The sequence below is a fragment of the Ictalurus punctatus genome, chromosome 25 (genome assembly GCF_001660625.3).
Source record: "Ictalurus punctatus breed USDA103 chromosome 25, Coco_2.0, whole genome shotgun sequence".
Taxonomy (NCBI): Eukaryota; Metazoa; Chordata; class Actinopteri; order Siluriformes; family Ictaluridae; genus Ictalurus; species Ictalurus punctatus.
This window is the reverse complement of record NC_030440.2, coordinates 14,720,287-14,930,788: the sequence shown is the minus strand read 5'-3', so window position 1 is coordinate 14,930,788 and position 210,502 is coordinate 14,720,287. Positions and strand designations below refer to the sequence as shown.

The 210,502-nt window shown below is 37.2% G+C and overlaps 9 protein-coding genes across 16 annotated transcripts; 7 read left to right on the top strand and 2 right to left on the bottom strand.

Moving 5' to 3' along the window:
* Positions 1-19,255: 19,255 nt before the first annotated feature.
* On the top strand, positions 19,256-29,851 carry hsf2 (heat shock transcription factor 2). The gene is made up of 12 exons (XM_017456146.3): positions 19,256-19,467; positions 21,179-21,287; positions 21,379-21,506; positions 21,979-22,103; positions 22,239-22,314; positions 22,398-22,459; positions 22,653-22,731; positions 23,400-23,515; positions 23,988-24,245; positions 25,394-25,496; positions 25,790-25,850; positions 27,051-29,851. Exons 1-12 carry the CDS (start codon positions 19,375-19,377, stop codon positions 27,347-27,349), a joined length of 1,509 nt encoding a protein of 502 aa, XP_017311635.1. The 5' UTR covers positions 19,256-19,374; the 3' UTR covers positions 27,350-29,851.
* serinc1 (serine incorporator 1) lies at positions 29,385-36,572 on the bottom strand. The gene is made up of 10 exons (XM_017456147.2): positions 36,416-36,572; positions 34,592-34,753; positions 34,237-34,430; positions 34,034-34,113; positions 33,770-33,907; positions 32,735-32,904; positions 31,566-31,656; positions 31,316-31,457; positions 30,979-31,203; positions 29,385-30,462 (listed from the first exon to the last, which is right to left on the bottom strand). Exons 1-10 carry the CDS (start codon positions 36,452-36,454, stop codon positions 30,324-30,326), a joined length of 1,380 nt encoding a protein of 459 aa, XP_017311636.1. The 5' UTR covers positions 36,455-36,572; the 3' UTR covers positions 29,385-30,323.
* Positions 36,573-43,326: 6,754 nt separating this feature from the next.
* pkib (protein kinase (cAMP-dependent, catalytic) inhibitor beta) lies at positions 43,327-73,616 on the top strand. The gene is made up of 3 exons (XM_053675903.1): positions 43,327-43,594; positions 70,131-70,302; positions 72,724-73,616. The coding sequence occupies exons 2-3, from the start codon at positions 70,158-70,160 to the stop codon at positions 72,813-72,815; spliced, it is 237 nt and encodes a 78-aa protein (XP_053531878.1). The 5' UTR covers positions 43,327-43,594; positions 70,131-70,157; the 3' UTR covers positions 72,816-73,616.
* A 160-nt stretch (positions 73,617-73,776) lies between these two features.
* Positions 73,777-75,229, top strand: LOC108257695 (fatty acid-binding protein, brain). Its single transcript, XM_017455630.3, has 4 exons — positions 73,777-73,920; positions 74,036-74,208; positions 74,786-74,887; positions 74,989-75,229. Exons 1-4 carry the CDS (start codon positions 73,851-73,853, stop codon positions 75,037-75,039), a joined length of 396 nt encoding a protein of 131 aa, XP_017311119.1. The 5' UTR covers positions 73,777-73,850; the 3' UTR covers positions 75,040-75,229.
* A 3,868-nt stretch (positions 75,230-79,097) lies between these two features.
* Positions 79,098-80,978, top strand: LOC108257660 (fatty acid-binding protein, brain). Its single transcript, XM_017455576.3, has 4 exons — positions 79,098-79,323; positions 79,431-79,603; positions 80,465-80,566; positions 80,663-80,978. Exons 1-4 carry the CDS (start codon positions 79,254-79,256, stop codon positions 80,711-80,713), a joined length of 396 nt encoding a protein of 131 aa, XP_017311065.1. The 5' UTR covers positions 79,098-79,253; the 3' UTR covers positions 80,714-80,978.
* Positions 80,979-83,171: 2,193 nt separating this feature from the next.
* smpdl3a (sphingomyelin phosphodiesterase acid like 3A) lies at positions 83,172-93,520 on the top strand. Its single transcript, XM_017456645.3, has 8 exons — positions 83,172-83,345; positions 86,027-86,240; positions 87,632-87,776; positions 88,513-88,609; positions 90,317-90,480; positions 90,678-90,858; positions 92,153-92,277; positions 92,920-93,520. Exons 1-8 carry the CDS (start codon positions 83,243-83,245, stop codon positions 93,232-93,234), a joined length of 1,344 nt encoding a protein of 447 aa, XP_017312134.1. The 5' UTR covers positions 83,172-83,242; the 3' UTR covers positions 93,235-93,520.
* Positions 93,521-93,692: 172 nt separating this feature from the next.
* On the top strand, positions 93,693-96,791 carry LOC124626303 (uncharacterized). Its single transcript, XM_047150963.2, has 3 exons — positions 93,693-94,517; positions 94,633-94,725; positions 94,835-96,791. The coding sequence occupies exons 1-3, from the start codon at positions 94,103-94,105 to the stop codon at positions 95,002-95,004; spliced, it is 678 nt and encodes a 225-aa protein (XP_047006919.1). The 5' UTR covers positions 93,693-94,102; the 3' UTR covers positions 95,005-96,791.
* Positions 96,792-104,336: 7,545 nt separating this feature from the next.
* clvs2 (clavesin 2) lies at positions 104,337-133,865 on the top strand. Its single transcript, XM_017455523.3, has 5 exons — positions 104,337-105,544; positions 108,463-108,637; positions 123,283-123,393; positions 123,533-123,753; positions 129,784-133,865. The coding sequence occupies exons 1-5, from the start codon at positions 105,156-105,158 to the stop codon at positions 129,875-129,877; spliced, it is 990 nt and encodes a 329-aa protein (XP_017311012.1). The 5' UTR covers positions 104,337-105,155; the 3' UTR covers positions 129,878-133,865.
* A 5,685-nt stretch (positions 133,866-139,550) lies between these two features.
* On the bottom strand, positions 139,551-209,198 carry trdn (triadin). 8 transcript variants are annotated; one of them, XM_053675685.1, is made up of 29 exons: positions 209,042-209,198; positions 197,978-198,190; positions 195,646-195,684; positions 188,364-188,417; positions 183,947-184,078; positions 174,294-174,320; positions 172,694-172,720; positions 169,197-170,627; positions 166,896-166,997; positions 160,071-160,160; positions 157,112-157,150; positions 156,441-156,482; positions 155,909-155,941; positions 155,741-155,794; positions 155,606-155,653; positions 153,521-153,571; positions 152,512-152,553; positions 152,351-152,392; positions 152,053-152,118; positions 151,905-151,952; positions 151,762-151,803; positions 151,637-151,666; positions 149,111-149,158; positions 148,553-148,600; positions 148,378-148,407; positions 147,133-147,258; positions 147,017-147,046; positions 144,110-144,154; positions 139,551-143,012 (listed from the first exon to the last, which is right to left on the bottom strand). In XM_053675685.1, the coding sequence occupies exons 1-29, from the start codon at positions 209,151-209,153 to the stop codon at positions 142,843-142,845; spliced, it is 3,261 nt and encodes a 1,086-aa protein (XP_053531660.1). In that variant the 5' UTR covers positions 209,154-209,198; the 3' UTR covers positions 139,551-142,842. The 8 variants fall into 8 exon arrangements, with proteins under 8 accessions (XP_053531660.1, XP_053531662.1, XP_053531661.1 ...); XM_053675687.1 differs by having other exon boundaries at positions 144,110-144,151; XM_053675686.1 differs by having other exon boundaries at positions 155,909-155,938.
* Positions 209,199-210,502: the final 1,304 nt, after the last annotated feature.

Here is a 210,502-nt window from a genome sequence, read left to right as displayed (position 1 = left end):
AACTCTAAATCGTCTGTAGTGGGTCAATGGGTGTGTGTGTGTGTGTGTGTGTGATTGTGCCCTGCGATGGGTTGGGACCCCGTCCATGGTTTCCCCTGCCTTGTGCCCGTGTCCTCTGGGATAGGCTCCAGGCTTCCTGCGACCCTGTGTAGGGTAAGTGTTATGGAAAATGGATGGATGGATGAATGAATCAACCCTTCAGTACAAATTTAATTCACAAAATTATTTTGTCTATTTATTAAATTCTGAGCTTTCTATTTCTGAACTTTCAACTGAAAGAACTCATTATATCCAAAGTGACATTATTATTTTATCAACTTGTTTTTCAAATACTGGATTAAACCCATTCAATTTAAGTGACCAGTCAGACAAGCTAATAACTATAATAATGTAATAATAAATAGGATATTTCTCATAATAGTGAGTTGCAATTTCCAACACTGTAGCTACATTTTTAAAACAAAAATATCACTGACTCCTCGTGGATCCTTGACGCTACTTTTTGAGAATCACTACTCTAGAGAACCTTCTTAACAACAATGTAATGTTCTCGTACAATTTTCTCGTTGACCTCCCACACAAGCTCCTTAGCTTCCATCAGCATTACGGTTACTGTAATAGTTGGTATGTGTGCGTCTGTAAGAGAGACAGTAAGAGCGAAGAGCGGTGAGATACTTGATTCAGAGACTGTATTTAACAAGAATTACAGTCATTACAATCTCAGAGGACCACGTAGATCGCAAAAGTATACCTTTGTGGATAGGTAAACAGAAGACAACCAAAACATCAATTTACAGTGTAGGCCTGTACTCGTCTTACACTGCCAAACCTGAAATTTAGCCCGGTTCCATGCAACCATGTGTGGGCTTTCACCACTATTCAAAATTACAAGTCAAATACATTTTGTCCTTTAAGCTCGCCACTACTGCATAATTAACATTCCCTGGTTGTTTACTGTCAATTATTGAACTCAGCAGTTTTCCTAGGGAGCTGGTCATTACACTGTAGCTTGACTACTAATAAAGAAATCCCTCTAAACCGTTGGATAGACAGGTATTCTCACATACAAACAAACCTGGATGTTCACACACAATACTCAGAGATTGGACTGTCACACAGACACACACATTCCTGAATTGACTCTATTGCATTTGTGCTGCTTCTGTACTGACAAAATATATTGTATTTAATTTCTTGTCACTATTACACACTTTACTTGTTTTAGTGCTGCAATAACTGCTATGTCCATATTTGGTATAAACTAATCTGCTGAATACTAAGTCATAGCATGTTATGTTTCCATTTACACCTTTTAAAGTGTATTGTTAATCTTTTGCACTAGCTGTTATATCGGTCACTTCCACACTAAAACTGTATACTCGTCGGCGCTACACTATCACTTACTCTGCCTATTGTCCTGTTTTAGTAGTACTGTAGTCTCTTGTGTTGTTAGCACAGGTCTGCACATGCACTCTATGTAAAAATGTGTGGGTCTTATTTGGCTCTGTGTCATCTCATGTGGTTATTGTGTTGTTTTATGTAGCACCGTGGTTCTGGAGGTACGTTGTTTCGATTCACTGTGTACCGTACCGGCTGTATATGGTTGAAAAGTCAATTAACCCATTTGAACAAGGTCTTTACTAACTATGGCTGACACCGATAGATGATAAGTTGTGCTAGAAGAGCAATAGATGCTTATTTCAATTCAAGATGCAGCAGGGTTTGTAAATTCTTGATCAGACTTAGCTTAATCTCTAGCATGTGATATGTAGGCATTAAACAGGAAGTACTTTATTGTTCTGAATGGCTGAATGTGTCGGCATAAATGCACAGTGATGTCATGATTCATGTTATTAAATCGAGGAAGTTCTAAATATAAATATCATGAATGCATAGAGCGGTAGTGTTCACAACAAGCTTTTAAAAAAGCAATAAATAATTTTTTTTTTTTTAAATCAGGCCACTTGTAGCCCGGAATAAATTCTCCCACAGTCTCGCCACATGAATACACAGACCCGCTCACCAGTGTTTACAGAGTTAAAGGCCATTCTGCGTATGTGCTGGTTGTTATAAAACAAGCAAACCACTTTTCCTACCACACACAACGTTAAACAGCTTTTCAGTGCCACTTTTGCTAGAAACATGCACTTAGTCATAGTTTTTCAGATCGCTGCACTTACATTTTTATGCATTTCTCTCCATGGTCGAGAATCGTTTCAAAGTTGGCTTAAATGTGGTCAGAGAGACGTGGTATGTGAGAATATATGAAAGATTAACACTCTACTGAGGACATTATGGTTGCCATAAACAAGTGCATTGTAACTTGATGCTTTAACCCAGGGGTGGGCAATCTAATCCGGAAAGGGCCGGTGTGGGTGCAGGCTTTCATTCCAACCAAGCAGGAGCCACACCTGATTCCACCTTTTTAATCAGTTGATCTTAATCAGTGGCTTCTGTTTGGTTGGGATGAAAACCTGCACCCACACCAGCCCTTTCCGGATAAGATCGGACACCCCTTCTTTAACCCGAGAGTCTCATCATTACTATATTTTTAATATTCACAGATTTCACCTTACAAAACCTCATCAATAATACAAAATGATTAATAAATAAAACCTGTAAAGAATATTTGGGTATAATATTATACATATATAGAGAAGTCTGGTATTATATGCTGCATATGGAGAATAGTATGTGTGGTTTTATATTTCCTTCCAATTGGGTGTGTATCAATGTGAAGGGAATTTCACAATATCACATTTTAAAACAAAAAAGCAAAAAAATCTCCTTACAATTTCACACATTTTTATATAATTATAATAAGTATTACATTATAAGGTATTTTAATAAATATTATATTACAATGTATTTTAATTAGTACTACATTATAAGATATTATAATTAGTATTACATCATAAGGTATTATAGTAAGTATTACATTACTTAGTTAGGAAAACTGCTATTATATTATATTATATTATATTATAGTATTTTACATTATACTATATAAGGCAGACTTGTTAAAAGAATTCCTGTTAGAAGCAGAAGCTGTGTGTTTGCTGATAAGTGCTGATAACCTTGAAACTGATAACATGTTATCATAATAGCAGGTGCAATGTTGTAGGAACTACTAATTCCTTGTTGGTTTTTTTTTTTATTATTTTTTTACTACGCAAAGAGACAAGCTCGAGGCCAAATTATGAAAAGCGCTCTGTCAGTGTATCTTTCCAGAAACAAAGAGGCAACTGAGGAAATTTCCAGCAAGCAGAATCTGGACAGATATCAAATTATTGGAGACTGTTGTGTGTGCAATTCCTAAGAGAGCAGCAGTTTCTGAAATACTCAAATCAGCCCATTTGGCACCAACAACTATGCGATGGTTAAAAAGTCTGATGTTTCGATGTGGACATTAAACTGAAGCTCTTGACCTGTATGCGAATGATTTTTGGCATTGCACTGCTGCTACACGATTGGCTGATTAGATGAAGGTGCGGATGTACTGGTGAGCATCAGTGAATGTTTGCACCTTTTGTAATAGTTGTGTATGAATCCCTCAGTTGTCATATATTGTAGCTACTGTTAGAAAGGGCTCAGATATGCAGAAGATGCTGGAAAAGCGAAGAACGTGAAGGACCTGGAGGATTTTTCTGAAGAACAGTGGGCAGTTTAACTGCTCAGGACAAACAAGGGACTCATGAAGAACTCTCACAAAATATAAATACAGTCGTTGATCATCCAGGTAACGACACACGGGATTAAGAATCAAGTGTGTAGAAACTTTTGAACTGGTTCATTTGTGTAAATTAGTCTCAGTTAGTCTTGTGGCCTATCTGTCTGAGAACGACTAAAGACAACTTAGACAAAAAACTAGGGAGCCTGACTACAGAATTCTAGGTCTCATTGGGCTCCAAAAACAGTGCCTCCTCTCTTTTCCACAGTAATGGTAAAATTGTTTTTTTTTTTTATTTTATGTTTTATTTTATTATAGCCACAAGTCTGTAGAATAGTTCATCCTTTTACAGGATCCGATCTTGCCTTTCTATTGACCCTTTTAAACCCTGCCTTCGGTCTCGTTTAATTCTACATAACGCCTGCAGTGTATAAATACCGGTCTTCTGCGGTGCCGTGTCTTTTTTCTCATTTATTTTATTCCAGTGCAGTGCTTTTATTGTGCTTTGGGTTGTTTTGTGTGCTTTCATAGTGTCCCATCTTTTATTGTAAGTGGTGCTTTTGAAGTATTTCATTTTCGGTTCGCTGTCCTTTTTGTCCTTTTCATTTTCACGTCAAGTCATTTGAGCTCATTGTACAACGTCTGCTCTCATTTAAACATCATTATAAATAAACCTGACTAATTTTGTCACACTTGTAATTACTGTTTCTCCTCATGTAGTTACTGGTTAAATAAATTACCGGGTTATACGTGAGGGAATGATGTGGAGACGTAGTATAACAAGAATGTACTCACTTTATTACAAGCCTAAAGAAAGTGTTTCATAAATCAATATTCTCTCTAAGGGTGCTGAGCTTGATATTATAAGGCCCGATTTAGAGAGCTACAAGGTTTAATTAACATAATCAGATATTACAGTGACCCTCACAAATCATGTGATGTTGAATGAAAATGACTAGAGAAGTTTTATTTAAGGAAAAGGGTTCCTTTTGATGCTGCTTTACAACACTCTCTCCTCCCAGACGTATGGCTCTGGTGTGTAAAACTGTGTGGACAGTTTTATATCCTGATGCTCAACAGTGGCTGAGTTTCCTCCTCTAAAGCTGGAGGACACCCAAGTGGATGTGAGCACCTAAAACAGGTTTTTCTTTATTGGAGAAAGCAGAAAACCCTAAGGGAGTTAGATGTCAGAAAGACGGCTTTAAAAACAGCTTGCTATAGAACATGAATCCACAATGTGGGAGCAGTTTCATGAGGTTGCTACAATAATCTAATATTAAAAATATATTAATTGCCATGTTTTTTGTGTGTTTAGTTTTTTTTTTTTTTTTTTTTAACAATTGGATTAACGCTACAGAAATCTGTTGTGGGTTTATGTACATTGTGGAACAAACTAAGCAAAAGATACAGTTGCAATCAAAATTATTCAACCCCCATTGCAAATCAGGTGTATTGTCAAAATGTACAGACTTTCAGCTGTTTACAATGAACAAATCAAACAAAAGCAATTGAAATAGTTCAACACAACGAATGCTTCAAGTGGTTTGCCCAAACTCAACTAAAAATACAACTTATAATGACTTCTCCAGTCTCAAAATTATTCAACCCCCTGAACAGAATCCCTCACAACAACACAAATATACAAAACAGGTGTTGTCTCAAGCACACCTGATACAACTAATCAAGGACTTCATTATTTGCACCAGGTGTGCTTGAGCTGGAACACATGAAGTACCTGAACTGGCTAGGGGTAGAAAATTCATGAAATACCTGGACGGGGCAGAAAAAGTAAGCTATCAATGGCTGCAACCAGATTTCTGAGAAGGCAGGTTGTGAAAAACCCTCAAGTGACTGCAAAAGATCTGCAGCAAGACTTGGTGGGAACAGACACTGAGGTTTCAGTGAGCACAGTAAGGCACATATTAAACACAGAAGGTTTCCATGGCAGAACTCCAAGAAGTACACCACTACTGACCCAAAAGCACAAGAAAAGTCGCTTAAAATCATATAAATAAGCCACAGAAGTTTTGGGATTCTGTTCTGTTGAGTGATGAAACAAAACTGGAACTTTTCGGCACGATGGATCAGCGGTATGTCTGGAGGAAGAAGAGTGAAGAAAGAACACTCTGTCCACAGTCAAGCATGGTGGTGGCTCGGGAATGCTCTGGGGCTGCTTTGGCACTGGAAACCTGCAGCGTGTGGAAGGCGAGATGGAATCATTGAAGTATCAGGAAATCCTAGGAGAAAACGTCATGTCGTCTGTGAAGAAGCTGAAGCTTGGGCGTCATTGGACCTTCCAACAGGACAATGATCCCAAGCATACCTCAAATTCCACCAAGGCTTGGTTGCAGAAGAAGTCCTGGAAGATTCTACAGGGCCTTCACAGTCACCTGACTTGAGCATCATAGAAAATCTCTGGTGGGATTTGAAAAAGGCGGTTGCAGCACACAAACCCAAGAATATTACTGACCTGGAGGCCATTGCTCATGAGGAATGAGCTAAGATTCCTCAGGAACACTCCCAGAAGCTCTGCATCTCATTTGCAGCAGATCATAACAGCAAAAGGGTGCTCTACTAAGTACTAAAGATGCTCGCCATGCAGGGGTTGAATAATTTTGAAACTGGAGAAGTCATTATAACTTGCATTTTCAGTTGAATTTGGGGAAACCACTTGAAGCATTCGTTGTGTAGAACTATTTCAATTGCTTTTGTTTGATTTGTTCATCGCAAACAGCTGAAAGTCTGTACATTTTGAGAATAAATCTGATTTGCAATGGGGGTTGAATCATTTTGATTGCAGCTACTGTATAAACAGTTGTTCCCTAACCAGCTTCTCTTTTTTTTAAACAAGACACAGCATGTCATGTGACTGAGAAGCTGTGCAAAGCCCTCAGTATAAAGACTTTCCTGTTGTGGAAAACCTAAAGTTATAGCTTTACAAAGTGCTGCATTAGTGCTGAGACTCCTTCCATAAGTGCTAAATAAACATCTCATAGAAAACTTCGCCATGTCCATGATGATATTTTTTTTCTTCTATTTTTCACAATTTTTATGCTCAAATTATGTAACATGTCTGCCATACAAGTCCCTGTGAATTAGCAATGATAACATGTCAGAACGAGTGTATTAATATAAACCTGTGCTTTACACTAACAGCCAAAACTAGTGTCAGATCTGCTGTTATTATTTGGCAAGAAACTTTACTTTAACTTGTGTCTTGTTGCAGAGACCCATGACTGGCTTTATGGGGGGGGTATAGTATAAAACACTCTACTGAGGTTTTGTCCAATTACCATGGATGACGCATAAGTAAAAATTTCATCCAGAATTTAAAAAAATAATAATTTAGCTTATTATACGATCTGCTGACACACTTGAAAAAAATCATGTAACCCTACGTAGATATCAAACAATGCAAACTATGCACAAAAAAAAAAGGCATCAACCTCAAAGGGATTAAGAGTTTCATGCAGAACTGTCTACACTTTACTAAGTTTAATAAGAAGTATGAGAGCTTCATCACAGCTACCTGCGCAAATACTAAATGCAATGCTCAGCACACACGGCTCTCTTGTTTGCGGTCTTCCAGAGATGTTTTCGTGGTTACAGCCTGTACTCGGTTGGCCATTCCTGTGTATTTACAACCCCTGTATTTGTGGCTAAGTGCTGAATTTGCATCAAGACACAACAGGAGTCTTAAACCTGGCATCACCAAATGCCTGCTTCTGAATCTACTCTTTGTACTGCATCTTTGAATGGAGCGGAGATGCATATTACTTCCCTATAACCGCAATGAGAACCACCTGGCAAAGGTAAAGTCTTGTAACTCTGTTCTCCACTTCTTCTTCTTGTGTGAGTGTGTGCATTGGGCTGCTCTTCATCCTTCCAAAAACTCTTCTTTTTTTTTTCATGGAATTTTTATCGACAGAAAGGCATGTGGCAAAAAAAAAACGCTTCTTTTTCTTCTTCTTTTCCCCCTCGTTTCTATTACACTGGAGTCACGTAACAGGGTTAAGTAGCATGTCCCTATGGCCTAGTGACATCGCTAAGTGTTTTCTAAGCCATAAAACACAAGGAAAAAAAAACTGATCCAAGAGCACATTAACATATATTCCAGGTGGTGATGAAAGCCTGCATTATTTCTTTATTTACTTTTATTATACTTGGCATGCTGGGATGCAGGCCTTACTATGGACTGAAGCAAAGTACAAGCAGGCTGATTTGCCTCTGCTTAGTTGCTGAAGGGAAGACAATTGTGAGAAACTTGAAACAAGCTGCAGAGGGGAATTTTCAGACATATAGATCATAAAAAACTGTGCATGTGCTTTAGGCAGTAATTCAGCCATGTGAAACTGAAACAGTTACATGTGAATATCGCACTACGATCCTGGGTTATGCTTTAACGAGGCGCCAGCCAGAGCAGGTGTTACAAGATACAGTATCTCGTGAATGATATCAGTTTTCCAAGCCTGGTGTCATCAAGAACAAAACACTGTTTTGGCTTCACACAGTGGGAGAGCATGCAGATACCCCCCTGAACTGACTTGCTAAAACATAAATACAAACCAGATGTTCACCTGTATCAGTGTCTGTCTCAGTTCTGCTAACAAATGGCATTTTTATAGAAACTGTAAACCCTTAATAGGATAGCTCCTATTAAAGAAGAATATTCTATGCTCATTAGCAAACTGCATTAACTACCAATGCTTAAACTAGCAAGCCAAGTCGTGTGCAAGCACCTAGCACCTGAAAGCAATTTGGGAGTCGTGTTTATATTATTGTACCATTATTCTTTGCATGTTTACAGATTTACAGATTATAATTTGATATATAGCTCTTTGGCTGCGATATAAAATGAAAACATTTTAAACATTTTAATGAGGCCCAGTGTTGATTCAGTAATTTCCAGAATCAACATTTTGCCACGTAGATGATCTGAGCCCTTAGTGCTTGGCATGCTTGTCTTGCATCTCAGGCTTGGTGCTTCAAATCCCGCCTCCCCATGCTTCTGGCGGGTTTCCGACTCCAGTTTCCTCCCCCAGTCCGAAGACATACATTGTAGGCAGATTGGCATTTCCAGATTGTCCAGGATGTGTGAATAGGTGTGTGATTATGCCCTGCAATGGGTTGGCACCCCGTCCAGGGTGTCTCCTGCCTTGTGCCCTGAGTTCCCAGGGATAGTATCCATGCCCCCCGTGACTCTGTGTAAGATAAACGGTACAGAAATGGATGGATGAATGAGCAGAGCCATGGCATGAACAGTTTGGCTGCACTCTCAACCCTCAACTCCAGTGAGACAAACCAGACTCAAAAGAGAACCCATTGTCTTCTGGATAGTGTGATTATAAATCGTTTGGTGTAGAATACGGACAAACAGTACTAAGTGTTGAAAGTGTTGAAAAGATGTTCAGTATGAGAATATTGTGAATATCAGTACTGGGATGAGCACAGGACAGTCTTTATGGTTATAACAGAGGTTCTTAGGTACAAATCTACAGTATCCAGGTGAGAATAAACTCAGAAGCAATGGAGAGACTTGAGTGCAAACTGTCTAAAGTTTGAAATAGATTTGACTGACTTTGGGGGTAGGCAAACCTTTACACTTCTAGCCAAACCATTCTGTTACATCTTGTAAGATATAAAAGAAATTGTCTCTGAACAATAAAGTTTACCAGAGGCCAAAAAATGGAATGGCGCCTGTTTTGGAGGTGCCCGTGTTCAGCATTGAATTTATTTGTGATATCACGTTCCACAGTAGTGGTTAAAGTCTTCTATGAAATTAGACACTCGGGGCTTTAAGAATTTGCATTTGCGTTTGTTTTTCATAAGTATATCTTTGCTCTACCTACCCTAGTAGGTTTAAATGTTATCATTTTATTGTGGTAGTTGTATACTGTGTTTTCCTATCAAAAAAAGATTTAGTTGTGCTGTCTGTTTCATCTCTGTACCAATGTTATTGTGAATTGTTTGCACACCCCATCCACTCCCCATCGCCCTGCTCACCAGCAGCTAAACACAGAGTCACGATACTCTACACACAGAAACCCAACAGTGTCCTGACTAATCTTATACCAGATAAGTCAAATTCCATTCCACCAGCACAACGGAATGCCCGTGTACTGTGAGCAAGGGTTAAGCACAATCAACACTGTCGCTGACATAAGACTGAACTGCTATTTTCAGTAGGTATTCCATGAGTGAAGAATAAAACACTTGCAGTAATAGGAAAGTAATCAAGGATGGGGTGGTGTGATGCTACTAAGCGGAGTTATTGCTAGCACCCTGAAGTTGATTATTTCTTATAACAACATGTTCCAAAGAGTTTTATTCCTCTTATACCACAGCAATTCACCAACTGTTCATTTATTATTAAACGATATGCCATACTGTTAACTATTTATTGTGGAACACCTGTGCGACAAGTCAGTTCCTGTTATCACTAATGTTTTAAGAGCTATAAATAGTCGTTCCTTCACCAGCTTTCTCCTGGTCAAGTCAATAAGACAAACAAATACGGTTTGTTATGTAGATAAAAACCAGAAACTTCTGACCAATCAGAACTGAGAATCCAGCAACACTGTGGTATTAAAAATAAAAATTAAAAACAAAAAACTTCAGTCCTCAAGCAAAAATGAGTCTCATACCGATGCTAATAATCAGACCCCTACGGGATTTCTCTCTCTCATGTACTCATTATCATGAAGGAAAGAATAACCCCATTGCCCTGACAATCCATCAAACATCCTCAGAATTTGATCTCGGGTACTTGTTCACAAGGCAACTCCGTTTTCTCAGGCTCTAGGCTCTTTAACGTGAGCGTTAATGTGCACACACATCTTTTATGGATTTTGGCTTGTGTGTTGTCTCTAGTTGTTTCCAAGTCTCACCAAGCTGAAGGAGAAGAAGTGGATTTAATGCTCTCTTTAAAAAAAAAAATAAAGAAGAAGAAGAAGAAGAACTTCCTCGAACTATGAGGAAACAAATGCATTTGACATCCAAATGTGACTGCAGTTTCTTCTTTGGTTAGACAAGTTCTTATTAGTAATATAGAAATGCTAATCTTAATCTTAATACAGGCCCATTCAGTTTCTTCAGTTTTACTTAATCTGAGATGTTTGAAGCAGTAGTAAAAACTCTGCCCTTGGCCAAATACATGCCTTCTACACCAGCATTCTTTATCGAAATGTGTCTGATCATTAAGTTTAAAAAGAAATAAATTATTACATAATAATAATAATAATTATATATATATATATATATATATATATATATATATATATATATATATATATATATATATATATATATATATATATATATATATATATATAACAAATAAATAATAACAATATTACTACTACTAATAATAATAATTCTGTTGAGCTCTGCAGTAATATATTTTTAGTAATTTAATACAAGCAATATAATACATGTTTGAAATCAGTGTTGTAGATAAAAAAAATATATAATTGTGCCAGCATATTCATTTCTTTCATTATAAAACTAACATTTTATTTGCAAAAAATATTTTTTAAATGGAAGTGGGAAGTCCTTTAATACTGTTTAAAAAGCATATGGAAAAAAAATAATAATAAAGAATGAGTGAGTCTAAACTTTTGACTGGTAGTGTATATATATATATATATATATATATATATATATATATATATATATATATATATATATATATATATATGTGTGTGTGTGTGTGTGTGTGTGTGTGTGTGTGTGTGTGTGTGTGTGTGTGTGTGTGTGTGTGTGTTGTGTTTTGGTCTTGGTTTTAGACTTCAAGATTAATCAAATAATGAGAGAGAACAACAACAATAAAACGAGTGTCCAAGTTTTGCATCCAACGGAAAATATCGATTCATTCCAGCCCTTTTTTTTTCTTCGCTTTGCTCGTGAGTCAGAAAGTGAGTATGCAGCTCTGAAACCAATACCTAAACACATTGTGGCTTGTCCAAGAAGTGGACATTATTAAAGAATGTTTCAATAAAAGCTTTATGGCTGCAAAGATACAAATATCAGTCTACAATCAACTTATTTCACACATTAGAGTGACTAGTCCACGTTCTGTTTGCATGTATGGAAACATTTTTCTGATTACTGAACCGTACTGAGATGTGAGTCGTGAGTCTAGTACACTACTAAAAGAAATCTAAAGAGGAATCACATTGTTGGTTCATTTCTGCGGTTCATTAACTGATAAGCATTTTTTTTAAATAGAAATGGCAGCATTCTAGAAAAAGTAAGCAAGAATCTTTCACAGCAGCAGTGAGAGGAATCTGGGGTTTGAAGTGTTTAGAGCAGGAGTCAGCATTTCCGGTGCCAGATGTTCAGCATAGATTAGTGAGTTTCCCTCTAAGAGACACCCGATTCAGCTAACTAGTAAATGACCAGGCTTGATTTATAATGTGTATAATAATATTAGTGAACTGTGCTGGACTCCAGCCATCCAGACTTGAACCTGATGACCCCTGCTTTAAAACCACTAAATGTTACCTCAGATGGACGTTTAATAGTCCATGAGGTCACAGAGGAACCCAGGGTAATTTCTAAGCAACTAAAGGCCTCTCTCAGATTGGCTAATGTTAATGTTCATGAGTCCACCATCAGGAGAACACTGAACAACATTGGTGTGCATGGCAGGGTTGCAAGGAGAAAACTGCTCACCAAAAAGAACACTGTCATGACATGCAGTAAGACAACGACCCTAAGCACACAAGCTGTTCTACCAAGAACGGTTAAAGAAGAACAAAGTGAATGTTTTGGAATGGCCAAATCTAACCTAGAAATATTGTGGAAGGACCTGAAGCAAGCAGTGTGTGAGGTGAGTGAGTGAGTGACTCAGTGAGTAAATGGGTGAGTGAGTGAGTGAGGGAGTGACTCATTGAGTAAATGAGAGTAAATGGGTGAGTGAGTGAGTGAGTGAGTGAGTGAGTGACTCATTGAGTAAATGAGAGTAAATGGGTGAGTGAGTGAGTGACTCATTGAGTCAATGAGGGTAAATGGGTGAGTGAGTGAGTCATTGAGTAAATTAGAGTAAATGGGTGAGTGAGTGAGTGACTCATTGAGTAAATGAGAGTAAATGGGTGAGTGAATGAGTCATTGAGTAAATGAGAGTAAATGGGTGAGTGAATGAGTCATTGAGTAAATGAGAGTAAATGGGTGAGTGAGTGAGTCATTGAGTAAATGAGAGTAAATGGGTGAGTGAGTGATTCACTGAGTAAATGAGAGTAAATGGGTGAGTGAATGAGTCATTGAGTAAATGAGAGTAAATGGGTGAGTGAATGAGTCATTGAGTAAATGAGAGTAAATGGGTGAGTGAATGAGTCATTGAGTAAATGAGAGTAAATGGGTGAGTGAATGAGTCATTGAGTAAATGAGAGTAAATGGGTGAGTGAGTGAGTGAGTGAGTGAGTGAGTGAGTGACTCATTGAGTAAATGAGAGTAAATGGGTGAGTGAGTGAGTGACTCATTGAGTCAATGAGGGTAAATGGGTGAGTGAGTGAGTCATTGAGTAAATTAGAGTAAATGGGTGAGTGAGTGAGTGACTCATTGAGTAAATGAGAGTAAATGGGTGAGTGAATGAGTCATTGAGTAAATGAGAGTAAATGGGTGAGTGAATGAGTCATTGAGTAAATGAGAGTAAATGGGTGAGTGAGTGAGTCATTGAGTAAATGAGAGTAAATGGGTGAGTGAGTGATTCACTGAGTAAATGAGAGTAAATGGGTGAGTGAATGAGTCATTGAGTAAATGAGAGTAAATGGGTGAGTGAATGAGTCATTGAGTAAATGAGAGTAAATGGGTGAGTGAGTGAGTCATTGAGTAAATGAGAGTAAATGGGTGAGTGAGTGAGTGACTCATTGAGTAAATGAGAGTAAATGGGTGAGTGAGTGATTCACTGAATAAATGAGAGTAAATGGGTTAGTGAGTGAGTGAGGAGTGAAGCAAAAGTCAGTGAATCATTAAGAGAGGGAGTCATTTAGTCAAATACACATATGTGTATGTGCATGTGCATACACACCATGTGGTGATTCACATCTATATGTGCGTTGCAGTAATTCTTGCACTTTTCAGCAACAAGGAGCATTTCAGTTAATTTTTAGAAACCAAATATTTTTCTCATCCACTGTCTTAAAGAATATTTGAAGAAGAAAAAAAAGTCAGCTGAAGAATAATACCTTTCTTTTTACCTGGAAAATCCCCTCTCCCATCCTAATTCACTCCAATCCTCATGTCCATAATCTCTCTGCCGGAGAATCTAAGAACGTCCTAATTACAGCCATTTAAAAAGGACTCAGTGACATCTTTTGATGTAATATTACCGTCTGTCCTGATTAGCTGTGCACTTGTCAACCTCGTTGTCCTCAAACGCATTTCAACTGCACAGACGTGCATAGCGCTAATTGTCTCGCCGTTCTCTTCTTTAAGCTTTGTTAAATTAAGTTAAGCTTTATTAAATTAGGTAAATAGTGAGTTCTCTGTGGACATGTGGACATCACTTTCTGGGAAGGGGTTAGTCAGAACAAAACATCTTTTTTTCTTTTCTTTTTCTTTTTTTTTAAAGAGAGGGCTCTTTTAGGACTTGGGTGTCAAACTCCTAAGAGAGCCTACAGAGATTTGTGTGTTTCTTTCTTTTCACACAGCAAAGGCATTTCATGAAGGCCTTGATGATTTAGGTAGCTTTCACACTTGCCTTTTTTTCTTTTCTTTTTTTTGCTCAGACAAAAGTGTTGTTCAGAGTGCTTTTGTGCTCATATGAAAAAAAGTGTCTCGTGCAACACATAGGGTGCGTCTCAATCAGCTCCCTAGCTGGTGAATCAGTAAATGTTGTACATGAATTGGGGCACAAATAAGGACCCTGGCCCAACACACATTGGGACACTGATGACTCAATTTCCGGTGACATGACTACGTACTCGCACTGTAAAACGTCACCACTGGCATTTACCAACAACAGGCAGGGTCGATATCTTTCTGACGTTGTATGTCATAGTAATGCACGTGATTAAGCTAACAAATTTATGTCATGGTACTTCAAGCAGGATCGTAGACTAGCTAGTGGATGGATATTTTTAATCATTAAACACTTAAAGGTCAATAGACTCGAATAAACCGTACATAGAACGTCAAATATTCATGCCAACGTTGGTAATCATTTGAGAGTTACAACAACGATAACAAGCTGCTTACATTTGTAGACAAAGTTGGCTGAGAGTTTGTCTGCCTTTTATTTTTTTTCGAGATGAGAGGCTTTAGAAAATATGATATCACTTTCACATAGTGAGCACTGATGATGCTCCCTGGTTTTTGTGGTGCATTGTGGGATTTTTTAGGGAGGGAACGATGCAGTGCACTGGAAGGATTTTGCGATTGAGACTCCATGATCAATATCCTGACTACTGAACTAGGAAGTTGATTGAGACGCACTCAAACATCCAATCCTAGCTAATATCAGCTAACTAATTAACTTAGCTATCTAGATTAGATGTAATATTATAGTAATAGAGTTTTTTTTTTTTCAAATCTCTGGGGATAAGGAGGTTGTTTACCTTTACTTTTCTATGGCACAAAATGGGGCATCACATTATTTAAAAAAAAAAAGAAGAAGAAGAAGTCATTTTTACTTATATTCCAACATTGTAAGATCGGTAATAAAATATTTTTGTCATAAATCTCCCCATATTTGCTCCGCAAACAAGACTAACTTTTCTCTGGCACATTGTCCTCCATGTTTATTTTTCTTGCTTGGCCCCCACCTTGCAACCTGATTGGACGGAAGCAAAACTCAGGAAGCAGAGCAATTTTATACTGCGGCCACTTCCTATAGGATTACATGCAAAAGATTCAGTGGTTGTTCAAAGTAAAATGGGCAGTGCCATAGCACAGCAGGTAGCATTGTTGCTTCAAAGCTCCAGGGTCCATGGTTTGATCCCTGTGTTCTCCAGTTTCCTTCCACCTCCCAAAAAACATACCAGTAGGTGATTAAATGTTACCCGTTCTGTACCTCTGTCCGTTTTTCCATTCTGTTTATTCTCACAGGGCAGCCTGGAGCCTATCCCAGGGAACTCGGGGCACAAGGTGGGGGACATCCTGGATGGGAAGCCAACCCATCACAGGGCTCAATCACACACCCATGCACATACTTCGGACAATTTGGAAACGCCAGTGTCTTTGGACTTGGGGAGGAAACCAGAGTACTTGAGGACTCTGGAGCATGGGTGGAGGCAGGATCCGAACCCCCAACCTCAGATATGTGAGGCAAACATGCTAACCAATAAGCCACTCTGCCCCCCTGCCCTGTACCTGTGAATGTGCGTATGGTGAAAAGGACTGGTGTCCCATCCAGGGTGTTTATGCAGATGCCCCAGAGTTGCCCATAGAAACTTGCATGGTTCTAGAAAACTTACAGTTTATGTGCTTATGCATCTAAAGTAAAAGTAAATGATTGCAGTATTATCAATGTAACAATTTTGGTAAATGTACTCTAATTTAATGATAGAGAAGTAGCAGATAAGAACTAGTTAGAAGTCAACACGCTCTAGAATCGGCAAATACCTCAACTTCATAAACTGCTATACGGTTGAAGACGGTTGCTTATTGAGAATGTTTATTATCCGATGCTGCGCTCTAGTGTTTATTTTATGTAATGATGCTTTCATTGTGTTAGGTGGAGCTGTTTTAGGAATCTGACTGCTATATTTCTGCCCTTCCAAACTAGGGGTGTAAGGTGCAGACCCATAAACATAGCTGTTCACCAAAAGCTATTTATCAGCTGTGCTTCCACATCGATTACAGGACATATTATTTACAGGTCTGTCAAATAAAGCCCAAAAGTTTGATGATGATAAAATTGTAGGTAATTCTTTAAAAATCTGGCAGGATGTCTGCAAATTTATAGGAAGTTCTGGCAAATTTACAACTGAATCCAGTCTTCCAGGATATTCCTGCTTTTTGTTGTTCTATTCCTATACTTCTATTTAAGGCTGAGAAGTGCAATGCATGCATATGGTGTAACTTGGACTCTCATCCTTTGATGGACTGTGTCAAGTTCTCGCAGACACGAGGAGCAGTGTCCTTCATCTACAACACACTCCTCAATCATGACTCCTCATTACCACAATATGGGAAAAGAAATTGTCTCCTTATAAACCAAACTGGGACTGGATATGGGAAAGTATTCCTATGATGTCTAAAAATCCTGCCCACTAAGTCATACACTACAAACTTATTCATAAGACCTACACTACTCTTTATATGTTGCGCAGAATGAAACATTTGCCTACTTTTTTTTTGTTCACTTTGGAATGGGAATATTGTGGGGACGTATATGCACATGTTCATGACTGCCGATTCATTAGCAAATTTTGGGATGAGGTTTTCTTAATTCTGTCAGAGTCACGTCACCGAGTTCTTGTTAGACATCCCAGTCTTTGTTTGTTAAATGATGATGCTGACCTTAATTTGAATTCTAATCAACGTATGATCTTTCAAACTGCACTAACCGCTGCCAAGAAAGTAATATTTAAAATTTGGCATGAACCTACATTTCCTGCAGATAAATTGTGGCTCTTAGAACTCGAAACCATTGCACTGCTAGAATGCTCAACAGCAAGAATTAACAAAGATAAACCAAGAAAAATTAAGGCATGGTCACATTTAATTGCTTTCAAATATAATCTCTCAATAGGGCAGCTGAGAAAATTTAAGGTCACCCTAAAGAGGCAGTAGTTGGCATCTTAGGTGTGTGCTAATAGCTTGTGACCCCCTCCTCCCACCCCTACCCTTTATTTATTTGTTTGTTTTCTCCTCTGGTCTGTACATAGTTCTGTTGTGTCATGTACAATGACCATGTTCTGCAATAAAAATAAAAAAATAAATAAAAAAAATCACAATAAAAAAAGCTATTTATTAGTAAAATATATCAACAGGTCTAAGCATTTGTTCATAACATGTGACACAGCTTGTGGCATAAATCCATTCATACATTCCTCTTCACTAATCACTTTAACCTGGTCAGGGGCCTGCTCTCAGGATCACACCAGGGTCTTATGACATGGCGGCGTAGTAGACCAGAGCTGGACAAAGTTTAAAATGATTACGTGATCAAATAAAAAGAAATTAATAATAAGACAACACAGCCATCACAAGTGAGTGAATGACTCAGTGATTGTTTCCCCACCAATGTTAGCATGAACAGAGATCTGTCCACTAAGGAGATGATTATTTAGCTGATGTGAGACTGATGCGGATGCTAATTAACAAAGTGAGGACTCATTTCCTATTGCATACTGCTTAAAATTTGTTTCTTCATACAGTGGAACGTAAATGAAATCTTTAAAGGTACATTCACACCTACAGCGACTGACAGCAGTAATGCGACCGGAGAAAATTCATTTTCAATGAGAGCTTATAGCTGGCCGCAGTGTTACACTGGCGAATTTTATTTAAAAACGCTTTCCCTCCAGGAGGTTTCATTTTAGCAAGAAAACGAGTTTGTTGTCAAAAGTAGAATGCTACCCACTGTTGCTCCACCCACTGATGTCACTATGGCAACCAGTAGTAGGAACGCCTACTGGTGACTTGCAGCGATAAAACCGGTGCATGTGTGAACATACCTTGAACATGGTTTTCTCTATTTTCACTAAAATACTAGAACCTTCCATTTGATTGGGATATACGCAAAAGAAAAAGGTATTACAGCAATGTATTTTGTTTCCAGCTGGATTTTCCCAAACTGTATAACTGAAACATTGTAAAATGTACAAGACAGAATCACAGAGGAGAACTGATTTAATAAAAACTGAATTGAAGTTTTAATGCAAAGAAATAACAACAGTGTGTAGATAGCTTTCAATCATACACATGCAATGCATATAATCCCAAGCAATTGTATACACACACACACACACACACACACACACACACACACACACACATACATACATATACATCCATTTCAATATATTGTATTGAAAAAAAGCTAAATAAATAAATAACAATATAACATTTATTACTCACGGCACATATAGCATACTAGAAAATAAATCATTTTTTTGTTATCGAGTAACCACAAGGATTTAATGTAATACTCCATTTCATGTAAAACTTACACAAACCTAGGTGATCTGTGAAGAAACCTTTGCTTGTGAAGATCAAATTATACAGACACAAGAATAAAGAACTTCATCGTAGCTTCTAGCGCCTTGATTTTATGTTCAAAATAGCAAATAACCTCCTTGATGCTCAAATCACAACTTAAATTAACTTTAGAGAAACAGTAATTACTCAATTCTCTCCAAAAAAACAAACAAACAAACAACAAAACTTCTATACTGCTTTATCCTTTTCAGGGTCATGGGGAAACCTGGAGTCTATCCCAGGGAGCATGGGGACACTCCACGAAAAGAACAAATGACTCGGGTTCCCACTCTCACTGTTAGAGAAGGTACAGGTATCAGTAAAGACCGGAAGTACTGTCAACGTGTGCGTCGTTATTTTCCCTGCTGCACGTGCAGACTACACGCATCGCTGACGTCACTCCGCGGACAACCAATCACATCGCCTACAAACGTGAACCGGAAGTGGTGTCAACGTGTGCGTCGTTATTTTCCCTGCTGCAAGTGTTTTTGTCCTTAAAAAAAAAAACAGAGCTAACCTGTTAACAAAACACGGGATTCTTCCCCTCTTCAGTTAACAAAATGAAACACAACTCTAATGTTCCTGCGTTTCTCACCAAGCTGTGGACTCTGGTGGAAGATTCTGACACTAATGAATTCATTTGCTGGAGTCAGGTTAGATCAAAAAAGTGCTTTGAGGAGAGCAACTTAACCGTTAGCTGTAGCATTGTTAGCTACTAGCTAAGCAATACGACATTTTTATCTACTAACATCAGTTATTTAATCCATTAGATGCTACGTAGATATGTTTCTGTTAGCTCGTTTAGCTAGTAACGGGTATTTAAGCATGTCATGTTTGTTTGTATTGCGGCTGCTAACACAGGCCAGCTAGCTAACGGTACACGCGCACAGTAAAGTGTCCCATTATTATTATTATTATTATTATTATTATTATTATTATTGAATTTATTTTGCTCTCTTGTGGCTAACCAAGTCATACTTTTTGCATTGCAAGAAAAAATAATTACCAAGCTAAGAAACTAGTTATGCAATAACTATAATTTGCATATTCATTGTGTAATTTGCATATCAGGGCGTGTTACATGAAGATACTTAGACTTGAATAAAATAGAAAATATTATAAATATGAAAGTTTGGGATTGAGACAGGCTCGCTCAGACGGTTAAATGCTGCACATTTGAACGCACCTGGAAGTAAAATTGATCCTAAATATTAATAATGGCTTACTCATGGATAGTTATCATTATCCTACTATAACACCCAAGGGCAATGTGATATTTAATACTGGGATTTCTACATTTCTGTCATATGTAACTCAGTAACAACGTTCTGCTCATTCTTATCATTTATAAATGATTAACATGACCTTATTTACTTATTACTGCTTGTTCACTTTGTTGACTTTGTACCCTGTGTAGTGGTTGGTTTGTTTATTTATTTATTTATTTAACTGTCATGAAACATTAAGATCGTTGTTCTTCGTCTTTTGCACGGAGGCCATTTCTGATTAGAGGTCGCGCGATCATGGATTCTGCCAATAACCGGTTAGAGAATGACACCGAAAGAAAAATATTGCTGAAATTTATTACAAAAACGAACAGCACTGACTGTAGCGTGCAAATGTCCTGTGCCTTTTCAAATTAAATAAATATTAACTATGAATAGGTATTAAAGTAAATAAATGATACACATACAAACTGAAGCAAAAAGTAACATGCCAAATAACAAATGCAAATAAAGGCATCCAAAGTCAATAATAAAAAAAACAACACTTCAAATAACACAACAAAATTTGTCAGTGATAGTTTTCTCTCTAGAGGCCACTTTATTTAAAACTGCCTCTAGATGCCACTGTCGTACTGTATAATGACAGCGGACCCTTAACTCGATTTGTGTTTACTTCAATTATGACTTTAGCAGGATTAAGGTTTACGTGGTAGTTTCTTAATCAGAGTATCATCTTAATCGGGTTAATATCGGAATAATGTTGTCCATGTAAACGTACTGAGTGTGTGAACGCTGCTGCAACACTCGAGTCCACCAAAAATCCACCAATAGGATGACACAAAAACTCTCTGGACAACTACAAATACTATAGCGGCAATGATGAAACAAACAAACATGTGAACGGACAGAATAGTACCATCAAGTCACTGCAATCGCACAGTGTTAAACAGGCTTAAAGAACGAATCTCAGAGCGTAGTGGTGGCATCGTTCTTTATTTTACTAAGAATGAGGAAAAGCCTGCATCGGGATGTATTTACGTTACTGATGAATTTTGTAGGAATTGTATAACACGAGTGTGGATGTGTGGCTGTGTAGATTCGAATCGCTACTAACAGACACCATCTTTCTTTCTTACAGGAGGGTAACAGTTTCCTTGTGCTAGATGAGCAACGGTTCGCCAAAGAAATCCTGCCAAAGTTTTTTAAGCACAACAACATGGCCAGTTTTGTCCGACAGCTGAACATGTGTAAGGGAATTCTCATTGTAATTACGTGATCCATTTGTGTTGTCTGTAATTCAGGCTAAATAAAAAAATCGAGTTTGATTTCTTTTCACAGATGGCTTTCGCAAGGTGATGCACATCGACACTGGCATAGTGAAGCAAGAGCGGGACGGACCGGTTGAATTCCAGCATCCTTACTTTCGGAACGGCCGAGACGATTTACTGGAGAATATAAAAAGAAAGGTTGGTTCGGGATGTTCGAGCTGAGCTGGAATTCATGGAGGTTCTAAGAGTGTTGATATTAATTTACGGACTGCGTCCGAGGACAGTCGATATCGATTCAGCAAATCTAATGTATGAAAATGGATTATATTAGGTTCTTGATTATTAACCAGTTTAGTTATAGTTGACTTACATGCACTGACACTGGAGACTCCTCCCATAAATGACCTAAATATTCACTGCCATAGCCTCTCATTCCCCCCTGTGTAGTCTTATTGATGTTTTAAAATGTTAGGAAATATGAATGTCCTTGTCCTGCTTCATTGATGCAAAGAATGAATTTCTGTACTCAAGACTCAGTTGAATGCACCTCAGAGAGTGGTTCATTCTTTTTCTCCTGAGTTTTAAGGTGAAGACTGAGCAAACTGCATATTACGTAGGTTTTACAGACTGCGCACGAAATCTATGTCCAAACGTTCCATCCGTGTCTTAGGTCTCCAGTGCCAGACCAGAAGACAGCAAACTGAGGCAAGAGGATCTGTCCAAGATTCTGTCTAGTGTTCAAACCGTGCACGACAAACAGGAAAACATGGACGCCAGGCTCGCCACTTTAAAACGGTAAATCAAGGTTGCTGTAATATTGAATCTCTACGTGCTTTTCCAAGTATTATTGCGCATGCGTACCACGATGCGGTGATACTAATAATAACGAGTGTCTCTCTCGTTCCGTTTTCGGTCGTCGTTTTCATTCAGCGAGAACGAGGCTCTGTGGAGAGAGATGTCCGATCTCAGGCAGAAGCATGCGCAACAGCAACACGCTATAAAAGAGGTACGTCAAATCCAATCAAAATCATTGGTAATTGGTACAAAGTGCATGATGTTTCTGTTCTTCTTTCTTTTCTTTCATGTTAGCTTGTGCAGTTCATCATCACGCTGGTCCAGAATAACCGTGTGCTGAACTTAAAACGCAAGAGGTAGCTTTCGTTTTTATATCTTTTTATATTTTATATGCTTTAGGTCCTTTTAATAGCTGAATTCTGCCTGTTGTCAAGAAAGATCTACCTTTCACATGATTTCTGTTTATTTATTTTAGTTTACTGTGTCTAGACTCCTGGCTTATTTCTCTTTTTTGTCCCCTCCCCCCCCTCCCCTCAATGTCACAACCAGACCTCTGCTATTGAGCAGCAATGGAAAGAAGTCAAAATTCATTTCCCAGATCTACGAGGAACCAGTGGACCACAGCAACGTATGTATTTGTCCATGCTGTATTCACATTATGCGGTTGAAGTGGCACAAGCCTTGATAATGATTTTAACTGTGTAAAATGCTGGGTCATGAGAACTGGAGACTCTTCCAGGAAAGAATTGTCTCTGCAAATGCAAAATAACAATTAACCTTAATATGAGGCTCTAAATAGAACTCTATTGTACGCGTTCAGATTTCAGACTTGTATCTGGATATGGGTTAGGTCACGAGAATCATCGTTATTTTCACAATGATTGGAAACTTATTCATGTACACGGGTGCATTTTAAAAAAAAAAAAAAAAAAATTACATTTTTTTTTTCTCGTAATTTAATTCAAAAAGTGGAACTTCCATATATTTTAGATTCATTACACAAAGTGAAATATTTCAAGCCTTTTTTTGTTTTAATCTCGATGACTACGGCTTACAGCTCACGGAAATCAAAAATCCAGTATCTCAAAATATTCAAATAAAGAATTTATAATACAGAAATGTCAAATTTATGAAAGTTAGACTTTTTTTTAAATTAAATTATGGGGGGGGGGAATGAACTTTTCCACGATATTCAAATATTTTTTTTAGATGTACCTGTATATTAATTTAGCTACATCATATAATTGTGGAATCATCCTGTTAATCTCTCTGCCCCTCTCTATCTCTCTCTATCAGTCTGCAGTCAGTGGTCTGAAGAACAACACTGACGTTGCCGATGATGTCATCATCTGTGATATCACGAACGAAGACGCAGAAGTCACAGTGGACACAACGAGAGTGGTAGATGAGGGGTAAGCTCTGTGTGTTTTGAGTTTTTTTCCTAATCAAAGTGGAGCTCTTTATCTTATTACACTTACTGCATTTGGCAGACACTTTTATCTAGACAGAGACGTCTACATTACAGAAGTCGTCTCCTTTCAAAAACATATCCTCAGGGTCTAGCTAAATCCCTGTTAGAGAGTACTTAGTACAATATGGACACCAAAAGTCAAGGGTTTTTATATTTCAAGTAAATAAACGCGTCTCTACCCTTCATTTACACTAGCAAGCTACGTGCTGTGGATTTCGCTCTAGGTGATGTCATAGATGTGTTTCTTCGTTTAAAATTGGGAGGGTAGAAATAAAGCTACTGCTCTACGTCATACCCAAATTTTAAAAAAAAATTCAATAACAATTTCAGTTGTTTGACTTGGAACTCTGTGTTGCATTTAAAAAAAGAAAAAAAAAGAAAAAAAAAAAGTGTTTATATATATTTTTCTGTAGGGATGTTGAAATAATTGAGGTAGACTGTGACAACAGTGAGACCACAGAAAAGGAGAGCACAAATGGACAGATACCAACAGACACTACTTTTCAAGCTGAAGGCGAAACATCCAGAAGCTCCGACAACAACCAACCAACCAGCAGCGCCTTGCAATTAAACCAATGTTCAGTTCTGAGTCAGGAGGACCCTGTGAAGATGATGGACTCCATCCTCAATGAGAGCGGCACCATTTCTCAGAACATTAACCTTTTGGGCAAGTAAGTCAGAAACGGACTGCATCCATTTGCTGGAGCTTTATAGACCTTCTCCAATGCTGGAGCCAGGGCTTGTTCAGAAAACTAGTAAACCTGTTTAATGGTATAGTTCTCAACCCTGTAGTAGTAGGATTGGACTCTCAATCAAAAACACATCCTCATGCTAGCCCATTAGGTCAGCGACTAGGAATACCATTAACCCTCCTGTTATGTGTGTGTGTGTGTGTGTGTGTGTGTGTGGGGGGGGGGGGGGGTGTTTGGTTGGTTGTATCCATTATGTTATGGGTCAAAATGACAGTTTAAGTGCACACAAAAACAGCAAAGAACAGCTCAGAAAGAGAAAGAGAGAGATTAACCAATATTTCAGACATCTCAAATGTGGGAATGGATGAAATTGACCCTTAATAGAATAGGAGGGTTAAACAGTCTGGGATTAACGTGATCATTAAGCTAAAATTAAATGTGCACCCCCTGTTGAATGTCTGAAGGAAGTATTTATTGTATTATTATATAGCTAATGTTGTAAAAAAGCAGCCATTTTATATTATTGGCATTAATTAAGGAAAATGAAAGAAATAAAGAAAGAAAGCAAGCAAGCCAATGCAGACTTGGAAATTCAAAACAAATTAAACAAACCATTCAATTCTAACAAAAGAAATACAGCCGGATAAACGGAGGACGGGCCGGTCTGTCAGCTGTCTGGGCACTTTTATGGAGTTTTGTGGGCATCACTACATGTAAATAATCTGTGTCTGGTACACGCTTCGCACTTCACAGGTGATCAGTATACACGTGGGAATACGAAGGACATCAGCATTCCCGAAAATTTTAGTTCAGCTTGGCTTACGCAAACATTTACACGCAACTTTACTAAAAGATTGATACATGAAGCTGAAAATGAGTAGAGACAGGCCACTGTGTCAGATATGAAACGAGGCACTCACATGATGCCTATATAACATAAGGTCAGTCCTTCAGTAGAAAAAGAGCCAGTCGACTTGCTGGTAAAAACGTTAGCGGAAAACACCTGACTTATTAGGTTCTTTTCTCTGCCACTTCAAACAGAAAAGAGTGAAGGTATGAATCCAAATGCTACTGTAAATTGCCCTAGGTGTGGCATTGTTTATCAACCAGTATGGTCTCTTGAACAGAGTTGAGCTGATGGACTACTTGGACAGTATTGACTGCAGCTTGGAAGACTTTCAGGCCATGCTGTATGGAAAACAGTTCTCCACCGACTCCAGCGTTCTACAGGTTTGTGCGTGTGATGGTGAACATGAGCTGATCTCTGCCCAGCCATCTCCTATGTCTCGCTTCCATTAGAAGCACCTCTCTGTTCATTTTCATTTTCTATAGCGTCACAGTTTCATATTGTGTACAGATCTCATGATCGGGTCGCCTGCACTGATACAGCGAGTCCTGTCCGTTAGGCTTTTCATATAACCGAAGTCCAGCATTTAAAAGAAAACTTTAATTTAAGTGATGAATGGCAAGGCACTGTCTGATGTTATGATTTACCCGATTCATCCTTGTTATCTTCGCCACAGGAAACCGGCTCAAACTCAAAAGGTGGAGATGTTTCTGCTAAGACTGAGAAAGACAATGGAGGTAATTGTTAACATATTCCTCATCAGGTGCCTATTGGGTTCTCTGAGCTGTGAAAGTTAGTTAAGAACCGCGTCATGAATTTAAACTGGAAAGGTCAGTTCAGTGGCCGTAGCCTTTCAGGACCTGCATTTGTATTTACATATACTCATTCGACACTTTTTCTTGTAAGCGACGTACACATGAGACATAATACAGTGCAAGTGTAGAGTTAACCCTCCTGTTATGTCGGGGCGGGGGGAAGTTACATCCATTATGTTATGGGTCAAAATGACTTCCGCAGTTTGAATTCAATTCCACTTTATTTGTATAGCGCTTTTTACAACGGACATTGTCTCAAAGCAGCTTTACAGAAATGTATAAACACAGGATACAGATTTTAAATGTGTGGATTAACCCCAATTGAGCAAGACGGTGGCGAGGAAAAACTCCATAAGATGATATGAGGAAGAAACCTCATATTACCATCTGAAGAGATATTTGCACAAAATTTCATTAGCCCAAATGAGGAAAAAGTCAAATTTGACCCATACCATAATAGGAGGGTTAAACAGTCTGGGATGAATGTGATCATTAAGCCAAAATTACATTTACACACCCTGACACCTGTGTTGAGTATCTGAAGTTAGTTTTTTTATTTGTGCATTGGACCTACAATATTATTCTTTTAAAACATCTACTAAAACCACCTCCTACTTGTACTCGAGTAGTTATTTGGATGATTTTACTTCATTTAGCTCTCTAGTCTGATGTAACATTGTTTTGTTAATTAGAAGGTAGAGCCAGCTTTCTACCATAGTTAGGCAAATAAGAAACAAATCAGCTGCTAATTTTCTGAAATGCCAGCCAAATTCCTGCAGAAACATTTCATTTGCTTTGGCTTGAGCAAGCATTTATACACTATTAATAAACTCCTGATAACTGAGGCCCACTGTCGGAAACCAGAGAAACGACACCGTTTGAGGCGAGAGCGTGAGGATTTAGTTTGAATGTTTTACTGGTTGCTTGAAGCCTAATAGGTCCGAGGCTAAACTAAAGATGCAAACGTCAGACACGAATCACATCCTGGCTAACTGATTATATTTTAAAGAAAGTATGTACATTTTAATTTTGACCAAAGTGTTCTTTAGGCAATCCTGGAATTTTAACTCAAACTTCTGATGATCAGCACAGAGCCTTTCAACATAATTGTTCCTGTTTCAGATAAACAGTTGATTCAGTACACCAGCTGTCCCCTGCTGGCCTTCCTGGATGGTTGCAGTCCTCTCCCGTCGGTTTCAGAACCACAGCCTGAAGATCTAAACCAGGCTTCAGGGAAAGAGAACACAGAAGACCCAATGGACTTTCTGCAGTCATCCCTGCAGAATGTAGAGGCTCCACGCAGCTCAATGATCCGTCTCGAGCCCCTGACTGAGGCAGAAGCCAGCGAAGCCACACTCTTCTATCTGTGTGAACTGGACTCGGACGTGCCTCCTGCTGACCCGCCACAACTCGATATCTAATGATGGAAAAAAGCAAAATGGACCAGACTGGGGTTTTGTTTGTTTTTCTTGTACATATTCATCAAAATGATCTATTTATTTGAAGCAATTTTTGGTACATTTCTTCTTGCATTGACATTCCATTATGTCACGTCTGCTTTTTGATCTTGTTCACTCTTGTCCTGGATAAACGAGGGTTACATCACAGCAAATTTGTTAGATGAGCTTGTAGATTTTTTTATTTTTTATTTTGTGTTTCCTTTTTTTATATTGAATCCTGTGACCGTGAGATTGGTTTGGGTTACAGTCATGTGACATGGTATAGAAGTGCCTGCCCTCAGATCTCTGTACATAACAGTACTCTTATTAGTTCAATAATGTTCTGAAAGTACAGTGATTTGCCTTTCTGTTCATGCTTTGTCAATATCCCAAGCTTGATCATGGTATTAAAGAAGTTGCAAGGAATTCAAGCCTCTCCTCATTGTTGTTTCGATGTGCAAAACCCAAAATCTGAAAACCTAAAAGCTTAAAATGACTTCCATTAGTGTCAGTCTGTATGATTTGGTGGCTGTATTATTCGAAAGCTACCTGATCGTAGCAATCATCACTCTGCCCTCTTCCGCGGACACCGTCGCCTGGTCCCGCCCTCTTCCGCGGACATTCTTAAATATCCTGTCTGCTCCAACAGATGCTCTTGACCAATCTTGTCCTTTCCTGCAGACCCTCTTGATCATCGTGCCTGCTCCTGCAGAAAATTAGAGCAATCTCACCCTGTCCCCTGGTTAGTGTTTACACCTATTCGCAATATGTTCAGACAAACTTAACATTATTTTGTTTACCAAAATATAAACAAATTGGTAACGACTGTAACCCTACAAAGACTAAAGCAGATACTGAAGATGAATCAATGCAGTAATAACCGTGAAGGTAGACTACACTCATTCATCTTAATAAACATGGCTTTTATTTTTTCCTTTCATTATCTCACCACCCAGTCCCATGTGCTTGAGAGTAAAAAGTCCTTTTTATGTCCTTGGATCCCAGTACCAATGCATACCTGCTGTACACACTATTCAGTGTGTGTAATATGGTGATAAATACAGCACTCACTGATACTCATTCTGTTGGTCAACAATAGCTGCGTTTACATGGACAACAATAATCCACTCTTAATCCGATGAAGACCATGCTCTAATTAAGAAACTACCATGTAAACAGCAATTTTTACTTACCTTAATCCAATTAAGGTCATAATCGAAGTAAGCAATAATCTAATTAAGACAGGTGGAGTACTCCTGTTTTAGTCGCATTATGGACGTGTAGTAGTGACATGTAAACACCTTAATCACATTATGAACGTCGTGTGAGAGTTTTCACCGCATTTTGCGACAGGATACGATCACACACGGCAGTTTTACGGCGAACAAGAGAGTTCGGCTGTGCCCCAAATCGCATACTTTCCTACTATAGGCCTGTAGTGGGGGAAAATACATGTATCTCGACTACTATATAGACGGTAGCTACGCGATTTGGGACACACCCACCGCTTCAAGCAGTTGTCTATTAGCATTTACAGCACGACAAATAATTAACCGCACTTAGAGCCTTCGTAAAAATAATAAATAAAAACTGTATACGGTCCCATAACGAAGACCAACTGTATGTCGATACGTGAAATTCTGGAGGGACGTCGGACGGCGTGGCGCGGTGACGTAATGACGCGGGCTGTTAATCTAATTATGATCTTTTACATGTAAAACGGGAACATGACTGGAGTATTCTAAAAGCGACTCATGTAAACACCTTAATAAAATTATTGTCTTACTCAGAGTAAGGTCAATAATTAGATTACTGCGGTCCATGTAAATGTAGTCAATCTTTGGACAGTGTCTTCTCTGAGCTGAGCTAGTATCATTAACTGAAAGAGGAAGTAAAAGACACGGGGTAGGGCCTTCATCGCACATTTTTCTGCTTCCGTGTCCAAGTGAAAATGTCATCGAAACAGTTAAAAAAAAAAGAAAAAAAAAAAAAGGCTACAATAATCACAGGGCAGTGATGGGGGTTTTAAACCTTTAATGATTAAGACAAGATAGATTACAACGCACATGTCAAAAGGACAAAAAAAAATAAAAAAATACACTTAGGCATCAACACCAATAATGTTACTTAACAGCAGCTACTAGACTATTACCTCCAGCAGGCTGGTAACACACATCTACATGGTATAGAAGCAAAGTATACGTATGAAATTATAACATACATCTTAAAATGAGTTTGTAAAGCAATGAATCAGTGCAAGAACATTTCCACTACGATAAAACTTCAAAACTCAACTAACCTGTGCAAGTTGCAAAAAGGATTAGCACTGTGGCATTTTGCAGTCCTAACTAACCAAAAGCCTGGAAATTCATTAACATGCACCAAACTGCTAACACTGAAGTTAATAAAACAGTATTTCACATGGGCGACGGAAATCATGTCCTAAATGTCGTGTTTTCAGGAATGAAAGAAAAAAAAACAAAACACAGCAAATCTAAACTTCTACTTAGCAACGATACTTGCTAAATCTGCAATACTGCACTCTTACGCCCGTTCTACAAGAAATATTAATAAAAACGACGTGTGACATTCCTATAGATCCAGGAATAAACTTAAAGCAAACGTTTCAACAGTCCTGTCAAAGCCCAAGCCAATTAAATCATAATGTTTTCCAAGAATCTCTCCTGATCTTTCTTTCAGGATGCGTACATGAATAATCCCGTACTTAAAAACTCAATTCTGGCTAATTGTTTTGACCGCTTATAACGACGTACAGCACAAATAAATATCACTACTTTACATGCAACAGTTAAACCAAAAACTGAGGATTAACCACACAGGAATGCACCAGCTTCAGCTATTTACAATTATGAACCAACTTGCCCTTCATTTACAGGCGGATATTCACAATGATGAAGGGTTTAAGTTTGCGTAAAGCTTGTTTTCTTCTGCCTCGTCAGTCGAAGTCGCGGTTGGTGAGGACGAGCGGAGCCACCAGGGTCCACACGTACAGCGAGATACAGATCCAAGTGGACGAGATCTTCACCCACACCGACGGCCACTTGCTAGTCATTGCCTCGTAGTTGGCGTCGGGGCTGGAAAGATTGACAGAATGCAGATGGAATTTGAACCCGGGACGTTTAGGAGTTATTTTGTTGCCGATGGCAAACGGAAATACACAAACAGAGCCGGTGAAAACGGGGTCGCATTACAGATCTTTCAAAAGGTTATTTATTCATCTATTTCCACCACGCTTTAAACCCTGTTTCAGATTTCCAGGATATAATACTATATAATTCATAACATTTTTTAAATGTCAAGTTAGAGAGCAACTGCATAATTCCTAGTCCTGAAGACTTTCCCATGGTGGGAAACCTAAAGTTAGGGCTTTACACCCGAGACGCCTTCCATAGGAATATGTTAAACGTCTCCTCATAGAAAATTCACAATATTAAGAATTACACTTTTTACATCAATCAAACATATTCTCAATGCCTTGGTTATATAATCCAGAATAAAGCATAATGCTTAAGATATTAAACAGGAAAGGATTGTGAAAATCTGGATTGCAGGACTTGTTTATAAATGTTTAGGTTCTAGCGCTGGCATACCTGTACCAGTTGGTCAAAGTCATCATGATGTAAAGAGAGGCCAGGAAGAGCATGAAGTGGAAGAAAGAGTAGCTGTACGTGACGCCATCCTTCTCGTTGTCTATGGCCCGGTTTGAATCGTCTCCCTCATCAAAATTCTCCGGCGCCGGACCGTCCTCGATCAAAGCAGACTCGTCACTAGTCAGTGTCAACTTGTTGACCTGAGTGTTGCTGGAATTGCGGATGCTGAAAAGAAAAGAAAAAAAAAACATCATAAGCGCTGATAAACAAAACGGTCATGCGCGTTTTTTTCAAAAGTGACTGTGGTGTTTGATGCTAGAAACAAACGGTGACTTACCTGGAATACAAAACACACATCAGGAACAGGATCAATCCCACAATGCCCTGGGCATCCCACCACTGAACCACGTGACCTTCTTCAGCTGGGGTGGTGCTGTTCAGGCCAATAATGCCCAGAAGACTCGGGTTGCACTTGCGATCTAAAAAAAACAAGAAGCCATATTTATTCAGTACGTATTTAAAAAAAAAAATAAAAATAAAAAACAAGCCGTAAATGGCTTTGTATTAAACTAGCTCAGGAACATTACCAGGCTCATTGGTCATTGCAGACCAGGTCAGATACATAGTGTACAGGGTGACGACAGAGGACTGCAGGAGACCAGATCTGGGCTGGGACTCCTAAATGAAAAAAGAAAAAGACAGAAATAGATTTTTTTTTGTGGGTTTTTTTTTTTCTCCCCCAATTCAATTCAAATGCAATGAAAAGATCAACAATCCTCCTTCCTCATCCTCACAACTGACCCCACGCTATCTACTGAAACTAAGGGTGCATCCCAGAACTCTAATTAATGCCTCCTCCTAATGTCCTTCAGCCTGTGACCCGGAAATCAATAATCAAACCCGACATCTTTGAAGACGGACCGATTGCACTAAACGAGATCGAGGAGCAGATAAGATAAGATCACCTTATATATGTATATATATATATATATATGTATTTTACAGTTTTGTAATGTAAACCTCTCCTGAAAATGTCCATTCCAATAAATAATGCATTTATATGCAATAATACATGCATGTCGAACATGTGCAGTCATGTTTTCATTGATGTTTATAATCACGGCATGTCGTATATGTATACGTACGCTCGCTTCGTCCTGTCTGTAAAGCGTTCGCCCTGTGAAGTCTCTTTAGGGCGAGTCTTCGCTGACTGAGGACATCTCATTTATCAACCAGCCTTGATTTATATAGCACTTTTCATACGAACAGAATGTAACACAAACTGTTTTACATGTTAAAATACCAATACGCCACCCCACCATCAACACACAAAGCATTCAATACTATAAATAAAAGGTTATAAATAAAGAGACTCGAAAAAGACTAAAACACTCAATTAAAAGCCAAACTAAAAAGGAAGGTATTCGGCATTGGTCCTCGATTGTTTTCGCCTCTAGTTTCGCATCCTCAGAGGGAGGAGCTACACGGCAAGGAAGTGAAACAAGGAAACACGATTACAGACATGACATGTATTTTAAGGGAAAGTGGTAGGGCTCATCAACTATGAACAGATTTTATAAACATATTATAAAGGCTTGTTTTCCCGAATGTAAATAGCACCACTAAACTAATAATAAACCATTTGCGATTAACAGTGTTGCGCTCACACCTTGCAAACAGGCAGCCAATGAAACTACTGCACCAATTAAATACAAAGCAATGACTTCATACGCTTGTTTAATCGAGAGTCCGTTACCTGAATTTTGGGCAAGATGGACATGACGGAGGCTCCCACACACAGCAGCATGTTGACGCTGATGAAGGCCTTGTTCTCAGTGCAGCCGTCAGTGTGGGTGTAGTACACATAGAACATCACCAGAGACACGAAGGACAGGGCGTAGTTCACGGCTGTGGCAGTAAGAAGAGCTGCAGAGCACAGGTAACAGAAACGGAAAAATATTATGAGCACATTAACTACTATTAGTTAGCACAACTCTCTGCAATACCTTTAATGTTGTACAAAACACAATACATTTCTTTGTACATAAAAACTCTCGCTGTTTTCAAATGAGATGGAAATTATTTTCCTGGACTGCTTTTCGTACTTTTCCAAACGTACTGAATTCCCAGGACAAAAAGAAGGAGTCAAAAAGAACACCCAATAATTATATTATTTAAAATAAAAATAAAAACCTTAACACAGCTACACTACCAGTCAAAAGTTTAGACAAAATTATTCTTTATTATTATTATTATTATTATTATTATTATTTCCTCAACATTTTAGAATAATAATAAAATCATCAAAACTCTGGAGTGACACAAATTGAGCTATGGGAATTATTTTGTGATAAAAAAAATTCAATAAATCTAAATAATTTAATATTTTATCATCTTCAAAGTCGACACCCTTTTCACCTAGAATTTCCAGAAATGAATTCTTGGCGTTTTCCCGAACGATTTCTTGAGGAATTTCCCTGAGAAGCTTTTTAAACAGTATTAAAGGAGTTCCCACCGACGCTGGACTCTTATCGACTGCTTTTCGGAATATTTCCCTCCGAGTCATCCGTTTAAAAACAGATTTATTTTGTAAATAAAATATTAGTTTTCTAATGAAAGAAAATGAATATGTCGACACGATTATATTTTTGTCTACGACACCGATTTCACACGTTTAATCACACACCTTCAGATCAAAAGGTTTTTAACATCATGAGAAACATTTCGTCAACTGTCCACAAACTTTTGACCGGTAGCGTACGTGTGTACACGGCTTGTTTCTCGTGCTTACCTGCATACCAGCAGCGAGAGTTTCCCTCCTCCATCTTCTCCACCCAGGACTCGTTCCAGGAGTGAGCAAAGTCAATCAGAAGCACCAGCTGAATCAGAATGAAACAGAAAGCGCCAGCCATGCCAACGTAGAACCACACTAAAAGACGAGCACGAGAAACCATGTTAGTTTCCTGGTACGCTGGAGAAAATGGTGCTTTGGCTCTTCATGCAGTCGGTGCAATGGTTATGTAATTATGAGCATCATGACTGAAATCCTTCTTACCGGTTGTAAAAGGACCCTCGGGAATGAAGAACGCTCCAACACTAATAGCAGTGGCAGCAGCAAACTTGAAGAACCAAAACCTGCAAGGAATTGGAAAGAAAATGATCAGATAGGCTTTGACTTACAAATGATATATATATCCAGTCTAATCTACCATCAGCTCCATAAATATTTGATTATTATTTGCTAAGTAGTTCACGTACCCGTTATGCAGAGAAGCTCGTGGATCTTGGCTGCTCTTGACCTTGATCATAAGGAGCGAGAACAGGAGGAAGAACATGGCCATGCCAAAGCACACACGGTACACTGCCTTGTAGCCCACCAGCACGTCGCAGTTCACGTGACCCTTAACGCCTGGGATCGAGGTTCCCATTCCACCTTCACAAAAGCCTGGAATCTGCAGTCCAACGCAATATCGAACATTTACTAATGAGTTCTTGTTCTCAGCAATACAGTTGGAAAAGATTGAAATGATTTTTAAAAACTTTATAGACATATATATATATATATACATACACATATATATATATATATATAAATAATATATATAAAAAGAACCTTCTTGAGCTGTCCCTCCATGCCAGGCATCAGCAAGATGCAGGCGATGCCAACTCCCAGAAGCAGGAAGAAGGAGTAGATGAGCCGCGTGACTGTGGAGTTGTTTCCACTGGGGCAACATCTGCACAGAAGGCAAGGAGCGCTGCCACAAAGGCAGGGGATCTAAAAAGAAAGAAAAGGGTTGTATTTCAGAGTTTAGTCTAATTGCCTTACTTTGCTAAATGGATTATTTTATTTTTTTGTATGTCAGTTTTGATAAATGGGCTGAAGCAGAAGATGAATTTGACAAACCGGAGATGATGACGACATTAAATATTGAGAAATGTAAGAAAAAAAACATCACAAGGAATTAACACCAGTTTAATCAGAGCGAGCATCCTAAAGATCTATATATAAAATAACTAACAAAAATTTACGGTTATATTTTATAATTTCAGTCAAATTTTGCAATGAAAAACATAAACAACAGATTTAACTTCTCAATGATGGAAAGCGATCATGGTATAAGCGGGATAATCCACAGCTAGGTGTGCGTTACACCATTTTAATGCACTCCGCTTCACGTCAGGTGGTTCTTTGCCTCTATATCGTGCATTAAAATCGTGTAACATAAACCTGGCTGTGGATTATTCCTTTGTTATACACATGCCAAATCAAATCTGATATCGATCCAGAGCTTTAAACCTGGTATACTACTAGTACTCCTCGGATTAATGCATCACTGTTCATGACGCATGGTGAGTATCGTGTCATCTAAGAAAGTAGTCTGTAAATAAAACCGTGGTTTCCGTGATGTCTACAAAAATGCATTCTTTAACAAGGTGAAAAAAATAATAATAAATTTATCGTGATACTGAGATCATATCACTTTGTCCAACCATAAACAACCATTACATAAACAAGCAAGCGTTTCCCTCAGTCTGGTGACTAATCTAGATTAACATTTAATCCATACTAAAACAACCAAACTGTTGTAATAATATTCAATTTTTTAAAAAAGGCGTATTACGTGTCCAGCTAACGATATGACGTCATGCCACAAATACCGGAAATGTCACCTAAAATTAAGTCGACACAAATATTTGCTAAAGTGAAACTAAAAACAAGCTAATCTTGTTTTCTGTACTTGTCAACGAGTGCACACGTGTTTGTAGCTATTTCTGTCTTGTTAACACCTGACACATGATATTTGTTTTGCTTGCTGTGGCGCAACACAGGCGCACACACACAAAAAAAAAAACACGCCAAGCTATGCTATGCTAGGCTAGGCTATGATATGCTATGCTAAGAATGGCGTAATCACAATAACAATACAGGTTAGCTCGGGTTTGCCGTGCTTCCCATGTCTAATCACATGAGCGAATATGAATATGAAGATAATATCCGATACAGTTCAAATATGATCTTGTCATCTGAGTTAAACAGCGACAGTTAAAAGGTTAATAACATTAACTAGCTAGAGCACAGCGCTGAGAATATCTCCAGGCCAGAGGAACCACCCAGTAAACATGTAAAGCCGACAGAAAACGAGCTTGACAGCCGACTATCTAATGTATTGTACTGAACAGATGTACAAAAATGAAAAGAACACAAGTATTTAAACATCATTTTACAACTCGTAATAATTTAAAGGTGTAAACAGGTCGTTTAAATGCAAGTCACGATGAAACGAGTCACCATTTCATACTGCTGCTATCATTATTATTATTATTATTATTATTTTATTTCATATAATGACAAATTTTCCAGTGATAAGAATGAGTTAATGTTGTACATCTCTATTTTCTGGCTGTTATTAATCCCGATTAAAATGTGAAAACATACCCAACTCGCCATAGAACAAAGCCCAAGAACAGAGCCCATCTTTTCACTGCAGAGTCTGACGGCAAAATACCGAAGATGGCTGCGGTGTGTTTACAGAAAATGAAACGGCGCAATATCAGCATTTCAGTGTAAAAGTCGAAGGGTTGACGTATGCTATGTGTATTTTAATGGGGTACAACAAGTGGGACTTAAAAAAAATACTTTTGGTTCGGCCAAGCCAAAAATAAATCAATCAATAAATAAAATCCCTACTTCTTTCATTGGTGCTAGACAGGGGGAGTTGGGCTAACAAGGCTAGCCCACCAGTCTCTCAAAAATAAAAAAATAAAAACCTACGTATAATATCGTTTTTGGCACCCACACCAGCTTATCTGCTGCTAACAAATGTCTTGAAGTGGATTATTTTGGACTTTTCTGAAACCAACCATAAGTGCAACAGCACTGCCAATGCACTTAACTTGACGCCAACGGCGTCGACACTGAGGCCTCCATCGCCTACAAGTCCAGTCCTACTAGTTATTGATTTGTATGCTTGAATTACTCTTAAAATATACTTCAACAGGAAGGAAGCTATTGAAGAAAACCAATTTCAATTTGACCTTGCTGTGACCTTGTCCCTATTTGGGTCATTTCCAAAATCTAATACCTCCATGCTGAAAAAAAAGAATCCCAATAGAAACCTTCTCAGAAATTCTAATGGTTTCCACTACGAATACTATTACTAGTCATTAGCTAACCTTTTAAAAGCATTAACATTACCATGATCTTTTCTGGATGATCAAAATGCTGCAGATTCACCAGAAGTAAGATGCTTGAGGAATGCTGGAGACCAAGACCAAGCGACAGGGTAGAGTCAAAGAGAATTTTATTTATTTTTTTTACATTCCAGAGAGAGCGATTACACGATTCAGTTTGCAGTTACCATGGCAACAACGCATGCTCTAAACCTATCCTGGAAAATAGCAGGTTTAGCAGAGTTAAGCCCAGCTGCATCTAAACCATTTAAAGAGCTGGGAGTCTTAGTATATGTTTAATTACTGTTATAAATGTCCTGCCATTTTATTGAACACTGTACAGATATACATGTTAACCAAGTTACACTTTTAAAAAAGGCATCAAATACTAATACAGTATTCACAATACTGTCTAAATACGGCATAGTGCACTATTTGTATTTACTTTTTATTTACTGTTTATATTTTTACTTTTGGGCGGACGGTGGCTTAGTGGTTAGCACGTTGAAAAACAACAACTGTTTTCCTCTGTTGGAAAACAGACATGAGTTCACTATCCGATCGACCAGGCGTCTGCTCCTTGGTGCCCCAGTAGTTTCTGAGACTTCACGCTCCAGCTTACTGTCCCAGAAGCTCCAGCTTCCACTTCCACAGGCACTGTTCCTGTCCAGATGTGTAATGTAATATAGTGTTGATTATTTATTTTTCCAGTAGTTTGGTAAGCTATTTTCTGATTACAATTACATCTAGAGATTATTTCCATCACTTACCCAGAGGGAGTGGGTGGAGCATATTGAGCATCTCCTGAACGGCTTCACGAACACCTTTTCCATCCTTCACCGTGGGTCCCTCTTCAGTGGCATAAATAAATAAATATTAACAGTCATCGAAATGTTTATAGTAATAGATATGGAAATATTAGCTGGTCTGTGGTGTTTCACTCTTCTCCAGTGTCCCGTTACCTTCTTCCTCTGTTTTAGATGACTTCTTTTTCTTCCACCAGCTCAATTTCTTCCCCTTCTTTTCCTCTTTGTTGGGGTTATTAATTTCATTTCCATCGCTATCATCACTATCCACAGATTTGCAAAAGTGAACATTCATTTTCGCTCCCTTGTGTGTCTTGTCACAGAATAAATGAAGCGTTGGTGTGTAAGGATTTAACCTAACCTTTACCAAAGTGACATCATATTCCGGAAACTATGGTGACGAGACGATTCTATAATTCCGTATTCTACTTGGAATTCTATTGTGGGTACTGCTTCCACAAAAACAACAAACCAACACTTCACATATATACAGTCCCATACACAAAAATATTTATGACACAGTTCAGTAGCGCATTTAATCATTTTACATTTTTTCTGTATTCTTTGCCCTGGCATCTTTATTTGCACTTACAGTAGATCTTACAAATAGAAGTATATTCACAATTATTCCCTCCATGCTCATCTTGGACAGAATTTTGAACACTTTAAAGAAAACATCTTTTCAAACTTGTTGACTTTGCCTTGTGCTTTAGATTGCTGTTGCGTTATAGAACACAACTTCATTTCAATATAAACTTTATGGAGCTTACAATTCAGTGGCACAGTGAAGGTGCAGTAGAATTGGCAAAGCAGAACAAACACAGTATTGCTGCTTTTAACAGTCATTTCTTTACTGTACAGTGAGGACCCTATTGTACAATAAATCTATTTTTCTGTTATTAAATTAATCAGTTGTATCAGTAATGTCCATAAAATGAACAATTTGGCAACTTGGATAGATGAAATTAGATTAAACGCAAAGAACATACCCAGTCTGTCATATGTCATATGATATATAAGTCTTTAGCTGCCAGTAATAGTTGTATAGAACAGAATACCTGTAAACTAAAAGATTCACTCCCTTTACCAGCAGAATGGCTCAGATTTATTCCCTTTATTGCAAGTTAATTAAAAAAAAATCCAAAAAGGCTTCTCCATTAAAAGTCACCACCTGTGACCTTTTGTAGACACTCTGAATAGGACTCGTGGTCCAAAAAGTGCACAGAACAGACCTGAATGGTTTTACACTCCTCTGTACAAGTTACAGTGTCATTGTAACTGACCATGAAGTAAGTGAAGTACTTCTGGAATTCTTTGCTTTCTGGTGCCTCGAACTTTAGTGCGAGTTCATGCAGGCTTTCTGGCTGAATGTCTGTGATACCAAAAGCTTTGGTCATGATGTATTCAAGTCTCCAATTGGGCTTTTCTTCCTGATTTGCTTCAGTGAGGTTCAAGTAGAACTGCCAAAGATACTTTAGACAAAAGATGAGAATGTGTTTACCAAAAGGACAAAAAGTAGGGCAAAACCCACCTCTATTTAAGCACGTAAGCGTGTGTTTGATGAAAATGACGACAGAGTGCATAACCCTACAGTACATTCACACCAGCACTCATGCTGCCTATATTCTGTTTCTTGTGGGCATGTAGTGACCACTATTTCTGTCTCTGATGCAATGTCCAGCTTTTTGAGGGGTTTTTTGTTTGTTTGTTTTGATTTCAATGAGAAATGGAGACAAAATGTTAATAATGTAAAAAAGAAAAAAAAAGAATCATAAAAATTGCATTTTTTATATAGTTTTGCCCTGAATAAGCTTTTTCACATAACAGATGTTTACATATAGTACACAAGACACAATAATAACTGAATTTACACAAATCAATCAGTTCAAAAGTTTACACACTCTTTTTATATGTTGTGATAGTTGTTCATGAGTCCCTTTTTGTCCTGAGCAGTGAAACTGCCCACTATACTAAGAGTCAGGGGGGTGTAAACTTTTGAACAGGATGATCTTTGTAAATTGTTATTATTTTGTCTTCTGGGAAACATGTAAGTATCTTATGTAGCTTCTGAAAGGCAGTACTAAATGACAAAAAGATCTTAATAACAAAATAACATTTTACACTGATCGTCCTGTTCAAAAGTTTACACCCCCCTGGCTCTTAATGTATCGTGTTGACTTCTTGAGCATCAGTGAATGTTTGCACCTGTTGTAATAGTCGTGTACGAGTCCCTCAGTCGTCCTCAGTGTGAAAAGATGGATGTCAACATCATATAGATGCTGTTGGAAAGGGGTCAAATATGCAACAGTTGCTAGAAAAGCAAATTATGTGAGAACCTGGAGGATTTTCTGAAGAACAGTGGGCTTAAGTGAAATAGCATACGCAATTTTTATGATCCCTCTTTTTTTTGTTTAATTAGTAACATACTGCAGATTCTGCAAGGCGTATGTAAACATATGACCTCGACTGTAGCTTCTAAATCTAACTAGTTATAGACATATTGAATACTGTACAGATCATTGTGAAAATTTAACCAGCCTTAGTGTGACTTCTTGGGTCAACTTTTTTTATTTTTATTATTATTAATTTTTTTTTTAACTTTTTTTAAAAAATCTTCTTTCTTTCAGTTCACTTTTACAAACATAGAAATATATTCATACATAGATACATATTTTAAAATCTAGATTAAATATTCATTGACTATTCTATTTAAGTATTTCAAAGCTGACTTTGGACCACTAATCAAGTTCAACACATACTGTGTTGATCTGTGGGAACTGATGCTTGACACCAACACCAACTTAATGAATTAATCAAACATCTCAAGGACCCAAATCTTCAGAACTGAGCTGATTCAAATTCAGATGTTATCCTGAATGATAACAAAGCCAGCAAAGCTTGCGGTTCACTCTCCGTATAAAAACCACTGCTCTCATCCTTAAGCGTTTCACCAGATGAAGAACTTGAGAGCTACCTCCTTCCAATGAGCACCAAAACACTTTGCTGTTTTTCTCTCCACTCTAGTCATGGAGAATCCTGATAAGTAACATCCAGTTGTACATCATTCAATGGGTTTGCTTTATTGTCTTGTCGATCATGGTCACCTTATATTTACACGAGCAGTGAGTTAATCAATCTCATCCAGTCAGTCACATTGGTACTATATTGCCTTTTTGTAACCACAAGGTGTCACTCTGGTACTTGTTTGAGTTCCAGGGAGCTTTTTACAGTGCCATGATCCCAATATATAAACCTCTGAAAAGATCTTCTCAAAGTTGACAGGGTCGTGAATATATTCTGGCATTTATTGAATGCTAATTACATAGTTCATTTAACTCAAAAAATTTGAGGAAACTAATTACCTCAAAATTTTTAAGTTGATAAATCAATGTCTTTAAGCCAAATACACTTAAATATAACAAAAATTTAACTCAAACTTGTTATATTTAAGTGTATTTGGCTTCAAGACATTGATTTATCATTATTCATATTGTAAATGAATGATAAGAATAAAATTCTTTTTTGTTCCATCATTTGAGCTAGCAGACAGCAGACAGAAACACTGCCAGAGCATCCCTACTACCAGAGGGAGCCAGACAGCATGGTCTTAATTATAATCAGGGCGATCAGCCGTACCTGTGCCTGGGTCTATTTAAGGAGAGCTCAGTCTTGGGACAGTCTTGCTTTGTTTTTCTGGATGTGCAAGTGTTTATTTTATGTGTAATCTTCTTTGTTAAATCTTTGTCATTTCTCTGGCTTCTCTAGCCAACTTTTGAGCTCCTTATGGTCTTTGTGTGTGTTCAAACCTCACATGAAGTTGCTTCGTATTTGTTTTTGGGTTTTTTTTTTTTTTTGGAAATGTTTTGTTTATAGGTCTAGGTAGCTGCCACTAGCATCATCAGCTAAATTTAGCTAGCTAGTTAACAGCTTAGCTGCTTTTTTTGTACGAAATGGCAGACATCACCTGATTTTGGATCAGGTGGCTCAGTCTTTTGATGCTCTTACTTATGAAGAGAGACGGAGAATTAAACAAGAGGCCAGACCAACAGATAAAACAGGACAGGCACAGAGAGATATACACAGATCAGCCATAAGATTAAAATCACTGACAGGTAAAGTGAATAAGATCGATTATCTCGTGACAGTGGCACCTCTCATGCGGTGGGATATATTAGGCAGCAAGTGAATAGTCAGTTCTTGATGTTGATGTGTTGGAAGCAGGAAAAATGGCCAAACGTAAGGATCTGGACGACTTTGACAAGGTCCAAATTGTGATGGAGAGATGACTAGGTCAGAGCATCTCTGAAACAGCAGGTCTTGTTGGGTGATCCCGGTATGCAGTGGTTAGTACCTACCAAAAGTGGTCCAAAGTAGAACAACGGGTGAACCGGCGACATGGTCATGTGTACCCAAGGCACCCTGATGTGAGAGGGGAGTGAAGGCTAGCCCGTCTGGTCCGATCCCATAGAAGATCTACTGTAGCACAAATTGCTGAATAAGTTCATGCTGGCTATGATAGAAAGGTGTCAGGATACACAGTGCATCGCAGCTTGCTGCGTAGCTACAGACCAGTCCACCACTGAAAGCACCTACAATGGGCACATGAGCATTTGAACTGGACCTTGGAAGAAGGTTACCTGGTCTGATGAATCACATTTTCTTTTACATCATGTGGACGGCCGGGTGTGTGTGCATTGCTAAACTGGGGAAGAGATGGCACCAGGACGCACTATAGAAAGAAGGCAAACCGGCGGAGGCAGTGTGATGCTCTGGGCAATGTCCTGCTGGGAAACCTTGGGTCCTCGCATTCATGTGGATTTTAGTTTGACACGTACGACTTACCTAAACATTGTTGCAGAACAAGTATACCTCTTCATAGCAACAGTATTCCCTAACCACAGTGGCCCCTTTCAGCAGGATAATGCGCCCTGCCACACTGCAAAAATTGTTCAGGAATGGTTTGAGGAACATGACAAAGAGTTTAAGGTATTGACTCGGCCTCCAAATTCCCCAGATATCAATCCAATTGAGCATCTGTGGGATGCGCTGGACAAACAAGTCCGATCCGTAGAGGCCCCACCTCACAATTTACAAGACTTAAAGGATCTGCTGCTAATGTGTTGGTGCCAGATACCACGGCAGACCTTCAGGAGCACGTGGCGACAATCAGTACATTTACTTGGACAATAATATTCCGATATTAACCCAATTAAGACGATACTCTGATTAAGAAACTACCATGTAAACAGTGATTTCTGATTACCTTAATCCAGCTAAATTCATAGTCGAAGTCAATAATTAGATTACTGTCATCATTAATGCTACTAATCATGTACGCGGTGAGTGTCACTGTATCTACAACTCATCCCAGTCTGCTTTATCGGTATCGGTAACAGAATGCTAGACCTGGTATCGCTAGGTATCGGATTGAAAATAATCCAGTGTTTCCTGGTAACCGTTTCCAATGAAGCGCAAGTGCGTGACGTCGCAGCAGCGCGGCAGATGCACGCGGACTGGAATTAACGTTAACTGTCCGAGCGCGCGAGAGACCGACAGACAATCCCGGGCAGGAAGAATGCTCTGAATACACGGACTTTCCCCCCTATGGCGATGGAAAAACGTTTCGTATAGCCTGCTCGGTAAGTTCAGACATTTCTCTCAGCTGCGGCTTTGTGTTTAAAGTTCCTTCATTCAGCGGCGGGTATTGTCGTCGTAAACACAATAGAATATAGACAAAATAATACGGGAGGGGAAAAAAGCACAACGAGACAATACAATAACGGAAAAATACACTAGACACGCCTCATAAGTTTACCAGTGTCCCAGATTTCCCAAGCAATATTAGTGGCATTGTTCCTTTTCGTTGCGCGCGCCTTGCGCGTTCATTTCGGTTGCAAACCGACAGCACGTGACGTGTGTTATACAGACAGGCAAGAAGAGCATTGTTATAATAATTAACATTTCACACCATTTACATTGTAAAGGTTATTTGACACAGCTGATTTATTTATTTATTTTTTCTGGACAAAAAAATTCACAGAATATAATGAGGACATAATAATAATAATAATAATAATAATAATAATAATAACAACAACAACAACAACAAGGTGTACGTTTGATACTAGAATAAATCCAGCTTTATTTTGTCAGTACAGAAATCCAAGCTTGACCTCAGCTATAAATAGACATAATGTGCTTGATGGATGTAACCTAGATTCTATTTGTATCAGGGAGAAGAAGAAGAAGAAGGAAAAAAAAAGAAAAAAAAACAACCCATATGCATCCTGTTGACCTTGGGCTGTTGTGCATTGTAAACATATGGTTTCAGGTCTGTTTATGTTTACTGAAGAGTTATACTGTATATCTACTTAATAATGCATCACAGCACTATCCTCAATATTGTGAATGGGCTGTGTAACAAATCAGTACGTAAATCTGATTAGTCCACATTAATCTGTGTTTGCATTTCAAATCAATCCAGAGGAAAAGAAAAGAACACCGAACTGTGTTATAGCAAGGATTCATGTACACCTAATGTGCATTACTGTTTTCTACAGGTGCATTTTGTAGGTATGCAGTTACATACCTACAAAACAGTTATCTGTTGCTATGCACAGTTTCTCAGCTCCCCTAGTGCAAATTGGACAGAGGTACATAGGCATGTATAATAAGAATACTCTGCTGATCTGAGAAGGGTCCACACAGTTATATCATGGAGTCATGGGTGTTTTTCATCATTGCACATCAAATGCAAAATGAGCACTATGATTTTTTTATGGAAATTCTGTCACCATAAGAGTTAGGAGTCAAAAGATTGTCCAACCCCGAACGCATTTAAGTCGATTTCCAATCGTTAGATGTAAATAGGTCAAGTAAATTCCACGAACGCAATGTATGGCTTACTTAAGAGTTCTACAGAATAATACTTCGTAGTCATGCTTATATTTAATAAATTAGTCTTATTAGCATCCACGTATATATTTCTATGCAAGTTTGGGGATATTGTATAAAAAATGCTGGATGAAAACACCAGATGTGAATAAAATCTCCAAAATATGCATAAAAAAACCTAAGAGCTCAATTGATATTGGTGGATTTATTATTATTATTATTATTATTATTATTATTATTATTATTATTATTATTATTATTATTATTTAATAAGAATACATGCGCATAAACTGCGATGGAAACTCGTTTACCGAATAAATTCCTCAAAAGCTTCACGTGGCGTTGACTCAACAAATCATGTGATTGGATAATTGGCTCAGAAAAGTAAAAATGGCGGAGAGTGAGATGCACTAGTTTCCCTGGAAGTGACGAGTTTGGTCTCTGGAACACATGGGATGAAAACAGTGCTTTATTCACAAATGTTTTATGCGATATTCAAACGTTGCGCATAAGTTAAATGCATAACTTGGATGGAAACATAACTACTGATAATTTATGGGGTGTTGGATATTCGAAAATATTTCGAAAAGTCAAAATGACAAGATAACAACTCAAAATAAGGTAAGTTGAAATAACTTGAGTCCTGTACTACTCATACTGCAGGCATATAACCTTTGCCAGAGCAATATCTCCCTGCAGTTCTTGTTTGGTTTCCCACTGAAGCTAAGCAGTGGTGAGCCTGGACAGTATCTGGATGGGGGACCTCCTGAGGAAGACTAAGGTTGCTACTGGAAGTGGTATGAGTGAGGCCAGCAGGGGGTGCTCACCCTGTGGTCTGAATGGGTCCTAATGCCCCAGTACCATGCTGTGGACTCTATATTGTAAATACAGCACTGTCTTTCAGATGAGACCTCAAACTGAGGTCCTGAATCTCAGTGGTCATTAAGAATCTCAGGACATTTCTCGTAAAAGAGGAGGGGTATAACCCGGGTGTCCTGGTGAAATTTTCCCATTGGCCCTTAACTGGTGGTGGTTGAGGAGAGATCCCCCTTCCCATACTATGTAAAGCTCTTTGAGTGCCTAGAAAATTAATGTAAGGAATTAAAAATTAATATGTACTAAATATAACTGCAATATGACATTTTGTCTGTATTATAGAGCTACATGATTCTTGATTAAATATGATAGCTTATACCTGAGATCACAATTCTCACCTACTCTACGCACTATGTGGCCTAGTAACTATATGGCCAAATGTTTGTGGACATTTGACTATCACATATGGATGTGCTTGTGGGTGTATGTGGACACCTGACCATCACACCCATGAAATTTTCAAGAATTGTATGCTATAGCATTTCAAGTTCCCTTCAGTGGAACCAAGAGGCCCAAACCTGTTCCAGCATGAAGATGCCCCTGTGGGCTCCATAAAGACATGCTGTGCTAAAGCTGGAGTGGAAGAACTCGAATGGCCTGCATAGAGCCCTGACCTCAACCCCACTGAACACCTTTGGGATAAACTGGAACGCCAGACATCAGCCCCCAACTTTAATTAATGCTCTTGTGGCTGAATGAACACAAATCCCCACAGCCACGCTCCAAAATCTAGAGGACAGCCTTCCCAGAGTGAGTAGAGTTTATCCATAATAGCAAAAGGGGAATCAATCTAGAATGAGATTCAACAAGTTCATATGGGTGTGATGGTCAGGTGTCCACAAACCTTTGGCCATAAAGTGTGTAAGTACAGACTTAAGCAGTAAGTGAGAGTTATGCACAGGGAACAATGGTGTGTCTCAACAATGGTGTGTCTCAGTTCCGTGTAATTCTGACATTTTGTTGTGTGATATTGGCTCGAGTGAGTACTGACAAAAGAAAAAGCCTTCTTCTTCAGTCCACATTTTTATCCTTGATTTTTTTCAGGGATTAAAAGGCAAATGCTTGTAATTAAAGGAAGTGATTTAGATGCAGTTGAAAAGAAAAACCACTGTCTCGAAAGCTTCTACTCAAGAAAAATGCAGGTAATTTCCATAGTCTGAATGGCACACCTAGAAAATCGATTTAAGCATGCACGTAACTTGACTCCTAATGTGCATAACATAACTTAATTCCTCGATGTGTAATGTGTCGCTAGACAACGTTGAGTGAGATGTGTGTGCAGCCAAGACTCCCTCGCCGCATTCATTCATTTCATATGTTTAGTCATCGTTTGTGTAGTTACTGTGAATTTAACATTCAGTACATAATATGAAAGATGTTTAGGACAAAGTTATTCTTTCTCACTACAGTCAGGCATTTGGGGGCATTTTAGAAATTCTCTCTCGGCTTTGCCATGTTGCTTTGCTTCTGTAGACTTGCCACACTTCAAGGGCATGTGGCAGGTCACGTGGTATAAAGTGTATGCTCATTGGTCAAAGGAAACTAAAGGAAACAAAAGGAGATCAGGAATTTTATATGTTTGTTTTTTCCCCCCGGTCGTACGACTTCATTAAGTTCTGCTATGAATAACAGGTCATGAGAGCTATATCACTATCAAGTCTTACTATTGTGCAGAGAAAAGGAATGAACCTGTTTTTTATGTTACTTATGGACAAATTTTCCTGAACCTTCCTCTTATACAGTGTGTTAAACATTGTACTTCTTAACTAATCAGAACCGTGAGCTCTGCAGAAATGTCTGTGCAGACTGTTACCACATCAGGAAAAAGCAAATGAGATGAGTAACATAAATGGAAAATGACAGAGCAAGTTGTTGAGGGTGTTATAGCAGCTCGCGACGTTTTCTCTGGGCGGCTTTTACACAGATACACTCGTTGTCCTTGCCTTTCTCCTGTAGCCCCTCAGGAAAATGTTTGTTTTTTTGGGGAGATAAATAAAATGCATTGCATTATAGAGCCAGCATTTAATTCTTCCCATTATTAATGATTTGTCAACAACATTAGAATACTCCAGGGAGAATTTGGGAGGATTTTTTTTAATGTCAATGAAGAGACATTTTAAAAATGTCCTTTAATTTTACTGCAATAATGGATGGTCCAGAAAAAGGTTGAATGAGGCATGAAATTAGCCTTTATTCTCATGCATAACAGGCAGAACAATCACCACAGAAAAGCATATCTTCTTGTAGTTATATTGAAATATGTATCGACCCACGCTGAAGAATATTGGCTTTTTGCATCTTGTAAAACTAGACTTTCTTTTCATAAGGTTTCTTAATGAGTTCTGATATATTTTGGGGGATTTCCATGACAGAAAGAAATATATTTTTATTTTTTATATGAGATTTTTTTTTTTCATTTCTTGATATTTAACTGGATGAACCGTAGTGACATAGAATTGATAATACTATGTAACTATTCTTAATTTATTTGATTTAAGTATTAAGGCCATGAATAGTATGATCACTGTATTGTATAATAACCATACACCCAATGTCATAGTTTTTGTACTAGCATGGTGTAGATTTCTGTGAATATTATGCCTTGTTTTATATGGCAGCATGTTTCATTCTTAAATTCTGATTCTGCAGAAGGATTAGGAAATGCGCTGGTATTTAACAAAGAAAATATTAATTGCTGATATGGTGAAGTTTTCTACGAGGAGACATTTTATTTATGGAAGGAGCCTCTAGTCTCAGCACTGTAACTTTTTTTTTTTTGTAAAGTTTTTCAACACTGTGTAAAGTGGTTCACTCTGCTTTGCATCGCACCACTCCATTGTTGATTATTTTCCCATAAGAGCACTATTTTTGCCTGGTGTTACATATAAAAAATTTTCAAAAAATAAAAAAAAAAACCTGTTCAGTGGTTTACATGAATAATTATTCTTAATAAAAATAAAAAAGACAACAACAACAACAACAACAACAAAAAAACAGAAAGGGAGAAAAAAAATCCCCGTAATATTAAAAACATTTTTTTTTTCAATTAAGTACAACATTTTAACATCAAATCAGTTGCTTCCAGTCAGTTTGTAATTAAATTAAAAAAAAAAAAAACATATATTATGATATCTATGATATCTCAGAAAAGCACATTGTCACATAATTTATGATGATATTGATATTATATTGTTGTATTGCCCCGCCCTTTTCATAAAGCCGATACCTTCAGAAATGCTAACCACATCAGTCTCAGATTAATAGGCATTGTACTGTATAGGCCGTGCCACTTCTGCAACTTCCAGTGGAAGTCAGGTTTTAATTGGCCTTGTTGATTATCACAGAAACTGTTTGCACCTGCTAGAAAGTGTAATTATACCCAAGGGACTAAACTGTAGCCAAAGGGCCAATTTATTTTTCCGACATTCACACATACTCCACGTACTCATTAGTGCTTGCATTATTTCTCTATGCACGGTTAGCGTCCTAGCTCATTATATTCCAAAATCTCCTTTGCATAACACATTAACACGTACCTGATGTTTCATGATGTTTCATTTATAGTTCGGGTGAAAAGGATTTAACAAGCAGAAGTGCAAAGTTCGCTGCAGCTACTTCAGTTGTGATCTTTACACAGTATTATTTTCCACTCAGTGGATGGTTAATGAGGCAAACCTGCCATATAGGTCACTTTTTGTAGGTCCAAAATTCCTGACCATAGTCCATCTGTTGCTATGCACGACATGTGTGTCAGTGCTCCTCTATCACATCAGTGGTGTACACTTACTGCACTTTATTAGACACCTTGTTAGTCCACCTTGCCGGAGTAATCTGTAGGAATATCTTCCTTTGACCTTCATTACTGACCACATGGACAACGTTGGTTGGATATTTTGATCTGGAGGACTGTTTCTCCACAGAGGAACAACCAGCTATTATTTGTGTGGATACCTACAAATCTGCACCTACAATTAGTCCTTTACATCAAATTATATCCCGCTTTTTTTCTTTTCTTTTTTTTAACGTTATACCACTGCACAGTTAACTTCTTGAATCTGATGGTTGAAGGTGTTGATTAAGCATCTCTGACAGTGGTTCTGACTACAAGACAAATTACAGGTGTATATTAATTACAGGGCTTGTTTTAATATGCTTATTCTAATACAATTTCTGTAGTGACAGCTCACTCACGGGGACTTGAATGGTGGACACTCAGCATAATATAAGTCTGATAATAATAAATGGATTAAAAACATCCAGCTGCAGTGAAATATGTACAATCCGCTTTTTAACAGTCGGTACACTTTCTGCCACGCATGTCTTCAGGACTAAAGTTTCATGGACGTTCCACAACATTAAATGTAACTATAAATGGATAAGAAGTATGGAGAATGTAAAAAATAATAGTAGTCGTCTGCAAATGGCTGTGGTGTAAGAGGAACAAAACACTTTGGACTGTTTTTTTTTTTTTTTTTTTTTTAAATCAACTTCACGGTGGAAAAGAAACTTTACTTCGCAACCACCCCATTGTTGATTATTTTATAATAACAACATGTTCCCAAGTGTTTTATTATAGTTTAGTATTTTATATTTAAATCTAGGGAAATATGAGACCATGGTGTTTTTTTTTCTTCTACTTTGGATCACCAAATGTGGTTGAATGGGGGCTAATGACAGATAAGAAGTTGTATGTGTGTGTATATATATATATATATATATACACATATATATATATATATATATATATATATATATATATATATATACATATATATATATATATAAAGTTTTTTGGGGACAATGAATACCTTTTGCTGGAGGGTTAATCTGAGGCCCAGTAGTTTGGATTAGTTACTTTCCCACATCATAACTAATTAGCAAAAAATAAATTAATTAAATGATGCGAGCGAATCGAACAATTTAAAAATGAAAATCTGACCTTGATAAACTGAGGTTCAGTCTGATACTGAAAACTTGATGACTTGCTAATGAATGTTTCACAAGTTCTGTGTTGTAGTTTGCTGGCGGGGTTCCAGAGGTGCTTCTCATCTCTCCCATTCAGACTTTAACTGAATGGTTCTTTCATACCGTTCTCTCATACTACAGTACATACTCATACTGACCCTCACAGAGGCAAAAGATCACAAATGAAACCCCAACAAGGATATCATGCATATCTACTGTAATCTGTACTGTATTTGTGTCTAAACCTAGCCTTATATGTGTCTAAGCTTAGCCTTATCTGTCTATAAGGGCATATTGTGTATCATTTTATTGTTTACACCACCTGGACCTACCAGCTGGTGGCTGTTTTTTTTTGCAGAAGTGCATGCTGATAAATATGAATTGCTTTTTATAGTTCTCACTGTTTGGCATGGGCATTGTTCTGATTTCTTTCAGAGTGTGTGGATGTGTTAAAAAGCACACAGTGCAAGAAGGATAAAGACAGATCATATGCTACCACATCGAGGCATGTTTAAATGAAATGACAGCACCAAGCAACCTGCTGTGCCGTCATAAATCTCCGGATCAGAGCGAGCCCTCATTGAAGCTAAAAATAAACCCGACTCTATCAATAATACATTTTGTTCAAGGATTGACCCATGGCATAGAGTGACATCATTTATTGTCTATGTTCACATCCACAGACGTTGAGTAAACAGAGGTAACAATGATGTTTTACAACACTCAGTTTTTGTCCAATAATGCCTCTGTTTACATTGATAACTGTCTTGGACAGGATGGACGGAGCAATAAATGGGAAGGTGCAGTGCTCACAAAAAGCTCAGAATCGATCTGATCCTGGAGTTCTCTCTAGCTATAGGGATGAATAATTTATTAAGGCTTTTTGGGAAAATTGAGGGAGGAGGTATAAATCACCTAGACTGTATTCTCCAGTGTTGTAGTAATGATGAGACGTGGATCAATACTAGTCAAAGGAATTTTGAGATTTAGTATGCTTATGTGGGAAGTATGGTACGATGTTGCTATTTTAGATACTTTTGACCTTTTCAACATTATATATTGGACATTATAGGTGTTATATTTACTGTACATGTTGTAGAGGTGTGAATATGCAAGGAAATACAGTTATGTCAGTATTTGGGGTTTTAAAAAACAGGGTCAGTGGACACTAAACAGCATAATGCTGATTTCAAGGACAATCACTTGCGTAGTAACCTTTATAATTAACATGATCTTCAGATATTTTTTGTAAGGAAATCCAGAGTTGACTTTTTAGTTAAACTACATGTATTTTCATGTATTTATGTTAGTCTGTTTTCACTGGATCAAGTTTTTTTGGGGGATTTCCTACATTACCCACAATGCCTGCCTGCTGATATTTATCCAGTGGGATTTATGCTGTGTTTTTGACACATTGTAAGTGGTAATTTGCAAGTCTTAATAATGTCATTTCCCACCTGGGCACGTTCGGCATGCAAAGTAGAAAACAACCCAAAAAACAAAACATGGACGCCTCCACAAAACGTGTCATAAGGCACGTGAAAAGCTTCTTTAACCGCACTTTTACAGTTACAGGCCTGATTGGCTACTGGTTCTGCTCTACAATATAGTGAACTTTAAACATTCCTGCATTTTGGACTGAAATTGTAATACAGCAACAACAGCAGGCAATTGTGAATAGTTTAGCAACAAGCTAGCCAGCAGACAGTAGGGAATAGCATTAGCAATGCTAGTAACGTTGGTGCTAACTAGTGTTGATGATTACCTTTTTAAAACTGTGATTAGTATAGTCCGTGTTATAAATTTAACCAAGTTCTGTGTCTGTATATTAACTGATCTAAAGCCAATACTGCTATAAACTGATCTAAATGTAGAGAAGGGCTAATTTACACTGTTCACAGTGTGCGCAGCATTGTTGTTTTCACGTCACTCTGTAAACGGGGAAGGATCTAGCTGAGAAGTTTACCCCAAGTTGACGAGTTGATATTTTAAGTTGAAGGGGAGTTTTCACAGTTGTAGGCAGGGAATTTCAAAAACCGAACGCAGCATTAACCCTCGCTTCATCTGTACTTGATTGGGCTATTGATTGCTTAAACTTAACATACTGATTTCTTTAATATATACTATTTATTTTAAAATATACCATAATAGCTGCTAATTTCTCATGGGAATAGTGAAAAAAACAACCAACCATAACAAGAATTACTAAAGCATATCACATTTAATGTGTTTCAGGGTGCAGTTTTTCTTAAAGTGGGGATTGTGTGAAGATTTTGTACAGCTAACATGCCATTTACATGGCCACAGATTGTAGATGAGACTTTTTTGTGCTTGAGCATAACAAATACAACCAAGTGTCGACTCACTGCTTCAGTGAGTCCAGAGGACAGTACTTCATGTCCTCTGCCTAATAGTTTTCTCAGAACGAGTTTGCATTATCATGCTGATGATGCATCATCAGAGGCAGAGCCATGTTAGATCATGGTTAAACCAGGATAGTGGATAATGGTAATAAGAAGAACTGCAAAAAGCAGAAATGCTAGTACATTTTTTGTAGATTTGAAGAACATCCTGAGATATGTATATTGAATTCACAGACACAATCCATTAGGTTACTTCTTTTGTTACTTCTTCCACTTTTTCCCCCAGAAATGTCTGATCTTTCTCATCCTCACCTTCATTAACATGCTTCTCACGTTCAGATTAATGCACGATTTCATCTAGAAGATGTGCATTTAATTACCAGTCCAGTGAGAATCTCTCAGGGGCTTTTTTCCAGTAGGTTATAAAATGAAATGCTATCAGCTGTGAGTTCATCTGAAAAGCTTTGAGTTCCTCTCTTGGACAACTTGGTGTCTTGTCCCTTGAACTTGGTTTCTGGCCAAACATACTTGTTGCACTTGTTCTTCCTATTCACCTGGCTCTTCAAGAACAATCTTGTTCAGTGCCCTTTTAGCCTCTACTTTATATGTTGCATGCCAATATGCGGTAATGCCCTTCTCTCAGTCATTATCGCTTTTCAATTCTCCTGATTCTTCTGTCCAAATGACTTCTCAATGCCGTTGCTGTAGATACTGATCAGGCACATCACAAAATCATTGGCTGGCATATAATTTGATATATCCACGTAAATGAGGATAATGGTAGCTCTGATCTTCAACTTATAACCACTTTTATGATCTGGCTGAGGGAATTAATGAATATATGAAAAATCAATGCAGTGGTTGCCTAGGCCCTTGTCCTTGCCAGCTAGTGTTGATCTTGATGAACGATGTTAGCATCTTGAGTTGGATGATTTCATGTAGTTTGTCTGGTCTGGTCTTGCAGTCGTGGTGGATCGCTTTTGGTGGTCAGTAGCTGGTGCTTTGAGCCCCTAGTGATGTTTGCAATCTAGGCATTATACTTCATTCATCTTGGTGGCTATCATGACATGCTAGGGGTAATTTTGAGGTTCAACAGTGCAGGAACAGTAAAGATGCTTATTCTGTTTGAATTTAACCCGTAGGTGAGAACAAAGCAATCACAGTCAGGGGTAGACCAAAACAATTGGAACCAGACCACTCAGATGGTCTAGTAAGTTTCCAGTCAAACTCTAGTGATGTCCCATCAAAGCGTGAGAGCGATTGAATTCAGAATTGTGTATTTGTGTATTTTGGATTGTGGGTCGCATGAGTCAAAGGACAGAGCTGTGTTCTGGACATTTGGACTGACAGACAAAAAGAGAAAATAAATGCTGGATGTGATACACAAATTGTTTTAAGCTAGCTATTTATGTCATTATATGTGGGCGGCTGTGTCTCATGTTGGTAGAGCGGGTTGGCAGGTTCGATTCCCAGCCCACGTGACTCCACATTTCGACGTGTCCTTGGGCAAGACACTGAACCCCGAGTTGCTCCCGATGACAAGTTAGCACCTTGCATGGCAGCTCTGCTACTATTGGTGTGTGAGTGAATGGGTGAATGAGACACAGTGTAAAGCGCTTTGAATAAAAGCGCTATATAATTGCAGACCATTTACCATCTAGTAATCGGGTTGCCAGCTCGATATTTTCAGTGCTCAGGTGATATTTTTTTGTGATCTCTGTACATACTTGGTGAAGATTTGGTTAATGTCTTTCTTTTCTACATTTCTGATGACTGGAATGACTGGAAAAGATTTACAAGTATGTTTTCAGGGGGCAAGGTGGTTTCCTCCAGGTACTCCAGTTTCCTCCCCCAGTCCAAAGACATGCGTTGTATGCTGATTGGCATTTCCAAATTGCCCATAACATGTGTGTGTGTGATTGTGCCCTCCGATGGGTTGGCACCCTGTCCAGGATGTCCCCCTGCCTTGTGCCCCGAGTTCCCTGGGATAGGCTCCAGGCTCCCCTGCAACTCTCTGTAGGATAAGTGGTATGCAAAATAGATGGATGGATGGATGGATGGACATATATTTTCAGCCCCATACGTTCCTCTTGTGTAAAACCAAATAAATATGATCGGATTACAAAATATCTCTTTCTATCCTGAGGACCCACTGTCAATGGTTCTTTGGCAGAATTACGTCATTTTATTTGACTTTTTCAGTGCATAGTACACAAAAGCACTCGACAGCAAATCCTATGTAACCTGCATGTACAGTATGGGTTATGTACCATTGCTTCTAAGCTATTAGCAACCACAATAAATGGTCATATATTAAAGGGTTTATTTTTCTTCTGGCCAACATGTGGTTCAGCTTAATTTTCCACTCTGTAAATATGTTTGTGTTTTTCTCTCTCTCTGTGCATGTACTCAGTGTCCAGTTATTTTTAAGTGCTGATGCAGTGAATCACTTATCACCTAATAATGGTGATAGCCTAAGCCAGTATCACAATGCTGAACGGATTGGTTCTCTTTGCCAAGCACAAATACTCATGTACATTTATTTGCACTGGTGTACTTGGAAAGAGGGAAAAGCTCGCCTAAATACCTTTGAGTTCTGCCCACTACGCAGAACATGAGTAAATAAACAAATATAAGCAAAATGTTAAAATGAGTCTGGAGCAAATACATGATTGACTGACAGCCCCAACCATAACTGACTGAATTATCACCGTTCACTAAAGTAAAAGGAGTGAAAATTCTATTAAAACTATTATTTACAGAAAAAGAAGAGAGAAAAAGCATACCTGTAATGTAAGAATAGGCCTTGGGATAATATGGGTGGCATGATGGGTATGCTTGTGCTCTGAAATACTTGCTTTAACCCAGAGCTTGGGTTACTGTCTATATGGAGTTATGGCATCTTCTCCGAGTGTCTTGATGGCTTTCCTCCTTGTGGTTCTCTGATTTCATCCCTCCTCACAAAAACATTAATTAGTGAATTGCCTCTTGGTGTGACTAAGTGTGTGAAGAGACTGGTAATAGACTGGCAGCCCCATGCAAAGTGTATTCCCAGTTTGACCCCAGTGTTCCCAGGATAGGCTCCAGATCTACCATGAACCTGACCAGGATAAAGCAGTTACTGACGATTACTGAAGCATGAATGAGTGAAAAATTTCAATCCAATATTTTAATTAAACAATGCAGTGAATTTTCTGATCGCGTACATAAACCATATAGACAAAAACATTGAGTTCTTTCAACAGGGGGGCATGTCTGCCTCGCACCCCTGGGGTTGGGGGTTCGAATCCTGCCTCCACCCTGTGTGCACGGAGCTTGCATGTTCTCCCTGTGCTTCAGAGGTTTCCTCTGGGTTCTCTGGTCTCCTCACCCAGTCTAAAGACATGCGTTGTAGGCTGATTGGCATCTCTAAATCATCTGTATTGTGTGAAAGTGGGGATTCGACAGGAGTTGTGGTGCTGTTTATCAGATTATTTTAGTCAGTTCTTTTAAGATGGCAATGTACCTACAAGTATTTGCCACAACAGATTTCACTCAGTTTTGAAGCACTTCATTAGTTGGTGTTATTTTCACTATGCCTAGCCTCAAGGTATACGGAGTTTATGTGATCTGTCCCGTGTGTAGCCAGGGTATAGAGCTTGATTAAAGGAAATGATCATAATATTTTATTTACGTTTTATTTGTACAGCATTTTAAACAATAGACATTATCACAAAGCAACTTTACGGAAATATTGATGTAGATTCAGTATGCGTTTCAGTATGAGCACAGGTCAGTCTTTATGATTACAGCGACATTTCCCAGGACAAATGTACAGTATTTAGGTGAGATTATTCACTGTACAGAAACTGTTTTAATGCCAGCAAAATAAACTGAAAGAAAATATTACACATTTTTGCTTCCATTCATTCATTCACTCATCCTAATGCCATTTATCCTGGTCAGGGTTGCAGTAGATCCTGAGCCCATCCTGGACCCACTGGGCACAAGGCAGGAATGTGTAACATAGGTTTCTATTCACTGTGTCCATAATGTACTTAGAACTCTGAAAAAATAGCATTTGTTACTATTTGTCTTCACTATTTATCACTACACTTTACCACTTTACATGTCTCCACACTCTAACACTACACGTTTTTAAATATAATGATTAAAATACTTCACAAATCTTTTTTTTTTTTGCGTTGTTGTGATTCCATATGTCATCTTTGTTTTAAATACATTTGTTTTCATAAGAAATCCATAATGTATTCGTTAGTTGTGTCCCGTGTTTTCACTCAGTCCTGTTATACATTTCACAAGTCACATGTTCACCAGGGAGTTGTATCATCTGGATCTTCTGAAGGCCATGGGAAGACCAAAAGTAAGTTCTCTCATTTTCTTCTCTGTATATTTGGTGATATTGTGACTTTGACTGAGAAGGCTAATCTCAGCGTACAGTCCTCTGACCTAAATTATTTCTACAATGTTATTTGTTTATTTTAAAAACACACATTTTTGGTAAATCACGAGAATATGCTCAGTGACCTCGTGCTATTTTCATGTATGCCATGTGACTATATTTCATGTATTTGCTACTTCTGTGCTAAAAACTCAGTCCTGTTACTTTCAGTCCTGTTATTTATATAAAGAGAAGGCTTCTTTTTTTTTTTAAAAAAAAAGGTCAGGCACGTTTGTTTTTTCTTCATGAATTTAATGCAATTCTAGCTAAAACATTATTGGATTTAGGTTTTCCAGCTTAACCATTTAGTGTTTTGTAGACATGGACGTGCATAATATGTTCAACTTTTTGTCTTTGTCTTTCTTACCTTATGTAGAAGAAGATGGAGAGAACCCATGCTATGGAGGAGCCAGAAACACCCACCCATGGCATTCTGCAGGGGAAGGAGCAAGACACAACCACCACCCTCTCCATCACTCCTCTTTCTCCCTCCCTCTCTCTCTCTCTCCCTCTCTCTCTACCACACACACAATAACACACAAAAACACGCACGCATGCACACACACAAATGCATGCTCACATGTATGCGCATGCACATACGGACACACATTCCCATTACCCAATGTTCATTCCTGTTACTAAAATGTTTTGGGTTTAAAAAAAAAAAAAAAAAAAAAATTAAGTTAAACCACTTTTTTGTGGTCCATCATCTATCCAACTGTTTAATAAATTACATGATTAAAAAAGAAATATAAACCTGAGTTTTGGGTCTCCTTTAAATGGAAGAAAATGGCTGGCTGTGCATTTTTTTTATTTAGAAAAAATACAACTCGCGTGTATATATAGTGATTTTTTTTTAGTCACAAATATCAATTATTTGAACGTGTAACCGAACCTTTCTTTAAAGTAAACACTCTCTTAAGCGGAAAACAAAGGGATTCGTTGAGAAGCTTTTAAACATGCTTTTTAAATGGCACATGAGTTTTGGTAACAGGACTGAGAAAAATACAACCATCTTCTGCTTAGATGAAAATTAAATAAATAAATAAATAAATAGATAAATAAAGTTACCTGAGATTGACCAATATACATTTTGAATAGTTAAATACGTGTGTTATTAGATTCGGTGTTGAAAAAAGATTTTAAAAAGTGAAGTTTCATTTGGACGAGTTACAACAAGCAAATGGTATTCGGTGGAATGACCCTTAACCTGAATATCTGCTTGGCAGTGAATTCAGTTTTGTATTTGAACACTTCAGTTGTACACCTAGACACACACACTGAACATTTGTAGAGCATGTCAAGGTAGGGTTTTCTATTTTTGGATCTCATGCTAGTATTACCAATCGCCACGTTGAGCTTAATCTCAGCTTCCCTCCATCCTCACCTTGCAAGAAAACACTCCTCTTTTATTAAAACACTTAATCCATTGACCCTTTCATCTCCTGGCTAGCACTGCTGCCTTCTCCTTTACTGGTATCACTAATCTCTTAAATCTCTTTGTTATGTAGTCTTCCTATACTCACTCTAGCACTTTCCCTATGACTTTGTACCTCTTGAGACACGAATAGTCCAATCCACTCAACCGCTGCTTGGCAAGTTTCATGAATTTTCATCTCTTGAATAAGAAAAATTGTACCACCGCAACAGTGACCAATACAGAGATAAAGTTGTCTATGGCACTGTTGGTATTTGAACTTGAGATCCTGATTATATGGAGAATGCGTTATTGTTACTTCACCCTGGAATTTTAAATGCTGGGCTCTCAGTCACACAAAGTTCTTGGCTTACATTACATAATTCTCTATCAGATACACAATTCATGCTTAAACTTATATCACCACATAATCTGTATTCTTTTATGTCCCTGTACTTTTGAACACTTACACCCCAGCCTGCACATTAAAGTTCTCCAGTATGGGTGTACTGGTGGTCCGAGACCCAGATTGTTCACTGCTATGGCCCACAGATGTACAAGCTTCTATGCATAATTATGATTATTTGCCAGATCTGATCTGTATCGTGACCGTTCACATTCATAACTGTAAGTGACCTTTATCTGTTTTTAATTTGAATGCACGGGTCCCTTGAAACACCTTCCATATACTGTACTTACTGATTTCTTATGCAATTGTTCTGAATTTTACTCGGTTTCAAAAGGTTCCAGTTTTCCAGTTTTGCTTATATCAATTCCTCAAATATCAAGTAAATCTCCACTGAAATCACCACTGTCGTTATTCCGTTGCTGTTTTGTCACACTTCTGACGTCGGATGCTGACGGCCACATCGGTATGTCCATGAGAGTTAGAAAAAGCCATATGAATTCCGATCTGGCGGTTTTATTCCTGCCGCATATCCCACATATCGAATATGTATCTGATTTAGGACCACATATGAAAGTGGTTCAGGTTTAATTTGTACAGATTAGATTTTTGTGTCCACACAGTCCTGAAAAATTCAGATCTGTGTCACAGTCAGGCAGAAAAAATGGATCTGTGTCATCTGGGAATATGAGTCTAGCCTTAAAGGAGAAAAAACAATTGAGACCACTTTATGTTTGTTTGAAGAGTGCTGTTTGGTTGTCAGGTAATTATTATTGGGGTTGCCAGGGCCTTTTTATAGGTTACATTGGAAGGATACACTCTATGCTTAAAATCGCCATAAAATGATTTGTCTGTGATGATGTCATGATCATTGAGTGAAGGTGTGCTCATTATAGAGTACAAAATGCGGTCTGAAAGTACAGCTGTTAATAAACAAACAGCGATAACTTTGATTTGGTGCTGAGCAGAAGTGACAAAATGGGTTGAAAGCCAAGAATAAGTCTTGAAAGTCTTGAGAAAATTGTTTTGTAAATTGTTGAGTAGGCACAGGAAGGATATTCACAATGAGAAATTGCTTGCAGAAGATTCAGCTTCCAGTCAGAGGCGTGTGTGAGGAAGCAAACAGAGAGTGAGTCAGTTAAGAAGAAAAAGATTCCCAGGGTTGAAAAGAAAGACCACTTCAAGACAGAACAGTGTTGTGAAAATTGAGAGAAGACAGGATGATCGCAAATCAAGAGGGAAACCAAAGCTTAAGCAGCAACCAAAGAGGCTAGACAATATTTTGACAGAAAACCCTTTTGCCTGGATTTTTTTCTCAATAGAATTCATGGTCGAGCCTATATGAGGAGGATACTGGGAGAAGAGCTTATGCACTCAGGCCACTATGAGTCATGATGGGGGTGGGATTATGGTCTAGGGATGCATCACAACCAAAAGTGTTGAATCTTTGAAAAAAGTGTGTGTTAGCTATGCTTATATTGATTTACTGGTGGATTCCCTGTTCCCAACTGTCCACCTTCAGTCATCAATGGAGGGTGTTGTTTGACGAAGAGGAAACTGAGGTTATAAATGAATTAATGGCAATTACGAAAAACGTCACATTACTCAGAAACCCTACTTTTTGTTCTGCATATACCTATAAATGTATATACCATAAAATATAAACAGCATTATTGTTCAAATTTTGGAAATTTGCTATATCAACCATCCATGGTCTAGATTAGGCCATCCCTAAAAACCAAGGAAGAAGTAATCTGATCAGAACGATTGACAAAAGGCTGATGGCAACTTTAAAGAAGCAGTAGTCTAAATGGCTTTTCAAAGACTTGTCAAAGGCAAGGATGCATGCATAACAACATTTATAAGTTCTCCACAAATCTGGCCTGGGGTGACAGCTTCTAAAAAAAAGTGATTATGCCCTGTGATAGGTTGGCACCCCGTCAATGGTGCCCTGAGTCTCCTGGGATAGGCTCCAGGCTCCCTCAGGATAAGTGGTACAGAAAATGGATGGATGGACCTCTTAGTCTCAGCATTAAATGCCCCACCTACAGTTCAAAGAGTGTCTATATGTATTCTGCTCACAAGATTGCACTATGATTGGCTATCAGCCCTTATATTTATCTGCAAATGGTGCACCAGGTCCCAAACTTTTGAATGCTTTAACTTTAAATCTCACTGTACTATAATGTATATGTGACAAATAAAGGATTTCTTCTTCTTCATCTTCTTCTTCTTCTTCTTCTATGGACTATCCCTAGGTATGGACCACTTATGGAGTACCTCTAGGTATATGGTTTTGGTGCTGATATGTTTTGTGAAATACAGAAAAAATGAGAAGTCTTAATATTGTAATTAAGAGTTTCTTCTGAATGGGCAGTTAGGAGATAGCCTTAAGATCCTTGAATACACCCCATGGTTCACAGATTTGTCTCATCCCATCAGGCAGATGCATACAGTAAATGCACCACTGGTCTCTATTTCTGTCTGTTAATTACAGCATAGAAGACACATGGACACAGATTTGCATTGCACTGCTGATGGATTAACTCTGGACACTGAAGTTATAGTACACGGAAATATGGCAAGAGCTACAATTATCTTCCTCTTTATCCTCATCCTGTAAACCAACTGCTTATTACCAATAGCCAAGCTCACTTCTGTTCCAGTGAATCTGAGCTGCAATCTTTAATTACAACCCATATGGTAATGTGGCATAATTATAAATTTGGAAAAAAAAAATTGTTTATATTTTTTGTTTTAAGATCTAGAAGAAGAACATATACAGTGAAATTCTTTTCTTTGCATATCTTAGCTTGTTAGGAAGTTGGGGTAAGAGCACAGAAGTTCTTTATAGTAGATGATCAGTTGTGGTTCCTCAGATGTGTTTAATTGGCCTGTGACTTGCATGATCAGCAGTTTGATCAGTGACTTGCATGATCAGTGGAGGATTTGTTTGTTTTTTTGTTTTTTTTTAAATCCATGTAAATACACACACACACACACACACACACACACACACACACACACACACACACACACATATATATATATATATATATATATATATATATATATATATATATATATATATATATATATATATATATATATATAATTAAAAAAATAATGCAGATCTCTTGCCATTCTTGACTGATTTTGCTTCAGGAATTAGGGACTGGACGAGCTTTATAAATATCAGATATGGATAGATCAGATATACTTTGCAGATTATCTTTGTAGATTACCTAGACCTTGCTAGACCTTTCAAAAGACTGCTTTTATTAATGACTTTCAGCAACATTAATCATACCAAAAACCTGTTACAAACAGACAAGAAGCAATGTCTGCAATGTATGTAAACTCTCTCCATTGATCTATGTGCCTGACGGTCTGCACACATGGGACCAGTGATTTGAACTGCTCTGTTCTCAGTGTTAGGCTGACATTTACACAGCATCATGGCTTAACCCATCCTTTTGAACTTGGTTAGAAACAAAATGAAATGAAAAGAAAAGAAAAAATAGACACCACTAGAGGTACTATTTTGATGGCTACTTTTTCATAAGCAGCTTTTTCATGTCATTGTGAGAGCTATTAAAGACCTCTGTAATTTTAAGGGCAGCAAAGCATTAAGGATTTTAAGAGCAGCAAAGCAGTAATGCAAAGATTAGATTTGAAATGAAGGGATGAGCCCCCACCCTTTCATTTAATCATTTTTTTTATTATTTTTTTTTTGCTATCTATTGGCTGAAAGAGATGATCAAGTTTCTTGTACTTGGTCCTCAGAGTAGAGATGATTCACTGAGCACTCCTTCTTTTATCCTTCCCAATCTCCACAAAGGCTCAAAAAGCACAAGGGCCTAATTTTCATCTTAATGATGAATGTTCCTTTTTGCTGCTTTGTTTCCATAAGGCATCATCCATCCATATTTATCACCCCCCCCCCCCCCCCCCCCCCCTCCAAAGATGATAATAAAATAACGGCAGCAAAACATCCTTTTAATAGACATTCAGTGCGCACTCGTGGTCTTAAAGTGGTGCTTCACTAGGAACATTAGCATACATATTGTTTTCTAAATCTGTGTTAAGTGCAGTGACTCTTTTGATCTGTCAGTCTAAATAATAATGATAGATATTCAAGTCACACTTTATCAATAATCTATCCACATTTTGTCTACTTATTCAGAGCTCCTACGGTCCTGCGTAAAGGTTTGCAGGTTCTTCAACAGTACTGTGGGATAAATTCAGTTTATACACCAAAATCAGCTTTTTCAACATTCAGGTGTCCGGGGTTTTACTGTGGTTAGTAAATGTATTAAATGCCTGACAAAACATGAGTTCAGTGCTGTTTTTTTGTCCTCTGGTTACACACAGAGAGAGAGAGAGAGAGAGAGAGAGAGAGAGAGAGAGAGAGAGAAATTGCTGGACCTGCAGGTAATGAATGAGGATGAGGCAGGCAAGATGAGTGTCCCTGAAAAGCAATAAAGAGTGCATAGCTCCCAGTAAAGCCTATGCTAAGCCTTTAACAACCTCTTCTTTACTGCAGAGGAGCACAAGCCGCTAGCATCAGTTGAGATATGTCAAGATTGATTAGGTTCTGGAGCTTTGTTACATGATCGTGTTTCAGAGCTTAGTGACATACCAATAGACTTTGATAAACCTGAGTGCTGTAATGCTAGTACCATCAACTCATGCATTTAGCGGAGATCTTCCCGAAATAGCTCTGGCTCTCCCAGTATAGCTCTGCTTAACTGATGGGCCTTGATTAAATTCCAGATTTTTCTCCTTCCAGGAGGTGATTATATGCTGGGGATGAAGAACCATCTGTTGAATGATTAACAAGGTTTCACTCCCACAAAAGCTAATACAGATTTTAATACTAATGCCACGCACACACCAGAACTGCTGGAGGCAGAGAGATACTGCGTGTGTATGTAGTATATTTATTATGGTCCTTTGGCCTTTTAATGGAGATTACTGTATTACAGCAGAAAAACGGTTACATGGGAATATTTTTTGTTTTCCACTGTTGCCTTGGACGTACCCATCTCAGATTGATGGCTAAACTGTTCAGATACCCCAGGGCTTTCATGACAGTATGGAAGACCAGTTTCAGTTCCAGGTTCTCTAAAGTTAAGAATAATAACACACATGAGCTCAGTATCCAGGCATCTTATTCCCCCTTATAATCATTACCACTATTACTACTATTACTACTATTACTACTGCTGCTGATGCTACTAATACTACTACTCTTATTTCTACTACTACTACTACTACTACTACTACTACCATTTCTATTGCTACTACTATTGACACAACAACTACTACTATATCTACTGGTACTACTTCTGCCACAACAACAACAAAAACTACTACTACTACTACTACTACTACTACTACTGCTATTTCTTACTGTTACTAACTAGTACAACTATTAGTACTGCTGCTACTACCACTACTAATATGACTAGTGTTATCATTATTACGACTACTGCTACTAGTATTAATACTAGTACTACTACTACCACCACTATTGTTATTATTCTTACGACTACTATTACTACTACTACAGCTGCCACAACTACTATTACAACTACTACTATTATTTCTTACTCATACTAAGTACTACAACTATTAGTACTGCCACTACTAATACGACTACTATTATCATTATTACAACTACTGCTACTAGTCTTACTACTACTACTACTACTACCACCACTATTGTTATTACTCTTACCACTACTACTACTACTGCTACTACTACAACTACTACTACAACTACTACTACTACTGCCACCGCTACTCCTACTGCTACAACTACTACTACTACCACCGCTACTCCTACTGCTACAACTACTACTATAGCGGCCACAATTACTACTACTATTATTATAATATCGTTTTTTCAATACAGCACCTGTCCCCGAGATACAGTCTGGTACAGCCTATAATACTAATGAGTAATAATAATAACAACAACAACAACAATGATAATAACAATAATAATAATGATCATCACCATCATCATCATCATCATCATCATTATTATTATTATTATTATTATTATTATTATTATTATTATTAAAGCTACAAGCAGCTTTTTCAGGGCCAAGCCACACATTCAAAGACGCACTACAATTGTTGCCTAAGCAATCTCAGGGAAGCAGAACCACAACTTTAGGCAAAGGGATTCAAGAGTTATTTGGTGTTCAAGAGTTATTTATACCTTTGGTGCATGGCCCCTTTATAATAAATATATTTTGTACATATTGTACTTTTTTTATGTATCTCCATTGGTGGACAGTTCATGACTTCAGTGGAATAAACTTCATGTTGAGACTGTGGTGAATTTCCTGATTACACCGCCGGGCCTCAAGCTGTTTTGTCGTATTGGCTCTGTATTAAATTTAGCACGCTAAATTTAAAACCAAACTACAGTATGATTGAGATTAAAGCAATATGTCAAGCTTGGGTTAACCTTGATGGAACATTTTAGAGAAACGAATGTAATTCTAAAATGATCGTTTCTAACGTACTGTGTTTGTTTGCTGCATGATCAGTTTAAACATAAATGAAGTAACCAAACCTGTCAGAGAGACAGCCAATGCAGGCGGCAAAACATTAGGTGAGCTTAGCAATACCTCAGCAGAGAACATAATACCATACTAATGTTTGACCCATAAGTAAGTACAAATGGATTCTGAAGGGTCCAGAAGTATTTCAATTTCTTAGATCAAACCACATCTTAATAGTACATGATGATACATGTTGCTGCAGAACTCAAAACTGCAACACAGTTTTCATGGACAGAGAGTGGAATATTCCTGACTGGCCAAATCAGTTATCCAATCTGAAACTGACTGAATAAGCTTTCCTTACCTGGGGTCTCAGTTATGAACCAGTGTATGCATAGTTTTGTGCATAAACCGTGTTTATATCCACAGAATGTGACAGAATTTTTCTCATATGAATTCATAGGGGTGCCAATAATTGTTGCACACCTATATCTAACAAAAAAAAAATTGTGTGTATTTTGTTTTTTGTATTTTGTTTGTATTTTGTGGGAGGCGGAGTGGGGGGGGGGCACTTCAAGTGTGGTCATCCTAGGGCACCACACTGTGTTAATCTGGGCTTTAGGAAGACAAATAGAGAGTTGCAGTAATCGGTCCGTACAGGATTTTGCGGAGTTACTTTGTGATTGTTGCGGCCGAAAACGCGTGACCTTTCTGTGGCTTTTTCCAAAACACATACCGTGTCTTGGCCCAAATGTGTGGAAAATCTGCAGCAATTTTGAAAAATTGCAAGCTCCTGTGAATATTGCAGGGTTTCTTTGATTTTGCGTTCATTTCAACCAGATCAGTTTTGTCTTGTCTCGTCTTGTCTCGTCTTGTCATTACCCAGGAAGAGTTATTTATTTTGTCTTGTCTTTTATGATTTGACAGACATATGGATGAAAAAAGTTTGTGTGACATCAGCGTATTGTAAGAAAGAATTGTGGTTGATCACTCAGTCATTTCTTGAACAGTGAACAAGAGTGGACCAGTAACTGACTCCTGGGAAATTCAGGTAGTGAGTAATGCAGTGTGATAAAACTGAACCTCCCTAGGTTAAATGATACAGAAATACAGTTATACCTTTGTGGAAGAGTAAGTGTTTCTACTCCTACTATCCGATGTCATCCAGAGTGAAGATGGGTTCCCTTTTGGTTCTGGTTCCTGGAGTGTACCCTTGATACAGTTGCCTCTGGCTTGTTTATTGAGGATCCATGTCTACATCATCCAGATTTCTGTAAAGCTACGTTGTGACAATGTCTTTTGTTAAAAGTACTATACAAAGAAATTTCATTGAATTGAATAATCATACCGACATGGTGAAAACAGATGAGTGCTTAGCTTTCAGTGTCAGAATCAAGTATGCGATGATTTGCAGTACCAAAGACAGCTAGCATAATATTTTATATAATAGTGCCCTAGTGACTGGCACTGGGTTCTGTAGATTACTTGTCTTGTATCCAGATGAGAAGAAATGGATGGATGGAGGGAAACAGGTGTGCACTTAGCAATATAATTAGACTTCTTGGCCCGAGGTGTGCCTTGAGCAGGCTTGATGAGGAAACAGAGCAGAATGCTTAACTATGTTTAACAGCTAGCCAGTGGGAGTGAATCCTGCCTCACTTTGAATAAACTGTCTGCCAAACAAATGAATGTCAATCTACACTGATTTGGTTAGAAAAATGCCTGTGGGAAATTTGGAAGACTGTGGAACTTTTGCCACATCAGGTTTCCCACACTAAAGCACTACGATATATCCAGCAAAGTGAAAATGTATCTATGAGTCTGGCTATCTGTCTGTGTATCTAGCAAAATCATCTTCACGCAAAATGTGTCCCCTTCATCTGACACTAGCTCTTTGTAGGGAACACAGTTCACAGTCATCATCTATCCTGCACTTGTAATTGGCTGTCCAGTTAAAAAAGGAAAGTCTGGTCTTCAGCATGGTGGCACAGTGGGTAGTGTTGCTGCCTCAGAGATCCAAGGTCCTTGGTTTGATCCTGAGCTCAGGTTATCGGTTGTGCTGTTTCACATGTTCACTAAAACATGCAGTGTGTGAATATACATGTCCGTGGTGCTCTGTAACAGACTTCTGCCCCATCCAGGAGGTATTTACTCCTTAAGTCAGGGGTTCCCAGGAGTGACTGTGACTAGGATAAAGCGATTAGTGAAGATGGAAGAATGAATTGTCTCTAGACCCCAGTCCACGAAAAATATTCTCTGGAAAATATCACTTGGATAATTATTTCTATTGATTTAGTATCCGGTGTCAGCTAGAAGAGGATGGGTTCCATTTTGAGTCTGGTTCCTCTTAAAGGGATAGTTCACCCAAAAAGGAAAATTCTGTCATTACTCACCCTCATTTCGTTCATCTTCAGAACACAAATGAAGACATTTTAATGAAACCCAGAAGATTTGTGTCCCTTCATTTACAGTCCAGTAACTTCCAAGCTCCAAAAAATTCATATAGGCATCGTAAACGTAATCGAAGTACGTGGACGTTCTCACGATGCAACAGGACCCAGAAGCGCTGCACTGTTTACAGCAGCGGAAGAGGGACGCTGTACATTAACTAGTCTTTGTAACAAAGATCTGCAGATTTCGACATGGGGGACTTTCATTTTTTTTGTCCACAACACACACGCGTCGTGGTTCTCTCAGAGATCTATGCGGAAGTGAAGACATTTAGTGAATAAAGACTTCATTTTACTTTTTTTTGCGCACACAAAGCATTCGTAATACGTCACAAAATTGGGATTAAACCACTGGAGTCACATGGATTACTTTTACGATGCCTTTAGGAACTTTTTGGAGCTTGAAAGTTTTGGTTACTGGACTGTAAATGCAGGGACAGAAATCTCCCAGGTTTCATTAAAATGTCTTCATTTGTGTTCCGAAGATGAAAGAAAGTCTTATGGGTTTCAAACGACATGAGGGGGAGTAATTCATCACAGAATTTTCATTTTTGGGTGGACTATCCCTTTAAGGTTTCTTCATGTCATCTCAGGGTTTTTTTTTTTCCTCACCACTGTCGCTTCTGGCTTGCTCAATAGGGATCTAAATCTACATCTGTTTTGTGACAACATCTACTGTTAAAAGCGGTATGCAAAGTAAACATAGATTGCAAAATGCTTTATTTTTCATACAGTACATGCATTAAACACTGGTTTCTTAATTATTTGCAGGTTTACACTTAATATTTTGCGATTCCTGACCTGGAATGAAAAACAGCACTGAGTCTCTTCCTGTAATGTCTAACAAAGCTTTAGATTCTGGTCCACTCATCTATGAAGAACATTTTAAACTCTTTATTTATTTATTTATTTTAATTTCTTTTAGATTTGTGTCGATGGACATCATGCGGATAACGCATGACTGAACAGTTTTTGGTCCCATCTGACCACACCATGATGCTAATTAAACCAATGGCAGTGCTAATGTCCTTGTTTCGTGAGATTCTCTCAGGAATGACCTCTTTCTTCTTTTATAAGAATAAACTAAATTGTGCAATTAAAAAATTGATCCCTGGGATAATTATTATTATTATTATTATTATTATTATTATTATTATTATTATTATTATTATTTTAACCTTCTTTCATTATCTTCCTCACCGTATGGGGTAAGAGTGTGCTTATGAGCCCAATCCCTCACAAATTTCCAACTCTTTCAGACATTTAGAAGTTTTTGTTATGGCCCTAATTGTGTTAAAGATTGTATTTCTAGCTGCTTATATATTTTTACATTCATTACCTGACTTGTGAAGGTCTCTTTTGTGTAAAGGTTCTTTGCTTTTTCCCCATCATAACGATGGAAATGCGATTTTTTCCCCCAGATGTGCGCCAAGCAGCATTAAGAAAACAGTGAGGCAAAAGTCCAGTGTGACTGCTACTTTTTTTAACTCCATTTTTACCCACCAAAGAGACCACACCCACTTGTTTTCAATTGGCTCGCAAGACTGAATTAGTGAATTGGCTTTTCTGCCAGGTGAATTTTATTCAGCTTTTATTCCGCTTATTCCTGGTTTAGCTGAGAAATCTGAAGATTTCAGATGTCTACCACATCGCTATCATAGCAAAGAGTCAAAAAATAAATACAGATAAACCATAGATGTTGGCACCGCTGACTATTTACAGTAGGAAATGTCTTTCTATGTACTGTGTATTACTGCCTATGTACTATATAGGATTAATTGTCCTATATATAGGAAAGTATTCAGTTAAAGAATCAATAAAAAACTGCCTTATATCTTGCAGATGATAATGTGAAAATCAAGAGCAGAGATGACTGATGTGGAAACTGTTGTCACCGACTTCGCCGCCACAGGAAGGACTGGCCGACGAAACGCCGTGCCAGATATTTTAGGTTCCAACACAGGACCCGAAGCAGCAGACCTTCCAAACAAACTAGCTGATCTCGCTGTTGGAGGTACTGTACCACTGTTGTCTCACTGGTGTTTCTGAAAGTAAGAGAGATAAAGATATTAGAGATACAATTTGCACCATGTGGTTTTGATTTTCAGTGTAGTTTTCTATTATCTCGTATTAAAGGGCTGTCTGCAATGTAGGCTTCCAGACCATACATTCAATATGTAAATGCTGAAATTATAGGCTGCGTTCACGCCATGTTGGATTTACCGTAGTTACTAGATGACAATCCGGATGTTCTACTTGGAGATGTTCACGTCCTTGCACTTGGAATTATGCATTTCTATATTCAAAATGAATCCTTGAGACGATGCTGTTGACAACTGCAAAATACAAAACACATAGACATGATATTATATCACATTTTTATGCTATTGCTAAATATTGAAGACAACAGAAAGCGCATCAGGTAGTGTAAGTAAGTGTTATGGCTTTTGAGTGTTTCCGCATGAATTGCTGCGGTTAGGTGGTACAAGTCGGAGCTCTCAGAAATTTCCTGGTTTACAAGCTGTAATTACATGTTCTACGAGGACATGAATGCTTTTTACAAGTCGGAATCTCGTAATCACGACATGGCGTGAACGCAGAAATAAACACAGTGCAGTGCCTAGGATCTCTCAATTAGCTCCATCTGAGTTTGAAGCCTTCATTTTCAATTTTGCAAGCTTCCTTCCTTCCTTCCTTCCTTCCTATAGAAACTATAACCAAAAACATCAGGATGACTTTTCTTTAACCGTGTAAAATAAAAAGAATTTTCTGGTAGCGGTTCCTTTCATGCCAACTTTATCTAGGTGAACTTTGACCTGTGAATTCACAAGCTTCCATCTTGTGGTCCAATAGAAATCAAGAAGGTTAGAACAAATTCAATCTCTTTGAAAAAAAAAAAAAAAAAGGACGAGTTGCTTAATATTAATTATATCACGGGTCTGTAACAGCAGTTCTGACAGTAGTGCAGCTACAACTCACAGGTTTATATGAATGTGATCAGTCTAATACTGTATTGTTTCTATAGTAATCTTTAATACACCAGACACTCAATGATAATCTAGGGTTAATGATAAAAAGATTAATAAACATGTTATTTAGAAAGAAAAGTGTACATGGTGAAGGTTTCTGTTAGGAGACATTGATATAACGTTTATGGAAGGAGACTCCACTATGCAAGGGAGCGTAAGCAGTTTGTGATGGTCAGTAAGTTCTACCATGGGAAAGGCTTTGGAACTGAGGAGTTCATGTTTTCATTTTTTGACTTGTTATTTCTTATTTGTCTGTCTTATTAACTTCAAGGCAGACAAAATAAAGCTGGTGAGGGTGTGATATGCAAACAAATCCAAATCATGAGGCAAAAACGTGGTAAAAAAAAAAAAACCCAACAACAACACAAGTACATGGTCTGACGATTAACAAACAGACTAAACAGAACTGTGAAACCAGAAACAAAGATCAAACCAGAAAAGCAAGTTCAGTAAACAAAGACTTGGTACATCAGGTAATGAGCACTAAGCAATACTTCATGTTGTGTGAAGGGTTGGAGTCTGATTGTATAGGGTGTGGGTGAAAAGCAGTACGCCAAAGGAGTAGTATGTCCGAATTCTCAGTATTCATAAAACAGTAGGTGAGAAATACCTTGATGACCTTCTGCTGAGATTGTGCAGTATGGAAGCAATGGACACTGCGCTATCCCATAATGCAACAGGACTGACGTGGAAGCGCTGTCACAATCAAGAATAGAGGAAGGCAGTGTGTCGGCTATTTTAAAGTTGAAGGTCAAATGACAGTTCCAACATGGCGGATGTAGTATTTCCGGATTGTATTCATGCTACACACATATACTGATCAGTACGTACTGAATCGGATGCAGTAGGTACTGTCACAGTACATGAGTTTGAATGCAGCCATCGTGTCCAGGTATAGGTAATCAGACTTTGGGCGATCTTGAAGGTGGAAGCGAAGCTGCCTGTTGGGAATGGTAGTTCTGGGCGGCCATGTTTATATGGCACTGTGTACTCTGGGAAATGGAGTTTGTCGCTGATTACGGCCATGACATGACAGAAACTATAATTGGATAAAAGTGTTGTTCATTATTAAATCATTTTTAAAAATGTAATCATTGGCAAATTGCTGGTTTAAGAGGTCCTCTGTCCTGAACTACTTTCCTGTGGAGGAAAACTTACTGTTCTTAAAAATAATAATAATAATAATAATAATAATAATAATAATAATAATAATAATAATAATAATAAAAGCAGATACTGGAGACATGAGCTATAAAACTTACCAGGGCCTACTGTTTTTGCAAAAATAAACAACACCAGAGTGGTGAGATGAAGCTCAAGTGGTGTTTGCAACTCTGCTAAAGGTTTCACCACCAGTCACAGTTTTGTTACAGTGTTCCATATCTGTCCATGATATCATTTCACAGATGACGCTGAGCATGGAGGAGAAGGTTCATCCTCATCAAGTGACGCAGCCAAGGACCCTGCAGAGGGAAAGGATCAGGCAGAGGGAACATAACTTAACCCATTACAGCATGAACCAAACTGAACAGCAAAGACAAGAGAGACAGCACCACAAACAATCTCTCCTTTAGCCTCCATGACCAAACTACTGTTCTGGTCGCAGTCTGTGCTATGCAGCGTCTTCACTGGAGGATATTATTCTGATTAAGGCTAATGGAGGAGCACACCCATCTTCTCTTGGAAATCCTTCTGTTTTGACAGAATCAATAAATTCCCCACCTGAGTGATGTTCATGTGGCGCAAAGAATCATGGTGTCTGTATGTCTTAGAGAACCATATGACATTATTTTCCTAGTTTTAAAAGGGACCACTTGATTTATTTTTTAAAATTGTCACTAAACTAAAGGAATGTCTAGTTTCTATACAAAAAAAGAGAGAAAAAATAGCATTCCATTTGGTTACGTAAGTACAATTTAAACCTTAAGAATGTTGTTGATCATCTATTTTGTGATTTTTATTTTCTATGAACATATTGTACACTTTTTCTGAGTGCTTTTTGTCAAAATGAGTAAATATGGAACTGTCAATGTTGAAAGTTACACTTCATGTCATTGTATTGAAAGTACGGTAGGCATCAATTTTCACTGATTTGGTGGTGTCGTGATTTTTCTTTCCTTTTTCCCCCCCTCTGTGCTCTCAAAAGCAAAACCTAAAGAAAATACATACATGAAGATGGTGCGTTCGAATACATTTTTCACTCTGGTTATGCTTTGCAAAAATCAAATGCGTTGTTTCAACCACATTGTTGTCTGTTGCGCCGATGTGAAATAAAGTCTGCACTTAGTTTTTTTGTGGTTGTGTCTATAAAAGCTTTTGCTTCATTCATCCAAGAGAATCAGTCTGTATAGGCGTACCCTCATTGTGACCACACAATCATACAAACAAATCAGATATCTCAGAACAGGCTGTAAAAATCTCCTCCCCTAAGATAACATATAAATAACGGTGTAGAGCTGCACAGCTTAAACAGGTAAAGTTCTACTTCACCATTTCTGTTCCCTTCAAAATTAAATAGCTTAATAATATAAAAATGGAGGCTTTCGTCGGCAGTTGGAAACTTATCCAAAATGAGGACTACGATAAGTTCCTGAGAGCAACCGGTAAGTTGTGGTTTTTTTAAAACAGTTTTCTTTACTCTGTTGAAACCTATTCATGTCATTTCGAAGCTATATTTTTACAAATAAAATTTCATCCATTGATTGTGTATTGCCACAGGTGCCGATGAAGAAGTGATTTCTGTTTCAAATGTAGTTAGGCCAGTTGTCACAATTTCCAAAGATGATGACGTTGTGGTCGTTAAACTACAGAGTGCCATTGGTGCTGAAGGCTTCTCATTCAGATTGGGTAAACAGTTCTACCACCAGAAAAAGGATGGCAGATACTGCAACGTAAGAATATTTTAGCATACCTAGATTCTATCACAACCCTGTCCAGCATAAAGCTGTTCATATAGATTAATGAATGAATCATTGGACAGTTTGTGCATTTTATATTGTTATGATGCTGCATCCGGCACAGTGGGACGTGGAGTGGGTTTAGAAACTTCTAGGCACTTATAGCTGCTATAATGCAAGTGATAACAGGAACTATCTTATTTCATGGACGTTTCACAGCATTTAAACGTAACGATAAATGGATAGAATGATGTTTCGTTCATTGATAAATTAAAAATTGCAATCTGCATCGAATTTCCCCGGATACAAATTGAAATCTGCAAATTGTGATATTTAATAATATAAGCCAAGTGAAACACTTGAAGATGTGCTGTTTATATGAACATAACCAACTTCAAGGTGGTAACAAGAATGCATTAATAATAATGCATCACACCAATTCATCATTGATTTATTTTCCATAACACCGCACCGCCAAATGTTTTATTCCTTACTTATCCCATTTAGCCAATTCTGTAAATATGGAACTTTTTGAAGATTGGTATGAGATAACCATAAGCTGCTTTGCTAGGTTGTTGTAGATCTGGAAGAAAACCAACTTATACAGGTGGAGAAGTGGGACGGTAATGAAGCTACATCTATCGCCGAGGTCAAGGATGGGAAACTGTTCAAGGTGAGACCAGGCTAAATTCCCGCTTTTTAAGTCGTATGTGATCAGCTATTTCAATAATAATAATTAAAAAATAATGGATATATTTGCATTCAATCTTACAGACAATAAAATTTAAGGACGTCACAGCAGTGCAAACATATATGAAGATCTAAAAGTTGGACGACCTCCCGTCTATTCTGCTAGTACCCACCCCCACCGCCTCCTCCTCCACTCCCCCCCCAAAAGCCTGCAGACTGGAAACATTTCTAAAAAGGAAATGCCTCCATTATCTTGCACATCATGTGTCCAAATGTGCATTATAAACCCTTTGAAACCATACTCAATAAAGAATTATGTACAATATGTTCTCATTCTGTTCATTAATAAGCAATGTCTTCAGATTCGTTTGCAAAAATTAAAGAATTAACAAAGGCTATTAACACAATTACACACTAGTAGACTGTGGTGGAGTTAGGTTAATTCACCATTTGTTCATGCCATGATACACGTCCACAAACATGTGTTGTGAAGATCAGACTTTGATAGATCCCTGTTCAGGGATCTATCATGTCTATATTTGCCTCAGCAGTTACAAATTAGAACAAGGGTGTAACAATAACAAATAAAAGCCTAGGAAAACCAAATTTCCACTGGGTTCAAACCACAGCACTACCAAGCTGCCACTGTTGGGCCCTTGAGCAAGGCCCTTTATCTTATCTGCTCTGTATCAAGGTTGACCCTGTGCTCTGACCCCAACCTCCTAACAAGCTGGGATATGCAAAGAAAAGAATTTCACTGTACTGTAAATGTCTGCACTTATATAGCGCTTATATCCAAAGCACTTTACACTGTGTATCATTCACACACTCACGGTAGCAGAGCTGCCATGCAAGGCACTAACTTGCCATCAGGAGCAACTTGGGGTTCAGTGTGTTGCCCATGGACACTTCGGCATGTGGACTCACATGGACCAGGAATCGAACTGCCAACCCTACGATTAGTGGACAACCCGCTCTACCACCTGAGCCAACCTCTACCAACTGATTCCCAGTTTACCTAAACACCTACCTGGGTGTATTGTTTTCCACTTGTTTCACAATCTGTACAAAAGCTCCCAAAAACATGCAGATAAGGGGACTGGTGCTTCTAAATTGCCCCTAGGTGTATTCCCACCATCCATCCAGTGTTCCCAGAATAGTCTCCGGTTCCACTATGACCCTGATCAGAATAAGGCACTTACTGAAGATGAATAAATGAATGAACATGGACCTTATCGCCAACAGAGAGACACCACACTGAAAAGTGATGCACGGAATTTACTCACTCACTTTCATTAAGTGCTTTATCCATGTCAGGGTCACAGTGGATCTGGAGCATATTCTGGATGAGGCAGGAATACACCATGGATGGGACGGCTGTCGATCGCAAGAGCACCATGAACAGCCAGATTCACACACACTTTCATACCTACAGGCAATTTATTCTAGCCAATCCACTTAATGGTATGTTTTACAACGTGGGAGGAAACCGGAGAACCCGGGAAACTCAAGCAGACACAGGGAGAACATGCGAACAGTAACACAGGACTCTGGAGCTTTGAGTTGACAATGCTACCCACTGCACCACCCACAGTGAATTTACCTGATTACAGTTTTTCTTAATTGTTTACACAATAACACTTGAACATGAGGCTCAATGACCAAAACCTGAAACCTGGACCTCTTTCTTCTTGCTCATTTTGTGATTCTAAACCACACTTTTTGCAAAACACTACACACAATTCTCTACAATTGGTACAATCTCCATTGATAAAAATCTCTTGTGTTTACACTGGGGAAAACACTGCCATTCAGAATGTTAAACTCAGTATTCAGAAACCCAAAATTACCAACATTAATACATTGTTGCAAAGCTGCTGTTGGCAACGACAGCTTTGAGACATCTGTAGTAAGAAGTCATTTCTAGTCTATGTGGGACCTTTAGAAATAATCTTACAGCAGCTTTTTATATTCTGTGCTTTCTGTAGCAGGTAGGCGTCATGGGGTAACACTTTTGGGTCTGCACTGGTGATAACCTAGAGGTGTAAGGAGTAAAAAATGGCACATCTGAGCTGTTGTCTCATGGATATTTATGTTTGTATGAGGTTGTAAGCAGAGCAAACCCGAGGCAAAACAGAATAAGTGGCAAGTGGGCTGGAAAGCGCCATGGTTATTTGTTTTGCAAAACATTTTACATTACTGTCTGACTAACGTGCCAAGGCCACAAGCAGAAGTAAATAAATAAATAAATACCTCACTTCCTAGAGTCTGCTGTGTGGCGTCAAAATCCAGGAGCTGCTTGGGGAACAACATAATATGGGCATAAGGCAGACTCCCCTCCTCCAATTGTATCAAACACCTCCTCCCCAGTGCGTACCAATGCTAAACCATGCCACCACCTGCCACACTTTCATACTGTATATCTCGTCAGTATTTCAAAATAGTCAGTAGCCACAGACTCTTTGCAATAGAGTGCTGTAAAAATGAGTCCTAACACCCGAAATGAGTTGCACTTCCCGTTCCATCATCCCGAAGTCAATGGGTTTTTGGTGAAATGCCTGAAATAAGGTCTGTGGTTAACACAAGCTCAAGATACTTTCACGTTTTATTCTACGACATAAAATACATCAGTAATACCATATTCGTGATTTTGTTTTGAATAAGGCGGCTGCTAACAAGTGGCTAAATGGGGCTACAGAGGTTGTCGGGGACAAGTCTGTTCAGCAAGCCCACATCATTATTAACTCAGTAACTACTCAAACTCAACTCATCTCTATCCTCTATCACCATGCCATGACTTTACTTTTCATTATCACTTAATGCCATGTGATGGTTTACATGGAAAGTGCTGAGCGGTAAAAGGAACGTGTACAGACATTTTAAGGGGCACTGGCCCTCAAAATTAGCAAGAGCAAGAGCACAAGAGAAATGGGTGAATTCAACAATTTAAAGCCGGGAGACTCATAAGACATAGACGCAGTAACGCAGTAAAAATAAACACAATGACATCTTAGAAACTGCATCACGGTGTGATACAACAACTGCAGAGTGAGTGACCAGAAGGCACGGGTAGTGAAATCTGCCCAACAAATCACCGGAACACAGTTGCCCAACATTACAGACATTTATCAAAAGCATTGCTTGTGGAGAGTCAGAGGTATTATCAAGGACACCTCCCATCCCCACCGTGGACTGTTTGTATGTCCCACATCAGGAAAACACTACTTGTTCTTGCTGTACTAATGCTGAACTAACTGTGAGCCTCCACCTAATAACTAAACATTAGCAGTAGACACCATACTATACTGTATTGTACATCACTGCTATTATCTGCAGTTATACAAGTACTTGCACTTTACTGCAATTATCTGTCATTACTACAATCATTTATATCAGACTGTTATTTGCACATTATTGCTATTTGCACATCTGCATTTACTCTAATCCACTATCTACTGTATCATATTGCATGCTTCATGCTGTTTACCTCTACCTGTATAGTTTGTAAAATAAATTTGTACTGGCAGGGGGAGGGGAATTAATTAATTAATTAATTAATTAATTAATTAATTAACTGTTAAACAGGTCTTTGTAAATATGTTGAGAACTCCTATGATAGAGGTCAGTTATCAAGAGGAAAGTGAGTAGAAGCTTTCAATCAAAATGAATCGTGAATATGATTACTATTACTAAATCTGGACATAACTAGAATAATTTTATGGTATTTTAGGTTTAGTGGTTCACATATCAAACATCTGCACCTTTTTAGTACAGAAATTCACTAACTAGGCAGCTTAACAAGACAAAAGAAGGCTTCAGGTTTTATTAAGGCTTAAAGGGTCTTGCAGAAGGAGAGGCCGAGACAGAAAAGGGACAACAGATGGCACTGCGTTATTTCAATATATTTGCTTGATCTGTGCCTTTTCTATCTAATGGGTTGCATTTAAGTCATATTAGATCCATGTGTAATACAAACTATGTAATAGACAGGTGTACTGTATGCCAACGTGACCACATAGTCATGATCATTTTCCATCATTATGTAATTTCGTGGTAATTTTTTTTACTCCTTATTATTTTTTTTTTCCAGAGGTATGTGTTCACACCCATTGAGATTACTTGACTGTAATGACCCCAATAATTAACACAATTTAATAAAGAAATAAGGTGTCTGGGAATGAACTAACAAGCATGAAAGGTACAGTCTCCTCCCACTGCACACTGTATAAAGAATCAGGCACAACTGGAAAAAGAAAAAAAAAAGAAAAAAAAAGAAACATTCAGAGGATAGTTACATACGTTCTGTGCCCCTTCGAGTAAAAAATTTAATAAAACAATATATTACCAAAATGGATGCGTTCATTGGAAGTTGGAAACTTGTCAAATCTGAAAATTTCACAGAATACTTGACAGCACTTGGTAAGGGTTTTTAAATTGGATTCTTTCACCTATTGTGTTTTTACTCCGACAATTTTATCCAAAATTGCTTAATTACTTACTTATAAAATGACTTCTTGCATTCACAGGTGCTGGAGAGGAACAGATCCGTGTTGCCCAAATAATTAAACCAACTATCACTTTTTACAAAGATTGGGACTATATAGTTGTTAAAACAGTGACCAGCATTCATACTGGAGAAATCTGGTTCAGGCTGGGTGAAGAGTACTATGAGAAAACCAAGGATGGCAGACATTGCAAGGTAAAAATCTCAAATTCGCTAGTCAGTACATAAATATCTGGGACATTTTGTGTATTTGTCATAGTAAGACTAGGAACGTTAACTCATTATACTTCCACAAATAATTGCCTTGCATAAGTATTCCTTTCCACATTTTCTAGTATTACAACCTGATATTGAAATGGACTTAATTGGGATTATGTCATGAATCATCACAAAATAGCCTATAATACTGAAGTTGAGGGAAACTAAATATTGTTAGCTAAATGTTAATAATAGTTGTGACTGCGTAAGTATTTCCCTTCATTGTAGCAGTGAAAGCTCAGTGGTTAAGCCATTGGGCTACTGATCAAAAGGTTGTGAGTTGCATCTCAATTGCTCAGTTGTATCCTGTCCTATTTGCAAGTTGCTTTGGATAAAAGGATCAGCTGAATGTGGTCAAATATAACTGTAGATCAGTTCTGGTGCAGCCAGTTGAAGTCACCACATCACAAGTCACTTGAATGAAGTCCACAGCATCATGAATACAGAGGAGTTATCAAAGCAAGTCTGGGTATCAATTATGGGTTGTTTCTTTAAAAAAAGAAAGAAAGAAAGAAAGAAAGAAAGAAAGAAAGAAAGAAAGAAAGAAAGAAAGAAAGAAAACTGACTAGAGTTGATTGTTCAGCAAAAGTCAGTGACCAATTAAGGATGGCATTAATCAGAGAAGGGGTTGTAGATTAATGACATAATCTCAATTAAGTCCATTTCAGTTCCAGGTTGTAACACTATAAAATGTGGAAATGTTCAAGGGGATTAATACTTATTCAAGGCACCGTATAGTAAAATAATCAGTGCTTTAAATCTCCCCATAAGATAAACACAAGCCTTACTATTTTCTAGAATGTTGTAACCCTGGAAGGAAGCAAACTTGTACAGGTGCAGATGTGGGATGATAAAGAAACCACGTTTGTTCGTGAGATCAGTGGTAAAAACATGGTCATGGTAAGAATGTCTTGAATTCCCATTTGTGAAGTTGGCTGAGAGTGCAGTAGGCTGTTGAATAGCATGTGGTAATATATTGTTCTTTGCACTTTGCAGACACTGACCTTTGAGGACACTGTAGCCACCCTCACCTATCAGGCGGTATAAACGATGGACCACTTATCAGCCTAGAAGCATGTTTTAATGCGAATATCCACATGTCCTAAAAAGATGGTGTCCAAATATAGAGATGAGAGGTATTATTAGTACAGTTCTAACTAATTTCATTCCATCAGAAGACAAGCATAAAATAAATCCCAAATCAGATCGTTACAATGTGTGGTTGCGTCTATGTAATGACACATGACTACAGTTCACTCTCTATAGTTCACTGATCCTTTCTGAAATCATTATTAAACCACAATCTAGTGTTTCATCTGTTCTTACGCTTTATTGCTCATGCTCTGATATTGTTTGTCCATCCTGGCCATTTCACTGATGGTGGTGTCCCCAAATACTGGGGTTTTTATGTATCAGTGCAAACAAAAGGCTTAGTACTTAAAATGGATGAATGCAAAATATGGGTTGAAAGTTCTAAACCAGAAGTCTTTCTGGTCAATGAAAGATCAAAGGGTGCAGAAGTCTGTTGATTAATCTCAAGTATATAATGCTGTTTAAGGGAGATAATTTGAATAAGGGTGGAGAGGTGTCTGTTTTATTAAGGAACATTCAGTGATCAGTTGTCCGAGCCAAATTCAGTCCCAAACACTTTAAGTTAATACTTCTTAATAGCATTTTATTAGCTTTTCCCTGTCAGTGGCTGGGTACTGTCACCTTCCATCAGCTTGTTTTATTAGTTAACCTTAATTGTGATGTGTTTAAACCGTCTGAGAAAATAACTAAACACTTTGACACTTTGGACCTTCAACAAATTCTCATACCACCGGTTGTGATCCCGATGCCCCAGAGGCTACTCTGATTGATATGGTGTTTACAAACGCGCCATATATATTATTCGAGTGTATTTTGTAATGACCTTTCCATTGTTTTGTAGCCTGTAGTTGCAAAAGCCATTTTATGAAACTATATGGTATAATCAATCAATCAAAAAGTATTGAAAAAAAACCTTTTTTACCTGGCTGATTTCAAATGACAGTCACATTGGTCCCTAATGTGAATGATGCTTGAAACTTGTATAGAGAGCCTTTTAGATATGTTATTAATAAGCATGAACTAATTAAGAGCTCTCTCATGACTTGGCTTCAGACTTACAACAAATCAGTGAAGGCATAAAGAATTAGCTTGGTGTAAAACCCAGGAAATGCATCAATCTAAAGCTACTTACTTGAAAAAGCAGTTTAGACTCTGTGGTTCTGATCCACAGCAGTTTGGGAAATTTTGGAACTCTGAGAAACCAAGACTATTAGAAAAACCATTCTTAGAAAACAAACCTTCAACTTCGGTTATTACTAGAGATCACATTGTCAACATTTTCAATCAAAACTTCATGGACACACAAAAAGTCCACTGGCTATCACACGACTTACAACTTGACCAACCCTGGTTTTAGAGTAGCTACCCTCTCTTCCTGAACATTTGAGCATTTTCCCTACTCTACCACACCCACTTGAACTCAGGGAGGGCTGTTAATTAGCTGATTAGTTGAATCAGATGTGTTGGAAGCAGGGAAAACATTAAAATGTAAAATGTGTACTAGGGACGGGGCGATATCTTATCGTTTGCGATATACCGGTAGAAATTCTGCCCACAATAAGAATTAGTCTTCCCACGGAAATAACAATAAAGCCTAGCTGATGACGAGTTTCTGACGCGATCCATTCGCAGCTCACGTGCAGAGCGAACACGAGTATGGCGGAAGGCGGACGTGAAGCTGAGGAGGAGTTTATCGCTAAACGAGGAGCTATGTCTACAGTCTGAAACTGGTTTGGTTACGGAAAATCAGTTTTATTTTTAGATCAATGTTTGTGTTTCTGAGGCTCTCAAGATTACAGCTATCACTTGTAGCCAAAAACAGAGGAGCACGATACTATATTTATATCGTCACTGATATCGTTATCGTAATAAATACCAGAAAATATCGTGATATATTTTTAAGTCCATATTGAAGCCCATCCCTAATGTGCACTTTACTCTGGTCACTAATAACTGTATAACTTTGGAACTAGTATAAGAAGACTATTTTTGTTATTATTCATATGTTTATTATTGCTCTTTTTATACTTTCCCCCCCCTCCATTTTCTTTTCTTTCTTTTCTTTTCTTTTGTTTCTGTTTGTAGTAATTTTCTGTTGACAAGAAATTTCCCAAGAATTAATATTTTTTCTTTTATAAGAATAAAGTCTTATCTTATTACAGATTTTAAAACATAAAGACAGTATAGGAGAGCTGATCAGTCATAAACCTTGTATAGATGTTGACACAATGTTTTGTACATAGACACCAATCTTTTTTCGACATGATTTTCTACGTGAGAAACGACAGAAATGAATACACTGCCCTCTAGCGGCTGAATGAAACCAAGCTCTTTAGTTGTTCCAGTGAAATAAACAGCCAGCCTGTTCCCAGGACTGCGGGTTAAACAATGAAAGCACGTGATCTCTATTTACTTCCGGTTTGGTTTTTCCGACCTTGCCCTAAGAAGCAGCAGGATCAGAACTGAGCGGTGTTAAGTGAAGTCATGGGACTGATTCTTTTTTGCTGGACTGCTTCGCTTTTGTACCAGCAGATTTGTGCTGCACCAAGAGATCATGTCTTTAGACAGAGACCCCTACTGGAAATAAGTAAGTATAATGTTTCTGCTTCACCTCTTGCAGATCAGAGTGCTGCTTTATAGTTCAGATACAATACAAATCCCCAGAATGCCATGTACCTCTGTGTGGTTTTTATACCTTATGAACCCTCAATAAGATCAACTGTCATGTTATTAAATTTGCAGTCAAATATTTTATCATGCTAGAAAGAGCATTTCTAAGGGGTGGGGAAACTAGAACCTTTGGACTTTCACATTTGTAATGAGTTTCTCCTCCTTACAGCTTGATGTGCTGTTATAGAAAATTAATCAACGATTGGGTGATGTGATGTGGAGTTACTGTTATCACCAACACTACAGCAACTGCAAAAAAAAAAAAAAAAAAAAGTTAAATTTTTTAATAACAGCACATTTCAATGTTAATTGAAAAAAAAATTATTCTAAATCAACTTAGTTACATTTAATGTCGTAAAACAAGATAGTTCTTGTTATCATGTTATAATAGGTGTAATAGTCAATAGTTCACCAGCCTCTTCTCTCTCTCTCTCTCTCTCTCTCTCTCTCTCTCTCTCTCTCTTCAAGTTAATAAGACACATCAATGCAGCTGAAAAACTTAAGAGTCTTCAGGCTTTAGCACGTTTGCCCTGCGCTTCCAAGGTCGGGGGTTCGATTCCCGCCTCTGCCCTGTGTGCACAGAGCTTGCATGTTCTCCCTGTGCTTCCTCCGGGTACTCCGGTTTCCTTCCCGAGTCCAAACACACATGTTATAGGCTGATCAGGATTTTTAAATTGCCCTGTAGTGTGTGAAAGGGTGTTCAAGTGTTCAATTGTACCCTGCAATTGCTTGGCACCTCATCCATGGTGCCTCATTCCCAGAATCCCTTGGGATAGTCTCCAGGCTCCCCCGCAACCCTGTGTAGGATAAGCGCTACAGAAAATGGATGGATATAAAACTGCCTTTTAAAAGCACTTGCACTGGAGACTCCTTCCTATCATTTATAAGAGATATGTGTATAATATCATTGATTATATACATATCTGTTATATTTTTTATCCATTTATTATTAAGCTTAGACTAACTGTGCCGTGTCCACTAAGTCTCTGGAATGACTTGTTACCGAGTTAGTAGAAATGAAACGAAACGGTCAAATATTATCTATTGTGTTTATGTAAAATTTTATTTAAAAAATTTAAAAAAATGCATAATTTCATATAAGAAAGTTCGAAAAGTTTTCCTCTGTAAGACCAAAGCTTTATAATTGTAAATGTTTTATCAGTGGAGATTCCTGACATGACAGTGAGCCCCGACCCCCCCCCCCCCCCCCCCCCTCCACACACACACAAAGTTTACATTTAATAAACCTAACTAACAATGACCTCAGTGCATCCTAAAGTAGCTGCTGAAAAAGTTCATCACATTGGTATGAAATTAAATAAATGAAATCGGTAATGAATACACAAAATGCGGAGTTATATTTTCCAGCTTTCTGTACGTAAGCTGTAAGTACTTGTGCTTGTCCTTACTGAAAAGTTAAAAACAAACAACAACAACAAGAAAGGGGTATAAATTGATGTTTGGGATTCGATTTTATAGCACATGGTCACATGACCAAGAGAGACAGGATTGTAGTGAAAGTTGTGAAAGTTGTTTAGTCTCATAACAATGTAAAGAGCTTCATAAGCAGTCTGGATGAAATGAATTAATATTCATTACTCAATGAATGAACTTTTATACAGAATGGAAGAAGACACTGAGCAATATCTGACTCTGGAGCAGTTCAGTTTAAGTTAGGACTATAACACCATGGGTTGGTGTGATCTGGGCTGATGCAATGTCACCCTGAAGTTGCATATTCTCCAAGAATAGCACATCTTGAAGTGTTTCATTCCTCTTATACCACAGCAGTTTGCCACGGCTAACATTTTTTATTTAAAGGACGACGTAGTACGTTTTGGCTGTGTATAGATACGTATACGGTGTGGAAAGGAACACCGCACAAAGTTAGTTCCTGTTATCACTTAGGTTGTAGCAGCTAATCTGTTTATTAGGCTTAGATTATGTACGTTGTTCTTCACACAAGTCATTGTAAATAAAATGTTACTATAGAAACAATGTAGAACAAGCACATAAAATATTAATGCAAACAGAGAAAATTTATCAAGAGTTTCTGACCAATCAGATTTGAGAATTCAACAGCACGGTGGTATGTTTTTTTGTTTTTTTGTTTTTTTTTTTTGGGGGGGGGTGGGGGGGTGAGAATAATATATCCATCGCCTAGACACATTTTTTTTCTGCCATTAGCATGATTTTGTTTATTAATAGATTATATTCCATAAAGGATACATAATAAATTAAAGATTTTTTTTTTTTTTAAAGTAATGTTTTTCCTACTATTGGATATCATAAAAAATTTATAATTCCATTCTTATACCTGTCAATTAAATCAATGTATTCAGACACTCCTTCACACCTAGGGGCAGTTTAGCATAGCCAATTCACGTACCTGCATGGTTTTTTTTGGAAGTGGGAGGAAATCAGAAACCCATATAGAAGCAGGGAGAACATGCGAAACTCTACACAGACAGTAACCTGAGCTGAGAATCGAATCAGAAACACTGGAGCTGTAATCTGCTGCGCTACCAATGCCGATGGTTTAACAGTGAAGAAATAAAACTGGCATTATTCATTATAGAACATTGTTTCTGTTTACAGGTAAATTCTGGCATATCTCAGACCTGCACATCGATCCTACCTACCATATCACGGAAGATCACACCAAAGTGTGCTACTCCTCGAAGGGCTTCCCTGCATCCGACCCAGGAATCTTTGGAGATTTCATGTGTGACTCTCCTTACGAGCTAATTCTGTCTGCCTTCAGTTATATGAAAAGAGTGGACCTCGAGCCTGAATTTATTATCTGGACTGGGTAGGAGATTTCAATTTACTAAATTTTCTTTCCTGTTGCCAAATAGCAAACAAAAGGTCTAATATAATACATATGAGGACGTTTCATCTGGAGTTTCATTCCATTTGTCATTTAATTTCCGTTCTTTTCCAGCCTGTATGGCACTTAAAATTAATTTGTATGTCGACCATTATTGTTATCAATTTGTCTGCCCTCCTCTACTCCATCCATCCATCCATCCATCCATCCATCCATCCATCCATTTGGGCTACAAAAAGACCACAGATATTATTTGGGTGGTGGATCTTTCTTAACACAGCTATAACACTGTGTATTCCTGCCTGAGTATATATCAGGTGCAGAGGCATTTCTGGGATATATAGAGCCTGCATTATTAGTCACACAACTTGCAGGTATTCTCTTATAGACCACAGGTAAATGATTCCACCCGCAGTGTTTGTTAATCACACTCTGCCCTTCACCAGTTTTGGACCACAACAGATTTTTGAAGCCAGCAGTAAGATTGAGGTGTTTAAAATTCCTAACAATGCCTCTTTACCTGATACACTGGTCCCAGAACAACTGCCTACCTAAAGAGACCGATGCAGCAGAACCTTAGTCCTTTAGCCTGTCTAGCTCTGTCAACTCCTTGACTGTACACTCTGCTTAAACAGATCAACTTTTATCGTGAATACCATCGTCATCTCATAGATCGCTCACTCACCGTCTCGTTCGTATAGCTAAATGTACCGTACTTTTTAAAATAAAAATTAAATAATGAGTCTTTATTGGTCACATATACAGTAGAGCACAGTGAAATTGTTTTCTTCGCATACCCCAGCCCGTCAAGAAGTTGGGGTCAGAGCGCAGGATACGGCGCCCCTGGAGCAGAAAGGGTTAAGGGCCTTGCTCAAGGGCCCAACAGTGGCAGTTTGGCAGTGCTGTGGTCTGAACCCCCGACCTTCCGATCAGTAACCCAGAGCCTTAACCATTAATCCACCACTGCCCACTGCCATGAAATAAATTAATAGTTAATATAAGATGTATATCCAAACTGAATGAAAAAGTAACACTTCAAATAACAAATAAAAATAGAGGCATCCAAAACGAATCAAAGAACACTTCAAATAATACAACAAAATTAGTCAGTGATTAGTTTTTATTTCGCATCTAGAGACCACTCTCATACTGTATAATGACAACGGACGCAACCGAGAACAACTATCTGTGTAGATCTTTGGCCAATAACTGATATCAGTGCCTCTAATAAATATATTCAGTATGTTTGAAGTTGGAGTTTCTCTTTATGCTCTGGTTAATAAATTACAATGATGCACTTAATGCTGCATTAGCAGATTTACTCACCTGACTCCACAGCAGAACTTGTGTTAAATGTAGGCTCTTTTCTGTAGAGACAGTCCTCCACATGTGCCAGCAGAGAAGCTGTCCACAGACACTGTGATTAATATGATCAGCAATATGACGCTCACCATACGGCAGTTCTTCCCTCAGCTGCCAGTGTACCCTGCCCTGGGCAACCACGACTACTGGCCACAGGTATTACACCTCTTTCCTCTGTGTCAGGCCAGACCTTATTGAAGCAGAGTTATTCTTACTGTGGCTTAAAGAAAGATCAAGTTAAGGGCTATGACTGTAACGTTTTATTTCCTTTTGTGGTGTTGTGATCCCCTATGCTCTTGTGTGGTCCTGGTGTTTTTTAATGCTAGACATCCTCCATAGTAGGTTATGGCTGCTGAATTGCAAGAAATTGCAAGCTATTGTTTTCAGTTTTAACTCGACTATCTTTTTTTTTTATGTTGCAGTCTTAAATGAACTGGCTGTAACAAAGTTGGAGACTCCATCTTCCACTTTACAATAATAATGAGTCTTTATGGGTCAGATATACAGTTGAGCACAGTGAAATTGTTTTCTTCGCATACCCCAGCCTGTTAGGAAACTGGGGTCAGAGTGCAGGGTCAGCCGTGATACCCTGGAGCACAGAGGTTTAAGGGCCTTGCTCAAGGGCCCAACAGTGGCAGCTTGGCTCGAACCCCCGACCTCCCGATCAGTAACCCAGAGCCTTAACTGCCAAGCCACCACTGCTCCCCAGAAAATCAGACTTGGGGAGAGTGTAGGTGACTATTTAAATGGTTTAAATAAAAAACTATTTAAATGGTGTACCTTTCCAGTTAGAGGCTGGGTTGTTGCTTACACTCAATCCTTCAGTATTTCAAGACTTTTTGTATATTTACAAAAATCAGATAAATCATGGTGTGTCAATTTTCTCTATCAGGATCAACTTCCAGTGAATGAAAATGACATTTACCAGGCTGTAGCCAGAATTTGGTCTCCATGGCTACAACCAGAAGCCCTCGTTACTCTACGTAAAGGTACATTCTGAATGATATTCGCCATTTCTTATGAACACCTTGTCAGTATTAAGTTATTCCAGCTCATGCTCTCAGATTCTTCCTTGGTTTTTCTGTTAGGTCTTCCTATGTTTTCTTAAGTATTCCCGAATTGAAATGTGTTTCTTGTTTGCATGCATCTTAACCACAAAAAATGTTCCAGCATTTTAACATCTGCCTACTTTGAAAACTGGAAAAGTATAAAATTACATGTAAAGATTTCATTCTGACTGAGGCGCAGATGGATATTATGTCCATTTTGCTTAGGCATGTAGCTTTCCAACAAGATGATCAAAGCATCACATTCACTGGGAGAAAATAACGCTTAGTTAGCAAAGACTTCTTTATGCTGACCGACGGTTGTTTTTTCTGCTTTTTTTGGCCATTGTTGACTATTTGCCAGAATTCAGCGACATCCGATATGTTTTCTCAGATCACCATGCATATACAATGCTGTGAAAAATAACCCTATTATCTTCTGTTTTTGTGTACATCTCATACTAAATTGTTTCAGAAATTAAAACAAAGTCAACCTGAGTAAACACAAAATACAGTTTTTAAATGATTGAAGCTTGATGACAAAGCTATTTCAAAGGCTCTGGATTGCTGATCCTTCCAAAGGACCACAGTGAGAGCCAATATCTCCAAATGGAAAAACTCAGCAAAATTCCTCCAAGAGCACAGCAACTACTCATCCAGCAAAAGAGCCAAGGACAACATCAAAGGACCTACAGGCCTCTCTTGCATCAATAAAGGTCACAGTTCATGACTCCACTATCAGAAAGACACTGGTCAATAATGGCATCCATGGAAGAGTGGTGAGGTGAAAACCACTTCTAACCCAGATGAACATTAAGGCTCATCTGAATTTTGCCAAAACAGACCTTGATGATGCTCAAACCTTTTAGGAGAATTTTCTGTGGATTGATGAGTTAAAAGTGGAACTATTTGGAAGACAGGGGTCTCGTTACCATAAACCAAACACAGAATTCCACAAAAAGAACATCATACCTACGGTCAAGCATGGTGGAGGTAGTGTGATGGTGTGGGGAAGTTTTGCTGCTTCAGGGCCTGGATAACTTGCAATAATTGAGGAAAACATGAATTCTACTGTCTACCAGAAAATCCTAAAGGAGAATGTTCGGTCTTCAGTCCATGAATTGAAACTCAAGCACAACTGGATTATGCAGCAAGACAACGATCCAAAGCACAGGAGTAAATCCTAGTCCTAGTAAATAAGTGAAAGACTGATCTCCAGTTATCAGAAGCGTTTGGTTGCAGTTATTGCTGCTAAAGTTGGCACAACCAGATTTTAAGTGTCAGGGGCAATTAGTTTTTCACATTGGTAATAGGTGTTGGATAACTTTTTGAAGATCTAAAACTATTTAGTATGAGATATACACAAAAGCAAAAACAAAAAAAAGACTTTTTCACAGCACTGTACAATGCAGTTTTACCTGTTTTTAGTATTTTAGCAGTATTGACTTGCCCTGGTTGGATGGTTTCTATAGTGCTGTATTGTGCATAGTGTATATAATGCAGTATAAGTCCGTAGACAGAAACATGATTACTTGAGATATGAGCATTAGAAGAAATAAGGCTCAGTCTAATTTTAATTACTAAGATGATACCATATATATATTTATATACGTTATATAGCTTTCTCACACTGATAATTATTTTCTGAAGGGGGCTTTTACTCTCAGCTGATTAAGCCTGGACTCCGGCTGGTGAGCCTGAACACAAACCTTTACTACAGTCCCAACAAAGTAACGGTGAACATGTCTGACCCAGCTGGTCAGTATGAGTGGCTGCAAGACACACTGGAGCTTTCCAAACAGAACATGGAGAAGGTACAGACAATTCAGTATATTTTAAATACTGCATTCATCAAGATGAACTTTGCACTTTCAGGACTCATTTTAGTTCCAGATAATTATTTAGCTACTACATGTGTACTTGATATTCATATAATTTTATGTAAATATTTTTTTTGTGGTAATACGAACATGCATGCTTTTAAAATCTTGATCTCCTTCTGTGTTCACAGGTCTATGTGATCGCTCATGTCCCAGTTGGTTACCTGCCATATGCTAAAAACACCACAGCCATGAGGGAGGGTGATAACGAAAGACTTGTGAACATATTCCGCAACTACAGCGACATTATTCAGGGACAGTTTTATGGTCACACTCATCGAGATAGCATGATGGTTCTTCTGGATCGTAAAGGTAACATATTTCCCCTAAAAAGAAGACTATTCAATATATTAGACAGATAATTCCATAATCACCCTATCGTGAACAACCAACCTACCCGTGACTGTTGGAGGAGATAAAATATATATGCACACAGTGCAAGCTCATCAAAGTTAGAGCAGTTTGCCTTTTCTCTTCGTTACTGTCGGCTGGAATGTTTTCACTCGGAAGATCATGAGTTCCCTTTAAAGTCTGGTTCCTCTCAAGGTTGCTTCCTCATTTCGTCTAAGGGAGTTGCTCGATATGGGTCTAAATATATATTTCCGTAAAGCCGTTTCGTTTCGTGACTATGTCTATTGCACTTGACAGTTATAACAAAATTAAAATGAAATATTGACTTGAAAAAAGACACAATTGAAGTGTCTTTTTAGGATTATGAGTTGACTTCCCTACTACTGGGGCTTCAGTTAAATTATTTGCCTCAACAAGGAAGTCATGATGTCGAACTAAAAGTCAAATGAAGGGAACCCATCATCATCTACACTAAAGAATGGGATTATGAAAGGACAAGTACAAAAATGTTTCACCAGAGGGACTTGGATTTCTAATGATTGGAACCAAGCAATCAGGAAACTGCTTAAAAAAACCCGCAGAATGATAAATTAATATAAAATCATGTTATGTATGGAGTGCGAAATTAAGAGTCCAGTAAGATTTTAATTTCATGCAGGAATTAGAAGTAAGGTATTTGAGGCTACAGTGGGCACGGGCTCACCAAAACTGGACCAGGTGATGTTTTGTCCAGTCTTCTACTATCCAGTTTCAGTGAGCCCGTGCCCACTATAGCCTCAGATTCTTGTTCTTGCCGGACAGAAGTGGAACCTGTTGTAATCGTTTTTAGTTATATATATATATCTTTTGTAGTTTATATATATATATATATATTCAGTGCATCCGGAAAGTATTCACAGCACTTCACTTTTTCCACATTTTGTTATGTTACAGCCTTATTCCAAAATGGATTAAATTCATTATTTTCCTCAAAATTCTACAAACAATACCCCATAATGACACCGTGAAAGAAGTTTGTTTGAAATCTTTGCAAATTTATTAAAAATAAAAAACAAAAAAAGCAAATGTACATAAGTATTCACAGCCTTTCCTCAATACTTTGTTGAAGCACCTTTGGCACCAATTACAGCCTCAAGTCTTTCTGAGTATGATGCTACAAGCTTGGCACACCTATTTTTGGGCAGTTTCTCGCATTCTTCTTTGCTAAGTTGTAATTTCTTTGGATACTAAGTTGTAAATCTGCAATCATTTACAGGGAAGCCTGTTAACTCCATCTTTGTGACACCGGCTGTGACCCCATACAGAAGTTTCCTAGAGCAATATTCGAATAACCCTGGTGTCCGCATGTACCTCTACAATTCCCAAGACTATGGCTTACAGGTATGGAAAACCTAATGAACACGATGCTGCCATGTTTGACATTGTATCTCCAGAATGTTAAGATAAATAGTCCAGACAAAATAATAACAATTTACACCGAATATCATGTTCAAAAGTTTACACCCCCTTGACTCTTAGTGTAGTGGGTAGTTTCACTGCTCAGGACAAACAAGGGACTCATGAACACCTATATATTTAACATATAAAAAGAGTGTGTAAACTTTTGAACTGATTGATTTGTGTAAATTCAGTTATTATTGTGTCTTGTGGACTATATGTAAACATCTGTTATGTGAAAAAGCTTATTCAGGGCAGAGCTATATAAAAAATGCAATTTTTATGATTCTTTTCTTTTTCTTTTTTACATTATTAACATTTTGTCTCCATTTCTCATCGAAATCAAAACAAACAAACAAAAAAACCCCTCAAAAAGCTGGACATTGCATCAGAGACAGAAATAGTGGTCACTACAAGCCCACATGAAACAACCTATAAGCAGCATGAGTGCTGGTGTGAATGTACTGTAGGGTTATGCACTCTGTCGTCATTTTCATCAAACACACGCTTACGTGCTTAAATAGAGGTGGGTTTTGCCCTACTTTTTGTCCTTTTGGTAAACACATTCTCATCTTTTGTCTAAAGGATCTTTGGCAGTTCTACTTGAACCTCACTGAAGCAAATCAGGAAGAAAAGCCCAATTGGAGACTTGAATACATCATGACCAAAGCTTTTGGTATCACAGACATTCAGCCAGAAAGCCTGCATGAACTCGCACTAAAGTTCGAGGCACCAGAAAGCAAAGAATTCCAGAAGTACTTCACTTACTTCATGGTCAGTTACAATGACACTGTAACCTGTACAGAGGAGTGTAAAACCATTCAGGTCTGTTCTGTGCACTTTTTGGACCACGAGTCCTATTCAGAGTGTCTACAAAAGGTCACAGGTGGTGACTTTTAATGGAAAAGCCTTTTTGGATTTTTTTTTAATTAACTTGCAATAAAGGGAATAAATCTGAGCCATTCTGCTGGTAAAGGGAGTGAATCTTTTAGTTTACAGGTATTCTGTTCTATACAACTATTACTGGCAGCTAAAGACTTATATATCATATGAAATATGACAGACTGGGTATGTTCTTTGCGTTTAATCTAATTTCATCTATCCAAGTTGCCAAATTGTTCATTTTATGGACATTATTGATACAACTGATTAATTTAATAATAATAAAAAAAGATTTATTGTACAATAGGGTCCTCACTGTACAGTAAAGAAATGACTGTTAAAAGCAGCAATACTGAGTTTGTTCTGCTTTTCCAATTCTACTGCACCTTCACTGTGCCACTGAATTGTAAGCTCCATAAAGTTTATATTGAAATGAAGTTGTGTTCTATAACGCAACAGCAATCTAAAGCACAAGGCAAAATCAACAAGTTTGAAAAGATGTTTTCTTTAAAGTGTTCAAAATTCTGTCCAAGATGAGCATGGAGGGAATAATTGTGAATATACTTCTATTTGTAAGATCTACTGTAAGTGCAAATAAAGATGCCAGGGCAAAGAATACAGAAAAAATGTAAAATGATTAAATGCGCTACTGAACTGTGTCATAAATATTTTTGTGTATGGGACTGTATATATGTGAAGTGTTAGTTTGTTGTTTTTGTGGAAGCAGTACCCACAATAGAATTCCAAATAGAATACGGAATTATAGAATCGTCTCGTCACCATAGTTTCCGGAATATGATGTCACTTTGGTAAAGGTGAGGTTAAATCCTTACACACCAACGCTTCATTTATTCTGTGTTGAGACAAGACACACAAGGGAGCGAAAATGAGGTTTTGCTTTTTCAGTTCTGTGGATAGTGTTGATAGCGATGGAAATGAAATTAATAACCCCAACAAAGAGGAAAAGAAGGGGAAGAAATTCAGCTGGTGGAAGAAAAAGAAGTCATCTAAAACAGACGAAGAAGGTAATGATGATCTCCCTTGGATAAAGGAGAACATCTCCAGAGTTGGAAATGAAATTAATAACCTCAACAAAGAGGAAAAGAAGGGGAAAAAAGTCAGCTGGTGGAAGAAAAAGAAGTCATCTAAAACAGAGGAAGCAGGAGATGATGATCTCCCTTGGATAAAGGAAAACATCTCCAAAGCTGGAAATGAAATTAATAACCCCAACAAAGAGGAAAAGAAGGGGAAGAAATTGAGCTGGTGGAAGAAAAAGAAGTCATCTAAAACAGAGGAAGAAGGTAACGGGACACTGGAGAGCAGTGAAACACCACAGACCAGCTAATATTTCCATATCTATTACTATAAACATTTCGATGACTGTTAATATTTATTTATTTATTTATGCCACTGAAGAGGGATCCATGGTGAAGGTGGATGGAGAAGTTGTTCTTGAAGCCGTTATGGAGATCCTCAATGTGGTCCACCAAATTATCGACCTCCCTCAGGGTAAGTGATGGAAATAATCTCTAGATGTAATAGTAATCAGGAAAAATAGCTTACCAAACTACTGGCAAAATAAATAATCAACACTATATTACATTACACATCTGGACAGGAGCAGTGCCTGTGGAAGTGGAAGCTGGAGCTTCTGGGACAGTAAGCTGGAACGTGAAGCCTCAGAAACTACTGGGGGGCACCAAGGAGCAGACGCCTGGTCGATCGAATAGTGAACTCATGTCTGTTTTCCAACAGAGGACAAATGCTTACTGGATCGTGTTTTCATGAGCACAAAAAGTGTACAAGGCTACTCACTCACAACTGTGGATCCCATAGGCGTAAGAGCCCCACACATTTCAAAATGTAGGTTTTGTCCCTCCCCCAAATACACACTTTTTCCTTTTCTAACAAAAAATAGTCTATACATGAATGTGTTTGATGAACAGATAAAAAGAAAGAATAGCTTCTAGCGCCAGGATTGCGAAAACGCCAAACAGATATCCCATTGGTGTAGAGAAATAATTTAATGGTATGTGTTGATTTAGATTTAGATGGTAGTTCTGACAGAACTGCGGTCTAAAGAGGAGGACATTACACAGTTCATATCTCCTCCTAACATCAAATAATGTGTGTCAAGATTTGGTAGTCTAAAGATGACGTTTGTAAAAAAAAAAAAAAAAAAAAAAAAAACATGCTATCATCATAATTTGGTGCATACACATTAGTCAGTACTACTGATATATCACACAGTTTACCTACTACTATGACAAACTGACCCCCGGGATCTGCCTCAACCATTGAAGCCTTGAATGGGGTATTTTTATCAGTAAGAATTGCCATAGCCCTAGATTTAGAATTAAAATTAGAGTGATATAACTGACCTAGCCACTCGCTGTTCCATCTAAAATGGTCTGTTTTACAGAAATGGGTTTTATGTTGGAAGGTGATCCCCACTTTAAGTTGTTTCAAATGGAAAAGTTCAATTCAGTTCAATTCAATTTTATTTGTATAGCGCTTTTTACAATAGACATTGTCTCAAAGCAGCTTTACAGAAATAGAAAAGTACTTTTCTACGTTTGACAGGGTGATTTAAGGACTTGACATTCCAAGTAACAAAATATATATTGCAGCCTGCTGACCTACTTGCTGTATGAATCTTTTTTTTTTTAAATGATAAATTAGACAACAAAAACAGTCACAGTCACACATTTAAGTGATATGGTGAAATCTCAGTGTAGCAAGCACTAACCCCCCACCACCCCCATGCTCCTACGCCCCTGGTAGTCCCAGAATGCATTTTGTGATATGCTGGTTTGAAAAACTGTTAAACATTTTTCTTTAAAGACAAAAAACTTTATTATTATCTGTAGATAATGTATATTTTTGCCATACAAGTCCATATTTACACCAATCAGCCATAACATTAAAACCATTGACAGGTGAAGTGAATAACATTGATTATCTCATTACAATGGCACCTGTCAAGGGGTGGGATATATTAGGCAGCAAGTGAACAGTGAGTCCTTGAAGTTGATGTGTTGGAAGCAGGAAAAATGGGCAAGCATAGGGATCTGAGTTAATTTAACGAGGGTAAAATTGTGATTGCTAGACAAGCAGGTCAGAGCATCTCCACGGGTCTTGTGGGGTGTTCCCGCTATGCCTACCAACAACGGTCCACTGAAGGACAACCGGTGAACCTGGCGACATGGTCATGGTTGCCCGAGGCTCAGTGATGCACGTGGGAACGGAAGGCTAGCCTGTCTGGTCCGATCCCACAGAAGAACTACACTAACACAAATTACTGATATGATGGAAAGGTGTCAGAACACACTGCAAAAAATTGTTCAGGAGCAGTTTGAGGAACATGACTTCAAGAGTTCAAGGTGTTGACTTGGCCTCCAAACTCCCCAGATCTCAGACTTAATAACAATGTTGTTATTAGTATTATTATTGCTGTTATTGTGTACCGTGTTTTTGTTTTTTTCTTTAAGGAAGAATATTTTTTCTAAATTGTTTTAAATCTTAAAATGTATTCTTTGCTTCATTGTATATTAAATCAAAATGTTCAAACATGATGCACATTGTAGTTAGGGCTGAATGTAATACAAAGTGGAAAATTAAACTCCACGCAAACTTTCTGCAGATGGAGAGCATAACCTCTCGTCTGATTATTTTTAGTCTGATAAAATATATATATATATATATATATATATATATATATATATATATATATATATATATATATATATATAGTCTGTTTAAAAGCTCTACTTAACCAGTGTGTTAATTACTACAGAGGCCTCTACATTGTTGTGTGATTTTACCAATGTTATACATATCCAAAAAAAGCTAAGTTGGAGTTTTCCAGAACCTAGTAACTTTTTAGCTTTAGAATGTTGACTGCTCATACTGCGCAAACTCAGTCACAGCATGTACTGAACATCTGAACTCATCTGAGATTTGCAATACAATATACCAAAACCTACTGGGATTCTGGGATTCACTTGTATTTATACTCAGATCATTACAGACGTCACATTTTCTTCCTAGTCAAATTCTCAAGCCCTTGTTACTGCTTGTTACACCCTTGTTAATATGGCAGATGTAAAAATAAATAAATAAATAAATAACCCAAGCAAACATAACTTTTTCCTCCTTTAATGTGAAATTGCAACCTATTAAGAGAACGTGAGAAACAGTCAGCAACATTTTAAGGAAGAAAAAAGTCAAACAAACTTATAATACCTAGTTGCATAAGTGTGCACACCCCTAAACTAATACGTTGTTGAAGCACCTGATTTTATTACACCACTCAGTATTTTTGCTAAGAGTCTATCAATTTGACTAATATATTCCCATAATAATATATTCCCACTCTTCCTTGCAGAAAAGTTCTAGAGATGTCAAATTGCAAAGGCAGCTCCTGTGCACAGTCCTCTTCAGGTCACCCTGCAGATTTTCAATTGGATTCAGGTCTGGAGTCTGTCTGGGCCATTCCACAATGTTGATCTTATTGAGGTCCTTCCTACGGTGATTTGGATGCATGTTTTGGGTTGTGGTTTTGCTGAAAGGTGAAATTCCTCTTCATCTTCAATTTTCTAGCAGACGCCTGAAGGTTTTGTGCCAAAATCAATTGAAATTTCAAACTTTTCATGATTCTCTCCGTCTTGATTAAAGCCTCTGTATTTATGATGAGGTGCCAGATATACCGTTTGAAATTAAGGCCTAGAAGTTCAACCATAATCAGACCATAATATATGGTTTGGGTGATTGTATGTATGTTTTGGCTTCTGTCTAGCCACTCTACCCCATAACCTAGACATGTGTAGAATACAGGATACAATCACATATAGTGCAACCAGTACTTCCTGCAGCTCATTTATTGGTGGAAAAGTCCTAATATTATTGAACTTGGTTTTATTTATTTTTTAAAAATGTATTTATCTAACAAAAACCTGCAATTTTAACAAGTGTGTGTAGACTTTTTAATATCCACGGTATATATATACATATATATATATATATATATATATATATATATATATATATATATATATATATCATATGTATGTCTTCAGGGTGTATTTACTTATGAAGGAGTAACTGCACAGCTTTATTTCTTTACACAGGGTTTGTTGATAATGTAACAACTGCATAAGTTTTATTGGTCATATATTGGTTTATTCGTTTATTCATCGGTGATCTTATAAGTTAGAATCTACTCGTCATTGACCCAAATGATTTTATACTATAGCATCCATTACAACCTTCACGATTTTCTCTACTGTGAATGTGATACTCGCCGTTAATTAAGTTTAGCTATTTTATTTATTTGCAATGGTATGTCTAGTGTTTACAAAGAAATCCTCAGGTATGAACATATTTCAGAACAGCACAACATTTCAACTGCCGTGATAATTTTTCATTTTTTTTTTTTTTTAACCTAAATTTGTCCCTTCAGTTAAAGAAGCAAAGTCTGGGCTCTTCCAATATGGATGACACTGTACAAGAATGCAAACCATAAATAGCATAAAATAAATTCCAGAATATAATCACGACCCTGTCAACTTTGAGAAGATCGTTTCAGAGGTTTATATATTGGGATCATGGCACTGTAAAAAGCTCCCTGGAACTCAAACAAGTACCAGAGTGACACCTTGTGGTTACAGAAAGGCAATATAGTACCAATGTGATTGACTGGATGAGATTGATTAACTCACTGCTCGTGTAAATATAAGGTGACCATGATCGATAAGACAATAAAGCAAACCCATTGAATGATGTACAACTGGATGTTACTTATCAGGATTCTCCATAACCAGAGTGGAGAGAAAAACAGCCAAGTGTTTTTGTGCTCATTGGAAGGAGGTAGCTCCTGGCAGGAGAGCAGTGGTTTTTACACATGTGAAGTAGAATCAGCTCACTTTTGAAGATTTGGGTCCTTGAGATGTTTGGTTAATTCATTAATTTGGTGTTGTAATGCATCAGATCAATACAGTATGTGATGAACTTGCTTAGTGGTCCAAAGTCAGATTTGAAATACTTAGAATAGTCAATGAATATTTAATATAGATTTTAAAATATGTATCTATGTATGAATATAGTTCTGTTTGTTACAGTGAACTGAAAGAAAGAAGATTAAAAAAAAAAAAAAAAAGTTGACCTAACAAGTCACATTAAGGCTGGTTAAAGGGATGCAGTGTTCAGGTCCTGAAGATAATTTTAGACAACGTAACTCATTTTACTGCAAATACAGTGCCCTCCACTAATATTGGCACCCTTGGTACATATGAGCAAAGAAGGCTGTGAAAATTGTCTTTATTGTTTAACCTTTTGATCTTTTGTTAAAAAAATTCACAAAAATACTCTGCACTCGTGGATATCAAACAATTGCAAACAAAACACAGATTTATTAAAAAATATATATTTGTTAAATATAGGTGTGTAGCAATTATTGGCACCCTTTTAGTCAATACTTTGTGTTACCTCCATTTGGCAAGATAACAGCTCTGGGTCTTCTCCTATAATGCCTGATGAGGTTGGAGAATACATGGCAAGGGATCTGAGACCGTTCCTCCATACAGAATCTCTCCAGATCCTTCACATTTCAAGGTCCACGCTGGTGGATTGTCCTCTTCAGTTCACCCCATAGATTTTCTATGGGTTTCAAGTCCATGATGTCATGCTTCATAACAAAATGGCCCGGACGTTTGGCAGAAAAACAGCCCCAAAACATTAAAGAGCCACCACCATATTTAACTGTGGGCACCTCTGGTGTTTATTGCCAAAAACTCTATTTTGGTTTCATCTGACCATAGAACCCTATCCCATTTGAAGTTCCAGTAGTGTCTGGCAAACTGAAGACACTTGAGTTTGGTTTTGGATGAGAATAGAGGCTTTTTTCTTTTTTCACAAAGACAATTTTTCACAGCCTTCTTTGCTCATATTGACCAAGGGTGAACTGTATATCTTGAATATAGGCAAATGTAACTATTTTTATTTTATTTATTATATTTTACTCATTTCAAGCTGGAAATTGTCTTATTCTATTGGCAGATAATAGTGTTTATGTATAGAAAGAAGTCCATTTTAAGCTTGAAATTTGTAAATGGTGGTCTTTTTTTATATAATAGTCTCATAATGAGAAAATATTAGATAACTTTTCCTTTATTCAAGATATCCTGATATGCTAAGATATCTATTTCTTTGCACTGTCCAGAGTCAATATGCAATTATGAAAGAAAAAAACCCAAGAATAAACCATGTGCATAATATCCTTGATTTGGCATTTGATGATTGACATTTTCATTCAGCCAATAATCTATTGACATTTCTATCAGCCATATCATTGTACTGAAATTAAGACTCCTAAGTGACTGCCTGCCAAGTTATCAACCTTATCTTTTCTTAAAAGCCCAAGGACCTAAACCGTAAAAATAGAAGCCAAAATGGTTGACTGACCCATTTTAAAGTGACAGCTGCTCTTCTGCAACAAAGGCAATTTCGCATACAAGAAGCAGCACTCATTGGATTTCCTCTGCATCTCCCTGAGTGGCCTTACCGAATGTAATTATCGTTCCTCCATCCTGCCATCCCCAGGGAGCCCTCCCTTCTCTTTCAAACGACTCAGCTGTGTGTCCCTGTGCCCTCTGCACCTCCCCATCTACATGTGGCCTTATCCTTTAAGTCCTGCATATCAGCCCCCACATCCTAACGCCTAGCCAGCTGTGTGGCTTATGATGCACCATCAGCCTTCACTCTTTCACTTAATCATGAAAGCACGCCAAAAAAAGCAGAATTAACTCTCCAAGTACAAAGTGCAAATTCAAACTAAATGAATTCTGCTGTATGGGAAGTCTTGAATTAAGAACTAAATGAAAGAATATACAGGGTGTCCCATAAGTCTAGAATCATACGATTAATGTAAATTTTAGATCCTTACTGACGATGACACTGTATATCCGAGCATGGGTGAATGAATCCAGATAATACTACTCATAGGAAATCAAAATGAATTTAAAAACAGACAGACACAGAGAGAGAGAGAGAGAGAGAGAGAGAGAGCGAGAGAGAGAGAGAGAGAGAAACAAATGGTCATTGCAGGCTTTTCCATGAAATCATCATCAGAATGCAATGCCACCAGGTTCATTATGAGTATGAAACCATGACTACTGAACACTCATTCCATTTACGGTAGCTTCCTCATCACAGATGGTGCTTGAGAGCAATGATTGCATTTTTTTCAAGTGCTACTGTGTGTATTCCCGGGCCTGTTGTATGTGTTTGTGTGTGTCCGTATGTTTCATGTATGGTAGTTCATAATCACCGGCTTGTAGGTACTGTATGTGTGTGTGTGTGTGTGTGTGTGTGTGTGTGTGTGTGTGTGTGTGTGTGTTGGTGTGTTTGTCCCAAACCTTACACAGAGAGAATAATAAAGAGAAATCTGCCTCTTTCAGGCTCCACATTGTCCAGCTTGTGTTGAACAGTTCACAGTAATCACATTTGCGGCCCCTACAGAAGAAAGCAGCATTGCATTGAATACTGACCAGTTCCAATCCTCCTGATCCTGTTAAGGAGGAATACACAATATCCTGCATGGTGGGGGAAGCAAAAGGTTGTAGCCTAGTTAATAAAGTTACATTGCTTGCACCCTCTAGGGAAAATAAGTGCATGCATGTATTTCCCTTAAGGCTACAAGTGGTGTAAGTTTATTTGAAAACTATAGTGTTTCTCTAAGGGACATGTATTCATTAATGTAAGCTACATGATAAGACCTTAACAATGACAGGTAGTTTAACTGAGTACCTTTAATTTTTGAAAGTATTGTTTTACTTGGGGGATAAAGGAAGAGGTCTCTATTATTATTATTGTTATTATTATTATTATTATTATTATTATTATTATTAGAGAGTGGCACCGCACCATAGGCCTTGTTTCTTCCTTGCAGCTGCATAGTCTCCAGTTCAATCCTGAGCTTGGGTTATTGTTGTTGTGGAGTTTTAAATGTTTTCACCATGTCCAAGTGGACAATGCTTGGAGGTTGACTGGATATGCGTTGTTGCCCCTAGGTGTATGCATGGTGACTGGCATTTCCATCCAGAGTGTATTCCCAGTTCATTCTCAGTGTTCCACAGTATAGCCTCGAGATCCATCAGCACAATGACCAGGATAAAGTGGTAACTGAAGCTGTGTGAATTATTCATCCATCCATTTTCCATACCACTTATCCTACACAGCGTAGCGGGGGAGCCTGGATCCTATCCCAGGGAAATCGGCGCACGTGGTGGGGGACACCCAGGATGGGGTGCCAACCCATCACAAGGCACAATCACACACACATTCACACACTCACACACTATGGATAATTAGGAAATGCCAATCAGCCTACAGATCATGTCTTTGGACTGGAGGAGGAAACCGGAGTACCTGGAGGAAACCCTAGAAGTGCGGAGAGATCATGAAACAGGGCGGAGGTAGGGTTCGAATCACAAACCCCAGAGATGCGAGGAAAATGTGCTAAACCACTAAACCACTGTGCCACCCTGTATGAAATGATTACTATTATTATTATTATTATTATTATTATTATTAGTAGTAGTAGTAGTAGTAGTAGTAGTAGTAGTAGTAGTAGTAGTATAGCAATACGTAATGATGTCTGTTACGCTCAGATTTAATGGCAGCAGATTCTTCTCAAGAATCTCCCGGTAAAGGGCTCCATTCATCATTTCTTCAATTATATGAAGTCTGCCAGTACCATGTGATGAAAAACAGCCCCACACCATGATGCTTCCACCTCCAAACTTCACTGTTGGTATAGTGTTTTTAGGATGATGTGTAGTGCTATTTCTTCTGCAAACATTGTGTGGAGTATGACAGCCAAAAACTTCAATTTTGCTCTCGTCTGACCAGACAACACTCTCCCAGTATTTCATAGGCTTGTCCAAATGAGTTGTAGCAAACATTAAACAAGCTTCAACATGCCTTTTCTTTAGTAATGGAGTCTTGCGGGGTGAGCGTGAGCAGTGGAGTGCATTGCTTATAGTTTTCTCTGTGACAATGGTACCTGCTGCATCCAAGTGTGGAGTCTGGAACTCTTTCTGAGTTGTCCTTGGCTCTTGGGCTACTCTTCTGACTATTCTTCTGACTCCCTGGTAAGAAATCTTGCGAGGAGCTCCTGTGCGTTGCTGGTTGATGACGGAGTGATGTTGCTTTCATTTGCAGATAATGGCCCCAATGGTGCTTACTGGAGGATTCAGAAGTCCATCAATATGTTTTGCAACAATAAAATTGTGAAGGTCTTGGGAGAGCTCTTTGCTTTTACCCATCATGAGATGTTTCTTGTGTGACACCTTGGTAATGAAAAGCCTTTATATAAACCATCAATTTACTGACCCAGCTGATATTAACTTGCACAGATAGGAGGTATAATTACTTATGGATTTCAGCTGGTTCCTTGTCTGACCTTGCCTTGGAGAACTGCTTTTTCTTAGCGTGTTCAGTACTTTTTCCCCCGTGTCATTCCACTTTATTACACATAATTTTTTTTTATGGACTTTAATGTTGTGAATTCTTTATTTTTGCGGATTTCTTGAGTCAATACTGATGTCTGGTGAAAATTTTATGTGAATAACCTTATTGGAAATATATTTAGCTGACAGAAAAAAATGTTGACGTGTCCAATACTTATTTCCCCCCACTGTATATATATAATATAAAATATGGCAACCTTAATTTGTGTTCATTCTTCTGTGATCCAAACACGTATGTCTTTGTAGCTGCAAATGGTCAAGCATGCAGGAGCATCTCTATCACTATCTTTCTTTCTCTCTCTCTCTCTCTCTCTCTCTCTCTCTCTCTCTCTCTCAGACACACACACACACACACACACACACACACACACACACACACACACACACACACACACACACACACACACACACAGGCTTCAGTTAAAAGTGATGAAATGTCGGTAACGGTGAGGCAAAGGTAAAATATGCTACAGTGTAAGAGCACTGCCTCTGAGCAGGCGCTTTAAAGGGATGCTGTGAATAAGAAGAGGACTCTTCCTCTCCTCCTCCTCCTCCTCCTCCTCTCACACCTCCCGCCCCGCCCCCATGTACTGGATGGTTGGATATGTGGATGGACTGTATGACCAGAGCCGTATGGAATATTTTTTTCTTTTTCAGTCACACACTCACAGTCATCATCATCAACATCACCATCATCGTCACCGCCATCATCATCATCACCACCAGAAGCAGCAGCAGCAGCAGAAACAAAAGCAGCCAGCGCAGCACTGATCCAAACCTGTCTCTAAACACATGATGGAAATCTGCGACTGGAGGCGGAAAACGCCGGGATGCTCAGTGCGATCTGATTCCCGATGACTTCCATCTTCACATGTTCCATTTGAGATGCGCAGCAGACGGAGACTTGTGAGCGGAGTTGCTGCTGCAGGGTGCCGCATTGCCCGGCCGCTTCTTGGCGTGATGATAGTGTAGTGTAGTGTAGACTAACGGCGGGGTTTTGATGCTGATCGCTGATTTTATTTATTTATTTGCGCCTTTTATGTGGGTTGATGTGGATGAACGAAGGGCTTTTTGTCTGAAGTCGGATACAAGATCCAGATCCTTTAGGCTACATGTGCGTTTTGGACCACGATCGATTAAAATGACCGGATGAATGTACAACAAATTCGTGGTTTATTTATTCTTTCTTTCTTTCTTTCTTTCTTTCTTTCTTTTTAACCACCAAAAAAGGCATCCTGTTTACCGGTGACGGTCAAATTTGGGGGAAATAATTTGTGTGCGTGTGTGAGTGTGTGTGTGTGTGTGGTCTCTCAGGACAGGATCTAAAGTGGTGATTTTATTTAGGACACAGCCACAGATCCCAGGATATCACTTGTGATTTTGCTCGGTGTCGGTAAGTGTGCCGGCGCGATGACTCATTTACAGGCGGGTCTGTCCGCCGAGACGCTGGAGAAGGCCAAGGCGGAGCTGAAGGAGAACCCTGACACCTTGCACCAGGACATCCAGGAGGTGCGGGACATGATCATTACGCGGCCCGACATCGGCTTCTTGCGCACGGACGACGCCTTTATTCTGCGCTTCCTGCGCGCCCGGAAGTTCAACCACTTCGAGGCGTTCCGTCTGCTCGCTCAGTACTTCGAGTACCGGCAGCAGAACCTGGACATGTTCAAGAACCTGAAGGCCACAGAGCCTGGCATCAAACAGGCCCTCAAGGACGGTTTCCCCGGGGTGCTGTCTAACCTGGACCGACACGGGAGGAAGATCCTGGTCCTGTTCGCTGCCAACTGGGACCAGAGCAGGTGATGCTGGGTTTTGGGATGGGTTGCCAGATTATTTGCAATTTGCTGAAAAATCCAGCTGGTCTGACTAACAAAGCACAGACTGTGAGCTGGCCAAGCTGGTAGACCATCTTTACCAGCTGGTAACTTTTACATCATAGGTATATTTTTTAACAAAAATAACCCGAACATCTCCAACATATCAGTCCGTACTGGATTTCACAAAGTGTTTTTGTCATCGTTGCGGCTCAAAATTCTCGATTTTGCTGCGGCTTTTTCCAAAATTTGCGATGCAATTTGCGGAGATTTTTGTATCTTCCTTTGAGGAAAACTACTTGAATTGGCGAAATCGCAATTGCACAAATTTGTCTTTCACACTGATGTTTGTTGGTAAATGAGACCTTTTAGCTGTACTCATGTTCGACGCACGTGAATCGACAGAAGCTTTGGCTGAATGCGCGTTCTGATGACGTGACATGACGCGTCTTGCCCCAAATCTGCAGAAAATCTGTGGTAATTTTGAAAAATTGCAAGCTTCTCCGAATGTTGTGGCATTTCCTTGATTTTGCGTTCATTTCTGCAGTCGCAAAATCCTGGAGGGACTGATTTATTGATCCATTTACTGTTCTAATAAACAGTAATACTGATCTGTTTAATTTGATGGTAAAGATAATCTTCCAGTTTGACCAGCTCCGCTTGTATTGTTGCAGCTTGTAGCTGGTTGGGCCAAGCTGGCAATCATCACTGTTAAGTAACATTGGCTTTGTCTGCCCTACTTGAGATTGTTGAGCGTGTCACATTTAGTTACGGAGGAAAAAACTGGAATCCATGAAGGTGATTGGATGTGTGCCTCTGGGGAAACACTTCTTACAGTGTTCCACATAGGAACCCCTTTTGTTTTTTTGTTTTTTTTCTGAGTGCATTTTTATAGTGAGGAACCGGTGTTGACCAAGCCAAGGTTCTACAAAATAGCACTGCATCATGCTAGAACGAGTATCACATTTGCACATATTCTCTAAGTAATATGATGTTTGGAATGCTTAAAAAAACTAACTTGTAATGTCAATTTTTTATACAAAAGATCTCACAAGAAACAATATGAACACTGACCCTAACCTTAACCTCTGTAAGCTTTCATATAAACTGAGTCGTGTAAATGGCTACCGGTTTGCAAGTTTGACACAGTGTTAACTGTAACAGTCACTTTCATCTGGAAACCATAATGGGACTAATGGGGTGGAAAGGCCTGAAGCATTTGAGCTGTCCTTCAGCACTACTGCTCTGCTTTTCAGCACTGAGAATAAAGATTTTTTCATAGTAAGTGAAGTAAAATGTTCTTTAGGGCTAAATTTTGTTTTTATTTAACTTAACACACATGTATGTTTTATTATTATGATATCAACATAGGACTGGGCATTATGGAAAAATCTATTTTAAAACATGATACAAGAAGACATACACATAATATATCAATGTATTTAAGATTACTATGTAGGTTGTGGAGACAGTTGCATAAAAAAAAAAAAATTGTTGCAATGAGAGTGCCTGTCAGTTTTCCTTCAGCAAGACATTTTTATAATCCTATAAAAAAAATGTTTAACGTTGCTTTAACAGAGAGGTTCTCACATCCCATCCCATTCTACACAGTTTCTAGTTTCCTCTGCGGTAAAACATCTCATTTCACTGAACAGCTTATTATCAAGCCATTAATGATCTGGATCAGGTGTGTTATGAGCAAGAAGCCTATAAACTGTACAGGGTAGTAAGTCTCACTTACTGGAGTTGGTCAGTAAGATTGCACAATACTGTGTATCATTAATTATTATTGCAACAATAAGTTATGAATTTAACTTATGCAAAATTGGAAAACTTGGAATATCGCTTAAAACGTTTGTGGGGGGAAAAAAGCACCGTTTCCATCTCGTGTTCAAGAGAATGTTTCCATCATAGTTTATACGCATGTGTTCTTATCGAATAAAAAAAATTATCTGCCTCAGTCGAACGCATTTTTCCATCCAGCGTTTTCTTTATGTGATATATCAAAATTCGCATCGAAATACGTGGATGTAAGCATAGTTATTGGTGTTTGGCGATGCTGATATTACAGAACCCTGCAGTATACTGCGTAAATAAGTACTTTAGCAAACCACAGTTTTATCGCGTTCTGTGAGCCTCCTGGCAAGAGGTTCAGAGATTCAAGATTCACAGATTCCAAGTATGCTTTCTGTTGTTCTTTGATAAATCATGGCTTGATTTGAGAAATGAAAAAGTCCAAGAAATGCAAGCCAGTCTTTAGCCATGACTCATCACAGGTTTCAAAATATTGCAAGTCATCTTATGATATCAGTGTACCAGAAAGCTCTATCCAAAAGTAGCAAAAAAAAAAAAAAAAAAGAACAATCATATAAGTCCTCATCAGCATTCATATTTGTAGGCCACGTTCACATCGTTCTGTGTGGACTTGAATAAAAAAGTGGACATTTGTAGCAAATGTATGGAGAGGAATCTAATGAATCCTGGCTCATTAGAAGTGAACACGGCACCTCACTTGAGTCTAAAGGGCCTTTGAATCCAGACTAGTCACAACATTGCCTCTGAGAGTTGTAAAGTCTGCATCCTGTGCAAAAACAAGAGTCAAGAACAAAGAGGGTCAAGATGGTTCCTCAATTAGCCTGATTGATTTGAGCGCCACTAAAAATGACGTCAGTCTCTTTTCATTCTTTTTTATTTGCTTTGCCAGATGAAATCCAGTACTGTGCTGAAGCCTGTCACATTTTACTGATGTATTGCTGTGCCTCAGGATGCTGGACAAAGACTGTATGTTCGGGAAAATGTGATCAAAGAGGATGGTGGAAAAATCAAGAAAAAATATGTGCTTTTTACTGTTTTTTACTGTTTTTGTTAGCTTTTTCAACCTAAAACCTGATGTATGTTCCTAGGTACACCTTTGTGGATATACTGAGAGCCATTTTGTTGTCACTGGAGGCCATGATCGAAGACCCAGAGCTTCAAGTTAATGGATTTGTGTTGATCATCGACTGGAGTAATTTCACATTTAAGCAAGCTTCTAAACTCACTCCAAGCATGCTGAGATTGGCCATCGAGGGCTTACAGGTAACATTACAGACATCTCATTTGCATAATAAGCTCTTATGGGTTCATCATGAACATAAGAATCAGATTTTTTTTAAGAATCAGAAGTTTGATGCGACCTGAAAAGCTTTATTGCCTCTTATAAAACAGGACTGTTGAAATCTCTGTCTGATTGGTCAGAAGGTGTTGATTAATTTTCTATAACACTAGCTGTAAAACAGTTCAACATGTGCTGTTATTGAAACATAATGAACTTTGGTGCAGTAAGAGTAAATATGTAGTATTGATTTTTTACCGATAACAGCATGTACTCGAATATTTTGTTCCTTACTTACTATCTGTTGAAGTACTCCTAACATTGTCCTGGGATTACGATTATTGAGTTTGGAAACTGTAAAGCTGTTATACTGGATCTGTATGAATAAGTACATGAACGTGACCAACTTTCATATGTTACTGTAGCTTCAGGAATTATTTGTCCCACCTGCCTCTGTGGACTCTTTAACCCTCTACTATATGAATAATTACATCTAAAAATAGTTCAAGAAACAAAATTATATTTAAAAAAAAAAAAAAAAAGGTAAAATAATTACATTTTTTAAAGGGGGGTGGTTGGTGAATTGTTGCCGTATGGCAACAGTGTGCAATGGTGGAAAGTATCATATAGTCAAAAATAACACAAAATATATGATGTTTTGGGTGAAGTATCTTTTTAATTCTTGCTCTTGAATTCTTAATTCTTTCTCTTGAAACATGAAATTTAGAAAATAATGTACAATTAAAAAATGTTGGTTTTCTTTTACTTTGAATGTGAAAAAATTGAAATATATTATTAGAGTAGCCTAGTGTATTTTGTGCTATGTAGGTCTGTTTCAATTCATGAATGCATATATCACAGTTCCATTATCGCATGTTGTTGCCATGTAGCAAAATTACATTTTACCACTTAAAAATATCAGCTCAGATAGAATTTCACTTTTTTTCCTTTAAGTAGTTTTGCCTAAATATAGAAAATTTGTCAAATTTTGAGAGCCCCCCAATGATGACCTTCATTATGCCATGTGATTGCCTGAAAGGAAGTCCAAACAGCATTTACTGGTCATGTGACATGGCAATTTGTTTTATGTCAAAGTTAAAGCCCCCTTTTCCAGGTACATTGGAACATAATAGTTTTGTATTATTGCCTATTAAAAAATTGGTGATAAATTACTTGTTGCCATATGGCAATGCCATGCAATAAAGGGTTAAATAGTTAGGGGGGAAAAAAAACATGGGAATGAAATTGCACAAGTACACAATGATGCACCAGTGCTGCGTTGTAATACAAAAATAAATTACATTTATTTATTCTACAAATATGAATGGTATAGAATACAAATAAATTATCAATAGGCAGATTGATCAAATTCTTAATAAAGTGATCTCAGTTGAGAATCCAAAAAAGGGCAATACATTTGATTTATAAGGGAACTTACAATATTTATGATACATTTAATTATTATACAATGTACAAGTAAATCACTCTAAATGCTTTTAATCTCAATTTATTGATAATGATTGCAATAATGCGATGAAATGAAACCACATGAGCTTTGTACTGCATGCAACTTCTTCTTCTCTGCTCAGGTGGATAGTTCCACCAGTTACGAGAGATCACAGTATTATTATATTATTATTATTATTATTTTTAAACTGTATGTCTTTTCTTGGCTGCTCTGATTGTTTAACAACCTACGAACCATTTGAATTGCATAATCCTCATCAGCCTTTGAATTGCATAGTAATGTTGTTTCTCAAGCAGGTGCTTGAGTCTGAGGAAGTCAGTCTGGTTAAGGGCATTAGCTATTCTCTCTGTGAGGTACACTAACAAGTGTTGGCCTTATGTTCTGAGGCTTGGGAACATCGTCTGCATAGCAATTAGGGACGTCTATTGTGCCACTGTAATTACTTATCATAGCTGGGTAGCATTTTAGCTTCTGACAGAATCTTACACCTGTTAGAGTTGTTATTACTACAAAGCAAAAGGTTCTTAATTAGTGGACACACTAGTTGTTACACTGTAACAACTAGTGTTTGATCTTTTTCAGAGTCGGAGTAGACTGGAGTGGTTAATTCATGAACAGGTATAAATGGTGCAAGGTCTTAAGTGTAAATGACACACAGACAGTTATAGTGTATATTGTATAATATCGAATGAACATTTTAATGAGCTCAACCTACTGCCAAATGATGCAATGAATCTTCACACAGCTTTGAAGAAAATGGCAAACAGTAAAGGATTAACACAATGTGAAATCAATGTATGGCCCATAAGCTCAATACACATGAACAAACAACATAAACAAAGCATTAACTCAAAACATGAAGGGTAGGTCCTTCGTCATTGACCTTGATCATTGCTGATTGGCTACAGTGTGTGTCCGTGTGATAGAAAATGGAGAGATGGATGTTTATCGTAAGAGGAAATATAAGCCTAAATGATGCTTTATATTTTATCAAGTGCATTCTTATCATGTCAGCTTTGCATGGTTTAAACATGAATATGTGATCACTGAGAACCCACCTAAAGGAAGTACAGTTATTTAGAAGTAAGAATTACTCACCACTAAGTAATTTCACATTCAATTGTTTTCACGAGGCTATCATCTTCCAGCAAGTGCTTTATCCCAGTCAGGGTAATGGAATATCCAAAGTCTATCCTGGGAACACAGGTTGTGAGGTTGGAGAGCATCCTGGGTGGGACACCAGTCCATCACAGGGCACCATGCATATATACATACAGGGAGAGAGTGGGAAGAAACCAGAGAACCCAGAGGAAATCCACACGAACACGGAGAGAAGATGTGAAACTGTGAGGTGGCACCATGGTGCAATGGAGTTGATATAGAGGATTGGATATTTGTTAAAAAAAAAAAAAAAAATTTTAAGTGTTGTGTTCCATCAACATTGCCCTTGCTTATTGAATTTCCTACAAAATTATCATGAGCTCAGGCTGCATCGCAAGTTAATTTTGTAGTAATGCTACAGCATTTTTTATATTTTCAAACCATAAGACTTAATAATAACAAGTAATCACAAGGGAAATTTTGTTAATTTAGTCAATTTTGTTTCTTTATATTGTTAGCTAGCTGATTTTAAATGAAGTGCATTAGCCAGCTACAGTACATTAGTTGCCTTGGATTGAATAAGGTTGTAGTGGAGAAGCGTTTTTGTTCCACTTGGGAAAACCGCTTGTGTAGAGTGGTAAGTGAATTACTTTGTTTTCTTCATTGCATTGGAAAGCCTTGTTTTGACCTAAGGTTGTACGTAGACATTTTCTACTTACCTAGCAAGCATTTGCTTGTAGCAGTGAAATCTTCACAGATATTTTCGCAGAGCTGTGAAAATAACAGCAAAAAAAAAAAAAAAAACAGCTTCAAAAAACAGCTAAAGACCCACCTCTTCCATGAACACCTAACCAACTCATAATAAAAAACAAAAACAAACAAACAAACAAACAAACAAACAAAACAATTGCACTTTCACCTCTACTCTGTGCACTTTGCTTCTTCTGGAATTCAATTAATGGATGTTGTATGGTAGCACTACTTGTATTGTTCTCTGCTTGATATATCGCTTTGCTTATATTTTTCTCATTTGTAAGTCGCTTTGGATAAAAGCGTCTGCTAAGTGAATAAATGTAAATGTAAATGTAGCTGTCATTTCATGCTGTTCATAGGCGTGACAAGGTACACTAGGTTTACGTCACAAACTGTAGCATCACCTGCTATGAGATGTCATTATCAGAGCAAACTTTATGGGTATGAGTAAATGAGTGTGGTATTGGACCTGATATCAATATGTGTAACGTTACACCTCTGATTGTCGCACGTGATTTCTTATGCAATTAATTTTTGTAGCACATGTGGTTTTATTTCTCAGACATAATTTTCTTGATTTCACAAGCAATAACGTTGAAATCCAATTTCATACTTTTTTCACACGATCGCACATTGTTTGCATAATCACATGCAAAATGTACGTGATTATTTTCGTAAGGGTATTGCTCCCCCTATAACACCCCCCCCCCCCCCCCCCCCCCCCAACTAGGGAGTCTGAGCTCTGATTTGCCATGCAGACAGCTTCAAGTGAAGCCTGTTGACTGAATTTTAATGCTGGCCCATGATGAGCCCATTCCACATTCCAGCGCCTCTTCAGACAGATTAGCTGGTGAATAATTGATCGTTGCCATTAGCATCTTGCCTCCAGAATACACCATTCACCGACTGCGTGGGACAGTGCTTTTGTAGTCATTTGAAAGGAAAACAAAGGCGATGCATAGAAATGATGTAGAAGTACTCCTGTAGGTGTCAGCATCCGCAATGTGTTATTAAATTTGTCATATTTTGTAAGTTTGGGATAAGTTGGACGGTCATGTGACACTGTTCCAGCACACCGAGGCGAGTATTTCCTCACAAGCACATACACATTACACAGATCAGCCTTAAGTAGCGACGTCATCTCTGCCATGTGTCATGTGGTGTTCCTGCTGTGAACGAAAGCGTGCATGTGTGTGTTCGTAAATGTTTGTATGATTGACATATGGAAAGGGAAGGGAAGAGATGAAAGGCGCATGTATGCATATGTGCTAAATACTGTTAGGTTTAGCACACGAATGCTTCCATGATTTGGGTGACACTGGAGTAAATCTAAAAAATTTATTATTATTTTTTTTTTAATTATAATTTTCAACATTGAATCTAAGAAATCATGCATTTTTTTTAACCATCCCAAACATGTGGTCACCTATCTCATGCAACAATATTTATTTTTTACAAACTTACTTGCCTGGATTTGGCCAATATATAAGTAACAAGGTTGTGTTTTTAGCATGGGATAAGCAACTATACAATATGTTGCGCAAAGAAGTGTCCACACTAATTGCATGAGAACATTACGCATAGACGAATGAATGATTTCCTTAAAACTTTTTTGTTTTTAATTAAAAGTTAACTCTCAATCTGTAATTTGGGTAACGGCCTTGCATTTTCTAAATGACCTCATCAGTTATTATCGCACTATCATTGAAAATAAAGAAAACAAGAAGAAAACTCACTTTTATTTTTCACATGATCATCAGGAAATTGGGATTTCTGTTGACTTCCTTTTGACCATGTGAGCTCTGGAATATTCCAGATGTTTAATGAGGGTGAATGTGTTCAGGTAGCAGGGTTGAATGAGTGAACTAAATTTATTTATTTATTTTTTTATAAACTATAATGGAGATCTTGTGGAAAAGGTTGTTTTAAGCATTAGATGTTAAATGGATTCACACATTAATGCAAAAATATTATGATTTATATTATGACGTCTTTTAATGATTATATTTCAAGGTAAAGTGTAGTACTGGGACAGGACAGGACTAATGCTGTGGACTGCTGTAGACGAGTGCTTTATTAATGTTTTCGTTGCATGTAGATTGTTGTAAAGACACTTTTCCTATGTTTCAAATGTATTTTACATTTACTTCACATACCTATTTGTAAATTAGTGTAATATCAGAAGGGCATAAAACAGCACCCTTTTCCTACGTCCTGTTTCCTAATTCCAACACATCAACTTCGAGAACTGACTGTTTATTTTCTGCCTCATATATTCCACTCCATGACAGGTACCATTGTAACAAAATAATCAATGTTATTCACTTCACCTGTCAGTGGTTTTAATGTTATGGCTGAATGGTGTATAGGTTTGAGATAAAATGGGCAAACCTAAACAAACTTTATGTGCATTAAATGTTGCTTTTTTTTGAGTATGTGTATGGTTCTGTATAGAACCTTAAGGGTTTTTTTTCTGCTAAGACAAACACTCTTTACAGATATATATATATATATATATATATATATATATATATATATATATATATATATATATATATATATATATATATATATAATGTTTTGTAATCCTATCTGAGGAGTGAGTAACTAATGATTTAATTCCCCAGTCAAGACTTAGGTTCTGTCTGACTTTTATTTAGCCAAAATAAGATCATGTTGATTGCCCTTCCAGAAAACACTTTATGCCCAAATCTCATCCTTGCTTCAGTGGATAATCTCACCTGGATGCCATCGAATTCTACCTAAAGACTGCTGCTGTAATCATAAAAACCATCCCGTGTTCATCGCAGGATTCTTATTCTCAAAGTGAATTCAATTAAACTGAATTGAATTTAATTGAATAAGCTATTCACACGACACTGAATTGATGTTAGAAGCTTTACATCAAAATTCCGCTTAAAGAATATAAAGTTCAAAAGTTGCATCTGACTTGACCTTACTGAGGATCAAAACCTGAGGTTCAATATCTTTAAATCATTTAACTTTATAATCCCATGATTTTATGATGTCAATAAAAGAAAAACCTCTGTCTAGATTCAGTTGCGCTCACAAATAGTCTGGTTGATTATAATGAATTAATGTTGCCAAAAATTGTGATGGCAATTCAAATACATGCTGTTGCATGTAATACATGCTCTGGTCTATATTCATCCGCCTCTGTTTAGCACAAGTGTTTGTTCAAGATGATATTTCACCATTTTTTCCCCCACTCACTGCTTCTTTCTTATTGTCTAGAAGCAGATGGACTGTAATCTTTCTCTTTGCAATGCATTTCAGGATAAAGCTGCATAGCATTGAGAGACTCTGCTTAGCATGGCATGTTGTAGTATGTGTGTTTGCGTCATGGTTTTATTTTTATTTTTTTTAAAAGTTGTTTTGTGATTACGACGACTTCTTTGGGAGCTGGAGCACATATGTGATTTCACTCACAGGGCTCTTCCAGCAGCACGCCCACGCCTGAATCTAACGCATGATCTATCATCCACCAACCACAGCTCTGTTCTGCACTAGGGCTTTCTGTGCTTTTTTTCCCAGTCTAAATTTACCTCAGAGATAGCAGGGCTGTAGGAAGTACGTAGGATATGTAAGGAAATTACATTTGTGTATTATGAGTGACATGAATGCTGAAATTTTCTAAGGATTTCGACTTGGGAATTTACACAGATGATGAAAACATTTGAATTTGGATAGAAAATTGCTTAAATTGGCAAAAACGAACCGATTCAAACAAGGATGGCGTTTCAAAAGGACCCTGTGAGACAACAGCTGAAGTATACACTGCATCGCCAAATGGGGGCTTAAAAGGAGCACATGATGCAGGCGTAGAAAATGGCTGTTTTTTTGCAAAAGCAATAAGCCGTCGAATCCTCCTCAGACGAACGGGGAGGAAAGAGAGCATGAGGCTGTCTCTCAAGTAGCACCTCTTTTGTTCCTGTAGGCCTCTGTTGTTTCCTTCAGTGTCTTGGACTTGCCTTTTGTCTGTCTTAGTCCTGAGAAATAACCCACGCTTGGCAGCCAATCAGAGCTGACCGATCTTCCTTATCCCACCCCATGCCGAGTTTCCCTGGCAACCTGTCCAACCGCCATGCTATGCACCCTCCAGATGGGCTGCGTTCACAGAAAGAAACGCATTCATGTCACTCAGCCACAACAGATTGATAAGGTCTGCAGTGTGTGTGTGTGTTTAGAGAATAACGTAGGTCTGACAGGAATATATTAGAATCTACTACATGTGTACACAGATGAAAAAAATATTGATTTTTATTTTTCACATACAACATTCAACTGGCAAAATATTGACCCAATCAAAATGTCCGTCATTGAATATTACTGATTTAAAAGGACTTCTAAAGGAATGAGAGCTAAAGAGATCTGCATCTGAGATATGACCATAAAGGTGTAGAAAATGGCTGGAGTAATGCTACAAATAGTGTAGTTTTGAAGTAAGGGTTTCATAAAGAATAAATGATGAATGAATAACATCAAACAGGGTTTCACCTTTGATTACAACTATTCGAATACATCAAAAGTCTGTATGATCTTATAGATCGATTCAGATGGACAGATGGACCAGGCTTTTCATGGTGATTCCAAAAATAACTCATCCACCCTCTTACATTATGTTGATTGCGTTATCTAATCTGTGCACCATTAAGAGATGAGAGCAACAAAGAGCTTTGTTCAGAGTTAACTAAGAGCGAGTAGTGAAGCGTTACTGCACATCAATATTCAGATCTCACCCTGATCAGGATAAAGTGGTTACTGAAAGTGATTGAGCGAGTATTAAGATCTCAGTTATCTACTGACTTTTACTGACTTATCTACTTACAAGGGCAGCTGGTATAAATGTGTGAGCAGGGCTAATACCATCTGTCTTTAAAAGATAAACATGCAATCTTACATTGATGTCTTTTTGTCATCCACATCAGATTATTTGCTGTAAAAAAAAAAATGTCTTAAAATGGATTATTTTAGACACTTGTGTAACCAAGCGTAACAGCACCACCAATGGTTGTAAGCGGTATCAATTGAACGGTATGAACTAGACCATGGGGCTGATTTCTCTGAACTGTAGATTCATACAGTCTATCTGTGACAGTTTTATCTCTGTCATCTGACCTTACCACTGTCATTGGCAGTATACAGCAATTTGACAGAATACGTGTAACCACAATATTTCAGCCTGAAATTCATATTTTGTGTAATTGTAAATGGATCTCTATACAAAAGTCAATGAAATGTCTTATGAAGGCAAAGTTAAATATATAAATGACATTATGAAATAAATAATCATGTGACTTGACGTCAGTTTTGCTGTAACACCTGTGAATGGAGGAAAATTGTGTCTTCGTAGACCCCTCATTAATGAGGAAAAAACATAGCTTTCCTAGTTTTGACCTGTTTTTATTATAATTATTGTTATTATTATTATTATTATTATTATTATTATTATTATTATTATTATTATTATTACTACTACTACTACTACTACTACTACTACTACTGGTACTGGTGTCACTGCACTATTTTAATAGCTGGGAACCTTAATGTGCAGTGGTAGCTCAGTGGTTAAGGCATTGTTCAGAAGGTCATGACTTCAAAATCCCAGCACTACCGAGCTTCCACTGCTGGGCCCCTGAACAATGCCCTGCTCAGTTGTATAAATGAGATAAATGTAAGTCGCCATGGATAAGGTCGTCTGCCAAATGCCATACAAATGGATAAATGTAAATTTAATGTGGGTGAAACCTAGATTTTTTTTTGATTGTTTAAGTTCAGACAAATTTGCAAAGATCACAGCCATGACTATACTGTATATATCTTCTACTATTAATATATTATGCTACTATTACTAAAAGTGTATTTGAATCTTTGTCCTCTTGTCATTTGTATTTAATTCAGTTCATCTAAATGATTTATTTTAAGTATCTCTTGCCTATATTACATTCTCACCTGATCTGCTTTATTAGTTTGCATTTTCTCTCAACTGGTTGTTTTGGGTTCGACAGCACATGATTGTTTTCAAAGGGTTGTTCTAGACACAACTGAGAAAAGGTCTAGACACAACAAAAGTTGATGTAAAAAAACAACAACATGGAATCCTTTGAGGCTTTAACTTCACATGTAATTTTATTAGTAGAAACTGCTGTCTAGAAAAGCGAGTCAACATTCCTTTTTCACATAGCTTATGAACTTACATGAAGGACGGCTTTTACGCCTCTATGAACCAGAAACATTGTGGTCCATGAGCTATTAATCATTTGTATTTATTTTCAAAGGTTTTTCTGTAAATCTGCAGATATCTCTAATAATTTTGGTATTTTCTAATTAGTAGTCTTACAGAGCAACTGGCATCAAGCAAGTCAGTTAATTTCATAGCATTTCCTTGCATAGCTTTGCGCATGGGGTATGTGCAATATTTACTGGGCCAGCAGTCATTTTCTCATAGAACACACAGAAGCAAAATTGAAGAAGACAGAGAACATTCCAGAGAGTGGATTAAAACCTTTCCGAGACGCAGTTTACGTGAATCAAAGCTAACAGAGTGTTCATGCCGCATCTGGATATTCAGTCTGCTACCAGAACAGCAGAAAGCTTCCAGTTTATCTGCTCAGCTGAAGAAATGGCACACGACATAACTGGGCCTAAGAGGCTGGAGGTAAAGTAATTATTTGGCTGGCTGGAAAATGGAGCTGATAAATTTAGGTTATGTTTGTCTTTCGCTTTGCTGTGCAGCAGAGTCAAACCGTTTATCTTAACGGGCCAAATCTGCACCTAAAACACCTGCAGCGCTTCAGTTAGTTTGATGACCTTCTGCTTGTGTTGGTGTGCTGATGTTCCTGTTAGCATGTCTGCTTTGGGTAAAACATTATATCTCCAGGGGTTTGATCCTCAGCTCGGGTTACTCTCTGTGTGAAGCTTTGCATGTTCTCCCCGCGTTTCGTTTTTTTGTGTTTCCTCCAACTTGTTTCCTCCAACTCACAATTTCCAACTTTCTTTGTGGTGTTTTGCATGGTTTTCCCATGTCCATGTGAGTTTCTTCTGACTTGGCAACACTTCAGAATTTAAGACTTTTACTCTATAAATTGCTTCTAGGTATGGATAAGCTTCTAGGTTTGGCGCGGCGGTGGCTCAGGTGGTAGAGCGGGTTGTCCACTAATCGTAGGGTTGGCAGGTCGATTCCCGGCCCATATGACTCCACATGCCGAAGTGTCCTTGGGCAAGAAACTGACCCCCAATTGCTCCTGATCGCTCTGCTACCAGTGAGCTGTGTGAGTGTGTATGTGAATAGGTGAATGAGAAAAAGTGCTTTGTAACCACTAAGGTTAAGTGCAGACCACCATAAGTGTGTAAATGTGTGTGTGTATATATGTGTGTGTTAGAAATACATCTACAAGGGTATATTCCTGCCTCACACCCAGTGTTCCAGGGATAGGCTCCAGATCCACCTCCATTCCACCAGGATAAAGTGCTTATTGGAGATGAATGAATGGATTATATCTCCATTTAGATGTGGTCATTCTCGAACATACTATATATACATTCTTGGCTTTGATAGTTTCTTTTTGTTAGAGCACTTTATGTCCATAATCGTTCCATCTGGCCGATTTCAGCTTTTCTGAAGTCTATGGATTTTGCCTTCTGGTCTCATACTCCATACGCTATGTGGTTGTTGCTATTAATAAAAAAAGGGTCAGTTCTCTAGAAATTTGCTTATGCCTCATAGAAATCCCATATGGCAACAAAGGAGGCATTTCATTGCTAGAAGTTCTACTCATGGGACATAACACACTGTAACTCTGACTAGGAACAGTGTGTCCAATGGGAGTGAGTGTTAAAAATCACAAGATCACAAGTGTTACTATTATTAATCATTATAATTTTTCTTAAAGTGGCATAAATACATATATTACCAACACAATGAAAGTCAATTCAGTAAATCTGTCATTTAAATCTGTTGATTTTTTCTTCAAAACACTACTTATAGATCTAGGTGTAGAATTTAGTAGTTGTAAAAATCTAATTCTAATTAACGTGTGCACCTCATATAAATAATTTTTTTTTTCTGAAACGTTATGAAAAAAATACCGGTTTACTAGGATGCAGTGTGCATTATTATTATTATTATTATTATGATTATTATTATTATTATTATTATTATTATTATGTTTTCAAATCCATTCCACATATGGCAAACTGCAAAATTATTAGCATTCTTAAAAACATGGGATAACTGGTTAAATGACGGGTTGGGGGGGCTGACTTGTCTCTTGGATGTCTCATAACATTAAATGTAACTGTAATGGATAAATAAACAAAATATTTATTTACTAATTGCTGTGGAAACATAAGAGGAATAAAACACTTCAGGATATGCTGGTGCTGAAAAAATGATCAGGTTTGATGTGCTTTGCTTCAGGCTGCATCACACCACAGCAGTGTTGATTATTGTCCTAACACCACGTTTTCGTTCCTCCACAACAAAATGGAAAAAGGGCATCATTTCAGACCATGGCACCCAGCTAAGATTGTTTTCTGGACAATAAGACATGGCATGTCTAACGGGATTATTTAACAACTCCAGAGATCGATATGAACTCATGTCCTGCACTTCAGTCTGTTCTTTTTCCACTTTAGTATTTTTACCTTCTCTGAGGAACAGATACCCTTGATGTATTTCGGCATTATTTATCTTCAGCTCTACTTTCACTTCTTTGTTTGAGATGAGAAATCGCAGGGTTGGAAAAGTGTGTGTGTGAGTGTGTGTGTGTGTGTGTGTGTGTGTGTGTGTGTGTGTGTGTGGTCTATTGGTTAATGCTTTGTGGCTCTCCTCTGGAGTTTTGTCCAGACTTTGTTCTCTCTCATGTGGAAGTTGGTGCCAAAGGGATTTTCAGTGAGTCTCTAGCATCAAATCCTAATCCGCACATCTGTTCTCCACCAACACCACCACCATGCTCACAATGCTCACAAGTACCTCAAAACAAACAGCTTGTCCCTTTAATTCTGTCAAACTAAAATATGATTGATTTTAATTTACGTGAAATAAAAACAGGAATAAAAATGCATCATAAGTTACAAGATTATCCATGTGGTCATACGTTCGATATTTCAGATCGGATTAAAGCTGTTATTAAATTTCAAGAAATCTGATAGAGATCTGGCTTTTGTTCCGGTAATAAGGTTATTCAGTGAATGTTTACAGTTAAATAGAGAACAGCTGTTATGGAAGCAAGAAGCCCAGAGAAGTATTTTAACATTACACTCACCAAAAGGCAACAGACCGACACCCAAATAATGATCTTAAGGTACAAAGACGCTGTATTCAACAAAACAGCAGAAAATGTGAATTTTATGCCACGTCATGCTTTGCAGTGGGTTGTAAATCAAGTGTAGAGGTATAAATCAAGTGGTATGTCATGTTTTGTAGGTTTTATACATGTCATTTTTGATTTCATGCTGAATTGGGTCTTTAAAAAGGTTCCTAGTTCCCAAAAGGGTACTACTTAAAACATTTGTTGAAAAGAAACCCATTCTTATAGGGTACTACATGGAATCTTTAAGGGACAAACAAAGGAAACCTTTAGGATCCTAGATGGAACATGTAACTGCATTAATTTTTTAATTATTATTGTTCCTATTGGATATTTTAATTAGAGAATTCATATTATATACTCTGTTCCTTGGGCATAAGCATTCAAATTCTATACGTAGCTTCATAAATGCACAATCACATGGCACCCAAGTGCTTTCTTTATACAAATAGAAGCATGTCTTTTTTTTTTTTTAAACCATGGCAAAATATAAACTTGTGTCAAAGATTCAGCTTTTTAACTACTGTGTTATGTTCATATATTGAGACTGTGTATTGTTATACTGATGAATCAAATAACAATTTTATACAAGGAAATGAGTAAAACACTTAGATGCCTGCTGTTATAGGAAAGTAATCAATGATGAAGAGGTGTGATGTGACCCGATGTGAATCAGCATTACTGTTATTTACCTATAACAGGACACTCCCTTTTTACTCAGCTTCAAAATGGTTTGCTTTTCTCCCATAGACAGCTCTCTGGACTTCATGTTGGTTTATCCTTTTTAACAACAAAAGGGTGAAATCCAAGGCTCAAACCATATATTAGTATGTATGTATGTATGTATGTATGTATGTATGCATGTATGTGTGTATATATATATATATATATATATATATATATATATATATATATATATATATATATATATATATATATATATATATATATATACACACACACACACACACACACACACACACACACATAATACATTTACAAATATTAGGATATGAAAGCAGAAATTCTGATCTATTGTATCATATTCATCTTTACATCTCGAACCCAAATGTCTTCAGTGTTTAGCAAGAAATAAGAATTGGCCTTGCCTTTCCAATACTTTTGGAGAGGACTGTACCTTAACGAGTTGCAATTTGTTATGTTTAATGTTGTGGGATGTACACGAAACAAGAGTGTACTGTCACTAGTCTCTCTCTCTAGAAGTTAATAAGGCAGAAATGTAGCTTATCTTGTTATCCAGAAATCATAAAGCACAAACTTCAGTCCTGATAGCTTTCCTGTGTTGGAAAACTTATTTATTATATTATTTTATATAATAAATATATATTGTATTATCTTATTTTCTAAACTTATATATTAACTAAAGTATTCATCACACTTTGGACCGCTTCACCAAATAAATGATTATATGTATTTATTTGGTAAATAATACATATATGTTTTTGTAATGTGTGTATTATTAAGTTAGATGATGTGGAGCATCCACTGTACAGGTCACTAAGAATGAGTTGTTAGGATGAAAACAATAACGAGCGATTAATATAAACCTGTGATTGGCCTTGCTGTCAGAATTATTATCAGAGCTGCTGAAAATTAATCTGCACTTTCAGACCAATCAACTTTGAGAATTCAACAGCACTGTCATTTACACGTGGATAACCGTTCAGTGAAGATGATTGAATGAACAATGTGGAGATATTTTAATGTGAATTACTGTCCTGATGTCGTTATTTCTCCCTGTTGGAATATTGGTGTAAAATCTGGGATGAACCAGGCAAGTGCATAATAACCTAGTGCTTTACACAACAATGGTTTTGCTCACAGTACATGGGCAAATCGTCATTTCTGATTTCTCACTTTAAAATATACAAGTGTTGTATTCATTGTGGGGTATAATTCTACTTTGGACAGCATGATTGAAGGACCGATCATTTCTATATTCTGATCCATACAGGACAGCTTCCCAGCCAGGTTTGGAGGCATCCATTTTGTCAACCAGCCGTGGTACATCCATGCTCTGTATACGGTCATCCGACCCTTCTTGAAGGACAAAACAAGAAAAAGGGTGAGTGAAAGGGTGAGTGAAAAGGAGGAGAGGGTGCAATGGCTAATCAGATTAGCACCCAGATCGATAGAATGATAGAATTTGCTAGATAAGCTGACAGGTTTTAACTGTTTGTTTTCCTGATGTGTTGCCTATGCAGATCTTTATGCATGGGAATAATCTGAATAGTCTACACCAGCTGATCGTGCCGGAGATTCTGCCCTCTGAGTTGGGTGGTATGATGCCCCCCTATGACATGGGCACGTGGGCCAGGACTCTGCTTGACCACGCCTATGATGAGGAGACTGACTACTGCCCCGAGTCCTATACCCTTTCTGTCAAAGACCTGGAAAAAGACCTGTCCCCGAAAAGCATGAAACGGTCAGTGTGTTAACCCTTTCATTTCACATTCAGTATTTATTGAAATCACTAATTAAAACTAAACTAAACACATTTTTTATTCAATTATTCATCTTAAAGCATTATATTTAGTAACTAAAGTGAAAGAAATGTAATTATTAGAGTGAAGAATGTACTCATCTGTCGTTCCTGACACGTTTATGGGGGTAAATATTATTAGTTATACCACACCACTGTTGGATTCTCAATTCTGATTGGTCAGAAGGTGTCGATTCATTTTCTGTACCAGCGGCTCTGACGGCAGTGCTGGCTGCAAGAGAAATCATATTTATATTAATGCACTTGTTCAGATATGTTATCGTTTCTATAGTAACAGATCATTCACAGGGACTTGTATGGCAAATACTACACATAAACAGTTTTTAAAAAGTGTGTAATTGTTTATACAATGAAGTTTTCTGGGAGGAGATGTTTAACATTTTCGGAAGGAATCTCCAGTGTAAGCACTTTGTAACAGTCAGAGGTAAAGCCGTTCCTTATAAATGTAGAAATGTAAAATGTATATCCGGAACTGATAGTGCTATACAAATTAAAATAAATAAATAAATACATAAATTTAAGTTTAATAATGTTGGTAGATCTTCCAAATATTGAGCGTTGTGGAATCTCTGTCACATGACAAGTTGCATTTTTTCGTCTTATTAATTTGAAACAAGAGAAAAAGAGAAGCTGGAGAACAATGAACAACAGTTCATAGCGGCTGTAACGGAAATAATGACAGGAAATAAATTGTTTTGCAGATGTTCCACAATATTAAATGCAACTATACTGATAAATATGTGGTCTTTATTTAATAAAAAAAAATAGAATTGTTTTGGAAATGGCTGTGGAAAAAAGAAAAAGAAAAAACTTTAGGATTTAGGATTTTTCTATACAGTACATAACTTGCCATGAAATGAAAACATGGCCTACTCCTCTTTTTAGGATGTTAGGATTTCTGTTTTCAGATTTCACCCTGTTGTAACCCCTCACCCTGCTGTTGATTATTTTCCAATAAACAAATAATTATTGATGTTAATTACATAGTTAACATTACCTACAGTTTCTCATGGTTTGTTAATTACAGAAATCTTAAATTAAGACAGCAGTAACAATTACACACAACACAATTATCTCAAATAAAGCTGACATTTATCTCAATTGTGGTTTCCATAACATAGAACAATGCAATATTTAAACCTTAATTAATACTTGAACATTATTTATGGTATAATAATTGTAAAGGTTTATTTTTTTAATGAATTCAGTAAATATTATAAGTACAATTTTGTTGTTTAACTAATAAGCACTGCATTTATTCATTAGACATCACAAGAGACTTACGAGTGAAGCAAAAATCCAGTCCAAGCAGAGAGAGGTTAAAGGAGCTAACAGTGATTTAGTGATAGAAAACTGAGTTATGTGCGGAGGTGGGAAATTAATTGGGTTAATTAGGTGGGTTAATTAATTATAGGAAGAACAAACAATACTTTTTATTTCTCTGGTTAGATTTTTCTGCTCAGTGCAAGCGCTTCGATCTCCTTTTTGCGATTCAATATACATTTAAATGTAATATTTTCTCAGTACAATGATCATGAATAGTTTAAAAACTAATATCATTTCTAATTTTTTTTTTTTTTTGGGTCTTTTATCAGCAATCTGATTATTTAAATTAAATTAAAGTGACCGCCAGAATTATTGGCATCCTTCATGCAAATGAACATACATGAATATATAAAATAACACATGAAATGAGTGATTTTTGGACTGAACGTATGCTGTACATTTTTATTTGAACAAAATACGTTTGTTTTAAGTATTACAGTTTTATCTGCAAAAATCTAAAATTATTGGCACCTTCACATTTAACATATGAAGAACCCTTCTCTGGTGAAGTCACAGCTGTAATGTCTAGCATGGTTGGAAACACTTGTGGAGGGATCTTGGGTCTACATCTTCTTACAGAACATTGTACACACTCCTTTACATTCTTCAGTTTGTGCATGTTGTGTTCCTTTTTAGCTCTGACATAGGTGTAAGTCTGGAGACTGAGATGGATTTACTGATTGTGTTCCTTTGAGAGATTTCTGGAATGCTTAAATGGTTGGTGTATGTTTTGGGTTATTATTTTATTATTTTGTTAAACACTCCATCTACAATATGGCTAAGTCTTAACCTCCTGGCAGAGGCAACCAGGTTTTGGGATGACATGGATCCTGGAATTGAAAGTGCTAAAGATTCTGTGTAGGCTTTATTTTAAAAATGTTATTGTCCGATTTTTGTCCCAGTCATTTTAAAGTGTGTTGTATTTATAATCTGATGAATATCTGATTGTGTAATTATAATTATTATATATTCTTTAAATGTACTATATTCTTTAAATGTACAAAGTAAATAGGAATTTAACAGGACGAATCAATGCACAGCTGACATGGGCACAGGATTAGAGTATCATTGATGCATTGTGGGAGCTTAAAGCAATGAAAAGACACATTTAACCAGAGGACTCAGAGATACAACAGAGAGCTTGATAAAGTACAGTAGTACCCTACCTTTAGATGGTGTCCAGGCTGCCTATGCCAAGAACTACAGCTAAACACATGGGTTGGAGTGAGAGTTGGTTCACATGAGTGCTACTAACACTAGCCAGGATGCAATCAGATTATTATATATAATGTTATTATATTCTGCAGGTTGCTATGGAGTTATTTCTTTAGTGTTGCTCCAACTGAGTTACACTGAGTCAGATGAACATGAGATCATTGTGTGTGTGCGTGTGTGTGTGTGTGTGTGATCTAACGGTTACTCACATAGGCATATGAGCAATGACAGAAGCAGCATTTTGTGTTAAAAACGCCTTAAATTAATTTAATCTGAAATGTATTTGTTCAACATTAAGGAATAATGCAAATTAATTTGGCTCATTTGATAGCAAAGTGGAGAAACGCACAATTTATTTGCTTCAGTGTTCATTCTAGTGAGTCATCCAGAGGATTGCTTGAGGGCACATCACTGAGCCGCTTACTAAAATTGCAAATGAGGAGCAGTTCAAAAAGGCCTGCGTGCTATTAGAGCTATGTTTCTGTTCTGGTTCCCTGTAGTCCTGTGTTCTTACAGTACTCTATGTGTCTGTCGTTTTCAGTGTGTTGTAGTTACCTGCTAGATTAGATCACATTTACAAGTCTAGAAGTTCCAGTTCATTGTCTTACCGATTGCCTTCAGGGCTTGTTCGAGCTACCGGTCCATGCGAACAGCTTTAGATAAAAAAGATGCTGTCACGTGCCTCCTTCAGTGAGTGATACAATGCTGCTGCAAGCTGCTCTCTGGAGCATGAATACATGCGACGACGCTTTCCCTTTAGCATCAATCTGACTTCTGTCTCCACTGCTGCTCTGTGAGCATAATCTGTCTGAAAGAGAAGGCTACAGCCTGAGGCTCAGTGACTCCTTTAGTCTCAGAAAACCAACAGTTTGTGTCCATTACAACTTATCATTGGAAGCACAACAAGTTTACATATTTTTTTTGTTTGTGCCACTCACTCAGAATGCCTAGATGTTGACATATGTGCCTTGCTAGCTACTGACCTCTTACATTACAGAAATGTTCTATTTAAAAAAAAAAAAAAAAAACTATTGTGATATATGTGTGGTGGCCAAGGGAAAACACTTTTTATAGTGAAATGTAGCTCCAGAGTCCCGTTCATGGTTGACAGGAGTGGAACCCAATGTGAACCAAATGTGGAACCCAATCTTCTGCTGTTGTAGAACATCCACTTCAAGGTTTGGTTGTGTTGTATGTTCTGAGATGCTATTCTGCTCAGCATGGTTGTACTGAGTGGTTATTTGAGTTAGTGTAGACTTCAGAACTATTCAGCAATTTCATCGAATTGTGACAGGCACTGTGTGACAGTATCACATTTAGTTAGCAAGGATTTCAAGATTTTTATGCAGAATGACTGGTTTTAACCACTGTGTTGGTTAAAGAACTTGATCTCTACAGGAAGATTCAGTTCAATTCAATTCAATTTTATTTGTATAGCACTTTTAATTGGTGTGTGAATCTTCTATTCGATTCATGATTCATTAGTTTTTGATCAGATTCAGAAGTGTTTTTTGGAAAATTCAGAAAGATTTTTTGGAAAATTCAGAACGATTCAATTCGATTCGATTCACTTAACAACGATTCGATTCGGCAAATCAATTCAGTAACTTTTTAAAATGTATTATTTACAGTATTTAACTCCAACCGTATCTCAAGCAAGAAAGAGAATGACAAACTACTTTATACTGTTAATTACACCAAATTTTTATTGCAGGAAAAGTAAACATTGGTTAAATTTCCTGAACATACAGTATAGGCAAGCAGGAATACACATTGTGCACATTGCCCCACAGTAGCTTTACAAAATATATAAATTCACGATATACATTTAAAATTAATAAATTTATCCATCAAGTGCAAGCAGTAAGAAAAAACTCCCTGAGACAATATGAGGAAGAAACCGTGAGAGGAACCAGACTCAAAAGGGAACCCGTCCTCATCTGAATGACACCGGATAGTGTGATTATAAATAATTCCCTTCGATAACTGTGTGCTATATAGTCAAAAAGTGTGTATGTGTAACCAGGAAATTCATTGTAGGTTCATGTATAAGTTATAAACTGTTCACTGATGGAGACTTGAGTACAAAACTTTTTTTTTGGTGGCAATTGCGGTCCTAAAGCTATCATCGCAATTGTAGTCTACTCTAGTTTCTATGCTTTGATGAATAAGAGCCATTGAGAATTTAACTTATGATTTTATAGTTACTAGAAAACTGAGAAATAACTTATTATAACAACGTATTAAATTGAAGCATGACTTTGCAAGCATTAAGAATTAATATACGTCTATACCATAATTGACGAGTGTGGTTTATTAAATAACATGTATGATATTATAACCTATTCATAATTTTAAGTGATATTTCCGAGTCATATTAAACAAAATATTTTATTAAACATTGCATTTCCAATATTTGATTCCTCATAAATTTATCAAGCCCAAAACTACACACAGCTGTAATTAATAGAGACAGACATAATGCTTCTTCAGTATCACTATTTTTCAAAGGAAATTATATTGCATTTAACAAATAACATACTAGAAACTGCATCCCTAAACATTGTACTTTGCTTGGATTATCATCGTTATCAAGTCGCCGGAATCACCCATTTAAATGCATCTTTCCCAGTGACCTGCCCCAGATTTGTGCATGATGAATGTAAGTGTTCTGTCTGAAAAGCTGCTTATGCCTCTACTTTAGATGAATAAATCCAAAGTAGGGCAGACTTGTGGCCAGTGGTGACATTATATAAAATGACCTTTCCAGGTTCAATCTGCAGTAAGTGCTTCCATTGTGAAAGTGCACATTGTAATGACTTGCTGCTGTAAAGTACTCAGGCAGCATAAAATCTATATTATATCTATTATTATTATTAAATTATGGCAATTTCAGAAGCCCTGAATTGCAATGAGATACTTAGTATCGCATTATTTCAAGATAGGTATTTTGTCATTTCAATTTAATATCTCATTTTAACATCTCGGTTTAAGTTTTTATGTAATTATTTAGTAATATCTTATCATTTCAAAATTGTATGCCATTATTTAACCCTTTACTTTAAGGAAAACCTACTGACCATTACATTCTTACTTTGTTGATAAATAACGATACGTTTTCTTAATACACTTATTAATAGTCTTAGATTCGAACAAGTGTATTAATATAAGTCTATCGTTTATGTTACAGCCGAAACGACTTTGAGAGCTGTGCTGTTATAGAAAATTCATTAACACCTTCGAATTTGTGAGTTCGACAGTGCTGTGGTACATCCAAAAATAATGGCATACAGAACTTGAAGTTCAGGGCTTCTCTAGGCAATAACCAAAACCAACAAGAAATATGTACGCCATGGATTTTTGCTGAAACGGCTCTTTCTAAAGCTGATCATATTTTTTTCATATGTGCAGATCCCAGTCTGTGGTGGAGCCTGGAGTTCTTAAACGGCCAGAAAAAATCAAAAGCGAGGAGGAGAACATGCAGCCGCTGCTTTCGCTGGACTAAAAAGGCTTCATTTTTGTTTCTCCTAGCAATGAGCAAGCATTAAGGCCTGAACACTGGGGAAGAAGATCACCCAGTTCCCACAACTGGAGTAAAAAAAAAAAATGTACAAAAATGTGATGAAAGATATGTAAGATGTGCAAAGCATCTGAGACGGCGTTAAAAGGGATATTTTTTAATCAAACAGCTAATGGAAGACATCCATATGTAATTGTTAAGTGCCAATTTAAACCTGTAAATACACTTCAGCTGTAAGCGTAGGATTCGGGAACTAATTGTGACATGAATACAAATGTAAAGACTGCTGTGAATATTCTGTATGTGCTTCATGTAGTAAGAGCGGTGTTGTAGGGCACTGATGGCTTTTCATATTTCGGTTTTCCAAATCACCAAGTGCAAAGCTCAGGATTTATGGTCATGATTAGAACGTAAAATAGAGAGGCGTATGGCTATTAAACACGTCGTACAAATATATAATGCTTTCATTAGAGTAAATATTGAACATTCAGTGTTCAGGTTTTAGTCTATTGACTTTGCAAAAACCCCTTTACGCTGCAGCAAGGCATAATGGATTACAGTTTTTTCGAAGACATTATTTCAGCACAGTCTGAGCTTTGCCATTAGAGTAGGAGAAGACTGCTTATAGCTTAGAGGGTTTATTGATTTATTTAATAATTTTTTTTTTCTTTAATTTTCAAGACATTTCCCATCTTTATTCCTGTCAAGATGCTTAATGAAAGACTCATGATGCCTACAAATCTTTCATTTTTAGCTAGGTATATAGGCATATAGGTTTATGTTTCTTCTAATCAAATATATATAAAAAAAGAAAAAGATAAGTATTGGCTTCGTTGTTATAGGCCAGCATTAATATATGTAGTGTATTGTGCTCACCTGACAGCGATGAATCGTTGTTTCTATTGATTAGATCTCTTAACATTAGGTAAGAAATGTGACACTGAAGAAGCGATTTCTAAAACCAAGGAAAGTAACATGACAGGAACAACACTTAACCAGTGGATATTGGCTTTTCAGTGCGGTCAGCGCAATAAGGTTCTTTCATGGCATTATTTTATTTGTTGCATTTTCTGGCAAGTTTATATTCATAGTTAGACTGAGGAGTGCATTCAAGCTACATTTTTGGACAAAAAAAAGTTCCATCTAGTACTGTTGAAGGTTTTATGTGTAAAAACGTACAACAAAGGGGTTCCCTTTATAATTTCATGCGCTGAGTGGATTGAGATTGGTTTTATTTTTTTGTTGTTTTTAAAAAAAATAGATCTACTATCTAAAAGATACAAAAGATAACAATCTAAAGGCGTCTTGAAGAACCCTGTTGTGAACCCTATAGTCTACACCTTTAAGCCCAATCAGGGAAGGATTACATTTACATGGGATGCTGGGGTAATTTCCTGCTCCTCTGTGACTTTATTTCCATCCAGATTGGCCATGTCTGTGTTTTTCTCCATCCTACTCTGAGAAAATGACCAAATACTATTTTCTGCCAATATCAGAGGTCGTCTCATCATTTTAGTCCTGTCCAGATGTAAATGTCTGTGATTTTATATGCAGAGGTCGCCTCGCATTGGAAAAAAAAAGATTTTTGACTGCTGCTACTTGCTGTATTCAGTCTATTAGAGGACATATTAGTGAATCTCCCCAAGATATTAAACACTTCTCGAGATATGAAAAGAATGGATGCTTCTCAAATACTTTGTGATTATTGTTTTATTGTATTTTCAAATTGTTGCTGGAACTTTGGTTCGCCCCAAACTGAAATAAGAGCCAGCACCTCTTCTCTATTCCAGTGCCTCTTCGACTGCTTGGAGGTCATGTTGTGAATGGAGTGAATTATCACATGGCCGTGTGATGCAAACATCCTGGTTCATAGTAAATACAACCCACTAGAGACTCACTCCTCCTGTGGTAATTTTATTGCTGTCTGGATGTGAGATTTTTTTTTTATCACTGAGGAGACGTGCAAAAAATTTATTACTGACATGCCCCTGATAAACTAATTCAATCCGATTAGGGCTTTTCAATTTTTTTTAAAACAATTTTAATGCACTAAAGGGTTCTTTGGTTTGTCTCTTTGGGGAAACTCCTCATTGTTCTATATAAAATCATACATCAAAGGGTTTCCCTGCCTAAAGATACCGTGAGGAATCCTAGTTTCTAAGAATGCACACTTTAAAATTAATTTAGTTCTCCAACTTTTTTTTTTTATATAATCAGGGACCCCTTTAACTCTAAAATAACTTCCACCGACACTCAGTACAGATTTGATTAAGGAACGTTATTTAAATATGTACAGTGTAATTTTGTCTATTTATTTGCGCTATAAAGCATTCCTGAACTTTCTACTGACAGAACACATTATTTATGTGCTATATGTTTGGATTACACCACACCAATTCAAATGACCAGCCAAACTGACAAATATGTAGAAGAACTCAATTAGAAATATGGTAACATTGATTATGGTTGGCTGTGATTAACTACATTAAAAAATCACAGACCCTGACTATGCTTCATTGACCATACTTTGAGAACAACTGCATTAAAGGGTTATTTGGTTTTGACCCATTGGGGAAATTCTTAAATGTTCTTCATAAAACCCTATAATAAAGGGTTTCTCTTTCAAGGAAAGGTTCTAAGTAGAACGTTTTAAGAACACTATAGCTATTACCCATTTAAAGAACCATTGAGGAAATCTTATGTGAATTAAATTTTGCTCATTTTTACAGTTCACTTTTGGGTAACTACAGTAAATAATAGAGCGTCTCAGCATAATGATTTGGACTATCCATGAAACGGATACTAAATATGTTCCCACTTCTGCAGAAGTTTCTGGGATTGCTGGTTGGTTTTCTCTAATTGATTAAAAATAAGCAGGACTCACCTAATTGTGTAACTTCTTTGGCATTACATTTTTAAAGTTTTTAATTTGGTTTCTTCACTTAAAAATGTAAAGCTAATTTGAAGTTAATAAAATTTTGGTATGCTTGTTTGTATCTTTTTTTTTGTGATAGTCCTGGCCCTGGAGTTCCGCGTTTTCCCTGAAGACGGTATAAGCCTTTGGTTCTTAGATGATTCATGTGTTGCTGAAACTCAGAAATGGAAACTGGATCACTGAATACTGCATATTCAATAAGAAAAAATGATGAATGATAAAACACTGTTTGCTTTACCTGCTCGTTTCATGCATCTTCAAAATCTGATCAATTTGTAAAACCAGCTTCTGGTAGCTTCTGCAACCAGCTTGTTGTGTTGTTTGCTTTCAGTTGTTTTATATTAAAAACAAATAATAAATGTTCCTTCAAAATGTTAATTAAGACATCGACTTTGGCAGTTATAGACCTTGAGCATTATGGCGTAATGTATTAGGATAGGGTTTGATTGGTAACTGTGACTTGGACAGATGGCTACATTTACACTTGCATCAAAAATGACTATAATGCTTCTCAGACCACTTGAAATGGTTTGAACACGTCTTTACATGCTGTATATGCATTTTAACGGAGATAATCTCTATCAAGATATAAATTCTGGATATAAATTGGGGATCACAGCTAAGAATGTTTGATGCAAGTTAAATGCAGCAAACTTGCATAGACAAATTTGACTTCAATTTAGGCCAAGCCATGTACGTAGGTTTTAACTTTTGCATGTAAGACTTTTGATTAGAGTATTATAAGCCTACAGTCATATTCTGGTGAATGCTTGGCATAAAAAAGTATGAATTTTTTCTGATAAATGTCATATTACTCTTTTGTTTTCTAATCTATAGCCAGGTAGTATTATCTCCTGTCTTGTTTCCTGTTAAAATGTGGAATATTTGTACCAAGAAAGTAAAGTTTCTTGGATATGGATTCTCATATGGTGCTGTAAAGTATTCAGTAAAGCATTCAGTACTAGTATCACTGTCAGAACCAGTGGTTTAAGATATCGCTAAGTTGGCATTTATACTTTAACTCATGCACCAGGCTAGTCAGGCTTTATATATATATATATATATATATATATATATATATATATATATATATATATATATATATATATATATTTTTTTTTTTTTTTAAGCACTGGGAATGTTTCTTAAATTGTCTCCATTTCAAGCCTTGTTTTCTATGAGCACTCATGTGAGTAAAATGTATTACCACTATAACCAAAGCTACGCCACTCACCGAAACAAAGAATAGTTCCCTGCTTTTCTAAACACACCTTGCTGTAGAAATATTTCTGTATTTCTTGTGTACGCAGAGCTTTTTTTTTTCTTCAAATTGCCAATTTAACTTGCATATCACCTTGATTGTATATATAATGATGATTACAATAATGAAAGACCCCATATAGTGTGCTGATGATATTAGAAAGGAAACCACTTGTGATTTAAAGGGATGTGTTAAACAGGTTGTGTATATGTTGTTATAAACAAAATGCTGAAATAAGTTATGTAACTGAAACAGAAGTACAAACAGAACAACCAATAAATATTGACACACGTTATTTAAACTCCCATTTTTGATTCTTAAAGATCTCTGTGCGTTTCCTTGTTTGTGCATTTGTGTGTATTTCAGGATGCTTGATAGGAGTTGTGTTGTTTGAATAATGAATAATGGCCAGGAGGGGAAAATACTTCAGAAACTGTACTTCATTATTGTACTTAAGTAATATCTTGGTATATTGATACTTTACTCGAGTATTATGAAGTTGAATACTTGCACCCTTGCTCAAGTAAATTTACAAGAAATAAGTTACTCTTTGACCCTTAAAAGTACTCCTTAAATATCTCAGATGCCATGATATATATGTATTTTTTTCTCTTGCCCAGCTGCTATGCCAATCATGTTGTTTTACACTATTTTTCAGAATACAAACCCCCAAAACATCGAATTTACTGTACACCAGCGTCAAATAAATCTGCGTGCAACTGTGCTAATGGTACCTTTTCAAACAAAAAAAAAAAAAAAAGAAAGAAAAAAGGACGCACATAGTTGCAGGGTAAAATGACTTCTGGAAAGCCTTACACCAGATTGTTTAACACAAAATCACCTGAATTTTTATCAGCATCACTTCAAATGGAAAGAACATTCACCTCATCTTTGTCAACGCTGCCAAGACTAAATTTTAAAAATGTGTCCTTAATTATTGAACACTGTGCTGAAGGATCCCAGGCGTAATAATAAACAAAACCTGAGTATGAATAAATGTTGATACTCTCAGACTTTCATACAAGCAGTTTTTCTTTGGCTCCATACTTCTATTTTGAATTAACATTTAGACACGAACCATATTTTAACCTAATTAGAGTTTCTCAGTACTTTTTTTCACCCTGGTAATGGCCCACTTACTATGTCATCTGGCTCACTTATGGTAGCCAGAGCACAGCCGTAACTCCACCTTGATGAGACTGTATCCTTAAAACTTGGCCTAAAATTGAAACTTTACACAAACATTGGTTGCATTTGGCCAGTGTTTGGGCCAGATTCCAATTGCCATTAAAATCTTTATAAATATGGCTACTTCCACAATGCACTTGCTATTGCCATAACTAAACCCTAAACTCAATTATATTTAGCCAGGATTAATCATCTGCAATCTGAGCTAGCTAATGCCTTCCCCACACAACATGATAATTAGAAAATTGACTGCAAAATATGTCCTGAAATTAGGCTGGTCTTAAACATTTATCTTGTCAGTGGTGTGGGTTTTGACCTATCGGCCCCAGATCATCTCTCTGATCTGTACACAGTCCAGTCATGGCTGCCCTGATTTGTAAATATTAAATATTGTACAGTGTGGAGATGCCAAATGTCCAACTGTCACTTATGAACTGCGATGTTTACATCAGGTGTAAAATACCAATAAACAATAAGCTGAACTGAAGATATCAGTGTTTACTGGAGTCAAGATCATGACTACTAGCATGTAACTCTTATGTCTTTTGTACAGACAGACCTCTAGTTTTAATTCCGACTCACCCTTAGCTTATGCTGCAAGATGAATGTTGATTCTGTCTTCTTGGCGCTGACTTTATTGACTGCTTTTGCTGGTGTATGTGCTATTTTTGTTGTTGAAAAATGCACGCACCATTAGCACCGACAACTGTTATCCATCGTGTTTATTTTATTGGAAGGTCACAAGTATCTGTGAGAAGTTCTATGAGATCCCAGATTTTAGAAGTAGGCGCTGATTCATGAGCAAAATCTGAAAGTGTGTGGTGATGATTTATTATGATCCAGAATAAAGTGTGCTAATTAGCTAGGTAGGGGGTGTCTAACAGGTGATTGACAAAGAATGAATGTGTAAATGACTTCAGAGTACAAAGAGAGAAATGGAGATTTATTATTTACATTATTTCTGATGCACTACAGTATATAATTAATCATAATAGCACTTAAGATTTGTGAAATTTTAAAAAAAGAGAGAGAGAGAGAGATTTTTGGTTTCAGGACTTTAAGATGTAAGATTTCTGGATTTTAAGAAAAATGTTCGAGTTTAAGAAATGTTTTTTTTCCTAAAATAACATTATTGGGCTCCCATATTACAGTTTTTGGTATCACTTTCTACTTTCTTTATACTTACCTGTGAATACTTTGATAACAAGCATTAAAAAGGCATTATACACATTGATATAAAAATAAAAATAATAATAATAATAATAATAATAATAATAATAATAATTATTATTATTATTATTATTATTATTATTATTATTATTTTTTTATTTTTTATTTTTAAAGACACTGCTGTTAAAATCCCCATGAAATCAAAATAGACGTTTTGTGGCTTTCAGTATGATTATGTCAGCCTTAAGGTGATCTACAAGCCAGTGCACTCTAAAACAAAGACACAATTCACATTTACAAGATCTGTGCATTCAAAATGTACAGTCTCTCTCCACCACCGATACGGATCAACAGTTTTGATGACATTCTGCACTTCAGCTTCTCATCAGATTTTCTGCAAAGTTAAATGCTCTCTAGAATCTGAAGTGCCCCGCCCCAACATTAAAAAAATCCATGGTACTAACTGTCAAGTACAGTTTAGCAGGGGCTGTGAGGTAAGCGAAACACTATTTGCTATTTAAAAAGTATGAGGAGCCACTCGATATGTCCCGCCCTGACTTCCTGTTTCAGTGGAAATTACATAAACATGATGAATAACGCTGCACATTTCAAGGCACTTCACGGGGACTTTAATAACAATGTTATCCAATAATGCATTCATAAATTGTTAAGAGAGTGTGTTCAAAGTAGTGTTTATAACATACTGTATCATAAATTGTTCTGTATCATGTGTTCTAGTAAATCAGAGTGCTTTTTTCCCCTTTGTTTTTATTACAGACAAATCTAGAGTTTTACTGACTGAGAAATGACCACAAGGGGAAAACTTTCTGACTTTCATACAAGCAGCTTTTTGGCTCCATACTTCTACTTTTGATTTAACATTTTGACACTAACCATATTTTAACTTAAGTAGAGTTTCTCAGAACTTTTGTCATTTGGCCCACATACGGCAACCGGAGTACAGCCGTAATTCCACCTAAAATGCACACTGGTTGCATTTGGGGTATTCTTGGCGACAGAGACCAATTGTCATTAAAATCATTAAATATGGTTACTTCCAATTGTGCACTTGGTCCACAATATACTTGCCACTGTCCCCAATCTACAGACAAATCTACGCTGTGGATTTTAACGGCTGAGAAATAACCACACAGGGAAAAATTTGTGAAATCGGTCATATCTGGACTCATATATATTTCTTTAACATCAATTAACATAATATTTTTAACAACTACATATAATACAGAAGAAGAAGAAGAAGAAGAAGAAGAAGAAGAACAAGAAGAAGCTGACCCATTACAGATATCTGTATATTTGGCTGTAGACGACCAGCAATTTTAATATGGGACATTCCTATAGCAGAATCCTTCCTCCTTACCCAGTTACCCTCTGTAGCATCCACTCATGCTCAGGGGCATACAACAGACCACATGCTGCATCAAATCTCTGTCCTCCTACATAATTTAGTAACAGAGCCACTGCAGTGTGTCATGTGACCTTAAGCATGCAAACTGGTTCCTGCTCTCTACCAGAAACCCAGTACTGTACAAGATGATTTACACTGAGTAAAAAAATCTTGTTATTACATTGCCCATGGTATTTTTATTCTACTGTGCTGCACAATTTCCTTTCTCTCAGCTTAAGATCAGTGAAGCTTCTTCACACACAGAGCCTAATACATTTATCTCTGGGGCCTTTATGGTCTACTCGAGAGCACGAGATGCCAAAGCTAATACAGTAGTCACAATCACGCCGTCTACTCAGACCAGCAGCTTCCATGTTGTATAAATGACTCTTGTCTAAAACAGACAGTCTGAAGTGGTGAGGAAGCAGAGAGGCTGGCCTGAAGGAAACTCCTCGGCTGGGAGAGAGAGTGCTGGGAGCACTGCAGCGCTGCAATGGTGACTCATATATTTTCATAACATTCAAACATATGGAGTGTGTATTACGAGCATGGAATATGCATATTAGTCACCTGCATGCTAATTATTATTTCTTTCAGTTAAAAAAAAATCAAGTCATGCACTTGTCCCATTTAAGAGTTATAGCTTCTTTTTTAAAAAACAAACAAACAAAAAAAAACAAACAGACAAACTTTGCATTGTTGTGTTATTAACATACTGTACACATCGACAGCATGGATTACAGTTTATTAATTATTAACAACTAATTCAATTTGCAATGTATTTATGCATCAGAAACCTGACCTAGGACCTTGACCTTCTGATTCGTACACTGCTAATATCATTCTAATTAAGTCCTCGTGTTGACCCACATATCCACGTTCATCAGCTGATGTGTCCTGATTGTGCTGTTCACCAAATCTGAGGACCAAAGTCACACACCTCAGCTAAGATTATGTTTATTTTAGCTAGACACCATAGAGAATTCTTCCTTAAAAGGATGTAGTTCACTATTTTTATTCCACTTTTTAATGGATATGGGCTAAGTTCATGCAGAGTTGGATGAAATTAGAGCTGAGCTTACTCAAAATGGGATCATCTGCTTCCTTTTCTGCTGAGTAATTGAGCGTATTTAATTGAGTTAAAATGAGATGATGGCGTCCAAAAAGGAGGCAAAACAACAGCTGAGAAATGCCCTAGAGTAAATGTGGAAGGAAGTGTTGAATGTAAGCTGACTTCACAGTGCTGATTAGACAATATAATGGAAAATGAGGTGGGGGCAGGTTGGGGGGTGGCACAGAGGCTTAGTGGTCAGCAGGTATTCTTCACACCTCCAGGTTTGGAGGCTCAATTCCCAGCTTCACCCTGAGTTTGCATGTTCTCCCAGTGCTTCGGGGGTTTCCTCCGGGTATTCCGCTTTCCTCCCCCAGTCCAAAGACATGCACTATAGGCTGATTTTCATCTCTAAATTGTCCATAGTGTGTGAGTGTGTGTGCGATTGTTCCCTGTGATGAATTGGAACCCCATCTAGGGTGTCCCCTGCCTTGTGACCCCCCCACCCCCGGTATAGGCTCCAGGCTCCCCGCGGCCCTGTGTAGGATATGCAGTATGGAGGAAGGATGGATGGATGGATTTAAAATAAGTCACATATAAAGTGATGAAACTTCCTCAGTAACTCCAGAGTGAAATAAACACATAATATATACTTAATATTTAATATACACACCTAACAGTTAATTAGGAATACCTATACACCTGATCATTTATGCAGTTACATAATCAGCCAATCATATTGCAGCAGACTAATACATGAAATCACACAGATACAGGTCAAGAGCTTCAGGAAAAGTTCATATCAAACATTCAGGTCATTTTCAAACCAGTCTGGCCTCTCTCATCAATAAGGTGCTTCTGTTTCTGTCCACTTACTGTGCACAATTACGCTCTTTTTTGTTTTTCGCACCATTCTGTGTAAACTCTAGAGACTGTTGTGCAAGCTGATACTGAATATGTAGTGTATATATTTATTACAATACTATATTATTAAATTGTATGTTCTGAAACTTGAAAACCAAGTCATGTAAACAGTATCAGTAATTTACCAACGATATTTGTCCATTTTTATACATTTTATTGAAACACACCTCACATCTCTCTTTACAATGATTTACCAAAATTAGTGACACATTTGAAATCCTTAATCCTATTAAGTCGTTCTTTCTGTATTACATTACATTACAATAGACCAACCTTGACTGGATAATCTGGCCATTTCTGAAACAATTTAATCTAATCAGAGTTCCCCTGAATATATTAATGGTTTACATCAAGAAGAAAAGGCATCAGGGCAACAAAATTGTTCAGGTTCAGCATCAATCCATAATGTGCCTTTGACGAGATATATCTACAGCAAAATAATTATCTAGCAAAGAAAAAAAAATTAAAACAAATACTAAAGCAGCAAATATTGAATGCTATCCCTGCTAAATGAAATCCTGAGTATCCCCAAGTCAATTAATGATAGCACTGCTCACTATATAACAGCATAAACACAAAATTACAATTATTGTACATTCAGACAAAAAAAAATTATATGTCCTCAGAACTTAAATCATTTGCCTAAAAACCAAAGCTTTTCACTGATATCTCCGTTCAATCAGAGAAACATGGCTGGAATTCCTAAAGCTCAGCCATCATCCTGAGAGCTCAGGAGGAGAAAACAGCACACAGCAGTGAGATTATTCCTGTGGCCTACTTTCCTCCTCTCAGTCATGCTGTTACAGCACACTGGCTCAGTTATTATCCAAACCTTCGTTTACATTTACGTCCGATATTAGTGCTGCTGTATCCATATGAAGTCATACAACGTGCACATGATTACAGCATTTTGTTCCATCCACGTGATAATGAAAATTCCTTCAACATGCAAGCTGATATTTTGAGTTCATTGACCCCTTCTATATATAGACAGGAAGTCAATTCTTAAATAAGACAATAAAAGAATAATCAAGTTTAAAGCCACTCCTGGATTTTTCTTTCTTTTAAAAAAAAAAAAAAAAAAAATCTCACACATGGTGGACGATGTTCCAGGTGTGACAGTGCTGATGGAAACAATGTGCTAACATCATACCACTGTATTTAAATTGTCTATAATCTATTGGTCATAATAAGTCAAAACACCTTCTACTACATGTTTTCTTATTTAAAGTGATGTTGTATAGAAGGCATATTGTAAGACGACTTCTTCCTACACATCTTCTTTTATATGATGTATTCTAGTTTATTATTAAATATGTTAGAGTTCCTTTTTGATCGTGTAGTCATAGTGATTATCAATGCATTAATAATGTGTTATATGACATCTGGAATACTTTATAGTTCCTAACACAGTCAGGCACAGGTATAATTGCTCATATGACGCCATTATTAAATGCATATTAATGCTCTGTTTGATATACATTTTAGTCAAACTAACCTATACCGATATGCTATTTGAATATGATTGATATTTAATAAATAATTTTGTGTCTTTTTCTTTACATATTGACCACTTCATACGTAAGGTTTGTGTTTTTAACAACATGTGATTAGACTCATGAAACGTCTTTTCTTGTCCACAAACAAAAATGGGCTTCCGAGTCACGTCGCACGCTAACATGCTAAAGTAGCACAGGTATTTTCAAAATGCGGATAGTATTACACTGTAAATGCTTTAAGATACTGCGAATACAGAGACTTTCCACGTTTTGAAAATGCTCACATTACTGCACCGCGTTACCACGTGACGATCCCACGTGATTGCAGAGAAGAAGAGCAGTCAGACTACATCATCTCCTAAGTATACATCCATAACGAATGTCACGGATGCTATGTAACACATAAATGGCTTTACGTAGGAAGCGTTACCAAATTATCAACAATTAAAATACAAAATAAATGTTTAACACAGGCACATTCTGTATATCCTCTACATGTTCTTTAGACTCAATCGGACTTAATAATCTTCACTCTTGTTACTACGCAGTTTTGTTATTACTTTGAACATAGTTTAATTTACAGTACTTTACTGATTAATTTACTGTAGTTATTGCGCAATATGTATTAAGATGAATAACTGAAGAATATCTGAAGAACTACTGAAGACCTTTAACCAGGCTAAAACCCAACTGATTTTACTCAGGATTTCGTCTGGCCTATATTTATTTTCATAAATATTATCTCCGGTAATATTGTGAAATGTGATAAATGTTACAGGAACTCTTTACCTGATCATATTACAGTGACATAAAGGAAACGGCCTGTGGCAAGAGATAAAATCTCCACTTTATACAGATATGGGGATATCAGGCAAAGCAATAACACATTTATTATGCCTCTCTAATGCATTACTGTAAATGCCTAGGTAAATAAGTAAATAAATATTCATAGAGCATATAGTTGAGTTGTACATTTTCAAGTCTAAATGTAATCCTCTCTAATAGAGTCTGATGTCGACTCTTCAAACGAGGTTTCTTCAAATGTAAACAGATCTGGAGGCAGTTTCCCAAAAGCATTGTAAATTTAAGATCATTTTAACTGGTCGATTAAACGAGAATTCGTCGTGATGCTCGCTCTACCATTTAGTTGTGATGCTTTCTGGAAACTCAGCCCTGAATGTTACTGAAAAATATTACCGTTAAACATTATATGAAATATGTATATGACATGTCGTGTAATTCTAAGTGCATGAGTGTTTTCGTGTACTATACTGTCATGTAAACACTGCACCGGCTTTGTCATTAATCATTTCTTTACCGATGTCCATGGATTAACTGTTATGGCCATTTATAAAGGAATAGTTTATTGGCTATAAAACCCATAAGACAAGAATTAAAAGAAGAAAAAAAAAGTCTCTCAGGTGTTTAGTCTTACATCAGAGTTTGATAAAGAGACTAGCAGCAGTGTGAGAGCATCAGCATCAACTTAGAATTTCACAAAATTCTGCTTTTCTGAGTTACTGCCCTGCTGGCCGGGCTTTCTGCTCTAGCACGCTGGCTCTCTGCTCCATCATGGCTCTCATCATGGCCGGGTTAATAGCAGGAGTCGTAGCAGGAGATAATGGACGTAATGGATATTGGCTGGCTTTTCCACCCACTAGCACACACTGGAAGTATGGGATCTTGCCTGTTAAAAAGGAAGAAATTAAGAAAGAGATGCAGAAATAGTTTGATTGATTTTTGTTTATCATCATATAATTTATTTCAAGTTAATGTTCTCTGCTTATAGGTCATGGTCATTCTTGTGCTTTAATGCAGTCTCTCGAGGACATATGCAGAAATCAGGGACTTAAGTCTAAAAGGTATGTCAACATTTACATGGGGAAAGTTATTTGTATTCAGAGTTTGGTTACACAGGTACTTAAGTCACTTTTCGGGCTCTCCATTCAGATTATGTAGATGAATTCTGAGGTTGCCAGACTTTTTTTTTTCTTTTCTGCCAGATGAGGCTTTTCAACATTTTCATCGCTGTTAGACACAAGCACTTGCCTTTAAACCCAAAAATGCCGGATAGAAAATTCAGACTGAAGACGTAAATAGCATTTTTTTTTTTGTTGTTGTTTTTGCTGTCAAATGTAATATGATATAAATGTGATAGGAATAAACGCCTACTAGGAGTCGAGTATATTATTAATATATTGTTGCATGCATAGCACTTATTTGTAATTTTCACATTAATCACTGCAAATTTGGTTTAACGAAATGGATTCCACCTTCATCATTCGACCAGTTACAAAATAGCACTGAATCCAGCATATCCTATTATTTTGCATATGTTTTTATATCATGCTCTGACAGTTACTCATGCACACAAGTTAATGTGCTCACAAAATACCAAAATGAAGTCGTGAAACTGTAACGTGTGCATGGGATGGAGGTTATTTTATCGCACTTTTAATGGTCTCCCGTGTCAATGAGAGGGACACTAAGAAATCATTGGTGTCTGTGAGCTCATTTACGGAGCAGAGGGGAGATAAAGCTTTCCTCTGAGTGTGTTACACTGCCCTGTGATGTAGCATGATTAGCTGTTAAAAAATGCAGTGTCTGGCTTCGTGTGACTTGGAGGAAGCATGTGCCATCTTTGTCAAGAGAGCTAGCTACTGGGTGAGAATTGGCATATGACCAAATTGTAACCCCCTTCTAATAAATAAATAAATAACTTCATTTAAAAAAAGAAAGAAAGAATGAAATGTAACATAGGTTGCTATAGGACTTTCTGCTTACCTGGCTTCTTCCCTTCTGTAATATTTTCTTCAACTTTGGATTCTTCTAATTAACACATACAGGGAATGATAAAAACACATTAGAACTATACACCCAATACATGCACAATCAAGAGTGGATACCAACGCCAGATCAGTAGGCAAATCAGGTTCAGTTAAGGCTATATGTGAATCTGATACACTACATGGCCAAAAGTTAGTGGACACCAGATAATCACATAATCCCATATGTTGTTCTTCACGAAACACTAAGTTTGAGGCACACAATTGTATAGCATGTCTTTATATGCTATAGCTTTACAACTTCCCTAGAACTAAGTAGCCCAAGCTTGATCCAGCATCACAATGCCCATGTGCACAAAGTGAGCTCCATGAAGACATGGTTTGGTAAGGTTGGAGTAGAAGAACTCTAGTGGCCTTCAGCTCAACCCCACTGAACACCGTTAGGATGAACTCGAACACCGACTGCACCCCAGGCCTCCTCATCCAACATCAGTTCCTCATCTGACTAATGCTCTTGTGGCTGAATTGGCAAATCCAAGGGAAATCTAGTACAAAGTCTTCCCAGAAGAATGGATGTTATTATAACAGCAAAGGGGGATAAATCTGGAATGGGATGCTCAAAATGCACATATGGGTGTGATGGTCAGGTGTCCACAAACATTTGGCCATGTAGTGTATTGATCCCAACATGGTCTTCAATTTGTAAATTCATAACAATTGGAACAACATCAGTAGTATGAAAAGATGCAAAGGTTATCTGGGTAAGCACTCTTATGACCTTATTTGAAGAAAATGCAACAAAGCTAAAGCACATCCCCAATATGCATTCAAATTTGAGGAAATTTCCCATGCCAGGAAGTTGGGGTCAGAGCACAGGGTCAGCCATGATACAGCACCCCTGGAGCAGAGAGGGTTAAGGGCCTTGCTCAAGGGCCCAACAGTCACAGCTTGGCAGTGCTGGGGCTTGAACCCCCGTCCTTCTGATCAGTAACCCAGAGCCAGGCAGTGCTAGGGCCTGAACCCTTGACCTTCCAATCAGTAACCCAGAGCCATAACCGTCAAGCCTCCACTGCCCAAGCCATTTGGCCTTGAGGGAGCAACAAATTTAAATTCATGGATATCTATTTACACACATCAGACCAAGGAACAAATCCACTATGGAAAAGCACGCTGAATTATAATTGTGATTTTTATTTCATTACATGAAAAAAGAGGCCTGGAGACCATGTTGAACATGATTATGACAAAGAGCTTGAAAGACAACACTTGGGAAGGATGACTGAAATGTTAATGTTTGAAGTGGTAGGTGAAAGAGTCCTGGAAGATAAGCATGAAAGATAATTGTGTGACGGCCTGGGAAAACAGATGGTTGACATTTGTTGACATTTGTTCTGTTTGCGTTTTGTTACTTCCTGACCTATTTTGTATGTATGTAAACTACATTCTGCGTTCTAGCATTTAAAAGCCTGGATTTTCCAGAAAGTGATATTAATTACAAACTGAAAATATGATTACAAACTGAATTGGTTAGGCTCACTGTATATCAATTTCACCAAGACACACAGCTATCCAACAACTTGATCAAAGCATGTTCACTGTGTGAGAAATCTTTCTTAGCTAGCAAGGTTTTAGATGTGTTTAAACAGACGGATTTTTTTTTTACCACGGTATTTGTTAAATTGGCTACTTACCTAACATGATCTTAGGCAAGATGGTAAGTAAAACATTTCCATCTCACATTGGATTAATATATTTATGTTTTTTTAAGGTTGAAGTGTCAAGTACACTGTATGGGTAAGTGTTTGTGGACACCTATGGCCACTATAAACACTCATATGTGCTTGTGAAAATCCAATTCCAGATTTTGCCCCTCTTTGTTGTTATAATACACTCCACTCTTCTGGGAAGCCTTTCCACTAGATTTTGGAGCGTGGCTGTGGGGATTTGTGTTCATTCAGCCATAAGAGCATTAGTGAGGTCAGGCACTGTTGTCGGGTGAGGAGGTCAGGAGTGCAATCAGTGTTTTATTTCACACCAAAAGGTGTTCAGTGGGGTTGAAGTCAGGGCTCTGTGCAGGACACATGAGTTCTTCCACTCCAACCTTGGCAAACCGTGTCTTCATGGAGCTTGCTTTGTGCACGGGGAATTGTCATGCTGGAACATTTTGGGGTCTGTCAGTTCCAGTGACGGGAATTTGTAAAGCTACAGCATACAAAGACATTCTATACAATTGTGTGCTTCCAACATTGTGGCAACAGTTTGGAGAAGAACCACATATGGCTATGATGGCCAGGTGTCCACAAACCTATCGTGTGATATATTCAGAACAAACAAATTTTAACCAAAACCTGATTTTTATTCCTTTTTTTCTTGTCCATTTCCCAGAATTCATACACAGAGCAATCGACATGTTTTCCTAGGCTGCCACACATTTAAGGACTGGGTAATTACTGGACTAGCAGAGTAGAGCATCCCATAATATTAACCATGCTGTGCTTGTAGTACACACTTATTGCTAACTTTCAAAACATTATTTTACATCTGTTGTGTAATGTTTTCCTCAGTGACCGACAAACCCATCTGGTTCATTTATTTTCAGTGAATTAGTCAGACCCTGTTTTTAGAAGTTAATCGCCCAATGTTAATCGAGTCACGCAGTGGATGGTGGTACCTTGTAGTCATGCCTTGTAACGTTTGGTAGTTTCCCCATGTTCTATAAATGGCAAGTATGTAAAATGCTATTTAATTCTTAGGGCAGTAAATCAATGCTGAAATATGCAGGCATGGTTTAATCTACGTATAAATACACCTCTGTCTTTGGCAGTTTGTTGTTAAGCCACAGCATGGTGTATTAAACTTGAACTTGAACTAATGGAAGCCTTAAAAATGACAAAACTGTACTCACTTGTTGGTGCGGGTGGACCAGCTGTTTTTTCTAGCAACAAATTAAAGGAATTAGAAAGATTAAGTGAAATAATTTGACAATTTTTAGCTATTTATTAACAGATTTTTTTAGCATACCTTCTGAATCAGTTCCTTTCTCTTCTGGAGCAGGTTTGTTGGTAACTTCTGTTTCTTCTGGAGCTGATTTGATGGTAGATTTTATCTCCTTGTGACCTGGTTTGGCAGCTCTTCTGTCTTTTTTACCTGTGAACAGTAGTGAATATGGCATGACTCTTTTTCAGTTCAGTGACATTACTTTAATAGTCTCTGACATCTAATGCACAGTCAATTCATCAATCAATTTCTACAGTTTTTTGTTTCTTCTAAGCCTGACTTGTCAGGAATTCAGAGTACTCTGCAATTACAGAGTGATGTAACAGGCAATCAAACGCTCATTTAATCTCAGCTGTCACGAGTGTACAGAAAGTCCGTCAGGCTTTTAGTCTTGTAAGTTTGCTATTTAACAGATCCAATTTTCTTGTGCCAGTTAGAGTTAAGAGTTTAATAGGGATTTGTATGACTACACTAGCTGGCACTGCTTTGGAGTTTAATGAATAAAGTTCATATAAACAGAATTTCTACCACAGCAGGGTTGAATGCTTGAATCTGATTACTTGTTGATTAAATTTCTATAACAGCAGCGCTGACAATAGTTAAAATCACAGTTCTGTGTTGATGCGTTCATTTTTTATATACTAACTCATTCACAGGGACTTTTATGGTGTGCATGCTCGAGATAATTAAAAAAAAAAAAAGCATGTGTAATTCTGTGTAATGTGTAATTGGTAATATGGTAGTTTTGGGTAAAGAGACATTTATTTAACATTTTTGAAGGAGTCTCCAGTGTCAGTGCTTTGTAACGCTGTAACTTTAAGTTTGCCAATAAAGGAAAGTCTTCAAGATGGGCTGATCTTTAACATGACAAGTCCAGGGTTTTTGTTTTTTTTTTGCTCTTATTAACGTCAAGAAAGAGAAAAGAAGAGACTGGTGAGGGAAAGACAGAAGGTTATGGCTGCAGTAATGTAAGTGATAACAAGCACTATGTTCCACAACATTAAATGTAACTATAAATGGTTAAAAAGTGTTGTATTGTTGTTTAGTAAATAACTTCTGTGGTATAAGCGGAATAAATCACTTCAGTAAGTGAAGTTAGTTTCATGGTGGTATCAGTAACCCTGCTTCGCTTTGGGCCACTTCACATCACCTTGCCATTGATTATTTTCCTAAAACAATTTTTTTTGTCATTCCGTACATAGTATATGTACTCTATGTAACAATAATAATCTCATACAGCTAACACCCTCTATCATATCTGCAGCTCACCTTTTACAGCCATGATTCTAGCCACTTTTGCTAAAATACCAAACAAAGAAAGAAAAAAAAAACACAAGCTTAGTTATTTGGTCTCATACTTTAACAGTTCTAGCATTTCTGCATTTCATTTTAATAATTAATTTAAAGTAACATAAAATAACATAAAAGATTCATGAATAATTACCTGGAAGTGCGGCTCGTTTTACTTTCGTTGGCTTGCTTTTGTTTTTTTCTATCAATAGATCCAAATGAGAACATTATTTTAAGGTTACTATGCCAAAACAAAGAGCAGTTTGGATTTAGGTATGTTAGTAAATTACATTTCAACCAAGAACCATCATGTTGTGTCTGTTCTATCAATCTTTATAAGACATGACAGGAAACAGCAGGGTGTTTATTTTTCTCTCAGACACAGAAATGTGATTCCGTGACTGATTGATCAGATTATGGAGGCTGCTGTCAGCATTTCAATAAAATATGAGCCAAAAGCTTAATGAGAACTAAAAATAATTCAAGCCCAATGATAACCTGAGGTCATTAATTAGCTAGAGTTATATACCTCCCCTTCTCTTTGGGCTTCATTTCATCATTCAGAACAAAAAAAGCACTGGTTTTTAATCCTAGTTTACTTTAAGATGATGCTGGAAGCAGTTCATCCCAAAATGGCCAAGTCTAAAGAAACAACAAAGAGCAAATATGTCCTAAAATATCTTGCGAAAAAGCACGAAGCTTATTCATCTACCGTCAACTGTAGGCTTCCCATCCTTGACTCCTTTCCTCTCTTCTTTTCCTTTTGAGATGATTAAACGAACAGAACATTAGTGTGTTTAATGAATGAATCCGTCTTACACTACAACTGAAATGAATTATGTAGTTAATGCATGTTCAAAACTCAAGGCTTTGAGTCATTAAACTGTAAAAAATGTGGGTATTATAATTATTTTTGATTAATTCCACGATTGCGCATTACAGCCAAGGCTTTTATCGAAATAAGAGGAATGTAGTGTGTACAAATTATATTTAAGCAATTCTGCTTAAATAAATAAATATATTTGTCAATTCTTCAAGTGATTCATTTACCATTTATGCGATCACCTCTAATGGCATCAGCAGGATTTACTCCCACTTTATCATTAAATTATAATTGTCCGCCTCCAAAACGCATCGCGAGGTGACTTGTCGAATGATCATGATAGAGAGTTTTGTTCTTTGTCATACACACAAGCTTCCAAAAACAAATGTGTGTTTGTTCAATAAGGACCTGTATCTCAAAGGGATTGTGAGTGTCTGGCTTAAAATAATGTTCATGACAAAAATCTAATTCATTTCCTAAACTCCGGATCAGGCAGATTAAATTCTTATTTGTTTGTTTCCCTTTTTTCAGCATTTCAATGTCTCCCGTATCAATTGCTACACACTCTGCCACCAAGTTGTTGCACTTTGTCTCGATGCGGTCAGAGAAGAGCAGCAAACCCTTCCCTTCGGCTTCCTGCATTTTCCTCACTTCCTGCTCCAGTGCTGCGTTATCATTGTTAGCTTCCTATGTGTATGTGTAAATATATTATGTAAATAAATTTACATACTCATTCACACCAAGAGGCAATTTAGAGTACCAGCATGTTCTTGGGATTGTAGGAGGAAACCAGAGAACCAGGAGAAAATCTTATTAATTGAAAGTAAAACTAAAAGGTGTGACCTGATGCATAAACTTCTGGCATCGGAGATTAATTCACCGCAAACCTCAATACATTTACATCGAGGATTTAAAAGTACACCACATGTAAGTAGATTAGTATCTGTGCATGAATTACAATCTTTTTTATAAATTATATAAATAATAATAAAAAAGTATTACTCTATATGTATACATATGCACACACACATCGATGCAAATAGTGTAATATGACAAAATGCTCATTTGAGAGAACTTTTTAACATTATAAAGTATTATTGTTATAGCAGAGCTACCAATATAATCATTTTGACCTCGTTTCAACGCTATACACTAACTGCTGATCTCCTGGGATTTTCACACACAACAGTCTGTAGAGTTTACACAGAATGGTGTGAAAAACAAAAAACACTGTGTGAGTGGCGGTTCTGTGTGTGGAAACACCTTGCTGATAAGAGAGGTCAAAGGAAAATGGCTGGATTGGTTTGTGCTGCCAGGAAGGAACCAGTAACTCAAATAAATCAATGTTTACAACCGTGGTGAGCAGAAAAGCATCTCAGAACACACAAAACATTAATCTGACGTGGGTGGGCTACAAGAGCAGAAGATCAGGTTTCACACCTGTCAGCCAAGAACAAGAATCTGAGTCTATCATGTGCACAGACTCACAGAAACTGGACTGTTAAAGATCAGATAAATTACAAAAAAAAAAAAAATCACCTGGTCTTTTTCAAACTGTCTAGTTTCAGTGAGTCTGTGCCAGCCTCAGAATCTCCTCTGATCCCTCTCATCAAATGGTCTGCACTTATAAAGCACTCTTTTTAAACCTTAGCAGTTCTACAAAGCACTTTACCGTGTCTCATTCACCCATTCACACACACTCACACTGCCATGCAAGGTGCTAGCTTGCCATTAGTGTCTCGCCCGAGGATATTTCGGCATATGGAGTCATGTGAGCCAGGAATCAAACCACTAACCCTATGATTAGTGGACGGCCCACTCTACCACCTGATCCAAAGCCACCCAGCAAGATGTTTCAGCCTGCAGACCCTCCACACACAGGATGTTTTTTGTTGTTTTTTTCCCCTGAAATACTCACACTAACCCATCTGGCACCAGTAACAGAGATCATGCTTGTCAAACACTGATGTTTGATGTGAACTTGATGTGATGTGAACTTGACCTGTATCTGCATGATGTTATGCATTGAGCTGAAGTCACATGATTGAACGATAACTATGTAAATAAACAGGCGTACAGGGTTTCCACTTAAACTTCCATTTAGCCTGAAATACTTTCCTTCACTTACGCTTCTAGTCACAAGCCTTAAGATACTTTGAGCCATGTCATATTCAGTAAACCTATAAAGCACATGAGGGCTCATAAGGTAACAATGAAATTACATGTTGAGCCCTTGTCATATTCCGTACATGCATAACAATGTATAGACTGACCTTTACGTAGCTTTTTTGCCTTGTAACGTGCAGTAACTTTTTAACATATCATAACTGAGATCACATAAGGGAAATAGTCCATGCTCGTAAAAGAAGTATTTGTATAAACTAGAAATAATGATGTATTTAAATTTAGACTAACCTTTCTCCACAACTTTGGCCTTCCTTTTTACTGTATGTAGAAACAAATAATTCATGGTTAGTCTTCAGAATTTAGTTCAAATGAAGCAACAACTTTTAGACATGATCAGACTTATAAAAACATACCAGGTCCGGCTGATCTGATGGGTTTGGTCAGCTTTGGTACTTCTGCAATAAATAAATAAATTACAGTCAGAAATAAAGTCATATTTGTGACTTGATTCAGATTTTTTTTATATATATAATCTACAGTGTGTATATACATATACCTCGCCTATGGGGGATCAGTCTGAGCTTCTCTCTGGGAGTCACACGACCTGTAACACGTGTGTATGAGACACAAAAGCTTATGATTGTGAGATAATATTTGGGTTATGTATTGGGAAAATAAATATTTTCTTAAACATTAACACCTACCTTTCCTTTTCTGAATTTTTACTTTGTCCTCAGGTGCCTTTGTTTTCAATATTTTTGAGACAGTAGCTGGACATCACATATACAGTATGTTACAAGAAATCAGTGTACCAGATTTCATAAATGGTTTGGTAATCAGGAAAGTTAACTGTTAAGATGCAGACCCCATCGGTGCTTCGTTTTGTGTGAGCTGTTTGGAACAGTAAATTTCCTTGTGTCGAAAATTTAAAATCCAACACAATAAGCTTCTATAAAATTTCCATCCGGCTGTATTTCATTAAAATAGTTCATTATTTCTTACCTTTCTTCGTAGGCATTACTTTTCTCTTCTTAACAGGAGACTCTGTAATTTGGGAAGCAGTCTTCAATTATATGCATGATATTATTCATATTAATGAAAGTAAGAAGACAAAACAGAACTGCCATGCTTTACTTGCAGAGCGAATTTCTCGAGCTCTTTACCTTTCTTTATTGTTGCTTGCTTCGGTTTCTCTTGGTCAGCATCTGGATTTTTTAAGTGTCATTAAGAATATTGTGTAAGTGTAGAGCCAGGGTTTCATACAAGGGGATATTAAAATGATTTAAAAATGGTGAAATTTGAATATCATTATGTGATATTATTAAATAAGTCTAATATTGATAACCTTCAGAACGGATATACAATGGAACAGGTCTTTAAAAAAAAAAAAAAAAAACAGGAAAAGTATGGGATATGATAACCAGTAAAAATGTCCATAGTTAATAGTTTAGAAAATTTGAGTGAATAATCTAGGCACTTTTCTTAATCTGATAAACATTATGCTAGATTACATAGAGTCAGATGAGTAGGCTGGCTTTCTCTTTAGCTACATACTTTTTCCTCTTTTTCAGGGTTTTTGTACGGAGCCACTGAGGTGACATGGTATTAATTTTAATATATTGAGGCCACAAATTAATATATTGAAGAAACAAACTAAATATCTTGTTGTGGCCATGAATTGTGTAAATTGAGTCCATCATATGTAATACTGTACATTGCATCCAGAAAGAAAGAAAAAAAAAACATTGAAGCTGGTGCAGGCTAATGGTATATCTATGTGAAAAGGCCACTGACTCCACTATAAGCGAGATTTCAATATTAAAGTGTAATATTATAAGTCATCTCCATGCTTAGGTTCCTGTGGGGACAATGATTGAATTGCTTTCTGTGTCACTCATTTTAAAATGCCAAGGCCATGAAATAGATCTCAATTTACTTAACTCGTGGACTTAATATATTAATTTCAAAGCAATTTAATGACATTAAATCAAATGACTGGTTATAATTTTCATCTCTGCCAAAAATAACTGTTTAAATGTAGCTATATCCACAACTCATCATCATTTAAACCCACTGTCTCACATGATTTATTTTTATTAAAAATTTTTTCCCCCAATCCACCATAGAAAGGAGATAAAAATTCTGTATTCTGTTGTCAAGAAGAGGACATACCTTGTCTTTGAAGCGTGACTGCATGAGTTGCTATTGCAGCAAATTGAGCCTCTGAAGGAAGAAAAAAAAAAAAAACACATGCCAAAATGGTCAAAATCTCAGTAACCTGGTGTGTTGAGAAATTTTCAAATTAGAATTGCAAATGAGACACAGCACGTAGAGAGTCATTTCAGGGTTGAGCAACACAGTGCTGAATAAGGCGGCATGAACACATGAGTCCAGACGGTCTGAAGACTGGTTTTATTTTATCTTCTGCCTTTTCCCCCCTCTTTCATTGAAGCTAATGCTTTATGAGAGCAGGAGAAGATGAAACATGACAGGGCAAACATGAAGCCGAGTACTGCAATGCATAACCAATGCACAACCCGTTCACTATGTCCTATCCTTCAGGAAAACTACAAAGGTGAGCCACCAGACTGGTAGCTTAGTATCGTAGCCATTAGTTGTGCTTTCTGGCCTATTTGCTGAGCAAAACATAAACAGCACACAAAAGGAAAACACAAACATGTTCCAGTTCCAGGTTTAATAATGAGTTTTAATCTCACTAATTACTCTGGCACGAGAGCAGTGCTAATTATGCATTAATCATTCTGTCAGTCTAAAAATAGAGCCTGAATTGTTTTCTACACCATTAAATATCAATTCCAGCCACTAGAATAATGAGCAGCCTTTTTTTAGAAATGGAAGATGGGGGGGGGGGGGGGGGGGGGGTCGAGAGAGAGAGACATTTAATAAGTCGTAGCCACTGCTTTATTTAATGCAAAAAGGGTTTAATTAATTAAAAAATAATAATAAAGAAACGTAATGAGCTGACTTGAAATGACAACAGACCAAACATACACAAAAACTCCAGTGAGTATACAGTGCCTTGTATACTGTAGGTATTTACCCCCTTGAACTTCTCTCCATTTTATAGTGTTATAACATGCAGCTGAAATGGACTTTATTGGAACTTTTTATTGGAATTTTTTTATAATCCAACATAAAAATGTTTTTTTTTTTGTGTGTGTGTGTGTGTGTCTTCTCCCCTCGTGACCACCGTTAAGCTCTGCCCACTTGTCACAAAAAAAGCATGTTTCCTGATAATGATATATTCCAATTAATGTGATTCAGTTTCCTTTATAAATCTAATAATGTACACTAACTAGTGGTGGCTCAAGCGTTAAGGCTCTGGGTTGCTAATCGGAAGGTCGGGGGTTCAAGCCCCAGCACCACCATGCTGTCACTGTTGCGCCCTTGAGCAAGGCCCTCTCTGCTCCAGGGGCTGGCGTATCATGTCTGACCCTAACATGCTGGGATATGTGAAGAAAAGAATTCTGTATAAGTGACAAATAAAGGCTTTTCTTCTGCTTCTTCTAAAATATCAGTGCAATAAAAAAAAAAAATCAGCATCAAGAATATCTAGGGTCCCTACTTATAATAATGGAATGAAGGAATGGACTTTACAGATACATTTCTCAAAATGTTTACTATTGTTGGAGAAATTGGCATAAAATCCTTTATATATATATATATATATATATATATATATATATATATATATATATATATATATATATATATATATATATAAATAACAGTACATGGTATTTTCCTGATTAATTAATAAAGAAATGATTTTCCAACAAACACTTCTCTAAAAATCTTTCTCTTGAGAACGTCCTCACAGTGAAATATTATTGATTGCTTGCGATATCTATTGTATATTAATTTTTTTTTTTTTAAAAATCAGTGTTTTGTGTGACTCCTCATGGCAATTTCAGCAGAACTAATTTATGGGTTTCACAGCAATAGGGGAGACTATTTATGCGATCATTATTTATTTGTAAACAATTGAAGATTCATGATCTACAATCTCAGTTAAGTCCATTGTAACGCTATAAAATATGGAAAAGCTCAACACAGGGAGAATATTTACAGTTTGCAAGACACACCAGTTTTCTTGGGTAACAGCAGCCATTCACATGCACTACCATTAATTAATTCCTCAGGCTTTATAGCGCAGACGCCGCATTCACATGCATTAACTTTGTCAGTTGTGAAATAAAAGACCCACACTAATTGAAGTGAAACGGCTTTTAATACCTCGCACAGGCGTCGGTGGTAATGGACTATCTGTGACTATGTGATGCACTGCAAAGTAGATAGTGACTGTGATTATTAAAGTCAATCAAATTAAAAAGTATGAGCTCTTGTTCATCATGATGTCAGTGTACTCACCGTACCAGCCGGGCGGAGCTGGGCAGTACACCGGTGTTGGGCGACATGCTGGGACTGCAACGTGGTATGAATGAATTTAAGCAATTCACATTTATACTCTCTTCATACACAGTTTTAACAATATAAATACATCTGCATTGTGCTGTAGCATCGTTATAAGACACTTACGTTCCTGCAGTGGGACCACGACGTCAACACCTTCTAAAATGAATCCAGAAATGTGTCATTTTCAAAAAGTTATTCCAACAGATGTTGTGTAAACAAGTCACAAGTCACAAAGTTAATGAAGGTTGATCTGACTGAAAACTGAGCTGTGTTGCTCTTTTAAAAAGCCCTAATCAGGAATTTATTTACCTTTGACTCTCATTTGTATTGCTTTTTAATGCACAAGAAGTGCTAGTGAATAATACAATACAGTCTTGAATGTGTTCTAACGGTGCATTAGAGAAAAGGATGGATATATTAAGGAGCAGTCTTTAATAAGAAGATTAGCAAGATTCATCATCATTTGAATTAATTGTGCACTGAGCAATCCTAAAATTTAATGAAACTCTTTGATATATTTCCCAAAAGGAATAATCAACCCTATAAAATCCTGCCCCGCCTTGACCATGTTAGTGTAGTATTGTAGAAATATTCATCGAAAGCTATACCAAAGCAGGAATTTAGGAAATCAGGGGAAAAGCTGCTGGTTTTTTACCTTTTTTTTGCGGTAACTCAGAATCCACCATCTGCTTCACAGCTGGAGTACAGAAATACGAACATACCGTATGACTGTATACATCAGTGCAATGGAGGATTTTAAAAATGATTTCATTCAAATACACAGAATCGTTTCAGATTTTAGAAGTTCATGTCTTGAAATTTCATTTCGCAAAAAAGGAATTCTGTAAAATTGTCATCTAAAAAAATAATAAAAAGAAAAAATGTTTTTGTAGTTATGAAGTTGTATTAGGTTAAACAGACCCTAATAATAGGGTTTCTGGTAATGAAATAATAAAAGGAGCAGCAAAATGAGATTAATGTGCTTTATTTGAGTCATACAGCATTATTAATTTGTGTTAATAAGAACTAAAGATGCTGGCTAAGTATAATTTACTGTGTTGGAGATCTTACATATTTAAATGATTAATTTGTTCATTGATAAGTTCATAAGAAACAGGAAACCTATAATATGTGCATTTGTTTAGAATTCATCATGTATTATTATTTTTTAATTTAATTATTATTTAATGCTTCTACTAAAATGATATATAACATACATAAAATATGGAAACAGTTTATATCCCAGTATTAATTGGACTCATAATAATAACTTTATCTTTCTTTTTTTCTTTTCTTTTTTCTTTTTCTTTTTTTTTTTCAACATACCTTGATCGTTTTTTTGTTCTGGCTCCTTTTTTACTTCCTCTAGAAAATAAATAAATAAATAAATAAATAAAATAAACACAGTTACCATGAGAACTGACAGGCTACAAGCTCGTAAGTTAAAAAGGTTTTTGCAGCATCGCATACATCTGTACATGGCGTGGTGGATTAAATAAATAACCTATGACTTATTAAATATTTAGGAATGATGATGACACTTTACAATAACAGTACATGAATAATCATTCACTAATACCTGAATTAATACTCACTTAAATATGAACTAATGATGAGTTAAGGCAGTGTTTTTTTTGGGGGCCTTGCCCTGGAAAAGTTTGGGAACCCCTGAGTTAAGGCGTGTAGTAATCCCGAACGAATGAAGAGCTAACCTTAACTACGACGTGGGTCTTATAGATAGATTCATGTGTGAATATCGACCACCTTAAGTCCATGTTAGTACATGTATGCAGGTTTAATTCATATTATTGAGCATGTTTGATTTACTTTACATTAATTAACAAACATGTACTAACATGTACTTAAGGGGGTTGTTTTTCACGCACAAATTCATAAGACTCATGTTGTAGTTAAAGTTAGCACTTCATTAGTTTGGGATTAGTATAGTACATGCCTTAACTCCTCATTAGTTCATATTTAAGCAAGTATTAATTCAGGTATTAGTGCATAGTTATTCATGTACTGTTATTGTAAAGTGTTACTCAGCTGATATATGATGATTTCTGCTGTAGGTGTACCATACAGCATGGTTTTTTAAATGTCTTTGTGCTAGATGAAAAGACCTTCTATGTGTTATGAACCTCTGCTTTAAAAAAATAAAAATGAACTGAATTTAAGATAATTAGCTTTAGTTCTCCCTGTTCACAAATCATTCTGACACTTCAACTAAATTATACATGCTTCTCTATTAAACGCATAAGGTAACATGTAACTTCAGGACAGGATTAATTATATTAATTATATACTCTATGAATTTCACAAAGCTACAAAATAACCACTGAACTTAGAGGTAAAAGTGGTGTGTGAGGTCTAATGAACCTACAGCAGGTGGCACTGTTGGGTGTGTGTGTGTGTGTGTGTGTGTGTGTGTGTGTGTGTGTGTGTGTGTGTGTGGGTGTGTGGGTGTGTGTGCATATGAGTATAACAGTCCAGCATTGATGATGCTGTGGTTTCATATGATGGGAAATCCTTAATTAATGACATCATCGGAAATTCCCGAGTGATAGATACAGAGTTAAACAAGAGACAATCCTTCTACTAGAATTCAGCCCAGTGTTAAAGCTGAAGTAGAAAATCTGTGCTGTTGTAAATTGGGGTGATCACACATTTCCTATGTGAAATATATCTAAAAAAAAAAAAAAAAAAAAAAAAAAACATTTCCTATATGTATAGTACAGGTCAGATTTCACTGAAGGCTGCATGAGAAGAAGAGAATCACACATGCTAGATGGTAGTTGGTACTGAATACTCCACCAGATGGCACTTTAGAGCAGAAGATCATTTTTGGCATGTTCTACTAAAGAACAACAGAAAGAAGTAGATAAAACTGGCAGCAATATTCAGCTTGGGTTGAATGCAAGATGATTAATTTTCTTCCTCCCCACTATCAATACAGTACAATCTTAACATGTGCTGTTTAACCATTTCTGTTACTTTGCTATTGAAGGAACAGCTGCAAAAACCAACAAACTAAATGTCCTGATGTGTGTGTGTGTGTGTGTGTGTGTGTGTGTGTGTGTGTGTGTGTGTGTGTGTTATTCATTTTAGCCTAGACATTTTCATCTGCCTGTCTGTCTGTCCATCTGACCATCTACAGTGCACTCTAATATTGGCACCCTTGGTAAATATGAGCAAGGAAGGCTGTGAATAAATTGTCTTTATTGTTTAACCTTTTGATGTTTTGTTTTAAAAAAATTCACAAAAATACTCTGCTCCCATCGATATCAAAGAATTGCAAACAAAACACAGGTATATCAAAAAAAAAAAAATGCTAAATAGGTGTGCAACAATTATTGGCACCTTTATATATTTCCAGTTGACTAGAACTTCTTAATTATTGCCCTGATGGTGGAAATGGGCATTTTCAATGCTTGTGCTATTCTCTTACATCCAATTCCCATTTTGTGAAGCTCAACAACCTCTTGCTGCACATCACAGCTATATTCCTTGCTCTTACCTATTGTTGTGAATGACTAAGGGAATTTCCCCTAGTTGTTACCTCATATTTATACCCCTGTAAAACAGGAAGTCATAGTTGAACAATTTCCTGTTCCGAGTCCCCCAGGTGTACAAAATGTTTTTAAAAATAACAATGGGAATATAATTCAAATATATTTTTCTCATATGAATTCATAGGGGTGCCAATAATTGTTACGCACATATATTTTACAAATATATATATATATATATATATATATATATATATATATATATATATATATATATATATTTGATAAAGCTGTGTTGTGTTTGCAATTGTCTGATATCCATGAGAGCAGAGTATCAGTAGTTTTATGATTTTTTTTTAAACAAAAGATCAAAAGGTTTAACAATGAAGACAATTTTCACTGCCTTCTTTGCTCATATTTACCAAGGGTGCCAATAATCGAGGAAGACACTGTAGCTATCTGTCTATCTGTCTGTCCATCTGTCTGTCTATCTGCCTCCCTGTCTGTCTATCCATCCATCTATCCATCCATCCATACATACATACATACATCTGTCTGTTTGTCTATCTATCTATCTATCTATTGGATAAAGAGAAATAAAACTACTAAACCACAACATGATTTAACACAGAATTCATTTAAGCTGAATACTGTGACAGGTTCATCAATCCCCATGGCATGGTAAAATGTAATTTGTGTTTTTCTCTATGTTAGCTCTCTCATTTCAGGCACAATGATGTGACCATTTGATGTCAATTTCAGTTAATATTAGGTACCTTTTTCCTCCTCGGGCTTATCTTGTATTTGAGGCACTATGGGTTGTGACGGCTGCATACACACACAGGTTGTGGATTCTTTTTGTTTATCTGAATGCAAACAAATGCAAAATGAAAATGTTACAATCAGATATGCTGCTCATTTATACTTGACTTGTGAAAAACGCTGAAAACAAACATAGCCTATATGTGACATTGCAATCGTATGTAATGTAATATTGTATATTTCCTTATATCTTGTCATATAATTTTATGTAGAAGCTCTCAAACACTGCATCCGACAACATCCCATATCAGTGTAATGTTAAAAAATAAAATACTCTCACCATTCATTGCATACAGAATAGAACACACTCGGGTGTGTGCTGTAATAGAAATGTAAAGAACGACGGGGCGGTGTGATGTGTCTCAGCAGAAATTGGAGCAATTTGCTAGTGCTAATTTATTTTTTTTATTAATTTAAGAATGCCACATCATACATTTTATCCGTTCATAGTTATGGTTAATGTTGTGGAATATTTGCAACCCCAGGTAGTTTCCATTATCACTTACTTTATTACAGCTATAAACAGTCATTTCCTCACCAGTTTTTATTGTTATTCTCTTTAATTAATAAGACAAAAGAATGCAGCTTGTCATGTTACCAAGAAAGTGCAAAAACTGCAAACCCCTCTGTCCCAAAGACCTTCCTGTGTATGAAAGCTTGATGTTACTGACTGTTACAGAGCATTGACACTGAAGACTGCTTCCAAAAATGTTTAACAATAAACGTCAATAAACGTCAACGCAGAGAAAACTGTTTATAAAATCCATTTATGTGGCGCATCTGCCATACAAATCCCTGTGTAAGCTGTTACTATAGAAATGATAATGCATTAGAACAAGTGCATTAATATAAACCTTCAATTTGTCTTATAGCCAAACTACTCTCAGAGCTGTTTTTATAGAAAATTAAACAACGCCTTCTGACCAATCAGAATTAAGAATTCAACCTCACTGGGGTGTACCAGATTTTAAAGGATTCCATAATAAAAATGTTTAAAATAACAGCAGATAAAATGCTCAAATGGTTTTTATACTTCGCCAGTCACATGCTGATAATAATGAAATCCTATTCAATTTCATGAAACTGAAGTCACAGGTATCATAAATTGCACTTGTGTCATAAAAAGCCAAGGCAATCAGTTTTTACACTCATAAATCACATGACTACAATCTATTTCAAAAAGTGGATATAAGTCCCCGCACGAATATGACAGCTTTATTAAAGGTTTGGATTGCTTAAATTTGTCAGAGCTAATGTGACACTTTGTGACTGAGCACCGTCCTATCAGAAAAGGGACCGGATCATTACAACGAGGAAGATTTATGACTGTAAAATAGATAACAGGAGATAAATGGGGTCATTTGATGTATGTATATGAAAGAGCATTACGTATCCATATTCATTTGTAATAATAATAATCCAATGTGCAGCTCCTGTTTACAAGATTTCTGAGATTTGTGATGAGATTTAATTTGACTGTTGTATGTCTAATGCTGTTTTTGATATCTTTTCAGCCCGGAGGCAGAATATTGGATTTGCATTATTAAACCAGCATGTTCACTCTTGTTTTCTCCCAGTGACATTTGGTAGAGTACGTTTTATTATTAGTTTTTTAAAAAAAAAAGTGGCTCACCATCTCATGAAAGCGTACAGTAAAGTAAAGGGGGTGTGAATACTTTTGAACTTGTTTTGTTTGTTTGGGATATAATATTCTTTATATATATATATATATATATATATATATATATATATATATATATATATATATATATATATATATATATATATATAAAGCAATGAAAGTGATATGATTTACGTTAGAGAAAAATCCAGTGGAATTTGAGTGGAAAATTCTATGCAATCTTTATTTTCTAGTGACTGCTGCCGATTCTTTTGAAGGGTGCCAATACTTCTGAAATTGACTGTGACTGGAATGGATTTAGAAGACAATCTAAAAGATAAATCTGTGTTATACCAGCTTTGCTTTGTTTCCAAACCAAGAATAGATTAATTACAACTGAGAAAAGGAATGTATTCAGAACAATAGAAAGCAATAAACTGGTGACTTTGTAGTAACTCTTTCCTTCATAAGAATGAAAACAGTGCTGACGTTCTGTAACTTTCACACAGAGATTAAAGTGTGATAGATAGATAGATAGATAGATAGATAGACTTTTCTGTTTGCCCAGCAGTGGGTCCACAGCCCTCCACTTTCCAATCCCCCTGCTCACCAGCACCTAAACACAGAGTCACGGTACTCTACACACAGAAACCCAAGAGTGTCCTGACTAATCTTATACCAGACTTGAGGCGATAAAAGAATTCGATTGTTTATACTGATTGAAAATGTCCGATAAGTTGATTTCCATTCATCTCGGGCATGGAATGCCAGTGTACTGCGAGAAAGGGTGAGAGACTCTGACTTTCACAGTTTTTGCAGCTAAAACCTAACAATCTTCATTATGTTTTTTTTTTGTCTCAAAGTTAGTCTATTACGTAATATGTTACTGTCTTTACTGACATACAAATGCTTCTGTAATTTTTATCCATCCATCTATTGTCTAGATAGATATACTATCTATATACTGCCTATCCTACACAGGGTCCCAGGGAGCATGGAGCCTATCCCAGGGGACTCGGGGCACAGGACAGGAGACACCCTGGATGGGGTGCCAACCCATCGCAGGACACAATTGTGCGCTATGAACAATTTGGAAATGCAATTATGCAGAAGACATCAAATAAACAAAAACACAAAATAAGACCAATTTTATTTAAAAAAAAAAAATGAAAAAAAAAAAAATGAAAAAAGGTCCCTGGTGTCTTGCACAAAATTGTAGACGACTTGAGAAATATTTTGAACTTTTTACTGTATTAGACACTTAGAAACTATTCTAGATCTCTTCGAGGATGCCAAGATCTTGATCACTCCAATTAGGCACATGCATTTGTCTTATTAACATATTTATATTTAAATTAATACTTGCATTTACATTTGCTCACTAGGCAGATGATTTTATACAAAGTGGCTTACAGCTGAGCTGAGCAGATAAGAGTTAAGAGTCTCGCTCAAGAAGATCAAGGGCTAATGATGTCATATTTTTTAATGATAATGATAATGAGTCTTTATTGATCACATATACACAGTGGAATTCTTTTCTTCACATACCCCAGCATGTCAGGAAGTTGGGGGTCAGCAGGGTCTGCAGGGTCAGCCATGATACAGCACCCCTGGAGCAGAGAGGGTTAAGGGCCTTGCTCAAGGGCCCAACAGTGGCAGCTTGGCAGTGAACCCCAATCTTCCTATCAGTGACTCAGAGCCTTAACCGCCAAGCCACCACTGCCCCAATTTTATTTATTAATATTTACATTTAATGATTTACATTTAATCATTTTCTCTGCTCTGAAGACTTTCCTGTGGTGGAAAACCGTTACAAAGCTAACACTGGAGACTCCTTCCATAAATGTTAAATAAATAACAGAAAATGTCACAATATGAATACTTAAAGTGACGCTAACATACTTTGTTACCTTGTCCATAATCTCTGATTGTTGTTATCATCTTTGACTATTATGTCTGTCCTGTTCAGTTCTGATGTTAACCAGTGTTTCTATACACTTTGTTTGTTATCAGCTTGTGCTGCGTTCATTGTTTGCTTCTTATTTTATGTTATTTAGATCAGTGGTTCTCAAACTGTGGTCCTATAAGATTCACCAGTGGTACGCAACCCGACTGGAAATTTACGCAATTTATAATATGCTTTCAATTTTAATATAGTTTTATGCATTGGACTTTATCATTGCACAAGCGTAACTTGCATGATACCACTCCATCTTATCAAAACTCTGTGGTATAAGCTCCTCACAGAAAATCTATCTATCTATCTATCTATCTATCTATCTATCTATCTATCTATCTATCTATCTATCTATCTATCTATCACTATATTAAATTTTAAAATCCATTCTTATACTGTAAAGCAGGATACATGTCCTGGTGTGTCGTTACTACAGAAATAATAATGTATTAAAACAAAAGTACTATTGTAAACCTTGTAGCTGCTGTTATAGAAAATGAATCAACACCTTCTGATGAATCAGACTCAAGCATTCATCAGTGTTGTCATAAAATGATATATAGTTTATAGATCAAAACATTTTTACTGAGAATAATGTATAAAATCTGATGGCCTTGTGATTTGATTAAATGAATGAACCTTTCCCAGGGGAAGGGAGAGGAGGTGTACAGGAACAGGGACATTTACATTTTGCATATTCATAGCAGCTGTTGCTCCTGAGGGTAAAAGTGTAGGCACGTCGATGCCTTTTATGTTGTGTAATGATTTCAAAAGCAGTTTTGGGTGACTAATGCTGTACCACTGTAGCAAATCGTCAACAACTACAGTTTAAAGACTCATTAAAACCAATTACTCATACTATCTTTGATCTAAGACAACCATACGAGGCTCGGGATTTTACTTTGTCGAAAGATGTGGCATTCTGGCTTCAAACGAGCAGCAATGTGAATTCTTGACCACAGACATGAATGCTGGCAGTTGTACATGTTGACCTCGAATACTTGCCGTGTTATCTCATGCGTCATTCTGCTGATAAAATTAGCTTCATGACCTTAGAGTTCTGTCTAATTCTGTTCCACAGGTTCGCCTAAAACGGGAATTTTAGTTGTAACTTTTTAGTTGAAACTTCACGGTCTTACCAGACATATAAAATGGACGCTGAAGACATGTAAGCTCTTGACTATTTTTACTACTGACAAGGTGACAAGGAAGCATAAAGATAAAAACAAATAATTTGCATTTAACAAAAACAGGACCAGGAGATCCCTGATTTATTCTTTAATGTGGTGAGGTTTTCTGTGAGGAGACGTTTTGAAGTAATATGATCACAGATATGATAAACAGGAAGAGTATTATTTTTTTCTTTTTTTTTTTTTTCTTTTTTTTTGGAAAGTCAGTTAACAGTTTTAAAGAACAGCTCAAGGAAGCTCATAGGGAGGGTTGCCAGCAAAATCCCCACTCACACCTACACCTACAACTCAAAAAACACACGAAGAAAAATAATAAATTAGCCCCAAATGTTCAGGAATAGGAAAAGGACACTTTCGCACACTTTTGGTTTAAATCCAAATATAAAAATGGATGCAAATATTTTCAGCACTAAACAGATACATATACTGTACAGATAATGGAAGGAGTCTCCAGTTCCAGCACTCTGTAACAAAGAAGTAAAGCCTTTGGGACATGTCAGAGAACATTGCTCTTTGCATATTCTCTGTAACAAGACAAGCCATATTTTTCAGAAAGAGAGAGAGAGAGAGAGAGAGAGAGAGAGAGAGAGAGAGAGAGAGAGAGAGAGAATAGCTGGTGAGGAAACAGATGTTTATACCTGTTATACTGTCATAACAACTTGTTTTGCTATATAATCTAAAGCTACTAGTATACTGATATGGTGAATATTGTTATTACCACAATGAAACCTGCATTGCTTCACTTACATATATCTCATACAAATTGTTACAGAAATGAAAACAAAATCTAAGATCAAACAAAGGCGACCTGAGTAAACACAAAATAGTTTTTAAATGATGTTATTTATTGAAGCAAAAAAGTTATCCAATACCAACTGGGCCTGTGTGAAAATGTATTTGCCCCTGTAGTTACTAATTCCCCAAATCTTTGAAACTACATTCATAATGGGATTCAGCTGGATGAGACACAACCAGGCCTGATTAATGGAAACCCTGTTCAATCAAATCAACACTTAAATAAAACTTTTTCAACGGCATGAAGTTGGTTAAAAGGTCTTACCCAGTAACACACTATGACAAAGAAATGATTCCAGAAATGATGAGGAAGAAGGTGATTGAAATACATCGGTCTGGGAAGGGTTACAAAGCTATTTCAAAGGCTCTGGGTCTCCAAAGAACCACAGCGAGAGCCATTATATCCAAATGGAAAAACTCTACACAGTATTGAACCTTCCCAGAAGTGGCTGACCTTCCAAAATTCCTCCAAGAGCACAGCAACGACTCATCCAACAAGTCATAAAAGAACCAAGGACAACACCAAAGGACCTACAGATCTCTCTTGCATCAATAAAGATCACTGTTCATGACTCAGAAAGACACTGGGCAAAAATGGCATCCATGAAAGAGTGACGAGGCGAAAGCTAGTGCTAACCCAGAAGAACATTAAGGCATCATTAACATTACATTGACTTTTATAACACTTTCAATCAGTATAAACAAATGAATTTTTATCCCCACAAGTCTGGTATAAGATTAGTCAGGACACTGTTGGGTTTCTGTATGTAGAGTATCGTGACTCTGTGTTTAGCTGCTGGTGAGCAGGGTGATGGGAAAAAGGAGGAGTGTGAGCCCTGTGCTGGGCAAACAATTCACAAGACTCCACAATAACAGAGATACAGGTACAGAGATAAAATGGGCAACACAAGTAAAGCTTTTTTGATAGTAAACCCTGTATACAACTACCACAATAAAATTATAACATTAAAACTTAGTAGGCTAGGTAAAAAAAAAAAAAATACTTACATAAACAAATTCTTAAAGCCCTGAGTGTCTACTTTCATATTAGCTATTAACCACTACTGAGGTTCAATGCTGAACATGGGAACCCCCATAACAATTTGAAATTCCATTTTTTAGGCTGCTGGATTGCTTTTCTTGCTCTGGTTAATTACATTTGTTCATATTGTGTATATTCAATTAAACTCTTTAGTCTAGTGCCTGTATAACTTACCTTTAGTCACTGGTTTTGATGTTTCCTCATCGTCAGCTTTTACATCCTCCTTTTTTTCCACTTCAGCCTCCTTCACTGCCTCGTCCTCTAGTTTTTTGGTGTCTATAAATCCAAGAAGACAGTGGATAGAAAATGCATTATTGCTTTTTTATGGAAATAGCAGAGTAAAAACAGTCATGGAGAAAAACTAATGTTGCATTATCTTGACTTTTTTTAAAATTAGGAAACAGCATCTGTTACCACGATTTGAAGACCATTTATATTGAATAATAAGCTGTTTAAGGTAGTGATGCGATGCAAAGGATGTGAAAACCACTGCTAACCCAGAAGAACATTAAGGCTCATCGGAATTTTGCCAAAACACACCTTTATGATCCTCAAACCTTTTGGGAGAATGTTCTGTGGACCAATGAGTCGAATGTGGAACTGTTTGGAAAACAGCGGTCATGTTATATCTGGTGTAAACCAAACAATGAATTCCACAAAAAGATCATCATAGCTACGGTCAAGCATGGTGGTGGAAGTGTAATGGTGTGGGGATGCTTTGCTGCTTCAGGGTCTGGGCAACTTGCAATAATCAAGGGAAATATGAATTCTGCTCTATACCAGAAAATCCTAAAGGAGAATGGCCGGTCTTCAGTCCATAGGTTGAAACTAAAGCACAACTGGATTATGCAACAAGACAATGATCAAAAACATAGGAGTAAGTCCTAGTCCTAGAAGTAAGTGAAAGTCTGACCTCCAGTTATCGGAAGTGTTTGGTTGTAGTTATTGCTGCTAAAGGTGGCACAACCAGATTTTAAGTTTAAGGGGGCAATTAGTTTTTCACACTGGCGATAGGTTTTGGATAACTTTTTTGCTTCAGTAAAAAAAATGTCAATCAAAAACTGTACTGTGTGTTTACTCAGGTTGCCTTTGTTTTATGTTGTATTTTGTCTGATGATCTAAAACTATGTAGTATGAGATATACACAAAAACAGAATAACTTCACAGCACTGTAGCTCATACAAGTGGTTCATTCTGTTCATGGTGTACATCTACAATATGTCTAGGTTGGGCAGTCATCTGCCTCACCATCTTTCTTCCTGTATCATTTTTAGCTAGTTTGAAACCAATTTTCGGTGATATTACACTATTATCATCACTATCGTGATCTTTCTCAATCTCTCCTACCTACTCATTTTAATCTCTCCCCCCTCTTCTTCCATGCCATCTGTTCAGAAATACCCTCAGCAAATTTAAGCTCCTCAGTCTTCCCGCTGCAGTTCCAATGGTTGCATTGTTTTTAGCTTGTCTGTTGCCATGATTAAGATCATCAGATCAGCTGAGCCATTTGCTGTGTAAATATTTATCCATTGTCAATTGTGTCCTGAATTGCATCTCTATTGCCAGGCTATTTCTGTTATTAAAAAAAAACAACATTAAACAAAACAAAACAAAACAAAAAAACTGTTTCTCCTGAGCCAATTATAGGGTTTGCATAAACTAGCAGGGCAGTAGAAAAAATAGCAGTAGGCAGACAATACTTATATTCATGCTAAATGAATTTCTACAGTCAGCTGCACATTGTGTAAACCTACACCAAGATTTGTTTATTCTATTTTGCTTCCATCCTCTCCCAAAAGAATTCTGACTAAACCTGCAATTTTGTCATCCTTTAAAACGAAATAACATTTAAATTAAAGTCCTTGCATTGTGGAATGGTGAATTCTGTCATGACCAGCAATGCAAAAAAAACTATCTATCCAATCTGACTGAACTAGAGTGGTGCATGTCAGCTGACAGGCTGGTTCAGACTAGCTTTTTGGATGCTACTGAGGCCAGAGTTGAACATGGCAGTTTAAGTCTTGGGTCATTATCAGCCTGGAAAACACCTGCCAGATGCTGCTGAAGATGTAGCATCAACCATCAAAGGAAGGCGTGTCAATGTGTATGTATATTTTCCCCCTGTTTTCTTTTAAAGCATTGGAACTGGATGGGTAGTCTGTAGCCTGTGCATGGCTGTACAATGGGGTGAAGTTTGACACTTTCTTTCTGTTATCAGAGTGAAGTATGCCTGTAGCTGGTCCGAATTGCACTGCAATCAACTGGTTTAATTTTTTTTCTGCATGGGAGCATCATCAGCAGTGCGTGACCAAGCATGTGCACAGCGTAGAGAGAACAGTGTTGACTACTAAAAATGAATAGTTGTGCAACCCCTTTCCAATTCTCGACTAGACTAGGAGCTTTGTCATATTTTATTGCCCTCTACATCCATTCTTATTAATTCATCATCATCTACATCTGTTTCAGAAACATTACCAGTTTGTAGTGTTGCAGAAGCAATGAGTGTTGTATCATCTCTGGTTTCCTGCTCAGCCTTCAGAGCATCTTCCTCCACCTTCTCTTCAATTTGGTCATCTTTGTCTTTTTGGTCGTCATCGCTCTCTTCTGCAGTGTCCACTTTAGCTGTGTCTTTGAGATCTTCCTCATGTTTCTCATCTTTTTCATGAGCTATTTTGTCATCAATGACTTTAGCAGGTTTTTCATCTCCATCATCTTTTTTGTCAGCTGTTGGAACTGTTAGTGCTTCTTCTTCTTCATCATCATCACTATCATCTTTACTTTCTTCAGAGGTAGCAACATCATCAGTGATGACTTCCTCTTCCTTGTCTGCCTCTTTTTCTTCTTCATCTTCATCAGCAGGTTCTGCTGCTTCTTGTTTTGTTGCCACATCAACAGGCTCTGTTGCTGCTTTTTTCTCTTCTTCAAATTCAGAGATCTTGTCAGCATCCTTATCCTCCTCTCCAACATCTTCATCAGCATCTATTTCTGTTGCTGTGTCTGTTTGGTCTGCTGCTGCTCTCTGTTCTTCAGCATCTTCCTTAAAAGCAGCCGTTTTATCCTCTTTTGTTTTGTCGGCTCCCTCTTTCTTTTTCTTCTTCACTGCAACTATATCAGGCTTTTCCTCCTCCTCCTTTACCTCCTTGTCTACCTCTTTTTCTTTCTTCTCCTTCTCCTCTTTCTCCTTTTCTTTCTTTTCCTCCTTCACTGCAACTACATCAAGCTTTTCCTCTTCCTTCTCCTCCTGTGCCTCTTTTTCTTTCTTCTCCTTCTCCTTTTCTTTCTTTTCTTTGTCCCCTTTCACCTTTTCTTTCTTTTCCTTTTTCACTGCATCTATTTCAGGCTTTTCCTCCCCCTCCTCTGCCTCTTTTTCTTTCTTTTCCTTCTCCTCTTTCTCCTTTTCTTTCTTTTCCTTCCCCCCTTTCACCTTTTCTTTCTTTTCCTTCTCCCCTTTCTCCTTTTCTTTCTTCTCCTTCTCCGCTTTCTCCTTTTCTTTCTTTTCCTTCCTTTCTACACCTGCTTCAGGCTTTAGCTTTTCTTCCTCATCCTCATCTACCTCTTTTTCTTCATTTTTCTTCTTCTTTTCTTTTGGGTCTACCTCAGGCTTTTTGGTAGGCTTTGCTTTTTTCTCTTCTTTCTCTTTTTCTGCCTTGACTTGATGCTCATCCTCAACTCTGTCAGCCTTTGCATCAGCCTCCTCGTCTTCCTCATCCTCTTCATCTTTCTCCTCCTCTACCTCCTCCTCCTCCTCTTCTTCATCTTCATCCTTTTCTCTTTTCTCCCCTGTCTCCTTCACTGCAGAAGGTTCCTCGTCTTCCTCCTCCTGTTCTTCATCCTCCTCTTCCTCTTCCTTCAGCTTCTTCTCGTCTTCCTCCTTCTGAATGATTTCTTTTGCCTGCAGCGCTGCAACTGAAGTTGTTTAGGTAACAAAATCTGAATAAATGATATACACAATAAGAAACAGCTTCATGAAAAAAGCAACAATCCAAACTGTATTAGACGGACAATGCTGCTTATGTTCAGAAGTTGCTTTTACAAGAGTGTCACCTTAAACTTGCAGCTTGTTGCATACACTTTGAATAAGATTAATGCCCATACATACAGCTGCTCCATAGTTGTTGATCGTTGTAGCTAAAAATCAATATGTAAATAAGCTGCTATTGTGTGTTGATCCAGAGGTGAATAATAAAAACATCCTGTTTTAATTAATGACTGTTTACGCTTTTAGCACTTCTATGAAAATACAATAATTGTGTAGGCGTGTACATGCTGCTTAGCTCAAGCAATCAACTGTAGATGTGTTTTTTGTTTTTAATTTAACATTAGCCACCAGCCAACAAGTAGACAAAAGAAGTTTACAGGCTAGGATTTAATATTTTTTACCATTTTAATTTCTTTGTAAAAAGTCAAATCAGTCACGATCACTTAAAATGATGACAGCAGCCCCTTTCCATGAATATTAAGGATAAAATTATTTGAAAACATGCAAAATGTATATAAATTATTCAGTGTTATAAGTAAAGAATAAGACACAAATGGGGCATGCTGTTAAAGGGAAATAATACATGATCAGGTGACGTAATACTCTATTTTCCAACAACAACACGCTATGAATTGGTTTATTCCTCTTATACCACAGCAATTTGTCAACGCTAGCAATTTCTATTCATAAAAAAATGACACCTAATATATTTCATCTGTTTCAGTCAGCTGGCAGACATTAGCTGACATTAGAGGCAGGGGTACAAAAAATAAACAGAGCACTTGGAGGGCATTATGTCATTTTTTATTCTTCTATAGATGCACCATAGAGGGGAAGTTGGGTTTTTTAAGGAACCCCTAGAGGCCATTTCATCACATATTCTCCACTGGAAGGGTGACCTAGAGGGCACTTCATCATGCTTTCGTGCATGTAGGGAACCCTATATGGCAGTTCGTTACATATTCTCTACCTGAAGACACCCTAGAGGACACTTAATCTCATTTTCTCACATGTAGGGAAGCCTACAAGGCACTGCATCTGATAAAAGGGCATTTTATCATGTTTCATTGCATGTACGGAAACCCTATAGGGCATTGCACCATGCAATCTCCAATGGAAATGCATCCTAGAGGGCAAATTCCTCATGTTTCTTTGCAAACATGGGAACACTACAGGGTTTTACATTGCATATTCTCCAGTGGAATGGCACCCTAGAGGGCACTTTATCATTTTTCCTCATACGTAGCGGCACCATAGAGGGTGTTTTATGAAGGTTTTTCATTTGAAGGCAGTTATTGGAGCACTGCATCACATTTTATCCACTGTATCACATTTTCAAGTTATATACTTAAGAGGCACGCTTTTTTCATTTGAAGGACAGCCATTAGGGCAGTTTTTTGTCCACAGGGGTACTGGGGAAGGCATGTTTATGACAAAACCCTTGATTTGAATTACAGCCAAAACGACTGTCAAAGTTGCTGCTATAGAAAGTTAATCAACACCCGACCAATGAGAACTGAGAATTCAACAGTGTGGTATAAGATGAGGTTAAATGTGATTAAGAAAAGCAAACATTAGCAACTATGAAAGCATCATTTGCAAAAAGGATGGTTTAATTAAATGAAAATGTCTACACAGAACAAAAGCAGGATTACTCTGTATTCACAAACTCCCCTCTTCATTATGTCGACTAAATTAGCTGAAGCTGAAAGGTTTTTAGATGTGCGCGCTGTCACGGCTGTATTTCAAGCGCAAAGATTTAACGATCATCTCATAAAGCTGTTAATGGATAATGGAGTGACGTGCTCATTGCTTTAATGTTAATTACTTTCTCACCAATGTGCCAATAAGGTACAGGCATTCATTTTGTTAATCATGAGAAGAAGAAAAAAATCAAAAAGAATTTTGTGACACTAAAATGTCATGTGTTTTTTAATATACTTTCAGCTTTTGATCTTTTTTTGACTTCAATTATTTTTTATAAATCACAAACCTTTTTTTCTTGCTGGTAGGAATTCTCCTGCAATAATGAGGGAAGAAACGAGCATTAATGTTGGGAATTATACATTTGCATAAAATAAAAATGTGTGACTGAACAAGCGAGAGTAAAACAACATTTAGTTTTAGGCTAAGTCTAATGACATTTCCCTTCACACACATCATACTGCACTGCTCTCTCCCAAACACAGTATATTTTATCTTCACCAGCTTTTTTCTGCTGTTTGTATGTTTGTATAATACAATTACAGCAAATGTACAAATTAGAAATTGTGCTGCTCATTAGTTTACTTCCTCACAGTTTCTCATTTTTTGAAGGTTTACATGATGGGTCATGTTTTCGTGGCATGTTTTTTCATTTGGCATGAATTTAAAGTGTTGTATTTCACGGCATTCTGAAGTTTCTATGAAAGCATAATGCATTTCTCTCAAAGGAAAAATTAATTACTGCTAATACGCTAATACGAGATTAGTTGTCATCAGGTTTTGAATTTAAAATGTGTTTGAACCTGACTGAAATGAATCAGATTTTCTCCGTCTAAACACATGAGAGCTGTTGGCATACTTTTTTGCTTAATACTGCTTTTTTTTACAGTACTGTACAAAGGTTTTAGGCAAATGCAAAGAAATGTTGTAGAGCAAAGATGTCTTCAAAATAATGAAAATAAAAGTTTCTAAAAATTTTTTTTTAAATACAGTAAAGAGCAGTCCATAGTAGTAAATGAAACAGTCATTTACAAGTCAATATTTGGCGTGACAAAAAAATAAAAATGAAAATAAAAATAGTAGTCTCCAATACAATGTGTGCAGTTTCATAAGGAAATGAGCTGTAAGTTTTATTGATCATCTTGCAGAACCAGACACGGTTCTTTGACTGTCGCGCTTGCTTCTTATTTTCGCAGTGAAACCCAGCAGCCTTCACTGTGTTTTTTGACTGAAAAATGTCTCTTAACACTTAATACGCTGCTTTCTTTACTGACATGCAAATATTTTTCTGTAACATTTCATTTTGTGCTGGAGAACTAACGTTTGGGAATCTAAAATGTTTTTTGTACTGACTTGACAATGTAGAAGTCATAAAATAAAAATCTATAGCAGATTTTGTACTAAAATAGGGTGCCTAAAGGGTAGTATATATAAGCACAGCATGTGCATTGTATCATGGATATTACTATAAGGGGGCCAAGCACTGGTTGCTGAAGCATTATTTATTTGTTTTCTTGTTTGTTTAACTGAATTAATCAATTGTTCCTTTGTTTGTTTGGCTGATAAATACATTTTTTGTTTGCTTGTTTGATTCTGTGTTGTTGTTTTTTTGTCAGATAAATGTGTACCAAATAGTTAAATAACCAAATATAGCCAAATAACAAAAATACAAATAAAATTGTTATGCATTTTCATCCAAAGAATAAAACTCAACCCAAACTACTTCACCAAAACTCAAACACCATTATTATTATTATTATTATTATTATTATTATTATTATTATTATTATTATTATTATTATTATTATTGAACTTCCCCCATTTGCTTGACAGTGACCATTCCGTACACCTGTAACCTGTAACCAGGTGACTAAGCTTTCAATACTAACCTTTCTTCTTCACTGCTTGCCATTCCACTTCAGGAAAAAGAGAAAAATGCTGAATGTTAGAGAGGAATATTAATGAGGACAGAAACAGTCATGAACGTGGATCAGAGAGGACAAAGACTCGTCTGCAATTAATGGCAAATTATTTATGACCAAATCTCTAAATCTTCAAACAGGATAACGCAGACACACACAAACACACATGCACACGGTTATTTGACTAAATAATAACTACAAAAGGTGAATGGAAATGTGAAAATGCAGAATAGATCATTCAGGATATATTCATATAATGATTATTTATTTATATGCTTTATCATAAAACTGAAATTGTCATATTTCCCTACATTGCCCACTTTAGGTATTGCTGGATACTCAAATTAGTTGCAAAGGTGAATATGAGCTAAAAGAAGTTATGGCTACAACGTGTGGAAGTCTGGGAAAACCCATTGGATATTGCTGTGGCTGAATCCTAGCAATCAGCCAAAAAAGTCTGGGCTGTTTTGGCCACAAATGGGTTTTATCAATTGGGTTTTTTCTACAAATCTGACACGTCAAACGTTAAGAGAATATATATTAGACGGAAAAATGATGTGGGCATGTTTTTATTTACTTTTTATTCTTGCAAACATCAAACACGGTGGTAAAACCAGTCAGTCTGCCTAAAGATGTCTAAAACATTGCTAGCTAAGCGTGATTTCTTCTAGATGAACTATTCTAGATGAAGACGAATAATCTCTAAGTTGCATTTATTTCTAAATATTAAGAGTATTGCATACTGACTCTAAAAACAGACACCGAATAGAAAATCATAGATTAAAATATCCGACATACAGTACGTCAATATCTACGTTATCCGTGTTTAACTGTTAACATACGGTCACGTTCATATTCGAGAAGGAGGGAACGACCTCATCAAATGAAAGATGATATCCTGTATATTGAGTATGCAGCAATATATTACAGTGTCATCACTGTTACTGTACATATGGAGGGTAAATGTCAGGTTTCATTTCACGTACGTATGAGTCAGTGTGATTACTTCATTAGCCTGTCAGTCCACAGGGACGTTTGATTCGATATGGCTGTGATCTGTGCAGAAATCTATTTATGTTCCAGTAAGGATCTGGGCACATGGGTGGTTCACTGTGTTGCTTATGCTGGGAGGAAGACTGCGAGGTATTATTTGGGTGTTGAAAATGACTTGGCTTTGCTTAGAGAGGAGGTTTTCTTGCCAAAATGTGTTGCGTTCACTGGAGTCCTCTTTATCTGTTAGACACTCACATATGGCATTTACAGTGACGCCAGATTCAATCCTTATATGGTCAACATGGCATGCGTTTTTTTTCTCTCCCTCACTCACACACACCCACACACAGTGTTATTATTATATTATCGAGGTATTTCTATTGACTTGAGCATTAATGCTTGCCTACACCTACAGCTAACCCTGCTATTAACCTCAGTACCCTCAGTGAAGTGTTTAAGCTCAATTTTGGTTGAAATAAAAGCAGTTACCACATTTGCCTTGCACCTCCAGGGTTGGTGGTTAGAATCCTGCCTCCACCCTGTGTGCGTGAAGCTTGCATGTTCTCCCCATGCTTCGGGGGTTTCCTCCTGGTACTCCGGTTTCCTCCCCCAGTCCAAAGACATGAATTGTAAGCTGATTGGCATTTCCTGATTGTCTGTAGTGTGTGAATGTGTGTGTGATTGTGCCTTGTGATGGGTTGACACACTGTCCAGGGTGTCCCCCACGTTGTGCCCCACATTCCCTGGGATTGGCTCCAGACTCCCCTGCACCCCTGTGTAGGATACGCGGTATGGAAAATGAAAGGATGGATGACATAAACCAACATCAACTTTTATAAATGCTTCTTTCAATAGCAGAGGTCGCTCTTACTAGAAGCCATCTGAAAACTACACTTTCTGCTTTCTCAGATAAAGCATCTCTCAGACCAAATGCAAATAAAATTCGCCAATTCACTGAGAGGCAAAGGATGCAGGAAGTTAAAGAGGCATTTTATTCCTGGTACCTTTCGACCTATGAATTCACATAACTTGGCTTTTGTGAGAAAATAGAAAGCATGAAGGTGTGGCTTTGGTCTCTGGTGAGCAAAAACGAGGGGTAGGTAGAATGTCCTGTTTATGATCTGTGCTGGATATTATTATTATTATTATTATTATTATTATTATTATTATTATTATTATTATTATTATTATTATTATTATTATTATTATTATTTATGCTGTTATGGAGCCATCCTGCATACTAGGATTTTCTTGTTACCTACATTGGCACCTCTACAACGGTTGTCAGCTGACATAAAGATTAATTTCCTCACATTTGATGTCAAGTTGACATAAAACCTGAGACAAGTTACCAATTTTAGTTGACATTAATTAGTGACATGACTCTTTCCAGGCTTGCATGAGAACATCATGACATCTGACTTTATAAATATGCACGGTAATTTTGGCATTTCAGAGCGCATAATGATAATAGAATTGTGTCAAGGTTTGTTCAAAAAGGAACAAGGATGAACACTTTTCAAATATGCTCTATTGTGTCTCATGTAGTATACTACATACTACTGAAGTACTATAATACTACTGTACTTATAAAAATTAAACCGTTCTGGGAAAGACTATAGTGAAGGTTTTAATAATAGCATTCATGACTTTGCAACAGCAAAGCTATATAATGTATATTTTCTTTGGCTTTGGTATGTTCGCTTATAGGAATGCTTATAACAGTTCCATTATAATGTAATGACAGTCGTTTTTTAGCCTTAAAACGAGTTTCATTACACTATTGAGAACTATTTATTATGGTTTTTATTCATGTCAGTACTCAGATCATATTGTCAGACTGAGTCAAATGGAGTCCAAGCTTCATTTATAAATATATTTGAACAAACGCTAAAAGTAATCAAATGGAGCAAAAGGAATACAATTGTGTCTTAATTGAGTTTTATTGTTGAAAAAAATTATGCACACAATTATAACCAAGCATCTTTGAATAGCGCGTCAGCACAAGACTCTGCATCCAGTTCAAAGCTTATTCGTGCCTCTTGGATGTAAATGCACCTGTTACTCGGTCAAGCTAATAATGATCCACATCTGCAGCTCAGATTCCCAGTGACAAATTAAAACGTTGACATTAAAACCTGCTACCTGTACTTTAATATGAGGCTCAACACAAATCTACACAAGTGTGATTATCGACTAAACTTGTTATTTTTATCGCTGCTGCTTATACTACTCTACTTTCTATTTGCTATAATTATTAAGGAAATTGATATTACAGTAGATTAGATTTATTTATTTATTTATTTTTTACTGCAAATGAATCATTTTTCAGGTTTGAAAACATTACGTTCAAATTTACACATACACAGACGTGAGTTCTAAGATTCTAAGGAAATTAGGATGAATTATGAAACTGTTGGTGGAATTTCCATACACATGTTTTTATGATTTAATCTTATGCAACTTTGATGAGTAAAGGCTCATCATCTCTGGCCCTTAATTAAAATGAGCTTAATTTTACTCTTTAAGAGGTTTAATAAAAAAAAAACTAAAAAAAAAAAAAAAAACTTCTCATGGTACTGCAAAGACAGACTTATTTATATTTGACTTTATCACTATTATGTGGCACACTTGGCGTACACTGGGATATAAAGTCAATTGTCATGTTCTTTATGTTATAACCGTATGTCACTTGACTCAGGTGTTATGTAAACTTGAAACAAATGAGAAATTATTCATCATAACTATTATATTGAAGTTTTGAGGTAATATAGTGGTTATATTTTAATACAGCATCCTCAGAAATTAATAGTCAATTATGCTGTTGCCACTAAATACCAAAGTCATGGGCACAAATTGCATAACATAATAGTTTGTGTGAATGTCATACTATGTCACGAAAGTTAAGTATTTTTTCTTTTATTGAAATTGAGAAACTTAACTCAGGCCCTTAATATATTTATTCATTGACAAACCTTATTAAAAAATAACCACCATGTGAATTTTTTCTCTGTAGAAACCTACAGAAATAAGTCTTTCTAAATATTTTAGTAGGTTTCTGTCAGAATGGGCTTATGTAGGTTTCATGTAGTACATAAACACCACCCTTAAGTAAAGTGTAACCGAATAACACAATAAGACAATAATCACATACAGTAATTCTGATTAATCTAAGAAATTCTTTCAAATGTAGGCACATTGTTCATTTACATACTGTATAGAGAGCTCAAGCTACGGACTGCTGTTCATTTCAGTATGCTAATGGTACAGTCTAAATAAACCTTTATAATAATAATAATAATTATTATTATTATTATTATTATTGTTGTTGTTGTTGTTGTTGTTGTTGTTTGCCTACAATTATTGCAATGTTTCATAAATACAGTATATTTGAAATCTATGCCAAACATTGCAGTCCTTGCAGTAAAGTCTGAGATTAAAACCTAGTTTATTTCTCTTCTCTACATCTAACACACTTCCCAGACCCCACATGCTTACAATGCTCCACTAAAAGAGTTGATATATTGCCAGACCTAGAAACTAGACACTTTATATTTCAAATCAAGGTCAGGAAGGCTCAAGGAAGTATGATGTATGTATACACAACACACTAATATAGGATTAAAAAATACAAGTTTTATTTCATGAATTGGGGTTGTACGGAAATACTGTGTGTTGTGTGTGTGTGTGTGTGTGTGTTTATGAATGCTAAAAAAGACCAGCGCTGACCATTAGCTTTCCAAATTAAGCAGGGCAGTGGAGCTGGTGCTGTAGGCACTGACAGAGCACTTCTGACAGTCCAGAGAGTCTGAGCCCACTACTGTGATCCCTACTGTGTTTTAAATAGGTGGATTTCTTTGAAGCTGTTTGAAGAAATGAATACGTAATTGAAATCTATTTCAATACCCTGGTCAGATTTTATTTATGTATTTCTTTTTTGGTTTGATGTTGTATACTTTACATCAGTATTTCTCAAAGAGGTGTCCAGGCATTGGAGGGTTTATTGGAGCTGGGTGGGTGGTAGTAGGGTGGAGGAGTGGGGTGTTTCTGGGGTTGGGTGATATTAGTGGGAGGGGGTGATTGGGTGGAGGTTTCTAAGTAGGGGTTTGCTGGTGTGGTGGTGGTGCAGTGGGGTTGTTAGCGGGGGGGGGATCTTTGTGTGGCAGGGTTGGTTTTAGGGGGTCCCACCATCATCACCATTTTGTTGTTATATTTATTATTGTTCCCTTGTGCTAAATCCTAAAATAATGTGAGCTTAGACCTAATGTGGTCTGTTGTTGGAAATTTCAGGAAGTTTTCTATTTATTTAATTTTGCTGGCATGGTTTGGCATTACTAATCCCCTTTGAGGACAGTCAGTGCTAATCAATACAAAGTTCTTCTGACTGAACATATTTATGCTATGATGAATCACTTCAATCCTGCCTGGAGTGGTCTTTTCCAGGATGACCCCTTGAAAACCATATAAATGATATACCTTGGCTTTCACACTCACCAGATCTCAATCTAATTGAACACCTGTGGGAGATTTCGGAGTGTTGTGTGTTTCTAGTGCTCTCCACCACCGTGATCAAAAATGTCTCTTTTGGAAGAACGGTGTTCATCACTCCAGTACAGGTCCAGAAACTAGTAGAATCCACAACAAGGAGCTTTGAAGCTGTCATAGTGAGCGGCTTTAATTTAGTTTTGTTTTTTTCTTTTATTTGTCACACTTATATTGTATATTATCAATTTGTGTTTGTCACAGATGCTGAAAATATTTGCAAAAAATATTGGCTCAATCACTGTGGATGAAAATCAGTGGTCTATAATATTGGTTTATACTACACTATATGACGAAAAGTATGTGGACATTACTAGACACCTGACCATTACTCCCATATATGGTCTTCCTCAAACTGGTGCCACAAGGTTGAGCACACAATTGAGTCTTGAGTGTCTTTGTATGCTGTAGTATTAAGAATTCCCTTCACTGGAACTAAGAGCTCTGGAACTAAACATGTTCCAGCATGACAATGCCCCTGTGCACAAAGTGAGGTCCATGAAGACATAGTTTGCCAAGCTTGGTGTGGAAGAACCACTGAACACCTTTGGGATGAAATGGAATGGTAACTGAGCCCCAGGCCTCCTCACCTGACATCAGTGCATGGCGTCACTAATGCTCTTGTGGCTGAAATGGCAACAATCCCCATAACCATGTTCTAAAATCTAGTGGAAATCCTTCCCAGAAGAGTGGAGGTTAATTATAACAACAAATAGAGACTAAATTTGGAACAGGATGTTCAACAAGCACATATGGGTGTGATTGTCAGGTATCCACAAACATTTGGCCATATAGTGCATTTTTCACAGCTACAGTTGATCAGTCGGTTAAATCAAACTGTTAGTGTTATACTGGCCTTAACACTATAACGAAATCACAGCCTTCTATGCATTTTTGTTATTATGGTTACTGCTTTTATTCAGTTAGGACAACTTACATTGGACTTTCAGTAAATGTATGATATTACATACAGTAATATATGATATATGATATAATATATGATATTACAAACATTAAAATCCCTAATTTCTCCATCTGGGGATTAATAAAGCATTATCTTATCTTATCTTATCTTATCTTATCTTATCTTATCTTATATTGTAGATGAACATCTACATGTTGCATGCTAGTATCTTTGTTGCTCAGTAAATTAGAACCAACATTTTGACTTAGATTAGACTTTAAGCTAAGAGGGACTCATACTGTATATTGCCCAAATATATTCATTAGACAATTAGAAATTACCACTGGATTTATATTGGACTTTGGATTTATATTGAATGTCTGCAATCTATATACTATTAGTAAATGCTGACCATCTATTCATTTAATGCTTTTCAATGCTTCCAGCTACTTAGAACCAAGCTAAGTGCTTATACTGGACTTCTATTAAAATGGACTTTGATTTGATTTTGATATTGATTGATTTGAGCCAATTAGCCATTGAACATATATTGGCCTTTGGGTGTATATTGAAACTATTTGCCGTATAGTCATTATTTATTTTACATTCTCATTATTATTACTTCCAGTCACATAGGCCTTATATTATACCATTTTAATACAGTATATTTTTAGACGGGTATCTGTCTATGCATGTCATGTTATTATTATTATTATTAAGGCTCACAGTCACAGCATAGTATATTATATGTTTTGGACTTTAGATGTATGTGGGACTTTTATTTCCCCCCAATTTTATGAGTTACAGTGTGAAATATGTGACTTATTTTTATGAAAAAAAAAATGAAATTTTGTTTGAAATTTACAATATATTAGCAGAAAATTGCATTCTTATTTGATAAAGTAAGACTTTTGATGTTTGAAATTATATATTGGTAAATGTACTGTATATGTATATAGTATTATGTACTTCATATTATTATTCTTACTGAATAATCTCCCTTAGATTACAGACAGTGACAGAGTCAGTTTAAGCCTTATATTGAATTTTTAACAGGAGATATTAGTAGATATGGATGTCTCTGTATGCATTTTATGTTATTATTAATATTAATGTTATTAATACAATGGGGTCCAAAAGACTGACCACATTGAAAATCTGGGACTTTTTTTTTTTTTCATTTAAAATTGGAAAACAAAAGAAGCTTTTCTCTTGGATTTGATTTAAAATGGATCGTAATGTATTGCACAAACCTGTGTAGTCCATGCCAGCTCGAGTGCACACTCTCATTAAGGACAAAAAGGGGGACATACCAAATACTATGAAATATTTACATACATTTCAGAGTTTCTAATTCTACTTTTCACACAAGGTGACTTTGTTCCAAACTTTGGTCTTAAAAGGGGCTCATACTTTGCCCCAATATTTTCACAGCTAGTTAGAACAACCCATTTGGACTTTGGACATACAGCAAAGTATATTGAATCTACTGTTTATACAGTACATATTAGACACTAATGTATAATCTCATTACGCATTTCATAATTTTATTTTTACTGTGTCCAGTCACTTAGAAAGATTTGGCCATTAGTACGGATATCCATATACGCATTTTATGTAATTATCATTAACACTAACACAACAAATCAGTGGACTGTGGATGTATAAGGGTCTTGTACAGTATATTGTCCCAATATTTGCACAACTAGATTGTATTAGAACAAACCATTGGACTGAAAATTAGACTTTGGAGATATTGAATATCTATAATCTATGTAAAAGTTATATATTAGTAGGGATGGCCATCTGTGCATTACTTATTATTTCTTACTGCAGTCAATAAGAACAAACCTTAGGCTTTATGTTGCACTTTTAGTATCTATGATATTATCCATTAGGATGGAGAGTCATGTATGTATTTTATGTTATTATTAATTCTTATTGCTTTTGATTTATATGGGACTTACATTTGCCCCATAATTTTCATAGTTACAGTGTGAAATAAAATGGCTATATTAGTGAAAAAAGATCTATTTTTTAGGAATATAATTAGAGAAATTTGATAAAAACTGGTAATAGACTCAGATTTAAACTCTAGATCAGATGGGCATACTTAGATTGATCATTAATGGTGTCATAACTGCATATGTGACCTTCTCATTGTCAGTGTAGTTGTCCTCTGAAGTGCTGTAGAGCTAAATGGTGTTGAGCTAAAGGTGTCCTCTCTGGTTTTAACCTCGCATTGGTCATTTGCATAGTGTTTAATGTGTATTTTGCAGTAGAGTGCAAGTAGAAAGAGACATTATGAAAGCAACTGAGAGAAATGCGTAGCTCTCTTTTTTTTCCGTTTTATTTTTTCATTTTGCAGACTCATAATCATAACAAACGTTGTACACAGCATAAGGTTTCACACTTGCAGGTACAGAGCCTCATCCTTCTGTCTCAAATGTCCTCTCTGATGGGAAAAGCTGCAAAAACAGTATCCCATTGCTTATTAAAAATTTCATCAATAATTTCATCACCTCTTCTCTCATACAACCACAGTGTCAGGCCTTTACTGCGGTGTGTCACGTGTCCATGTGGTAATGCTGTGACCGTTAACAATCTAAAACAGCTAAAAATAAATGTTGCTTGTGATGAATTAGGCATTCTGTTGTAGCTTTAATGTTCCCTTATTTTATAGTAGCATTAGGCTCATAGCTTAAGTGCAAAACTAAAGACACTTGTCTTGAGTGATCCACTACATTTAAGATAAAGGAAAAGTTGTTTCATTTTCATTTCAACTCAAGCTATTACTTTAAATGGGTTTGTCATGTGACCTCTGCCAGCCCGTTAAACCAGAGCCAGATTTAGCCAGAGGCTGCACAGAAGGTGAAGTCTGATCTGATTTCAGCATGTTGGCTATCTGATGGTTCCTCCCCGAGTGTGTTCTTCTGGGCCTGCTGTTTGGATATGATAGCAGAGTTTCCTAATCTCTGTGTGAATGTCATTTCTCTAGACATGTGACATTTCCCCCCAGCAGTAAAACACAGTGACCACCAATGGAACCGATTCATAGTAAAACTTATTATAAGCCAAGTCTCATCAAATCAAACCTCTACCAGTGGTTTTAGGCGTTATGCTTGTGTCAGTGTGTTAACTCTGTTATTGGGAATGGAGTGCAGTTCTATATGAAATATACCTTCTTCTTCCTCCTCCTCCGGTGTTACCAAATTAGTCATAAAGGTCAAGATCGCATTCATCCAGCTGTTGGATTCATCCATGGCTCCATGCACTGCCTTCATAGGTTCTCTGCTCATGTGCTGAATACCTCCTGAGTGCATCGTGTAACAGGCTGACATCAGAGATGCTTCAAATACACGTACTACATGTACAGTAAGCTCCAAAAGTCCCCTTGTCTACAGAGTCCATCATTAATAATGCGCATACTTTGAAGAAAGATCCCATTTGTACCTGGGCGAAAATAAAAATATATATATTTGTACACAGTTTAGTTGTTAGTAATACCATAGATTACCTAGGTAGCAAGTAGCAAACAAACATGTCTGCCAGTTTAGATTATCACAATTATAACACAAGTTATCTTAATGCTAGCTAGCTTGCTACTGATTTTAGCTACTGGATTGCACATAATAAAATGTGGCTATAATAACACACTATAATAATTAGCTTAAGATTAAACAGGTTGTTAGTAACTCTGTTCTACACTGTATAGTAGTTTGTCTGATCATATTGTTCTAATCTATTGTTAGCTAGGTTACTAGTGGATTATACATAATAATCTAATATCTGACCATGATAACCGTTCTGAACAGTTATCTTGTTAGCTAGCTTCCTACTGAATTTACAGTAGCTACTGAATGACACTTAATCCAATGTAGCTAGTCTGCTAGTGAATTTACTTACTGTATGACACATAATAATCTAAGGTTAGCTATTTTGCTGCTGATTGAAGCTGCTGGATTAGAATAGTCTAGTGTATTTAGTTTGCTAGCAAATTGGACTATAATTACACATTACCTAACCTGCTAGTAAACTTTACTATCGCATTGCACAAAATAGTAGTCTGTCTAGTCCTAGCTAGCTTGCAAGTGAACATAGCTACTTTACTTCATTTTATTTCTAAATACATTACTTAGCTTTGCTGCCTGTGTGCATTTGGAATAAGTGTAAAAAACAAGTTTCTGACTTCAAAATTGTACTTTGGATTATTTATTTATTTATTTATTTATTTATTTATTTATTTATTTATTTGCTGTATTATATATAATAAACAAAGCTGAAAGGGATGAAGTTTAATGATATTCGGGCCTGGCTAGTCAAATGTAACTAGTGCTCAAGAGTGAAATTTGCTGTACTTTATGACTAATACTTTTCTTAACCCAGGTGCAAATAGATTCTCATAGTTGAGCTGTTTGAGAAATCCTCAAATTAAATAAACTTATAAAGAAGCAAAAGTGTGTGTGTGTGTGTATATATATATATATATATATATATATATATATATATATATATATATATATATATATATAAACTGATGCGACATGTTAATGGACTCCATCTTTTGGATCCTACTGCACAAAAGGTAACATAATTCATACATCAGTTTTCTCAACGAGTATCGACACTTACAATGGCTCTCAGCAACAAACAAACAAAATAGAAACCGTTCCAACAATTTTATAATGTGCTTATATATCCTCTCTATTCATACTCTCTGTTCATACACCAATGAATAACAAGATCAACATCTAATTAACAAATCAACAAAACCATACTGAAAAACAAGAGGCTAGAGAAAGAGAAACAAGGACATGACAATGTTTTAATCATATATAATATATAATGGTTGTTGAATGTAGTGTGCTTTTGGTTTCCTCCTTTTTCTTTGTCCATCCATGGTCATGTCAGTCTCCTCAGATGATTATTGATTAAAGACTTGTCTGTCTGCCGTGTACAGTTAAAGAGATATGAAAACACACGTCCAATTGTGATGAGAAAATACACAACCAAGTGACAAAAAAAGTCTTCATGCAGAGATCACAAAGTATGCAACACAATCCAAACTCCCTTTACATCTTGTTAGTGATCATTTCCATTAGAGATGGGATGCGTCTTATTGGAATGGTTATTCCAGTATTAAAGCCAAAAGTGAACAGAAAAGCGTCCAGAGATCGCAAGGTCAGATCCTGACCAGGCCTGGAGTCCAACAGAGTAAAAATGTGATGGCATACTCTCTCTCTAACCTCATTAGCCAAATGAGGGCATCTGTGAGTTCATGTACACGGAAGATAGAGGATAGCGATATGCTCAGAGTGTATTATGCTGCCATGTGATGCCACATAACCAGCAGCTCGAAAAGATGGACTGGTTGGATTCACGTGTCTCAGTGGAACATGCATTAGCCTAACTGGTGTATGACAGGAGAGCGGTGGCTAGTGGGTGGGAATTGGTTAAGACTAAATGAAGGAGAAAACGTCAATGCTGTGAATTGTTTATATTTACACGATCATCGGTGTGGGTGACAAAAAGCAGCGTAACTTTAAAAAGTAGTGCATTATACGCACGTCATTACCTCCAGGATTTTGCGATTTTGCGATCGTGAAAATGAACCCAAAAATGAGCAAACTCCACAATATTCGGAAGAGATTGCAATTTTTCAAAATTACCGCAGATTTTCCGCAGATTTGGGCCAAGATGTTTCATGTGATGTCATCACAACGCACGTTCAGCCAAAACCATCTTCGAGTCACATGTGTCGAACATGAGTACGGCTAAAAAGGTCTCATTTACCAACAAACACCTTTGCGAAAGGCCGTGCAAAACAATTTCATGCAACTGCAATTTAGCCAATTCAAGTAGTTTTCCACACAAAACAACGCACAAAAAAACACAAAAAGCATTTTTGGCCACAACAGTCACAAAAAAACACTCTGCAAATCCTGTATGGACTGATATGTTGTACCACATGTAGCGGTGAACCGTACGTTCTCTTTATGGCATTTCACCAGGTACTAATCTATTGATATGTTGCTACAGTATGTCCTCTCATTCTCCTTAAAAAATAAGTATGTGCTGGTGCAAAGCTTTCCACTCTAATAATGAAGTACTGTTTTATGTGTTGATTTAATGTGAACAATTTTAATTGATTTATATTTATATTTATATATGCATTCATTACAGCCTATACCATACATTCTGGTCATGGCTATTTCACCAGGCACTGATCTGTTGATATGCATATAGTATTATCTACCCCATCCGTCAGTGGAAAGTGACCACCAGATATTATTTAGGTGCTGGTTCATTCTTTGTACAGCAGTGATTCAGGTGTTACACTCATTTCACTGCTACACACAAAACCATATTAGTGTAAGTGCTGTGCTGAGAATGATCCAGTGTCTAAATAATAATTGCTCAGTGGTGATCCTTTGGTGGTCTGATTCAATTGAAAGACAGGTTACAGCCGGGCTGGCAAACTGTCGGTACAACATAGGTTAAGCTAATAAACTGGCAGCTGGGGCCCTGATTTACTGAAGGACTGCAACACACACTCTGAAGGACACAACACACACACAAAAATAACGGAAGACTGTTTACTCACAGTGTCGACAGACAATTGTGTCGTTTAAGTGAGCAAAATTGTTGTTCGGTTTGGCGTGCTGACCTTAATATATGTGCAACTTGAACTGATTTTTTTTTTTCTCCTACAAACGAAAAGTCAATGCAGATAGATTCATTTACAGTATATCAACCAATAAAAATAATATACTTTGGGAATGTGCAAGTTAACACGTCTGGAGAGTATTAAACGTATTCAATTTGCCGTCGTCTTCTTCCTAGTAATAAAGACAAAGTCCTTTCATTCACTAGGTTTTAATAATGAGAAGGTTTATCAAAATTATGCCTCGTATCAGAACGATCAGAACGTTCCTAAAAATGACGACTGAATATTATTCATATTAGATATGTTAGACATCCGGAAAGGTTTTCATTCACTATACCCTGTTGCATTTGCAGTATATTGTGTTTTGTAAAGTTTGTGAAGCATCTCAGAGCTTTAAATCTGTGTCATTTTGGACGTGCGGCTAGTCATAGATTCATTTCTCCCTTGTTCAGGAGTCTCTAAGAGTTCTAAACTCATCACAGTTATCAAGAACAAACATAATTTACACGTTGCCTTCAGATTTATCTTAAAATTTACGCAAATTCAATGAAATCCGTTCTCCATAAATGATCCACAAGACGCTGTCTTTCTCTGTGCGCTATCTTCTCCCACTGCAAACACAAATTACTAAATTACTAAATCAGGGCCTCAGGGTATGTCGGTACTTTGTTTAGTTCAGTCCAGTTCCTGCAATCTCTGATCAAAATCTGTTAACAGTCTGTTAGTGTGGATAAAATACAAATTAAACTCATTAAACGTAGTATGACATGCCCCAAGACTATTTATTAAATTAAGATATTAGTTGGTAAAAATAATTGATTCAATTAGTTAGTTATGACTCAGTAAATATAACTGCTATATGTTTACAGTTCTACTCGGTTAGTTCATTACTAAAGTAGAGTTTAAAGCGTAAATGCGTAAGATGGCTTGCCTCTAAGGCCGCCTGCCTCCTTGAAGGCTTTCCTGGCACGCGCCGCCTGAGGTCCTGTTCAGACGAGACACAAAGCAGAGGAGTGGCACAGCAGCACGTACACTGACACACAGCTGTAGAGAGCATGCAGAGTGAAACAGGGCAGGCGTGTAACAGCACTAATGTGGTGAACGCAAATCACATGCACGTAAGAGATGCACTGATAAATGCAGTGGACACAGCAAAGGGAGCATGCGAAAGAGAGGCATGGAGGCAAATGCAAAAGTGTGGTGTTTGAGCATGAGTGAGTTTATTATATTGGGGAACAAACTAATGTATGCAACTACATTAATGGATTTTTAACTCACATTAGCAAAAGCTCATATCAATTTAAAACTACAGATGTTTAACGAGTTTTTAAGGTTTTTAATGATTGTGATCATCTGGAATACTTTCTATGAAGCCAGTATTCATAGAAGATGTGTTTATAATTCTTTGTGAATTCGTAATAATTCGTTATAAGCTATCATATTGCCTCATAAAAAATTATTAACGTGCTAGAAATGATTCCTTGTTAATCTATGATCAGAAGTTTCTGAATTTGTGCCATTTGCTGCACAAGCTTACATGATAATGATAATTGATGGTGGCCTGTGCATGGTCATAAAGCAACTGTAATATTTATGAATAGTTATTAAAAAATATAACACTTAAAGTCATCAATTGGTTGCTTCAAGTGATTGAGTGATATTCTAAGTATAACTATGTCGATAACGATAACAAGCTATTTACATTTCTAGACGAAGTTGGCTGAGAGCTCATCTGCCATTTTTTTTTTTTTTTCGAACTGAAAGGCTTCAGAATATATGACGTCATTTCCAGTAAGGTAATTTAATGAGCGTTGATGCTCCCTGGTTGTTGTGGTGCATTGTGGGATTTTTTTACGGGAACAAAGGTTCCAGTGCACTGGAAGGATTTTGCGATTGGGACTGCATTTAAAATGGCCGACTCTCTGTTCAGTGCCCTGAGTACTGAACTAGGGAGCTGATTGAGACGCACTCATAAACGACCCTGTTGTCACAGGGTCAACGGTAAACGGAGTTCCTATTGCATAACTGGATTTTGCTGCATATGTAGGGGTTTTTTTTTGTTGTTGTTGTTGTTGCATTTTATCTCTTTGTAAATTTAGATTCATAGCAATTTTGCCTAAATGTAACTCGAATTTAGCCCAAATATATCACCGTAAGACCATTATAACATAATGTATCCATAATTTTACATCATTTTCACATGCAAAGACGAAAAAGACAGCCCACCTACTTTACATTACATGCCATTTCTCTTAATTAATAGCCCAGAAATAATTCATGTAGATCTTATTAATATGTTTCTCAAATTCAGAGTCTAGGCATACAAATTTGACCTTGCTCTGGCATCCATGTTTTTCCTTCCATACTTCGAGTTCCAAGTTAGTAGATTGCAGCATTGTTAGACAGTAATGAGGAATTTATCATAGTCTACTAATTTGACTTGAAACACTCGATGCTTTTATTTCATTAATAAATATTATAGTTGCTTCATAATTATGCACAGGTCATAAATTATACAGCTTCTTGACACATCATGGTCAGTTTATTTTTAAAGTTTTTTTTTTCTTCTTCAAATAGTCTATTACATGATTAATTAATGTACTTTAAATTAACATGTACCTTTAGAGACATTAGGAAAACTAAAACTTTATCATGGAACCGGATGCTAATTTAGTCTGTGTACTGGTCTGTATGATGTTTTATGCTCACTGGGTTGCGTTATGTTTTCAACAGACAATTAAATAGGATGATTCCACCTCTCACTGGTTTCCTTTTCATTCTACAACCTACAGTATGTTAAAATAGACAATTAATTATAATAACTCCACCACCCTCCACCATGCTTTCCGTCTGTTTTCTTTTTCTTTTCTTTTTTTAAAAAAAAACCTTTTTGTTAGTGTTCTCGTATCTTTGGAGCACAATTGGTGTTTCACTTCTAAAAACGCACACCCCAAAACAGAATTCAGCGCATCGTGGTGAAAATTTTCTCTGAGCAGAAATGCTAATGTGGCGCTCATGAACTCACTGACATTTGTTTGATTAACTTCTTAACCTACTTTATGAAAACCCATTATTGCTCCCAGAGCTGTTGCACCCCGGTGTCACTCATTTCTCCCTGTCTGAGCCGAGTCGTGTTATGGCCTCGTCTGCTAACGCTCCGGTAAACAACAGATGTCAATCTGGAGCGAGAGGAGGATAAGACAGAGAGTTGGAGAGCTGATGGTTGCGTGAACTCTTCACACTGCATACGGAATGAGACCGGAGACTGCGTATTCTGGGGATGTGTAATGAGGGAATTCATTTGACTGAGGATAAGCTGCTCTTAAACTGTGTCACCTGGCAGCACATGCATAATAAGGCACTACTTTTGCTTCAGCTTTTCATTTATTTATTTTTTTGCTGAAGTTTACATTTGAGAAGAATTTAGGTTATTATTAAATTGTAACTCCATCATGACAGCCTTAATTCTACACCTATTCGGCCATCGCGCTTAGTCTCAGATGGCATGTAAATAGCTTTTTTTTATTATTATTATTTGTATCATGTAACATTCTGAAATGCTTCTTTCCTTGCTATTTCTGCTAATGTGCCCTTTATTCAAATGTCACTGAGAAATGAAATGCATTTCATTAGCAGGATGTTCCGTGCCAGTTTACACAGTCTAACACATACATGCTGCGATTTCACTTCAGTTTGTCACTTAGATTATCTAACTTTCATCAAATTAAATCTACTTTTCATTTAGAGACGAGGTTTTAAGAACTTGTTTGCCCTTGAAATGTACTGCTGTAATGAGGTATAAAAATCCCTTTTGTTATGTGATATGGAAATGGCACATTCTTGACTGAACTCCTGAAAAGCACGATTTTTCATTCTGATTATGAAGACAAATGGACTTATACTGTTCTAGAGTAGTGATTGTTGAATTGTAGGGATGGAATAAAACATAACATGGCATGCTGTTATAGGAAAATAATCAACGGCAGGGTAGTGTGATGTGATGTGAAGCCGAGATCATTTTACCGCCATATAATAGCATGTCAAGTGTTTTAATCCGTTTACACTATAGCAATTTGCCAAGGATAATATTGTTTCTATTCATTAATGAACACCACGGTAGAACTTTTATCCGAAGTTTTTTTGTGATTGTTGTGGCTAAAAATGCTTGACTTTTTGTGGCTTTTTTCGAAATTTGCAATGCAATTTGCGAAGTTTTTTGTGCTTTATTTTATGGAAAACGACTTGAATTCTTGAAATTGGAAAACGTATTGACAGTTACAAATCGCTAACACTGGAGACTCCTTCCATAAATGTTAAGTAAAGATGTCTTTACAGAAATCTTCACAGTATCAACGATGATAGGTTTTTAATTGTTAAATAGACCTACAGCACTTTTTTAAAAAAATTATTATTAGTCTTGAATTATGTGAAGCATCCATCATAGAAGTCCTTGCTGTTAATGTTACTACACTAGAAAAAAAAATACGTAAACGTAATAGAAAAAGAGCATTAAAATAAACCTGGGATTTGTCTTTGCCGCCTGCACTAATGTCAGAGCCGCCATTAAAGAAAATGCATCAACCCTTCTTACCAATCACACTGAGAATTCAATGTTATAAATTGTTATAGGACACTGGACAAGAATGGCAGCAGACATGAAAATTTCACTCCTAGAGGGAGCGCTGAGATGCTCTCAGGCACGAGCGCCGGACCACAGTAAAACCACAGGAGAACAAAAACACCTTTCAACTGAGTCTTAAAAGAAGCAAATAAAAGAAGTTTGTCCACGTTGTCGCAGTCCTCAACTTTGTGGAGTTGTTTAGATGTTGGGATATAGTGCAACTATCATGAGGTGCTAATATCCATAATGGTACAGCGTTTTTTTTGTTTGTTTGTTTGTTTGTTTGTTTGTTTGTTTGTTTTGTTTTTAATTATTCCAGATATAGCCTTAAATCTAAATGATGAAATTTTGGAAATTAAACCAAAACTATGCGTACCAGCCAGTAACATTGTTCTATAGCTCAAACTAGAGGTTATAAAATGATGTGCTAGTTATACAGTAGGTGGTGTTCATAAAGCTACATGATACTTATATAACCCTTTCATGACAACTGATATACACCTATAAACATTTATAAAGGTTTATTGCAGCAGGTATTCCACTCTAATAAAGACTACTGTTCACAGTTTTGATGTCAAGTTAATATAACAGCTAGGTCAACTAACTTGGATTTAGGATAACATAAGTGTAGGTGTTATGTAGCCCCACAGAGACCATTCATAGGTGCTTCATAAGGATTTAAAGTCATTGTTGTAGCCCTACACAAACAGACATGTTTATATATGTTTTTGTCAGTTGTCATGAAGGGTTTATGTTATATAGCCTTATGAACACCAATTTATAAAGTGTTACCAAATGGCTTCATAATGATTTGTAGTTATTTTCTTAGCTCTATACAGACAGATATATGTTTATTCAGGTTAATGTTAATTGGCATAAAGGGTTTAGTTACAGTAGATGTTATATAGCCCTATGAACACTGACAACATGCTTTCCTATTTTCTCAGTGACATGCAGATGTTTTTTTTAAAAATATGTTTCTTAAATATTTTCAAGATTTTGCTACTAATAATAGAATAACATAATAAAATCATAAAATGATAACTATAGCTTTTGTGCAATTTAATTGTAAATTCATTTTGAGTTATTAAAAAAATATGCAGAACTCTAACTCTTGCTTCTTCATGTTAACCTATCAATATATATTTTTTGATTGTCTTGTTTATGCTTTACGCTGTATGTTTATGAGTCCCATCCTGTTATATGTACTTATAACATACTTGACGGATCATCTCCAGCCACGGAGTAAAGCGCCTGGAAAAGCAAAGCCTCCGTTAGATGGATCAAAGTGTATCATTCTCCTACTGGTTTGGTGTGTTACAGCTCATAAGTGTGTTTCTCCTGAGGTGACCACTTAGGATTTTCTATCACTGCTCGCTAGTGCACTGAGGGGTAAAATTATGTCTCCCTGCTCCTAACAAGAACTAGAGTATCTGCAACATACAAGACTGCATTAACATTCAGCAATGCAAGTTTCTTTTTCTTTCTCAAGACACTGAATGAAGGGTCAAATAATAAACGCTGATCAGCAACACTCAAACTATAATCTGCAGCGCTTTGAAGTATAATTATTAATATTAGAACTGCATCGACTGTAGGTCATGTGTGGATGGACAATACGATATTGTAATTGAAGTTTTGAACGGATGGACATGGGGTTTCGAAGGATTTAAAGCAGCATTTGGCACACTGATGGTAAAATCCATGCTGGCTTGAATGATGTCATCATTTGGAAAAGAATTTAATGGATTTGGTATATTTGCCTTTGAAAAACATTGTTGTTCTTGAGTTTTTCCTTAGAACATGAATTGTATGTGCTCAATATATTCTACAAGATATATAACTGTTTCCCTAGTTTCTTGGCAACATTTAGCATTTTTCATTTCTCAAACTTTTTAGCTAATTTACTACTGTGCGAAACAATTAATAGGCTAGTGTCAAGCGTGACACCAAAGTTCTTAACTGTAGCTTTTGGCTTAAATATAAATAAGTTGTGATTTACTAACATTACGCAGAACCTTTCCTTTTTTTGTTTGATTGAGTACCTTGTTTAAGCTTGGTTAGCTTCATTAAGTTGCCTTGCTTTAGTTAAGTGTTCAGGTTATTAACTTTGTGTGCGATCTTGCATTTAAAATCAAAAGGTCTTTTTAACCATAAAAATATATTTAATAATTAATATATTTGAATAAAATTTATACAAGAGAAACAACTGAAAGAGTTGACTGTCTATCACTGGGATTAAATGAGGCATTCATGAGTGATTCAGTTTCCTTTAGTTCCTTTAACTACAATGATAATAGTGAAATGCTAAGTACTATTACATGATATTCAACTCATTTAGTCATGTTTTATTCTATTACATTAAGTTTGGCCTCATCACATAGGACATCACCAGATTAGCTCCTTAGCAGCTAGCCAGCTACTTTAAATAACATTAGCTATGCTAATAGACAAATGACACCTGTTAAACTCACCTCAATATGTCTTTTACAATCATTTAACCCACCATTGGCAATCGAAAAGTCACTGTTGGAAACGTTTTTGACCCCTATGAAGCAGGGGTACACTTCAGTGTAGTCTGGGGTGAAGTGTAATCGGGAAAAATTACAGAGTCCAAAATGTCCGAGTCCGTGTCAAGTTCGAGTACAAATTTACCCGAGTACGTGAGAAGTCCGAGTTTCTTCATAATCAGACTCGAGTCCGGAGAGAGTACCTCAACTCTAACTACTAGCATGTATGGGTATGAATGTGTCAGTAATGAATATTGCAAACATGTAAGCAGTAAACTATTGAAAAGTTTGACTTGAGAATATGCTTGAAAGATAAGAATGTTGTTCGGTGTTGTCGTGGAACAGGAGAGGAAAGATGAGTGGTGAGGCATTCGTGTGACACTATGCCTTTTATTTATTGCACTGAAAAATGCAAGTACTATGTCATTACCCGCTGTGTTGCACATCATGCCATCATGCAGGAGCTCTAAAAACAGGACCGATCGAAAGGAAAGATGATTTGAACAGCAGGTATGTTTTACAATAAAATGACTGCATGTAGAATATTAAGTGGTTTACATTATATGTGTTCGTTGAAAGAGTGTATGTTTGTTTTGAATAGCATTCTCCAGTGCCGAGCTCTGAGAACCCATTTTTCACCCAGTCAGTGGCATATGAGCTTGTAGCTTGTTAATTATTGAAAACCATAATAAACAGTGTAAGATTTGGAGATCGTGATCGTGATGCACTGCTCAAAGGCATGGTGTCACGATGAATAAGAATTATTACAGTAGAAAGGAAGAGCAGAGAGAGTGTCTTTAATGAAAGGTGAGGCCGCTATCAGTTAATGTGCATCTTCAACTCCACCACAGCGTGAAATGATGGTGACAGTTGCTCTCGGTCTGCATGCGTGCACACGCACACACACACACACACACACACACACACACACGCACACACACACACACACACACACAAAAGTCAAATACACACAGAAATAGAATTATGCAGACAGAGAGTAAGTCAGATATAGCACACACACATACACATACTGTATACACACTCAGGCAAATATCACTTCACTGCAGGCAGAGAGTCTTTACCAGGTGGCAAACAGGGGTCATCACAGTATAATGTATGGGCTTTTTATTGGATGGCAACAGGATGACACATGGGGATGGACAGGGTGGAAAAAGGAGGAAACTTATTAGAAATGAATGAGTGAAAGTGATTCTTTGGGTGTGTCCCTGTAGCACCATTTGGGCCACTGGGACTTAATGAATTGTGGGTTAGTCCCAACTAGATCAATGGGTCTGAATATAAAAAGGTCGCCACTACTGAAATTTATTTTAAAAATGCATTGTAATGTAATGTTCAAAATAACAGAGCTTTTTTTTTTTTTAAAGAAAAAAGAAATGGGATGACACATGAATGAAATATGAGAACAAAATCAATCTAAGCAATGACAATTTCCACAAAATCTACCTTCAGCCATTTTGAAATGGCTCAAAATTGTCATCACCAGACATCAATGACCGGAAATCATGGATATAAACTAATGACCAACTGTCCATAATGTCCATAGATGATATCCATCAATCATGAATGTAACATTAGTTTGTCTAATACAACTCAGGTAATCAGGTGATGATTCAATGGAGTACTTTGTCAAAAGAGTTGAGTTTAGACAGGACATGCCCTGATCTCTGATTACTGTCGACTAAAAGTGAACATGGCCACCGCTGATAGTTGCAGGCTAGTGCAACACTCTGTCTTTATCACTGTCAGTGCTATCAGGACCAATAAAGCTTTCTCCTGACTCCCAAGGCCCATGTGTGGTGGCATTCTAGATAAACTCATAGCAAGCAAACAACTATCAGGCTTTATCACATTCTCTACTCTCACAGAATTCTTATCCAAGCCTCACATTACCGGTACTCCATAAGCAGATTTGCCCTAAGCAGGAATGTAATGATGCTAATGCCTGCTATTTACATTCTTCCGATTGGTGTATTTATCACCAGCTCCAGCGGCCAATCCAAAACAGTCTCCTCAGAGCAAGCACTGCTTTGATAGATAACCGCTTAAAAAATCATGCCAACACCGTCCGTAGTTATGTTCTGGTTGTAGAACCCGATCTTGTGCAAAATTCATACAAATTCTAACCAACTGGTGTAATTGTATTTCCATTTAAATGAAGTTATTGGGAAAGCTATGATATAGCTCGAGGTAACCATTTTCCAGCTAACAAAGTGATGCCCTTAAGAGTTACAACATTATTTTGTACTAGGAATATAATTTCTGACGTCCTCAGAATGTTCCAAGAATATCTTCCATTTTTTATAGAGTTTTCAACACATAACACAGTGGCAAAATTGATGAATGCCCCCCCAATGACATAATTTTAACATCATTTCCAAACCTATGTATTATTAATAAAGTTACCAGAACAAGATGGTGGATCTTGTTGAATCTGCATGCAACATGACTAATGTTTGTTTTCCCTCCAATATGCAGAGCCTGAGGAACCCCAGAAACCAAAGTTGCTCATATTTTATTAACTGCTACACTCAAAGTTTACATCTAAAACACTAATGGTTGTTTGGTTGTCCCTCTAGAACAATGGTCACCAACCATTGAGATCTACCTTCCTGCAGGTTTCATCTCCAACCAAAATCGAACACACTAATTTTAGTTGATCAAGAACTTACTAAGCCAGTGATTAGATGGCCAGGTGGGCACGATTATGATCGGTGCTAAAGTCTTCAGGAAGGTAGATCTCCAGGAACAGGGCTGGTGAGCACTGCTCTCTACATGTTCTATGTAGAACCTGAGTGTTTTTCTTTCAGAAGTGGCTTTGAGAACCACTTTTGTATCCCAAGAAGACTGACCAGCGTGATTTGGAGAACTGCACCAAATATTACATAAAGGGGTTCTGATTGAACAGCACACTCAAGTGGTAACATTTCTACTTTTCTGAAAAGATTCTCCTTGGAAAGTTTCCTGAAAGCGAAACTTTTTGTTGTTGGGTTCTACATGGAACTTTAAAACGTTCTCTCCAAGGACAAAACAAATAACATTTTAAGGGCAAGAGTACTCAGTGAAAATTTGTAAATGTCGAGTTACATAAAATCCTATGCTCCAGAAGCCAAGCAGGTTCATGTTTAGAAAACTAGAGTCAGTTACAGAGTCTGTTACAGTATTTTTCCATGTACTCTGTTTGGTTCTCCAAGTGACAACCCTGCATTAGGATCTTTCTAAAGTTTCCATGAAATGTTATCCAACTATGGTTACTTGGACATCCATTGTGAGCTGGGTGGTAACTTGTACAAAATTGAATTGTTTGAATTTGTATGAATTTGCACAGAAGGGACAGAACGGTGAGGCTTACGTTAGGACCAATATAGTCGAGAAGAAAAGAAGATTTGCACCTACCTTCCAGGCTCTTAGTGTCCACAAGGTCAAAAACAATGATGGCAACTGCAGACCAGGTAATGATGAGGGCCAGGACCAGTACCCAGGCCACGGGGGAGCTGAAGGTGGTGTACAGATCATCCATCATGGTGCGTTTGGACACTCGTGTAGCTGGAGCACTCGACTCACCTCCTTTGCTCTCAAGGACAGTGGTGGTGGTGGTAGAGGTCCGTGCTACAGAAAAACACACAGGTCTTAAGAGTTAAGCCAGGTTTACTGCTGCAAGGCTCATCTAAATTCCACCAATAGGAGGACAAATATGAAGATGAGGATGAGAATGAGTATGAGCAGAAACTCTCAGGACAGCTATAAATACTGTAGTGGTAATGGAGAAATGTAAACAAAACATGTTACTAGGCAGAAAAATATCCATATTTCCTTAAATGTATAAAGAATGTTTGTTTATGCGAGCCCATTTTCTGCACAAGCTGGGACCGCACTGATTGATGACGTAAGCAGGACGTAACCATTTTCTTTAATCACAGGTCAATTGATTGAAGTTCTTTTACGTATAATCGGACACGTTGTACATGTTATTGCAGTCTATTATAAAATTCAGACACAATTTTATTGGGATCTCATATTGTATGACAAGTAATAATTTAAAAAAGGCCATTGTTATTATACATACTTTGGGACAGGATGTTTGTTCTTTGTCTTCGTCTACTGTCTTGGATTGACAGAATACAGAAACAATGTCTAATGAATAGGACAACACTAATGTATCAGTCAACTTATTAGTAAAATATTTCCAAGACTAGTGAAAAGAATAAATGCTGCTTTTATATCAGTAGAGAAGACATATTGATGTGGCTGTTTCTGTCAAAAGGCAGGTTCTAAATGGATATAAATCTGAAGCACAAAGGAGGCTGAATTGCCACTCAGTGATTCCTTACACACTCCACACATGACCTTTGTAAACACTGTTCCTTTTACAGCGTGCCTTATTGATTTGGTCCAATAGGATCTAATTTTAGTCTGAAGCAGGGATTGATTCTTGGATGAGCCATTGTGATTCTGTGTATGGTTTTCGCTGGCGTGATATGCGGCTCATCTGTTCTGCGTCTATGAGAAGATGGAGCGCTGCTTGGTGCATGAGATGACCTGCGGAAGATAAAATCAGCCTACCATGCCTTTCAGACTGCCTCTGCTTTAGCTAAAGGTGTGTGTGTGTGTGTGTGTGTGTGTGTGTGTGTGTGTGTGTGTGTGTGTGTGTGTGTGTGTGTGTGTGTGTGTTGAACTCAGCCCACCTGTCACAGCCCTTCTCAGTGCACTGTGTTGTCACTTTGGGGATTAGACATGCTCTCTCTAGTTGCTGACTCAAGAAAGTCATTTGCTGAGCTTCCACTGTGCTCACTTTGCTAAAAACAACAGATAGCCTTCAGGGACTATTATGTGTTGGCATGTGGGATCAAAAATGATGTCCACAGGTAAAGTGGGTGTGTTGTACTGAAAGGTAGAGCCAATGATTTTGGTGCAAGTTAGCTGAGGTATAGTGGAGCTTTAATATATAATATACAAATATATATATTAATAAAAAATACTGGTCATTGTTCCCACCAAAGCTAATGCATTGCAGCTATGAGTTCTAGATTCTAGTGCAAGATCTTGTGGATCTTGTTTTTTCTTCAATTTGCAGAGCCTGAGGAACCTCAGAGACCAAATGTTCTGCTTTAAGCAGCTGACCACTATACTCTTGGAAACAAACGTTAAATCTATAACCCTAAGGATTCTTTGGTTGTTCCTCTGTAAAAACATCAAAAATGTTCTTTGTAGAACCACTTTAACAGAGAATCCAAGCCATCTTACCTATCCAAACAACCCTTGAAGAACCTTTTTGGGCACCAGGATGATCGGACAGATTTGGAGAACGTTACCAAATAAGATACTATTTTTTAAAAAAGGGATCTGTAAGTGTTCTTTGGTGGGTAATTGTTCAAGCTTTTGAAAATCTCTAATTGTTCTTTCAAAGGACAAAGCAAAGAACTCTCCAGTGTTTTTGCAACATTATCCATGTTCTACATAGTGTTTCCTAAAATGGACAAACAAAAGAACTCGCTAGAATGGCATGATTTACCAGGATATAATCAACAAGCACCGACCATTTTAATGAAAAATTCAAGGAAATGTAGCTGTAAGGCCTACTAATATTTCATCCATACATACATCCATCAATTTCTGTACTACTTATGCTACACAGGTCACAGGGAGCCTGGGGGATAGCCGAGGGGACTCGGAGCTCAAGGCTGGAGACACCCTGGACGAGTACCAACCCATAACATGGCTACTAATACATAATACCTAACTAATATGACTACATGCTAATCTCAGCCCAAATCCTAATCTTAAACATTTATAATGAATGTTATATCGGAAAGTGACGATGTTGCCAGCCTTATGTGATGACTTGGTACTTGTATACCAATTCCATAACTGAGATAAGGACAGGAAATGACAGAAGTTGAGACTTATAGCAGCTAATATCAGTCAAGAACTGTTAAAGTCAGCAGACAGACAATCCACCATTACTGTTCCCTGAAATACTGCCATTTTAAATAGAGCTTATTTACATTCGCCTGACTGGCAGCTTCCACAGTTAAGCCATAATATCAAATTCAGTTTTAAGTCTCCACAACAATAAGCTATTTCACGCAAGGCTGAAATCCATTTAGTAGTGTTTCATCATAATAATAATTGCTTTTGAAAATAACTTCATCACCAGTCAGGGAATATATCTTTTGAGAAGTTTTCCAAACTTATTTTGAAATAGCTCATTAAATTGACCGGAATTTTTTTTTTTTTTCTTCCCAGAAACTTGAAAACCTTTTGCCAAAAGAAAAAATAAATAAATACATAAAGCGTATTACTTTTACTGTCATATCTGGAAATTAAATGCTATCACCTATCCAAAGAAAAATACAATTCAGTTAAACTGAATTAAGTAGTTATATTTCCTCTCAGACAGATTGAGCCATAATTCAATTGTTAGCGATATCTGAAAATCCTTTACGGGCTGCATGTTTCAAAAGAGCACAACAGACAGCTGATGGGATATGTGATAGGGAGTATTTTTAGCAGCCCTCAATCATGAAACTCCTCCACAAAACCAGTCTCTGAAATGGCTGCACTTGCCCCAGCATTCTTTATAGTGCTGATTAAATCATTCTCATACCTTTAAAGCGCATCAGAAACATATAAACTGTGAAGTCAATTGACTGTACCTTCCATATCTGCCGTGATATGGTGAAATCCTAATCTTAAGAGGTAATCAGAAGTAGTTTTCCAATGGAAAGTGAGAACTGTCTCTTCTATTAGCGTCCCAATGAGAAAGTAGCGTTCCTGCCAAGACCCGGACCTCTTGTAAGGCCTCAGACGTTGAAGCCTGTCATGTCGAGTGATCCAATTAATTTAAAAAATATGTAAAACTGTAAAACCTTCTTGGGGCCCAGACCCTTCTGAGCCACTGGTGCATGCACCAAAGGGGTAAAAAAAAAAAATGGAGAGCAGCCACTAAATCAGTCATCCAAACCCTACCCTGCACATTAGATCTTGGGTGCTGTTCAGAAAGCATAGGCCACAGAGGGAGGGCCCAAATGCAACCTTATCCCTGAGCAGTTTGGGGAGTTTATTCTTAGCGCCCATAGCACGAGTGGTATTCTGCTTCGCCTTTTTAGGTCAGAGGCGTGACCTACAAGCTACATCTATCAGCTATTAGCAGAAACACTGGCAAAGGATTCATCAACACAAACACAAGGTTTCAGTTTGACTGTTCTACAGTCATGGCTTCTGCTTGCAGAGTTCCTCATAAGATAAAAATTGGTGTTTTAAAAGGTCATATCTGTTGTCCTGTTCAGACCTCACACAAAAGTCAAGATGTTAGAGATAACACTCTCTGAAGCGTCCACATTAGTGTTTTTTCCACCGAACCTGTTCTTTTCTTCAGTGGGCATTACCTCACTTATACTATGGCCACCTAATAGTGTTCGAACTCTCAAAATCCGTTGTTCATATATTGTAAAGCTTATTATTTGGTATCCATTATGAATTATTCAGTGACTACAGTGAAACTTGTAGAAGAGGTTTAAGAGAGGAATGTACGTCTGGAATTGCTGATGCAGTTAAGAGGTTTAAACATTGATTTATTTTTTATGAACATGTATTGGATTTACTCTGGGTAGTACAGGTAGTGTTGCTCTCTCTCAGTTCCAGGTTTCCTGATTTGATCCTGTGCTTGGGTTACTGTGCAGTGTTTCTGTGCAAGTTCTTCACGTGTTTGAGTAGGTTTCCTCCTGGTTCTCTGTTTTGCTTTGGTTTTTTTTCCCCGACACCCAAAAACATGCCAGTAGATTAGCTAAGATAAATTGCCCCTAGGTGTAAATGTGTGTGTGTGTGTATGGTGCCTCTCGATGGACAGGTGTTCCACGCTGTGTGTATTCCCAGCTAGTCACAGCCAGTGATTCTGTGATACGCTCCAGATTCACCACAGCCCTGATCCCCCATATCTATATCAAGGGATTTTTGGTTTTGATTGGCCAGTTCAATTCCAGTTCCAGCTTCATGCTAAATTCCTCCCACACTATAACCCATGCCTGGCGCCTGTTCTAGACACACTATGTCACACAGCTTAGCAAAGCCTTGCATGCAGTGCTGAGATTCTACATGTCGGTCCCTCGGTAACTGAGATCTAGAAAACTTAGATCATCTGAAAGTGACCTTCTTGTTATCCCCAGATCCCAACTGAAATATGGAAAATCATTAGTGCAGAGATGTAGCTGGGGGGGAATTTGGGTTAAACCCTGATCAAATATGTCATGACAGTTCCAAATACTTGTTCGTAACACATACTCGCAGCACAGCTGATTATATACCGTAGTATGTGTCAAATTTTTGTTTTTTTTGCACAGTCATTGCACTATATTGATGAAGGTCAATGAATTCATCATTACAATTAATTCATATTTGTCAGGAGGTCAAAGCAGCTTTACATAAATATATACATTCGGGACATACGTTTTAACTTGATAAATTTATCCCTAATGAGCAACCAGAGGCAACATTGGCAAGGAAAATCTCCCTGAGAGGATAAGAGGAAGAAACCGTGAGACTCGAAAGGGAACCCATCCTCATTTGGATGACAACGGATTATAAATAATTCCCTTCTATAACTGTGTACTACACGGTCAAAAAGTGTAACCAGGATGTTCATTAGAGTTTTCACATGAAGTCTATTTTGGTGAAGTTATCCACTGTTCACTGATGGAGACTTGAGTGCAAAACTATGACAATTGCAGTCATGAAGCTACAGTATCATAGCAGTTGTAGTCCTAAGACATCTTACCAAAATATTCACTCATCCTTGCCCTGAAATTAATTATTGACTATGCCAAAGGACTTCCTGTAACCTATGAGTAAATGTTTTGTGTAATTAGAATTACACAGCAGCTTGTTGTTGCTGTACTATAACATTCTGATTTCTTCCATGAGCTATAATCAGCATTGATTTTTTTTTTCCTGTTGTGATTTGCAGGGAGTTCAGGCTAAGCAGAACGCTAATGATAATTCAATTCAACTTTCCATTGAATTCATTTTCACTGAGGTTGGATTGTGAGAGATAAACAGGAATAAACAGGCACAGCATATTTTTGTTTAATTATTGTCATTATTATTATTATTTAGCACGTTCGCCTCACACCTCCAGGGTCCGGGGTTCAAGTCCTGCCGGGGCCATGTGTGTGTGGAGTTTGCATGTTCTCCCCGTGCTGCGGGGGTTTCCTCCAGGTACTCCGGTTTCCTCCCCCAGTCCAAAGACATGCATGGTAGGCTGATTGGCATGTCTAAAGTGTCCGTAGTGTATGAATGGGTGTGTGAGTGTGTATGTGATTGTGCCCTGCGATGGATTGGCACCCTGTCCAGGGTGTACCCCGCCTTGTGCCCGATGCTCCCTGGGATAGGCTCCAGGTTCCCCGTGACCCTGAAAAGGAGTAAGCGGTAGAAGATGGATGGATGGATGGATGGATGGATTGATTATTATTATTATTATTATTATTATTATTATTATTATTATTATTATGTTTTGTTTCCACCGGCATTAGGATGGACTGGAGAGATTTGGGATCTGGTATGCATAAAATCTATTATGATATTTTAGAGCCAACTATGTAACCTCCCAATCCTTTCAAAATAAAAATGATATATTTTATTTCATTTAATACATTGATGTTGAATTCCCGTTTTATTCTCGTTCTCATTTCTCGTTATTGTTTTCATATAAGAATGGTACAACTTCATTTCTGAAATGCAGTCTAGCAGCTTTCTCATATTTTGGTTAAAGAAAGCACTTAAACCTGTCAGGAGATTCGTAATAATAAAATGCATTTGTGAAAGGAAGAATTTACATTTTACGTTAAGTCTAGAAGCTATCTGAGAGTCGTTTTTTTTTTTGTTGTTTGGTTTTTTTTGCTGACATATTTGTGTTGTCTGCATATGTGTGTTAGCATATTAATAGTTTTGAGTGTTCACCACCTCACTTTTTCCCCCCCAGGTGTTTTGATACTACATCGACACCCTCAGGCTACATCCACCTTCATCTGGAAAGATCTGAAAACAGCACTTTTGTTTTAAAATGCTCTCCGTCTACACTGGCGCTTTCACACGTTTTCCAAGAGCTAGGCGGTTATTTCAAAATGCAATCTGAAGGATGTTCAGACTGGATCGCAGGCACAGAAACTGCAGAACAATGTCATCCAACGTCTTGTTTTTTTTAGTTGAACGGGCCACGTGAATGAGTCACATTCATGTTTTGGAATATCTCCGTTCTCTCAGTCCATACTACAATGCGAAAATGTCTGGGTTACGCATTTCTCTTTCCCTGAGAAAGGAACGAGACGTTGCGTTTAGCATAACACGATGGGAGTGCCTATAGTGTTATGCTAAAAGCAACGTTGAAGTTCCCTTTGAAAGGGAATGGCTTTTTTAAATTTAGCCACTTGGGAGAGCGTTCTCGAAAAGCTCGGTTTTCAAAATGGAAGGTCAAATCGTAGAGTAGAGCAAAAAAAAAATTCTGTGTTTTCACATTTATCCAGATGAATGTGGATGTAGCCTCAGACAACCAGTTCAATCTTGTTGTTGCAGACTTTGCCCCATATGGGTTTCATCACTGTTCTCCAGTTTCCTCCTTGTAGGAGGATTGGTGACTCTAATCTGCCCTCTTGATGTGAGTGAGTGAGTGCATGAATGTTTGTGTAAGCATGCTGCCCTGACATTCCATCCAGGCTGCCTTATGCCCAGTGTTCCCGGGACAGTCTACGGATTCACTACACCAAACTCTGCAATATTCGAAGGTCCTTGCCATTTTTCATAATTGCCGCAGATTTTCCGCAGACTTTATCCAAGATGTATCATGTGATATCATCACAACACGCATTCAGCCAAAGCCCTCTTCGATTCATTTCGTCGAACATGGAGTACAGCTAAGAGGTCACATTTACCAACAAGCATTACTGTGAAAGACCGAGCAAAACAATTTTGTGCAATTCAAGTAGTTTTCTGCAAAAAAAAAAAACCAAAAAAATAAGCAGCAAAATCAAGTATTTTTGGCCACAACAATCACAAAAACAACTCGGAAAAACATGACATTCTGTACGGACTGTAAAGTGCGTACTGAGGACGTATGAAGATAGTGAATTATTGCACACATGCCAGCCAATCAAAAACCACGGTACGGGATGTAGTAGCATCTCAGTACAAAAAAATAATAATAATTCCTGCAATGCAATTATCCTCTAACAGTCTCAAGACACCATTGTACAGATTTATATTTTATTACCTACGACTCCTTAATTCTCAACGAGCACAAACAGGAGCATGGATCCTTAGATCAGTTCATGTGAACTTGTTTAGTGTGGTTTATTAAATATTCAGGCAAAAACAAGCGAAACCTTTCTCTGCTAAATTACGCAAATAGAACATTTAATGCACTTGACCTTTAAAGAGCAAATTGCATTTCATCCCTACAGCACCGCTTACTCTGCAGGAGTTTGTCATTACCAGGGAAAAAAACGACTACCTGAGGCTTTTGCTGTAGAAACTGAAGTAGGTGGGTGAGGAATTTACATGAAAATCAATAAAAGAACAGATGGAAAGGTAATATTTTACCCCTAAACACAATGTGTCCATCAGAACCCGTGTTCTCCATGTCTTATATTGAGTGGAACTGTAACTGTGTTTGTATCCTGTAGGCATTGCAGAGCTAATGTTGCATTTTTAATGTTCACGTCTTCTGAAGTGTGTGTGTGTGTGTGTGTGAGAGAGAGAGAGAGAGAGAGAGAGAGAGAGAGAGAGAGAGAGAGAGAGAGAGAGAGAGCTACAGAATCTCTTTGGGAGTTTTATCCACCTGTTTTAAAGATGAATTTTGATTATGTTGTCTTGTGGCTCCTCTTCAGAATAATCAGCTTTAACAAGTAGATTGAAGTGCACAATGATTTGCATTTGCATGTTGGGAATCCATTGAATGTGTGCAAAACTTTCTGGATGAAAATATAACTCCCATCACCTGCACATAATTTTTTATGTCAGTGTAATGACAGTCAGGCAGAGCCTTTCATGGGTCAAAAAGACATGGGGCTGATGAAATCATGTGCAGTCAGAAGAAATCGGGAAATAATGACTGGTGTTCAGTAAGCGTGTGTGTATTAGGGATGAAACCAAATACGAATACATTATTCTGGATGAAAAGTTAATGTGTTCTAAACAGACGCTAATACACTGCTCTTTTTATTTATCCATTCATTCATTTATTTCGGTTTGCTCGGCAGAAAGGTTCACAGGGCATCTGGTTGAGATTAGTTTGAGACTAGATGAGACTAGACAAAGGAAAAGTCGTACGAGCAGAAGGTTTTTACTTTCGTGCGGTCAAACACGAAGTTTGTGGGATAAAGAAAGAACGTGCATCACTCGTACATTCACTGCATCCTTAGTACCTGCCTGGTCAAGGTTGTGGTGTGCTGCTAGTTTGTTCATATTTTGAGAAATAGAACCAAGTACATTCATTCAAAAATATTTTGGGTTGGTACAAAGAACAATAATAACAGTGGAGTCCTGCATACATCACTGGTTGAGACCAAGTATGAACTGGATTGATGTAGCTGAAGTTGAGGAATTGTTCACAGATGTCACATTGCTGTCACATTGCTGACATTTTTAACTCTGTTTTTTTTTCCCCAGTGATTTTGGAGGAATAATGGAGCACCATTTCAAAAACAAGAACAAAAACAAAAAAAACTCCAGGTTTAGGCCACATCTAATTCAGGTTTACATCTGAACACAGATTCAGACATGAACATTTGGAGCAGATACAGATAATGTCCACTCCAAATATGTGTGTGTGTGTGTGTGCACATGGGACTCTGTATAGTAGCTTGAGGTAGACAATGGCTACATCTCAGTATTGAGCTCTACACCGACTTCATTTTATGGTCATGCTGAGAGAGCTTAAGAAGCAAATCCATGAAGGGAAACAGAGATCCGGGGACAAGCTGTTGTTCGAGCTGTAGTAAAACAGTATGGAGTGAAGTAGAATGATGACTATTATTGGCTTCAAGCAAGCTAGAAACTGCATGGTGTACTGTAGGAGAACCTGGATTCCCAGTTAACCAACTTCTTATAAGATATGCAATGTTCAATAGACGCTTCAATTTTATGACGCCCAATCGACCAAGCCTGAGCCTTTATTGAACATTTGCTGAATTACACATCATATGTATCACATAGCTTTCATGGAAGCCAATGGCTAACTCTATACTTACCATTTACAAAGCCAAACTTTGCTACTGGTTCTATATGCTATAAATTAAACCAGCCTAAATCAGATGTGGTTCGATTGGGCCTGTGTTGAAGATTGCATGTTTTATAAGAAGTTGGCTAACTGGGAATCCATGTTTTCCTACACCATGCAGTTTCTAGCTTGCTCGTGCTATATTGGAATTGGCTATGCACATATAGAAAAAGCAGAACGCAATTTAAATAGTCTTAAAATAGTCTTTTTATAGTAAATAATAAAGTTCATTGTCTAAATTAGAAAGTTTCAATTTGGTTTCCATATTTTCTGCGTATGCTTCTTGATATATTGATGTCGATTCTTTGGTACATGCAATTCACTCATTTTCAGAAACCACATTTTCAGGTCAGGTTCATGGTGGATCCAGAGCATGTACCAGGAACACCGGTCATGAGAGGGGAATACACCCTGGGTGGGGTGTCAGGCCATTGCAGGGCACCATGCACACACATTCACACTTAGCAGCAATTTATCTTATCCTCCTAGGAGGAAAGTGAAGAAAACCCATACAGACACTTGGAAAACGTGCACAGAAACTATACAGAGATAGTAACCAAGCTCAGAATCGAACCTGGGTCTCTGGAACTTCGAGGCAAGCTATCACGCCACCCAGTAATCAACTGAGTATGAAAAAGTTACTAATCTTGATTAAGCTCAATTATGTCAAAATTACGACATTCTATTAATCAAACGTGTTGGTATTTTTCGAATTTCCACATACGTTCTTCTGTACAAAAAGTGCTTTACTCTCTGATACCAATTCTTAATCAAATCACAGTGATAATCCATTCATCAATCACAGAGGCTTTGCAATCAGCTTCTAACGTTAGTCTCATGGTGCTCAGCTGACCTGTCGCAAGCATTGAGAAAATTATAAACTGGTGATTTATGACATCATTTATAAAACACACAAAAAAAGAACAACATCCCATTTGTCTTGGCTTGTCAATAATCAAGAGTGTCAAAAACAACAAATAAGTCGGTCATGAATCATAATTTATCAGGAGCAGTGGCGGTAATAAACAGTGACGTTGATCATCCATAGCGCCTGAACAGTGGTGTAGTGCAAAAGTGCATGAATGAATATTTACTAGCAAAACTCTCTGATGAAAAACAACCAAATCAACAACTGCTGCAGTCTATACTGATGTAAATGCTGAAAAAATATATCAAAACGTATCAGCACCAACCTGGCATTGCACATGGTTCACCAGTAACGAATCCTTCAGCAGTGAGACATCGTGTGTAGTTTAAACCTGCAGTATTTGAGTCAAAGATTTCTTGTCCTGGAGTTCTTGTCATCTACACTCCACACTTGAGTTCAGCAGTGGAAGGCAGAGGCAGAGTGGAGGGAAGACCTAGGACAGAATGGGTTGGGGCAAAACTGCACAGCATCTGCACGGCTAATTTCAAAGAACTGCTGATGTGTCCATTAATACTTAAAGACAGCCTGTCTTCAGTGCAATAAGCACCAATTCTAAATGACCATAATGGGCAGAAGAGTCAGGACATGATCTGAGGAGCTTTTAGAGTGCAGGACGCTGAGAATAAAGTTTAATGGTGCTGCCATACAGGAGTTCAGGCTAGGCTACAGTCTCCCTACAAATGCACTGGGCCTGAGTTGTGCTGCGTCACACTTGATCAGAATTTATTTCCTCTCGGCTCTAAACAGCCATCTGGACGCCCGCTGTGCTTAGCAGCAACATGGATATGCATGGGGAGGGGGTGTGTGAAGTGTGTGTAGGGGGATAAATCTGGGCGCAAAAGGTAAAATGAGAAATAACAAACAAAGCGTTATGGAAAGTATGATGAGATCGCACTATACAACTGAAGCCAATGAACCAAATGGATGTTTCTTCAACATGGCAACCAGTGAGTCAAGTCATGACCTCCTGTTGTCTTGATTAGAAATCCTTCCATCCAACAAGCAACACATGTTCTGTATACATTAACTCCTAAAATATGCCACATATCTTACCAATGGCTTGCATGTAGTCAGGGTGGGCTGAGCGAATTTTTCACAGATAAAAAAATAACATCAATATGTTTTCCTTTTTAGCATTCACAATAGATTATTTGCTGTTAATACATATCTTGAAGTAAATTTGCATTGCTGTGGAACTGAGCGCAATGGCACCATCAATGGTCATAAGAATGGTTTGAAGAAGCCAGGCAGGGGCTGATTTCTTTCTAGCCCAGATTGTAGATTCCTGCATACTCGATCAAACTTTTTCTCCAAAACGACTGAGGAAGAATTTAAAAGTAGCACAAATTTGTCAAATTACACAAAGGGACAGATGACAGAACCAAAAGTATAGAGTGTTTTCTTGTTTGACTGTTTATAAATGGTTTTCTGTTTTTAGTAAGAAACACATCCCTTGCTTTGTTTAATCACATTTTATTGGTTATCAGCTACTAACATGTGAAACACATTATAAGCAATCGGGATCCTCCATTTGATCTGGTTCTCTTTAAAAGCTATTAGCCAGTTAGCTACACTCTGAGTGGTTAGGTGGTTTTATAAGGTAAAATGTAGGCAATATATCATGACTCAAATAATCAATCACCACTTCTACTGTCGGCTGGCCTCCACCCAACATACAGTACTGTGCACCCTATATATTTTAGTACAAACTTTGTTATAGATTTTT

Excerpts from the sequence above, each read along its gene's own strand:
- hsf2 (XM_017456146.3), top strand. The coding sequence starts at position 19,375 with ATGAAACACAACTCTAATGTTCCTGCGTTTCTCACCAAGCTGTGGACT. Across the intron at positions 19,468-21,178 it reads AATTCATTTGCTGGAGTCAG|GAGGGTAACAGTTTCCTTGT; the intron begins GTTAGATCAAAA and ends TCTTTCTTACAG. Across the intron at positions 22,732-23,399 it reads AACCAGTGGACCACAGCAAC|TCTGCAGTCAGTGGTCTGAA; the intron begins GTATGTATTTGT and ends TCTCTCTATCAG.
- serinc1 (XM_017456147.2), bottom strand. The coding sequence starts at position 36,454 with ATGGGCTCTGTTCTTGGGCTTTGTTCTATGGCGAGTTGG. Across the intron at positions 31,657-32,734 it reads CCATCTTGCCCAAAATTCAG|GAGTCCCAGCCCAGATCTGG; the intron begins GTAACGGACTCT and ends TTTTTCATTTAG. Across the intron at positions 31,204-31,315 it reads ATGTGTGTTTTGTATTCCAG|CATCCGCAATTCCAGCAACA; the intron begins GTAAGTCACCGT and ends TTTTCTTTTCAG.
- pkib (XM_053675903.1), top strand. The coding sequence starts at position 70,158 with ATGACTGATGTGGAAACTGTTGTCACCGACTTCGCCGCCACAGGAAGG. Across the intron at positions 70,303-72,723 it reads AGCTGATCTCGCTGTTGGAG|ATGACGCTGAGCATGGAGGA; the intron begins GTACTGTACCAC and ends ATCATTTCACAG.
- LOC108257695 (XM_017455630.3), top strand. The coding sequence starts at position 73,851 with ATGGAGGCTTTCGTCGGCAGTTGGAAACTTATCCAAAATGAGGACTAC. Across the intron at positions 73,921-74,035 it reads TAAGTTCCTGAGAGCAACCG|GTGCCGATGAAGAAGTGATT; the intron begins GTAAGTTGTGGT and ends GTATTGCCACAG. Across the intron at positions 74,209-74,785 it reads AGGATGGCAGATACTGCAAC|GTTGTTGTAGATCTGGAAGA; the intron begins GTAAGAATATTT and ends CTGCTTTGCTAG.
- LOC108257660 (XM_017455576.3), top strand. The coding sequence starts at position 79,254 with ATGGATGCGTTCATTGGAAGTTGGAAACTTGTCAAATCTGAAAATTTC. Across the intron at positions 79,604-80,464 it reads AGGATGGCAGACATTGCAAG|AATGTTGTAACCCTGGAAGG; the intron begins GTAAAAATCTCA and ends ACTATTTTCTAG. Across the intron at positions 80,567-80,662 it reads GTGGTAAAAACATGGTCATG|ACACTGACCTTTGAGGACAC; the intron begins GTAAGAATGTCT and ends TGCACTTTGCAG.
- smpdl3a (XM_017456645.3), top strand. The coding sequence starts at position 83,243 with ATGGGACTGATTCTTTTTTGCTGGACTGCTTCGCTTTTGTACCAGCAG. Across the intron at positions 83,346-86,026 it reads GAGACCCCTACTGGAAATAA|GTAAATTCTGGCATATCTCA; the intron begins GTAAGTATAATG and ends TTCTGTTTACAG. Across the intron at positions 90,481-90,677 it reads CCAAACAGAACATGGAGAAG|GTCTATGTGATCGCTCATGT; the intron begins GTACAGACAATT and ends CTGTGTTCACAG.
- LOC124626303 (XM_047150963.2), top strand. The coding sequence starts at position 94,103 with ATGAGGTTTTGCTTTTTCAGTTCTGTGGATAGTGTTGATAGCGATGGA. Across the intron at positions 94,518-94,632 it reads ATCTAAAACAGAGGAAGAAG|AGGGATCCATGGTGAAGGTG; the intron begins GTAACGGGACAC and ends ATGCCACTGAAG. Across the intron at positions 94,726-94,834 it reads AATTATCGACCTCCCTCAGG|GAGCAGTGCCTGTGGAAGTG; the intron begins GTAAGTGATGGA and ends ACATCTGGACAG.
- clvs2 (XM_017455523.3), top strand. The coding sequence starts at position 105,156 with ATGACTCATTTACAGGCGGGTCTGTCCGCCGAGACGCTGGAGAAGGCC. Across the intron at positions 123,394-123,532 it reads AGGACAAAACAAGAAAAAGG|ATCTTTATGCATGGGAATAA; the intron begins GTGAGTGAAAGG and ends TTGCCTATGCAG. Across the intron at positions 123,754-129,783 it reads TCCCCGAAAAGCATGAAACG|ATCCCAGTCTGTGGTGGAGC; the intron begins GTCAGTGTGTTA and ends TCATATGTGCAG.
- trdn (XM_053675685.1), bottom strand. The coding sequence starts at position 209,153 with ATGACAAGAACTCCAGGACAAGAAATCTTTGACTCAAATACTGCAGGT. Across the intron at positions 166,998-169,196 it reads TTCTGCAACACTACAAACTG|ACACCAAAAAACTAGAGGAC; the intron begins GTAATGTTTCTG and ends TTGGATTTATAG. Across the intron at positions 155,795-155,908 it reads CGTGGTCCCACTGCAGGAAC|TCCCAGCATGTCGCCCAACA; the intron begins GTAAGTGTCTTA and ends ACCACGTTGCAG.